Source organism: Mercenaria mercenaria, chromosome 3, assembly GCF_021730395.1.
Source record: "Mercenaria mercenaria strain notata chromosome 3, MADL_Memer_1, whole genome shotgun sequence".
Lineage (NCBI taxonomy): Eukaryota > Metazoa > Mollusca > Bivalvia > Venerida > Veneridae > Mercenaria > Mercenaria mercenaria.
In genome coordinates this window covers 22753842-23042199 of record NC_069363.1, presented here as the reverse complement: position 1 = coordinate 23042199, position 288358 = coordinate 22753842, and the positions used below count along the sequence as shown (strand labels likewise).

The 288358-nt window shown below is 35.7% G+C and overlaps 2 protein-coding genes across 5 annotated transcripts; one reads left to right on the top strand and one right to left on the bottom strand.

Annotated features, from left to right (window-relative positions):
• Positions 1-4106: 4106 nt before the first annotated feature.
• On the bottom strand, positions 4107-49660 carry LOC123525281 (trimethylguanosine synthase-like). 4 transcript variants are annotated; one of them, XM_053537993.1, is made up of 13 exons: positions 49408-49645; positions 29307-29430; positions 28589-28707; positions 27334-27533; positions 23704-25149; positions 23463-23673; positions 20738-20822; positions 19963-20064; positions 18616-19442; positions 17387-17518; positions 10384-10598; positions 6367-6447; positions 4107-5426 (listed from the first exon to the last, which is right to left on the bottom strand). In XM_053537993.1, exons 2-13 carry the CDS (start codon positions 29405-29407, stop codon positions 5109-5111), a joined length of 3837 nt encoding a protein of 1278 aa, XP_053393968.1. In that variant the 5' UTR covers positions 29408-29430; positions 49408-49645; the 3' UTR covers positions 4107-5108. The 4 variants fall into 4 exon arrangements, with proteins under 4 accessions (XP_053393968.1, XP_053393966.1, XP_053393965.1 ...); XM_053537991.1 differs by having other exon boundaries at positions 23463-25149; positions 49619-49660; XM_053537990.1 differs by having other exon boundaries at positions 23463-25149.
• A 77309-nt stretch (positions 49661-126969) lies between these two features.
• LOC123525282 (dystrobrevin beta-like) lies at positions 126970-284292 on the top strand. Its single transcript, XM_053539631.1, has 17 exons — positions 126970-127044; positions 133897-134110; positions 136376-136461; positions 140606-140757; positions 144152-144260; positions 149101-149267; positions 152215-152345; positions 163206-163244; positions 177948-178037; positions 184534-184636; positions 221890-221975; positions 225776-225983; positions 229682-230159; positions 237930-237965; positions 241604-241859; positions 242256-242385; positions 284191-284292. The coding sequence occupies exons 2-17, from the start codon at positions 133902-133904 to the stop codon at positions 284290-284292; spliced, it is 2382 nt and encodes a 793-aa protein (XP_053395606.1). The 5' UTR covers positions 126970-127044; positions 133897-133901.
• The last annotated feature ends 4066 nt before the right edge of the window (positions 284293-288358 follow it).

Genomic DNA, 288358 nt, shown 5'->3' with positions numbered 1-288358 from the left:
TGGTAGAGGATGAATTGGCGCCCTGTGTGGCTGCCTTTGGACGTGTTTGTCATAATAAGGGCGCTATAAAAATCTGGTATAATACATAAAATATGTGGAACAAATGGGAATTGCTGCAAAATCCATATGAATCTTGTTTATTAATTATTTCAAAATGTTAAGCATGTGAATTCATTTACAACATGCTTCAGAACAGAATTCGCATGAATTTCGAATTACTGTTTGACCTAAATAATTGAGTTCAGGTGACAGTATTACTGCCATTGTTTTACTTGATTTTAAGGCATTCCTAGAATTTTTTCTACGGATAGATTTTTTAAACTTTTACCAAATTGTTTCTTCAGTATATATCAAATTCAACGATTACTGGGAAATGCCACCATTATGTTTTTAAGATATGGACAGGGTAAGTGCATGGTCAGTTTGAATAGGTAGTCAGATATGAGAATCAAGAATAGAAGCAAACTATGAATTAAATTTTATAACAAACGGATACAGTTTTCTTAAATTTTCACTTCAATGCATAGAATATTACGTAATCGACACAAATAATTATAATTTATAATAAAATCCAAATGCTTTCTGTAACTTTCATTTCTCAGAAAATGTCTCGGATATACTAAAATGTATCTAAAAACTGTTCATTTTTTAATTATTTTTTTTCAACAGACAACTTTTATACGTATTTACTATAGCATTATGTCATATATATCAGAACGAAATTGAATCCATAAAACTCATGTATATCCTTGATTTTTTCTGATCTATTTTGATACTTCCCGAATTTTTCTTACTTTAAAAGCATTGTCAGTAAAATGTGAAATGAAAAATTTTGTAAACAGGACATCCACGATGATCTTATATCGCGCACCACAGTTTCATTTCATAGCCCAAAGAGGTATAAATAGAAACATTTTTTCTGCCAAATTACTTTTTAAAAAAACTTGCCGATTGATAACGAGGTCAAGACTTCAAAAGTTCCATAAACTCTATAGCGTTCATTTGCTTTAACAGTTCATCCTGAATTTTATATAAATGCAAATTTACCATACCCCATAGAGGCCATATTTTGGGTGATAGTCACCCACGGAATACTTCTGTGAAATTACTGAAATTTGTACAACCATTTAGGTTGAGATTTTTCAATGTCAAACTCCATGTGGTTTTTATGAATCAGAATAATTTGAAAATAGGAATACCCAAGAAATATCTATATGAAATTATTTTATTCCCTGCATTGCAACAAGTAAACCCCTGCGTATAAAAACCTAAGCAAGGAGGAAGAGGCAGAAACCAGTGAAAAGGTGAGAGCAAGATCTCAACTTATTCATCAAAATTTCTTAGTTGCAAACAAACCATAACTTTGTAACAGGGGGCCATGATGGCCCTTAGACACACCTGACCTTGACATTGATTATATATATATATAGCATGACATAATGTGTGTCATGGAAGGGGACAACAGTCTGCTGTGTTTGGTATGAAACATGATATTGATAGGACACCATAAAACAAACATTTAAGCTGAAAATGCAACACAAAATGTAAACAACAAAATCTATCTGAATCTGAATAATGTTTTGTGTACATAGACAAGATGAAATAATTACATAAAACTTTAAATCCCAAATAAGAGTATAAACCTTAAATTGCATACTTCATTGTAGCAGTTTGACCATTTTGACATCTATTGTATATATGAATGTAAGATTCTGCAGTGTGTCAGAGTAAGGTCTACTTCAGGGGAAAGTCAAGAAAACTGTTTTACAAAAGTCCATATGAAGATCGAGGCTACATACAAAATTTGGTCAAGCTCTCTCCAGTAGTTGAAGGAAGAGACATTTTAAAAGTGCTCTACGTTAAGCTTCGGAGGCCCCTAAAAAGATGCTACAAATCATATTTGCTGAAGATCATCGAGTACCTATTTTTAGCTCCAGCGGCCCCTAAAAGGGGTCAGGCATAACCACTTGAATAAACATGTGAGAGGTTGTTACAAGGATGCTACGTTCCAAATGTGATGAGGATCCACTACTTGGTCAATGAAAAGAAGTAATTTTAAAGTATTTCAATCTCGAACTCAGGCAGCCCCTAAAACAGTCAAGTGAAATCATTTCAACAAACTTTAGAAAGATTCAATGAGATCCTACAAGCAAAATTTGGTGATGATCAATCAAGTGGTCCATGAGAAGAAGTTAAAGGTTTGGTTCATTAGAAAAAGAAGTTTAAAGATATTTTCTATTTTAAGATCTGGCATACCCTAAAAGAGGCCTAGTATTTCATCTGAATAAATTTGATAGAGGTCCATCAGGGATGCTATAAAACAAATATAGTGAAGATCCATCAGATGGTTCATGTGTAGAATTCATTTAACGGTTTTTGTTCCCTTAAAGGGTGAAGTGAAACCATTTGAATAAACTTGAGAGGACCATACATGGAAGCTAGAGACCAAGTTTGGTGAAGTTCCCCCAAGTGGTTCATGAAAAGTCACTTAAAGGGATTTACTATTAGCTCTGGTGGCCCCTAAAAAGGAGTAAAGTGAAATCATATGAATAAACTGGAAAGGCAACCTTGCCAGGATGCTACAGACCAAGTTTGGTGAAATCTGGCTAGTAGTTTCAGAGGAGAATATGTTTAAGTTAAAATGTTGAAAATGGAAAATGGATGCAAGACCATCCCCCTATTCTAATAGCACACCCTAAACCTTTAAGCAAAAACTGAAATATGAAAACTGTGCATTGAATGTCACACTATCACAGTGAACAACTGTGTAAAGTTTCAATCCATTGCCGCTTGTGTCTATTAAGACGACATCTTACATGCAAAAACTTAACCAAAATGGCATTGTCTTGTATTATGAATGTTTGTGCTTATTTATTTCAATATCCATTCAGGCTTAAAAATGTTCTAGATGGACCAGAAAAGTGTTATGAATGTCATGTCAAAACTGTGATTACTAGTCAATAATCTTTTTCTATGATTTTATCTAGTGACCATGTTTTAGAAACAAATTATTCTGACCAAATCTCGATATATTTAAGGTACAAATGTGGCTTCTAGAGTGATGACAATGCTTTTTTCTGTCTAGTATCCGTTTTTGATCCAAGATGACCCTATTTTGAACTTTAACAACATTTTATAAAGACAGACCACCTGAAGTTCTATACAGATCAGGTACAAGCATAACCTCTAAAATGTTAATGAGGCTTTTCTAAGATTTGACCTAGTGACCTAGGTTTTGCCCTCAAATTTGTGGGGGAAGCAGGGCGAGTGTGTGCGCAGTGTAAATGTAGATTGTCGAGGTCTGCACACTGTCTCATCACCACCTGCCTATATTCCAAGTTTCAAGTCAATACCTTTAACGGTTTAATGGATACAAAACAGGATTAGAAAATTTGACCTTGACCTTAGACCTACCACCCTGGTTCATGCACTGTGTATATTGCCTCATCACCACCTACATACAACCAAAGTTTGAAATCAATACCTTGAATGGTTAATAAGTAATGCTCCGGACACTAAATATGAAGGACAGATTTGACCTTTGAGCTCAATCTGTGACCTTGACCTTAAACCTACAGACCAGATTCATGTTCTCTGCACATCCTCTCATCACTTCCTACCTACATGCCACTTTTGAAGTCAATTCTTTGAATTTTCAATAAGTTATGCTCCGGACAATAAATATGACAGAAAATTTTGACCTTTGAGCTTGATTTGTGACCTTGACCTTTGACCTACAGCCTTGGTTCATAAGCTCTGCACATCGTCTCATTGCCACTTACCTACAGGCCAGGTCTGAAGTCAGTACCTTGCATGGTTATTTAGTTATGCTCCGGACACAAAATATGGACAATTTTGACCTTTTAGCCCATATCTGTGACCTTGACCATAAACCTACAGAGCTGGTTCAAGTGCTCTGCACATAATCTCATCGCCATACGTATATGTCAACTTTAAAGTCGATACCTTTAATGGTTATTAAGGTATGCTCTGGACACGAATTATGACGGACGGACAGACGTACTCGCACGTCATCACATAATACATCCCGTTTCTCCAAAACAGGTGTATAAGAAGGGTCACTATCATAAAATAACTAACCAGAGTTGTGGTTCTTAGCCAATGCCTTTTAATCAATGTATTGAACTTTCATACCAAATTTTACTAATGTCTTTGACAGATTAAAAAGTATGTTGTGGACAAGAAAATGTGCCAGATGGATGGATAAAGCTGCAACTATTCGTGCCCCTGAGAAAACAAGAAATAAGAACTCTAGGGCAAAAATGGCTTCATCACATGCCTTTCAATCTCAGATTATCTAAATCATATTTAACATAAGCTAATTTCTATGACAATATGATAAAGACTTATCTCAGAGAATATTTATCAATGTTCATCTTCAGACAACAAGAATTATATCTGTCTGCTATAAAATCAATATTCCTTCATTTCACAATTATATCAAATGTTCAATTCAGTAACAGACCTCTAACAATATAAAACAATACAATCTAACGTGACTTCCGTCAACATTTGTAAATGGTGTTCTTATTAGCATCTTTTTTTCTCTTGTCACAAATAATGTTCTACCTTCAGATAAATATTCAATAAATTCTATTTTCTTCATGTACATCTATCAATACAGCATCAAAAAGCAGCTTTTAACATATCCTGATTTGTTAATGCTTTAACTTTTCTATAGAGAGCAATTTCCAAATATTCCTCCTTTATTATCTCCACTACAGCATTTTAAAAGTTCATTATCAAGGGGTAACTTCACTCTTCATCACCTTTGTAGAAAGAATACTGTCACATTATTTTTAGTTTTTGTCTGCCCTGTGTATAATTGTTACTCATGTTTTCATTTATACTGCTCATAATTCAGTCTCTAGTACAAGGTCTTAAATTTCATGATCTTCTTTCACATCACTGTCTGATTTCCATCCATTTATATTCATAAATATGATAACTTTTTCTTTCCTTGTTTTTCAAAGATAATTAATTTTGATTAATTCTGCGTTCCTGTTGCAGAACTTCACTGCTATTCTTTTCTCACAAGTTGTCACCTTTTGTATGCCATTTTCTTCTGTGGAATTTTAATATACCTCTCAAACCTTTCCAATTTCTTTTTCTTCAACATGAACACTCTCTTCCTCAGCTTGTTGTGATTCTTCTTTACTGGTTTTCATTTCTAGTTTGTTTTTCCCCTCTATAAAGAGATTGTCTTTATTAGTTACATTTTCATCTGCCTCTCTAAACTGTACATCATCTTTCTCTTCTGCACGACCTGTTTCTACTTCATCCTCCTCTTCCTCTTCTCCGTCTAGTACTAACTCTCCATAATAAGCAGTAATTGTTTTGAGTTTCTTGTTGAGAAAATTCTGTTCCATCTCCATCTTACCTCCTCGTCCGGCTATACTTGTTAACTATGAAGGAAAGTAAATGGAAGTAGTGAGTACTAAGAGGTCTTCTAGTTCTACCCTCTTATCTACTAAAGTTAATAAGCATAGTAGCATATAATAACCATCTATCCAATGTGGCAATAAACTGAAACCAGTGTGTAAAAATGGTTAAGAAAAAGGGAATACTATTTATTTTGCTATGGAACTTCAACTTAGTCATAATTTACTGTAAAATCATTAATATTCGTGGGGGGACTATATTTCATGGATTTCGTGGTTGAGTCATTCCTCAAAATTTAATCCCAACGAATATGTAAAATTCCCATTCATTTAATGTTCAAAAGTTGAAATTCACGAATTCATATCCCCACGAAATTGCAGTTTTGACCAAAACCACGAAATTTCATGCCCAGGAAATTATATGATTTTACAGTATTTGTATAATGATATTTCTACAATATCTTAAGTTATTACAGAAAAAAAAAATGCTGATATCATCAATTTCAATGGGTGTTTTAATGGAACAGTAAATGTGTGAAATTCACTTAAAACATGGTGAAACATAAGTTTCTACAGCCCTATAAAAAAAAAAAATTAATTTCACTGCAGCAGAACCTGCATATTCACAAGAAGTCAGATCTGTTCAGTTATAATACAATGAAGCATTATTATGCAATAAATTATTTCTATAATTTTAGAATCAGCAAAATGTCAATCAAATATCAACATCCAAACAGATATGTACTTGCTTCATGATTTCTGCTCATGTGATGTTATTTTTACAGTTACTGCAACAAATAACAGGTCATGCCAATTATCTGCAATAAGATACAAGCATGGAATAACAAATCACCTCAATGTAGAAATGAAATGTAATTATGAAACATCATCCTATCTGATGACAGACTTGAGATATACCAATTAAAATGTTTATGTCTACTAAGTAACAAATGAAGTATCTTACCTGATCTATGTTTGTATTTCTCGGCACAAACAAAGCTATATTGTTACTGACTGGCCTAGTAACACGCACAATCTCAAATGTGAATCACAGTTAAGGAATTCAAGAAACATAGCTCATTTTCCAGCTCCAATTAATACTGTAATATATACTGATAAGGTATGACTTATAACAAGAGCTGTCAGAAGGACAGTGTGCTCAACTTCTTGAAAATGTTTGTTTATAGAGAAGTGAATGACAGAAAACAGTTGGTGTATTACACAAATTAAGGAGAGATGTTTTTTACTTCTGGGTGGGGGCTTTGCATACATAATTGAGGTGGCGGACTAGACATTGAGGGTGTACTAAAAATAATACGGAGAAACTAGAAACAACATGGGACAAGGCTATCAGTGAAACCTATGGATGCTCCCTAACCAGTTCTCCAAGTTTTAAAAAGTATTGTATTTTACATTGAAGCCAATCAAAAGTTATCTTACTTGATTACTTCAGTAGGTTTGATGACTGGAATGCATTGTGTAGCTTCAATCTAGTACATGCTATTGTTCCTAAGACACAGCTTGATAGTTACATGCAAAACTTTGGCTGAATTTTCAAAGTCGAAAAAAAAGGCCATATTTGTATTAAATTCCATCAACAGTTTTTTTTATTTGGTTATTTTAGCAGATGTAATGAATGGAAAGCACTGTGTGAAGTTTCAATTCAATGCATGTAGTTACTGATATACAGCTTGAAAACTAGTTGCATGGAAAACGTAACCAAATTTTCTAAAATGAAAAAATGTCAGTCAGTAGTAAATTCAACCAAGAGTTACCTAAATTGTTTTTTCAGTAGGTTTTATGACTGGGTAGCACTGTGTGAAGTTCGATTTCGTTGTTCCTGATAGTTAGTTGTATGCAAAACTTTGACCAAATTTTCTAAGTTGAAAAAGGGACATAATTTGTATTAAATTCCTCATTAAATTCGAAGTGTTATCCAACTTGGTTATTTTAGGAGGTCTGATGACTAGGAAAGTTTTGACTGCCAGGGCAATACTGACACCGACACTCGGGTGAGCAGAAGGAAACGTTATTTATAACAGCACATTTGATCTGCCTCTTCCTACATATATTTTATGTTACAGATGCAGGTGTTACTACTGGCATTATCATAGCCATAAATAACAACAATGTTTTGTGGCATGCTTTTAACATAATGAACATTTTGACTCTCCAGAGAAAAAAACAAACAGCAGAAGCTTGTTTATCATCTGTTAAGAAAAGCTTCATCACATCTGTAGGTAATGAGAAACAACATAACTTTGAAGGGGAGAAAACCTAATTTATAACATTCATAGTCAAGTTATGGAGTGATCTGCACTTGAGTTTACCAAAAATAGAAAGTAATCGAGTGAAGCTTTAGACCATACATTTCAGAAATATAAATTAAAGTAATTTTTCAATCACTTTTGCTTACCATCTGCAGCTTTCAGTAATGTGATGAAACTTGGTGGTCTAATCTATTAAAGAAAATGTACAAAAAGAATCCTAACCAACTCTACCATTCCTGGACAGTAAGCTTAGCAGTATACTCTAAATTAGGGTTTATTTGAAAATGTAGCTGTTTATAAAACACATATGCCTCCCATGATGGCCTGTTGAAATGGAAATATAATTTTGTATGCTGTGACCTTGACCAAATGACCTCAGAAACAACAGGGGTCATCTATTAACCACAGGCAACCATCCCATAAGATTGACACCTAAAGCGTGTTTTAATGATTCAGCAGGAAAACTTTTCAGTCCCTAGGTCACAGTGACCTTGACCTTTGACTTAATGACGCGGAAACATTAGAAGTTATCTACTGACCACAGGCAATCATCCTATGAATTTTGATGACTGTAGGCCAAAGCATTCTTTAGTTATCGAGTGGAAACCATTTTCAGTATCAAGATCTCTGTGCCCTTGACCTTTGTCCTATTGACCCCACAAAACAATAGGAGTCAACCACTGACCATAGGCAATCATCCTACGAAGGTTGATGACCTTAGGCCAAAATATTCTTGAGTTATACAGCGAAAATAGTTTTCAGTCTCAAGGTCACTGTTAACTTAAACTTTGATCTACTGACCCCACAAAAAAACAATAGAGATTATCTACTGACTACAAGTTATCACCCTATAAAGTTTTACCAAGATTCTCTAGTTATTGACTGGAAACTAAATGACCTACCAACAGAAAGACAAGAGGACCATGATGGTCCTGAATCGCTCACCTGCCCCCACATGAACTGAGTATGACGTCGTTTTTTTCTATTATTTGACATAGTGACCTAGTTTTTGAGCTCATGTGACCTACTTATGAACTTGACCTAGACATCATCAAGATAAAAATTCTGACCAATTTTCATGAAGATCCATTGAAAAATATGGCCTCTAGAGAGGTCAAAAGGTCTTTCTATGTTGAGACCTAGTGACCTAGTTTTTGACCGCAGTTAACCCGGTTTCAAACTTGACCTAGATATCATCAAGATGAACATTCAGACCAACTTTCATACAGATCCCATGAAAACTATGGCCTCTAGAGTGGTCACAAGGTTTTTCTATTATTTGACCTACTGACCTAGTTTTTGATCGCATGTGACCCAGTTTCAAACTTGACCTAGATATTATCAAGATGAACATTCTGACCAATTTTCATGCAGATCCCATGAAAAATATGGCCTCTACAGAGGTCACAAGGTTTTTCTTTTATTTGACTTACTGACCTAGTTTTTCACCGCACGTGACCCAGTGTCAAACTTGACCTACATATCTTCAAGATGAACATTCTGACCAATTTTCATACAGATCCCATGAAAAATATGACCTCTAGAGAGGTCACAAGGATTTTCTATTATTTGATCTAATGACCTAGTTTTGGACCGCACGTGACCCAGTTTCAAACTTGGCCTAGATATCATCAAGGTAAACATTCTGACCAATTTTCATGAAGATCCCATGAAAAATATGGCCTCTAGGGAGGTCAAAAGAATTTTCTATTTTTAGACTTACTGACCTAGTTTTGGACCGCAGTTGACCCAATTTCGAATTTGAACTAGATATCATCAAGATGAACATTCTGACCAATTTTCATGCAGATCTCATCAAAAATATGGCCTCTACAGAGGTCACAAGGAATTTCTATTATTTGACCTACTGACCTAGTTTTTGACTGCAGTTGACCCGGTTTCAAACCTGACCTAGATATCATCAAGATGAACATTCTGATCAATTTTCATGCAGATCCAATGAAAAATACGGCCTCTACAGAGGTCACAAGGTTTTTCTATTATTTGACCTACTGACCTTGTTTTGGACCGGACGTGACCCAGTTTCAAACTTGACCTAGATATCATCAAGATGAACATTCTGACCAATTTTCATGCAGATCCCATGAAAAATATGACCTCCAGAGAGGTCACAAGGATTTTCTTTTATTTGACCTACTGACCTAGTTTTTGATGGCACGTGACCCAGTTTCGAACTTGACCTAGATATCATCAAGGTGAACATTCAGACCAACTTTCACGAAGATCTTGTAAAAAATATGGTCTCTAGAGAGGTCACAAGGTTTTTCTATTTTTAGACCTACTGACCTAGTTTTTGACGGCACGTGACCCAGTTTCGAACTTGAACTAGATATCATCAATGTGAACATTCTGACCAGCTTTCATAAAGATCCCATTAAAAATGTGACCTCTAGAGTGGTCACAAGCAAAAGTTTACGGATGGACGGACGGAAGACGGACGCAGCGCGATCACAAAAGCTCACCTTGTCACTTTGTGACAGGTGAGCTAACAAACCAACAATGAGCAAAACAATATATCGCTCCTATTGTCCTAATAAATGTGTAGACAAAATATTACAACCAATAAGCTTAGTGCATGAAATCAAATCTACACATAAAATTTTAATGTGATTTTTTAAATTATAAACCTTCTTTACCAAACTTCTGAAAAGAATCTGGCAAAAATGTTTTTCTATGCGAAAAGGATATGTATTTAAAGCCACCATGGTCTCGAGATCAAACACATCAGCATTTAGGTACTCTGGTCCTCCCCATGGCGGACTCAGGAACACAACGTCAGCCTGTAAATGTGGAGCCAGCTCCATATAGTTACCAACGATAAACTCAATCCTGTCTTCAACACCATACACTCTTGCATTGTGCCGTGCAAGTTCTACTTTTACTGGGTCAATATCTATAGCAATCACTGAAAGGTAAGATACAAATCTGTGTTAACAATTAACACACATCATGACAGGCCAATTAAATCTGTAAGAAAGAATGCAACCAAGCAGAAAAATACCAAACTAGATTTGACTATGTTTATGAGAGGTAATGAAACGTGGAACACCCCTCACGCCCCTTAGCACCAACTTAAGCAGAATCTGATTGTGGTACAACTGCATGGATTTCATGATCCTAATGGACCAGAAAATATAACAACACTGAATCCAAGTATTTGGAGACTTTTTATAGCTGTCACTTGACACTTAAAGACTGCTTTTATGATAGTTAATCAAATCTTTAACAGGATCCTTTGGAAGCATAGAACGCATACAAGAAAATTTTTCTTACACTTGCCAGACAGCTACTGACAAAGCTGTTTTTGCTGACATGTGATACAACTTAAATAATGTCCAGACACATTTCGCTGTAATATAATAAGTCACATTTTAATGACACAGTTTTGTAGTGTTCCTTAGAGCATTGTTTCAGGTAAGGACAAACACCTGGGTAAAACTGTCATTGGTAGACACATGTGCTAACCTTTCCATTTCAACACACTGACACCCTGTCCAAGGTAACTAGGCATGTTATTTAGTCTTAACCTTGACCTTTAGCCTAATCATCCTGAAATAATATGTCATATACAGTCCAAAAGTTTTACCCTAGTATGTTTGACCTGTGTAGGCCGGTGTTCTCCAGCTATAGATTGTACACCATAATAAGTCCGATGGTCATTGTGACACTGACTTTTGACCTCCTGACTACGAAAACAAGAGGGCCATAATGGCCCTATATTGCTCACCTGTTATCATTGCACTTAAGGACAAGAAGCTATTTATAGTAACATAAAAGGAAATTAATCAAAAACAAATTATCGTAAGTGAACAAAAGAAGGATCTGCCAAATAAAAAGAGCACTGCAAATGCAGAGCAATATACACACAAAACAAAGTCATACGACCTTTGACCCCTAAGTGTGACCTTGACCTTGAAGTGAGTCATCCAAAACATGCGCTCTGTGCGTTGTTTCGATGAGGTGAACATTTGTGTCAGGTTTCTTGGAAATCCTTCAAGGGGTTCAAGAGTTACAGAGCAGAAGGGAAATTTCTAACCAACAGACAGACAGACAGACAGATGGACACCGAGGCGATAACATAATACATCCCTTCGGGCATATAAATAGGAATTGTGATCTTATGGTGTTAAAAGTTCTGTGCAAGTCTGGTTAAAATCAAATCATAAATGAAGCATCTATTGTGCAGACAATGTCAAAATAGCTAATTTTGGCCCTTTCAGGGGCCATAACTCTGGAACCCATTATGGGATCTGGCCGGTTCAATAAAGGAACCCAGATCTTATGGTGACACAAGTTTTGTGAAAGTTTGATTAAATTCAAATCATGAATGAAGCTGCTATTGTGCAGACAAGGTCAAAATAGCAAATTATGGCGCTATCAGGGGCCATCACTCTAGAACCCATAATGGCATCTGGCCAGTTCAAGAAAGGAACCAAGCTCTTATGGGAATACAAGTTGTGTGCAAGTTTGGTTAAAATCAAATCATAAATGAAGCTGCTATTGTGCAGACAAGGTCAAAATAGCTAATTTTGGCCCTTTCAGGGGCCATAACTCCGGAACCCATTATGGGATGTGGCCGGTTCAAGAAAGGAACTGAGATCTTATGGTGACACAAGTTTTGTGCAAGTTTGATTAAATTCAAATCATAAATGAAGCTGCTATTGTGCAGACTAAATCAAAATAGCTAATTCTAGCCCTTTCAGGGGCCATCACTCTAGAACCCATAACGGCATCTGGCCAGTTCAAGAAAGGAACCAAGCTCTTATGGTGATACAAGTTGTGTGCAAGTTTGATTAAAATAAAATTATAAATAAAGCTGCCATTGTGCAGACAAGGTCAAAATAGCTAATTTTGGTCCTTTCACGGACCATAACTCTAGAACCAATAAAGAAATCTGGCCAGTTCAAGACAGGAACTGAGATCATATGGTGATACAAGTTGTGTGCAAGTTTGGTTAAAATAGAATCATAAATGAAACCACTGTCATGCAGACAAGAAATTGTTGACGCACGCACACAATTTTGGCCCTTTAAGGGGCAATAACTCTAGAACCCGTGACGGGATCTGGCCAGTTTTCGAAAGGTACCGAGATATCATGCCAATACAAGTTTTGTACAAGTTTGATCAAAATTGCTTGCAAAATGTGGTCTCTATCAAGTTCACAAGAAATTGTGGACGGACGGACGAAGGGCGATCACAAAAGCTCACCCTGTCGCTATGTGACAGGTAAGCTAAAAACAAGAGCTCATAGAACACAAAATGCCCCCTTTATGCATTCAGTAACTGCACAAGAAACAGAAACTATTTGGTCAATGTATACTGAAGTTCTACTTTTCTGGGTTAAAGTGACCTTGACCTTCGACCTTTTGACCTCAAGATCAATAGGGTCATCTGCTGGTCATGATCAACTTCCCTATAAAGTTTTGTGATCATAGGCCAAAGCATTTTCAACTTATCCTCCGGAAATGGTTTAACTGATCTGGGTTAATGAGACCTTGACTTCGACCTATTGACCTCAAAGTCAAAAAGGGTCATCTGCTGGTCATGACCAACTTCCCTTACAACTTTCATGTTCTGAGGCCCAAGAGTTCTTGAATCATCATTCAGAAACTGTTAACCTGTTCCCGGTCACTGTGACCTTTGCCTTTAGCCTACTGACCTCAAAATCAATAAGGCCATCTGCTGGTCATGATCAACTTCTCTATAAAGTTTCGTGATCCTAGGCCCAAGCATTCTCAATTTATCGTCTGCATATCATGATAAACCACCCTATCAAGTTTTGTGATCCTAGACCCAAGCGTTTTCAAGTTATTGTCCAGAAACTGTTTAACTGTACCTGGTCTCTGTGAACTTGACCTTCAACCTACTGACCTCAGAATCAATAGGGGTCATATGCTGGTCATGACCAACCTCCCTATCAACTTTCATGAGTTCTTGAGTTATCATCTGGACACCATTTTACTGTTCTGGGTCACTGTGACCTTGCTCTTTAACCTACTAATCTCAAAATCAATAGGGGTCATCAGCTGGTTATAATCAACTTCCCTATCATACAGAAACGGATTTGTCTACATACAGACCGACAGACACCTGCAAAACAACATACCCCTTCTCCTTTGAAGGGGGCATAAAAACTTATATCAATTATTTCAATGAGCTTGTTCATTTTTAACCGCCCTAGAACAATGACACTTCTGTAGGTTATCTACCCAGAATTCCGGAAAGCCTAACTGTAAAAGGGTCCATTAACCCGAAAGTCAACCTTTATAACAATGCTTGATGTTCCACATCAGCCAATCAGAAAATCTGTTGTTGTCTAGACCAGAAGGTCAAAACGGAAGATTATCCAACATTTTGCTCTAACATTGACAAAAACAAATAACTGGAATGTCTCTGCGCATTTTAAGTTTTAATCAATACCGTTTGGTTTTAATATGATACAGTGAAAGTGCGCTGAAACTTTAACGTGAAATTTTAAATAAAAAGAGGGATAATTAATCAAGTTTTGACCCTTCTGTCAAAAGATGCAGGTGACCTTGATAATGTGAGACAATTACTTTAACCCTTACCCAGCTAAATTTCTATTATGAACTTTTCCATCTTTCAATTTGGACAGTACCATTAACTGATGAAAGGGGTGCTTACCAAACACATACAGACTGAATAGCCAATAATGCAGATCATGACCAGACTGCACAGATGTGCAAGCTGATCACGATCTACATGGGTTGCAAAGGCAAAATCAGTCTTGTCCAGCATAAGGGTTAAGTCTGATTGAAATCCCTTGTGTAATAATAGCGATACAGATAAAATGCACTGATCAAAAGTAACCCAAAATTCTAAGTAAAAAGGGGGCATAATTCCTACAAGAGGAACATGATGGTCCTGAATCGCTCACCTCTTCCCACATGATCCAGTTTTAAGTATGACGTTGTTTTTTCTATTATTTGACACAGTGACCTAGTTTTTGAGCTCATGTGACCCAGTTTTGAACTTGACCTAGATTTTATCAAGATAAAAATTCTGACCAATTTTCATGAAGATCCATTGAAAAATATGGTCTCTAGAGAGGTCACAAGGTTTTTCTATTATTTGACCTATTGACCTAGTTTTTTAAGGCACGTGACCCAGTTTCAAACTTGACCTAGATATCATCAAGGTGAACATTCTGACCAATTTTCATGAAGATCCATTCAAGGGTATGGCCTCTAGAGAGGTCACAAGGGTTTTCTATTTCAAGACCTACTGACCTAGTTTTTGATCACAGTTAATCCAGTTTCAAAACTGACCTAGATATCATCAAGATAAACATTCAGACCAACTTTCATACAGATCCCATGAAAAAAATGGCCTCAAGAGAGGTCACAACGTTTTTTTATTATTTGACCTACTGACCTACTTTTTGACGGCACGTGACCCTCTTTCGAACTTGACCTAGATATCATCAAGATGAACATTCTGACCAATTTTTATGGAGATCCATTCACAAGTATGGCCTCTAAAGAGGTCACAAGGTTTTTCTATTTTTAGACCTACTGACCTAGTTTCTGACCGCACATGACCCTGTTTTGAACTTGACCTAGATATCATCAAGATGAACATTCAGACCAACTTTCATGAAGATCCATTGAAAAATACGGCCTCTAGAGAGGTCACAAGGTTTTTCTGTTTTTAGACCTACTGACCTGGTTTTTGATGGCATGTGACCCAATTTCGAACTTGACTTAGATATCATCAAGCAGAACATTCAGACCAATTTTCATACAGATCCCATGGAAAATATGGCCTCTAGAGAGGTCACAAGGTTTTTCTATTATTTGACCTACTGACCTAGTTTTTGACGGCACGTGACCCACTTTCGAACTTGACTTAGATATCATCAAGGTGAACATTCTGACCAATTTTCATGAAGATTTCATGAAATATATGGCCTCTAGAGAGGTCACAAGGTTTTTCTATTTTTAGACCTACTGACCTAGTTTTTGACCGCATGTGACCCAGTTTCGAACTTGACCTAGATATCATCAAGATGAACATTCAGACCAACTTTCATACAGATCCCATGAAAAATATGCCCTTTAGAGGGTCACAAGATTTTTCTATTATTTGACCTACTGACCTAGTTTTTGATGGCACGTGACCCAGTTTCGAACTTGACCTAGATATCATCAAGGTGAACGTTCTGACCAATTTTCATGAAGATCTTGTGAAATATATGGCCTCTAGAAAGGTCACAAGGTTTTTCTATTTTTAGACCTACTGACCTAGTTTTTGACCGCACGTGACCCAGTTTCAAACTTGACCTAGATAACATCAAGATGAACATTCAGATCAACTTTCATACAGATCCCATGAAAAATATGGCCTTTAGAGAGGTCACAATGTTTTTCTATTATTTGACCTACTGACCTAGTTTTTGACGGCACGTGACCCAGTTTCGAATTTGACCTAAATATTATCAAGGTGAACTTTCTGACCAACTTTCATGAAGATCTTGTGAAATATATGGCCTCTAGAGAGGTCACAAGGTTTTTCTATTTTTAGACCTACTGACCTAGTTTTTGAAGGCACGTGACCCAGTTTCGAACTTGACCTAGATATCATCAAGGTGAACATTCTGACCAATTTTTATGAAGATCCATTGAAAATTATGGCCTCTAGAGAGGTCACAAGGTTTTTCTATTTTTAGACCTACTGACCTATTTTTTGACGGCACGTGACCCAGTTTCGAACTTGACCTAGAATTTACCAAGATGAACATTCTGACCCATTTTCATAAAGATCCCATGAAAACTGCGACCTATAGAGATGTCACAAGGAAAAGTTTACGCACGGACGACGGACACCGCGCGATCACAAAAGCTCACCTTGTCACTTTGTGACAGGTGAGCTAACAATAAGGGCCATCTGTTGACTATAAACAATTGTGCTAGGAAGTTTGATGACTGTAGACCTGAGCATTCTCCAGTCACTGATAAGAAATCATTTTAATATCAAGGTTATGTGACCCTGACATTTGACCTATTTGCCTCGAAAAAAAACCCAGTAACATATTGACGACAGTCAAACAGTCCCAGGACAAAGCATTATCCCATATCTAATCAGAAACACTTTAAATCTAAGGTCACTGTCACTTGTGAATCCCCAAAAAGTAAGAGTTCATCTACTGACCAAAGACAACAACATTATGAAGTTGGATGGACGTAGACCAAATTATTCCGCAGCTATTGATCAGAAACCTGACCTTAAATTGCCGGACATTTAAATAATACAGATCATTTTCTGACCACAAGCCATTATCCTAGGAAGTTTTGAGTGCTAGGTCAAAGCTTTATCCAGTTATTTATCAGAAACTGTTTTCATGATTGAAAACCATGACCGTGACTTATGATCTATTTTCCCTTCAAACAATGACAGCAATCTTGTGACCATAAACAATTATTCTCGTTACTGATTGAAAAAATTTTTAGCCTAAAGGTCACTGTGACCTTGATCTTTGCACTACTGACAACAAAATAACAGGAGTCATCTACTTACCACAGACAGTCATAAAGTGAAGTTAAACCATTTAGGCAATAGTGCTTTATATCTACTGGTTGAAAACCAAAATGTCTACTGATCGACAAACCAGCTGATTGACTAACATGAGCAAAATTGTTCACCCCACTTTCCATAGAAGGGAAGCATAATTACCTCTTTCACAAGTGAAGGCAAACTGTATGGTGTTCCCTCCTACACCACAGAAAGCATCAACAATGACATCACATCTACACCTGTCAGCTATATGTTCTGCTATCTTCTCTGGGGTGACAGAAAACCAGCCCTCTAGAAAACATATATGTAACATTTACAATGACTGATATAAATAAATAATAACTCATCAAGTCAAAGTTTATTTTTTATTTATATTTATTTATTTATTTTGTTGGGTTTTACGTCACACCAACACAATTATAGATCATATGGCGACTTTCCAGCTTTGATGGTGGAGGAAGACCCCAGGTGCCCCTCCTTGCATTATTTCATCACAAGCAAGCACCTAGGTAGAACCATCAACCTTCCATTAGTCAGCTGGATGGCTTTTATTTATAACTCATTTTACTACATGACTGAAGTAAATAGTCCCTGTTACTGTTTCCTGTATGTGCATTATTTTACCTGTATGTATGTTATTTGATAGGATTGCTCTACTTAGAGACCTGAGCAATACAGATTATTTTGAAATGCCGAAGTATAATACAATCTTTTATTTCTAAAGTTGTCATTTTTTTTTAAAGTGCCATAAGATGGCAATGCAATTACTAACACTGTCCTAATTGTTTTCAGCTAAGTGCGATTATTTTCGTGTCTGTATCATGTACATCTTTTAAGCGAGCTTGTGTGTTGTAAGTACCAATAAATGTAAGTTTTGACAAAAGCCCAGTTACAGGTCTTTAATCTGTTGTATTTGTCCCCTGTCTGCAGCCTTATATCAGTATGACAAACACTGGACCTAATACAGGCTTATAATGAAAATACATTATCTTATTTACAAATTCATAAGTGAATGTTTAAATCTTCACACATTTCTGAAATCAATTGCGATCGCTATCTTCTCTATATTTACAATGATGTCCAAGTTAGATTACTATCAGTAATACTTCACTGTACAATTAACTGAAAGGTTTAAACTGAAATGATCAAGACTTTCCTTATAGCCTGGATTTAATTTAAGGCAACTGCTGAATTTCAGATTTCAAATGTTTGTGCTTCTTGTGAGAAGGTCACCTCGCCTCTCAAGGTTGTGCTATCATGCCCGGCAGTCACATTAGCTCTCTTTACTAGAAACTAAGCTTGCTTTGAGGAAGTGTTAACACTAATAATCAGCAAACAGTAGTTTAAGTGATATTTTCTACTTCACAAGTAAAATACTTCATAATTACCCCTGTCAAGTTTGACCCCTTCATCAAACTTGGAGAAGAGCCTGTATCTCTGACCCCAATATTTCCTCAGCTGAGGGTCCTCTGCAATCTCTGCTGGCATTGGTACACCTCCCTGCCTCTTCTTCCTCTTGCGTGACCTCACCTTCTTCTTGTCTGTGTCTTTGTCTATGACATTATCCTCAGCATCATCCCAAATTTCAAGGTCATATTCCACAGCTTCCCTTTCATCTACATGACTCATAATGTTTTCAGAGATTTCCAATCTATCATCTTCCTTTTGTATTCCAGTAAAATTAAATGTATCTGGGAATACATGCACATCCTTGTAAGATTCACAAGTTTTAACACTATTTTCAGAAAAATCAAAAGATGTTTCTTCATCTATATGCATTGACCAATTTTTTGAATTATCCAGTTTAGCTTCTACTTGTAATTCCTTGTCTTTATTATCTTGTTTTATTCCTGTAACTAAATAAGTCTGTGCAACATCAGAATCTCCCTGTGACTTTAACTTATCATCACAGTCGTAACTTGGTACAGTGGTTCTCTTAGTATTATCAGTATCAGTTACATCCTTCAACCCAAAAATATCCATAACCTCCTGATCACTAGTGTCCACTTCTTGTAATGTATCTGACTTCAGTTTACCAAGGAAGTTTTTCACTTTGTTCAATGTTCTAGATGGTCTCACTACCATTTCATTCCCATCTTGGTCAAATCTTGTATGTGTCCCCTTACCCATGTTTAAGTTCTTTGATACTGCATGGATATTTCTAGTTTTATATTTCACTTTGCCTCCTTGGATCTTGGGTTTCTTTTCATCTGAACTGGAATTAAGAATACAATTTAGAACCAGCAAATTTGCTACAATTTGTCCTATTTTCTAAACATGCTTCATGCAGCCTGCAATTGGCTATGAAATACAAATGTTCTGTACATCTACGTAGTACAATCATTTGCAGAGGCACAAGTCATGTGACACTAGTTATAAAGTAACAAAGGTCTCACAAGGTGTAAAGTGTTTTAAATATATAGTAAATCTACAATTCCCAAAAGAATTACTAATAAAACTATTAACAATTAATACACATTTTATTAGTGTTTTTTACATAACACTACAACTTTTCTGCTGGTCTACTGGCAGAATACCAATCAACCACCATCTTTGTACATAACTGCTGACAGACTTTTAAAGCTACAAGAAAGATCTACAAAATGCAGGAACATTGTCTGACTCAAAGATTGTAACTATTTCTCTAATTATATTTCAAAAACCCATATTCTTGCCCAAACCTAAACAAAGTTATTCATCTATAAGAGTGTAAGTCAATGTCATATTGCACTTACCAACCCTCTTCATCTGGCAGGGAATACCCAAGCATAGACAAAGCTGTTCTTGCATCTGCTGTTTTGTTTCCAGTTACAGACTCTGTGTCATCAACTTCATGACTGAAATATAGCAACAAAAATACGATATACTGAAGACACTTGTGGTAACATGTGGTACACCTATTTTTGGAGCTAGTCCTGTGCAGCAGTCTTTGAACATGTTTCCAGCTTAATAAATAATGCTGATTAAACTATTTTTAATAAAACTTAGCTTATATCTAACATGTATCTTCCAAGAAAATACACTTTACAAATCTTCTATTAAATGAAACACTTATTTTTTGTCGATATATCAAATACTACCTGAGGTATATTTCTTAAACTTGGCATTAGTTTAGACAATTGTTTAATTTATGTCCTCCCAGAATTTCCATAAAATTATTTTAAGCCATCTTATAGTTTTACTCATCATTTTTAAAATGTCACAATTTTTAAAAAAAAATACTTAATTTTTTAAACAAGTAAATATGAGTTTAGCTTGAAAACAAATCACATTAACATACGATAACACCACTGTCTGTCGAAGATAGGCAGAAAAGTAAACTTAGTGAGCACAGTTGTGAGCAAAGTAAGTATTTACACTTTTGAATCCATTTATTAAAGGTTACCCACACACACTATGGGTTACTGTTGTAAAAGTCATAGTCTGATGTAGAAAATATCTATGACATTGGAAAATAACAAAAAAAGTGAAATGCTATAATAGAACAGTCAATTCTAACGTATCAACTACCTGTGAGGAAGCTGTACAGGTTTTTCCTCTGGTGGATCATCACCATCACCACTGGATCCTCGCAATCTTGTTGTAAGAAATGAACCTGTGAAGTCATACCCACAAAGTTTAAGTTCTCAAATTACATCTCAAACATTTCAAACATCTTGCATGTCATACTGTATAAACATTGCAAAATGGATTAAAGAGTGATAAAGTAAGGTTATCAGACAACATAAAATTCTTCTCATAAAAGTAATAATCTTATTTTCTTCCTTTAATTGATGTGCACTTCTACTGTCAACATTTTATTGTTGATTGTGGTATTACCAGCTATTGGAAACAAACCGGTAAAAAACCAATTCAAATAATCAAATTTAGAAAGGTCTTGGAAGTCCTTCTTCGCTTAAAGCCACATGTATGCTTGCCATTTCTAATAAGTAGATTGGTTGGTATAGCATCTTATGACTATGCACAAGCCACACTAAATGTAAAGGGGTTATTACTTGTCAGGTCTGGGTATTATCGCAAATTCTAACACGACCAACGAATAACTTACATACATGTTGAGCAAAATCTATCTCTGGTTATTCTGCAATAAACCACTCGCGTGCAATGACGTTATCCGAACCAGGTGCGTAGCACGGTCGTAAAAAGTAGTTACAATTTTTTTTCCAACACTGTTGATATTAGTATGTCGTGTTAGAATCGAAATAACAAGTTCCCAAGTGTGGTTTATCGTAGAACAAGTGAATGAAGTATTGCCATGCAATACAAAGTCCCCTACTGGAAGGCACCTAACTTTTTCTACTGCAGTATAACATAATGAACTGATATCTGTCAATGATGTATAAACAATATTGTACTACATATACAATATGTTATAACATTATAACAACACACTTGGATTAAAATGTGCATATATAAAAACCCACAGTTGTTTTCATATTGAATTTTTTGGGCTGATTATAAAAATGTTATCATGTAAGTTATTTATAGTAACAACAAAGGGAAATTAATCTTTAAAAAAAAAAAAAAATAATAATAATAATATAAGTCCACAAAAAACTCTTTACCAGGTAGAGATAGGTCAAAATACACCTAAAAATTGGATGTAACATGCATGCTGTACCACAGAAAAGTGGTCTTGATTTTTCTCTACGGCCAGTAATAAAAAAGTTACAATAAAATCTATTTATAGTAACAACAAAGGGACGTAATTCTAAAAACAAGGGTGCCTCATGGTGGTGAACATTTGGTCAAAGTTACATCAAAATCCCTCCATGCATGAAGAAGAAATGTTCCGTACAAAGTCATTCTTGAATTTGACCTTTGACCTCTAAATATGACCTTGACCTTAGAGCTAGGGACCTGGTTCTTGCGCATGACATGTTGTCTCATCCAGGGGAATATTTGTGCCAACTGATATCTAAATCCTGCTTTGCATGACAAAGTTATAGACCAGACAGGAAAAAAATCCTCTTGACCTTTGATCTCAAAGTGTGACCTTGACCTTTAAGCTAGGGTACTGGGTTTGCGCATGACACATCGTCTCATCATGGGAAACATTTGTGCCAAGTAATATTAAAATCCCTTCATGGATGGCAGAGTTATGGACGGGACAGGAAAAAAACTCTGTTGACCTTTGACACCCAATTGTGACCTTGACCTTTGAGCTAGGAGTCCGGGATTTGCGCATGACACGTCGTCTCATCATGGGGAACACTTGTGCTAAGTGATATTAAAATCCGTTAATGAATGTCAGAGTTATGGACCGGACACGAAACAGACCCTGTTCATGCTATGTTAACATTTGACTGCTAAGTGTGACCTTGACCTTTGAGCTAGGGGTCTGAAAGTTGTGCATGACACATCGTCTTATTATGAGGTACATTTGTGCCAAGTAATATTAAAATCCCTTCATAGATGGGAGAGTTATGGACCGGACAGGAAAAAAGCCCTGTTGACCTTTGACCTCCAATTGTGACCTTGACCTTTAAGCTAGGGTTCCAGGTTTTGCGCATGACACATCGTCTCCTCATGGGGAACATTTGTGCCAAGTAATATTAAAATCTCTTCATGGATGGGAGAGTTATGGACCGGACAGGAAAAAAGCCCTGTTGACCTTTGACCTCCAATTGTGACCTTGACCTTTAAGCTAGGGGTCCGGGATTTGCGCATGACACATCATCTCATCATGGGGAACATTTGTGCCAAGTAATACTAAAATCCCTTCAAGGATGGGAGAGTTGTGGACCGGACAGGAAAAAAGCCCTGTTGACCTTTGACCTCCTATTGTGACCTTGACCTTTGAGCTAGGGGTCCGGGTTTTGCTCATGACACGTCGTCTCATCATGGGGAACATTTGTGCCAAGTAATATTAAAATCCCTTCATGGATGACTGAGTTATGGACCGGACACGAAATTGCGGACGGACGGAATGACGGAATGACGGAAAGACGGAATGACGGAAAAGAGCATTCCTATAGTCCCCAAAACTGGTTTTCAACCAGTAGGGGACTAATAACCCGTGTTTTGAGTTCTGAAAAATCAATTTGCCAAACAACTTGTCTGATAACCATTGTAAAAAAGTTGTTTACTGTATGTTTGCTATCCAAAAACTCGGAACAGTAAGTTAAATTATATAAATGAATTTACTGGAAATCTATTGTTTATTTTTTTTCTGTTAAAAACATCTCATCCAATCTTTTTAATTCTAAATATTGATAAAAGATAAAATATCTACCCAGTGCAAGGTTCCGTCCATGACTTGATGTTCTATGATCAGATGCTGTTCCCTGTTGCTGGTTCCTGCGTTCTTTCTCTTTCCTCTTTTTCCTACTTCCATCAACTGGTTCCTCATCTCCAGCAACACAAACATGTCCACAAACAACCATACTGGTGGACTGGTCATCTGCTAGACTATCATTTCCTCTCTCAGGACATTGTCTAATTTCTCCTTCTGTATTATTTATATATTTATCTTCAGTATCTGCTGTATGTATGGATTGTTCCGCTACTGCACCCTGGCCATCAAGCTGTACACCATTCAAAATTGTTGCTATACTTTCCATATCCAGATCCTTAACAGCAGTGCCATCCTCATTCTGTATGACATAAACTACATCACAATCACCCTCTGCTCCATTATCAACAACATACACAGTGTTTTCATTACTGCAATATGCATCATCAGTTACATTTTCAGAATCAACACTCACCTCCCTGGTTTCATCAGATATCTGTGTAGATGTGTCACATTCTGTTGATCTATTTTGATCATTTAATCCTTGGACAATTTCAAGTTCACCATTATCATTCACCATGGCAATGCCTTCAATAATGCTTACATCTTCCCTCACCTCCATGTCACCTGGAGCAATTTTATAGAACTTTTCAGAAAACTGATTATAATAGTACCAGTAACTTTCTGTGTAATGTTCATTCCAAAGCTCCTCCCATGCCTTACTGAAATCCTCCTCAGTCTGGTTGTCTTCCCTGTTTGTGCCAACACCTGGAACACCTTTATAATCACATTCTGTTTGAGGGTTTTCAGGAGGTCCTGTCTGAGAGTGGTAGCTAGAATATGAATGCATCATGTTAACAATTTCAGTTCTCTCATTAGCTAAATTATCTACATCTGACTGTGTATCACAGTTTTCAACATCTACATTTGAAGCACCTGTTTCTGTTCTTTTCTGCAAAGTGGAAATTATTTCTTCACCGCTAACATATTTAAAATTTGGAGAAAGATACTGCATTGGTGAGCATGGATTGATATAGTCAGGCACTGGGGAATTTACTTCCAATTCTGTTTCAGGAAATTTAGAGTTCAGACACTTATTTGAGGCATCAACAGTATTTTGACCGGACTTTACATCACCCATTACAGTCTCTTTGAAATGACTTTCATTTGTGTTTATATCATCTGTCACTACACTAGGTTTTGGGTCTGTAACTTCAGTATCCCTGCAGCAATTACCTGATATCTGCTTTTCTTGATGGTCTTTTATGTCACTGACTTGCTCCATGTCTCCACTATCTTTGCCTGTTACAGTTGTTTCTGTCTGCACCTCAACTTCAGCTATAGCTGGCACAGCCTGCAACTTTTCAAAATCTATCTGATCTGGATATTTGGCTACCCATCCTTCCCAGACCAAATACTCCCCATATTTTCCCCAATAGTCTTGCCACACAGTGTCAAGGTCAACTCCAGCTAAATTAAGATTTACCCCATTCCTAGGTGTACTACCTGTCAATCTGCTCTCTACCGACATTAAGGTGTCATTGATAGTACTTTCATCCAATTCAATTCTTTTCACCTGGTTTTCTATATTTGCCCGTCTATGTTCACCTTGCTGTGCTTCATCAAGTTTCTTTTTATTGCGCTGCCTTTGTTTTTGTTTCTTCTTCTTGTGCCCATGATTTTTACCCTGTCAATGCATCAACAGATGTTTAATTAATAGATGAAAAACATACTGAACTAGAAATGCATCCAAAGGAAATAAATGCCCCCACTATGTCATGATTGGACACAGAAGTGTGAGTCCTGTGAGTAATGGCATTTTGACAACAGAACACATGTGCAGAAGTTATGGACTGGAAAAGAAATATAACCATGCATAATTTCACCATTTAATGTCTAAATGTTACATCATCTCATTATGGTGAAAGTTTGTACTTTATCATATTAAGTTATTTGAATACCCTTTTATGCTTATAAAAGTTACAGACCAGTTAAGAAAATGATGTAAAATCTTATTGTGATCTTCATCTTTGATATTTATGGTTCTAAGTCTTGCACCTGACACACTGTATTTTCATGGTGAATATTTGTTCTAAATTATTTAAAAAACCATCTATGTTTACATAAACTAAAGACAAACAAGAAATGTCGAAATTCCACAAAAAACAGATTTTCAAACTTTGCATTATGCATCCAATCATGCAAATCAAAAGTACAGACATAACAAACAGAGATGTGCCATTGCCATATGTAATTCCTCACTTATAACTTATTGACTCTATGACAGAGTAAGGTCCAGACCAGGATCTGAACTGCGACCTGTTCATTCCACATTATAAATGGTACACTAGACCAACGCTTCAGCCAATCTTATAACCACTTTGGTTAAAAAGGAAAATTTAAATAAAATCTTAGACTTCTAAGCATGACCTTGACCTAGGGGTCTAGGTGTTACAGTCAACATGTTATCTAGTAATGGTAAATGTTCATGCCAATTTATATGAATTTTCATCCATTCAAACAAAACTTATTAGAACTATAATATTTGACTTCTAAGGGTGACATTGACGTTTTAGCTTTGGGTTTATGGGTAGGTCTTGCGAACAACACATTGTCAAGTTATGTTGAATGTTTTACTTCTAATATCCATCAACCTGGTGCAAAAAAAAACACTTTTTTTTTTTACTTCTAAGTGTGACCCTATCTTTAAGGTAGGGGTGTGGGTCTTGAACAGGACACTTCATCTTGTCACGTTGAAAGTTTGTATCAAGATATTTGAATATCCATGCCTTGCGCAGACAAGAAAATGGCCTTAGACCCCTAATTTAACATTTTCCTTATTGGTAGTGGTATGTGTCTTTAACAAGACAGGTCTTGTTATGGTGAATGTTTGTGCCCAGTTACTTTAATATCCATGCATGCATAAATATATTACAAAGCCGACAAGAAAAATACCCTTAAGTTTGACCTTGTTCTTTCAGGTAGGGTTTTGAATCTTAATACTGCCACATTGTTTTCTTATGGTAATTATTTGTGCCAAAAGTTACTTGAATATCCAAGCATGCATAAAAAGGTTATAGAGTGCATAAGAAAAATTACCATAAATCTATGACCTTTAAATGTTGACTTGACCTTTGGGATGGGGGTTTGAACATTGCAGGTGACATGTTTTCTCGATATGTTCGTTATTTCTGCCAAATCATTTCAAAATCTGACAAAGCACAGCAAAGCTATTGACCGTACAAGATTTTATGCATACAAATTAGATGCGAGAAAGCACAAGTACACACACAGACAAGGGTTACACTCTATACCCGCCAGCAGTCTTTAATGGTTGAGGCATAAAATCATTTAATCTTTTTAGATAAAACTATGATTTTTGCTATGTCATGATCTTATGCCACTTCTAAAACTGTAAGGTATGACACAACAGTCATATTCCAGTGTCTTAAAATATTTTGAATAACCATGATAGCTTTTGAATTTTACAATCACAGATTTTCAGTCTTTTACTTTATTCAGTCAGAAAAAGACGTATTTTTTATGTACAAGATTGAAGGATTGATGCACCTACAGTGTACTATAAGTCATGAATGCCCTCTATTGCACACAGATGAGTGCAATAGCTCTACCTATTCTTTAAATAGTCAAGCTAAAAATGTTTAGCTCAGTTTTAAAGTGAACCTAGATCTCATCAATACAAATATTTCAACCAGGTTTCATGTAAATCTTTTACAAAGGTGACTGGAATGTTAACAGACAATGGACGACAGACAACAACGGGCAACAGACACAGGGGTATCTCACCTTGAGCACCCGGTGCTCTGTTGAGCTAAAAAGTGACAAATCACAAGTATTTTTTAAGTCTTACTTTTGTCTTTTTTCCTGTCTTGCCAAAATTAAACTCCACAGGTAACCCCATCTTTCTCATCATCTCTATCTCTGCTAACTGCTCTTCAGAAATGCCTTCTTCTGTTTCTTCTCCAACACATTCTTCTGTCACCATCTCATTGTCAATAAATGCTGAAAACTCCTCTTTAGGTTCATAGCTCTCTTGCTCACACAAATGTTCTGAGAAACGAAATACCACAGTGTAAATGTTAAATATGTGTACATCATAAACTTTAACACAAGTTATTGCTTTTTTCCATTTTGACAATTTTTGTTTGTTACTGCAAACAGCTTTGTGCCATGGTTTATTTTCATGATAAAATTTAATACACGACTACTTACAGATGTATTGTTACGGTACTAGTTGAAAAGGTTTATTAATATCACTAAGATAAACAATAATAAAGTATGATAACAATAAAGGTGTAAAACATAAGGAATCAGTAATTCTGTTTCACAAGATCACTCCAATATTGTGGCAGAGTGGTTCATCTGTAAGAGGAGCTCTTTATAAATTCCTCTATGATGGTCTGCTGAAGGTAACTGGTATGGATTTTCAGTAATCCTTGAACTTTGACATATAAACCTCGAAACAATAATGTCATCTACTGACCACATGTAATAATAATATGAAATCTGGTAGCTGTAGGCCTAATAAATCTCCAGTTACTGATCAGACACTGTTCATTTTGAACTTGACCTTTAATGCATGTACTTCCAAAAGAATAGGAGTCATTTAATGATCACAGGTATTTATTTATTCATTTTGTTGGGTTCAACGTCGCACCGACACAATTATAGGTCATATGGCGACTTTCCAGCTTTGATGGTGGAGGAAGGCCCCAGGTGCCCCTCCGTGCATTATTTCATCACGAGCGGGCACCTGGGTAGAACCACCAACCTTCCGTAAGCCAGCTGGATGGCTTCCTCACATGAAGAATTCAATGCCCCGAGTGAGGCTCGAACCCACATCGATGAGGGGCAAGTGATTTGAAGTCAGTGACCTTAACCACTCTGCCACGGAGGCCCCCATGATCACAGGTAATCATCCTATGAACCTCAATGGCCATAGGCCTAAATATTCTCCAGTTACGCATCAGAAACCAAATGGTTGGCATACAAATGGACCTACCAACATTGACACGAGCAAAAAACAATATGCACACTCTCTTTTCAAAGGGTGGGTGGTGCTTTAACTACTGGACTCCTTCTGGCAAACAGAGTGCCTCTATTACCTATTGAATCATTTGCTGCCACTACATTCTCTACATTAGATTCATCTTCAATGATGTCTTCTTCACTTTCCCTACTGTCAGAGTCATATTGTAAGCCTAGTTTATACAGGTAGCCGTCACTGTAAATAAAAATTATTTACTTTACTCACTTAGCAAATTAACGAGTTGCCAGTGTCAATCAAGAAACATTATTTGCAGCATTCATTACACAATAACCCAGACCCCAGCTGCCAATAAATGAACATTATTCGCTGAACTAATTTAATAATCAACCAGTCACCAGATGTCAACAGAGAAATCAGCTGATGAATAATAGGTCTACATTTTGTACATACATAATTTCCCTTGAAAACCATTATGCACCTTCTTCAAACAAGAAAACACATTTCTAGTTTCTTGTGATCAACCATTGGTTGGTAGTGAAGACCCTTTCCTTTCAGCTAAAACCTGTATCTGAAGTAATGGTTACTTCCAGTTTCACTGCCATTGCAAACTAGGATGACCAGTGACTAACATACTCAATGTCTAAAACACATGCCTTAGGTAACTTACCTATTTAATTGCTAAAATAGCAGCTTTGGGACATACATATTAAATCATTGTAAAATACGACATGATGATTTTTATGTAGTAATTAAACTTCAGAAAAAACTCATGCTGTCACAGTTAGTTATGTTAAATACCTGTTATAACCAGTATTAAGTTATCAATATCCTACCCAATGAAAGCTCGGGTACAGTGACATTTGACTGTATTGTCTGTCTCATCTTGGGATAGCTGTAACTGAAGTTCTGCCAAATGATTCCACCTGTAACACATCTTCACCTTACTATTTCATTTATCTGAAATTTTAAATGATTCATATATAATCTAAACAATCTGTTTGAGGTAAACGGCTATCAACCTCATTCGAGTTATTAGAATATCTACAGTTGTGCAATTTTATTATAAAACACAATTAAAAGATAGGTTCAAGTCTGTTACATTCTGTATATTTTACTGTCAAGTTTCAGTAAGTATGACATATCAATTTTATTGATGGAGAGGTAACTTTGCTTCAAGTATATAATACCCAAAATAATGAACATACGTGTAGTTGGACAACTTCAAAACTTAAAACGATTTACATTTTTGTGAAACTAGTTTACAGGTTTAATAATACATTACATTTCACCACTTAAAGATAGGCAGAGAATTCCACAAAATTTAGTGTAGGCACTGGAGAAAAAGTATTACATTTGCATTGTCATATGTCAAGATTTATCAATGCATTCTTTTAGAAACAAAACAAGAGCTGTCACTATTTGTGACAAATGCCCCCGAAGCAACCCTTGGAATTAGATGAACATTTTGTGTTAGGGTTAGGGTTTAGGGTTAGGAACCTTAACCTGTGAGACCCAGGTCATAATTTATGAATGTTGAAGTTACAGCCCGGACAAGAATTTACACAGACACACAGACGGATGGATAGTGCAATTTTAATATGCCCATCTTCGGGGGCATAACAAGTGAACAAAGTATTGCCATACAATACAAAGTCCTCTACTGGAAGGCAGCTAATTTTCTCTACTGGAGTACATGTATAACATAATGATCTGATGTCTGTCAAGCATGTATAAACAACATTGTACTGTATATAAAATGTGATACAACACAATATTTGGATTAAAATTTGCATATACTGCATGGCCATTATTAGTATACACTTTTCTTTAAATTTGTTTTGCTTTTAATATTCAAATTGACAAAATAAAACATCAGTATGTGTAAAGTCTTTCCATAAATATAACAGCGTAAATGGAATTTCCCAAAACATAAAATTATGTCGCACATTCGCACGGAATACAAAATTACCAGTGTGACATACAGACTTCATTGTATTTTCACAGGTAAATTCTTGTCAGTGCATAAATAACAAGCAAATTCGATGAATTGGTATCCCCCGCCGAAAGGGTTTGTGGTGAGGAACAGCAAAACAGTATATCCAGCAAAAAGTAACGGATGTTAATAAGAGGCAAACAATTTCATTAGTCAAAATCAATTTAACAGAAAATTAATGCTATTTTTTTGGTGGTGGGGTGGGGGGGGGGGGTCAGCGGGGTTGACTGGGTGAGGGTACAAAACATCATATGTTGATTATAAATATTGATGGAAAATTATGAACGAAAAAAAAAAATGGGGGGGGGGGGGGGGGGGGAGGGGGAGGGGGTGTGACCATTGACCAAGGCAAGTAGGTGACCAGGTGTGGGTACACAACTTCACATGTTTATAATAAATGTTCATGGAAAAGAATGAAAGACGTTTAATGAAATTCTACTAATTGGTTGGTTTGTTATGTACAAATCTGTAATTTTTAAACAATTAAAGGGCAATAACTCTAAGGAAAATTGACCAATTAAAAAAAAATGACAGGCATCATTGAAGTATGTTGGTTCATATTTACTTCAAACATGCACCACTGACACAGAAAACTAAGATCTGTCGGTCACCTAAACCATGGTTTAGCGTCGACTTACTTCAACTTAAAAGGTCATTACGTAAAGCTGAACGAGTATGGAGAAAATACCGGGAACCGTACCAACTTGACACTGTAAAAAAGCTACATCACAAGTATCATTATGAAATTCGTAAAGAAAAAAGATCAGTTCTTAGTGAGAAAGTGGTAAATTCAAAAGGCGATTCAAAAAAATTGTACAAGTTGGTATCGGAACTCACTGGAACAAAGTCTGAAAATCCAATGCCCACTGATGAAAGTAACATTACATTGGTAGAGAAATTTGCAGATTTCTTTTTGAGCAAAATTGAAAAGATCCGTGAATCACTTGGAAATTATGAAAGTTACGTACCAGAAAAAAGGAATGTTCCACGTTTTGAGGTTTTCAGAGATCTAAGTGAAGCAGAAGTGAAAAAATTAATAAATGAACTTCAAACCAAATCCTGTAAGCTTGATAAACTACCCACAAAAATATTAAAGATGCATCTCAATGAATTCGTCCCTTTAATAACTGACTTGGTTAATTTGTCATTACGTCAAGGGATTTTTCCATCGAAGTGGAAACATGCGATAGTCAGGCCTTTGTTGAAGAAGGTAGGACTCGAACTTGTGCTATCCAATTATCGCCCTGTGAGCAATTTGCCATTTCTATCGAAACTTATAGAGAAGGCAGCTCTTTTCTTATTAAATAAACATGCTAGTGAATACCATCTTCTTCCCAAGAATCAGTCAGCGTATAGACGCTTTCACTCATGCGAAACGGCTTTACTTTGATTAACCAGTGACTTGTTGGAAGGCTTGGAAAATCAGGAGGTCAGTGCTCTAATTGCACTGGATCTGAGTGCCGCCTTTAACACTGTTGACCACGATATTTTAGTGCAAGTGTTACACTCTCAGTATGGGCTATGTGGTACAGTTCTCAACTGGATTGACTCTTATCTTAGGCACGCAGTTGTAGTGTAAGTGTACAAACTGCTGTTTCAACTCCTCGCCCATTACAATGTAGCGTTCCCCAGGGTAGCTGTTTAGGCCCCTGGCTCTATCTCACTTATGCAGGAACTCTATTTAATGTCATTCCCCAGTCAATATCTGTGTATGGGTTTGCTGATGACCATATTGCCAACAAATGCTTTCGACCAACTTCAGTTGAAAATGAGAAACAGGCTATTCAAGAACTTGAAAACTGTGCATTCACCATTGATAACTGGATGAAACAAAACAAACTTAAAATGAATACGTCAAAAACCGAATTCATCTTATTCGGTAGTAGACAGCAACTTGACAAATGTTCAATAACAGAAATTGACATTGCTGGTGACAGAATCAATTCAGTACAGTAAGGTACCTAGGGGCATTCTTAGATGAAAATCTTAGTTTTAAGGATCATGTCAAGAGAAAATGTCAAACCGCAATGGTTAATTATCTTAGAATAAAAAATATTAGAAAATACCTTACTAAAGAGGCTACTGAAATTCTGGTATTATCACTGGTCATTTCACATATAGATTATTGCAATGCAATATTGTATGGTATTCCTCACTGTGAAATTCAGAAAATGCATAGGATACAAAACATGTGTGCCAAACTCGTTTTAAGACTCAGCAAGTACGACAGTTCAAAACAAGCTTTGTTCCGACTACATTGGCTTCCTATCAAAGCTAGAATTGAATTTAAGATTTTAACTGTCATGTCTAATTGTTCAATCAGCCAAGCTCCATCTTACTTGACTGAATTATTATCGGAACAAACACCAAAACGTAGTTTAAGGTCTTCAGACTCTGTTACAGGTTGTTACGAGGTACCATTTAACAAACGTAAAACATTTGGCGACAGAAGTTTTCAAACTGTAGGGCCGAAACTATGGAACAAACTATCAGTAGAAGTGAGAAATTCTGATTCTGTAGACACTTTTAAGAAAAAGCTCAAAACACTGTTTTTTAAAAGCTTTGAATCATGGTTCTGATTATTTCTGTTGGTGGCCTGAATATGGTAGAGACGCTGAGTATACTCTACTATGTAGTGTGATCGACGTATGCTTTATACGCAATGTTGTAATTTGCACTGTACAGTAATTTTGTCAAATATGTTGTGTTTCATTGTTTGATACCATTATGTATATAATTTATCATGATTTTTCTTTTTTTTTAATTTAATGTACAATGCCAGTGAATATACTATGTGTAAAATTAGGCGTTTAATCAAATAAAGCAGTTTCAGTTTCAATATTGGTGATAGAGGTCCAGTAAATGGCCAAAAACTTATTTTGGGAGGTATAGAATTACCCCACCCACTTACTGGGACATATCTAGGGTACATATAAGCACATTATTTATTGGATTATCCTGTATAATCTATGATGTTAGGAATTTTCTAAAGTGTGGTATCACAAAACTGGCAAATGAACAAAACAATATTTGTATCCTGTGTTTGCCATACAGATATATCTTACACTTTCCAGCTTTGAAACTGAAAGCATTTTGTAAAGTCAATTCTATTGCATGCCATTTTGGTATTTCACATTTATATGTAACAATAAATTTAACAGCCAAACCTTATAACATTTTATGGCAGTTTGGAAAGAAACTTAGAATTATTTCAGTATGTGGAAGTTTAAAGAAAGAGAATTTCTTTGAACTGACATTGAAAACAAGAGGACCATGATGGTCCTGAATCACTCACCTCTTCCCACATGACCCAGTTTTGAGTATGACGTCGTTTTTTCTATTATTTGACATAGTGACCTAGTTTTTCAGCTCATGTGACCCAGTTTTGAACTTGACCTAGATATTATCAAGATAAAAATTCTGACCAATTTTCATGAAGATCCATTGAAAAATATGGTCTCTAGAGAGGTCACAAGGTTTTTCTATTATTTGACCTATTGACCTAGTTTTCGAAGGTACGTGACCCTGTTTTGACCTTTATCTAGATATCATCAAGGTGAACATTCTCACTATTTTCATGAAGATCTCATGAAAAACATGGCCTCTAGAGAGGTCACAATGTTTTTCTATCTTTATACCTACTGGCCTAGTTTTCGACCGCACATGACCCAGTTTCGAAACTGACCTAGATATCATCAAGGTGAACATTCAGATTAATTTTCATGAAGATCCATTGAAAAATATGGTCTCTAGAGAGGTCTAAAGATTTTAATAATTTTAGACCTACTGACCTAGTTTTTGACCGCAGTTGACCCAGTTTCAAACTTGACCTAGATATCATCAAGATGAACATTCAGACCAACTTTCATACAGATCCCATGAAAAGTATGGCCTCAAGAGAGGTCACAAGGTTTTTTTATTATTTGACCTACTGACCTAGTTTTTTAAGGCACGTGACCCAGTTTCAAACTTGATCTAGATATCATCAAGGTGAACATTCTGGCCAATTTTTATGGAGATCCATTCAAGTATGGCCTCTAGATGGGTCACAAGGTTTTTTATATTTTTAGACCTACTGACCTAGTTTTTGACCGCACATGACCCAGTTTCGAACTTGACCTAGATATCATCAAGATGAACATTCAGACCAATTTTCATACAGATCCCATGAAAAATATGGCCTTTAGAGAGGTCACAAAGTTTTTCCATTATCTGACCTACTGACCTAGTTTTTGACGGCACGTGACCCACTTTCGAACTTGGCCTAGATATCATCAAGACGAACATTCAGACAAACTTTCATACAGATCCCATGAAAAATATGGCCTCTAGAGAGGTCACAAGGTTTTTCTATTATTTGACCTACTGACCTAGTTTTTGAAGGCACGTGACCCACTTTCGAACTTGACCTAGATATCATCAAGGTGAACATTCTAACCGATTTTCATGAAGATCTCATGAAATATATGGCCTCTAGAGAGGTCACAAACTTTTTCTATTTTTAGACCTACTGACCTAGTTTTTGACCGGACGTGACCCAGTTTCAAACTTGACCTAGATATCATCAAGATGAACATTCAGACCAACTTTCATACAGATCCCATGAAAAATATGGCCTTTAGAGAGGTCACAAGGTTTTTCTATTATTTGACCTACTGACCTAGTTTTTGACGGCACGTGACCCAGTTTCGAACTTGATCTAGATATCATCATGGTGAATGTTCTGATCAATTTTCATGAAGATCCCATGAAAAATATGGCCTCTAGAGAGGTCACAAGGTTTTTCTATTTTTAGACCTACTGACCTAGTTTTTGATGGCACGTGACCCAGTTTCGAACTTGACCTAGATACCATTAAGGTGAATGTTCTGACCAATTTTCATGAAGATCTTGTGAAATATATGGCCTCTAGAGAGGTCACAAGGTTTTTCTATTTTTAGACCTACTGACCTAGTTTTTGATGGCACGTGACCCAGTTTCGAACTTGACCTAGATACCATTAAGGTGAATGTTCTGACCAATTTTCATGAAGATCTTGTGAAATATATGGCCTCTAGAGAGGTCACAAGGTTTTTCTATTTTTAGACCTACTGACCTAGTTTTTTACAGCACGTGACCCAGTTTCAAACTTGACCTAGATATCATCAAGGTGAACATTCTGAGCAATTTTCATGAAGATCTTGTGAAATATATGGCCTCTAGAGAGGTCACAAGGTTTTTCTATTTTTAGACCTACTGACCTAGTTTTTGATGGCACGTGACCCAGTTTCTAACTTGACCTAGATATCATCAAGATGAACATTCTGACCAATTTTCATAAAGATCCCATAAAAAAATGTGACCTCTAGAGTGGTCACAAGCAAAAGTTTACGGACGGACGCACGCACGGACGGACGGACGGCGGACGACGGACACTGCGCGATCACAAAAGCTCACCTTGTCACTTTGTGACAGGTGAGCTAAAAACTAGGCCATGTTTTCTAATGTGTAAAACATTTATCCATTAAAAAGTTAGGAATGTTGATTTGTTTTGTTTTTTGTTACCAATAGGAATCATTTTAATAAGAAGTGGTCACAAAGTTAACAAACACACTTACACATACATACTTTTAAACAAGAGCTGACACAGGAGACAGCATGCTCGACTATTTCGATGCTGGATAGTGAAACTGGGCACATCTGAGGAAACTAGAGCTGTCACTGGAGTGTTTAATGACTCCAATTGTGGATGAAGATATTGCGCAATAGCCTGAGTCTATGTCAAAAATATCAACTTAAAGTAATAGGAGAGGTAAAGATAAAATGTATCGAAACACTATATAAGTATATCCTAAGCAAAAAGGGACATAATTCATTAAATGTTGGTGCCAGAGTTATGCAGCTTGTGTCATATAGTGTGGGTGATGATGTTGAACAACTATTTTAAGTCTGAATCAAATCCATTCAGTAATAACAGAGACAGAGTGAAAGTGCATCAAAACTTTAACCTAAAATTCTAAGTAAAAAGGGGGAATAATTCATGAAAAACTGATGCCAGAGTTATGCACCTTGCGTCATATGGTGTGGGTGATGATGTTGAACAACTATTTTAACTTTGAATCAAATCCATTCAGTAATAACAGAGACAGAGTGAAAGTGCATCAAAACTTTGACCTAAAATTCTAAGAAAAAGGGGAAATAATTCATGAAAAATTGGTCCCAGAGTTATGCACCTCGTGTCATATGGTGTGAGTAATGATTTTGAACAGTTGTTTAAGTTTGAATCAGATCCATTCAGTAATAACAGAGATAGAGTGAAAGTGCATAAAACTCTAACCTGAAATTCTAAGTAAAAAGGGGAATAATTCATGAAAAATTGTGCCAGAGTTATGCATCTTGTGTCATATGATGTGGGTGATGATGCTGAACAACTATTTCAAGTTTGAATCAAATCCATTCAGTAATAACAGAGGCAGAGTGAAAGTGCACCAAAACTTTAACCTGAAAATCTAAGTGAAAAGGGGGGATAATTCATGAAATATTGGTGCCAGAGTTATGGCCCTTATGTTAGATGATTTGGATGATGATGAGGAATAAGTATTTCAAGTTTGAATCAAATCCATCAAGTAATTACAGAGGTAAGTTGAAAAAAGAGAAAGTGCACCAAAACTTTAAGGCGTAAAAAAAAAATTTGTTTGTTTCCGGTATCCCGACCTACCCTAAATTTTTGGCCCGACCCTAAATGTTTTTATTGCCTTGGAGAACATTTTTTTCAACTTTTTAACAAAAAGATGCAAAACTGCACTTTTTATGCTTTAAACATAGCCAGTGATGCTAGAAATCAACTTACTGATGCTCTAAAGGCATAACCCCCTTATTTGTAATCATTTTTTGACAAAAAAATAATTTCCGAAAAGTCCACCTTAATAAAAAAAATTTCCAAAAAAAAAAAAAAAAATTCCGACCTACCTACCCTAATTTTTTTCAGCATGTTACCGGAAACAAAGAATTTTTTTTTTTTAGGCCTAACCAAGGTGGGGACGCGGAAAGACGTCGACGCCGGGGTGAGTAGGATAGCTCTCCTTATACTTCGTATAGTCGAGCTAAAAATTATTTTTATAGATCTACTATTTTCCATTACGACTATTGCTAAAAATCAGTGACTGTTTTCTAAAAAAACTAATTATTATTCATATTGTTTGTTAATTTAAATAACATTGTCTATTTCAATTTCAAGTTATTTAATTTACACCTGTATTTCAAACTATCAATATCATAGTATAAGAAATACATTAAACACTATGAAAAACGTAATTCTTCGTATCAATGAACCTACCAAACTGGTGTATACAGTCTGGTTCGAGTAAATTAGGGTACAAATCGCTCGTGAAAAATGAACAAGATTTCTGGTGGTTCTGGCTTCGAATATCACCAAAACAAACCATTTGCACACTCAGACAGATGGATACATTAAACTGGTAACATAAATGTACATCTGCAGGGATAATTACCAAGAAAATGAGGCCAAAATATAACGGGCACCTGCAAAGTTATCATCGCGGATTGGCGGATTACCTCACGTGGCAAAAATTACTCGGTCAGAAAAGTGATAAAATACGTATATGTACGCGCAATTATAACAGTATTTAGTGCACTCTGTATGTAAAACGATCATTTTCCCATAAAAAATGCCACTTTGATCAGCGTATATTGCGTTTTTGATCTAAAAATCTGGGAATGAATTTTTTCTTTGGTCTTTTTTCAAGGATTTCCCGTATATTCTATGCAAAACACGTCATATACGTAATGTTCTATCTTTAGACTAAAGAATCGGGCACCTGTTCAGTTTGGGAAATGCCGTACTTTTCCAGAATAAGCGCGTTTCTATTGGCCCTATAGTGAGATCGGATTTCCGGAAAAAGTAAGAAATTATCTCCCCTGATCTGCGGTGGTGTGGTGGTTGCTAGAAAAAGGTCAAATGTTGTTATTATTTGCCGGCTTCGGATTGGTTGAAAAATGTGTAGGGAAACCCGTAGCATTCAATGAGACTTCAGCTGATTGGTTAAAAATGTGTTGCTTTGAATCATGAAAATATCCTATGACAAATGACTCTTAATACCGTCGTCAACAGAAATTTTTAGTCCATAAACTACCAGGGACGTGAGCATCTCATTGAAATTACCACATAAATATGCTCATTTACTTTAAAAAAAATGTTTCTCTTGTTCTTTACAAATTAAGCACAGTCAATTCACACCTTTAGGCGTGCCTGATCACCGTCAGTTTTAAAATTAAACAATTTTATGTAGGCCTACAAGTCTAACCCTCTAATGATATTCAATTTTATCGGGAGTTATCATCCATATGTTAAAAGCGCAGACTCGTTTACCAAACGCGCAAGACAGTTACCCTGCGCATATAAGAAATATATAAGGTTGCCAGACTTACAAATCGTTGCGCAGATAACAAATTGGTTATTTGCGCTGCGCGATTTACCAAATGCGCAGATTGGCTATATGCGCGTAACATAAATAGTGTGTAATCTTTATGTTAATATCAGCTAGTGTTTATTTATTGTATGTTGAATGCTTAAGTCACTTTCAGTAATCCCCTAGGATGAGAAATGTGTTAATAATGCAGAAAAACACTGTTTTTGTGATGGGTGGGGTATGAAAACAGCTCTTTGTAGTAGCATTTATGCTTTAAAGCAGGGATCATCCTACAAGAAGATTTGATCAATATTGTCGCTTTAAAGTCGGCCACTTCGCCTAATTATTGCCTCTGGGCGAAATCCAAATCGCCGAGTTTTTCAGCGAGTTATTATCTGTTTACTTAAAGTTGTAAAACTTGATGCATATTCTAGATTAAATTACTGATAAATCCATAGTCAACCCCGCCTGTCAAACTTCAGCCAATCATAGCGTTAATATCCCACAGTGTCAATCAATAATATTGTAAGCCGCCGCCATTTTGAAAATTTTCAATCGGCGTGTAAAAAGCCGATAAACTTAACGAGAGCATTATCTTATGCAACAATTGTATATTATTCTTTCATTTTATTAAAGATTACTTCAAACATTATTTCAATTACCATGATTACTGCCAATTTCTGTAAATGAATTGCTCGGGTACTGTGGATAAAAAATGATTTCGCGGACGTCAGAACTGCCATACAAAATATTGTAAAAAGATCGCCATTGTCTACGAGTTTGATATTATTTTCGAAAAAAATAATAAATAATTAAATTAAATGTATAAATCTGAACAAGTTGATGCAAAAATCGGGCATTATAAAAGCACAAGAATCGAAACATGAATGAAAATTTTCACGACGTTTTGATCGTGCACCTGTTAAATTTACGAGTTTCTGACATGTAAATTTCGAATAAAAATCTAAAGGTGACTTTTTTATTGCTAAGTTTATACTTTATTTAGAAATTCATGAAAATGATAATGCAAGAATCAATTTCCTTAAATAATTACTGTTTATAAGTTACAGCTAGACCCACAGAAAGTGGATATATATAGGCAAGAAACTGAATGCTATGCCGATTCTTCTCCTTAAATTCCTCAACTTGTCCCTAAATTCTGTGGAGGGAGAAGTCACTTCTCCCTAAAATTTTGACGTAGGATGATCCCTGTTAAAGTGTATGTAAGTAGTATTTGGTTGAAGGGGACTATATTCATTCAATACAGGAGGAGTTTGTATATTGCCTAAACATTGACTCCATGGTGATGATTTAAAAATAAGAAAATGTAGTTTTACTCCATATTTTCAATATAGCTGATTTAAGACACTGTGACTCACTATAGATAAAAGTGGACAAGAGGTATGGATTTTGGATGAGAGTAAAAATAACACATGTTTACTTTGGTAAGAGTTTACTTTAAAGTTACAAGGCAGTCTGAACGACAGCTAAATCCCCCGCCACTGCTATGGATAGTGAAAGGGTAAACCTTTGATTTTAGCTGTGATCTTGACCTTGAACTGACACGGCTGACTCATGAATTCTGCACAACGTCTTGATGAGGAGATCATTTGACCCAAGTTTCATGAAAATCCTTCAAGGGGTTAAGGAGATACAGAGCTGAAACCTTTGACCTTCAGTTGTGACCTTGACCTTGAGTTGACATGGCTGACTCATGAGTTCTTGATGAAGTGATCATTTGACCCAAGTTTGATGAAAATCCTTCAAGAAGGTTTAGGAGATACAGAGTGGACACCAAATGGAAGACTCAAACCTTCTATCCTTAGTTGTGACCTTGACCTTGAGCTGGCATGGTTGACGCATAATTTCTGCACATCGTTCTGATGAGGTAATCATTTGACCCAAGTTTTATAAAATTCTTTCAAGGGGTTTAGGAGATATAGAGCGGACACGAAATGGAAGGCTCAAACCTTTGACCTTCAGTTGTGACCCTGACCTTGAGCCGACATGGCTGACTCATAAGTTCTGCACATCGCCTTGATGAGGTGATCGTTTGACCCAAGTTTGATGAAAATCCTTCAAGGGGTTTAGGAGATATAGAGCGGACACAAAATGGAAAGCTCAAACCTTTGACCCTAAGTTGTGACCTTGATCTTGAGCCAGCATGACTGACTCATGGGTTCTGCATATCGTCTTGATGAGGTAATCATTTGACCCAAGTTTTATAAAATTCCTTCAAGGGGTTTAGGAGATAAAGAGCGGACACAAAATGGCAGGCTCAAACCTTTGACCTTGAGTTGTGACCTTGACCTTGAACCAACAAGGCTGACTCATGGGTTCTGCACATCGTCTTGATGAGGTGATCATTTGACCCAAGTTTGATGAAAATACTTCAAGGGGTTTAGGAGATATGAAGCGGACACGAAAGTGTTACGGACGGAAGGACAGACGGAAGGACCGACGGAAGGACCGACGCAGACCATTCCTATAATCCCTCCGCCACGGCGGGGAATTAATAATAGCTGAAATGCATGTATACTGAAATTTTATATTCTCTTTAGGTCAAATGTTGTTATTATTTGCCAGCTTCAGATTGGTTGAAAAATGTGTAAGGAAACCCGTAGCATTCAATGAGACTTCAGCTGATTGGTTAAAAAAGTGTTGCTTTGAATCATGAAAATATCATTAAATTTTAGAAATGTAATGTTTCCTGTGCATTTTGAAGTATTTTATAGCTGCCTGGCTATATATTTAACTCTGAAATTAGCAATTTAGGGAAGTAAGTACTTGTTGGAATTCACCACTAAATTCCATGCACAGCTGAGGGTGGCTGTCGGCACAGGGTAAAACGCAGACCACAAAGGGAAAGAAGAGTGCAGACCAGTAGAGTTATATAGGGGATCTGCAAAATGCAGACCACAAAGAATATACTAGGTATTGGAAAACGCAGACCACATAGAATGTGTAAAAAAAATGACACTTGTGTTTTATAAGTGGACATAATATGCAGACATTGGAAAGTCAGTTGATTACAAGTTATTGTGATTATGATTTAATCAGTCTAAGCCTTTTAAGTTCAAATCCTTTTTTGTTCATGCACCTTTTTATTAAATTTTATTATATGTTATGTCCAGTCAATATTATTTGAATGGAAATAGAAACAAGAGCACCGCCTTGCGGGTGCTGACGCTCATCTGATTTTTTTTGTATAATAGAAATATTGTCCTACCCATGATTTTCTAAGTCTAAAAAGGGCCATCACTCTTGCAAAAAGCAGGATAGAGTTATGTTTCTTGATGTACAGTGTCCACTTATGATGGTGAAAAACTGTTGCAAGTTTTAAAGCAATAGCTTTGATAGTTTATGAGAAAAGTTGACTTAAACATAATATTCAACCAAGAAAATGATTTTCTAAGTCCAAAAGGGGCAATAATTATTGCAAAAAGCAGGATGGAGTTATGTTGCTTGCTGTACAGGGTCAGCTTATGATGGTGAACAAGAGTTGCAAGTTTTAAAGCAATAGCTTTGATAGTTTAAGAGAAAAAGTTGATCTAAACATAAAACTTAACCAAGAAATCTGATATTTTCTAAGTCCAAAAGGGGCCATAAATCTTGCAAAAAGCAGGATGGAGTTATGTTTCTTGCTGTACAGGGTCAGCTTATGATGGTGAACAAGTGTTGCAAGTTTTAAAGGAATAGCTTTGATAGTTTAGGATAAAAGCTGACCTAAACATAAAACTTAACCAAGAAAACTGATTTTCTAAGTCCAAAAGGGGCAATAATTCTTGCAAAAAGCAAGATGGAGTTATGTTTCTTGATGTACAGGGTCTGCTTATGATGGTGAACAAGTATTTCAAGTTTCAAAGCAAAAGCTTTGATAGTTTAGGAGAAAAGTTGACCTAAACATAAAACTTAACCAAGAAATCTGATATTTTCTAAGTACAAAAGGGGCCATAAATCTTGCAAAAAGCAAGATGGAGTTATGTTTCTTGCTATACAGGGTAAGCTTATGATGGTGAACAAGTATTCCAAGTTTCAAAGCAATAGCTTTGATAGTTTAGGAGAAAAGCTGACCTAAACATAAAACTTAACCAGGCAACGCCGACACCGACGCCGACAACTGCTCAAGTGATGACAATAACTCATCATTTTTTTTCAAAAAATCAGATGAGCTAAAAAGGCAGTGGCTACGATTACGGTACCGTAATCCTAGCCTCAGGTTCTAGGATTACGGAAGTTCCGTATTCCTAGACAACCCTATGAGGATAGGCTAGGATTATGGGAGTATTTTAAGAAGCATAAAGTATATGTTAGGACACGCATAAATGGTGTTGTAAACTAACTTATTTCACTTAATTTTTCAAGCCTGCCTTATTATTTCGTGTTTTCTATCCGCCGTTTTGGGTTAGTATAATCTTAATGGCGGCGCGCGGAGATATATTTGAAATATGAGTGTCAAAGTTAGATTTAAAAAAAAATCTATACTTTGAATTTTATTATTTATACGGGAAAACCGAAGGTTTTTCCGTCTATAGATAATGTGTACGTGTATATATGTCAAAGTAAACCTATATACCGTTCAACTTGGGAATATGTTCTATACCTTCAGCGGGTTTGTTGTTGTTGTTCTCCCATAATTCTACCGGACCTGCTGCCGTGCTTGCGCAATAAATAATTTTCAGGACGACATTTGATAAAATAAAATTTCTTATGAACGATCGGGCGCCGCATTATTTAAACAAATTATTCTATCCAGTTGAAAATTCGCGGTATCAATAGAAATCGGTGTTATTCGGGTTTCTTCATGAAACGAGTTTATGGATGATTCAAGCGGCCCGCTTTTTGTTTCCAATAATGAATTATGATGTAAGCTACATTACTGCACTGTTTGAATAACAAAACCATTGTTTATTTATTTCTATGAATGTAGAAAAGCCAATAATTTCAAAAATGTCAATGTAAAACGAATATAGACACGTTGTCCTAACAAAATTTATTTATATACATAATTTTATCACACATTTATGTCATAAGTCACTGTGGTCCAGTGGTTAGCGCACATATTTTCCATGCGCGAGGTCCGAGTTCGAATCTCGTAAGGTGCTTGATTTTTTTTTTTTTTTTTTTTAGCTTAGGCCCAATTTAGTTTTTTTTTCTTCATATTTATCACACTTTTTTCAATTACTGGAACACAAATCAATAATAAGTATAGTTAACCAATGTTCTGTCTGTAAATTTTGAACAAAATATTCGAAGGCATGGAAAAGCATATATCGACAGGCCCTTCCCCAGCCGCATAAGGCGCCGCGCTACCGCGGCGCTTAAAACACGAAATATAGCTTCCCGCAGCGCTTAAATATCCCGCGCGGTGCCTCAATTATTAGCGCAGCGTCTTAAATCAGTAAGCAATTTCATCCCCGTGAAATACCTCAGGTAAAGTTTATGAATACACAGTGTAGCTGGCTGTTTACCGTGTACTGATAAGGGTTTAAATACGACACGTGTTGATGAAAGTGTGTGTTTTCACAAGTTTGCGGTTAATTGGAACAGGAGTGATTGGAATATAATTAGTTAAGGATCATAATTAGTCTATGCAAAGAAATGGAATAACAGTTGGTGGCGGCATGCATGGGTAAGTTAATTGTTATCGTGTAATAATTAGCAGAGAAAGGCAACTGTATGAAAATGACCAGTGATTGTTTGAAGTTTGAAATCATTGTTCTGGATGAACGGAAGCAAACTTTTTCAAGGATGTTTAATTACTATTGTTTAAGGTGCTATTAATTTCTAAATATTAAACTTTAACAACTATGATATTTTTGTTTCACTTTGCTTTTGTATCTCTCAAAGTAAACATGAAAAGACCAAGTGATACAAGTTTCAGTGAAATAACATAATTTAGGGAAGGTTACCTTACCATCATTCCTGGGAAAGACTAGTTCCAAATAAACTGCCTACTTTCTCACGTAAAGAACCGGGCTAGTCGGTAAAAGGGATGAATGAATTCTATTCTGCTTCTTTTCAAGGAAGTCAATATTTCTATGCGAAAAAAACATTGATTTGTTTAGAATCTCTATTTACTGAATATATTTACAGCATCATGTATGGTCCAAAGAATTTTAGAACAAAAAAAAACAAGAAACTTATCAACAACAAAAAAGTTATGATTCATTTTGTCAAGTCATTGAAACATGTCATTTTATTGTAACGTGTGTTTCATTTCAGGCTCTTTCAACACACTTTTCCATTGAAGAAGACTGGGCAGTTATTGGAATGGGCACAGGTGAAAGCCACCGTTACCACAGATGAACACTTTGAGCACAATGGAGTGGATTATTGGTAATCTGTCCGAGTCTCACCCAAACCTGTGCAAAGTCGCTACAGTGGGACTGCTTCTACCAACCTCCACAGCATGTTCTTTCTGAAACTTGCTGCTTGCAGTAAAATACATAGTTAAACTTGAAATACAGAACCTGCTTCTCTGTGTAAAAAAGCTGCAATAGTGTTATTAACACCCACAAATATTTAACAGAAATACTGTTGCAATTCATTGTGCAAAAGAACAAAAGATAAATGTCAAATCTTAGGAACTTTTACAATATAAATCCATCCTTGGTTATCCTTGCTCTGGGAAAATTAAAAATACTTTTTTTGTACTTTCAGATTGTGAGAGAGGTTTCAGCAGTTGAATGTGTAAAGACCACCCACCATTCACCAGTGAGCATGAAAGTGCTTATAATGCCTTACTCATGGTGTCCATGCAGGGACAAAAATTGAATGACTTTAATTTCAGTGGTGCAGTAAAAGAATGGCACAGTGCCAATGACAGACACTTATATAAAAAAATGCCTATATATAGATGTGTTGTTAGTGTTAGTACAAAAGAAGTGGAAGGACATATGTGTTGTTTCGAAAATACTTATAAAAGAAGTGGACATCTGTGTAGTGTATATGATATATTGATGGTTATATGATTATGTGAAAATGTAGAAGTAATGAAATACATGTTGTTGTGTTTTTTTTGCATATGGTATACTTAAAAAAGCACCATTTGGGTTCGATTTTTTAAAAAAATTCGAACAGGGGAGGGGAAACCCCTCCTGCACCCACCCCTTATCCCGCCACACAAACTTTACCCCAGCGCCTTAAAAAATTTCTGGGGAAGGGCCTGATCGATATTGCTTATCTCCACTCCCTTCCACAATCATTCACATACATTGCAACTACTTTCTAAAAGTCAATTCATTGACTAGAGTTTTAGTAAAATTACACTTGGAAAAAAATGTTGGCTATAAACTTGAGAGGCTCACTACGATCACTATCAAGCTAAGAAATTAACCTTAATCATATTCAAAAAAAGGTCCCAGACTGTTAGCAGTTAGGTAAATTAAATTGAATTTAGACCAAGAGTGTTAATTCTGGTCAAGAACTTTTTACAATGAATTTGAAATAAGAATTTCACAAGTAAATGGTTGTTTGTCATTCTCACATACACGAGTTTTACCATAGCTGTATTAGTGGAACACAATTTGTCCTAAAAGAGTGTCATTTGACAATAATGGCATTTAAAAGAATTAAAATAGTCTGTGTTTAGGATAGCAGGATTATGTAAGTTCCGGTATCTATACTACAAAAGAATATCAGAACAAGATGATATTGAATGTGATGTTACGCAGGCATAATGTGTAAATTGTTGTGTTTTATTTTTTGGATTGTTTTGTCGTTTTTAGAAACTATTTGTTTGTAACAAATGAACTGAAAAGAATATGTGCATTTCCGGATTCAGAAATTTGTATTAGAGAAACAAATTGATAGCAAAGGCATGTTCGTTGTAAACAGAAACAAAATTGGTAATATTATGTATAAATAAATGACTTGCATTTATCTGTATATAATAAAATATTTATCCAAAACTACTGAGGAAGAGTGTGTTTTACGCATGCTCACTGACAACACATAAAGGCCTGATACTGGGTCACTTTTGAATGACTGCTGCACCATATATAATACTATGAGGAAAATTTTGTAAATGACAAAGTGTTCGAATTTATCAATGTTCGTACAGCCCCCATTTTACATATCCCTTTCCGGCGCTCACTTCGTGTGAGTTAAAATTTGCTTACTAGATATAAATTTGAATTATGTAAAGTTTTCAGCAAAAGCATTATTTTGATACCAATTTGCAGAAATAAAAAAGCGACAGGTCAAAAACCCCCTGTTATTTGTCCGGGTTTATGCAACAGTTTCGTTTTTGTCGTGTTGAGCGACATGTGAAGTTTCCACTTTTCTCTATTTTATCATCAGTACAACTAATGGTGCGTTTTTGGGAGTAGATTCTGTGCACCCAAATATCACTATTATCTTTAACTCATGAACACTATTTTCCATTGTCTGTCTAGTCTTGATACATTTGAAGAAATGATTAGATCTATGTTCATTTAAACAAAACTTTTTAAAACATTTCCCCTTCTTATTTTTATAACAATAGCAAAACCATCAGGCTTAATACTGTCAAAACTGAAAGCCAAACAAAAAGTATCAGAAAGAACAATTTAATGCAGAAAAAAAAGAAAGAATCCGTATCACTATCACTAGGTTTTCCCGTCAGATAGGCAGCGCCTAATTTCATATTAACCATATTGTATGTTATTAAAGACCATTTGTGGTGACTTGATGAAAAAAATGCAGGCATATTCGAAACATAGATAATTCTATATTTCTGCCCAGCGCCATTATAAGGTTATACTTACCCAAAACGGCCGATCGATAGCACGAAATATTTAGTGAAAGTAAGTAAAATGAGTAAGTTTACAATGTCATTTATGCATGTCCTAACATAAATTTGATGCCTCTTAAATACTTCCGTAATCCTAGCCTATTCTCATAGGGTTGTCTAGGAATACGGAACTTCCGGAGGCTAGGATTACGGTACCGTAATCGTAGCCACTGCCTAGAAAAAAATGGATCCCGCATGCCCATGTAAAAATGTTATTGTTTGGTGTCTGGAAGGCTATTTGACAGGGTATATGGCACCTCATGTGTCAACAAAAGTTTTGAGGGGGTCCTATAGAGTCATTTCTTACAATGTAAGCCTATGGGAATAAGGTCAGTAATTCGGTCGAAAATGTGCTTCCGTGGTGTAGTCGAAAGAAGTCCATAATAAATAGATCCTAATTTTCCCATTTTCTGCGCAAATTCGTGTAGAACGAGTGCTTTAATCACAACTTTTCGCTACTAGAATACATTCTGCATGAAATGAGACGGTTTTCATGTTCATACAACCCACATGGCAAGTTTTGCAGATCGAAACCAGAAGTAGGTGTTTATTGCACGGAGGAGAGCAAATATGCGCCATTTTTAGGGTAGCAGACCACAACTGACTGGCATTTCACTAGGAACTATTCAACCCCCTATTTTCTTTTCATTTTTTCGTTAATTTTTGATAGAACTTTCATGAAAAATTGGTGCAGGAAAAAGTGATGTTCTCTAAAGATACGTAAAGACGACATGAAGTTGTCGTTTTTTATATGAAACAAAGAAGGATTTGAATTACTGACCTTTAACCTATAAGAGCTGAAATAAGACTATTCTCGAAACGCATCGTAATTAGTCTTTATAGCCATAAATCGGTTGTATATGATATAAAAGAGTGTTTCCAATGCAAAATAATAATGAAATTTGAAAAATTTTGAATTTTGACCTTATTTTATGTACATGTGTCTATTTCAGCAGCGATTTCTGGGATTTAAAAGCCAATACTTTGTCTCCAGAATGTCAGAAAATGCACAAAATGCATCCTTCTGGGTCTTATTCATGACGGAATGAATGATATTTCAGAATCCCAGTGAAAAATGATGCAAAAAAAGTGAAACTTGTACCAAAATATACAATAAAAGGTCCATAAGGCCAAAAATTAGCCCTGTAAATGGGTAGGGGGTGGCTTCTATTAAATGTCTATATTTCTCCAAAATCTCGAAATTTCACTATGAAACTTGGCAATGTGTTTGGTATTACATCTTTCTTGGAAATAGAGATGAAAATGGTGTGAAATTTGATAAGAAACATTTCTTATAGGAATAAGGTCAGTAATTCGGTCGAAAATGTGCTTCCGTGGTGTAGTCGAAAGAAGTCCATAATAAATAGATCCTAATTTTCCCATTTTCTGCGCAAATTCGTGTAGAACGAGTGCTTTAATCACAACTTTTCGCTACTAGAATACATTCTGCATGAAATGAGAAGGTTTTCATGTTCATACAACCCACATGGCAAGTTTTGCTGATCGAAACCGGAAGTAGGTGTTTATTGCGCGGAGGAGAGCAAATATGCGCCATTTTTAGGGTAGCAGACCACAACTGACTGGCATTTCACTAGGAACTATTCAACCCCCTATTTTCTTTTCATTTTTTCGTTAATTTTTGATAGAACTTTCATGAAAAATTGGTGCAGGAAAAAGTGATGTTCTCTAAAGATACGTAAAGACGACATGAAGTTGTCGTTTTTTATATGAAACAAAGAAGGATTTGAATTACTGACCTTTAACCTATGGAAAAATTAATAGCAGTGTCTGACCAAAAACAGCACGAGAGCCTATCGCGAAATCTTATGATAAACAAATATTTCTTATTTGCATATGAAACTTTTTACTCATATGGTAATTTTTATTTCACAGAACGTTTATTAGATTATTCTTTAAATAATCACAGTTGCTGTTAAAATAAAACTCATGAATTTCCGTTCGTTTTACGTTTTACGCTGGAATAAATCCTCTTGATCAGACGGACGCTTTGTTATTATTCTGGTTAAACACCACTAAATAATTTGATAGGGTCTACGCTGCGACGCATCCGAGTAGATTTCTTTTCACTTAGAACTACAGAATGCTTTGTATGCTATGCAGCAATATTGTAAATTGAGGGGTCTACAAGTTAATGCTGGTAAGACAAAAGTTGTTGTGTTCAGCAGGTCAAAACGCAAGAGGAATCAGTATAAATTCTATTACGATAATAGTGAACTTGATATTGTAGATGAATTTTCTTATCTTGGTGTGAAATTCAGTTATAATGGTAACTTTTTTGAAAACTAAAAAACTTTTAGTTGATCAGGCCAGAAAAGCAATGTTTGCTCTGATTGCCAAAGTTCGTAAACTGAACTTGCCGTTCTCTTTACAACTGCATTTGTTTAATGCAACAGTAACGCCAATATTACTATATTCATCGGAAGTATGGGGTTTTGAAAATATTAAGATAATTGAACAGTTTCAACTTAAGTATTGTAATTTTTGTTTAGACTTAAATCTTCTACACCAAATGTTATGTTATATGGTGAACTGGGTATTAAACCCATAACTTTGCTTATTAAAGCAAGATTATTATGTTACTGGAGTAAGATATTGAATGCAAAGAATGACAAGATTTGTGGAATCCTATATAGAACAATGTTAACTTTACATAATACAGGTACTTTTAGCTCTCCATGGATTGTGTATGTTAGAAATTGTTTGAACGAACTAGGATTGTCTGAATATTTCATAAATCAAAAAGTTGACAATGTATTTCATTTCAAGGCTCTAGTAAAAACAAGGTTATATGATCAGTTCTTGCAGTCCTGGAATAGCACTGTTAATGACTCTTCAAAATGCTTGGTGTACCGTATTTTTAAGCAGAAACATTGCTTTGAAGAGTATCTTGATATATTACCTACAAATTTAGCCTTATCACTTTGTAAGTTTCGTACTACAAATCATAGATTACCTATTGAAAAAGGCAGGTTCTTGGGTATTGAAAGAGAACAGCGACTGTGTGGTTTTTGTTCGAATAACTGTCTCGGTGACGAATATCATTACGTTATGGAATGTTAGTTATTTGTAAATGTCAGAACTAAATATTTGGAACAGCATTATTTGAATAATCCAAATACCTACAAATTCGAGAAGCTTATGAATAGCAATGACAAACCTTCACTTATTAAACTTGCTCTGTTTTGTAAATCCATTATGTCGTGTTTTAGCTAGCTAGATGTTACACTTTGTTAAACCTTATTTTATACAACTCATTCTCCGTGTAAAACATATTTTGGCATATCCTCATAATTTTAGACTTGTTAACGCTTATTATGACTAAATCCCTGTCAGTTGTTTTGTACAACTATATATATAGTCTTTTTCTCTAGTCATTCAGAGTATTGTAAGTAGTATCCATATGTATATTCTACTTACTGTCAAATGTTACCTTTCTAGTCATTAAGGTAAATATAAGTATTTGTATCTATTGTAAAATTTACTTATTTCAATTATGAACTTTATAACAACCAACTATATGCATTCCACACTGATGTTTTATTTGTTATGTTATACTGTTATAGTCTCATGCATGTTATATGCCATGACTAAATGAATAAACTTGAAAACTTGAAACTTGAAACTTTTTTTTCTTCCAATTTTATACCGAGTCCACACTGGGTGCAATAGTGTATATCCAAGGGGAAGTCAGATGCAAAAGAGGCCAGGTAAAAATGATTAATACGGTTTGTATGGGGTACGCCTAAATAGCGGAAAACACTTTTTTTTTTGTAAAAAAGCACTTTTAATAGCAAAAAAAGCTCGGGTTTATTTTATTAATTTATTGACATGGTTGTTTTTTTATATCGTAAATAATGTTAATAGACTAATAAATACGAAATATGAGCATTATATATCGGAAAATTATGAAGTTATTAAATGTTTTCAGAGCGCATCATGAAAAACTCTTTTTTCCGCTGTTTTCGCATATGAAGTACAATAGCAGAAAAAGCTTGGCGTTTGTTTATTATATAATAAATCAACATATTTTATTTGAATATCGTAAATAATGTTAAAATACTTATATGACATGATTACGTACGTTCCATCCCGTGTAGTGGTAAACAGACATGTGCGCAAGGGCATCAGGACGGCGATACTACGATGTTAGAAAAAAAGACAGGGACAAATATCAAACAGGGAAAGCGATGTTCCAAACACGCAGCCGCCACACTACCAACACACACACACACACACACACACACACACACACACACGCACACGCACACACAGAGCAAACACACGAGGAAAAAATCGAACAAATAAAGGAACACAGTGGGGCACTGCCTTGGAACGGTCAGTGGCAAAAACACCACTGGGGAGTTTAAACCGGTTTATGTTGCGCACCCAACCTTACCCCCGCCATGTTCCAAAAACACGGGACAGTGTAAATAAAAGTAATCCCCGGCAGGTGAATCTCTAACGCACGCAATGGAAACAAAAATGCATGGTATGTAAAACACAAAAATGCTTATATAAAAAGCAAACGTTAAGAACCAAAAAGAACGAAACCACGATGATGAAAACACGAAACTGTAATGGTGAAAAGTCGAAACAATGAAACTACGATGGTGAAAAGTTGAAATTATTTCGCACTTTCGTCATCGTACTTTCGATTTTGCACCATCTTGGTTTCGTTGTTTCGACTTTTCAGCATCGTGGTTCCGACTTTTCACCATTGTATTTTCGTCATTTCGACTTTTCAACATCGCAGTATCGTTGTGCATTTGTATATGATTTTTACCAAACGATATTTTACGTAAAACTATTGAGTAATAAGTAAATTATTTAACCGGCGCCATGCTTTATCAATCGTGAAATGAACTTGATTTTCAGTTTAAGCTAAGAGATGGTGAACATTTGAACAATATGAAATGTACATTTTGTCTTGTGTATAAATGGAAGGTGAAACAGAGAACTGACTTTAGGAGTGTTACTGTAACAATGGGTTGCCTAAAGACCTATGTTTTGTTTTTCATTCATTTATGCATGTGTAACCACTTATGGAAAATCGAGGAGAGGGAAACAACTATCCGCTTGAACCATGTTTTAGATTCTGGAACATGCTTTAAATCTACCATCCGTAAGCTATTCAGAATGTTTTGAACAGTTTGAAAACAACTATTACAGCTTCAACGTTATGGTCTACAGAAGGCGATTCAGGCTTTGTAAATTATGCTTCGTTTCCAAAATTCCTACACTGAAAAAGGAGCATGGATTTATACTAGTACATTACCCATTTACAGGTAAATCATACACTAATTTTAGACTTCTCGGCGACAGCTGAAGAGCTTCCATAAACACTGTATTACGATACAGATATATAATAAACATGAATGTCCTGGAAAAGTAGTTTTGCAGAATAATTGAATGACAATCTACTTACGCTTCAACCCGTTTATACCAAGCGCCAAGGGAACCCTACTTTAACTAGACTTTCAATATAAAGCTACATCTTTTCTTTCTCATGTTCTCATGAACGGCTTGACCGTTCTACAGCGGCCTTGCATTGACCTTTCTTAAGTTAGGTTTCTATGTGCATGTTTAGAGTAACTTTTAGGCAAGTCAAAACAAACATAATAAATTATCTCAATTTTGTACTGAAAGGAAACGTGCAACATTTTAATATGAACCAAGTGTGTAATAATGGGCTATTCAGCTTTCGGGGGTACATTTAATTACTCTTTTATCCAAATATAATAAATGCATAATTCTTAGTTGCAGAAACAGACGTGATGCCTTTCTAACGACCAGTTGATTTGTATACAAAAGGATTTTCTGGTCTTAATGATGTAGACTTAACATTTTGGAGCAAAGGAATAGGCCGAAAGTTTCCAAATCGTCATATTTCTGAAGCAATCTACTATTTATCAGATATCAGCAGTTCATGTTTTAAAAATCAGATGAGTTTATGAAATGGTATCAAACTGAACTGTTACACTTATAATACCTGAAAGTCAAACTGCAGCTCAGCCGTGATAAATACACCTAGGGATCTTGCCTGCACTGAGACAATCATGGGAAGATTCGCCCATGGACTATTTGCCCACGTCAAGTGCTTAGCCGCGCTCTACTTCTCTTGTACACTACATAAAATATATCATATACATGCTTATTATATAATACCGGTATATAAATCGTCACTTTAGCGCAAAAGGTGAATAGGTCCTTCTGTAAGTCAATGCGGTAATCTACTTTTTGCACTGAGGTGACGAAATATGTTTGTAAGTTCATTTTCAGCAGGCGATAAGTTAGTTAAAAGATAAAAATAAGTAGGAATTCTTGCAGTTTGTGACCGGTTCAGTAATGATAAATGAAACTAATGAATAAAACAAATGTGTTGGAAGAAATTGTATCAGCTGGATAGAAGTTTTAGGGACTTTTTATTAATAAACAGAGGACAAATTTAAATATATAATTAATTTGATATTGTTTCTACCATTAAATTATTTAACATTTGCATCAATGACATATGTTCTACCTTTTTAAATAGAAGCATAACTCCGATTAAAATCAATATTATATCTTGATCTTAACTGTCCAGGGAGTATGTTCAGAAACCGTTTAAAGGAAATGTCTGAATAGAAGCGGAAGTCCGATCGATATGTCTGTCAACATTGTTTCTACCACAAGTATCTGTTAAGTATGATCAACCATTTTAACCGGATGGCTAAATAGATAGAAGCAATTGTATGATTAAAAATATAATGAATCGGTATTGTTTCTATTATTTATTAATCTAGGAAATATGTTCAAACTGTATAAAGGAAGTGTCCAGATAGCAGTACAAGTGCGATTGAAATATTAATGATTGTGCCGGAAATTGTACATGCAATTGCCAAGTCCACCAATCATCTTCTATGGGGTCCGTATTTCACAACTTCTTCATTTTACAAATGTTTACACCAAACTAGAACAATTTTATATTAACAGGCATCATAAAAAAACATACGTGGCCTAGGGGTACTGACTTTTAATCTTGTTTGGAATAAAGCATTGTTTGGGTTGACCTGTAAGGAAGCCTCTTGCTTGCAGAAAGACGTTGTATTTATTTCATCAACATAAATTTGGTCAAATACATTTTAAAACGAAACACATGTATGGTCATTTAAATACTCGTGTCAATGAACTGATAAAATTTCAACATCTATAACGAAAAACGATTTACTTTTTTATTCATTCATTTATATTAATCGTGCTTGTTTCTTTTAAATTTTAGACGTTTCCCAAGAGAATTTGGCTAAAGGAAAACCTTCAAACCAAAGTTCTACCTTTACTGCTCCAGTGCGTGGCTCTGCCTCTTCAAATCTTGCTGTTGATGGCATTTGGGAAGCAAGGCTGCAATTATATGAGAATTCCTTCACGTGCACTCATACAGCAGTGGATCAGCAAGGCAGCTGGTGGATTGTGAACTTAGAGCATATATATCCTGTTTCAAAAGTTGTCGTTCTAAACAGGGCTGACTGTTGTTGTAAGTACTGAAGTCCCTCTTAATCGCCTTTGTTATTGGATTCATCCTGTCGTATCAATCGCACGGTTCGCTTTATTAATTGTTGCATTTCAAGATAGTGTCTGACGAGTTGCATGCTGTCTAACAGAAACAATGATATAGTTTAATGAGCGAAAAGTTTTGATCAGGCAACGGCTTTTATCGTATATTCTAACATGGCCCGATTTCATAGGCAGTTAAATACAAGAAGAAGGTCTAGTTGTGTTTATAATGCGATAAACAACGGTTGACGGGCGTACCGGTAAGAGAGCAAATGACGTCATTTATGTCGTCAAATTGTCCAATGACGTCTGGTTCATTGCTTCTTGGATGAACCAAGTCCAGCATGATTTTTATCAAAATATTTCAATGAGCATGCAAGACTGAAAACAGTCAAGGCTTACATATGATTCAGCGTCTAATTTACTACGGTTTATCGTTCAGATACTTGGATGAACCATGATAAATCAGGCGACAAACCGCTTGAAGGCCCATATTATTTGATAAGTAAACATGAAAAATCTTGCAGTCAAATCTTATTCATAGTTTTACATTTACATCATCAAAATTAATTGACCAATCAGATAGTTACACTTTCAAGTACCTGCCATTTTCTGTTAGGTGAAAACAATACATTTACTCGGATTTTATCGTAGACTCCCTGTTTAAAATTTTGAATTTCAAGTCGTTAGTTAAGTATCATCCCACTGGAATATATCAAAAATATCCAGCATTTTTTTTTATCATTTATTATTTTTCATGTGCAGTTCAGAATTTCAGTTAAAGAGATATTTAAATCTGAAGTTACTGTGTATAAAGAGTCCATGATAAAGTCCGGATAAAATGTATTGTTTTCACCTAACAGGAAATGTATTTTTCCACAACATCTCAGAAATGTTAAAATTACAAATTACTTTTTGTTTCGAGTTTGAAGTGTAGTTAACGGTGACCTGGCGCAAATGCGATTCGATGACAGCACGTTAATATATGTATAGAATACGAAATTTGTGATATCAGTTTTATGCAATAGGATTTTTTTTTCTTCAAAATTTGTACCAAACATTTCATTTATCATTTCCATATCATGTATGTTTTTTTATAATTATATTTAATTTAGGGGATCGTTTAAGAAATGTTACCATCACAGTAGGAGAGACGGAAAGTGACATGCAGCTATGCCACGAATATCCTGGTCCTGGAGGGCCCGGAGAACGCCTGAACATTCCTTGTCGGAAACCCTTGCTGGGACAATTTGTACGAATTAGTAAATTTAACTATGGACCTTTGCAACTCTGTGAAGTTGGTGTTTATCGCTGATTTAATTGTATACTGGACCGAAAGTGGATACTGTACGTTGTTTACAAAGCTCTTAACTTTATTCTTTTGTTCATCAAGTTATTCATCTGGTTAATACAGGACTTTGTCACGTGATATTCATCGTAACTGTTGTTACTAAAATGAAGATGGATATTGCTGCGTGACAGAGTAAGAAGCTGTATAACTTCATGAAAGAGGTGTGCGGTCATAGCTTCTCAATTTTATATGAGATATGCGACATTTGATTAATAGTAGTGGTTGTACTTTTTTGAATATATACCTGTGTAATATGCGTGTGTAAAAATAACAGTCCCTTTCTTTTCTAGTTTACTTTATTCTGTATTTCTTACTGATCATTAAAGTAAATCATGCATTCATTAAATCAGGATCTGGTTCTTTACATTCACATTACATTAATCAATCTTATATTTTTATAGTATCATTTCTTTTCCCCGTTTCTATGAATACGTCAGCCCTGCCATATACACTTATATTAAATGAAACATCGACATGTAGCTAGAAGAAGACTTATTTATTTCATATCATATTTCATTTTATTTTTAATTTCAACATTATCCATTTTGTAAGGTACCGTTCCCGAAACAAATGCCGAATGACAGACAGCTTATAAAAGGAAATGGAGACGCCAATGAATTTAGTGAAAATAAGAAACTTCAAGTATAGAAATGTACTTTTATCAGAACATAATAGCAATTATTGCATCATGCCTTAAACCACAGTCACACATACGGCGCGGATAGCTACGTCTAGCCACGGATAGAAACGTAGTAATTCGTATCGATGCGTACCTGAGCCGTACCTTAAAATAGTAATCCGTAACAATCCGTATCAATCCGTACCAATCCGTACGGATCGATACGGATTACTGCGTTTCTGTCCGTGGCTAGACGTAGCTATCCGCGCCGTATGTGTGACTGGGGTATAAGTAAGGATGACTTTGATGTATATACAACCGCAAACAAGTTTAATACAAATACAGATCGAGCTTTAAACGGTAATTAAAGTTGATAATTTGTCAATTTTGTTTTGTTTTCCGGCACTCGGTGACTTGTAGACGGCATATCCAATACATTTTTTCCACTATCAACTGGTCTATTAAACATTAATTTACGAAACGCACATAACAGTCTATGGAATGAACACGACCACGTACGGACTGCACGAGGGTTGTCCCAGAATTAGGAAAACTTTTGCTACAATATATTTTTTATTTATGAATGAATTTTCAAGACATTTTCTTGTAACAATATTCAATCTATTTTGTTTCAGATTGTAGCAGCTTTCATTTATGCGATTATTGGAACTTGTTTTTTTTTTCATCGTTGTAACTAATCATTGTATAGCGGGGTAGGTTAAATTATGCACAGGCATCATATGATTGTAATGTTCATATCAGGAATGAGCAAGAAAGCGATCATGGACGAAAGTTAACGTTAGATAAAACGTCAGTTCTGACTGTCAAACACGTTGTTGAACATGACTGGCGTTTTACTGTGCGTGACAAAGAGTGTAACAGTGACACCTTTGAGCAATGGGCCAACACTCATGAGAGTGAATTAAATGCAATGGTAACTCTATCGAGAAAATTCGAACACCAGCGTCTAACATTAACGTTTAGTAATTTATGCTAACGTTGTAACGTCAAATTCATCTGCATCACCTCCGGTATGCCTGTGTACTTCAAATGCATACATATTCCATAAAGGGTAGGTCATACAGCTGTTATTTAGTATACAAAGACAATAAATATGCTTTTTGTCACTGACAATTCTTCTTGTCTTTATCTAGATCTATATAAATAGAGCTCCCAATTCGGCTACCCCTATTGGGCCTAATTCAGAATGGATATATTTTTATAAATGTGGATAAAAATGATAACTTTTCGTGGAAAAGTTTGAGAACTCATGAATGGGAAGAATTAACAGTTTACACAATTGCAATGATATGTGAATGGCGGTAATCAGAGAAATGGAATGCACAAATCAGGAAATACGGACACGAACTGCCTTAATAGCACCCTTACTCCTCCTATTTCCGGTGCCAGTGCATAAACCCTTATATGATACGCCCAGACAGGCTTCATATATAGGTTCAAAGCCCCTGGTTAAAAGTGCTATCACTTATTATTTCAAATATATTACACAATACCCAAAGAGGCTGCAATACCTATGAAACCTGCACCAGCATATATGGAAAACATGTAAATTAGTGAATCAGAGTAGATCAATATAACAAAAGAGAGATTGCTGTACGTGTATACTATGTATACTATAACACTCGACCCTTTTGTCGACGCTTATTCGACCCTTTTTGTAAAGGTATGCCTGATTTATATTATCGACCATGTAACTATGAGTCCTGTTTTCATAGTTCACATGTCCTGTCAGCTACGATATCAAGCAAATCTGAAAAATATCGTTATCTAACCTAAACTACATACAACCTTATCAGACTAAGTTTGTCAGCGGAATACCTTGTCAATGGAATCAGATATTAAAGGCATATTAAACGAATAATTATAAAAACACCAAGGACAAATATCAAACAGGGAATGCCATGTTCCAAAAACGCAGCCTCCCAAAAACGAAACCCACAACACGCAGACGTACACACTACAAACACACACGCACGCACGCACGCGCGCACGCACACATACACACACACACACAAACAAACACAAAGCAATCACACGAGGACAAAACGAACAAATAAAGGAACACAGTGGGGCACCGCCTTGGAACGGTCAGTGCAAAAAAAAAACCAGTGGGAGCTTAAACCGGTTAATGGTGCGTACCCAACCTCACTCTTACCCCCACCATGTTCCAAAGACACTGGACAGTGTAAATAAAAGTATTCCCCACCAGGTAAAACATAAACACACATTAAATGGAAACAAAAAGACATGGCATGTAAAACACAAAAAATGCTCCTGTATAAATATATAAAAAGAAAAAAACATGAACAAATTATGAAGAAATTAATTTCTTTATTTCTGGAAATAGCATTTATAGCGACTACTTTCAGTGTGATTTACCAGTTTAGCTTTAATATTTTGCTACCGACATCTGTTGTAAAATCAAAGGAAAGGCAAATTGCTTCTATGCGAGAAAGACACGCGCCGTTCTGTTTGCAGTTCCATGCCTTACATGCAAAACAGAAGCGTTAAGTTTGTGCGTCCGTATACTGCTGCCTGGTATTATTAGTTTAAACATATTGATTCCACATATATGTATATATAGTTACATAAACATATATTACATCTGTATTGATAGGATTAGAACGAAAGACAATGTCTTATAGAGTGCTTTTTCTTTTCTTTTCGCTGTATGTTTTTTTGTTGTTTTTTTATTTATCAAAAGTAGGATACCTACTTCTTATAACCTTAATAAAGAACAAAAATAAAAGATACCAGATCGGCATGAGAGGCTATGCAAAAAAAGCTTGAGAAAAAAGGGGGGGGTAGAAGGGACAGAAACAAAGTAGGGGTTGCTGGGGCAGCACTGGGGAGATTCAGAAACGAGCTGTACAAAAGAAAGATTAGTTGTCTTGTGAAAGCAGAGATAAACAACCACTCCATTTCACACTGAATTTGTTTGATTTGTTTTCTTTTTTAGCGTTAAAATGTTCAAGTTTCAATAGCATTTCCATTTATGTTTTGAACAACTGAAAGCTTGGAAATATGTTTCTAGTTCAACATTGATATATAATAAATTTCGCATTTAGTAATATATTCTTTAATGCAATGCTAAATTTTTCGTTACCGAGAATAATATCTGTCTTTGACCATTTAGTGGAAATATTTGGACAAGTTTCGTTTATCCATCTTTTGACCTCAGTCCAGTATAAGTTACTATAACGGCAATCATAAAATAAATCGACGCCCCAGAATTAGAAGGGCGTAAGTGTTAGTTAAGCCCTTTTATGAATCATACATTTTTTGAAACTACACACCAAGGGGCATAATTCTGTAAAAAAAAAATTTCGTCACAAACTGCTGTGCTGACCAAATTCACCAATAATAAAAGGGCGTAAGTGAAAAGTTTTTCAGAATCCTAGTAATAGAAGGGCGTATCTGCACTTAATTGCTGTACCATAAAAGTCCACTTACGCCCTTAGAATTAGAAGGGCGTATCTGTCATAGACAGTTTTTTTCGTTTTGCCGAAAACTATGATTTTCCACTTACGCCCTTCTAATTCTGGGGCGTCGAAATGTTGTAAGGTTTCAGTTTCTGTATTACAGAAAGAATATAACGAATCATTTCTTAATTAATAAACCCATTTTTTGGAGAGAGTAATTTGTTGCAATGATTCTATGATTCAATCTGAATTGAAACCATTGGAATTTTGTATCTTTAGTTACAATGAAAGGGAATTTATATATATATTTCCAGTTAAAAAGCGCATTTAAATTTAATTTATCAGTCCATTTTCTCCTTGAAGAGAGGCTTATTTTTGGCCTGGCAAGTAGGGAAGCATAGATTTTTCTACATCCTTTTATTTGACTATTAATTATTTTTACTGCAAATGGTTGTAAAGGTAAGGTTTCCCTTTTTGCATAATGTGGAAATCTAACCTTATCAATGAAATCTCTTATTGATGGGGTAATACTTTGGTATTATAAAAAATTTGTTCTGACTTCATATTTATCAATAAAATCATTATATAACAGAAAATTTCCATTTTTATCTAGAAAATCGTTGACTAATAAAACTCCTTTCCTTATAAACATGGGGTATATATAATAAATTTCGCATTTAGTAATATATTCATTAATGCAATGCTAAATTTCGCATTTAGTAATATATTCATTAATGCAATGCTAAATTTTTCGTTACCTAGAATAATATCTGTCTTTGACCATTTAGTGGAAATATTCGGACAAGTTTCGTATATATATATATATTTCCAGTTAAAAGCGCATTTAAATTTAATTTATCAGTCCATTTTCTCCTTGAAGAGAGGCTTATTTTTGGCCTGGCAAGTAGGGAAGCATAGATTTTTCTACATCCTTTTATTTGACTATTAATTATTTTTACTGCAAATGGTTGTAAAGGTAAGGTTTCCCTTTTTGCATAATGTGGAAATCTAACCTTATCAATGAAATCTCTTATTGATGCGATAATACTTTGGTATTATAAAAAATTTGTTCTGACTTCATATTTATCAATAAAATCATTATATAACAGAAAATTTCCATTTTTATCTAGAAAATCGTTGACTAATAAAACTCCTTTCCTTATAAACATGGGGTATATATAATAAATTTCGCATTTAGTAATATATTCATTAATGCAATGCTAAATTTCGCATTTAGTAATATATTCATTAATGCAATGCTAAATTTTTCCTTACCTAGAATAATATCTGTCTTTGACCATTTAGTGGAAATATTCGGACAAGTTTCGTTTATCCATCTTTTGACCTCAGTACAGTATAAGTTACTATAACGGCAATCATAAAATAAATGTTGTAAAGTTTCAGTTTCTGTATAACAGAAAGAACATAACGAATCATTTCTTAAAGGCAAAGAAAATCTCCTATATAAGTGACCCCCCCCCCCCCCCCCCAAATACCAGACTTTTTAATCCCCAATATACAAGATCCTGTCTGGTCCAGTCTGATAAGGGTCCATAAAACCCCTGTAGACTTGACATGTAGCCTAATTATTGTCAGAGAATCATAAATTTTATTGCCTACAGGTAAATTGGTTATTTCCTGTGTTTTGCATTTCATTAATTGAAATGCTTTTGTTTTTTTTAGTCTTTTTTCAGCATGTACACAAAATTATTTTAATTGATAAGATACTAATTTTGATTGCTCAGTCATGTTGAGTAATGTCCTGGCCAATTAAATTATAACTCTTATAGCAAAGCATTTCTCACTATAAAATAATTATTCAAAACTTAATAAGAGAAATTACAAGTTTGTTTATTCAATGATTATGATCTTTTTATCAAAAGTAACCAAATAAAAAAAGAAAAGAAATAATTGCTGGATTTTATTAGAAATTAAAGAAGCGTTCAGTTGCATTTTTAATAGATAAAGAAGGTATATAGACAGAAGGATGTTATATATTAAAAATGCTTAATTCCTCTTGTGTTGTCTTAATAATGTTAACTTTCTTTTATGTATAATAAAATCCAGCAATAAAGATATATCATTGTTCAAAATACACAATAATTTATTACTTCTAAAAGCTATGTGCCTGAATGCATTTTTTTATATTTTTGATAATAAAAACAGCAATAATGAGATGTAATTGTTAAAAAACTTACTTTATTAAAAATATGATAAAACACTATTGTATCTTATCACTTTGTTTATTTAGCCCTAATTCAATCAAGTTTTCTAAACTCGTTATAAAGGTGAGAACTGATTTGCTATAAAGGTGAGAAATATCACCTGCAATTTATTTACTGCACAGTAGCTACACAGTAGCTTATTATGATAAACAGAAGCAAGTCTACCAATGGTCCTGACTTGTGTATTGGACCTTATCGCCAATACGCAGACCTTATCATCTCCATAGGCCACATACCAGGCATACCAGAATCAGTGTCTTTAATTAATAAACCCATTTTTTGGAGAGAGTAATTTGTTGCAATGATTCTATGATTCAATCTGAATTGAAACCATTGGAATTTTGTACCTTTAGTTAGAATGAAAGGGAGTTTATATATATATATATATATTTCCAGTTAAAAGCGCATTTAAATTTAATTTATCAGTCCATTTTCTCCTTGAAGAGAGGCTTATTTTTGGCCTGGCAAGTAGGGAAGCATAGATTTTTCTACATCCTTTTATTTGATTATTAATTATTTTTACTGCAAATGGTTGTAAAGGTAAGGTTTCCCTTTTTGCATAATGTGGAAATCTAACATTTTCAATGAAATCTCTTATTGATGCGATAATACTTCGGTATTACAAAAAAATTGTTCTGACTTCAGATTTATCAATAAAATTATTATATAACAGGAAAATTTCCATTTTTATCTAGAAAATCGTTGACTAATAAAACTCCTTTCCTTATGAACATGGGGTAGTGAAAACTAGCACCACCAATTTTAAAATTACTGCTGTGCCATACTGGCAGTGCACAAAAATCACTCCAGCTTTTTGGGTATTGATCATTTATTCGTATGATTCCTTTAAAGACATTATTCCAAAAGTAATTTCTAACAGTGTTCAATTTATTATTCATAGAATTCATTCCATATTTACTATTAGTTTGAAAAAAGGGTAGATATCTGTAACAAGTTCAAAATATGAAGTATTCTATCTCTATAAACACTAGCTTTACCAAAAATCAATCACCTTATTATGAGTTTGCCAAATCCAAATAATGATATCATAAAAACTTTGCAAAATTCTCTTTATACATTTTTATGGAATGGTCAGGATAAGGTAAAAAGAAGTACTATCATTCAGTCCTATGAAAATGGAGGTATAAAAATGATAGAGTTAGATACTTTCATTACCGCTTAAAACTGACTTGGCTTCGCAGATATATGAGATATAATACTTCATATTTCGTCTTATAGAGTTCTTCTCCTAAGTCTGGTATATATGTTCTTTTTATTTGTTTGTACTGCCCTGAGCTTTAAGATTTTACGAAATATGGAATTTTGATTGAAAAGAATATAAAAAATGAAAATGACCAAAACTCTAACGATAGAAATTCTTTACAAAATGTATGAAAGTGACTCAAGGATGGAAGGAAAGAAAGGAAGAAAAAAGGAAGGGAAAAGCAATGCCTCATTACCGGTGAATTGGATATGTTTTAATCAGTGGAGAAATCTCTTGCTGTTTGATATATAAGATTGTACTAATGTAAAAATGAGAGCATTATCTTGATCTGTAAGAGCTGGATCCTCAAATAATAGTGTATCCAGGTTAATGTTAAAATTTTGAAGACTGTAGATTGTACGAATGTCATTATAAAACCTGCAGTCGAAGAAAAAGTGAAAGTTTGTCTCAGTTTCACCACAGTTGCACAAAGGTGTAGGGGATATGTTTTTCAGAAACAGATGATAGTTGAGAGAACTACATTTTGTACGAAGGCGCGTGTGAAGGACCTGTAGTTTCCTAGTACCAACATAGTAGTAGGATGGGATTTTGTTTTTGTCTTTGTTCAGGTAACTTTTAAATGAAGAAAGTGATGCAGATTGTAAAACATTTAGAGGCAGTAAATTCCAATCCCGAATTACCGAAGGTAAAAAGAATTAAAATAAATGTGGTACGAGCTTGAACTCTGCGGGCATCTTCGAGTTTCTAAGGTTGTATCAAGGCTCAGTGAGTGGGGAACAAGAGAAGAGAGGTAGGTGGGAGTCTGATTATTAACCATTTTATAGAAGAAAATGATTTTATGCGTATACCTTCTCTCTGCCAGTGATTCTCATTTTGTTTCGTTTTTTAAGTTTTCTAAAGAAACAAGTTTTGTAGAGCCAGTCGAGATGCGGGCGCATTCGTTTCGAGTTTTGTCAAGTTGGTCCATTTCATATTGAGTACAATTACTCCAGACAACATCAGCATATTCAAGGATTGGCCTTATAAAAGAGGTATATATGACCTCAAGTGATCTACGATCAAGAGAGAACTTTAGTTTACGCATAATATTGACTCTGATCCACGCCTTACTCGTGATGTAGTCGATATGAGAATGCCAACTGCAATCATTTGAAAGGAAGATACCAAGATGTTTATGTTCAGGTACCTCCTCAAGAATCTGCTGACCATACATAAACAGAGCAGGGTGGTGTTGTTTGCTGATTTTACGAGAGATAAGGACAAATTCCGATTTGGAAGGGTTGAATGTTACTAACGATTTTTCCGCCCAGGATGAAATTTTGTGAATGTCACTTTGAAGAAGATTGGCAGCCTCGTTTGGTTATAAACAACAATATACAGACTTGTATCGTCAGCAAATAAGTTAACAGACGAATCAATCTCAATAACAATATTAATTATGAATACGGGAAAGAGAAGAGGACCTAAGATGGATCCCTGAGGAACACCTGCTCTCACAGTCACCCAAGAAGCTAAAGTACTAGGAAGAACAACGCGTTGACGTCGGTTTGAAAGATAATTCGATATCCAAGCCACTTATACCGTGTTCGAGTTTTGATAGAAGGCCCTTGTGCAATACTTTGTCAAAGGCTTTACTAATGTCAAACAATACAGTTCGTACTTCAACTCCATCATCCAGTGCTTTAGATAATGTGTTATATATGTAGGTTGATTGATTCACAGTAGAGTCACCCGGTATAAAACCAGACTGGGCAGGTGTGAGGTATTGAATATCTCTCCAATGATTGAAAATATATTTAAAAATAAGACGTTCAAAAACGTTTTCAATTGTATTCAAAAGAGAAATACAATGTAGGACGGTAGTTACTTTGTAGCATCACCTTTTTTGAAAACAGCACAGACATGAGCTTCTTTCCATGTATTTGGGACTTTTCTACTTTGTAAAAATGCATTGAAAAGATCACAAAGAGGACGTGAAAGCTCATAAGATGCTTCATGAAGAATTCGATTATTAATGCCATCTGGGCATGCAGCCTTGTCGACATCTAGAGACTTTAGCACTTCCTTTATTTCACCTGGGTTGAGAGATATTTCAGAGAGAAGAGACTGAGACATAGGAGGACCGAGATCGGGTACTCCGCGGTTGTCATCTTCAATGTAGGTCTGCTTTTGAAAATAGTCGTTCAGAAGATTCGCCTTATCAGTGTTAGAGAAAGTAGCCTGTTGGGTAATAGGATGTTGTAAGGGAGGTATTATATTACTTGGTTGTGTAGAAATAAATGATTTTAGAGTCTTCCACTAGTCCTTTGAGGAAAAGGATCCATCTTTGAGCTTGACTGCAAGTTTAGAAAAGTATTCATTTTTTGATTCGCGAAATTTAAATTTTTGCCATTGGTATGCTGACTGTGTCTTCTTTGCCTTTCGATATGCCCTTTTACGACTGCCTATGTTCCTCTTGATGGTGTTGGTAATCCATGGCTGGTCATTTGGTCTTACTGTAATTGTGCTAGTAGGTATATTTTGTTTTGCTAGTGATAGAATTATGGAGGAAATATTTGAAGCATATTTGCCAATGTCTACGTCAACACAAGTAGTCCAGTTGTAGTTGGAGATGTCAGAGCGTAACTGGTCATAATAACTCTGATCATATTTCCAGATTTGTCGATCAAAACATTTTTGGTTTGGTTTTTTGAATTTAAGTATTCCATAGACAGGACAGTGATAGCGCTGGTCTTGTTCCAGAAAATGATCGCCAACACCAGAATGTAGAACATTGTTAGTATTGGATCAATTACAGACACTGATTCTTCGGTAAAATGTGTAGGTTCGTCAATCACCTGGTGAAGGTTGAACTGCTCTGTAATAGAAAGAATTTTACGATTCGAAGATGAGTGAGGACATTGTAATTTAAGTCACCAGTTATTATAACGTCATTAATATTTGAGTCAACTGCTATCTCTATAGAGTCCTCTATGAGGTCATTATATATTGCATCTGAGTTTGGTGGACGATAGAAAACTCCAAAAAGAACATGTTTGTTATTACAAAGGATCACTTCGATCCAGACACATTCAAGACGGTTAAGTTCCAAGTCAGGCCTTCTCTTATAGTGAAGACTGTCTTTGACATAGACTATGACCCCACCATGCGAATCACCTAAACGATCACGGCGTTCCGGTTTGTGATAATTTGAAAATATTAAGTCCCCTGATAGAATTGTATCGTTAAGCCATGTCTCAGTGAAGGCAAGAATATCAAATTCGTTGAGTTCAGTATACAGAATATTAACTTTGTGTATTAGACTCTGAACATTCAGATGGACAAAGGAAATGTGGTTTGATATATCGATAATTTCTGATAATGTATTGGAGTGGGACGAGCTAGTTGATGGAGATCTTGAGCTAGGTCCTGGGTTCTTGTGAACATAACCCGCCTTCAACAAAAGAATTCTAGTACAAACATAACTATTAGAGAGTAATATGTCAAACGCACACTTGTGATAAAGTGCTTACTTGGCGACTGGATTCTTTGTGGGTGTTTAATACAGCTAGAAACACAACCTGAAGCTGTTACTGAACGTAAAATTGAAAATATTAGCACTGGTGAAAAGTGGATAAAGAAGAGAACCTCAACGTGGGTTGCAACCGGAAACAATCCTCTTTATCTGTATACTGGCATGACGTAATGTTTGAATGATGTTTAATCACGTTATAGAACAGATAGAGAGCAAAAATCTATCAATTCCCGTCATTGCCAGAAAAACGGTTGCAAGAGAAGCATTGGAACAATGGTATTTTGAGGGTGAGACATTACTAAGTGGAGATGTGAGTTTTGTTGTGTTGAGCGACCTGTGGAGTTTCCACTTTTTCTATTTTATCAGGAAGCAGTAAGAAGAAAAGAAAGAAAGACACGTATTATTGTTCGACAGTATCGTTAAGGCATTCAGAAATTACATGTTGTTTGTTTACAATTGCAGTTATCTATCTACTTGTATATATAGATTATAGTGTGTCTATGGATTTACGGTAGATGTGCGCTCTTTCCAGCTCTACCGACTAAGGCAGGGCCTATGTGTTTCACATGGTATTATTTCAGGCACACGCGAAACATTGGTATGACCACAGACCTTCCTTTAGCCAGCTGAATGGCTTCCTCAAATGAGAGCTTTCTACATTGCAATTTGTCAAGTGTGCTATTTGATTTACCACTTAACAAGCCATTACAGTAGTCTTACCGTGAGATAACCATGCAATTGACAAGGATTTTTGTGGCATCACTGGTAAGATACTTTCTGATGTGACCTATTCTGGGTAGTTGTGCATATCCAGCCCGGTACATAGAGTTGACTTGCTGTTCCATATCCATACTGCTGTCTAATACTGTACCAAGATTCCTAACACATTTTGTTGATTTTATTACAAAGTCACCGACCTTCAGCGTCCTCAATGTACTTGGAGTTACGTTGCGCTTTTATGTGAATAGCATTGGCTTTGTTTTATCAGCATTGAGCTTCAGCATGTTGCAATGCATCCGTGAGACAATTTCAACCAGACCACCCTCAATGCGGTGCAAAACCTCACTTCTAGCCACAGCTTCTATTGACTGAAAGGACACGTATAATTGAGAGTCATCGGCATAGAAATGATATTAAAGCAGTCCATGACGTCTACATATGAAACCAACTCACCATCAACGCACAAAGTTTGGATATGACGACATCCATGCATGTGCTTTATCTATGACTCCAAAATAATGCCGTGTTTGGTGGTCATTTATGTCGAAAGCTGCAGACAGATTGAGTAGCACGAGGACCGTTACAAAATTTTGTTCGAGAGGTGTGAAAAGTCATTCTGTAAACTTATCAAAGCCGACTCATTTGAAGGAAACTTTCTGTACGAGGACTGCAGTCCCTCATGTAATTTATTTTCACTTAAGTGCCGCTCAAGACGTGCATCTACTACCTTTTCCAACATTTATTAAATGAACGGGGAATAAGGCCTGTAGTTTTTGGCAATATTTGGTTCAAGACCTGGTTACTTAAGAAAAGGTTTTATCCTTGCACTCGTTAACTCCTTTGGTACATAACCTAATTCCATTGATGCATTTTTAATGTTTGTTCTCAACAGCAAGAGTTCATTAAGACATTTCTTCAAAGGCCATGTTGGTTAAGGGTCAAGTTCACAGGATTTCTTTGGAGATTTCGTATAATTTGTTTTACCTCTTCTGTCGTTGCGGGAGCCAAATCAACAAGACAGTTTGCTTCTTCCTGATGCTTTGTACAATTCAAGTCTGCCGAATGCGAAATAATGTCATTCCTAATATTTTCAGTTTTATCGATGAAAAAATTCACTAAATTTCTGTGCAAGTTCCTTCTAGGATAAGTTGGAGGGAGGGGCAGCATCTTGACTCTCTCCTAGCAGATTTTTGCTTACCTTGGCCAAGATTTGTGGTCAGTGCGACATGGCTTTACCTTATCAGAGAGGTAGTCTGTTCGGGCCCGAATAAGAAGTTTGTCAATGGTAGCACATTGGTCTCTATAAAGTTGATGGTCCATTGTAAGTTTAGATTTACGCCATTTCTGCTCAAGCATGCGTTTTAAATGTTTAGGCCCATGACGTTTGTCTGTAAAACACGGACAAATTTGGTCGAAGAGCGATAGCTTTTGTGCGTAGGGGAGCATGTTTATCTTTCAGTAAGAATAATTCATTTAAATATGCATTCACTAGCAGATCCGCGTCTTTTGTAAATATATCTAATGCGTGAGATGCAGAGATGTCTTGGTTTGGGGAACTTTAATTGCCACATAAGGGAGTAATTTCCGAAAAGAAACCGCTGATTTATCAAACTTCAGAATATACTTCGAAAATCCGGCTAATAAAAAGATGGAATCCTGTGCTTGAATGTTTTGTTAAACAGATTTGATAATAAATGGTCTTCATGCAAGGTTTCATTAAGCGAATGTTTAGGGGAAATCACAGTATTGATATCATTTTCGCGAATAGAACTTTTTCTACACTGTAGCTTTTAATGGAATTTCTAAGATTCGTAAATAATTATATGATCAATAATACGGTAAAATGAAATGTAAAGGTCCTTGTGCTTATTTTTGAGATATTTGTCCATGATTAAACAGATCCGCGCATTTCAAGCTCATTTTGAAACGTTATTTGGAATAAGTTAATCTGTCAAACATGGATGTTAGAGTAACGCCGCATTTTTATAAATTTAATTACTCACAGGTTACCATTAAATTAGTGGAGGTAGCTTGGAGTCACTCATGCCAAGGTCACTATTACTAAATGTAGGAAAATTATTTCCGCTCATTAGCTTAATTCATCTGTACAGTCATATACTTTGAAAGCTTGACGAGCATGGTACAGTGGGCTAAAGTGTTGGTCTGGTGTAACTTTGGATCTCATATCATTGCTCTAACATATTGAAAATAAGGTCTTACAATTTAATCGTTTATATGAAATAAAGAAGTAACTGAATTAATATATTGTGACCTTCGCGGGTCATCTCACCAAAGGAAACGCAAAATGGACACGTGTCGCACGATAGGGTACTAGTTGAAAATCAATAGCGGTGTCTGACCTACAAAGTCGGTATCATTGAAGCGCATGTATTCCAGCATTTGATTGGTCGTTTCAGTTTGAGTGACCTTTGACATGACATATGTACATAATTAGAAATGTTATGAGAAAGTGACAGGAAAGTGATAAATAGTGTTTTACCGTGACATGGGTACATATAGGCCAGGTAACTTCCTTGAATTAATGTAACAGCATGTGTATAGAGTGGTGGAACCTATGCTCGCGGTATCCCTATGCTCGCGGTATTTCGATGAATATGCTCTCTGCAGAAGCACTGATAAAAATATTTCATCATGCTATGTTCAACACCGGCCAGTGGTGAAATGCCTTTGCAACAAACGTAGCGATAGTCGCGCGTGCCGCTCACGTGACGTATACAGCAGCCTATACATTTTACGCAATCTGTATCCGTCGCACAAATCTCACACAAATATGTCAAAATCACTAAACTTTAGTTAGTTTTTTTAGAAATCATGCATTACATTCAGATATAAGATACATTTAAGAGCAAGATGTGATGAATGTGACGCCTGGCTACACTACGAGTGCCTTTCGAACCATGAAAAGATCGATGTTGATCTTAGTATTTTGACAAAGTCCAAACGGTTCTTTCTGAGATGTAGGGAGAAGTAAATTTCCTACACACAAAAGAAATGTAGAAAACATTAGCGAGTTAATCACTGTCGTTGTTTGAATCTTTAATACTTGAACATTCTGTTTTTAAACAACATTATTATACGTTTTTAAGCTTTGTTCTAATAGTGACTCCATTTCTGAAAGGGAAATATACACATAGAGGCACATACTAAATTTTATCCCCATTTATTTTGTTTTTCACATAATAAATGATTAATGTTCTAAATATTATATTCGCATATGCTTGTTTGTTCATTTTTAGCCTGATGATTTTTTTTTCATCCTTAGTTTAATCGATATTACATACCGCCAGCATAGGTTCCCTTCAGGGCGAATTTTCACCTTTTCACGTATGCCGTGTCGATAGCTCACAAGACGACTAAGTCACGTGATGACGCACATCAACAATATGTTTCGATAAAAGGAGGATAACTTTATGTTTTTGCATAGGCAAATCGAAATAATAATTTTTTCTTGCTTCTTAAAAAGATTATATATGTACAAAATACCGCGAGCATAGGTTCCACCACTCTAAACTGCCGGCCACTATACACAGGAAAGGAAATACTTTTAACAAGTTGAAAGAGTCGCTAACGTGTTATTTCGCATGATTTTATTTACTGGCCGAAAATGCAAAGAAACGGAATGCAAATACTGGTCAATTCAAATCCCAAATTAGGAATGTATTGCATTTTTAAGCGCATGTTATCAAATAGCTGTGATCTGACACAAAGCCAGAAAGTTTACATTGTACTGATACTTTGTTTTACCTAATTGCAGGTACTTAGTCCAAAGAGCTATAAAAATAAATAGATTGGCAACTTGAAAGGCATATAGAGCAAATCTCGCCAACCTCCCGTGACAAAAAAACGAGATCTCGTTTATTGGAAGTGGCGCTTTCTCCACGCGCCATTTTGTATGCGAAAGCAATTATTCATCTGTAAAATAATTATCACCGTATGACCACGCTTCTTTCGATGGCAAAAAGAACCGTGTACTTCGTGTCTTAAGACCATTTCACATTAAACTAATTTTGATTTAGAAGCTAACATGTATTTTAAATGTAGTTTTAAAGGTACAAATTGTAACTCCATGCTCGCCGATGTTTGTTTTTAGTAAGATAACGCTGAATCACGCTCTGACACCAGCTCACGCGAGATTACAGCCAGTTGCCATTCTGTGTATTTTATACTTCTTTGCTTAGTCCAACTAATTTGACCTGATCCTTGGAAATACTTAGTTATTTTTCTTAATTTATGGGCAATATCTCCACTCGGGTCAAACACACTCGAAAGACCAAAATAGTGGTGGATATTTGCTATGAAATTGTCATCGCCGCTGGTTTGGTAAATGCTGATTTTGTTGCGAATATGGGATAAATATAAACAAAACTTACATACATGTGTCAAAAGGGGATTCAATTCCTCATTGATTTTAATATGTAAAAATTTTCAAATAATTTCCAAAATTACAAATTTTCTGGTGATTTAAACCTATATATATACTGTACAAAATTAACGTTTACCGAATGTATACACGGCAGTATGCACTAGCGATAAAACCATTTAACTTTACATGACTAGCTCACAGATGCTTGGGGTTTGGACCAGCTATGACCCTGCATTGGTCTAGATTTCGGTCAAATGCAAATTTTAAAAAAGTGGATTGATTTAGATCAAATTGTTATTTTTGGAACTGTTTTGATGTTGTTCAATGGTTTTTGCTGCATCTAGACCAATGCAGGGTCGTAGCTGGTCCAAACCCCAAGTTTCTGTGGATTAGCTGTACATTATTTTGGTCCTTTGAAGTTTTGTGGTTAGATTGCCCGTCACAAATATAAAACAATCTGAGTGACTGTCAAATTCTTTTGACTTGTACATTATTTTATATTTCAGAAAAATATTAACTTTCAGTTCAATTTTTGTAATTTAAAACCAGAAGTTGTCACTGCAGACTCCTGATACAGAATGCTGACATTCACTGTAATCTAAGTCTTGTACAAAAAGAGTAGGAGCTTGTATAAACATAGTTCCTTCAGCCCTGCTGACATGTTTTCCTTGTTAAAATGATAACAGTTCATCAGAATTTAATAAATTGTCATATGCACAAAAAGCACAGTCACAGTTTTAGCAATTGGCATTGAAGTTGAAAGGAACCTGTGCCCAGTGTTTCTTCAATCTGGCAAGTTAAAAGAACTGACTAAGGGTGCCCTCACAACTTTTTGCAAACTCAGCTTTAAGTTAAAGCCTTTAACCGTTATGAACTTGCATTGCAAATTACAATCTCAATACAGGTGATTTTCAGGCTTGAAGCCTTCTGCTATGGCCAAATCTTTATCAAACTATCAAGAAATAAATCTTGGTTTATCAGTATAAGGACTGAAAATGTGTAAAAATCGGTCATCTGTCTTTACAAACATCATCAGACATGTACCTGTTCTTAAACCTAATTAATGTTTTGCAATTTAATTTATCAAGAATACTCTTTGGGTGACAACTAGAGGAAAAATGCAACTTAATTAACCCTTATCATGCTGGACACGATTGATTCTGCCTTTGTGACCAGTGTAGATCCGTGCAGTCTGATCATAATCTGCACTGTTTGCCATTCACTGATTCAGTCAGTATCTTTTTCGGTTTTATGCATCCCTTGTAACATTTAATGGTACTGTCCAAACTGAAAGATGGACAAGTTCATTATAAAATTTAGGAGGGTAAGGGTTAATAGTTGATGCATTGCAATTTACCTCCTTTAATGCACCTCTCAATATTTTGCCCGCCTGGGGGAGCGGCGGGCACACACGGGACTTTAGACAGAAGACCATTCCCGACAGGCGGGAATTTGACAAACCTTTGATGTACCAACCAGGCTCTAGAGTGGGATTTAGACAAAAAAGGTTGTCTCTGGGGTGGGGATTTAGACAACAAAATTTTTGAAATGTCAAATTACCCTGGGTCAGTACCTCTCCCCCCCCCCCCCCCCCCCCCCCAAAAAAAAAAAAAAATATTGACAGGTACATAAGCTCTAACAGTTTTTTTTGTTGTGCCAGGGTTCCTCAGGCCTTTTCCAAACACAAAACTTCCAAAATTATCCCTGTTTTTAATTCTATTTTGTCTTCTTGAAGAAATCTGTATTATGTTGTCCTGTTGGTGCTTCTGGAAAGTTGACTGTATACATATGACGCTGATGCTAGCTAATACTTCAAGTTCAAGGGTAATGCACAATATGGGAAGTCTGACAGTTTTCAAGTGTAGGTAGTAGAAAATCTAAATGAAAGCTGTCATATTTACAAAACTTGCTTAGTTCACAAGCATGACTTCTGGACAGTACCAGGTCTTCCCTTACACCGTTGATATTCTCTAGCTGCATTCCACTTTCAAGGTTTGCTTCAACGTTTTTTACTCCTGTTACTGAACAATTAGATCTGTACAAGATTCACAGACATTCTTCTAACTGGTAAATGAATATAGTGTTAGCAGAATTTGCAAGTACTTTGGATGCTTAGAACATGTCTGTTTGTATAATATGAACTGCCTTGATACTCGTAGCCTAGTGGTTGAGTGTGCGCTTTGAGTGCAGGAGGTCATGTGTTTGATCCCGGGCTGCATTAAACCAAATAAGTGAAAAATGGTACCAGTAACTCCCTTGCTTAGCACTCAGCATTTAAAGCGGGAAACTGAGAGTGTTTAGGGTTTCTGACTTCAGATACTGTGTCCCTCACTGCTTGTTCGGAACCCTGGAGGATATGTGCAATTTTTTCATTTCACAAAGCCATCCATCACCATCTGGCCTAGTGAAGGCCAGTGATTCTACTGAATTATGCCCAGAGAGGCACCTTGGGTCCTCCGCTATTTAAAGCTTAATGTACTGAAAATTAATGTATGGGAATTTTGAATTTGAAAAACTTAGATAACCCATGGTTTACAGTGTTTGAGTCTTTATCTTATGGATAGTGGATACTGTATTTCTTTCGTACTTAACACATTTTTACAGTCAGTTTTTTCACAACATGAAGCTCATAATCAATAATTCATTAGGCATATCTCAGTATGAAAGGTATAAGAACTCGGCTGTTCTAAAGTCAAGCACCTAATGCCTGCTGTTCTGGCTTTATTAGTATGCAGTTCAGCAACTTCAGGCAGTATTCTGTTGGTTGGCCTAAGAACTCTGCCCTTGTATTCTGTTTTTTCTGTGTTTGGAATAAGGAAATATTGGAAGAACCTGGAAACATGTATGACTTGTCCAGGAACTGCAAGTGATGATGAGGGAATGATTGGCCCACACAAAAAGAAAGAATAGAGTGATAGTCAGGAGAGTGAGTGGGGAGAGGATGGGATGGGGGCATTACATGAGAAATGTGAATATAGTAGGGTAGGTGATCAAAGAAGATAGGGAGTGGCATCTTGAGCAGTGCAAGTGTACTTGTTCATCGGCTTATAGTTCCAAGTAAAACTGGAATGGAGTGGTAGGAGGTCTATGTTTTGTACTAGTGTTGAGTAGAAGCAGTGGAGATTTAGTATAGACAAAATTAAACTGGAGGAGGCTGTCTGTTCAGTAATATGGCTGAAATCATCATGGTACACATCAATACTGTATTTATACACAGCTCTAAATATAGATTCACAAATGCATGAAATATGCATGTTCCTGTTTTAAGATTCTTACATGTGCACATGAATTAACTTTAATATATACTGAGTACGTCTAGAAACGCAACACTTAGTCTACAGTCTTATTTTTTTAACCTGATGATTGACAAGAAAATGCACTTACTTGAATTTTTTTGTTGGTTTTGGTTTTGGATGATGGTCAGGTTTGTACACAGTTTTACAATACTACTACAAAAATAGTCAAATATACATGTACAAGGAAAGTATGGACAAATCGAGGGTAAAGACGTTGCGTTTCTAGATGTGCTGAGCATATACTCATGATGCAAGTAAATGTGACGATCTTTCAGAAACATGATTTTTTTTCAAGAGAAACAGATGTGTTATACAAAATACTAAAGTTTTACATTTTGAATGGCTATTTTATCAGATGATCAAATTTAACTTTTGTGATTGGATTAGTGATTTGTAATTTTCTGAAGACATGATAAATGAATTTATAATACTATGTTTGATAACACAAGCAAGGAGAATCTGTGAAAAAAATAAATTTGTTGTAGGTTGTGACATGATTGATGTGTATCAGAAGGTGCTACTAGAATAGATGCCAAACACATTTGTTCCAAAGATTTAAACCGAAGTATTTTGACAACAGAACTATGAAAATTGTTGCTTCAGGCAAAAAAAAAATTGTTTGTTTCCGGTAACATGCTAAAAAAATTACCGTCAGGGTAGGTAGGTCAGTAAATTTTTTTGGGGAATCTTTCTTTTATTAAGTGGGACTTTTCAGAAATTATATTTGTGTCCAAAAAATTAATACAAATATGGAGGTTATGTATGGAGAGTATTAGTGTCAGGTGCATTTTATTTATTAACTTGAAATTTCAAGATACTAACTTAGGGGGGTATATAGGAGTGCACTTGTCGGTCTGTCTATGGGTCAGTTGGTCCGTTCTAACCCGAAATTTCGAGTTAGTATCTTGAAATTTCGAGTTAATGAATAAAACGCACCTTGAACCTATGCTCTTCCGTAGTAATGCCTTTAGAGCTTCAGAAAGTTGATTTCTAACATCACTGACCATAAAAAGTGCAGTTTTGCAACTTTTTGTTTAAAAAGTTGAAAAAAATTGTCCAAGGCCATAAAAACATTTAGGGTCGGACCAAAAATTTAGGGTAGGTCGGGATACCGAAAACAAACATTTTTTTTGGCCTTACCATATCATTTATATTCAATTTTGAGTGGTTGTTGAGAGTTTTTAAACAGCTGCAAATGTGTTTTTGTTGATTGTTATAGCTTATAACAACAGCAGTACTGTTGTCTTTAAATGAAACAAAAATATAATATTTTTAATAGCATGATTAGTACACCTTACGGCAAAAACCTGAAGTTGCCAAAATTGTAGTTCGGCATGAGAATGGTGACCAAATGTGGAGTTTAATCTGCTGGTATTGCTTTATAATTTATTAGGGTTGTTTCAGTTATCCTTCATTTTAGTGACCTCTCAAAGAAAATTGATACTCATTAAATGTTTCAGGGTAAATTGCTCATTATATATGTCAGTCAGTCCATTGATATAGTAGTCGCAACTTGACCGCGATGGTTGACCTTCGGCTGGTTATTCATATCGAATATTTCATTGTAGAAATAAAGAGTGATGAGGGTAGCCATGTATATTTATATGGAATATGTTTGTATCCAGTGCAGTATCAAAGTATGTATACTTGCATTTGATCAGTTAAAACTTTCCAATACACTAATTTATAATTGCACAAATTTATATTTCCACTTTCTCATGCAGCTCGTGTTTTACGTACACTCCTTTTCAATAATAGGTTGTGCCTTATTATGTATTATAAATATAATACAAAGGTCAACCATCGGGGTCAAGTTGCGTCCACTATATCCGGAGTGATTTTATGTTCTATTATTTTGATAAACATGACCATTGATTTCATTTTTAGCTCAACTTTTCAAAGAATGAGAGCTCTCCTACTCATCAAGGCTTCAGTGTCAGCATCACACCTTGGTTAAGTTTTTCGTACCAGTTCACATTTTGACTACCTTTTGACATATGGCTTTGAAACTTTCAACACTTGTGTACCATCACCATGTCCGGTTTTAGGCAACTTGAATACATAACTCCATCAAGGATTTGTTTGAATTATGGCCCCTTTTTACTTACAAATCTTGGTAAAGTTTTTCATACCAGTTCATATTTTGTGTAAACTGTTTGACACATGGCATTGAAACTTTTATCACTTGTTTATTATAACAGTCTATATCTGCAGGCAAGAGCACGTAACTCTATCAAGTATTTCGGCTGAATTATATGTGGTCCTTTTTGGACTTGGAAATCGGTTCAGTTTTCATACAAGTCCATGTTTTGTCAAAACTATTTGACATATAGCTTTGAAACTTTCAACATTAAGTCTTGTGTACCATCTCCATGTCAAGTTTTAGGCAAGAGTACATAACTCCATCAAAGGTTTTTTTTTTAATTATGGCCCCTTTTAACTTACAAATCTTGATTCAGTTTTTCGTACCAGTTCATATTTTGTAAACTGTTTGACATAATTTTTATGGCTTTGAAACTTTTACCACTTCTTTATTATAATAGTCTCTACCTGTGTTTGTTTGTTTTTGGTTTAACGCTGTTTTTCAACAGTATTTCAGTCTCTACCTGTGTGGAAGAATACATAACTCTGTCAAGTATTTTGGTAGAATTATGACCTTTTTTCGACTTGGAAATTGATCCTGTTTTTGTATGTTCATGTTTTGTCAGAACTATTTGACATATGGCTTTTAAACGTTGAATACTTATTCATCGTCTCAATCTCCATCTGTATTCAAGGGTATGTAACTTTGTCAAAGATATTTGGCTGAAATTTGATCCTTTTTGGACTTGATGGAAATCAGTTAAGTTCTTTGTCCCAGTCCATATTTTGTCTAAACTGTTTGACATATGACATTGAAACTTTGACCACTTGTTTACCATCATAATCTCCATATGTAGGCAAGATTACATAAATAGGACGTGGATTTTAGTTTGGTTATGGCCCTTTTTTGACATAGAAAAAATAGTTAAGCTTCGCATACCATTCCATATTTACGTCAATTCTTCGAATAGTCAAGCATGCTGTCAAAACACAGCTCTTTTATTATATTTAGTTACAAATATTTTTTCCACCACCAGGGCACTAGACAACTTTTGGGGACAGGTACCCATACCCTCAGGAAGGGGAATTTTTCGACGTTTTAAGACAGAAAGAGGAAGATTTTAGCCATATATATGTTACTACTTTTCACACTTATCAATACTGTTTTCAATCATTTCTAACTAATATAACTATATTGCAGCAGTAACCTTCCTTAGAGTAACTAAATATAACTTGAAAGAGAGTTCATATTTAGTTGTGTCAAACAACCTGTTATCAGGGGAATTTTCTTCTGTGAAGGGGGAAAAAAACTTATTATTTTATGAGGGGAATGGGGCCCATATTCGGCCCAAAAATGGCCAAACGAGTGCCCTGACCACACTTCAGTGGCAGTTACCATTGCATTTCAGTATTGTCTGCCATGAGGTTTAGAGTCATAAATTCTTGATCAGCTGTGAAATAATTATTCCTTGCTGACCACCACCTTGGCAGATATCTATTGATTTCTGTATTGTACAAGAAACCTCTGTTTTGTAGTGGCAATTCTTTCGTGAAAGTAGATGTAATAGATATATGATTGTATGGCAATTCTTTCAAGATAGTTCATGAAATAAAAATGTGATTGTATGGTAATTGTTTCCAGAAAGTAGATGTAATATATGGTTGTATGGCAATTCTTTCGGATAGTACATTTAATAGACATATGATTGTTTGGCAGTTTGTACCAGATAGTGCATTTGATAGATATATGATTGTTAGGCGACTCTTTTCAGATAAATACATGATTGTAATGGTTATATGAATGAATGGCAATTCTTTCAGCTGGTACGGGTAATGGAAATATGATTGTATAGCAATTCTTTCAAACAGTTCATGTAATGGATGCTAAGGGCACATGTGCATTGGGCGGTAACGAGGCTAGCTGAGTTACCACCATGCGGAGGTGGTCGAGGGACGGATATTTCTATCCGATTCGTAAACACATGATTGATATTTTTTCTTGCATATCGTATACATATAAGCTCTTTATTCTGACGGATTTTTTTGCATACGGTATTTTACAAAAGATAAAATTAATAAAGCAAATAGAAATGTACTCTTTCTTGTAGTAGAGTATGTACATAAAGCACAGGAAATTAACGTCCGTAAGCAGAAGTGACGTCATAACGTTTCAGTGACGCACAATAACAAAGTTCCTCTTTAGTTTCATCATTTGTAGCGTAACAGTATGTTGTTACCGTAAAATAACATACTTTGAATCGGGAAATAATTACTTAAAGGAATGGAGAGGAACTATCAAGGTACCTGATTTGTTTTTCGTATGTTACATATTCAATCGCTAGTTGTCCTTAACAGCACGAGAGTCATCCGGCATGGGGATGCCAAATGGGTTTTGCCGGCATGGGTAAAATCACCGGAAGCGCCAGTCCGGTGTGCAAGAAATGATTGTTTGGCAAAACTGTTCATTTAATTTTTTTTTCTGCAAAAATTTACATGAAATTGAAATCATCAGGACTTTTAATTTCTTCTTACATCCTTGATTTAATTACAGAAGTATTTCATGTTTGAAGATCCAGACAGATACCTGTAATTTCTAATTTCTTACATGATTAAATAAGATAACAGAACAGCTTCGCACAATTCTCAGTGACACTAACCAAGCATGCATTCCAATAAATATTTATTTTTTGCATCTCTGCATTTGAGCCGTCATTGCTCACTGATTGATAATGATGAATCATTGCTTAGTCTGCAGATCTGAGCTCATTTCGCTGAGCTTTTAATTAAAAATATGTGTCCAACAATTACTGCAGTTTGTAAGATGTATCAACAATGAGATTTTAACAAAACTCCTAACTTAAATGATCATTTTGTGTAGGATGGCTACTGATTAGAGATATTTGGATTTGCCCTATGTTTTGAGACACCTGTTAAATAGATATTTGAATAGCCTAAGCAGTGCTTACAAAATATAGAATGTTCTTGTACCATATTTGACAGAAGATCTCCTTGTCATATGGAGACGTTATTTACTTAGAGATGCTAAGTCAGTTGTTTTACAGAATCCAGGCACACTGGTAAGGCTAACTTCCCTCTGTTGCATGACTGAATAAATATTGATTGGATCTGATCTGTTTTGAGCCACTGTGGAAAAACAGCATAAAATTAGTCAAATACAAGCTGTTGTTCTGGTTGATGGGAAATATTTTCTTTATGAAAATTAAAAATTCAGATACATTGTTCTGTTTATTCAGTGTGCCCATACCACGTGACTTTGACATCATTTTATGGCTAAGACGGCAAGCCAAATTCCGTCGATTCGATTCTTCAAAGTGGCGTAAGTTCTTTATTTCTTGATCAAATATGACCAAATCAAGCGCAGGCTAAGGAAAAAAGTGAGTACTTCACTCACAAGTAAACGGTTTTATCAACAGATGAACAGTTTTGGCCTGAAAACGGGAAAACTGTTTTGTTTAGAGAAAATGAGCATGGTAAGACGGCAAGCAAGGGCCCTTTTTGACAGAAAAACGGATGATTGTACACATCAGAGGTGTCGCACGTATTACCGATTCACAGGAATTTAATGCCGGCTCTGTTGGAGGCCTTAATTGACCAAAATGTAGCCGAATTATTTAAAAACTTTTTAAAAATCCAAAATATGCTAAGACGGCAAGTCCGCTAAGACGGCAAGTCATTTTTTAGCTCGACTATTCATAGAATAGTAGAGCTATTGGACTCGCCCATGCGTCGGCGTCCACGTCTGCGTCGGCGTCCGCGTCGGCGTCCGCGTCCCGATTTGGTTAAGTTTTTGTATGTAAGCTGGTATCTCAGCAACCACTTGTGGGAATGGATTGAAACTTCACACACTTATTCACTGTGATAAACTGACTTACATTGCACAGGTTCCATAACTCTATTTTGCTATTTTACAAAATTATGCCCCTTTTTCGACTTAGAAATTTTTGGTTAATGTTTTGTATGTAAGCTGGTATCTCAGTAACCACTTGTGGGAATGGATTGAAACTTCACACACTTATCCACTGTGATAAACTGACTTTCATTGCACAGGTTCCATAACTCTATTTTGCTTTTTTACAAAATTATGCCCCTTTTTTGACTTAGAAATTTTTGGTTAAGGTTTTGTATGTAAGCTGGTATCTCAGTATTCACTAATGGGAATGGATTGAAACTTCACACACTTGTTCACTGTCATGATCTGACATGCACAAAGTAGGTCCCATAACTCTATTTTGCTTTTTTACAAAATTATGCCACTTTTTCAACTTAGGAGTTTTTGGTTAAATTCTTATATGTAAGCTGGTATCTCAGTACCCACTTACGGGAATGGATTGAAACTTCGTACACTTGTCCACTGTCATGAGCTGATAAGCACTATGCAGGTTCCATAACCCTATTTTGCTTTTTTTACTAAATTATGCCCCTTTTTCGACTTTCTTATTCATTCAATCGACAAGGCTGTTGAATAGTCGAGCGTTGCTGTCCTCCGACAGCTCTTGTTATAGTAATATCGTCTATGGAGTCGCACTTCTCTACAAGCAGTCACTGGATGTTTACCAATAGTAGATCATTCTACTTCTTGTCAAAACTATAGGAAAACATCAAAGAACCGTTATATAAGTGAAGTTATATAATGTTTTGAACTACGTTATATGCTTTTTTTTTTTTTTTTTTTTTTTTTTTTTTTTTTTTTTGTACAGTTGCTAAATTGTGATGCTTAATAGATAAATTAAACGAGAATTATGATTTGCTCTAGCAGGATTGGCATATAAGTGAGAACTCTTCTAGAAAGGTTAAGAATTCAAAAGCTACACATGTATACCATCTTGGATGTACCTCTGCGTGTCGGTCTTTAAGATTGAAGTATGTTAAAGCGTTTCGAAAACTAAAGAACAAATATACAGTTGGCATCAGGCAACAACAAATAATACACATTTTTGACCTAATCAATACTACTTTATATGTTCACAAGTCTGTTGTACATATGTTTGAGTGAATGTTTTCTTGACAAATCGTTATGTATTAAAAAATAAGGCTACTTATTAAGAACAGCCATTTTGTCGACTTCCACAAATCAAAAACACAATTTTCAGATATATAGAATAATGTTTTGACAAATAAGAATCTTATGCTTAACTCAGTCTATAAGCTAGAAGACATGCTTTAAAAAGTATTGCTATGTAGCTGTGTTCAAAGTATTGAGTAGAATAGAAAAATCTTATTTTTTCCCCAAACTTTAACACGATATCAAATATTAAAATAGAAATGGAAACTCCACAGGTCGCTCAACACAACAAAAACGAAAATGTTGCAGGCTCGGTTTAATTGAGCCTGTTCATGGATGGTAGTGGAAATGCATGCTACCGTCCACGCCCTCTAGCCTCGGGTTGAGCAGAACTCAACATTTACACATGCTAAAAGTACAAAAAGCAATTTAGAGACATCCGCAGATGTATTCAAACGATGATGAACATGGAACCTTCACGTGATACACGTGTTGAGACGTGTAATTCCATGAAGAGCGGCGTTTGGTCCCCAGATAAAATAAAGGGTTTGCCTCAAACGAGAAAACAATGGACAGAACTAAACAAACTAGAATTTAGGAAGGGGATCTGAGGTTATGGAGCCTGCGTATCACAGGAACAGTCAAAAGACAAAATTAAAAAGCAGACACCATATCCAAGGGGTGATTAAACAATACCCAAGGCTATGAAAGCGGGAGTATTGGAACCACCCACAAATACACCAACTTTCACAATTCTTGGAGAAAAGGTTGTATAATTCTACATATTTCTGCAAAATCAACTTCTTGTTTAGCCGAGCCTAATAAAATAAAATGTACTGATGTCACGACTTAACGACCTGTGAAGTTTCCACTTTTTTCTATTTTAAGTAATCTTGACACCAAAACATTAAAAATGTTGCAACCCTACTTCTTTAATTCATGGGTTGTTGTCTTTAAACTCCACTACCTTGTTAAAATGTTTGTACAAACGACCGACCCTGCTACAACAACAGTAGAAGTCAGTGGGGTCCGCCAAACTGGAAACTTGACCTGTATCTACCCCAAGATCCTGCTGTTTCGACTTCCGTGCAGTTTTGAGATAAGAAAAAGAACCATACACATGAAAATCATCGGGAGAAGACGCAAATGCCCCGTTGATATGCTTTGATTCAATTTTGCTTAAAAGAAATCAAAAAGTTTCATTTAAAGCGCACACATACTTAGAAACTTCACATCAGGCAAACATCAACATTTGATATACTACGGTAAGATTTATTAATTGAGTCGGAAAGTCAAATTACAAGTAACATTAGCTCTGATGAGATTTTTAACCGACTAGAAATTCTCGTTATGTACTGTTTTGATTCTATTTTGCTTCATAATCTATTCTAAAAACTCTGTAGCTTTTACTCTGTTTTATTAACGTTTATCAAAATGACAACTTTCATGTAAATTTTTCAATTCAATAACAATTGTAATAATCCGGGACTGATGTAATGTTGTTAAAAGTCATAGTAAAGTACACCTAACATCTAAATGTATTCAGGATTTGCAAGGAATGTCAATTATTTATCTTGTAAGTATTAATATAGGTTATTACATTAAATATCGAGACAAATAGGTAAGTTAACCAAACTTGTACTTGCATCACGACCATTTTCCTTAAAGCCCTGCTCCCGTCCTACCTTTTAACTTGAATTGTCACTGAAAAAGCATGAAAATCCTGACTATGAACAGTGACATCTATCAAAATAGAGTCTATTGTATATGAAATTCTATATGAAATACCTGTGGTTTTGCGTGCTAAAGGTTGGCACGTGGCCGTTAACTGTTACCTATTGTAATAATGGGTTGCATACACACAGCCGCGGAGCAGGGCTTTTACCTGTAACGTGTAGCTTTCCATGTAAAAGTGGAGCACTGTAGCAATTAATATACTACATATATAATTATCTATAAAAAGGAAATCTTAAACAAATATTTTGACTCAGCCTTACAGAGATATTAAAACGATAAAGCAAAATGTTAAATAATAACTAATATGAATCAGTCGTTATAAAAGCTGTACAAAAATAAGGGTAAAATAAGAATAAAGGGAAGTAATTCAGAAAGAAAATCTATTTTTAAATTAAATAAAGCAGTTTATCATTTAACTTACTCCTACACAGTGATCTCCCTTGTCATTTGAATCAGTACAGGTAGAAAAAATCGCATACAGATCTATATCCTATACAGCTAGAAAAAATGATTCAGATCATAATTATGCTGTTCTTTACTGACGAGTGCATTATGTATTAAGGCTAAACTAGAGAAATCTTCCTTATACGTTTTGAACTATTTTTTTCATGGCATATTTTTATGCGCTTCGGTCACGTCTGAGGTTTTTCTGAATTGTTTTAAAGGAATACACCTTCGCTTTTCAACTTAGTCATGCTCGATGGATCAACAGACTTAAAAACATAATTTTAATACGAAATGACGCATTCTTTAACCTTATTGTATTTACATATGTATGAAAATATCAGCCGACTGTAGAACAATGTTACTGCGGATAAATCTGTCTTTCAGTGAAAATGGTTAGGCTGATATTTTTGCAAGTTCTGGAATACGGTATATTATAGGTCTTAACCACTTCGTGGGTTCAACCTAAAAATCAATTTAGCAACATCCGATGATGTATTCATTCGGCGATGCATATTGTAATTTCAATGATAGTGTGTAATTCCACCAAAACGGTGTATGGTCCAAAGTTAAAATAATTGTTTTGCCTTAATGAGAAAACAGTGAGGATAAACCGTTCATATCTCTTTTGCCCAGCACTAGTGATTTAAGGAGAAAATGAAAGATGATCAATGAATGTCCCTGAACTTTTATGTAAGTGTTCATTGAAGGTTCCATGTTCACCGCTGTTTGAATGCATCTGCGGATGTCTCTAAATTGCTTATTGTACTTTTAGCATGTGTAAATGTTGAGTTCTGCTCAACCCGGGGCTAGAGGGCGTGGACGGTAGCATGCATTTCCACTGCCGTCCATGAACAGGCTCAATCAAACCGAGCCTGCAACATTTTCGTTTTTGTCGTGTTGGGCGATCTGTAAAGTTTCCACTTTTCTCTATTTTATTTCACAAGCATTGATAAAACATAGTAAAAATGTTACTGACGGACGGATTGATTGAAGGATGGACGGCCTGTAACAACGGAAGTGTTGAATTACGTAAGTTGGTGCAACCAGGTATATCTAATAAAAATGACTTGCCGTCTTAGCGGACTTGCCGTCTTAGCATATTTTGGATTTTTAAAAAGTTTTTAAATAATTCGGCTACATTTTGGTCAATTAAGGCCTCCAACAGAGCCGGCATTAAATTCCTGTGAATCGGTAATACGTGCGACACCTCTGATGTGTACAATCATCCGTTTTTCTGTCAAAAAGGGCCCTTGCTTGCCGTCTTACCATGCTCATTTTCTCTAAACAAAACAGTTTTCCCGTTTTCAGGCCAAAACTGTTCATCTGTTGATAAAACCGTTTACTTGTGAGTGAAGTACTCACTTTTTTCCTTAGCCTGCGCTTGATTTGGTCATATTTGATCAAGAAATAAAGAACTTACGCCACTTTGAAGAATCGAATCGACGGAATTTGGCTTGCCATCTTAGCCATAAAATGACGTCAAAGTCACGTGGTATGGGCACACTGTTATTGCCTTTAAGAAAGTGCATGAGTATTATAACACAGGGCTTTGAGAGATCTAAACATAGAAATGGAAGGAAAATAGCCAAGGACAACATGAATATTTCAAGTTAGCTTTGATGCTTAAAGCCTCACTTTTTATTTCCACAGTTTATCACTAGCAGCTTCATTTCTTCACCAGTCCTAATTTAAATGTACTTAGATAGTTTGTATACCCTAAAGCCTGTGGTGAGTTCAGACTTATTCTATCTAGCCTTCTACAGAGTTGCATACCCTTGCTTTAGCAAACATTGACGGATTTTAAGTTCTGTTTAAGACATCAGTTCTTCACATAGGCTGATAATATTTTGAATGTGTATACAACCAATATCATATCAATCATGCATCCTGCCTAATACATAGGTGAGCAGATAGAGGACCATTGTGGCCTTCTTGTTTAAATCTTAATATAATAATAGAAGTTACTAATTACCAGATAGTTACACATAAGAATTTATATATTATTTCTTCAGCGCTTAAATCTCCCAAATCTTCCTCCCAGACATTTCCCCAATTTGATGACTATTGCATGCCTGTTCCTGTACAATGTATGGATACTTTTTCTGAATATTGTCAGTATTTTGTGTGGACTTGCCTATAATCCTGTCAAAAAGAAAAAAATATCATTTTCTCATATTTTCAAGTCACTCGACTATTTGGATAAAATCTGAATGAACTTCCTGTACCTTAATGTACAGTTCTCATTTACAGAGTGACAATTATTGCTGGAAAAAAGTGAAATAGATTTAAGACGAAAATTAAAATGTCATAACTCACTAAGAATGTTTTCTGGAGATAGGATTGCCACTCAAAGTTGATGTGATCGTTTCCATGTTTTGCAAACTTTGCTGTTCATTATTACTTATTATGGACAAAAATTTGTAAACATTTCTCTTCAGTGTTGCAAAATAGTGAATGATTTTATTTAAACATAGAGAATTGAACAAGGGAATAGTATTCACTATTTTATAAGAAACAAAACAGAATCGTAAAAGTAATATTTGTCAGAAATGTATAGTAAAATCAATTTACAAGTGAAACTTACATTCTATAAATACATGTAATACTTTTGTTGTTATTCTGTAATATTCAAGATGTTTGTAAATAGTTTAAATTGACAGTTTTCGACTGTTCAAATACTGAAAACTGACAAATGAATGAAGGTATTGTTCTCATAGTTTGTTCTTACTCAAGTAGCAGTTGTAATATTGACCATTCTTTTATATATTTTTGAAATCACCTGCTTTTACTATAGTGTCATCCAAAAGTCTCGAGCAAATAAAAATTTGTTGTTGTTTTTTTAGCTCACCTGTCACAAAGTGACAAGGTGAGCTTTTGTGATCGCGCAGTGTCCGTCGTCCGTCCGTGCGTCCGTCCGTGCGTCCGTCCGTCCGTAAACTTTTTGCTTGTGACCACTCTAGAGGTCACATTTTTCATGGGATCTTTATGAAAATTGGTCAGAATGTTCATCTTGATGATATCTAGGTCAAGTTCGAAACTGGGTCACGTGCGGTCAAAAACTAGGTCAGTAGGTCTAAAAATAGAAAAACCTTGTGACCACTCTAGAGGTCACATTTTTCATGGGATCTTCATGAAAGTTGGTCAGAATGTTCATCTTGATGATATCTAGGCCAAGTTCAAAACTGGGTCACGTGCGGTCAAAAACTAGGTCAGTAGGTCTAAAAATAGAAAAACCTTGTGACCACTCTAGAGGTCACATTTTTCATGGGATCTTTATGAAAGTTGGTCAGAATGTTCATCTTGATGATATCTAGGTCAAGTTCGAAACTGGGTCACGTGCCTTCAAAACAGGTCAGTAGGTCTAAAATAGAAAAACCTTGTGACCTCTCTAGAGGCCATATATTTCAAAAGATCTTCATGAAAATTGGTCCAGAACGTTCACCTTGATGATATCTAGGTCAAGTTCGAAACTCGGTCACGTGCCATCAAAAACTAAGTCAGTAGGTCAAATAATAGAAAAACCTTGTGACCTCTCTAAAGGCCATATTTTTCATGGGATCTGTATGAAAGTTGGTCAGAACATTCACCTTGATGATATCTAGTCAAGTTCGAACTGGGTCAGGTGCTGTCAAAATAGGTCAGGTAGGCTCATTTTTTAAAAAAAACCTTGTACCTCTCTAGAGGCCAAAATGTTCATACAGTTATAAAACTTACTTTGAGTAGAAGTACTCACCTTTATTCCTAGGTGCGCTTGAATATGGGTCATATTTGATCAAGAAACTAAGATTACGCCACTTTAAGAACAATCGCGAATTGGCTTGCCATCTAGGCCATAAAATGATCAAAGATCTGGTATGGAACACTGTTATTGACTCTTTAAACGTGATGAGTATATAATCACAGGCTTTGAAAGATCTAACCATAGAAATGGAGGAATAGCCAAGGCAATATAGAATAATTACAAGTGAGCTCTTGTGCTAAAGCCTCATATTTATTTCCACATTGGATCACTAGACTCAAATTTCTTACAGTCTCATCTTAAAATGTACTTAGATCAGTTTGTAACCTAAACCAGTGGTGAGTTCAGTAGCGTAACTATTAAGCTTCTACGAGTAGCATCCTCTTAGAAACATTACGGATTTAAATTGTTTAAGACATCAGTCTCACATAGGCTATAATATTTGAATGGATACAACCATAAAAATAGGTCAAATTGCATCCTGCAATATCATAGTGAGCTATTGAGAACTTGTGGCTCGTTTCAAATCTTAATAATAAGTAGTAAGTTCAATAATACAATAATTACCATTAGAATCTTAGGTATACTTATTTCTTCGCGCTTCGTCAAAATCTTCCTCCAGACATTTCCCAATTTGATGATATTGCATCCATGTTCCTGTACATGAATATACTTGTTTCTGAAATATGTCAGTATTGTGTGCTCTAAATCCTTAAAAAAAAAAAATATCATTTTCTCATTTTCAAGTCACTCGACTATTTGGATAACAACTGAATGAACTTCCTGACCTAATGTACATTCTCATTTACAGAGTGACAATTATGCTGGAAAAGTAAAAGATTTAAACGAAAATGTCAAATGTCGTAAATCACTAAGAATGTTTTCTGGTAGATAGGATTGCCACTCAAAGTTGTGACCGTTCATGTTTTGCATACTTTGCTGTTCATTATTACTTTTATGGACAAAAATTTGTAACATTTTCCTTCATGTGCAAAATAGTGAAATTATTTAACATAAAATGAACAAGGGAATAGTATTCACTATTTAAAGAAACAAAAGTGAAATTAAAAGTAATAAATCTGTCAGAAATGTATGTAATCAATTTACAAGTGAAACTTCATCTATAAATGACATGTAACTTTTTTATCTGATAATATTCAAGTGTTTTAAAAGTTTAAATACATTTCGACTGTTCACATACGAAACTGACAAATGAACTAAGGTATTGTTCTCATATTTGTCTATCAATAGCATTGTAAATTGACCATGTCTTTTATATTTTGAAATCACTGCTGTACATAGTGCATCAAAGTCTCGAGCAGATAAAATTATGGTCCGTTTTTTTTTTGAAATTCTGATAACTGTATAAACTATTCATTTCTGCTGTTAACATTTTTTTGCTTGAAAAATTATATATTATTATTATTATTATACCAGACTTATATAGTGCCCTTTTCATGATAAACACGTTCAAAGGCGCTTTACATATAGCAAACGCAGCCACACAGGGCGCGAAATTCATCCTCTACTAGTACAGACACAGAGCGATCTGACCAGAGGGACAGAGTGAGATAAAGCCCCCAGAACAGATAGAGAGAAATCCTTTTCAGATATAGGCCTGTGTGGCTAACTTAGCCTAACTCTTTGTGAATAGACAGTCTGGTTTTTTAGCTCGACTATGCGAAGAATAGTCTAGCTATTCTACTCACCCTGGCGTCGGCGTCAGCGTCGGCGTCAGCGTCACACCTTGGTTAAGTTTTTGCATGCAAGTACATACAGCCATCAATTAAAGGCATATAGCTTTGAAACTTATTTTTTCTTTTTCTAGGTCAATTACCAACCTCTCTGGGTCAAGTCCCATAACTCTGACATGTATTTTGAGCAAATTATGCCCCCTTTTGGACTTAGAAAATTTTGGTTAAAGTTTTACATGCAAGTTACTATCTCCAAAACTAATGCAGATATTGATTTGAAACTTCACATGTGTCTTCGGGGTTATAAAACTAGTTGATAGCAACAAGTCCAATAACTCTGACATTCATTTTGGCCAAATTATGCCCCCTTTTGGACTTAGAAAGTTCTGGTTAAAGTTTTGCGTGCAAGTACATACAGCTATTTCTAAAAGGCATATAGATTTGAAACTTATTTTTTCTTTTTCTAGATCAATTACCAACCTCACTGGGTCAAGACCCATAACTCTGACATGTATTTTGAGCAAATTATGCCCCCTTTTAGACTTAGAAAATTTTAGTTAAAGTTTTACATGCAAGTGACTATCTCCAAAACTAATGCAGATATTGATTTGAAACTTCACATGTGTCTTCGGGGTTATAAAACTAGTTGATAGCAGCAAGTCCCATAACTCTGACCTTCATTTTGGCCAAATTATGCCCCCTTTTGGACTTAGCAAATTCTGGTTAAAGTTTTGCGTGCAAGTACATACAGCTATTTCTAAAAGGCATATAGATTTGAAACTTATTTTTACTTTTTCTAGATCAATTACTAACCTCACTGGATCAAGTCCCATAACTCTGGCATGTATTTTGGGCAAATTATGCACCCTTTTGGACTTTGAAAATTCTGGTTAAAGTTTTACATGCAAGTTTCTATCTCCAAAACTAATGCAGATATTGAATTGAAACTTCACATGTGCCTTTGAGGTTATAAAACTAGTTAAGAGCAGCAAGTCCCATAACTGATATGCATTATGGTCAAATTATTCCCCCTTTTGAACTTAAAACTCTTTTGATATTTAACCTTTTTGGGTAATATTTTCCTGCTTCTGGGACAATATTTCGAATAGTCGAGCTTGGCTGTCTTACGGACAGCTCTTGTTAACGTGCTCGGTGTATAGCACCGATACATGTGAAGCCGTCTTTCCTGGGGAGAACCAGTACAGGCCTCTTAGTTAGGTGGGAGACACTCAAGAGCACTCGTATAAGAAATAACAAGACTTTTTAGAGGGCAACTTATATCAACAATATGAAAGGGATATGTTGTGTATTTTGAACAACAGCTGCTATTATTATTATTTATATTGTTATTATTATTTAATTTTATTTACTCCAACTTATTTCAGGCTGTATTAGCCCTTCATCAGGGATACATATAATTAAAGGCACCTGCCCTGCAATCGGGATATCAAAGGTTCGAGCCCTGTCAGAGGGGGGATTTGTTACTGAAGAGAGACTGGTTGGTCAGCCACCAGCTAGTTAAATAATGGTTACTGATTGCCTACCTGCCTGGTGCCTGGCATTAAAAAATAGGAATCGGGAAGTAATGCTGTTCAATGTATGTAGGTGTCTCATAATCCAAATTGGCTGTCCCTTTCAGTAGGGGTGACACTAAAATAAACAAACACTTTACTTTTACATATTATTATACATGTATGTTTTTATAGTTTTCAGATGGAGTTTTGAGGGGAAATTCAAACTACATATTCAAGCCCTCCTTACATCAAAATTTAAAATAAGTGCTTTGTGAAAGTTTGGCCTACTGCTGTTGAAGTCCATATATCACCACAGTGTTCTGCATAAAAATCATCTATATCTTATCTATAACTATTGACTTTCCAGAACACTGACCAGCTTATATTTGATGGAATGTGACAAGGTTAAGCCATAAGAGAATAATTTCTGACCTTCAGATGGTACAAGTAGTTTTTTCTTTGACATGGTTGTCATTAACAACTTCAAAACAAATCTTTATTTCTTTGCAGAATCTGAAGCTGACAGGTTATTTAGTGTTTGCATGGTGAATATTGTTGAAAGTATTTTGCAGACCAATCAGAATCGCCATCCATTTAGTATTGATGTTTAATTACAAGTAAACCGCCTCGGTAGCCTAGTGGTAGAGCGTCCGCTTCGAGTGCGGGAGGTTGTGGGTTCGATCCCCGGCTGCGTCATACCAAAGACGTAAAAATGGTACTAGTAGCTTCCTCGCTTGGCACTCAGCATTGAGGGTAGTGCTAGGACTGGTCAGCCCGGTGTCAGTATAATGTGACTGGGTGGGGTATCATGTCACGTGTCTACGGCGTGATATTGCAGTGAGGCAGCACTATAAAGTTGGGCATTGTGCTCACTGCTACAAGTAGACACCGTCGTTAATATGACTGAAAAATTGTTGAAAAAGACGTTAAACCCGAACACACACACACATAATTACAAGTAAACATTTTTAATTGGACTTTTCGAAGCCCTAACATCGGCATTGGCTTCGCCATTGGTTTAAGTTTTTGATAAGTTAAATATCTGTGTTACTATCACTTTTCAAAGAAAAAGCAGAGCTATTGCAATCATGTTGGCATTGCCATTGGTTTAAGTTTATGATAAATGTGTAACTATCAAAGCTATTTACTTGAAACTTAAAACAGTTATTTACTGTCAAAGTCTACACCAGGAGAAACAATCCCCATAACTCTGGTTTGAATTTTGACATAGTTCTGCCCCTTTTTAACTAAGAATAGTTTGGTTAAAGTTTTTGATAAAGTCAAATATCTGTGTTACTATCAAAGCTATTGACTTGAAACTTAAACTATTTCTTTACTATCAACTTAAACTATTTCTTTACTATCAACTTAAACTATTTCTTTATTATCAAAGTCTACATCAGGAGAAACAATCCCCATAACTCTGATTTGAATTTTGACAAAGTTCTGCCCCTTTTTAACTTAGAATATTTTGGTTAAAGTTTTTGATAAAGTCAGATAATATTATCTCTGTTACTCTTGAAACTTAAAATAGTTCTTTACTATTAAAATCTACACCAGGACAAACAATCCCCATAACTCTGATTGAATTTTGACAGAGTTATACTCTTTTTTAACTTAGAATATTTTGGTTAAAGTTTTTGATAAAGTCAAATATCTCTGTTACTATCAAAGCTTTTGACTTGAAACTTAAAATAATTATTATACCCCCACCAAACATGTTTTGGGGGGTGCTATATAGGAGTCAGTTTTGTCCCGTCGTGTCCCGAAATCTATATGCCTGGAAGGATTTTAATTTAACTTCACATTATTATTCCTCAAGACTAGATGACGTGTTGCACACATCACCTATGCCTGATGGTCAAGGTCACAATTCAAGGTCAAAGGTTAAATATTTGGTTTTTGCTTCATAACTTCTATTTGCCTGGAAGGGTTTTATTACCAAAAGGATTTGATTCAAACTTAAAATAGTTGTTCAGCATCATCACCGATATCATATGACACAAGGGCCGTAACTCTTGCATCAATATTTCATAAATTATGCCCCCCTTTTTACTTAGAATTTCGGGTTAAAGTTTTGATACACTTTCACTCTATCTCAGTTATTACTGAATGGATTTGATTCAAACTTAAGGTATTAGATCACTAATAGAGAATCTCCTTTTTGAAGAGTATTCAATTCCTACCATAAACCTACTTTTACTGCAGTTCTTAGGGGTGCGTAGGTTCAAGCCCTACTGGGACCAAAATTTTTTTTCATTATTTTCTTTTTTTACTTGTAAGTTTTTACTTCTTTCAAGACTTATTATTGATTATTTGTACAAAAATGGAAAAAGATGAATCTTATAAGTGATTTCTTGGTGTTCAAAGTGAATTTACTACTTAAACAGAAGGGGTAGAGTTACACATCTTTAAAAATATTGAGTTACACGCGGTGAAAGTTCTCTGTTTTGCTTTCACTTTTAGATTATATATTGTGGAAGAAATTTAGGTAGGTTTTACATCTTCCCTAAGGTTATTTTTAAATGGAGTAAGCAAAATCCAAAACAGAAACACATCATTCGACCTTATTTTTTCAATGTTGAAGTATGAATTCTGTCTCATTAAATCCGTTTACTTGAGGCACCATAGAAAAAATGATATTGACATTTTTATTTTGTGTTTTATAATTGTTTATCAATAGTTTGATGTTTCTTCTATTGAAATTAATGGTAAAATGAACGTTTTGGATAGTGGCTATCACTTTGAAATTTGTCTCTACTTGAGCTTGAGGAGATACCATAAGTTACTCAAAATTTATAAAAAACTGCACGGTAAAAGTTGTTTAAAATTTGCAAAATAGTGCAAAACACGGTTACCTTTCAGAATATACCAATTAAAGGCCATTTTGTAAACATTACTATTAGTGACCTAATACCTTAAAATAGATGTTCCACCTTATCACCCACATCATGTGACACAAGATGCATAACTCTGACACCAAGTTTTCATGAATTATGCCCCCTTTTACTTAGAATTTAAGGTTACTTTTGATGCATTTTCACTATATCTCAGTTATATTCCCCCGCCGATGAAATCGGGAGAGGGGTATTGAAATGGCATTGTCCGTCCGTCTGCAGTCATTTCTCAGTAACTAGCTGGTAGAATTTCATGAAACTTGAAATAAACATGAACCAACATACTGTGATGATGCCCGTCAAATCGTCCAATTTTTTTTTTGGATTGGTCAATTTCTTTTAGAGTTATTGCCCTTGATTTAATGAAAAATGCCCAAAAATGTCCGACTGCAGCCATTTCACAGTAACTATCAAGTACAATTTCATAAAACTTGAAATAAACATGCACCAACATACTGCGATGATGCCCGTCAAGTTTTTTTTTTGGATTGGTCAATTTTCCTTGAGTTATTGCCCTTGATTTAATGAAAAATCCATATCTGAAGCCATTTCTCAGTAATAAGCTGGTAGAATTTCATGAAACTTAAATAAATATGAACCAACATACTTCGATGATGCCTGTCATTTTTTTTTAATTGGTCAATTTTCCGTAGCGTTATTGCCCTTTAATTGTTTAAAAATCTACAGATTTGTACATAACAAACCAACCAATTGGTAGAATTTCATTAAACTTCTTTCATTCTTTTCCGTGAAAATTTATTATAAACATGTGAAGTTCTGTCCCCACACCTGGTCACCATCTTGCCTTGTTCACACCCCCTCCCCACCCCTCAAAAAAAAAAAAATCATTCCTTTTTATTATTATTTCTTTTCAAACCTTCCATGAATATTTATCAGCATGCAAAGTTGTACCATTCCCCCACCTCACTCTCCACTCAGTCTTGCCCACCAACCCGACCATGCACTCTCCCACCCATTTTTTATGCCCCCGAAGGGAGGCATATAGTTTTTGAACCGTCTGTCCGTCTGTCGGTCTGTCAGTCTGTCCGCAATTTTCGTGTCCGGTCCATATCTTTGTCATTGATGGATGAATTTTCAAATAACTTGGCATGAATGTGTACCACAGTAAGACTACGTGTCGCGTGCAAGACCCAGGTCCGTAGCTCAAAGGTCAAGGTCACACTTGGACATTAAAGGATAGTGCATTGATGGGCGTGTCTGGTCCGTATCTTTGTCATCGATGGATGGATTTTCAAATAACTTGGCATGAATGTGTACCACAGTAAGACGACGTGTCGCGCGCAAGACCCAGGTCCGTAGCTCAAAGGTCAAGGTCACACTTAGGCATTAAAGGATAGTGCATTGATGGGCGTGTCCGCTCCATATCTTTGTCATCGATGGATAGATTTTCAAATAGCTTGGCATGAATGTGTAACACAGTAAGACAACGTGTCGCACGCAAGACCCAGGTCCGTAGCTCAAAGGTCAAGGTCACACTTAGACTTTAAAGGATAGTGCATTGATGGGCGTGTCTGGTCCATATCTTTGTCAACCATGGATGGATTTTCAAATAACTTGGCATGAATGTGTACCACAGTAAGACGACGTGTCGCGCGCAAGACCCAGGACCGTAGCTCAAAGGTCAAGGTCACACTTAGACGTTAAAGGTCATTTTTCATGATAGTGCATTGATGGGCGTGTCCGGTCCATATCTTTGTCATTCATGCATGGATTTTAAAATAACTATGCATGAATGTGTGACACAGTGAGACGACGTGTCGCGCGCAAGACCCAGCTCCGTAGGTCAAAGGTCCTAAACTCTAACATCGGCCATAACTACTCATTCAAAGTGCCATCGGGGGCATATGTCATCCTATGGAGACAGCTCTTGCTTTTCATCATTTTTAATTTTCCATCAATATTTATAATCAACACGTGAAATTTTGTACCCTCACCTGGTTTCCGCCCCCCCCCCCCCCCCCCCCCCCCCCCCAAAAAAAAAATCATATTCTGTTAAAATGATTTTGACTAATGAACTTATTTGCTTCTTAGTAATATCCTTAACTTCTTGCCAGATATATTTTTTGGCCATTCCTCACCACAAGCCCTTTCGGCGGGAGATATCAATTCATCGAATTTGCTTGTTACTAAATGGATTTGATTCAAACTAAAATAGATGTTCCACCTTATCAGCCACATCATGTGACACAAGGTGCATAACTCTGACACCATTTGTCATGAATTATGCCCCCTTTTACTTAGAATTTAAGGTTAATTTTGATGCATTTTCACTGTATCTCAGTTATTACGAAATGCATTTATTTCAAACTTGAAGGAGTTGTTCCACATCATCACCCACATCATATGACACAAGGTGCATAACTCTTGCACCAATATTTCCTGAATTGTGCCCCCTTTTTGCTTAGAATTGTACTTATATAGTGTTTTGATACACTTTATCTGTACCTCTCTTATTATTTGATATTTTTTAACACAGACTCAAGCTATTGTGCCATATTCATCCACCATTGGAGTCATTAAACACTCCAGTGACAGTTCTTGACAGATTTAAATGTTTTTGGTACACAGGTGTAAGATCATAAAATACAGGTAAAGTTTGACTTCGGCTACAAACCACCAATTTTATATGTAGTTATGGCCCCTTTCCAACTTAAAATTTGTCAAACTGGACAGTAACTCATGAAAGGTTTGACTGATTTAGATAAATTTTGGTACACAGGTGTAACATCATAAAATACAGGTCAAGTTCGATTTAAATTGCACCTTCTTGTGGCCATGTCTTTCTTATGGTTGCCATTCTTGTGGCAAGACCCTATTGTGGGGGTATTTGTTACTCCTGCGACAGTTCTAGTTTACTGTTAAAGTCTACACCAGGAGAAAGAATCCCCATAACTCTGATTTGAATTTTGACAGAGTTCTGTCCCTTTTTTACTTAGAATATTTTGGTTAAAGTTTTTGATAAAGTCAGATATCTCTGTTACTATCAAAGCTTTTGACTTGAAACTTAAAATGGTTATTTACTATCAAAGTCTACACCAGGAGAAACAATACCCAAAACTCTGATTTGAATTTTGACAGAGTTATGCCCCTTTTTATCTTAGAATTTTCTGGTTAAAGTTTTATAAAGTTTTTACTGGCAAAGCTCAAATTCAGAGTCATGCTAGCATGGAGAAAAGTTGAGTGCACTGTCTTATGGACAGCTCTTGTTATTTCTTGAGATAACTTTCTAAATACATAATTAAGAGGAGTTGATCTCTTTATTCACTATTATTATTAATATATTTGCAAGTGTTTTGCTTAAGTTAGATGTTGCTTGAATTTTCTATTCTGCTGGTTGAATATAGGTAAAAATGGATTGGCTGAAAACACTACTGGTGGTAATTATAAGTATGCATGCTCACCATATCAATGAATATTCATCTCGGGACTAAGGCAGACTTCTGATGGATAAGAATAGGTAACAGAATGCTACCTTTGAACAGAAAACATTTTCCAGCCAATATCTGGAGATGTCTTTGTCTTCATAGGATGACTGTCTTTGGTTAGAAATTGAACTTTTTTAGGTCAGGGTCATATTTTACTTGAGACTGAGTATTATTTCCAGTTACCGCCTACAGGCCGTCATAGGGTATTATGTGTTTTACAAACAGGTTTTCTTAAACATTTATACTCGACATTTTTTTCAGTTAACACAAAACTCCACAGTTAAACAACTTTACCACTTGAACCATTAGATAAAGCAGTATTGTAAGTAATTGCACTGTGTTTTGCAATTTCTGTTGCACAGTATTATTATAAAGAAACAATCTTTTAATTTGAGAAAGTCTGGAGTTTAAAGCAAAAAACAGTTATATTACAGTGCATTCATTACTGACATTTTGAAAATGATACAGAGTTTTGTAAAAGATTTCCGTTTCATTAAATTGAAATCAATAGATCAGCAGAAGTGGTAGCTGTGTTTTGCAGATAATTACTTCATAAAATGCAAAGAATTTGATTAAGTTTTAGCATAAATGCACCAACAGAAACCTAATTTACACTAGGAAAGTCCAAGTATAGATGGTGTGAGGTCTGTATTTAGTTTTGTCTGACTAAAAGCCCTGAAGAGTTTGAATTATTTATAAGTGTTTTATTGTTATTGGGAGCTTCAATCTGTTAGTGCTGGAGTTATGCCAATTTTGAGCTTTTGTTATCCTTGTATACATCTCCTGTGACCTGTATTTTGAATTAAGGATGACATTTCCATAAGAAAGTTCTCACCATTATTCTAGGACTTTCAGTTATCAGAATGAACCACAACACGCACAGTTTGTCTTGTTATTTTTGCCATTGCAGCGGCTTTGTGTTTGTTGTGTGGGACTGTGATTATATTTGATGTGCATAATGATTTACAGGATTGTAGATTTACTTTTTATTCATGCCCCTATTGCTGAATAGCCAGGGGACATAATAAGAAAGTTTAATCTATTGGTATGCCTGTCATTCCATCCAGCCATCACACTTCCTTGTTTACTTAACTGCTTCTACAGTTTCCAGTCATTCAAATAAAACTTGGTACGCATCATCAAAAAGAAGTGGACATACACATGTTAACAGGATGTTCATGTTTGAATATTTTTTCCTGAGTAATGCTTCTTTTTTAGACTAACAGTATAGTATTTATTCTTGTGTTCTCATCTCCAACAGTTTCCTTTTAATTCAAGGAAACTTTGTATACTTCATGACCATCAAGTGAATACGGTATGTACATGTTTTCAGATTATTAATATTTGGGTTATGCCTCTTTTTATGCCTCCGAAGGGAGGCATATTAGTTTTCAACAGTCTGTCCATTCATTCGTTAGTTCGTTCGTTCGTTCGTGACAATGTTAACTTTTTGCATGAAGGCACTTCACTCGCGAACCACTGCACCCAGGACCTTCAGACTTCACATGCTGACAGTACTTATTGAGTACACAACCCCTACTGACTTTGGGGTCACCAGGTCAAAGGTCAAGGGGCTGCAGGGGCATTTGTCACCATTAGTGACAGCTCTTGTTTTCAACTTATATTACTACTACATCTATACCATCTGCAGTTTTCATCAGAATTAAATTTAACTTGGTACAGTCATTATCAATATTAAGTTTCATAACCAAATAATTTCTTCTTCATATTCAGTCTGGCCTTTGAGTGAGTAAGTGCATAGTCAGGTCCTCTTGTCGGAAAAGTTAGTATGCTATTTGTTTGTCTGAGATAGTCAGGGTTAATTAGTGGCATTTGCTGTCTGGTGGAATTAATGTGATCACAGTACAAAAGAGAAGACAAGTTCAAAATCTCTAGGGTTTTCTTATTTTGTTTGAGATTTTTGGAAACAGTAAACATTCAATGTGTTTTGTTTTCTGAAAGTTTCATTTGTCATTGAATTTTTTAGTCCTTTCCTATTGCTTAGCTGTGAATGTGTGAAGTTTTATAGCTTCTAAAGAATTAGCAGTGAACAGCTGGATATTTTGCAGTTACATATAAAATAGTGAAGATGAAAGAGATATTTTTTGGAGTGAGGGATAGGGTTTGCAGGGAGTTGTAAGATTCACAGTCTGTAGGAGAAAGGCTTTTAGAAAGATTCGTTCTATTAGCAATTAAATGGGTCAAGAGGAGAAGACAAAGTTAAATAAAATAAATTACAGTTAACTTAATAATGTACGAAACAGTGTACCATCAGACAGGGCAAGCAAAAGAAAATGAAGTTAACTAAGAAAGAGAAGACATAAAGTCAAGGACAGTATTGCTCTATACCGAGTGTATGATAGATTTGTGGTAAGTGTACACAAGGTTTCAGAGAGGATTATAGTGAGTTAAGAAATTCTTAATGGAATTTAATTGTTAGTGAGCAATACTATGTAGCACATAAAAATTGCAGTATTGAGTGTTTTGGAGATATGTACATTGAACTCATGAGCTTCACATCTGCAGTTGTGCCATTTAATACTTAACTACTAAGTCCTGATGTACACTCCAGACATATTTGTCTGTGAAAGATGTCTATAAGTAAATCATGATAAGCACCATGAAAGGCAGGAGGAGTAATACTGAGAACATTTTTTACATGTTTTGCATTTTTTAACCAGGTTTTCAAAAAAACTGGTTATTAGTTTGGTGAATGGCTTTTGGCGGGCAGGTGGCGTCAACTTTTGGTTTCCACACAATAACTTGAGTTCAGAGTGACAGATTCAAATGAAACTTGGTCTATAGGTAGCTTGCATAGAAACAGAGTTTGGTTTTGCATATGACTTTATGAGGTCACTAGGATCAAGGTCAAGGTCACTGTTGCTAAAAATAGAGAAAACGGCTTCTGCTCATTAACTTCAGTTTGCATTGATGTATTGAAATAAAACTTGGCCTATAGGTAGCTTATAGAAAAACCAAGGTTGGGATTGTATATGGGTCAGTGGGGTCAAGTTGAACGTCAGCATAACTTAATTAATCTTCATAATTAGAAAATTCCACCTAGGTGCAGTGGTCTAGAGCGTTGGGCCAAAGCTACTTTTTGTGCTGTGGAACAGAAGGGCAGCGGTTCAAACCCCACTGAGATCCAGAGTTTTTTTTGTGATAAAAAGGTCATTTTAATGTCATTCCAGGGTCAAGGTTAAAGTCACAGCTATTAAAAATAGATTTTTTCCTCAGTTTGATCATCAGGTGGTTTGCAGTTTATAATTTTAGTTTGGACTTACTGTCATCAAACTTGATGTACAGCTTATCTGAAGACTTAGCTTTGGGAGATATTTAGGGTCACTGTTACTGAAAATAGAACAATTGCTTCCACTCAGTATATTTAGTTTGGCTACACCTATTGTCAGTTAACTTGGTGTATAGATAGCTTTTATCAAACACAAAGGTTTGGAATGTATTTGGGGGTCACTTGGGTCAGGGTCAAGGTCACTGTAACTATAAATAGAAAAATGATTTATGCTCAATATCCTTATTTTGGGTACTGTGACCTATTGTCAGCAAACTTTGTGTTTAAGTAGCTTTTATCAAAGAATCATATATTACATAATGGCAATGACACAGTCATCTACTTTTCTTATAATCTGTACTTCTGAATGGCATGATTGGATGCAGTCAGATATGTATAATAGTACATGACCCTTTTTTAAACGTAACCTGTTTGCGTGATGCAAAGTTTGAAAACCTGGTTTTCGTGGAATTTCCACGTTTCTTAATTGTTATTAGCTCGACTATTTGAAGAATAGGGGAGTGTCCTACTCGCCCCGGCGTCTGCGTGAGCGTGAGCGTCACACAGATGTTAGTTTGCATATCACCCCAAATATTTTCAAAGTCCATTGAGATATTGCTTTCATATTTTGCATACTTGTTTACCATCATGACCCCAATCTGTAAACAGGAGCAGACAACTCTAACAAGCATTTTGACTGCATTAAGGCCCCTTTTCAACTTAGAATATGCTTATTGTAATGTTAAAGTTTGCGTACCACCCCAAATATTTTCAAAGTCCATTGAGATATTGCTTTCATATTTTGCAAACTTGTTTACCATCATGACCCCAGTCTGTAAAAAGGAGAAGGCAACTCTATCAAGCATTTTGACTGAATTATGGCCCCTTTTCGACTTAGAATATGCTTATTGTAATGTAAAGTTTTACTCATAGCTTATATTATACTATCAAGCCCTGAGAATAGTGGAGCGCGCTGTCAACTGACAGCTCTTGTTTTATTTTTCCAGTTGTGTTTTTTGAGCATTCCTACTTTTAATTCTTTTTTGGGAATGTATTAAGAATGATTTTGTCTCTCAATCACTAGAGCAGCAGCTTTTTATAGTACCAGCAAAATCTCATTCATGACAGTTGTAAATGTCTTATAAAGGAATCTAGTTATAGCAGTCTTTATTACCAATAGGACAATAATTGGCAGGTCTATAACTCAACTGGATCAATAGGAAAGTTTAACAAAATGTCAAACAGCTAATAGAATATCCCTGTAGGAAATGCTCTCTCCTACTTTGAAGTTGATGATTCTCATAGATAATCTTACCCTGATATGATATCCCAAAATTTGAGACAAATTGCTGATTGGTTTAGCGTGCCTTTGTGAATATCTATACTATCTGTATTAAAGTGTAATTGGCTTATTTATGTGTTCGAATCCTGGCTTGTGCCGGACGTCCCTAGAATTAACTAGGAATGTGACTTACAGACAAAACACTAAATTGATGATTTAATGTTTATTACAAAATCCAAATATTTACAAAACAAAAACAAAATTAACCATATTTCTAATAATTCACAATGACACAAAATGGTTAAACATCCTTTAAATGCAGTGTCCAAGCCCCTCCCTGAGATAATATGAAATCAACAATATGTAGGAGCTTTTCCCGTCTTATCATTATGAAAGAAGCATCTGTGTAATGTCATTGGTTGTAACACCTAGCAACTGAATTACATAAAAAATTGTTCAAATGAAACGACCATGGAGAAATGTTGTAAAAAAAAAGGATATTTTTCCCTCTATAAATCTACCTCCTGTAAAAGGAGGTAATCCCAATGCAAAAAAGTATGTTTTTTTCCCAAAGTTGAATTTAAAATTCCCAAATGATTATACCTGTTAGGGTTTTTGCTGTTTTAAAATAGTTTTGCTAATTTGTATGTTTATTTAGGTAAATTGTAATACTGTTGAACAATTACTGAAATGCAATTCATTAATATTTCACACAAAAACTCACTTATGTAGATTTTGGTAATTTGCAAATTGTCCCAATTAAGACAATATCCGAGAGTATTTTCCCAATTCCACCAGTGTCGGTGACATTCCCATATTGATGGAAAAAAAGACCTGAATACACATCAATGATCTATAATTGATTAAGACAAATATACAAGTGAGAAGGGTAGGTTTGACAGCCTATTACTAAGCATTACTACATATATAAATGGAATATTGTAGAATTTATTAGCTCACCTGTCACATAGTGACAAGGTGAGCTTTTGTGATCGCCCTTCGTCCGCCGTCCGTCCGTCCACAATTTCTTTTTTTGCAATCAGTTTTTATCAAACTTGCACACAACTTGTATTTGCGTAATATCTCGGTTCCTTTCGAAAACTGGCCAGATCCCATCATGGGTTCCAGAGTAAAGGGCCAAAATTTGCTATTTTGGTTTTTGCAGCCTTAAAGAGACTTCTTCTATGGTTTTATTTGATACAATTTTGCAAAATATATTTAACAACAATAGATCTTGGATTGCATGATGAATCAGTCAGATCCTGCAGTCATAGGTTCTGGAGTAACGGTCCCTGATTGACCCCTTAAAGAGCCAAAATTTGTTAATTTTTACCTTGTGAACACGATAGAAGTGACATTTTACATTTACAACTTAAGTCACAATAAGATATCAGTTCCTTTCGAAAACCGGCTAGATTCCATCATGGGTTCTAGAGTTAATTTTCTATTTTGCCCTTTCAGCCATATAGAGGTTTCATTTATTCTTTGATTTGATACAAACTTGCACAGAATGTTATCTTGATGATCTCTAGGCCAAGTTCGAAACTGGGTCATGTGGGGTTAGAAACAAGGCCATAGGTCAAATCAAAGGAAAAGCTTGTTAACACCCTAGAGGCCACTTTCAGACCCTATCTTCATGAAACTTGGTCAGAATGTTTATCTTGATGATTCCTAGACCAAGATTGAAACTAGGTCATGCGGGGTCAAAAACCAGGTGACCCGCTCAAATCAAAGGATAAGCTTGTTAATATTCTAGAGGCCATAGTTATGATCCTATCTTCATGAAACTTGGTCAGAATGTTTATCTTGATGATTCCTAGGCCAAGTTTAACAGGTGAGCGATATAGGTCATTATGACCATCTTGTATTCATTATGTTAAATATAGAACCTCCATGATATTCTAGTGGTAGAGTATCCACTTTGAGTGTGGAGGTTGGGATTCAGGATCCACGGGTGTGTCATACTAAAACATGAAAAAAACTCAGTGCTTTAGGTGCTCTGAGTACTAAAAAGGAGACTGGCTTCTCTTCACTCAAAACTTTGGTGCCATGGATTCCATCAAGAATGAGATATTGAAAGTGATTAACTTGTTTCACAATCAACTAAGAATAGAAAAAAATGTATTACGAGGGCTGAATATGAAACTATTGTTACTGTATATAAATAAAGAATAAGATACAATAGTTTTGCACTCAGCCCTTATAGCAGTGTTTATATCGAAATTACTTTACCATGACAAGCATTCTGTATGCTTTTTTTTTTTTTTTTTTTTTTTTTTTTTTTTTTTTTTTTTTTTTTTTTTTTTTTTTTTTTTTTTTTTTTTTTTTTTTTTTTTTTTTTTTTCCTCAGAGTCAGCTTTAATTGCTTGTATTTAGCTCAAATGTTGCTTTATAACGTTAGTCAAGTTTGACTGGTCATGTTGGAGACAAACTGTCATCCGTCATGTCAAAAATTGCTTGTTAACACTCTGGAGGCCACAATTGTAACCCAATCTTTATCAAACTTAGTCAGAATATTTGTCATAATGATCTCTAGGTCAGGTTCGAAACTGGTTTATGTGGGGTCAAAATTAGGTCAGTAGGCCAGATCAAAGGAAAATCTTGTTAACACTCTAGAGTCCACAGTTTAAGTTGAAAACTCATGAGATTTGGTCAGAATGTTTGTCTTGATAACCTCTAGGTCAAGTTTGATTCTGGGTCATTAGGAGACAAAAACTAGGTCACCCGGTCAAATCGAAGGAAGAGCTTGTTAACACTCTAGAGGCCAAAGTTGTAACCCAATCTTTATGAAACTTTGTCAGAATGTTTGCCTTAATGATCTCTAGGTCAAATTGAAACTGGGTCATGTTGGGTTAAAAACTAGGTCAGTAGGCCAGATCAAAGGAAAAACTTGTTAACACTCTATAGAGTCCACAGTTTAAGTTGGAAATTTGTAACCCAATCTTTATGAAACTTGGTCAGAATGTTTGTCTTGATGATCTCTAGGTCAGCGTTTGAAACTAGATCATGTGGGATCAAAAACTAGGTCAGTAGGCCAGATCAAAGGAAAATCTTGTTAACACTCTAGAGTCCACAGTTTAAGTTAGAAACTCATGAGAATTGGTCAGAATGTTTGTCTTGATGACTTCTAGGTCAAATTTGAATCTAGGTCATGTGGGATCAAAAACTAGGTCACACGGTCAAATCAAAGGAAAATCTTGTTAACTCACTACAGGCCACAGCTGTAACCCAGTCTTTATGAAACTTGGTCAGAATGTTTGTATAGATGATCTCTTTGTCAGCGTTTGAAACTAGATCATGTGGGATCAAAAACTAGGTCAGTAGGCCAGATCAAAGGAAAATCTTGTTAACACTCAAGAGTCCACAGTTTAAGTTTGAAACTCATGAGAATTGGTCAGCATGTTTGTCTTGATGACCTCTATGTCAAATTCTAATCTGGGTCATGTGGGGTCAGATACTAGGTCACCCGGTCAAATCAAAGGAAAATCTTGTTAACAATCTAGAGCCCACAGTTGTGACCCAATCTTTATGAAACTTGGTCAGAATGTTTGTCTTAATGATCTCTAGGTCAAGTTTGAAACTGAGTCATGTGAGGTCAAAAACTAGGTCAGTAGGCCAGATCAACTCTGGTGAGTGATATAGGCTTGTTTCTTTTTGTCTGCAAAATATGAGGATTTATGGCCAAATGTTGATTTTAAGGGATGGGCATGTTGGTCCCCATACTCTTTTTGTTCTTACAAATTTTGCAGAATAACAGGCTGTTAAAATGTTAATTAAAATGTTATTTTCACAGTGAAGAACTGTTAATAATTTTCTACCTGTATGATAAAACACTTCAAAGATTTGTTCACCTTTGGAACAATAAAGAACTCCTGGGATAAATTAGTTAATTTCATCTGATACTATATGATTTTCTGTAGAAAACTTGGCATTTAGCTTACATAGTAGTTACCTATGATGGGTTTTTGAAATGTTAACTTCAAGGAAACACTTGACTAAATGATTTTTATAATCTTGTGTGAATAGTTAAAGACTATTAAGTCTGCATCTTATATGTTTAACCTGAGCAGCAGCTGTACAGAGACTTGTTGAATTACCCATTTATCAAAAAAACATGGTAATTTGAAATGTTCCTACTGTGAAGCATTAAAAAGGGTAAGGGGAATCGCTGGTAGCTGCTACACACACAATTTGTAGGTGTGGTTTATCTGTAGCAGACAATAAGATTCCAACAGGTATCTGATAATGTTTGCCTCCAGTAACAACAAATGGTCACCAGCCTAGAGAACACCAGGTACTAGTATTTCATGTATTTCATAAATAATTATGTGTATTTACATTTTTAGTTAAAATGTAAACTTTATATTAGTCATATTAATCAACAATAAATTTTGTGGGCTTAGTGCAAAACAGTTGTAACTCCTTCTTTATTTCATATGAGTTACAACTGTTTTGCGCTGAGCCCACAAATGTTTTTATTCATAAACTTAAATCATAACACATTATTGTAACATCTGTATACATTGCAATATTACTTTTTAAAGCAGTAAAATCTAGAATAAATTTAGAGGACTTGATTATAATAAATAATAATAATCATATTCATAAACTGATATACTACTTGTATATTCATCATTATTATATATATATATAAGAATTCATCCCCGTGTGTCAATGCTTTGCATTGGGCACGTGAAAGAACCAAACGAACTGCTTTAGTTCATTTGTATCTCACAATCTTTCTTCACTGAAATTTAACTAACGCCAGTGAAATGTTGGGCGGACCGAAATGTTTACGCGTAGACTGAAATGAACGCGATATATATATATATATAATGCTTCAAATCTCTCTCTGATGAAAATTGTTGCAAAAAACAGCCACCATTTGAAATTTGGCTCCTCCCACTTCTTTTTATAGCAATTGTTGGGGTTTAATAGTAAATTTCAAGTGGGATCTTTTGCAGCTGGTGGCGATTGGCTATGGTCAGGCATCTAACCACTATTATATGCTTGTTTTCGGAGAAAAATGGGCTTAATAATTGTGATTGGGCATGCATCTTATCTTTCTCTCTGTTATCCTGTCTTAATTCTTGTCTGGAGCAGAACTTAAAAAGCAAATTGAGGTCAAAGGTAAAATCTTTCATGTCTGAAACATAGCTTAATAAAAACCATTTAAGATTTTGACTACAGAAAGGTGGGGGATGAGGTGATGTACTTGAACCAGGTCAGTAGGTCAAAAGTTAGTCTGTCATAGTTCATGTCAGGAGCACAAGTTAAAAACAATTTAGAGCATTGACATGAAACTTGGAATATATATGGGTGTTGATGTGATGCTGTGCATAGCGGAAATATTCCAAGCAGAACTCACAATCTGACTAAAGTACTTGATCTTCTAAACGAAAATCTGAGGATGACCCATTCACATTCATCTTTCTGTATATTTGGATTTCCAGTATTGCTATTTTTATTTTCTCAAATCTATTTTTAATTGAACCAATCAGACAACTGGTTTCAATAAACATTTGGCTGAGAAAAATGTGCAGTCAGTCCGGGGTTCAAACCCGGGACCCCTCGCTTACAGGGCGAGTGCTCTACCGATTGAGCTAACCAGCTGCCTGACACCTTATGTGACCAAGTCCGTACCATGACATATGATACCTCGCAGAACATGAGGGCGCAGTCATAAGAATTGTAAACATGAAAATCCAAGCTTAAAACTACTACTTTCACTTTCAAAATGTTGAAAGCAAGGCTCTGTTTGGCTAGCGGAAGGGTCATCAGAACGAGTCTATCAATAGTATGTCTTCAGATCCAAAGCGTAGCGTTAATTGGAGATGTACTTTAGTCAGATTGGCAGAACTCTCAGTGTCCAACAAATTTATAGTCTTGCTGGTAGCCCTTTTTTCTGGTAGCCCAGCATTTTTAGCTCACCTGTCACATAGTGACAAGGTGAGCTTTTGTGATCACCCTTAGTCCGTCGTCCGTCGTCTGTGCGTCCGTCCATCCGTGCGTCAACAATTTCTTGTCTGCACGATAGTGGTTTCATTTATGATTTTATTTTAACCAAACTTGTACACAACTTGTATCACCACAAGATCACGATTCCTTTCTTGAACTGGCCAGATCCCATAATGGGTTCCAGAGTTATGGCCCCTGAAAGGGCCAAAATTAGCTATTTTGACCTTGTCTGCACAATAGCAGCTTTATTTATGATTTGGTTTTTACCAAACTGGCACACAACTTGAATCACCATAAGATCTTGGTTCCATTCTTGAACTGGCCAGTTTCCTTTATGGGTTCCAGAGTTATGGCCCCTGAAATGGCCAGAATTAGCTATTTTGACCTTGTCTGCACAATAGCAGCTTCATTTATTATTTTATTTTAACCAAACTTGCACACAACTTGTATCACCATAAGATCTTGGTTCCTTTCTTGAACTGGCGAGATTCCTGTATGGGTTCCAGAGTTATGGCCCCTGAAAGGGCCAGAATTAGCTATTTTGACCTTGTCTGCACAATAGCAGCTTCGTTTATAATTTGATTTTAACCAAACTTGCACACAACTTGTATCACCACAAGATCTTTCTTCCTTTCTTGAACTTGCCAGATTCCATCATGGGTTCCAGAGTAATGGCCCCTTTAAGGTCCAAAATCGGCTATTTTGGCTTTTGCAGCCATATAGAGACTTCATTTATATATATTTGATACAAACTTCCAAAATATCTTCAGCAACAATAAATCTTGGATTCCATGACAAATCAGATCCAGTCGTAGGTTCCAGAGTTATTTTATATCTGATTACCTCCCCTGATTGTAATCTAAATGGATTTATATCAGTAAGTACTTATAGGACTTATTTGAAATTTCATAATTGTTATTAGTTGGACTGAGACAATCAGGGTAGATAACTATGGACTGATTTTATGTCAAATTACCTCCCTTTATTTCAAATTAAAATGGGTTTATCTCCGTAACTAATGAAGATACTGATCTGAAATTTCATTTATGCCAACAGATTTATTTGGCAGATCCCTCTTTTGTTCACTTACAATATTTATTTTTTTTAATTACTCCCCTTTTACGTTACTATAAATAGGTTATTTTAGTAACTTTTTTATTATTGGCCATAGGGAAAAACCGAGACCATTTTCTGTGGTACAACATGGATGGTACCTCCAATTTTTAGGTGTATTTTGACATATCTATACCTTGTAAGAATTGTTTTTTCTTTTTGGTTAAATTTCTTCCCTTAGTTGTTCCTGTCCTTTGGATTTAGATATTTTTTCTGAGGAACTTCTTGACCTCAAGTGCAATGATAACAGGTGAGCGATATAGGGCCGTCATGGCCCTCTTGTGTTAACTTACAATCATTTTTTTTTTTTAATTACTTTCCATTTACGTTACTATAAATAGCTTGTTTTTAGTAACTTTTTTATTATTGACCGTAGGGAAAAACCGAGACCACTTTTCTGTGGTACAACATGGATGGTACCTCCAATTTTTAGATGTATTTTGACATATCTGTACCTTGTAAGAATTTTTTTTCTTTTTGGTTTAATTTCTTCCCTTTGTTGTTCCTGTCCTTTGGACTTAGATATTTTTTCTGAGGACCTTCTTGTCCTCAAGTGCAATGATAACAGGTGAGCGATATAGGGCCATCATGGCCCTCTTGTTTTGTAGTTGCCCAGCAATTTAAACTCCGAAAGTATTAAACTTGCTCTATCCGAACCCGACTTACTGAGATGTGAGAATCAAAGGGATCTGTAACAGTGTTTGGTAAATAAATTTAAAAACATCAAAATAAACCCATGTGTTTGTGTCAGTTCCGCAGACACATTCATATCATATTAGTCTACTAATCCACCGACAATTTTTGACAGTGACGTAATTTTGTCAACAAACTATAAATAACCACGGTATATCCCCAAACGGATGTATACTTATAATAGATAGAAATATGTTCTTATCGTATGAGAAACTCTAAGGTATAGCCCAGTGGATGTGATGGCTACTTGTCACGCAGGCGATGTAAGTTCGAAACCAGTGATAGGCGAGGTATATTTTATGTATTTCTTGTATATATTGTTTGAAAGACCAGTTTGATTTGGAAAATGTTTTTACATTTTTTCTTGTTAGTTTTAGCTAGGTTTTTTTTTAATTATGAATCATTTTTTATTATGAAGTATACCAAATGTTAATGCAAGATATGCCTGTCACACCGTCAGTCCATTGTGCTTAAGAATAGATATTGCTTCCTCGTTATTCTGCAAAGGCTGGTTAATTACAGTTAAAAACGTGCTCATAGCCATTTAAGCCATTTTATATGGACGGATGTTTTCTACACAATTTATTCTGTACGCATAGTTAGAAAATCAAGATAATTATATAGTTGAATAAGAAAATATCATGCGGGAAAAAAGTTCCGCTGACCGGATTCGAACTTGGTACTTTTCGGTTACTACGACAGCGCCGTTATCCTCTGGGCTACGTATCTATGCAGGCTATAGGTAAAGAAACATAATGATAATCCAGTACAATATAAGGTAAACATTGGAAAGTAAACATGATATGACGTCACTGTCAGGTATCCCTGGTCGGATAGTATATATATATATTTGAATGACAATAAATGTTTATTTTGATGTTGCTATTGTCCAGATATTGTTACAGTCTGTCACCCCTTTTGTTAAGAATGATGGAAAACAGAAAAAGGTCAATATTTCGTTCTCTTTATTCATAGAAATTTTAACTGGTACCTATTGACTTGTTAAATTTAGTGTTATTTCTTAAGAGCTCAAAAAAGCATTTCTAGATGTTCATAGTTAAGTATTCATTACATTTATGATCATTGCATTAATTTTGAATTACTTATCACAGAATAAAGTTGTAAATGATATCTTCTCAAAACCATTACCAGTGTTTACCAAGGGTTTTTACATTACTTTATATTTTTGTCAAAGTATTCAAGTCTTCTGCTTAGAAAATGTCACCAAAGATGAAATATAAATATGAAATTGTGGAGGGCCTTTAAGTTTGAAACCAAGATCATATGTTACAACATAATAAAAAGGTCTGTTTCAGGTTACATTGTACACTAATATTTGTCAAAATTCATGTTGTATTGATTAGGTCTTTCATCAATACTTCATTAACAGAAACATGTTAATACAGTCTGTAAAAAAGATATATCCAAAATATACTATCCGGGTACTGGTACACTTTCAGAATGTTGTGTGAAAGTGGTTTTCACTCAGATTACTTGACTCACTAATGTAAACCAGAGATAGTTCCTGAAATTTTGATGTTAATTATTATAAAAAATTACACTGATAGCTTTTTTGAAGGAATTATTATGGAAAATTTGCATAAGACATCGAGTGTTATTAGAATCGTGAACGGACATTCTGTACTGATCTTTGCCTTCGAAATTCATTAAAAATTGTGGGTTTTCTAAATTACGGTAGGACCAGACTTCTTAGTTATATACCTATTATAGTAAACAATGGTGTAATTTAAAGCTTGCATGAAGAAATCTTTTAGGGCACTTTTCACGTGCTCGGTGATCAGCTGGCCGCTTAAGGATAATTCATTAATTGGCGAGTTTTTATCGTGGTTTTCCACTTTTTTATGGATCAGTACCCTTTATCAGTTAATATTAACAGTTCAATGATTCTCGTAACCTATGCACTCGCTGTGACGTAATTGTTGATAAAAAAAATTGGCGCGAAGAGTGAGACTGTTTCTGTAACTACCGTTGATAGTGGGCAGGGTTAGATATAAACTGGTTTGAACCAGTTACGACCGGATAATCATTACACATGGTCAGTTGTTGTTTATTGCAACCTGAAATCGAGTAAACGACCGGATATTGATTTTGTAAATCAAGAATGACCGGGCTACTGATGCTTTAGATTTATGGTTGGCCGGCGGGCTTACTTCTGGATTTTTTTGGTAGCCCGACGAGAATTTCTTGTAGCGCGCGGGCTGCGGGCATTTGATTTGTTGGACACTGACTCTAATTGTAACAGCAACAGAATGGAAAAGAAATTCATCTCATGAACTGCTTGATGGATCTTCATCAAACTTGGACTGTAGCATTATTATAAGTTCTTCTCCCAATTTTGTTCAAATGGGAGCACTTGGCCACATTAAAGGGCTGCTAAAGCTAAAAATTAGAAATACCTTTAAAAGATTTCTACTCATGAACCATTCTATAGATATCCATCACACTTGGCTTTTAGCATCATTATAAGGTCCTCTCCCAATTTTTAGCTCACCTGAGCACAAAGTGCTCAAGGTGAGCTTTCGTGATCGCTCTGTGTCCGTCGTCCGTCGTCCGTCCGTTGTCAACAATTTGACTGTTAACACTCTAGAGGTCACAATTTTGGCCTAATCTTAATGAAACTTGGTCAGAATTCCCTCATAAAAATCTTGGACAGGTTCGATATTGGGTCATCTGGGGTCAAAAACTAGGTCACCAGGTCAAATCAAAGGAAAAGCTTGTTAACACTGTAGAGGCCACTTTTATGACTACATCTTCATGAAACTTGGTCAGACTGTTACTCATGATGGTCTCAAAGTCCAGTTTGAACCTGGGTCATGTAGGGTCAAAAACTAGGTCACCAGGTCAGATCAAAGGAAAAGCTTGTTAACACTCTAGAGGCCACATTTATGACCGTATCTTAATGAAACTTGGTCAGAATGTTAATCTTGATGATCTATAGGTCTTGTTCAAATCTTGTTCAGGTGGGATCAAAATCTAGGTCACTGGGTCAAATCAAAGGAAAAGCTTGTTAACTCTCTAGAGGCCACATTTATGACTGTATCTTCATGAAACTTGGTCAGAATGTTAATCTTGATGATCTATAGGTCTTGTTCAAATCTGGGTCATGTGGAGTCAAAAACTAGGTCATTGGGTCAAATCAAAGGAAAAGCTTGTTAACACTCTAGAGGCCACATTTATGACCATATCTTAATGAAACTATCTTGATGATCTTTAGGTCAATAGGTCAGGTGAGCGATACAGGGCCTTCATGGCCCTCTTGTTAGCTCACCTGTCACATAGTGACAAGGTGAGCTTTTGTGATCACCCTTCGTCTGTCGTCCGTCGTCTGTGTGTCTGTGCGTGCATCCGTCAACAATGTCTTGTCTGCACAATAGAGGTTTCATTTATGATTTTATTATACCCCCACCAAACATGTTTGAGGGGGATATATAGGAGTCAGTTTTGTCGCATCCTGTCGCGTCCCGTCGCGTCCCGTCGCGTCGCGTCCCGAAATCTATTATCTTAGTTATTACCAAATGGATTTGATTCATGGATTCACTTAAAATACATGTTCCACCTTATCACCCACATCATGTGACACAAGGTGCATAACTCTTGACACCAAGTTTTCATGAATTATGTCCCCTTTTACTTAGAATTTAAGGTTAACTTTGTTGTATTTTCACTATATCTCAGTTATTACTAAATGGATTTGATTCAAACTTAAAATAGATGTTCCACCTCATCACCCACATCATGTGACATAAGGTGCATAACTCTGACACCATTTTTTTATGAATTATGCCCCTTTTTACTAAGAATTTAAGGTTGATTTTGATGTATTTTCACTTTATCTCAGTTACTACTAAAAGGATTTGATTCAAACTTAAAATAGATGTTCCACCTCATCACCCACATCATGTGCCCACATTATGTGACACAAGGTGCATAACTCTGACACCAAGTTTTCATGAATTATGTCCCCTTTTACTTAGAATTTAAGGTTAATTTTGTTGTATTTTCACTATATCTCAGTTATTACTAAATGGATTTGATTCAAACTTAAAATAGTTGTTCCACCTCATCACCCAGATGATGTGACATAAGGTGCTTAACTCTGACATAAATTTTTTATGAATTATGTCCCCTTTTACTTTAAATTTAAGGTTGATTTTGATGTATTTTCACTATATCTCAATTATTACTAAATGGATTTGATTCAAACTTAAAATAGATGTTCCACCTCATCACCCACATCATGTGACACAAGGTGCATAACTCTGACACCAATTTTTCATGAATTATGCCCCTTTTTACTTAGAATTTAAGGTTAATTTTGATGTATTTTCACTATATCTCAATTACTACTGAATGGATTTGATTCAGACTTAAAATAGATGTTCCACCTCATCACCGACATCATGTGACACAAGGTGCATAACTCTGACACTATTTTTCTTGAATTGTGTCCCATTTTACCTAGAATTTAAGGTTAATTTTGATGTATTTTCACTATATCTCATTCTGATTGGCTTAGAGCCAAAGGGAAGTAACCTTTTTTTAACCATTGTACTGAGTTTCTTCCCCTTAAATTCCAGGAATTAGTCTATTTTCAGAAATCCTATTTTTAGATTTTCAATATTTCAGGTATTTTTCTAACTTTTTTATTATAAGTCCTATGTAAAAAGTTAAAACATTTTTCCATGGTAACATGGGTTGGTAAGACACTTTTTTGTATTCACTTTTAGTGTATCTCTAATATTAGAGATATAATATATTTACTAGTATTACTATACTAGTATTATACTAGTATTACTTATATGTGGAAGCCCAGGATGAAGTACTCCAAAGTATTTTTAAGATTCCTTATGGTTGCCATTCTTCTGTGACAAGACAGTATGGTGGGGGTATGAGTCACTCCTGTGACAGTTCTAGTTTTAACCAGACTTGCACACAACTTGTATCACCACAAGATCTTGGTTCCTTTCTTGAACTGGCCAGATCCCGTTATGGGTTCCAGAGTTACGGCCCCTGAAAGGGCCAAAATTAGCTATTTTGACCTTGTCTGCACAATAGCAGCTTTATTTGTGATTTGATTTCTACTAAACTCGCACAAAACTTGTATCACTATAAGATCTTGGTTCCTTTCTTGAACTGGCCAGATTCCATTATGAGTTCCAGAGTGATGGCCCCTGAAAGGGCCGGAATTAGCTATTTTGACCTTGTCTGCACAATTGCAGCTTCATTTATGATTTGATTTTAACCAAACTTTCACACAACTTGTATCACCACAAGATATTGGTTCCTTTCTTGAACTGGCCAGATTCCATCTTGGGTTCAAGAGTTATGGCCTCTTAAAGGTCCAGAATTTGCTATTCTGGCTTTTGCAGCCATATAGAAACTTTCTTTTTTTAAGCAGTTATTTATGATAAAGTTACTTCATATTTCAATATCTAAGATTTTCAAGAGCATGGCATGATTCTTTCACTTGGGCAGTTTGCCCTTTGTCGAACACCTACCTACCTATGCCTCGATGTAATATAATTCTAGAGAAATTCAACATTTATTGTGGTATAGTGTCTGTATATATAGTAGGTCTCTAGTAGCAGTTAAACCAATTTCATTTATGGTTTGAATTGATACAAACTTCCAAAATATCTTCAACAACAATAAATCTTGGATTCCATGACGAATCTGTCAGATCCAATTGTAGGTTCCAGAGTTATTTTATATCTTATTACCTCCCTTGATTGTAATCAAAATGGATTTATATCAGTAAGTACTTATAGGACTTATTTGAAATTTCATTATTGTCATTAGTTGGACTGAGACAATCAGGGTAGATAACTATGGACTGATTTTATGTCAAATTACCTCCCTTTATTTCAAATCAAAATGGGTATATCTCCGTAACTAATGAAGATACCGATCTGAAATTTCATTTATGTCAACAGAATGATGGACTTGGACAATCAGTGAAGATAGATATTGACTGAATTTATGACAAATTACCTCACTTTATTTTTTATCTAAATGAATACACCTTAGCAGCTTCTAATGGGATTGGTTTGAAACGTTATTTATGTCTTCCATGGTAAAAAATAGTCATGTTAGATAACTCTTGATTGAACATTTATTGATATGAATACTTTTCTAATATATTGTTGTATAGGCTTGTACTTTGTATCTTCTACTTGCATATACCAATACATGATTACCTCCCCTGATTTTAATAAAAATGGATTTATCTCAGTTAATATTTATAGAACTAATTTGAAATTTCATTATTGTCTTTAGTTGGACTGAGGCAATCAGGGTAGGTAGCTATGGACTGATTTTATATCAAATTACCTCCCTTTGTTTCAATTTAAAATGGGTGTATCTCAGTAACCAATGAAGATACTGATTTGAAATGTCATTTGTGCCATCAGATGGACTCGGACAATTTTGACTGAATTTATGACAAATTACCTCCCTTTATTTTATGTAAACGAATATATATCAGAAGCATCTAATGAGATTGGTTTTAAATGTTATTTAAGTCTTCCAAGGTAAAAGGAATAGTCATGTTAGTACAAAAATGCAGCATTTGAGCCTAGGACCCTCAAACTTGGTATGGAAATTGGCTCTGACTAGGTCAGAAGGGACTGTTATAAGAAAATGTTTATCCTGAATGTGTATGCCTATATGCTCTATGTCAAAATTTGATCATAACATTTTGAGCAGTGGTACTCAGGTGAGTGATCATGGCCCTCTTGTTTATAAGTGGGGGCACTAAATGACCCCTTCTAGGGAATGTTAGAGTTAAAAATAGAAATACCAAATAACTTCACATGAACTGCATGATGTGTCTTCATCAAACCTTGCCTGGAGCATCATTATAAGGTCCTTTACCATGTTAAATGTTCAATTTGGGCACTTGGCCCCTTTTAGGGGTCACTATAGAGCTTAAAATAGAAATACCTTTAAAGTACTTCTTCTCATGAATGGCTTGATGGAGCTTCATCAAACTTGCATGATCTGTAACATCATTATAATGTCTTATGTCAAATTTGTTCAAATGGGGGCACTTGGGCCCATTTAGGGGCCACTAGAGTTAAAACAGAAATACCTTTAAATGATTTCTTCTAATGGTTGTGTGTTTTTGGTGCGTGACAGTAAAATATAGAAAAAAAAACTATAAATAACTTGTTTTAATGAAGAGCTTATTATTGGGTTTTTAACAAACTTAGTTAGAAGCAAAGTCAGGTGGTTATGTTTTTTTCAGGTGAGTGACTTAGGCCCAAATGGGCCTCTTGTTTTGTTTTACTAGTGTATAACAAACACCATGGTTTCACAGGTAAATTTGACTTGTTGTTTTCAATACAGTCCTGTTAGAGAGACTAATTAAGAAAGAAAATTCTGCAGGTTTCCTTGATTCTTGTATGATAAAACTTTAAGCAGCATGAAATAAGATCTGGAGTGAAGTTTTTATACATTCTAATACACCTGTTTGTTGTAATTAATTGATGTAAACAAAATGATGGGTGATGCAGAGTTTCAGAGCAAATAGAATATAGTAAAACAGAGATTGTTTGCAAGGGGATGAGCAAATTTTTTTTGAGTCATAGTCTGGGGTTTTGAGCTGTCCAAGCATAGAATATTTAAGGGAGATGGCCAGGGAAAGTGAGCATGGGTGCTCATTAGCTACTGATACTCATATGAGTGCTGTTTCAATGTGTCCAATGTATTATTGTAACATTGTGAAATATTTGTTGTAGAATATTTATTTTGACTTTCTTGTTAAAAATAGTCCTTTAAATGGATTGCAAATGAATATCAGATATTTAGTTTATAGACATGGGCTTAATTGTTATGTTAAGTGTTCTACAGAGTGCTAACTCTCTGTGGCTTTTTTCAATAACAATATTTCATTAACAAAAAATTATATAGACATGTTTAAGTTGTAGGTGACAACTGTAACAGGTAAAACTTTAAACCAATTACATTTTTATAATTGAATGTATAATTATGCAGATAATGATGTGATCTTCATTATGTTACATGCTTGCGGACACAGAATGTCTCAGATGATTGTATCTGACGTTGAAAATCAACATTTACATAAAAAATTATACGATGCAAGAAGTTCATTAAAAATAATCTTTGAAAGCAAAGTGAAAAATTAAGTGCAGAATTATGTACAATACGGAGCACCTAGCCCAGAACCAACTGAAATTTGCAAATGTGATACAAAATATCAATAGAGAACTGCAGGAAAAAGGTACATTATTCTTCAAGGATAGCTGAGACTAGATATTATTGTTACTCTATAATTGCATTTTAAATTGGCAGAGCAGCATTTTTTTAGAAGTCTCTTTTAAGTGATGGTTGATTTTGTAGATTAAACAAGGATTTTTTTCCTTCCATAAGTAAACAGTCTGTTCCTAGCTGAAAAGTATATTTTTTGCCCTATTTGGAAGGCAGAAGTTGACAAGAAATAAATGAAAGGTCATGTGTCTGAAAAGTTCATCTGAAAACAGTAGAATCTTTATTGAAACATATTCCAGTGTCACCAAGTACTTTGTACAGCAGATGACACCACACACTACTAATACTGTTTTACTTAAGACGCTGATGAATAAATCTAGTTGTTTGTTATGATTGCAAATTTACAATTAGTAAATTTTCAGTAGAGGGAATAATTCGCAGCAAAACGCCCACAGTGATCTAAATTAAGTCTGCCTCTGCCACTCTGGATGGTCTTGATTTTTTTTTTTTAAATGTCAAGTCTTTTAAGTACATGACAAAACACCAGCACTGTCGTCTTTCCTCCACTTAATCAGTGGTCAGGGGTATTAATCACATTTAGTGATAGCTCTTGTTTTGCAAAATCTCAGCTTTTCCTCGTACTCAAACACATATTCTGCCAACAGCCAATTTCTATAAAGGGTCTGCATGCTTTTCATACACCTTTTTGAACTTGAACTGAACTGAAAGAAGAGAAAACTGGAGCTACCATATTACACAATTCTATGAAGAAGAAAAAGATTGTTTCTCAGCTAACTTTGAAGGCATTGCATGTTTTATTTTATAAACTCAGAGAATAATAGTTAATATACTTATAGCATGCTGCACTCGATGTTGTATTTCCCTGTAAGTTATCTGTAAGTTTATCTTAGATGAAGCAAACAACATAAAAGTTTAATCTGTATGTAAAACTGTCCTATTTCTGAGAAAGTTTTTATAGGAAGCATTAATGTTCTTCTTGTAGTTTTACACATATGTGAATATAAAAGAGCAGATATTGCAATGTGATGAATGTACAGTCATTGTGTGGATTTTATGAATGAAAAGTGCACTTGGGGCATTTTCTGAGTTATATCTGAAAGCTGCTGTTCTTTAAATCGCCACTTTTTCTGCTTAGTCAATATGAATGAGTCAATTTATAGTGCAGAATGTACAATCAGGCCCAGCATGTACAATCAGGCCCAGCATGTTCATATGATATCTGCATGTTCAGATCATTTATGAGACCAGCACAAAAAATAGGAAAGAAGTAAATGGAACTGAACAGAATATAATAGAAGAATTGATGGATTATATTTCTGGCTTACATGAATATGAGACAGAAGTGTTCACAGAGTCCATTAATATTTATATGATTTCAACTTTATATTTTCAAGCAGTTATTTATGATAAAGTTACTGCATACTTCAATATTTAATATTTTCAAGAGCATGACATGATTCATTCACTAGGGCAGTTTGCCCTTTGTCAAACACCTACCTACCTATGCCTCCATATCATAATTATAGTTCTTGAGAAATTCAACATTTCTTGTAATACATATGTCTGTCTGTGTAGTAGGTTTCTGGTAGAATCTGATTATAACAGTTATAAATACCAATTTACTGCGGTCTAGATGACTTCACTATCACTAAATTACAGACCTTGAATATCTCTGACTAGCCAAGATTTAAGTTCTCCCCCAAGTTAAAAAAATAATCAAGACTTACAATGACACAAAAGAAAAATCTAAAATTCAATGTTGTATGTAAGTTTCTGTTTCGAATTTTACAAAACATATGTATTATATGTAATTTCTTAATCACTGGTGTTTTCTGTAATCCATCTTAAAAGTTTTTTGTATGTGTTATTACCTTATCATGGACTATGGTCCAATATTAGTGAGCATGATAAATTTTAATTGAGAGTTTATTTACATTCATGAAATTTTTGCAGTCAAATTCATATGATTGAATACATTTCAGGGTTTGTGCGAGATGGTGGGGTTGATTCAGGGCTGGAAGACATGAGCCCCACACAGCAGAAACTTATAGGAAACAGGCAGCTTATTACATTACAGATATGAGTAAGTTAACAGACATGGGTAAGATTAATAGGATTATATAGTTCTCATAGAAAACAGGCAGTTTAATACAGACAGGGTAAGAAAGCTGGAATAGTAATTCTCTTATGAATAAGTAAGATTACTAGAACAGTAGTTCTTATAGACAACTTATCACATAAATAGGTAAGTTAAAGTCATAGAAATGAGGAAGCTTATTGCAGATACAAGTAAGGATAAGATTGCTGGAACAGTAATTCTCATTGAAAATAGGTAGTTTATAACATGATTGCATGAGTAAGTTTACAGGCATGGCTAAGATATAACTGATAGACATGGTTTACAGGTCTTGGTAAGATTTCTGGATTACTAGCTCTTGTAGAAAGCTTGCAGCTTATTACAGTCATGGGTAAGTCATGGGTAAGATAACTGGAGCAATAGTATTCATAGAATACAGCAGAAAACATCACGGATATGAGTAAGTTAAAAGGCATGAGTAAAGTTACTGAGACAGTCAAGTTGTCATAGACAGCAGAAAACTTATTACAAACATGGGCATACATTCATAGGTACAGGCATTTTGTTACAAGTATGATTAAGTTTACGAACATGGGTAATATTCCTGGAACAATAGTATTCATAGAAAATATGAAACTTGTCACAGACATGAAAAATTTAAAGGCTGTTGGCAAGATTACATATAGACAGGTGTTCTCATACACAACAGGAAAAAGGTAAGTAAGGTAGAAATAGGTAAGGTTTAAAGGCATGGGTAAGATTACTGTGACAGTCGGTCTCGTAGAAAACAAGCAGTTTGTTACAATTATGAGCAACTTTACAGGCATGGGTAAAGAGCACTTGATCTGTAGGTTTTATAGAAAACAGGCAGTGTATTATGGGTATGAGTTAGTTTACAGACATGACAGTTTACTGCAACAGTTATTCTCATAGAAAACGAGCAATTAAATTATTTCGGATATAACCTGATGAAGGTATTCTAAATACCAAAACCAGTAGTTATATTAGATAACAGTCTTAAACATTTCTGGTGTTCGGACATGTTGTTCTCCCCTCCCACCCTTTTACTCTTTTTCAGATATGGGTAAAATTACAGGCATGGGTAAGATAACTGGAACTGTAGTTCTCATAGAAAATAGACAGATATATTATAGATAGTGTCAGTTACAGATATGGCTGATATTTCTGAAACAGAAGTTTTCATGGATACAGGGGGCTTAATGCAGGCATGAGTGAACTGAGAGCAATAAGATTTCTTCTTATAGGAAACAGGCATAAGTTTACACACATGAACAAAATTATGTCTTACTATTATAGGAAATAGACAGTTAATTATAAATGTAAGCGTTATAGACATGAGTCAATTACAGAAATGGTATGATTACTTTCAGTTCTCAGTTTAAGCAAGGCACTTACTACAGACTTGAGCAAGTTTACAGATATTGTTCTGTGTACTGTCAGTTCTCAAAGGAAACAAAGGAATTATTCCAGGCATGATCAAGTTGGAATTACTCACAGTATTAATCATTGAAAAACGTGGTGCTTGTCATAATTTACAAGTAAATTTGCAGACAGTTTGAGACAAACAGTAACTACAAATAAGAACATGCATTATAGTTATGAGAAAGTTTACTGACAAAGATAAAATGAAAAAGTTTACTGACAGAAGTAAAATGAGAAAGTTTACTGACAAAAGTAAAATGAGAAAGTTTACTGACAAAGGTAAGATAAAAAAGTTTACTGAAAAATATATTATGAGAAAGTTTACTGACAAAGATAAGGTGAGAAAGTTTACTTCTCAGACAAATGTAAGTTGAGAAAGTTTACTGAAAAAGGTAAGATGAGAAAGTTTACTGACAAAGGTAAGTTGAGAAAGTTTATTTCTCAGACAAATGTTAGATGAGAAAGGTTACTTACAAAGGTAAGTTGAGAAAGTTTACTGACAAAGATAAGGTGAGAAAGTTTACTGACTAAGGTAAGACAAAGGTAAGTTGAGAAAGTTTATTTCACAGACAAATGTTAGATGAGAAAGGTTACTGACAAAGGTGAGAAAGTTTACTGACAAAGATAAGGTGAGAAAGTTTACTGACAAAGGTAACAAGAGAATGTTTACTGACAAAGATAAGGTGAGAAAGTTTATTGACAAAGATAAGATGAGAAAGTTTATTTCTCAGACAAATGTTAGATTAGAAAGTTTACTAACAAAGGTAAGTTGAGAAAGTTTACTGACAAAGGTAAGCTGAGAAAGTTAAATGATAAAGATAAGGTGAGAAAATTTACTGACAATGGTAAGATGAGAAAGTTTACTGACAAAGATAAGGTGAGAAAGTTTACTGACAAAGGTAAGAAAAGCATGTTTACTGACAAAGATAAGGTGAGAAAGTTTATTTCTCAGACAAATGTTAGATGAGAAAGTTTACTAACAAAGGTAAGTTGAGAAAATTTACTGACAAAGGTAAGCTGAGAAAGTTTACTGACGAAGATAAGGTGAGAAAATTTACTGACATTGGTAAGATGGGAAAGTTTACTTACAAAGGTAAGATGAGAAAGTTTACTGAGAAGTAAGATGAGAAAGTTAATTGTCAAAGAAAAGATGAGAAAGTTTATTTCTCGGACAAATGTTAGATGAGAAAGTTTACTGACAAAGGTAAGTGAGAAAGTTTAATGACAAAGATAATGTGAGAAAGTTTACTGACAATGGTAAGATGGGAAAGTTTACTTACAAAGGTAAGATGAGAAAGTTTACTGAGAAGTAAGATGAGAAAGTTTATTGTCAAAGAAAAGATGAGAAAGTTTATTTCTCGGACAAATGTTAGATGAGAAAGTTTACTGACAAAGGTAAGTGAGAAAGTTTAATGACAAAGATAATGTGAGAAAGTTTACTGACAATGGTAAGATGAGAAAGTTTACTTACGAAGGTAAGATGAGAAAGTTTAATGACAAAAAAAAAAGGTGAGAAAGTTTACTGACAAAGATAAGGTATTATATTTATTTATTTAGTTTATTTACATCTCATCAACACAATACAAAGAGGTCATACATAAAACATATATAAAATAAATGTGTTGCCACTTATAAATTTGAGTTATAAGAGATGGTTCACTTCTAATTTTAACTCAAATATTCTAACATACTGTATGAAGGCATAGATACCCAGATCCCAATTACAGTATATAGATATTAAAGTATAATAAGTATAATAAGAGCTGCCCATAAGACAGCGGGCTCAACTTTTCTCAGTGCTTGACTCTGAATTAGAACTTTGCCAGTAAAAAAAAAAAAAAAAAAAAAAAAAAAAAAAAAAAATCTAAGTCAGAAAGGGGGAATTACTCTGTCAAAATTCAAATCAAAGTTATGGGATTGTTTCTATTTTAAGTTTCAAGTCAATAACTTGATAGTTACAATTTGAAAGATATTTGATTTTGACATACATGCCATAATTTTTCAGAACGTTTCCGGGATTCTGAGTTAAAATGTCCGGGATTTTTACCTTTTGTCCGGGACATACACTGTGACATTGGTATTCGTCTGTTTCATGCAAAAATATCATATTATTACTGTAATACATGTAGTTTCCAGAGATAAACAATGTTCACTTGCTGCAAATGTCGTCTAGCTTTCTAAGGGAGGTAAATACATGTACAGGTAATACACATCTATAGTTCGGCACATGAGTTTATTGCGTTCCGGAGGTGAACAGAATTAAGAGACTTACTAAATACGTAGATTATAAGAATCAACCGGGTCATCGTGATTTAGATTCTAGCTAATTTGGTATTATTCTAAAGCTTAAACATTTATCTATAATTTATCTAATAACTAAATTGAATCCTTAAAGGAATAAAATAAAGATAAAAATCGACAATATAAAATATATGGAGTCGGGTCAATTTTCATCGGTCGGTCGGCAAAAGCATTCAACATTTTAATTTAGAATATGTTTGACAATCGATCTAATTCTTAAATGATTACAACCTTTTAAAATTATTATCATTTAATTGACCGTTTTCAATAATCTCTTCCATAAAGGCTACATGTAGCTTTACCGCCAACGTGCTAAAAACAAAGAGATTTACGACTTTTCTTCCTAATTTAAGTATCATAAAACAGTTATTGCTTGTATAATCCTGTCAGTTCTTAATCAGGGTCATCATAATAACTGACCGTAACTTAATCAGTGTCATCAAAAGATCGTTGCATGATCAAAGCCAGCTTAATCAACACGTGTCCCGCTTGAGGGCATGAAACTGATTAGGAATAAACAATGTGACACCGCGGACTGTTTATTGTGTAAAATGGAACAATTTATACACAAAAAAAAACAAGTTTTTTTTGGATTATTTTTATTTGTTCCTATATTTTTTTATTTTTTCCGGGACTTTTCAACCCTGTCCGGAACACCGGGACAAGTATGTAATTTCCGGGACAATCCCGGACAATCCGGGACGTATCACATGTATGGATTTTGATGTTATCAAAAAGTTTTACCAAAAAGGGACATAACTCTGTCAAAAATTCAAATCAGAATTATGGGACTGTTTCTCCTGATGTAGACCTTGACAGTAAATAGCTATTTTAAGTTTCAAGACAAAAGCTTTGCTAGTAACAGAAATATTTGACTTTATCAAAAACCCTAACCAAAAAATTCTAAGTACAAAAGGGGTATAACTCCATCAAAATTCAAAATATATTAAGTTTCAAGTCAATAACTTTGATAGTAACAGAACTATTTGACTTTATCAAAACCTGTAACCACCGCCAACACTGACGCTGGGGAGAGTGCAGTAGCTCTATTTTTCTTCGAAAAGTCGAGCCAGAAATATCTAACGAGTAATTATCTCTGATATTGGGATACTGTCACTAAACCTTCATACAACTTACATATGTCTCAATTTATATACAAGAAAGTATTTAAAAAGTAAGCTATGTCCGTTAATCATAACACCATGCATCTTAAGATTTCATTAAAAAAGAAATGATAAAATTTGAAAAATAGGGTGACAGGTGCACTATATGCGCTCTAGTATGAAATGGTCTAAAATATCATGTATCACCACCAATCAGATTGGTAGAGAACAGATTAACAGACATCTCTTAAGGTGATAAGGTGAGAAAGTTTATTGACAAATGTAAGATGAGAAAGTTTATTTCTCAGACAAATATTAGATAAAAAAGTTTGCTGACAAAGGTAAGATGAAGAAAGTTTACTGACAAAGATAAGGTGAGAAAGTTTACTGACAAAGATAAGATGTGAAAGTTTACTGACAAAACTAAGATTAAGCATAGATATGTTCTCATTGGAAACAGAGGGCTTGTTACAGACATTAGTGAGTTGACAGACAATGGTTGGGTAAGTAATGTGCATACAGTAGTTTTCATTCATAATGGCAGTACTAGATTGGCTGTTGTGACTTGTGCCTAGTACTGTCAGGAAATTTTATAGGTATGAGGACATTTACAAAATGATGGTTTGATGTTCTAGTTTAAATAACACATTTGAAGGACATTAAGTGTTTTACTTTTCATACTTACTGGTAATAGTGTATATAGAAATTGAAAAAGAAATATTGTAGTTAAATGTGCCCACTATAACTGAAATTCTACAGAAACATACTATTAAACACAATCAACTAAGCTCTCAGTTCAGATCATACAGCCGGAGAAATTTGTTCTCACTTTTCCGGGTTTATTGTGTAAGTGATTGTTTTGTATGTTATATTCAGGAGCACAGAACTTTGATGTGATTAGATTTGCCACCTACAGGACAGCTTGCAAGCTGAGATACATCCAGAGGAAAACTAATTGTAAGTTACAGTCTTTATACAACAATCTCACATGAGAACTATTCAGTCAGATCTGTTTATGGTATTTGATAGAAGTTGGTCTCCCTGTCAGGACTGGTGTTTATAAAGAGAGAATAAAGTACACAAAACTTTAAAAAGAATGTTTAGGGAATCAGTTACATTTCATTAGATTATTATATATGTTGCATTTCTCCTCTGCAGTAAACAAAATCTTTAAGAAGATCCTTTTGAAGCACAGCACAGAACACAACCAAGCAAAATAACAGCAAATTTGGTTTGATTGAGTGTGTTCATGAGAGGTAATGAAAAGTACAACACCCCTTACAACACCTTGCATCAGCTTAAAAGGAATCTTATCTAAAGTACAATTTGAATGGACTTCATGATCCCAAAGGACCAGAAAATATAGCAACACTGAGTCCAGGTATAAAGGAATCTTTACAGCTTCTACACAGCATAATTTTGATGACCGCTGTTGTGATAGTAAATACAGTTATTAAGATGGCCCTTTGGAAACACAGAATGCAATCAAGCAAATACTACAGCAGATTTGATTGAATCTGTTCATGAGAAGTACTGAAATATGCAACACTGCTCTCTATCTTTTTTACTGGAAAAAATCTGCAGAAAGTCTGCATTAGGCCAAATTTCATTAGCATAATAATTTATGAATAGAAACATCAAAATAAGCTGCTAAATTGAATATGATAAAATTTCCAAATAGTGGTATATTAAGCAAAGCCAGATATATTTGCACTAGGAGGAATGGAAGTGAGTGTGTAGTTGGTTGTTTGTTAAGGACATTTTGGGATTATCAGTATCTCTTTTGCTTTCTTCACAGCGTGAAGTTTGAATCTAGGTCTGGAAAAGATCCTTAAAAAGTCATGAAAGGTTTGTTTCGTTAGTCTGTGTGAACCCTGTTTGTGTTCAGAGCTAAAAGCAGTGATATAAAAACATTCAGTCAAAAACCAGACTTTGAGAGCTATAATAGAACAATTAGAGCTAAAAATGGACAACCAGAGCTATTACAAGCAATCAAGAACTAAAAGCAGAGCTAGAAAAAATACAATCAGAGCAAAAAGCAGAGCTAAAATGGGACAACCAGAGGTAAAAACAGAACAATCAGGGCTAAAAAAAGACAATCAAAGCTAAAACAGGACAGTCAGAGCTAAAATAGGACAACCACAAATAAAACATGACTGTCACGACTAAAAACAAAATTAAATATCACAGACGTCGTCTAACTACCTGGATATTTTCACCAAATTTGGTCTTGTTTACCACTTCAGTTCTGCTGTAATGCATAACTGGTAAATGGCCATGAAATAAATCTTAGACCATATTCTCATGTGAATAGCATAATGATTTTTTACAAAACCTGGTCATTAGTAACCTAGCTTGAATTCTTGTTTTTTGAAAATATTTTTAGCAGATCTTTTTGTTAAAAAAGGCAGAGCAATTTGCTGTCATTCTGCATCTGTATCGCCAATACTTCTGGCAAGAATGCTTTAAATCTCTCTGCGTTCGTGGTCCGTCCGTCATTTCGTCCGTCCGTCAGTCCGTCCATCTGTCTGTCCGTTAACAATTTCTCGTTATCGCATCTCCTCAGAAACTACTGGGGGGATTTTGACCAAACTTTGTCAGAATGATGTATTGGTACCCTAGTTGTGTCCCCCTGAAAATCAGACTGGTTCAACAATTTATGAGTGAGTTATGGCCCTTTGTTTATTTCTATAATTTATATAGATTTATATAGGGAAAAACTTTGAAAACCTTCTTGTCCAAAACCACAGAGCCTAGGGCTTTGATATTTGGTATGAAGCATCATCTAGTGGTCCTCTACCAAGATGATTCAAATTATTTCTCTGGGGTCAAATATGGCCCCGCCCTGGGGGTCACATGGTAAATATAGACTTATATAGGGAAAAACTTTGAATAACCTCTTGTCCAAAACCACAGGGCCTAGGGCTTTGATATTTTGTATGTGACATCATCTAGTGGTCTTCAACTAAGATTGTTCAAATTATACCCCTAGGGTCAAATATGGCCCCGCCCTGGGGGTCATATGGTTTACATAGACTTATATAGGGAAAAACTTTGAAAATCTTCTTGGCCAAACCACAAAGCCTAGGGCTTTGATACTTGTAATGTAGCATCATCTAGTGGTTCTCTACCAAGTTTGTTCAAATTATCTTCCTAGGGTTAAATATGGCCCCGCCCCGGGGGTCACATGGTTCATATAGACTTATATAGGGAAGAAGCTTTTAAAATGTTCTTGTCAGTAACTACAACATTCAAACTTGGACCACATGTATATTTTAGAGTGGCAAGATGAACCTTGACATGATTTGACCTTGATTTTGACCGAGTGACCTACTTTCACATTTCTGTAGCTACAGCCTTCAAATTTGGACCACATGCATAATTTTGTGCACTGGAAAGAACTTCGACCTTTATTTTGACCTAGTGACCTACTTTCACATTTTTGAAGGTACAGGCATCAAATTTGGACCATATGCATAGTTTCGTGTTTCAAAATGAAATTTGACATTGATTTTGACCTAGTGACCTACTTTCACATTTCTCAAGCTACAGCCTTCAAATTTGGACTACATGCATAGTTTTGTGTACCGAAAAACACTTTGACTTTGACATTGACCTAGTGACCTACTTTCCCATTTTTGAAGGTACAGGCTTCAAATTTGGACCACATGCATAGTTTTTATTCTGAAATAAAATTTGACCTTGATTTTGACCTAGTGACCTACTTTTACATTTCTCAAGCTACAGCCTTCAAATTTGAACCACTTGCATAGTTTTGTGTACTGAAATGACCTTTGACCTTTACATTGACCTAGTGACCTACTTTCACATTTTTAAGGTACAGGCTTCAAATTTGGACCACATGCATAGTTTTGTATTCCGAAATAAAATTTGACCTTGATTTTGACCTAGTGACCTACTTTTACATTTCTCAAGCTACAGCCTTCAAATTTGGACCACATGCATAGTTTTGTGTACCGAAACAAACTTTGACCTTTACATTGACCTAGTGACCTACTTTCACATTTTTGAAGGTACAGGCTTCAAATTTGGACCACATGCATAGTTTTGTATTCCGAAGTAAAATTTGACCTTGATTTTGACCTAGTGACCTACTTTTACATTTCTCAAGCTACAGCCTTCAAATTTGGACCACTTGCATAGTTTTGTGTACCGAAATGAACTTTGACCTTAAGAATGACCTAGTGACCTACTTTCACATTTCTGTAGCTACAGGCTTCAAATTTAGGACCACATGCATAGTTTTGTGTAATGAAACAAACTTTGACCTTGACATTGACCTAGTGACCTACTTCCGCATTTTTGAAGGTACAGGCTTCAAATTTGGACCACATGCATAGATTTGTGTTGTGTACGGAAATGAAATTTGACCTTGAGCTAGCCAGTAAGTCTTGAAATTTGGAACACTCAAAAATGGCACACTGGTGGGCGCCAAGATCACTCTGTGATCTCTTGTTTTTTTTATCCCCCGCCAAAGGTTGAGGATATAGTTGTGGCATTGTCAATCCTTCCCTCCATCCATCCGAAGCCATATCTAGGAAGTGATTTGGAATATTTAAATAAAACTTCATATACATATTCACCATTATAGGGAAATGCAATCGGTCAAGTTTCAGTCAGTTTGCCCAAGTAACACCAGAGTTATGGCCCTTTGTAGTTTCTAGTGTTAACTATTTAGGGTATTATAAATCTGGCAATTTCTGCTTCATAACTTGTGACATATTTGACCTAGAACTATGAAACTTAAACTAAATTTAGATCACCATAATATGGTAGAACACACACATTTTTGCCAAGATCTCTTTAGTAACTTCAGAGTTATTGCCCGTTAATTGTTTAAAACTCCACATATTTGCACATAACAAACTAACCAATTGGTAGAATTTCATTAAACTTCTTTCATTTTTTCCAAGAACATTTATTACCAACATGGGAAGTTGTGTACCCACATCCGGTCACCCCCACCACCCTGGTCACACCTCTTCCCCCTCCCCCACCCCAACCCCACAATTTTTTTTTCTCACTTTTTCTTTTTTTTTAAACCTTAAACCTTCCATGAATATTTATCAACATGCAAATATGTACCCTCCCCTCACCTCGCTCCTCCACCTAACAGTCAACCCCACACCACCCTGATCATGCACCCACCCCCAACACAATTTCTTTTTTTTCATTTTTAGCTCATCTGATTTTTTGAAAAAAAATGATGAGTTATTGTCATCACTTGAGCGGTTGTCGGCGTCGGCGTCGGCGTTGCCTGGTTAAGTTTTATGTTTAGGTCAGCTTTTCTCCTAAACTATCAAAGCTATTGCTTTGAAACTTGGAATACTTGTTCACCATCATAAGCTGACCCTGTATAGCAAGAAACATAACTCCATCTTGCTTTTTGCAAGATTTATGGCCCCTTTTGTACTTAGAAAATATCAGATTTCTTGGTTAAGTTTTATGTTTAGGTCAACTTTTCTCCTAAACTATCAAAGCTATTGCTTTGAAACTTAGAATACTTGTTCACCATCATAAGCAGACCCTGTACATCAAGAAGCATAACTCCATCTTGCTTTTTGCAAGAATTATTGCCCCTTTTGGACTTAGAAAATCAGTTTTCTTGGTTAAGTTTTATGTTTAGGTCAGCTTTTATCCTAAACTATCAAAGCTATTGCTTTAAAACTTGCAACTCTTGTTCACCATCATAAGCTGACCCTGTACAGCAAGAAACATAACTCCATCCTGCTTTTTGCAAGATTTATGGCCCCTTTTGGACTTAGAAAATATCAGATTTCTTGGTTAAGTTTTATGTTTAGGTCAACCTTTTCTCTTAAACTATCAAAGCTATTGCTTTGAAACTTGCAACACTTGTTCACCATCATAAGCTGACCCTGTACAGCATGCAACATAACTCCATCCTGCTTTTTGCAATAATTATTGCCCCTTTTGGACTTAGAAAATCATTTTCTTGGTTGAGTATTATGTTTAAGTCAACTTTTCTCATAAACTATCAAAGCTATTGCTTTAAAACTTGCAACAGTTTTTCACCATCATAAGTGGACACTGTACATCAAGAAACATAACTCTATCCTGCTTTTTGCAAGAATGATGGCCCTTTTTAGACTTAGAAAATCATGGGTAGGACAATATTTCTATTATACAAAAAAAATCAGATGAGCGTCAGCACCCGCAGGGCGGTGCTCTTGTTTATTTTCCATCAGTATTTATTATCAACATGTAGGGATATCAATTCATCAAATTGTTTTGTTTTGCACAGATTCAATTTCTGTAGCACTCTGTATTATATAGACAGTCTTGATTTCAAATGTTAGAAATCACAGCATAATATGAGCAATAAATTTCTTCACTGACATTCATTTTTGTACAGATTTATGGATTTATCTTAGAAATTTTATTAACCCAAACATAAGAAAGTATTAAGTACAGAAAATGTTATTATTGACATCAAAGAGTGATACAGAAAGATTGAAAATTTCAAATGCAATAAGTTTGTTATCTTGTGGAGAGATGCAACTTTTATTTGTTAACTGATAAGATTTCTTTAGAAGTTGTGCATTTTCATATCAGTCTTTTATTAGGTGAATGTAAGAATTATGAAGATGAAAGAAAACTGTCATGGGAATGATCATTTTCACCAGCTCAAAGACACCATTTGTCTTTATCTGCCAAAGCCAAAAGCAGTGTACAGATGTGCAAACAAAATTAGCATTAGTTATATCATAAATGTTCAGGTTATAAGGCTTTTTAGTTTTATGAAAGAAAAAGGTCAACAGAGGTCTTAACTTCAAATGTTGTGTATTTGTTTGTTTTTATCAGCATTTTGATAGTTTAGCTAGCTCAGTAAGGTAAAATGCAAGGTTATTTTTTTTTCAGCAAAGACTTCTGACTGTGTGAATATCTGAGCTTATAGTTCTTACTGGTTTCTTACATGTATGTGTCACCCAGCCAGAAGACTGCCAGTCTATCTAGATTTTTGGGGTGGAGTATCTGCCTCAGTGCTAACATAATCTTATACAGAGTTTCAAAAATCAGTCATTCCTTAACGCAAAAAGCCTAACAAAATAGTGCTTAAAAGTAGTTCTACCTCCTTCACCAAACAATCTTTTGCATAATCACACTGTCATACTTAACCTAGCAGACATATTTAACAGCGTGTGTATCATATAAATTCAATGCATTTAATATGAGCAGTATATATTAAAGAGCGGTATAATACAGCCTTTGTGTTTTAAAATGAACTATTTGTGCTAAAAATAACTATTACGGAGACAGATGATTTGACTACCTGCATCAAATTGTGTGCTTCGGTGATGGGAAAACAGTACGGAGGTGATGCATGCATGTTTGACCGCCATTTTACATAATGTCATGTACCTGCAAACAATTATGACTGCTTTAAAGACCTTCAGATGTATGGTCTGGAAGGAAGATACAAGAAAAATATTTTAGCAATGAGCAGCACTTTGCTAGCCTTAATCATAAAATACAAAATACTGTACTGTACGCTATTGCATCACTTAATTTTACAAATGGTCTGGCAAGCTTAGTGTTGAGAGCTTTAGAAAACTGATCTAGAAATTGTGAATTTGATCCCTAACTAGGTGAATTTGTTCACTGTGAAGTCATTTATCAAGAACCATTGGGCAATTAGTTTCAGTTGTCAACTTCTCAAACAAACCAATCAAATATTAATGCATGCATTTGTTAAAAAAGAACAAAGGACGAAAGGACACTGTTATATAAGATATTAAAGTTAATACTGTTTTATATGAAATATTTCAGTGGAGATGGTGGATATATGGAACATCATAGAATGTTTTAGAGAGAATGGACTGAACACGCTTGAGGCAGACACTGAGCTGAACGCCTCACGAGTGGAAGCCATACTGACAAGCCTGTACACACAGCTGAATAAACGTGTACCAGTGACGAGACAAGTTGATGTGAAACTTTGTGTTAACATGTTACTTAATTGGCTAGTTAGTGCATATGATGGGTAAGGAAACAATTAGTTATTACCCCAGAAATATGTCTTTGGAACTGTATTTCCCTGTTTTGTTCCATAACAAGATTTTGACTTAATACTGTGAAATCATTAATATTCGTGGGGGACTAATTTTCGTGGATTTCATGGTTGAGTCAATCCATGAAATTTAATCCCAACGAACAAGTAAAATTCCCATTCATTTTATGTTCAGAATTCATATCCCCCAGAAATTGCCCTTTTGACCAAAACCACGAAATTTCATGCCCATGAAATTAAATGATTTTACAGTATCTTTTTATGTACAAGATATTAACATGAGGAATTGTTTATATTTTCAAAATATCTAGATGAAATTTAAATTTATCATTTAAAAAATAGTTTCCATAGTAATTTTCAGCTATTTAGGGCTATAAAATTTCAACTTGAGGCTATACTGACCCTTTTATTGCTGGACTTCTGAAACTAAACTGTTTGCATAATAGCTTCCATAAAAATTTTGTTAAATTTAGAAAAAACATTGATTTTGAAATCTAATGGGCCAAACACTGTACAAAGGGACTCACACAATGTCGTAGCATTAAAACATTTTCAAGATAGCTCCAGAATTTATGACGTTTGTAGTACCACAACAGTAGTGAACATCTCACACACTTGAATTTTATAGATAAACCTTGGTGTGGGAGTTGGTGAATCAAACATGAACGTAGTTTTCTGGGTTGAGAATTGATAGATCAACTAATAGATACGGTTTACTATGGTTATAAAAATACAGAATGTTTTCGTATTTCAGTTTTTATTAATTTTCCTATTGTACCCGCTGAAAGTCTTTGCTTTGAAGGATATTTTATGAGGGTTGTATTTGTCACTGATACAATCAGGAACAAAATCTTCAGTTTCATTTAGAATTTGCTGTTTGAAATCAATTTTAATGACAATTTTATGAATGTCATGACATCTTCTGTTTCAAAATGAAGCAATTTTCTTTTGTTCTGAAGCATAAAATGAAATAAAATACTACAGCAATGATGAGGAAAACATTATATTGATGGTCTATTTTCAGTATAATATTACTGATATGATTTATAAGCTTTTACAATGAGTTGTAATTTGATGGATAAGGAGAATGTTTTGTGTATGAGGGAAGTTAAAAGACATGTCATTAGTAATGTGTAGAATCTGCCCACTTTAGTTAATTTTTTCTTTGTTGAAAATCATAAGTTTTGGTTGCCTATAAGAGAACAATGGGAACACTTGTTATTATTATGGCTGACATTTCTTTGGAGTCTTCATTATATCTCTGTCTGTCTCATGTCTGTAGATTTTTTGTCATGTTTTTTAAATCTTTGTCATGTAAGTTGATACTTTCGTTATGTGTATTGAGTCTAGGTCATGAGTGTGGTTCTAGGTCATGTCTGTTGAGTCTTTGTCATGACTTTTGAGTCTGGTTCTAGGTCATGTCTGTTGAGTCTTTGTCATGACTTTTGAGTCTGGTTCTAGGTAATGTCTGTTGAGTCTAGGTCATGTCTTTTGAGTCTTTGTCATGCATTTTGAGTCTGGTTCTAGGTCATGTCTGTTGAGTCTAGGTCATGTCTATTGAGTCTTTGTCATGACTTTTGAGTCTGGTTCTAGGTCATGTCTGTTGAGTCTTTGTCATAACTCTTGAGTCTGGTTCTAGGTCATGTATGTTGAGTCTAGGTCATGTCTATTGAGTCTTTGTCATGACTTTTGAGTCTGGTTCTAGGTCATGTCTGTTGAGTCTAGGTCATGTCTATTGAGTCTTTGTCATGACTTTTGAGTCTGGTTCTAGGTCATGTCTGTTGAGTCTTTGTCATGACTTTTGTGTCTGGTTCTAGGTCATGTCTGTTGAGTCTTTGTCATGACTTTTGAGTCTGGTTCTAGGTCATGTCTGTTGAGTCTAGGTCAAGGTCATGTCTGTTTAGTCTATGGCTAGGTCATTTTTGTTGAGTCTTTGTGAAGGTTTAGTCTAGCTTTAGGTCACATCTATGGAGTCTAGGTCATGTATATGGATTCTAGGTCATGTATATAGAGTCTATGTCATGTATATGGAATCTAGGCCATGGCTGACTAGTCCAGGTCATGCTGATAGAGCCTTTGGTAATGTTTTCTGGGTCAGTATCATGTCCATGAAGTCTGGGTTATGTTTGTGGAACCTTTTTTATGTCTGTGTCATCATGCAATCTTTTATCATATATAGCCTTTGTTTAATTCACATTAATTCTGAAGTATTTGAATAGATAAGTTTTTATATTTCAGGTCTGGGTATGGAAGAATTAAAGTGTTTTCTTTAAAGGTAGCACTGTCACACCTGTGTTCTGGAAAGCTTATAGATAAGTTGAGATGTAAGTTGAGATTGTTCTGAGATTATACACGTGTCATCACAGGTGTAGTGTTTTAATTACATGAAAAATTTGTCTTCGTTTTTATATTTCTATCGCTTATGAAATTTTCCAGATCATCGTAGTGTAAACCATGTATAAAATGTTTGAGAGCTGTTAACAAAATTTACAAAACCTTTTGATTTTTTCTTTTGATTCATGTTAGTCAGAATCCAGCATTTTTTTCATGTTATAACATCTGCAGAATCACGAGGGATTGGTCGGTTAACAGGTAAAGGCACAGGGTATTCCATGGGATTCTGCAGATGCTGTAATATGGAACAAACATGCATTAGGCTAGAGTTTGTTGATTTTTCGTTACTCAGACCCTCCTGCCCTATCTTCTGTCATTTTCAAAAAAAAAAAAAAAAATGAAATTTCAAAAATTTCAAATTTTTTTAAGAACAATGATTGACGTTTTGCTGAGTTCTGATGATGACAACACTAATATTTGTCAGTGCATTAGCTGTCAGTGTCATATGGGCGTGTTTTTCTCTCAAATGAAATCATCTTCCATATGTAAACAATTGTGTGAAATTTAAGATTAACTTTGAACCATTTACAATATGCGATGAAAAAGCAAAATACGGTATATCGACAACTAAACAATGAAAAACAAGTTCTAAAGGCCAAGAAGATGAAAGCATGAAAAACTTTACGTTGTATCAAATATATGCTAGATGTAACCGAATGTAAATAACAATGGCAACATTGAATGTGAATTTGACATGCATTTGGGAAATAAAATATGACATGGGAAGAGGTATATTGAGGTGACCCAAAGAGCAACAAAGTGCTGCCAAACAAAGGAGTCATCCGATAAAGCTTTTGATCACTTACCGTCTGTTGTTTTACTGCCTTTTTTTTTCCCCCTCCTCCTGTCAACATTTTTCTGCCCAGAATCAGAGTAACAAAAAATTAAAAAAACTCTGTTTTAGCATAAAACAGGTATAAAGCTATAAAGATAGATATTATGTCGACCAGCCTTATTATTTTTTATATTTTATTGAACTGGAATGCTCATATGTACTCTCTGTTAATATCTTGTTAAAACAGCCCCTCAAACATGATAAGAATAATTAGCTCGACTATAGTTTTTCTACTCACCCTGGCATTGGCGTCACACCTTGGTTTTAGTTGTGCATGCAAGTATATATGGCTATCATTTAAAGGCATATAGCTTTGAAACTTATTTCTTCTTTTTCTAGGTCAATTACCAACATTTCTGGGTCAAGTCCCATAACTCTGACATGTATTTTGGGCAAGTTTTTCAACCTTTTGGACTTAGAAAAATCCTGGTTAAAGTTTTACATGCAAGGTACTATCTCCAAAACTAATACAGATACTGAATTGAAACCTCACATGTGTCTTCGAGGTTATAAAACTAGTTGATAGCATCATGTCCCATAACTCTGACATGCATTTTGGCCAAATTATGTCCCCTTTTGAACTTAGAAAATCGTGGTTAATGTTTTGCATGCAAGTACATTTAGCTATTACTTTAAGGCATATAGCTTAGAAACTTATTTTTCTTTTTCCAGGTCAATTACCAACCTTACTGGGTCAAGTCCCATAACTCTGACATATATTTTGGGCAAATTATTCCACCTTTTGGACTTAGAAAATCCTGTTTTGCATGCAAGTTACTGCCTCCAAAACTAAGGCAGATACTGAATTGAAACTTCACATGTGTCTTCAGGGTTATAAAACTAGGTGATAGCATCAAGTCCCATAACCCTGACATGCATTTTGGTCAAATTATGCCCCTTTTTGGACTAAGGAAATCCTGGTTAAAGTTTTTCTTGCAAGTTACTATCTCCAAAACTATTGCAGATACTGGATTATTGTAATATTCCTGCTTCTGGGACAACACTTCGAATAGTTGAGCATTGTCTGTCTTACGGACAGCTCTTGTTATGCTAGAAAATTGTAGTGTTGCACCCATTCGTGAACACTACACAGATTTGTTAGTCCCCTAATTGTGGAACACCAGGGGGGACTGTAGGAATGCCCTCCATCTGTCTGTCCCGACATCTGTCCATCCGTAAATCTGAATCCTGCGATAACTAAACAATATTCAAGCTAGGTTCATAAAATATTTTATGTGAATAGAGTGCAATATGTAGATTATGCATGTACATGACTTATGCTTAGTTTAATTTAAACATATTTATTCCACATAAATGTACATAATATTATTATAGTTATATAAACATGTATTACATCTGTATGGATAGGATTAGAACAAAAGACAACGTCTTACAGAGTAAAAGTTTGTTCCCCATGATTAGACTATGTGTAGCGCACATGACCCATGGTTGTCTGTCAAAGGTCAAGGTCACTATTGAAGATCAAATAAAATTGTTTTTCACTGGTAGGGGACTTCTGTATTGTCACTGCAATACTCGGTAAAATACTTCTTGTCCTTTTAGGAATGGGCTTCTAGAGCTAAACTTACAGAAAACTCTTTTTACAACTCTTTCGCATTATGGATACACATGAAATGTTTCTTAGAGGATAAATTCCACCCTGAACCAATTATAATGCAGGTAGTTTATTCTGCTGATGGATGTCTCACCCATTCAGCTCAGTAGGGAGAGCATAGATCTATGGATTTTAGGGTAATGAGTTTGAGTTGTATGTTCTCCCTGGCCAGTTAGTACTTGTACTGAATCTAGTTACAATGGTTAGCTTAAGTGCCACCATTGCATCATTGAATTACTGTTGATAAATGGCATTAAACCATATCAAACAAACACAAGTTGTGGTTGTGCAGGAATATACTGAATAAAACAGTGCAAAGACAGAATCAAACTTTTGGGTTAGTGGGGTGTAACTATCTAGACAAAGTGGCAAGATATCAACAACTTAATATATTATATTTGTCCCTCATAATCAGTGTGAAGTTATCTGTCTATAAAGCAATATATCAGCTTGCACATTTTGTGAGGAACATGGTATGCATATTCAAGATAAGTCACATAATTGTTTTATGATCATTTTATTTCATAGAAATATCAAAGAGATAGAGTTTGAAGATACTATTTTGAAAGTGACTCCATTTTTAGCTAGACTGTAGAGCTATTGCACTCAATCATTTTTCAACATCTGTGTCAGCACCCTCATAACAAATTGGTTAAGGTTTTTGTAAGTAAGCTGGTATTTTATTTACCACTAGTAGTCATATAATTTCTGCTTGTAGTCAGCAAATGACTTCTTATGTGTTAGGAGTCAGTAGGTCAAGGTCACAGTGGCCTTGAAACTCAAAACGCTGTCTGACGAATGCCCGGAGCACTTTTGATTTTAGGGCCATCAAATTACATTAGAAAGAGCAAGATCACAGTATACAAAATTTCAATCCCAATTGCCTCAAACATGGGGGCATATATGTTTTACAAAAAGTTCTTATCTAGATATTTTTTGGTTTGAATTCCAACATGTTGATGGACTTCATTGCATGTGTTATTGAAATGTAATGAAAATCTATATTCCATATTAAAAGTGCACATGGCTTGCATCATTCCTCAAACTTACTGTATGCTATGATTAATTTTATTAAATTGAGCTCTCTTAACTACAAAACAGATATTATGTGCAGTGCAACTGTTTACACAGCAATTTTTAATAGCATTAGTCATAACGGTACTCAGTTACCACACAATGGATTTTTCCCTTGGAACATGGCAGATAAAAGTTTAAACCTTGATAATTGCAAATACGGTAACCAGCCTTTCATCACTTATTGTTTTATGAATAAATTATAAGAGCCGCGCCATGAGAAAACCAACATAGTGGCTTTGCGACCAGCATGGATCCAGACCAGCCTGCGCATCCGCGCAGTCTGGTCAGGATCCATGCTGTCCGCTAACAGTTTCTCCAATTCCAATAGGCTTTAAAAGCGAACAGCACGGAGCCTGACCAGACTGCGCGGATGCGCAGGCTGGTCTGGATCCATGCTGGTCGCAAACCCACTATGTTGGTTTTGTCATGGCACGGCTCAATAACATGATGTGCACAGTTAATATTGCAGACAGTTTTCATTTATTTGTCTTTCAGAATGTTTTACAGAGATACATGACTGAGTTCTTGGGGTTACATTGTTTTTCAGACATTTTCACACAGATATCGGACTCCAGTGGACTATTAGTGAGACAGAAGTTTGAACAGTATTTGCAGGCGGTGCTGGCCTTGCCTACTGCGGTGTTTGAAGGTCCTTCATTTGGTTACAACGAAACAGCAGTTAGAGCTTGCTTTGATATGGTAAATATTTTGTTTTTAGCTTGTCTGATATTTGAAAAAAATCTCTGGGTATTATTGTCACTTGATCGTCAGTGACAGCATTGGTTAAGATTTTTGTTTAGGTCCACCTGTTCTCAAAAACTATAACAACTATAGCTTTGAAACTTTGCGCACTTGTTTATCATGATTAGGTGAGTACGTAAGCCAAGAGCCATAAATTATAGCCCTTTATTTACTTAGAAAATTTAAATTTCTTTTTATTTGGAACCATATTTGAATTCTATATAAAAAAAGCTTTGAAACTTTGTACTCTTGAAATTTTTGTTTAGGTCCACCTTTTCTCAAAACCTATAAGAGCTACAGCTTTGAAACTTTGCACACTTGTTTGTCATCATTAGATGACTTCGTAGGCCAAGAACCATAACTCTGATATGCACTTTGTCAAAATTATGGCCCTTTCTGTACTTAGAAAATTTGAGTTTTAGTTAAATTTTTTGTTTAGGTCCACCTTTTCTCAAAAACTGTAAGAGCTACAGCTTTGAAACTTTGCACACTTGTTAACTATCATTAGATGACTATGTAGGCCAAGAACCATAACTCTAACCTGCATTTTGTCAGAATGATGGCCCTTTTTGTACTTAGAAATTATGAACTTATAATATAATGACTCTTATCTTACATACTTACCAGAACTTGCAGACGATCGATGGCACCTGTAGGCAATGATCTAGTTCATGTAATGTTACCATGTGTGTTAAGAACCAATGACAGAAGTTGTAAAGACTGTTATTTTATGTAAATAATGAAAATTGCAATAGGCTATGACCAAATGAAACAAATGAAATATGTAGTAAGTAAATCACATTTCTGCAGTACAGAATTTGAATCGGGCAGATGATGGAATGGGTCAGTTGTAAGTTTATATTTAGCAAAAATTCTGTAACTTGCTTTTTATGCCCCCGGCATCTACTGATGCGGGAGGCATATAGTGATCGTCCTGTCCGTTCGTCCGTCCGTACGAGGTTAACCAAATGGGACCGTTCCGTCTAGCATCAATACCCCTTACTAGAATGACTTGATACTAATGCAGATGTAACCTCTGACCATTCCTCATCTTCAGACATCACCTGACCTCAGTTTGACCTTGACCTCAATTTGGACTTAGGTTGCTTTATATGGGCCATCTCTTGGTTAACCAAATGGGACCGTTTCGTCTAGCATCAATACCCCTTACTAGAATGACCTGATACTAATGCAGATGTAACCTCTGACCATTCCTCATCCTCAGACATCACCTGACCTCAGTTTGACCTTGAATTTGACCTTGCTTTTGACTTAGGTTGCTTTGTATCGACAAGGATGCCACCGGGGGCATCAAGCGTTTATTGAAAGCAGCTTCTTGTTAATTATGTCTCCCACCACATAGTGGTGTGGGAGATATATTAATTTACTGCTGTCTGTGTGTCTGTCTGTCACAAATCTTGGTCCGTGCTCTATGTTGAACAGTTCTCATCCCATCTTCACCAAACTTTAACAAAATGTGTTTACCAATAAGTCCTTGGCCAAGTTCGATAACGAGCCAAATCGCCCAAGGCACTTCAGAATTATGGCCCTTGAATTACCGAAAATCACTCTGTACACACTTGTCTGCACTCTTAAGTTGAACATTTCTCATCTGATCTTCACCAGACTTTAACAAAATGTGTTTGCCAATAAGTCCTTGGCCAAGTTTGTTAACTAGCCAAATTGGCCCAGTCACTTCAGAATTATGGCCCTTGAATTACGGAAAATCGCTCTGTACACAATTGTCCGCATGCTAAGTCGAACATTTCTCATCCGATCTTCACCAAACTTGAACAAAATGTGTTTGCCAATAAGTCCTCGGTCAAGTTTGATAACTAGCAAAATAGGCCCAGGCACTTCAGAATTATGGCCCATTAATTACCGAAAATCACTCTGTACACACTTGTCCGCACTTAAGTCGAACATTTCTCATCCGATCTTCAGCAAACTTTAACAAAATGTGTTTGCCAATAAGTCCTCGACCAAGTTTGATAACTAGTGAAATCGGCCAAGGCACTTCAGAATTATGACTCTTGCATTACCGAAAGTCACTCTGTACACAGATGGCAGTGATGCATGTATTGGTGCATGGTTGACTCAGATACATAACTATTCAGATGATTAGGCAGTTGTGGGAGACATGCACTTTTCTCAAAAGCAGCTCTAGGTTTTTTTGCTATTAAGAACCAGATAAATGTACATCAATAAACCAGACAGAATGTAATGACAAAAAATGACAAAAAAATATGCACGATGTTTCAGTTGTCATTTTATAGAACTTATCATGCAAAGGGTTCTGCCTGAAGTGTCATTTTAGGTCACAGAAATAAACCATTTATTTTATGGGTCTTTGTTTGATATTTTAATGTTTTATTTCACCTGTACTGTAATAGACAATACAGAATGTGTTAAACATCCAAAACTACAACATGTATGAACATTGCCAAATGTATGGTAACAAGATAGCAGTGAGCAGTGTAGATCAGTTTTCAAAAAAAAATAAATAAAAGAAAAATAGCCAGTAAAGTACATAAGAGCCGTGCCATGAGAAAACCAACATAGTGGGTTTGCGACCAGCATAGATCCAGACCAGCCTGCGCATCTGCGCAGTCTGGTCAGGATCCATGCTGTTCGCTAACAGTTTCTCCAATTCCAATAGGATTTAAAAGCGAACAGCATGGAGCCTGACCAGACTGCGCGGATGCGCAGGCTGGTCTGGATCCATGCTGGTCGCACACCCACTATGTTGGTTTTCTCATGGCACGGCTCATAAAATGAATTATGAAAGGTGTTTCATTTCCTTACAAACAAAGACGTAGGACTTATATTACATCTGATGTGTAAGAAAGCCAAGAATCATTACTCGACAGTTCTCTTGTTTGTTTATTCATTTGTTTTATGGTATTTACAAATGAAGACATGAAATATTAAATACAGTGTAAATTAAATTCAGCTCCTAAGGAAGATTTAGATATAACACATGAGTACATTACATGCACTGAAGCGGTTGTGCAATCAGTAGTTTTTGCTAATTTTGCAACTTTCGACATTGGGGGTTATCATAGTTGATTGGATCATTTCCAGAAACCTGTAAATATATTTCAATATCACTTGAACAGAATCTTGTTTGTTCATTGGAGATTTACTGTACAAAATTTCACACACAAAAATGGAAAAAAAAATCAAGAAAATCAAAAAAGTTTTGAAGAAACTAAAATACTAAAGATGCAGCATTAAAAGTTTGTTAAGTGTGTAAAAGATATAAGATAATTGATGACTATTTCATGGTAATTTTGGGAGAACGTTTAGAATGAAAAATTTAAATTCTACTTGAGTATGTTGTCTGTTTCAGAGAAGTGGGGTAAACATCAACAACTTTCTGAATGTTTTAGTGTCAGACCCTGGTCCCCAGTGTCTTATGTGGCTGCCAATATTACATAGAATGATACAAGTAGAAAATGGTAAGTTTCTTCTGAAATATAGTTATCTTATATCAGAGCAATGGAATGGTAACATTAGAAATATGCTCCTGTATAACAGTGCTGAGAATGCACTATTTTGACTTAGCATATGAAATATATTGTAATACTCAGTAGATGCGTAGGAAAATATAGCAGAAAATTTTGACCCAATAAATGTTATAATGTGAAGTCTTGGGCCCCATTTAGTTTTCAGACTATGATAGGCCCGTCTGATAACTGCATAGTTTGAGTACAAGACTTTGTATTGGGAGGTGTTCAGTTTGATCTCACGGCTAGGGCAGTTGTTTTTCCATGATGACTTGACAGAACACAGGCCCGTAGCTACACTGAGGCACAGGGAGGTCAGTGCGTCCCTGTTTTTCTGCCAGGATTATGAGAAAAAGGATATGTTTTGAGACATCATCTTTTAAAGCATAACCCAGCTGAGGCACTATTATTTCATTTTAATTGGAAGAAGACCATTAGAGAAGACTGCCTTAATGGCATTGTGCTAATGTTTGTACATGGGTCGAATGTTGAAGTTGACAGCCTTGACATTCTAAAGTTATGGGATTCAACTGGGCATAGGAGAATTTCATTCGCATTTGATTAAGTCTTATTATAAGACATGATCTCGGGAGTATGCATACCTAAATACAACGTGACGCTTATCTGACTGAATGTTGATATTTTTTTTAATTGATTCATTTTGACATTACAACAGAATGGAGTCTTGCAATCATGCGGTTTTGTTCTTTGTACGCCTTTGAACATATCATTTCTAAAAAGTCACAATTATACATACGGCATTTCAAAATTTTGCTGAACTTCAAAAATGCAATATTATTTTAAGAAGATTGACAAAATATATCTTATCAAGTATATTTGTATTACATGATACATATCTGTTTTGTATTTGTAGATGCAAAATTAAAATTTTCGTTTCATGTCAGCCATGCTAAAAAGTTTATAAATGAACATATATACATTTACTCAACAGGAGATCTAAGAACCAAGCAAGCATGACCATATGCCTTTAAATTAGCGTTTTAGGGTGACAGTAATTGCAAATATGTTGGTTATTTCGAAAGTCCTATTTTTCTGCAGATCTATAATAATGTAACTAAAATGTACGCGAATCTTTTTAATGTCGTTTATTTTTTCTGAAATCGGTATCTTAAAAGTAAAAAAAAACATGTTTGAAATGCAGGGAAACACATGAAATGGCACCCTCGAGAAAAAACAATTCAGGGGGAGCATGCCCCCCCCATAGATATGCCTCCCTAATTTTAGCTCACCTGAGCATCAAGTGCTCAAGGTGAGGTATTGTGACCGGGCATTATCTGGCGTCCATCGTCCGTCATGCTTCAACATTTGTCTTGTGAACACTCTAGAGGCTACAGTTGTGATCCAATCTTTATGAAACTTGGTCAGAATGTTTGTGTTGATGATTTCTAGGTCAAGTTTGAAACTGGATCATGTGGGGTCAAAAACTAGGTCAGTAAGCCAGATCATAGGAAATGCTTGTGAACACTCTAGAGGCCACAGTTGTGAACCAATCTTTATGAAACTTGGTCAGAATGTTTGTCTTGATGATCTCTAGGTCAAGTTCGAAACTGGGTCATGTGGGGTCAAAAACTAGGTCAGTAGGCCAGATCATAGAAAAAGCTTGTGAACACTCGAGAGGCCACACTTGTGACCCAATCTTTATGAAACATGGTCTGTTTGTCTTGATGATCTCTAGGCCAAGTTTGGATCTGGGTCATGTGGGGTCAAATACTAGGTCACCCAGTCAAACCAAAGGAAAAGCTTGTGAACACTCTAGAGACCACAGTTGTGATTAATCTTTCTGAAACATGGTCAGACTATTTGTCTTGATGATCTCTAGGTCAAGTTCGAAACTGGGTCATGGGGGGTCAAAAATTAGATCGCCAAGTCAAATCAAAGGAAAAGCTTGTGAACATTCTAGAGGCCACAGTTTAAGTTTGAAACTCATGAGAATTGGTCAGAATCAGGGTTTCCGCTGCAATTCGCCAAGTGGCCAATGGCGAAAAAAATACAAAATTGGCGAAAAAAGTTTTTGCCGTAAATGTATTTTTTTATAATGTGTATTTCTCCGTCTTAATACTCTCTGTCTTGCCTAAAAAATCAATATTACCCGTGGGTGTTTCCGTTCACAATACACTGAGTGTGTCACCAACCGAGGGATTAGCAATTCGGCATCAGTTACACAACGCTGCCACGTGCCTTTCGATCTTTGACTTTAATTTAAACATGGGATAAACCAATGACAGCTTTGGATGTAGAATGCGTGACATATTTTAACGGCAAAATTATTAAGCTCCGCCTTTACATATGTCATCGTTGATTGAAGTATTTTGGCAAGGTAGTTTATTGTTATAGTAAAACAAATCACGGACTGAATTAAAAGACACTGACAGCTGATTTATACATGTTTTAACAAGCAGAATCACAAAAGTAGTGCCAAAGTAGTCATTTCTAAGTTATATTTGTAGCCAAACTTCGGAATGAACGACTGACGGGACATCCACCATAAATTCCAATAATTTTTATATCATGATCGTAGATTGATTTTGGCAAATTCCAATGAAAAACTGTGATATACAAGCAGAAATCAATGGTAAAAATTAACTCTGGCCATAGAAAATAAGTTATAAATTTTCATTTTATAAATAATGCTAGTCTTGATTGATTCTTTTTCGTTTGGCACACATTTTCGCGACCACAATTTCCGGTTAATGCAAAGGTATTGTTGATTTTAAATCAAATTGCCAGATGCAAAATACAATGATATGTATATCTTTATAAATTCCTTTCATTTGAAATATAATTCCAGGTCCGGCTTCAGGGGCTCAAGCCCCCCCGCCACTTCCCCACCCCACTGTCCCCCAGTTAGCTGAGAAGTGGTCTATATTCATCAAAGATGCACCCTACTATTTTGGCAAAAGAATAATATTTTTTCAAAATTTAGACCCAGAAATGCTGCACCTGAGAGGCCACCTTTCCATACCTATATTCCATGAGTTTCCCACTGACCCCCTCTTCCTCTCATCAAGAGGGTACTAACCCCTCCGTTACCTCAAAATTTTGGACCTAAAAATGCACCAGAGGCCATGATTTCATGCCTGTATTTCAAAAATTTCCAGGGGGAAAGCCCCCTGACTCTCAACTCCCACCACCTCCAATAAAAGTTTTAACAATTAAATAATGCAATAAACTATAAAAATGACAAATTTTTGCAACAGGCGCAGTACGTTGGAGAATACACCTCCCTCCCTGCCCCCTTAAATGCGTCACTGACATTGATATTTTGTGGCGAAAAAAAATTAGGGCCAGTAGAAACCCCGAGAATGTTTGTCTTGATGACCTCTAGGTCAAGTTCAAATCTGGGTCATGTGGGATCAAAACTTAGGTCATCTGCTCAAATCAAAGGAAAAGCTTGATAACACTCCATCGCCACATCTATGACCCTATTTTTATCAAAATGATGATCTTGATGATCATCAGCCCAAGTTTGAATCTGGATCATCTGGGGTCAAAAACTAGGTCACCTGTTAAAATAAAAGAAAAACCTTGTGCATGCAATAGGGGCTGCATTTTTCATTTGATATGCATGGAATCTCGGATGAATTATTATCTGGGTCATATGGGGTCAAAAACTAGGTCACCAGGTCAAATCAAAGAATAAGCTTGTTGACACCCTATGGGGCACATTTTTGATTCTATCTTCATAAAACTTGGTCAGAATGTTTGTTATCTTGAAGTCTTGGATGATTTCAAATCTGGGTCATGAGAGGTCAAAAACTAGGTCACTAGGTCAAATCAAAGGAAAAACTTGTATACACTCTAGAGGCTACTATTTTGCTCCAATCTTCCCGAAACTTTGTCAGAATGTTTGTTTTCATAACATGGACAAGTTCGAATCTGGGTCATGTGGGGTAAAGAACTAGGTCACTAGGTCAAATCAGAGAAAATGCTTGTTTACACTTAAAGAGGCCTGGTGATGTTTTTTGGTTCAGTCTTAATGAAAATCGGTCAGAATATTTGTCTCCATGAAATCACTAGGTAAAACATGTTTACACTGTTATGGTGTGTTACTCAGGTGAGCGACCTAGGGCCATCTTGGCCGTCTTGTTTTACCTCTGCCCACGGGCCTGGAACAGACTCTTTTCTCATTTTGGCAAGTTGTAAGTCACTTGCAGAGAAATAGTCAGTTTATGTACAGAATCCAGGAACACTGGATGGGTAATAGACTATTATATATAAATGAAACAAAAAATAAACAAGACTACGATCCACAACAGTGTACGGGAATGTTTGATCTGCTCTGATTGATGCAGGCCACATGTTTTCATTCTACAAATGATTTAAATGATCTAGTAATGGATCTCACTGAACCCTGTCTTACACAGACTTTCAAGATACCTGTCCCCTCTGTCAGATCTAAATAATTTGAATAAAAAGATTAAATGAAATAATGATGTTTTGTTTTCTATACAATTAAGTTTGATATGGCTGTTGTGTATAATCATGTAAAAAGGATGTTATGTTGAAACATAACCTCACCTCATTGTCAGATTTAAGTCTTCTGGAAGAAGTTTCACCATGTACCACTTGACGAACATATACATATATAGGATTATATTAATAACTAATTGGAAGAATCATTGTAAAGTCCATTGGAGCAAATTCAATTTGAGCAACAGGAGTGATTTCTAGGTAAATTTATCATGAAGGACATTGTATTGTCAGCTATAAAAAGATATTTCATTTGATGTTTTTATGATTTCTCAATACACACATTTTGCCATGTTTTCAGTTTTCCACCCAGTGCAATGTGATGGTTGTCACAGGGAGTCGTTTATGGGTTTCCGGTACAGATGTCAGCGGTGTCACAATTATCAGCTGTGTCAAGACTGCTTCTGGCGGGGCCGAACCTCGGGCAACCATAGCCACGATCATCAGATGAAAGAATATCTCTCTTATGTAATTATTTTCACCATAACATTTTTTGCTTGTCTGATTTTTAAAAAAAATCTACGAGATATTGTCGTCACTTGATCGTTGATGTCTGCATCAGCGTTGGTTAAAATTTTTGTTTAGGTCTGTCTTTTCTCAAAAACTATAAGAGCTATAGTTTTGAAACTTTGAAAACTTGTTTATCATCATTAGTTGACTATGTAGGTCAAGAACCATACCTCTTGTGTGCATTTTGTCAGAATTATGGCCCTTTTTATACTTAGAAAATCTGAACTATAACTCTTTTCTTACATACTGTCCAGCACTTGCAGACGAGCAATGGCACCCACATGCAGTGCTCTTGTTGTCCATTGTCTTACAGGAAATGAACAGACCTCTCAATGTAAACAAATCTAATAACAAATGTCAAAATGATAAAGCTCTGTGTTTATAAGCAACCATTGTTCAGTGATAAAATGCCTTAGGATGTGCATATTTTGTTGAGCTAGGTCTTGTCTGGCCAGATACGCAAAGTTTAGTGTTTTTGGTCTTTAGTAATAATTTACATTGATATTAAGTATTGCCCATTGTTAAGCCACTTATGAAATGATGTTATAGCAAACCTTGTTGTAAAAATATCTTTAAAGAAGATTTAACATTTTTCTTCCCGAGGTGTGTTGAAGATTTAGTGAAATGCCAGTATTAGTAGAAATTCTATATCTCGTCACTTTAACTAAAATTATTGTTTCTTTTTTTCACAGCTAGTATAATTACTTTAGACATACATGTTGGAGAACAATCAATCACTGCAAGCAATTAGTTTAAAAGTAATACAATTACTGAATGGCTTTTCACTCAATAGTCAAAATAATTTGCTCTGGAGACATCTTGCAAGTATAGTCCAACTGTTTATTCTAGCTAACCTGTATTGCAATATAGACTGGTCAGTAGTATTAACTATGGACCTGTGATTTATAAAAGGAGTCATGTAATAATATACACTTGTTGAATGGCTTGCCAGCCAGTAATCAAACACGTTAATAATTTTCAATGTTTTGACTTAGTAAACCAGTAAGCATGAATTGTGCTGAATATAGACTGACCATATAGCTCAAACTACAGAGCAGTGATTTTTATAAGGTGTCATGAAATAATGTTTTTTATGCCAAAATATGGTTTTGTTGGTTAACATTGTTTAAAAGTTATTATCATTCAGTGTGTTGTAATTCTTTGTATGTTTTATGTTTTTTCCCTACAACAAATCTTAAAGACAAGGAAAAATATATATTTTCTTAACTATTTTGCAGATACCCAAAACAAACAAACAAAGATTCCCACAGATTTGATAATATTTTCTTAAATCAGTTAAAACTTTACTGTCAAAATACTTTAACACTTAGCCTGCTAAATTTATATAATGAACGGGTCCGTCATTCAATTTGGGCAATACCATTTATTATTCAAAGGAGTGTTCACTGAAAATGTACTGACTGAATAGCAAACAGTAGCGAACTGAATAGTGATCTTGGTCTGTACTGGTCGTAAAGGCAGAACCACTTGCCACCAGCAGGGTAAAGGTTATAGATGTTTTATGTATATGATGATTTGCATATTGTGAAGTCATTGACTGGGGACTGTTGTTTTTGCAGATTTCATGGTGGCACCAGTCTGATAAATCTTTGCAAACAGAAAATGTTTTGCCTATATTTGAAATTGAAATCCACAAATGGATGTCCCCATGAAATAGCAGTTGTCATTTTGAACAAAATGAAGTCTTTTTTGCCCACAAAAGTATGTATTATTGCAATGTGATAACAAAACTGGTTCATTTGCTTATTAGCTTGACTATACAAAGTATGTAGAGCTGTCCTACTCGACCCGGTGTTGGCGTCCTTCCGCGTCCACACCTTGGTTAAAGTTTCGATGCAGTTTCTCTTTATCTTTGTAATTACTCGATGGATTTGTTTCAAACTTACCATAGGTATTCCTCATCATCACCCACATCATGTGGCACAAGGGCAATAACTCTCACACCAATATTTCATGAATTATCCCCCTTTTTTACTTAGAATTTCTGGTTAAAGTTTTGATGCACTTTCACTCTATCTCAGTTATTACTGAATGAATTTGATTCAGACTGAAAGTAGTTGTTCCACATCATATGACACAAGGTCCACTACTCTGGTACCAATATTTAATTAATTATCCCCCCTTTTACTTGAATTTCAGGTTAAAGTTTTGATGCAATTTCACTCTATCTCAGTTATTACTAAATGGATTTGATTCAGACTTAAAATAGTTGTTCAGCATCATCACTCACATCATATGATACAAGGGCCATAACCTTTGCACCAATATTTTATGAATTATCCCCCTTTTTACTTAGAATTTCAGGTTAAAGTTTTGATGCACTTTCCGTCTCTCTCAGTTATTACTAAATGGATTTGATTCAAACTTAAATAGTTGTTCCACCTTTTCACCCACATCATATGACACAAGGCACGTAACTCTGGCACAAATTTTTCATGAATTATGCCCCCTTTTACTTAAAATTAAAGGTTAATTTTGATGCATTTTCACTATATCTCGGTTATTACTAAATGGATTTGATTCAAACTTGAAGTAGTTGTTCAACATCATCACCCACATCATATGACACAAGGTGCATAACTCTTGCACCAATATTTTATGAATCATGCCCCCCTTTTTGCTTAGAATTATACTTATGTAGTGTTTTGATAAATTTATCTTTACCTCTCTTATTACTTAATATTTTTGACACAGACTCAAGCTATTGTGCAATATCTTCATTAACCATTGGAGTCATTTAACAACCAGTGACAGGTCCAGCTTCCTCAGATGTGCCCAGTTTCACTATTTAGCATCGAAATAGTCGAGAGCGCTGTCTCCTGTGACAGCTCTTGTTACATTCCTATTACATTGCTGTGACTGTTTTATGTTGAATGTATTTCAGAAATCTCCCGCTAAGCAAATAGGTCATTCCATAAAGAAGTCATTCCACTGTGTTCCGAGTAAATCATTGGATGAGAAACCCCCTAGTTTCCCGGAACAGCCAGAAAAAACAGTTGATCTGTCCTATATTGTGTAAGTGTTTTTTATTCAAGACAGTATTCACAACACTATAGAAACATGTTTGAGCTGTTTTTTTTTTTTTCAAATTGACAGGGGAGGTAATTTGTGTTGAGTTATTGAACAAGTTCAACTGTTGCTTTCCCTTCTGTTGAAAATCAGATTATTATCAGTTGTTTTAGCCTAGATCTTTTTTACCTATTTGACCTTAATTTTTGTTATGAAGTCTAGTAAAGCATAAAAGACATACTATTTCTATAAATCTGCTTGTTTTTATACCTCTGGTGTTGAAGAGTTGAGAGCTATATATTGTTTTAACTTCCATCTGGTACACTTTCTTGTGTACTCAACTCCTACAATTTTCATCTGATTCAAATGAAACTTGGTGTACTTCATCAGCATGAAGTTTACATGTGCATATTTACAGGACTTCCATGTCTGATTATTATTTTTTGTGTGCTATATTATTTACTTTAGGTTATGTCCTTTGTCTTGACATAACCATATGACAACTACATCTATACCTTTTGTACTCATTTCCTCCTACAGTATCCATCTAGTATAAATGAAACATGGTTATATATTATCAATATGAATAAACATGAGCATATTTTTGGGACATTCATGTCCAATTATTAGTCCCCTACTGGTTGAAAACTAGTTTCGGGGACTACAGGAATGCGCGATTCCGTCCATCCGTCCTTGAGCAATTTCGTGTCCAGTCCATAACTGTGTCATCCATGAAGGGATTTTAATATTACTTGGCACAAATGGTTCCCATGATGAGAGGACTTGTCATGCACAAAACCCAGACACCTAGCTGAAAGGTCAAGGTCACAATTTGAGGTCAAAGGTCAACAGAGCTTTTTCCCTGTCCGGTCCATAACTCTGTCATCCATGAAGGGATTTTTATGTTACTTGGCACAAATGTACCTCATAATAAGACGATATGTCATGCATAATTTTCAGACCCCTAGCTCAAAGCTCAAGGTCACTCTTGGCAGTCAAATGTTAACATGGCATGAACAGGGCCTGTTTCGTGTCCGGTCCATAACTCTGCCATCCATGAAGGTATTTTAATATTACTTGGCACAAATGTTCCCCATGATTAGATGAACTGTCCTGCACAAAACCCTGACCCCTAGCTTAAAGATCAAGGTCACAATTGGAGGTCAAAGGTCAATAGGGTTTTTTTCCTGTCCGGTCCAGAACTCTGACATCCATCAAGGGATTTTAATATTACTTGCCATAAATGTTCCCCATGATGAAACAACATGTCATGCGCAACACCCAGAACCCTAGCTTAAAGGTCAAGGTCACACTTGGAGATCAAAGGTTAATGGGACATTTTTCCTGTCCGGTGTATAACTTTGTCATGCAAAACAGGATTTGAATATTACTTGGCACAAATGTTCACCACTATGAGAGGGAGTGTCATGCACAAGAACCTGGTCCCTAGATCAAAGGTCAAGGTCACACACAGATGCCAAAGGTCAGATACAAGAATGACTTTGCCTGGAACACTTCGTCTTCGTGCATGGAGGGATTTTGATGTAACTTGGCATAAATGTTCACTATCATGAGACAGATTGTTTTGCGCAAGAACCAGGTCCCTAGGTCTGAGGTCAAGGTCACGCTTAGAGGTCAAATGCCAAATTCAAGAATGACTTTGTCCGGAGCATTTCGTCGTTATGCATGGAGGGATTTTGATGTAACTTGGCACAAATGTTCACCACCATGAGGCACTCTTGTTTTGTAGAATTATTTCCCTTTGTTTTACTATAAATAGCTTATGTTGTAACTTACTTATTACAGGCCGTAGGGAAAAATGGAGACCAGTTTTCTGTGGTACAACATGCATGTTACATTCAATTTTTAGTTGTATTTTGACCTGTCTCTACCTGGTAAAGAGTTTTATGTGGACTTACATGGATTTTTCGTTTTTTTGTGGGTTTTTTGCTATAAATAACTTTACCTTTTTGATAATCGGCCAGAAATGCTATATAAAAACAACTATAGGGTTATATATATATACAATTTTTAATCCAAGTCTTTTGTTTATAACATACTGTATATATAGAACAATATTGTTTATACATCATTGACAGATATCAGTTCATTATGCTATACTGCAGTAGAGAAAATAAGGTGCCTTCCAGTAGGGGACTTTGTATTGAATGGCAATACTTCATTCACTTGTTACTTTGGAGTACCTTTAGCCATATTTGAACTGCCTCTGTACCTGATGCACTCAGTTTCCATCCAATTTAAATTGGTATACATTTTCAACATGAAGTGGACTTGTGCATTTTATACATACTTTCTTCTCTGTTTATTAGTCCCCTACTGGTTGAAAACCAGTTTCGGGGACTATAGGAATGCACTTTCCCGTCATTCCGTCCGTCCATCCGTCTGTCCGTCCGTCCGCAATTTCGTGTCCGGTCCATAACTCTGTCATCCATGAAGGGATTTTAATATTAGTTGGCACAAATGTTCCCCATGATAAGACGATGTGTCATGCGCAAAACCTGGACGCCTAGCTCAAAGGTCAAGGTCACAATTGGAGGTCAAAGGTCAACAGGGCTTTTTTCCTGTCCGGTCTACAACTCTCCCATCCTTGAAGGGATTTTAGTATTTCTTGGCACAAATGTTCCCCATGATGAGATGACGTGTCATGCGCAAATCCCGGACCCCTAGCACAAAGGTCAAGGTCACAATTGGAGGTCAAAGGTCAACAGGGCTTTTTTCCTGTCTGATCCATAACTCTCCCTTCCATGAAGAGATTTTAATATTACATGGCACAAATGTTTCCCATGAGGAGACAATGTGTCTTGCGCAAAACCTGGACCCCTAGCTTAAAGGTCAAGGTCACAATTGGAGGTCAAAGGTCAACAGGGCTTTTTTCCTGTCCGGTCCATAACTCTCCCATCCATGAAGGGATTTTAATATTACTTGGCACAAATGTACCTCATAATAAAACCATGTGTCATGCACAACTTTCAGACCCCTAGCTCAAAGGTCAAGGTCACACTTAGCAGTCAAATGTTAACATAGCATGAACAGGGTCTGTTTTGTGTCCGGTCCATAACTTCATTAAGGGATTTTGATATCACTTAGCACAAGTGTTCCCCATGATGAGACGACATGTCATGCGTAAATCCCGGACCCCTAGCTCAGAGTTCAAGGTCACAATTGGGGGTCAAAGGTCAACAGAGTTTTTTTCCTGTCCCGTCCATAACTCTGCCATCCATGAAGGGATTTTAATATTACTTGGCACAAATGTTCCCCATGATGAGACAACATGTCATGCGCAAAGCCCAGACCCTTAGCTCAAACGTCAAGGTCACAATTGGAGGTCAAAGGTCAGTAAGGTTTTTTCCCTGTCCGATCCAGAACTCTGTCATCCATCAAGGGATTACAATATTACTTGGCATAAATGTTCCCCATGATGAGACGACATGTCATGCGCAACACCCAGTACCCTAGCTTAAAGGTCAAGGTCACACTTTGAGATCAAAGGTCAAGAGGATTTTTTTCCTGTTCGGTCTATAACTTTGTCATGCAAAGCAGGATTTAGATATCAGTTGGCACAAATATTCCCCTGGATGAGACAACATGTCGTGCGCAAGAACCAGGTCCCTAGGACTGAGATCAAGGTCATATTTAGAGGTCAAAGGTCAAATTCAAGAATGACTTTGTACGAAACATTTCTTCTTCATGCATGGAGGGATTTTGATGTAACTTGGACCAAATGTTCACCACCATGAGGCACCCTTGTTTTTAGAATTACGTCCCTTTGTTATTACTATAAATAGATTTTATTGTAAATTTTTTATTACTGGTGGTAGAGAAAAATCGAGACCACTTTTCTGTGGTACAGCATGCATGTTACATCCAATTTTTAGGTGTATTTTGACCTATCTCTACCTGGTAAAGAGTTTTTTTTTTTTTTTTTTTTTTAAAGATTAATTTCCCTTTGTTGTTACTATAAATAACTTACATGATAACATTTTTATAATCAGCCAAAAAAATTCAATGTGAAAACAACTGTGGGTTTTTATATATGCATATTTTAATCCAAGTGTGTTGTTATAACATATTGTATATGTAGTACAATATTGTTTATACATCATTGACAGATATCAGTTCATTATGTTATACTGCAGTAGAGAAAATTAGGTGCCTTCCAGTAGGGGACTTTGTATTGCATGGCAATACTTCATTCACTTGTTACTTTATAGCTCTTGTAAAGTGTTTATTAGTCCCCTACTGGTTGGAAACCAGTTTCGGGGACTATAGGAATGCACTTTTCCGTCATTCCGTCCGTCCGTCCGTCCGTCATTTTGTGTCCGGTCCAAAACTCTGTCATCCATGAAGGGACTTTAATATTACTTGGCACAAATGTTCCCCATGATGAGACGACGTGTCATGCGCAAAACCCGGACCCCTAGCTCAAAGGTCAAGGTCACAATTGGAGGTCAAAGGTCAACAGGGCTTTTTTCCTGTCCGGTCCACAACTCTCCCATCCTTAAAGGGATTTTAGTTTTACTTGGCACAAATGTTCCCCATGATGAGATGATGTGTCATGCGCAAATCCCCGACCCCTAGCTCAAAGGTCAAGGTCACAGTTGGAGGTCAAAGGTCAACAGGGCTTTTTTCCTGTCCGGCCCATAACTCTCCCATTCATGAAGAGATTTTAATATTACTTGGCACAAATGTTCCCCATGAGGAGACGACGTGTCATGCGCAAAACCTGGACCCCTAGCTTAAAGGTCAAGGTCACAATTGGAGGTCAAAGGTCAACAGGTCTTTTTTCCTGTCCGGTCCATAACTCTCCCATCTATGAAGGGATTTTAATATTACTTGGCACAAATGTACCTCATAATAAGACGATGTGTCATGCACAACTTTCAGACCCCTAGCTCAAAGGTCAAGGTCACACTTAGCAGTCAAATGTTAACATAGCATGAACAGGGTCTGTTTCGTGTCCGGTCCATAACTGTGACATTCATTAAGGGATTTTAATATCACTTTGCACAAGTGTTCCCCATGATGAGACGATGTGTCATGCGCAAATCACGGACCCCTAGCTCAAAGGTCAAGGTCACAATTGGGGGTCAAAGGTCAACAGAGTTTTTTTCCTGTCCCGTCCATAACTCTGCCATCCATGAAGGGATTTTAATATTACTTGGCACAAATGTTCCCCATGATGAGACAACATGTCCTGCACAAAGCCCAGACCCTTAGCTCAAAGGTCAAGGTCACAATTGGAGGTCAAATGTCAATAAGGTTTTTTCCCTGTCCGATCCAGAACTCTGTCATCCATCAAGGGATTACAATATTACTTGACATAAATGTTTCCCATGATGAGACGACGTGTCATGCGCAACACCCAGTTCCCTAGCTTAAAGGTCAAGGTCACACTTTGAGATCAAAGTTCAAGAGGATTTTTTTCCTGTCCGGTCTGTAACTTTGTCATGCAAAGCAGGATTTAGATATCAGTTGGCACAAATATTCCCCTGGATGAGACAACATGTCATGCCCAAGAACCAGGTCCCTAGGTCTAAGGTCAAGGTCATATTTAGAGGTCAAAGGTCAAATTCAAGAATGACTTTGTACAGAACATTTCTTCTTCATGCATGGAGGGATTTGATGTAACTTGGACCAAATGTTCACCACCATGAGGCACCCTTGTTTTTAGAATTACGTCCCTTTGTTGTTACTATAAATAGATTTTATTGTAACTTTTTTATTACTGGCGGTAGAGAAAAATTGAGACCACTTTTCTGTGGTACAGCATGCATGTTACATCCAATTTTTAGGTGTATTTTGACCTATCTCTATATATTATATTATATAGATTTTTTTTTTTTAAAGATTAATTTCCCTTTGTTGTTACTATAAATAACTTACATGATAACATTTTTATAATCAGCCAAAAAAATTCAATATTAAAACAACTGTGGGTTTTTATATATGCACATTTTAATCCAAGTGTGTTGTTATAACATATTGTATATGTAGTACAATATTGTTTATACATCATTGACAGATATCAGTTCATTATGTTATACTGCAGTAGAGAAAATTAGGTGCCTTCCAGTAGGGGACTTTGTATTGCATGGCAATACTTCATTCACTTGTTACTTTTTAGGTCTTTTTATACGCCCAAAGGGACGTATTATGTTATACCCCCGGTGTCCATCCGTCCGTTAGCATTTTCGTGTCCGCTCTGTAACTCTTGAACCCCTTGAAGGATTCCAGAGAAACTTGACACAAATGTTCACCACATTGGGACGATGTGCAGAGTGCATGTTCTGGATGTCTCACTTCAAGGTCAAGGTAACACTTAGGGGTCAAAGGTCATATTAGTGTGTTTCGTGTCAGCTCTGTAACTCCTGACCCCCTTGAAGGATTTCAAAGAAACTTGACACAAATGTTCACCACATCGAGACGATGTGCAGAGTGCATATTCCGGAAGGCTCGCTTCAAGGTCAAGGTCACACTTAGGGGTCATATGAGTGTGTTTCGTGTCCGCTCTGTAACTATTGAACTGCTTAAAGGATTGTAAATAAACTTGGCACAACTGTTCACCACATCGAGACAATGTGCAGAGCACATGTTCTTGATGTCTCGCGTCAAGTTCAAGGTCACACTTAGGAGTCAAGGGTCATTGCTCTGTAATGCTTGAACCCCTTGGAGGATTTCGAAACTTGACACAAATGTTCACCACATTGAGACGATGTGCAGAGCTTATGTTCTGGATGGCTAGCTACAAGGTCAAGGTTACACTTAGTGGTCAAAGGTCATACCTTCGGGCGTATATTGCTCTGCATTGTGTTGCTCTTGTTAAAAGCTTGTATAGGTATTTCTTACACTTTCACATATTTTTAGCTCACCTGTCACAAAGTGACAAGGTGAGCTTTTGTGATCACGCGTCGTCCGTCGTCCGTGCGTGCGTCCATTAACTTTTGCTTGTGACCACTCTAGAGGTCACATTTTTTGTGGGATCTTTATGAAAGTTGGTCTGCAGGGTTCGCACAGACTTGAAAACTCCTTGAATTTCAAGCTGCTAGATGAAAAGTGCTTGAATTTGCAAAAACCTCCTTAAAACTCCTTGAATTTGTTTCTTGCCTTGAAAACTGCTTGAAAAGTGCTTGATTTTATGATAAAAGTCCTTGAATTTCCTTCTTCAGAAATTTTGGTCAGCTTAATAAAAATAGATCGTAAAAGACGCTTTGTTATATGTACGCATCGCCATGTTTTATGTCTACATAACCTATGTGTACCGTACGATACGGGCTTTAAACAGACTGGGACTAGGAAAATTACGACGTGTAAAAATTACGCACACCATTTCTGTTACCGATATTGAAGAAAATGTGTATTTTCGACAAAAAGTGGCTTGTATCCTATCCATGGCTGGTCGAGCACAAAAACAAACGGAAAGCCATGTGCAAATATTGTAACAAAGTTATTGACTTTAGTTCAATGGGTGAATTGGCGCTGAAATCGCACGTCAAGTCTGAGAAGCACAAGAAAAATGTACCTGATCGAGAGTCACCCACGGCCACTCTTGATGTGTTTACTATTCCACCTTCGCCCCTAGCAGCCAGAGGCACCTAAAACTTGATCTTATATGACATGATAAGTCGCTGTTGATGTAAGAAGTGTTGATCAATTGTTTTCCAGTCATTTTGTGTGTGATAAAGTGTGGATCAATTGCAAATTAGAACTTTATAGAAAAACTTATATCACGTGATAGTCATTTTGGATGTAAAGAAGTGTTCACCAATTGTAAGCCAGTCATTTCATGTGTAATAAGTGATTGTTCAATTTTTTGCTTATCCTTGAAAATGTAATAAAAGTCCTTGAAAACTCCTTGAAAACCCCTTGAATTTTTTGTCAGTCTGGCTGTATGAACCCTGGTCTGAATGTTCATCTTCATGATATCTAGGTCAAGTTCGATACTGGGTCACGTGCCATCAAAAACTAGGTCAGTAGGTCTAAAAATAGAAAAACCTTGTGACCTCTCTAGAGGCCATATATTTCACAAGATCTTCATGAAAATTGGTCAGACCTTTCACCTTGATGATATCTAGGTCAAGTTCGAAATTGGGTCACCTGCCCTCAAAAACTAGGTCAGTAGGTCAAATAATAGAAAAACCTTGTGACCTCTCTAAAGGCCATATTTTTCACGGGATCTGTATGAAAGTTGGTCTGAATGTTCATCTTGATGATATGTAGGTCAAGTTCGAAACTGGGTCAAGTGCCATCAAAAACTAGGTCAGTAGGTCTAAAAATAGAAAAACCTTGTGACCTCTCTAGAGGCCATATATTTCATGAGATATTCATGAAAATTAATCAGAATGTTCACCTTGATGATATCTAGGTCAAGTTCGAAAGTGGGTCACGTGCCATCAAAAACTAGGTCAGTAGGTCAAATAATAGAAAAACCTTGTGACCTCTCTAGAGGCCATATTTTTCATGGGATCTGTATGAAAGTTGGTCTGAATGTTGATGATATCTAGGTCAAGTTCGAAAGTGGGTCACGTGCCATCAAAAACTAGGTCAGTAGGTCAAATAATAGAAAAACCTTGTGACCTCTCTAAAGGCCATATTTTTCATGGGATCTGTATGAAAGTTGGTCTGAATGTTCATCTTGATGATATCTAGGTCAAGTTCGAAACAGGGTCATGTGCGGTCAAAAACTAGGTAAGTAGGTCTAAAAATAGAAAAACCTTGTGACCTCTCTAGAGGCCATACTTGTGAATGGATCTCCATAAAAATTGGTCAGAATGTTCATCTTGATGATATCTAGGTCAAGTTCAAAAGTTGGTCACGTGCACTCAAAAAGTAGGTCAGTAGGTCAAATAATGAAAAAACGTTGTGACCTCTCTAGAGGCCATATTTTTCATGGGATCTGTATGAAAATTGGTCTAAATGTTTAACTTGATGATATATAGGTCAGGTTTGAAACTGGGTCAACTGCAATCAAAAACTAGGTCAGTAGGTCTTGAAATAGAAAAACCTTGTGACCTCTCTAGAGGCCATACCCATGAATGGATCTTCATGAAAATTGGTCAGAATGTTCGCCTTGATGATATCTAGGTCAAGTTTGAAACTGGGTCATGTGCCTTAAAAATCTAGGTCAGTAGGTCAAATAATAAAATAACCTTGTGACCTCCCTAGAGGCCATACTTTTCATGGGATCTGTATGAAAGTTTGTCTGAATGTTCATCTTGATGATATCTAGGTCAAGTTTGAAACTGGGTCAACTGCGGTCAAAAACAAGGTCAGCAGGTCTAAAATTATTAAAATCTTTTGACCTCTCTAGAGGCCGTATTTTTCAATGGATCTTATGAAAATTGATCTGAATGTTCACCTTGATGATATCTAGGTCAGTTTCGAAACTGGGTCACGTGCGATCAAAAACTAGGCTAGTAGGTATAAAAATAGAAAAACCTTGTGACCTCTCTAGAGGCCATATTTTTCATGAGATCTTCATGAAAATTTGTGAGAATGTTCACCTTGATGATATCTAGATAAAGTTCAAAACAGGGTCACGTACCTTCCAAAACTAGGTCAATAGGTCAAATAATAGAAAAACCTTGTGACCTCTCTAGAGACCATATTTTTCAATAGATCTTCATGAAAATTGGTCAGAATTTTTATCTTGATAATATCTAGGTCAAGTTCAAAACTGGGTCACATGAGCTCAAAAACTAGGTCACTATGTCAAATAATAGAAAAAATGACGTCATACTCAAAACTGGGTCATGTGGGAAGAGGTGAGCGATTCAGGACCATCATGGTCCTCTTGTTAAATATGCAATCTTTATAGGTCAAGGATGTGTTGTATTTATTCAGTAAAATGAACAGTTTGTGTGTAGTTGTAGAAACAAGCAGAAATGATACAGCCAAAATCAACTTATGCCTGCATTGTTATGTATTTTAGTATATCATTCTATGTCCCACTTCTCTTAGACAGTTATAAAACTCTAGAATTTTTCATCTTTTTGATTTGAAAATTATTGTATTTTCATCTTCAAGTATTCAAGCACTGTAAAATGTCTACTAGTTATACTTTTATTGCAATTATACACTATGATACTATATGTCTGCACATAGCTACAGCTAACCTTGTTACCAGTGAAACATTACTGTAGTAAGTGGATTGTGAGTGGTAGAGGTGGGCTGTCAGACAATGGATTGTCTGTAGGTTTCTAAACTCTTCTGTGATCATCACTGAATTACTTGGTAATTTGGAACTTTTATCAGTAATGATACATTGATACGTTGAGATGTATGTCCACATCTGGGAATGAAGGAGGTAACTTGACCTATTGTAAAAGTGTTTGGGATAAAGATTTAGCATTTGTTTGGTCATTTATGAATTTTTAATGTGAAATAATATTTGAGCCGTTCCATGAGAAAACCAACATAGTGGCTTTGCGACCAGCATGGATCCAGACCAGCCTGCGCATCCGCGCAGTCTGGTCAGGATCCATGTTGTTCGCTAAACCAACATAGTGGCTTTGCGACCAGCATGGAACCAGACCAGCCTGCGCATCCGCGCAGTCTGGTCAGGATCCATGCTGTTCACTAACGGTTTCTCTAATTGCAATAGACTTTGAAAGTGAACAGCATGGATCCTGACCAGACTGCGTGGATGCGCAGGCTGGTCTGGATCCATGCTGGTCGCAAAGCCACTATGTTGGTTTTCCCATGGCACGGCTCATTTATCCTGTACTTAGTTTAAGTTTGATTATCCATAAGATAAAGAGAATTCACTGAAGTAACCTGGTTAAACTGCTTTGTCCTCTCACATTATCATTTTATGATTTAATATTGTAGTGCTACTTTGTTTTACAGTCGAGAACCTTCTGATGAGAGCCTTCCAATGTTAGTGATGTATGTCCTTATTATAGTAATGCTTGTATTTGACCAAATCATCATGATAAACACTGGAAAAGTTCTTCTTATCTCATAAGGTTTTCTGTATATTGAAGATACTAAAGTATATCTCAGTAAAAGTTTTGTGATCTGACTGGTGGTAAAAAAGCATTGAATACATGTTTCTTCGTGCAGAGTGATTTGCTAGATAAATAAAACACCAAAGTTAATTTAATATGCATAATTATTTTGTGACAAAATGTTCCGACAGAGTTACATTCTTAGGACCATTGTAATCCTCTTATTTCTTATTAGCTCCATAATACAGAACTTACGTGTAATACAGAGCTTACGTGTAATATAGAGCTTATGTGTAATACAGAGCTTATGTGTAATTAAGTATTAATATATTTCATTATGCTATATCAAGAACTTTTTCAGGGTTTCATTTGTCATGAAATGTTTGAAGCATGAAAATAAAGCATGTCTTTCAAAATAAAGCATGAAATACCGTATTTTGCAAAATAACGGTATGAATAGCATGTAATTCTTTTAAACATGCATGCAGTATTAGTAATAATTTGTTTTTCTAGGTGATTGATCTGAAATTGATAGAAGAGTTACCGTATTTTGGTGTGTATAGGTCGCGGTAATGTATAGTCCGCATCTAATTTTTGCTCTGGAAATGGTCGGAAAATTTAACTTCTAGCGTATTAGTCGCAGTTAAATTTCGGATTTTTTCCCCAGCAATATTTAATATTTACCGGCAAAAAAGTTATGGCGGCGGCCATATTGATGCCGCGGACTGAATTATTATCAGAACCTGATTGGTGGAAATCGGACAGTGTTATTTTCGTTCCTAACCATTTCGTACCAACAGTAGTATCGGTAACAGACTACATCAAAGAAAAGCGGCTTTTTGACACTAATTGGCAGCAGACGGTTTACGTTTACATTCTGTTATCATGCAAGTTTAAGTGTGAATTGTTTGCACAGCAATTATAACACCTTTCCATGTCATGTAATTAACCGCGTTCTTTTGATTCTGAGTAAAAAGATTAACAAAATATCTCTGTTTGGATTTATTTCTTTTATTTAAAAATCAAAAGTAAAAAATTATCTTTCAAGTTTTTTAATACGCTAAGAATTAGTATAAACAATGTTTGGAATGGAGGACGGATCTGTCCGGATTTTATCCAACCCGGAGTACATGTCAATGGCGTCAAGTAAAACGAAAGTAGAAACAAACGTAATTCAGACTGCAGAAACATCTTTGAATTAAAGTCATTCATAATTTTAATAGTCTGTATGGGTTATTTACGATATATTTTATTGAAAGTAACCGCTATTGGTTGAAAAGCCGCCGATATTGATATTTTTTATCCATTTTGTTCGTTCGTAACAGATGCACGTAATTTTGCGAGAGCTACGGTCTGAAAATTGGCCCGAAAAAAAAAACAACTGCTGGCAATGTTCTGTCATATAGGTCGCAGGAACTTTTTCAGGCAGCAAAATGGGTAGAAAAAGTGCGACCTATACACACCAAAATACGGTATATTTTTATGACTCCTGAATACCTTCACTAACAGGTTGCAGTCTTTTTCAGAAGTTGGTTTGGTCAGATGCAGTGACTCAGTGTTGTTTTGTGTATCCAACGCATGTAATTATGCCCCCCTTCAAAGAAGGAGGGGTATATTGTTTTGTAGATGTCGGTGGGTCTGTTGGTTGGTCTGTATGTAGACCAGTCTGTTTCCGTATGATAACTCAAGAAAGCTTGTGCCTAGGATCATGAAAGTTGATAGGATGGTTGGTCATCACCTGCAGATGACCCGTATTGATTTTGAGATCTGTATGTCAAAGGTCAAGGTCACAGTGACCCTGAACAGTTAAACGGTTTCCGGATGATAACTCAAGAACACTTGGGCCTAGGATTATGAAAATTAATACGATGGTTGGTCATGACCGGCAGATGAACCTTATTGATTTTGAGATCTGTATGTCAAAGTTCAAGGTCACAGTGACCCGGAACAGTTAAATGGTTTCTGGATGATATCTCAAGATTGCTTGTGCCTAGGGTCGTGAAAGTTGATAGGGAGGTTGGTCATGACCAGCAGATGACCCCAATTGGTTTTGAGGTCAGTAGGTCAAAGTTCAAGGTCACAGTGACCAGGAACAGTAAAACGATTTCCGGGTGATAACTCAATAACGCTTGGGTCTAGGATCAGGAAAATTGATAGGGAGATTGGTCATGACCAGCAGATGACCCCTATTGATTTTGAGGTCATTTGGTCAAAGTTCAAGGTCAGAATGGCCAGGAATAGTTAAACGGTTTCTGGATGATAACTTGAAAAGGCTTGGGCCAAGGGTCATGAAGGATGATAGAGAGGTTCATCATGACCAGCAGATGACCCCTATTGATTTTAAGGTCAGTAGGTCAAAGGTCAAGGTTACAGTGACCGGGAACATTTTAACCGTTTCCAAACAATAACTTGAGAATGCTTCGGCCTAGGATCATGAAACTTGATAGGGACGTTGGTCATGACCTGTAGGTGACCCCTATAGATTTTGAGGTCTGTAGGCTACAGATCAAGGTCACATTGACCCAGAACAGTTAAATCCTTTCCAGACGATTCCTTAAGAATGCTTGGGCCTAGGATCACTAAACTTAATAGGGAGGTTGATCATGACCAGCAGATGACCCCTGTTGATTTTGAGGTCAGTAGGTCAAAGGTCAATGTCACATTGAACCAGAACAGTAGAACTTTTGTTTACAGTGAGCAAATAATTTCTGTTCCTTGTGCAATTACTGAATGAATCAAGGGGGGCATTTCGTGTTCGACGAGCTCTTGTTACTAGGTATAGTTTTGTATTTCAGATGTAAGTATACTTTACTGGATATGATGTTTTTATTGTGATCACTTTGAAGGACTTGCTATGCTACAGTTTAAAGTATAATGTATTAGTTCTGTTTGTTATTTAATCATTAGTTTTAACTTGAATAGAGGTAGAGCTATTGGACTCTCCCATTAAATTTTGTCAGTGTCTGCATCCCGTTTTGGTCAAGTTTAGATATAAAATGGTATCACAGTAACCACTAGTGGGAATGGCTTGGAATCTGACTTGCTCTGCACAGGTTGTATGATTTGTGATTTTTTTTTTTTTAAATTATGTCCCCGTTCAATGTTAGAAAAGTTAGTTAATTGTTTGTATGTATCTTGGTTACTAGCTCTATCTCAATAACAACTAGTGGCAATGCATTTAAACTTCAGACACTTGCTCACTGTGATGATCTGACATGCACTGCACTGGTTCCAGAGCTTGTGTTCAGTTTTTAGAGTTATACCCATTTTCTGACATTTTATATAAAAGCTACTGTCTATAGTAGCTACTTGTGAGAATGGGTTGAAATGTTGCACACTTATTTGCTGTAATTATATGATATGCACTATACATTACATGTTTACAAAGTTATGCCCCTTTTAATGCCCCCCTTTGAAAAAGGAGGGGTATATTGTTTTGCAGATGTCGGTCGGTCGGTCTGTCGGTCGGTGGGAATGTAGACCAATCTGTTTCCGGATGATAACTCAAGAACGCTTGGGCCTAGGATCATGAAAGTTGATAGGGAGGTTGGTCATCACCAGCAGATGACCCCTATTGATTTTGAGGTCTGTATGTCAAAGGTCAAGGTCACAGTGACCCTGAATAGTAAAACGGTTTCCGGATGATAACTCAAGAACACTTGGGCCTAGGATCATGAAAGTTGATAGGGAGGTTGGTAATGACCAGCAGATGACCCCTATTGATTTTGAGGTCAGTATGTTAAAGGTCAAGGTCACAGTAACCCTGAACAGTAAAACGGTTTCCGGATGATAACTCAAGAACACTTGGGCCTAGGATCATGAAAGTTGATAGGGAGGTTGGTAATGACCAGCAGATGACCCCTATTGATTTTGAGGTCAGTATGTTAAAGGTCAAGGTCACAGTGACCCTGAACAGTAAAACAGTTTCCGGATGATAACTCAAGAACACTTGGGCCTAGGATCATGAAAGTTGATAGGGAGGTTGGTAATGACCAGCAGATGACCCCTATTGATTTTAAGGTCAGAATGTTAAAGGTCAAGGTCACAGTGACCCTGAACAGTAAAACAGTTTCCGGATGATAACTCAAGAACGCTTAGGCATAGGGTCACGAAAGTTGATAGGGAGGTTGGTAATGACCAGCAGATGACCCCTATTGATTTTGAGGTCAGTATGTCACAGGTCAAGGTCACAGTGACCAGGAACAGTAAAATGGTTTTCAGGCAATAACTCAAGAACGCTTGGGCCTAGTGTCAGGAAAATTGATAGTTAGGTTGGCCATGACCAGCAGATGACCCCTATTGATTTTGAGGTCATTAGGTCAAAGGTCAAGATTACATTGGCCAGGAACAGTTAAATGGTTTCTGATATTCTTGTCCAAAACCATAGGGCCTAGGGCTTTGATATTTGGTGTGTAGCAAAATCTAGTGGTCCTCTACCAAGATTGTTCAGATTATTTCCCTAGGGTCAAATATGGCCCCACCCCTAGGGTCACATGGTTTATATAGACTTATATAGGAAAAAACTTTGAAAAACCTCTTGTCCAAAACCACATGGCCTAGGGCTTTGATATTTTGTATATGACATCATCTAGTGGTCCTCTACTAAGATTATTCAAATTATTCCCCTAGGGTCAAATATGGCTCCGCCGTGGGGGTCACATGGTTTACATATACTTATATAGGGAAAAACTTTGAAAATCTTCTTGTCCAAACCACAAAGACTATGGCTTTGGTAATTTGTAATGTAGCATCATTTAGTGGTTCTCTACCAAGTTTGTTCAAGTTATCCCTCTCGGGTCAAATATGGCCCCGCCCCAGAGGTCATATGGTTCATATAGACTTATACAGGGAAAAACTTAAAATCTTCATGTCCATAACTTACATCATTCAAATTTGGACCACATGTATAGTTTTAAGTGGCAAGATGAACCTTGACATGAGTTGACTTTGATCTTGACCTAGTGACCTACTTTCATATTTCTGTACCTACAGCCTTCAAATTTGGATCACATGCATAGGTTTGTGTACTGAAAAAAACTTTGACCTTGTTATTGACCTAGTGACCTACTTTCACATTTTTGAAGGTACAGGCTTCAAATTTGGACCACGTGTATAGTTTTTTGTTCCAAAATAAAATTTGACCTTGATTTTGACCTAGTGATCTACTTTCACATTTCTCAAGCTAAAGCCTTCAAATTTGAACCACAAGCATAGTTTTGTGTACTGAAATGAACTTTGATCTTGAGATTGACCTAGTGACCTACTTTCACATTTTTGAAGGTACAGGCTTCAAATTTGGACCACTTGCATAGTTTTGTGTTCCGAAATGGAATTTGTGTTTACATTGAGCAGATAATTTCTGTTCCTTGTTCAATTACTGAATGCATCAAGGGGGGCATTTCGTGTTCGACGAGCTCTTGTTCAGCTTAGTCTTTAGTAAAGATTTTATATGACTGGAATCACAGTAACAACCTGTTCAGCTCATCTGATTGTTTGAAAAAAATTGATGAGTTACTGTCATCACTTGATCGGCATCGGCCTCTGCATCGGTGTCGGTTAAGTTTTATGTTTAGGTCAGCTTTTCTCCTAAACTATCAAAGCTATTGCTTTAAAACTTGCAACACTTATTCACCATCAATAGCTGACTCTGTGCAGCAAGAAACATAGCTCCATCCTGCTTTTTGCAAGAATTATGGCCCTTTTTGGACTTAGAAAATCAGATTTCTTGGTTATGTTTTGTGTTTAGGTCAGCTTTTCTCCTAAACTATCAAAGCTATTGCTTTAAAACTTGCAAGACTAGTTCACCATCAAAAACTGACTCTGTACAGCAAGATACATAACTCCATCCTGCTTTTTGAAAGAATTATGGCCCCCTTTTAGACTTAGAAAATATCAGATTTCTTGGTTAAGTTTTGCGTTTAGGTCAACTTTTCTCCCTAACGGTCAAAGCTATTGCTTTAAAACTTGGAGCAGTTATTCGCCATTAAAAGATGACTCTACACAGCAAGTAACGTAACTCTACATTGCTTTTTTGCAAGAATTATGGCCCCTTTTGGACTTAGAAAATCATGGATATGACAATATTTCTATTATACAGAGATAAAAAAAATAAGATGAGCGTCTGCACCTGGGAGGCGGTGCTCTTGTTTTCTAATCTGTTATCCCATTACCCCTCACATTTAGCATCACAGGAGGGGAAATCTCTGTAACTTAATATTGTTACCTCTGTTTTATGTTGTTTATTACTTTACCTTATTCAGTGAGAAGACTTGAATGGTTGAGCATTATTTTGTGCCAGCAGCTCTTGTTATTGCATTTAGGTAGTTCTGCATGTTTGAAAAACCGGAAGTGATGGTGTAACGTCATTTATCCGCAAAACATAGAATAAAGCCTGGATTTGGCATACAGAAATGAAAATCAATTTATGAATGAATCGAAACCTGTGAGTAAATTTATTACAATGGCATTGTTGCTATATTTCTAAAGTCAAAATATGATATTAAAACGTATGGCACGTTAAAAAATTCAAAATAATGTCTTAAAATTAACGTGAAATGTCTGATTCCCTTTAATCATGGTCAGATATCTCAAAAATAAGCACACAGACCTATACATTGTATTTCACCAAATTATAGGTCATGTGTTTATTTACAACTGTGAGAAGTTTCATCAAAATCTACATTGTAGAAAAAAATTCTTTTTGAGAAAATGTTATGAAAGTTATGATTTTCCATAGACTCCCATTATGGAATACTGCGTGAGGTCCAAATTTTTCTATCAGTCTAGCAAAAAATCAGCCACAGGACCCTATCTTTTTTATTTGCTGAATTTTCTAGGTATATTCTAGAGTTTTGAAAAATTAGTTTAATCAAATTCTACATTGTAGAAAAAATTTCGATCCAGACGTGCAGAACTACCTTAATTATGAGTAACCCATGAAGAAAGTATTTCATACTGGGTTTTACAAAATGTTAAGAGGATTTTTATCTAATTATTAATATGATGGTATAGAATTTTTCAGTATGTAATGATAAACACTTTCCTCAATTCATCACATGAATTAATTCAGATTTCCAATTTACATATATAATTTAGCTCTAGCTTATTTTTGAAGTAGTTCTTTATTTTTATACACAGATCTGTACATTGTATATGTTTCTGCAGTTTTAAAAATACAGAGAAATTCTTCATGTACCTAGGTATCATTGATAAATAATATGAGCGGCGCTATGAGAAAACCAACATAGTGGGTTTGCGACCAGCATGGATCCAGACCAGCCTGCGCATCCATGCAGTCTGGCCAGGATCCATGCTGTTCACTTTTAAAGCCTATTGGAATTGGAGAAAATGTTAGCGAACAGCATGGATCCTGACTAGACTGCGCGGATGCGCAGGCTGGTCTGGATCCATGCTGGTCGCAAAGCCACTTTATTGGTTTTCTCATGGCATGGCTCATATGTAGTAAATGATAATATTGTAAATATAGAATGATAGTGAATGATTAAGAATTTTTTTATTTTTTACATCTCTAGGAAGATTATATAGATACATCTGTGTAAGGTTTCTGTTTATATAATTATATTATTTCCTGAAAGTTTCCATTAACCTCTCTTCTTTAATAACTCTTTAACCAAACATACTTGTGGTGCATGGCCACTCTAACATTTTGCAATAGATTTTAATCAAACTTGCACACAACTTGTACTGGCATAATATCTCGGTTCCTTTCAAAAACTGGCCAGATCCCATCTTTGGTTCCAGAGTTATATGGCCCCTTAAAGGGCCAAAATTTGCTTATTTGGCTTTTACAGCCATAATTATAGACTTCATTTATGGTTTGATTTGATACAAACTTGTAAAATATCTTACGCACCAATAGATCCCTGAAAGAGCAAAAATGTGTTAATTTTTACCTTGTGAAATTGATAGAAGTGACATTTTACATTCAGTTTTAACCACACTTACACACAACTTAAGTCACAATAAGATCTTTGTTCCTTTCGAAAACTGGTTAGATTCCATCGTGGGTTCTTTAGGTTCTGCCCCTGAAGGGCAAAATTTTCTATTTTGGCCCTTTCAGTCATATAGAGGTTTCATTTATACTTTGATTTGGTACAAACTTGCATGGAATGTTTATCTTGATGATCTCTGGGCCAAGTTAGAAACTGGGTCATGTGGGGTCAAAAACTAGGTCACCAGGTCAGATCAAAGGAAAAGCTTGTTAACACTCTAGAGGTCATATTGATGACCCTTAATCTTCATGAAACTTGGTCAGAATGTTTATTTTTATGATTCCTAGGTCAGGTTCGAAACTGGGTCATGTGGGGTCAAAAACTAGGTCACCACTCAAATCAAAGGAAAAGCTTGTTAACACTGTGGAGGCCACATTTATGACCATATCTTCATGAAACTTTGTCAGAATGTTTATCTTGGTGATTCCAAGGTCAAGTTTAACAGATGAGCGATATAGGGTAATTGTGACCCTCTTGTTGAGAATTTAAAGAAACTTGATAGAGGTAACATCCAATTACCATAATTTAGTGCTTGGAGCTTTAATTTTAGAAAAGGCAGCTTATAGTTCTCCATGACATTTAAAGCTTTGTTTATCACACACTTTGTAAGGTGTCTTTCATTTGTGCAAATCAAATTTATTGAGACAATTTTTAGAATAGGAGTATGCTGATAGTCTACCGAATGCTGTTACATAACTCAAATATTGTTCAGAATAGGTTTTAATTAAAACATAAAACTAGCAAACAAATGTCTTGGCTGAAGCACATATTCAGTTTTTGGGGCAAAGGTTCTGTCTTCTTGTTATACAGAAAAAAGTTTATGATGTATGAGTCTGCACCATGTACCTTTATAAAGACACTGCTGTTTTTAGCTCACCTGAGGAAGAAGCGCTCAAGGTGAGCTTTTGTGATCGCCCTGTGTCCGTCGTCAACAATTTGACTGTTAACACTCTTTTTTGGCCCAATCTTAATGAATCTTGGCCAGAATGTTACCCTCAATAAAATCTTGGACGAGTTCGATATTGGGTCATCTGGGGTCAAAAACTAGGTCACCAGGTCAAATCAAAGGAAAAGCTAGTTAACACTCTAGCGGCCACATGTATGTCAATATCTCTATGAAAATTGGTGAGAATGTTAATCTTGATGATCTTTAGTTTAAGTTCAAATCTGGGTCATGTTGGGTCAAAAACTAGGTCACCAGGTCATAAAAATCAAAGGAAAAGCTTGTTAACACTCTAGAGGCCACATTTATGACTGTATCTTCATGAAACTTGGGTCAGAATGTTAATCTTGATGATCTTCATATTGGTGTTCTGCGGCGGAAATATTGAGCGACTTTAGGAGCGCAATATTCTTCCGCTAAAGAACAAGTGCATATTTCCCGATGCAATGAAAATAACCTTTTTATGACATACGTATCTACACGTATAAATGTAATGTAAATATTATGAATTTGTTTAATAGCCTGAATAAGATTGACAATAATGAACTAAATGAAAGAATTAATGCAAGGTCATGTCATGTGGGATCAAAAACTAGGTCACTAGGCCAGATCAAAGGAAAAGCTTGAGAACACTCCAGAGGCCACATTTGTGACCCAATCTTTATTAAACTTGGTCAGAATGTTTGTCTTGATGATCTCTAGGTCAAGTTTGAAACTGGGTCATGTGGGGTCAAAAACTAGGTCATTAGGCCAGATCAAAGGAAAAGCTTCTGAACACTCTAGAGGCCACATTTTGTGATCAATTCTTATGAAACTTTGTCAGAATGTTTGCCTTCATGATCTCTAGGTCAGTTTCGAAACTGGGTCATGTGGGGTCAAATACTAGGTCACTAGGCCAGATCAAAGGAAAAGCTTGTTAACACTCTAGAGACCACATTTGTGATCAAATCTTTATGAAACTTGGTCACAATGTTTGCGTTGATGATCTCTAGGTCAGGTTCGAAACTGGGTCATGTGGGGTCAAAAACTAGGTCACTAGGCCAGATCAAAGGAAAAGCTTGTTAACACTAGAGGCCATATTTGTGACTCAATCTTTATGAAACTTGGTCAGATTGTTAGCCTTGAAGATCTCTTGGTCAAGTTTTAAACTGGGGCATGTTGGTTCAAAAACTAGGTCAGTAGGCAAGATCAAAGGAAAAGCTTGTGAACACTATAGAGGCCACATTTGTGACCCAATCTTTATGAAACTTGGTCAGAATGTTTGTCTTGATGATTTCTAGGTCAAGTTTTAATCTGGGTTATGTGGGGTCAAAAACTAGGTCACCTGGTCAAATCAAAGGAAAAGCTTGTGAATACTTAAGAGGCCACAGTTGTGACTCAGTCTTTTTGAAACTGGGTCAGAATGTTTGTCTTAATGATTTCTAGGTCAGATTTGAAACTGGGTCATGTGGGGTCAAAAACTAGGTCACTAGGTCAGATAAAAGGAAAATCTTGTCAACACTCTAGAGACCACAGTTCAAGTTTGAAACTAGAATTAGTCAGAATGCTTGTCTTGATTATCTATAGGTCAAATTTGAATCTGGGTCATGTAGGGTCAAAAACTAGGTCACCCAGTTAAATCAAAGGAAAAGCTTGTGAACACTCTAGAGGCCAGATTTGTGACCCAATCTTTATGAAACTAGGTCAGAATGTTAGTTTTGATGATTTCTAGGTCAGGTTTGAAACTGGGTCATGTTAGGTCAAAAACTAGGTCAGTAGGTCAGATCAAAGGAAAAGCTTGTGAACACTCCAGAGGCCACATTTGTGACCAATCTTTATGAAACTTGATCAGAATGTTATTCTTGATGATCTCTAGGTCAGGTTTGAAACTGGGTCATTTAGGGTCAAAACCTAGGTCAGTAGGCCAGATCAAAGGAAAAGCATGTGAACATTCTAGAGGCCACATTTGTGACCCAATCTTTACGAAACTTGGTCAGATTGTTAGTCTTGATGATCTCTAGGTCAGGTTTGAAACTGGGTAATGTGGGATCAAAAACTAGGTCACTAGGCCAGATCAAAGGAAAAGCTTGTGAACACTCTTGAGACCACATTTGTGACCCAATCTTTATGAAACTTGGTCAGGATGTTTGTCTTGATGATCTCTAACTTAAATTCGAAACTGGCTCATGTAAGATAAAAAACAAGGTCAGTAGGCCAGATCAACTCTGGTGAGCGATATATAGGGCCATCATGGCCCTCTTGTTTAGCTCGTTGTCAGTCTGTTTGGTACAAGTTGGTAGACCATTTGTCTCTTTACCAATAACTAGAGAATCCTTGTGTCAGTAGAGGTCATACGTCATAGGGTGATTGCCTGTTGTGAGTAGGTGACCCTTAGTGTTTTAGGGTTTGATAGGTTAAAGTTCAAGGTTACAGTGACCATGAGACTTTCTGCTCAATTACTTAAGAACCCTTTGGCCTCCAGACATCAACATTTATAGAGTGATTGCCCATGGGGAAATAACACCTGTTGTTTTAGGGTCAGCATGTCAAATGTCAAGGTCATAATGATCTCAAGACTGAAAACAGTTTTCGCTTAATAATTACTTACGTCTAGACCCAGTTGTTTGAAATTTCAAATAAATGGTTGATAAAATTTTAAGGTTATATTTCAACATTTTGGAAGTCTTAAGTAAAACAAATGAATGAGTTAAGTATCATGCATACTTAAAAGACTTTACAGTTAAAGTTAAACTCAAACTAGTGTTTCCCACCAGCACTATTTTGATCAAAATTTAACCAGTGGTTTGTGTACCAGCAGGCTGTAGTTTTGAACAATTTGGCCCTGATTGTTGACAGTGATTTGAAAAATAGGACAGTATACTGTATTGACATTACAAAACAATTCTTGGTTCTATAATTACTATTTAATTAATTTTGCAATAATTTTGTGTATTTTTTGTTGGAGAAAGGAAGTCTTAGTAATAAGGTAGAAATGGAAAAATATTGCAAAGTAATAAGTGACATATTGTTCAGCCTGATCTAATCAAGGACAAACATTATTGAGTTTTGATTCTTGTCTGTGACCAACTTGTTTTGCAAGACTGTATAATTAACTTGTACACAATTCAGATCAATGCCTGTCACAGTCTTTCTGTGGTGACATCAGAAAACGTATAAATGTTATTACAAAAAATATCTTCTCTAATTTGTTGTATCTGTTACAGCAGAATCACAGATATCTTTCTCAAGCTGAGTCTGTTCATCAAGGTATCTGTATAATATATTTGAATAAAAGACATTGCATATTCCAAGGTGAACTTAAGGCAGGATTGCTGTTCTATGAATATGGAAATCTCTGTCTGTTACACAGTAATCACAAACCAAGTGCAAGATTTCCTCATTTCTTGTCTTTGCTAGGAATTATAGCTCACCTCATTGAGCTGTTGGGAATAGAAAGTTGTTTTTTAGCTTAACTGAACAGTGCTCATGGTGAGCTTTTAAGATTATTAAATAACTGTCATCCATCCTATAAGAACATCTCCAGCCAATTTTAAACAAACTTTACAGGAATGTTGCTTTAATGTTTCCTATTCAGATTCGCCCACCGGCGCTTAGCTCAGTAGGGAGAGCGTTGGTCTACGGATCGCGGGGTCATGAGTTCGATCCCTGGGCGGGGCTTATGTTCTCTGTGACGATTTGATAAAAGACATTGTGTCTGCAATCACTCGTCCTCCACCTCTGATTCATGTGGGGAAGTTGGCATTACTTGCGGAGAACAGGTTTGTACTGGTACAGAACCCAGGAACACTGGTTAGGTAAACTGCCCGCCATTACATGACTGAAATACTGTTGAAAAACGGCGTTAAACCCAAAACAAACAAACAAACAAACAACCTATTCAGATTCCTTCAAATAATTCCACAGAAGTGTTCCTTGGGCGATTTTCCACCAAAATGCTACAAATCATTATGTTTCATTCAAAACATGGCTGGGACATTTTACTTCCTACCAAGAGTGCACAATGATTTTGGATTTGTCGAAAAGCTTTACTACAGTCATAGGGCATGAATGTGTTCAGTTTTACCTATGTGTATGTAGTAGCTTTAAAAATCTTCTCTTCAGAAACTGCTGGCCCAATCCTGAAATAATTCCTCACAAATGATTTTTGGTTGACCATCTGTGAAGATTATTCAAATCCTTCTGACCCATTGAAAAAATTAATCCATGGTCTTATTTTGAAATTACTTTTTTCAATGGTTATTAAGGTAAAAAAAGATTCAAACCTACATCCAAAAAGTTGAGATTCTATGCCCATCTGCCCCAGATTGCTGTCAAGTTGTCAAAAAAAAAAACAACACACACCACACAATGACATTGTTTTTTAAGATGTACGATAATGTAAACAGTTTGATAAGTGTTTCTGATTTACATTATTCCTTGATGGTGTCTCATATTTGATAGATGACTAGGTTACATAACATGTTTAACTTATTGGAAAACATGGAGTTAAGCCCCTCCTGGGATTAGTGTGGAACTTTAAATAATGGAATTTTAATGCTGTAATGACTGTTTCAAAAATGTTTTCATCACTCACTGACATTTCAGGCTTGCACATGTCAAAAAAAAATACAGTTTTGTATGTTATTGATGGTTTTTACATTTTACACCATGTTCTTAAATCTCTGGTAAAACATAACATTTTATGTACTGAAAACAACATTCTTATATATTGTCTAGCTTTTGTATTGTGTAACCCCTTTAAATTGAAACCCCTGAATACCTGAAACCCATCCAAACTGAACTAATTTTGCAGTCCTGAAACTTGTTCTTCTCATTTCATTAGAAAAAATACCAATTTAAACCGAAACCCCTTTATTTCTGAAACCAAATGTTTTTTCCAGACTGGACCTCTATCTTATCAACACAAAACTTAACACCTCAAACTTGAACAATTTTTAAGGCAATTAGCCTGTTACAATACCTACCAGAATGTTTTGAATTTGGTAGAATATATCCATAAAGACTTTGTGTTGTTTCATACAGTAATTAAGCAAAATAAGGATTTTAATTGAATCATGCTGCTTGGTAACTGTATAATTGTTCATAATTGAAATCTAACGCACATTCTACTGGCAATACCCCTCTAAACTGAAAACCCTTCTAAACATAACTATTGCTCTGGTCTAGAGGCTGTTAAGTTTAGAGGGGTTGCACTGTAGTTAAGAGAAATTTCATGTTCATTGGTGCAATATATTATATATTCATGTTCATTGTTCTAATATCTATTTTGAGCTAGGCAACTTTTTGATAGAATATACATGTTTATGTTGAAGAATTTTTTTGGAAGGTTTTTTATATCTGCTGAAACAGTGAATACATTATATGTAATCTGCAGCAAAATTTGATGTTTGAAATGTTTCATGCATAATCCACCCTGGATTGAAAAGCACTGGCAGTTTCTTTACTAATCAGTGTGTTGATTTCAAATTCAATTCTCTTTTCATTTAACTTGGAAAAATGAGCAGTTATGTCTGATAAATTATGAAAAATTAAGATGTGAGTGTCATAACAAGCAGACACAATAGAAAAGCATCTTGAGATTTTCATTTCTTCTAAAAGTTTATACGACTAAGTACAATATATACTATATAGACAATGTATCATAATTGATGCACAGATGCTTAAAGATATTTTTGTATTACTTCAGACCAGCGACACCAAGTACGGTACGGAATGGTTTTCGTGATGTTTCCCCAGATCCCAGCTCCATAGGCAGTAGTCCTGTTATTCACAGAAGGTATGTAACAACATTCCAAGTTAGTGACTTACTTTTGCTTATTTAATCAAACTGGTTACACTTCATGAGTAAATGTTAAATTCTTAGTTTGAAATTTGAATGATAATTGTGATCAAAAACATTTCGAATTGTAAATCTTTGTTAGATGTGTCTTATTAAAGGGAAAGGCAGTGCTTTTTTAGCTCACCTGTCACATAGTGACAAGGTGAGCTTTTGTGATCACCCTTTGTCCATCGTCCGTCGTCAGTCCGTGCGTGCGTCCGTCCGTCAACAATTTCTTGTCTGCACCATAGAGGTTTCATTTATGATTTTATTTTAACCAAACTTGCACACAACTTGTATCATCTTAAAATCTCGGTTCCTTTCTCGAACTGGTCAGATCCCATTATGGGTTCCAGAGTTACCAAACTTGCACACAACTTGTATCACCATAAGATCTTGGTTCCTTTCTTGAACTGGCCAGATCCCATTATGGGTTCCAGAGTTATGGCTCCTGAAAGGGCCAGAATTAGCTATTTTGACCTTGTCTGCACAATAGCAGCTTCATTTATGAATTTATTTTAAAAGATTTCTGCACACATGAACTGGCCAGATTCCCTTATGGGTTCCAGAGTTATGGCCCCTGAAAGGACCAAAATTAGCTATTTTGACCTTGTCTGCACAATAGCAGCTTCATTTATGATTTGATTTTAACCAAACTTGCACACAACTTGTATCATCTTAAAATCTCGGTTCCTTTCTCGAACTGGTCAGATCCCATTATGGGTTCCAGAGTTACCAAACTTGCACACAACTTGTATCACCACAAGATCTTGGTTCCTTTTTTGAACTGGCCAGATTCCCTCATGGGTTCCAGAGTTATGGCCCCTTAAAGGTCCAAAATTAGCTATTTTTGCTTTTGCAGCCATATAGAGACTTCATTTATGGTTTGATTTGATACAAACTTCCAAAATATCATCAACAGCAATAAATCTTGGATTCCATGACGAATCTGTCAGATCCAATTGTAGGTTCCAGAGTTATTTTATATCTGATTACCTCCCCTGATTGTAATCAAAATGGATTTAAAGCAGTAACTACGCCGTTACATGACTGAAATACTGTTGAAAAACGGCGTTAAACCCAAAACAAACAAAACTTACAGGACTTACTTGAAATTTCATTATTGTCATTAGTTGGACTGAGGCAATCAGGGTAGATAACTATGGACTGATTTTATGTCAAATTACCTCTCTTTATTTCAAATTAAAATGTGTATATCTCCGTAACTAATGAAGATACTGATCTGAAATTTCATTTATATCAACAGATGGACTTGGACAATCAGTGAAGATACATATTGACTGAATTTATGACAGATTACCTCCCTTTATTTTTTATCTAAATGAATACACCTTAGCAGCTTCTAATGAGATTGGTTTGAAACGTTATTTATGTCTTCTGTGGTAAGAAATAGTTGTATTAGATAACTCTTGATTGAACATTTATCGATATGAATACTTTACTAATATATTGTTGTATAGGCTTGTACTCTGTATTTTCTACATGCATATACCAATGCATGATTACCTCCCCTGATTTTAATAGAAATGGATTTATCTCGGTAAATATTTATAGAACTCATTTGAAATTTCATTATTGTCTTTAGTTGGACTGAGGCAATCAGGGTAGATATCTATGGACTGATTTTATGTCAAATTACCTCCCTTTGTTTCAAATTTGAATGGGTGTATCTCAGTAACCAATGAAGATACTGATTTGAAATGTTATTTGTGCCATCAGATGGACTCGGACAATCAGGGTAGATAACTTTTGACTGAATTTATGACAAATTACCTCACTTTATTTTATGTAAACAAATATATATCAGCAGCATCTAATGAGATTGGTTTTAAATGTTATTTAAGTCTTCCAGGGTAAGGAATAGCCATGTTAGTACAGAAATGCAGCATTTGGGCCTAGGACCCTGAAATTTGGTATGGAAATTGGCCCTGACTAGGTCAAGAGGGACTGTTACAAGAAAATGTTTATCCTGTTGATATTTAATGTGTATGCCTATGTGCTCTATGTCAAAACTTGATCATATCATTTTGAGCAATGGTACTCAGGTGAGCGATACAGGGCCATCATGGCCCTCCTTTTATGGTTTGTTTTTAGTTTACCTGTCACATAGTGACAGGGTGAGCTTTTGTGATCGCCAGTCGTCCGTCCGTCTGTCCGCCGTCCGTCCACAATTTTTTGTCTGCATGATAGTGGTTTCATTTATGATTTTATTTTAACCAAACTTGCACACAACTTGTATCACCATAAGATCTTGGTTCCTTTCTTGAACTGGCCAGATCTCATTATGGGTTCCAGAGTTTATGGCCCCTGAAAGGGCCAAAATTAGCTATTTTGACCTTGTCTGCACAATAGCAGCTTTATTTATACTTTGATTTTTACCAAACTTGCACACAACTTGTATCATCATAAGATCTTGATTCCTTTCTTGAACTGGCCAGATCCCTTTATGGGTTCCAGAGTTATGGCCCCTGAAAGGGCCAAAATTAGCTATTTTGACCTTGTCTGCTCAATAGCAGCTTCATTTATGATTTGAATTTAATCAGACTTACACAAAACTTGTATCACTATAAGATCTCGGTTCCTTTTTTTAACTGGCCAGATCCCTTATGGGTTTCAGCATAATGGCCCCTGAAAGGGCCAAAATTAGCTATTTTGACCTTGTCTGCGCAATAGCAGCTTCATTTATGATTTGATTTTAACCAAACTTGCACACAACTTGTATCACCACAAGATCTTGACTCCTTTCTTGAACTGGCCAGATTCCTTTATGGGTTCCAGAGTTATGGCCCCTGATAGGGCCAGAATGAGCTATTTTGACCTTGTCTGCACAATAGCAGCTTCATTTATGATTTGAATGTAATCAGACTTGCACAAAAACTTGTGTCACCATAAAATCTTGGTTCCTTTCTAGAACTGGCCAGATTCCATAATGGGTTGCAGAGTTATGGCCCCTGAAAGGGCCAAAATTAGCTATTTTGACTTTGTCTGCACAATAGCAGCTTCATTTATGATTTGATTTTAACCAAACTTGCACACGACTTGTATCACCATAAGATCTTGGGTCCTTTCTTGAACTGGCCAGATCCCATTATGGGTTCCAGAGTTATGGCCCCTGAAAGGGCCAAAATTAGCAATTTTGACCTTGTCTGCACAATCGCAGCTTCATTTGTGATTTGAATTTAATCAAACTTGCACAAAACTTGTATCACTATAAGATCTCGATTCCTTTTTTTAACTGGCCAGATCCCATTATGGGTTTCAGAGTTATGGCCCCTGAAAAGGCCAAAATTAGCTATTTTGACCTTATCTGCACAATAGCAGCTTCATTTATGATTTGATTTTAACCAAACTTACACACAACTTGTATCACCACAAGATCTTGACTCCTTTCTTGAACTAGCCAGATTCCTTTATGGGTTCCAGAGTTATGGCCCCTGATAGGGCCAGAATTAGCTATTTTGACCTTGTCTGCACAATAGCAGCTTCATTTATGATTTGAATGTAATCAAACATGCACAAAACCTTGTGTCACCATAAGATCTTGGTTCCTTTCTTGGAACTGGCCAGATCCCATAATGGACTCCAGAGTTATGGCCCCTGAAAGGGCCAAAATTAGCTGTCTGTCTGTTGGTTAGCAATTTCCCTTCCGCTCTCTAACTCTTGAACCCCTTGAAGGATTTCAAAGAAACCCGACACAAATGTTCACCTCATCGAAACGATGTGCAGAGCGCATGTTTCAGATGGCTCTCTTCAAGGTCAAGGTTACACTTAGGGGTCAAAGGTCATATGACTTTGTTTTGTGTGTATATTGCTCTGCATTTGTGTTGCATTGCAGTGCTCTTGTTGTTTTTTTGGCAGATCCTTCTTTTGTTCACTTACAGTAATTTTTAGCTCACCTGTCACTTCTCTAAAGGCCATATTTTTCATAGGATCTGTATGAAAGTTGGTCTGAATGTTCATCTTGATGATATCTAGGTCAAGTTCGAAACTGGGTCACGTGCGGTCAAAAACTAGGTCAGTAGGTCTAAAAATAGAAAAACCTTGTGACCTCTCTAGAGGCCATATATTTCATGAAATCTTCATGAAAATTGGTCAGAATGTTCACCTTGATGATATCTAGGTCAAGTTCGAAAGTGGGTCACGTGCCTTCAAAAACTAGGTCAGTAGGTCAAATAATAGAGAAACCTTGTGACCTCTCTAGAGGCCATATTTTCCATGGGATCTGTATGAAAGTTGGTCTGAATGTTCATCTTGATGATATCTAGGTCAGGTTTGAAAGTGGGTCACGTGCGGTCAAAAACTAGGTCAGTAGGTCAAATAATGGATAAACCTTGTGACCTCTCTAAAGGCCGTATTTTTCAATGGATCTTCATGAAAGTTGGTTTGAATGTTCATCTTGATGATATCTAGGTCAAGTTTGAAACAGGGTCATGTGCGGTCAAAAACTAGGTCAGTAGGTCTAAAAATAGACAAACCTTGTGACCTCTCTAGAGGCCATACTTGTGAATGGATCTCCATAAAAATTGGTCAGAATGTTCATCTTGATGATATCTAGGTCAAGTTAGAAAGTTGGTCACGTGCCATCAAAAAGTAGGTCAGTAGGTCAAATAATGAAAAAACGTTGTGACCTCTCTAGAGGCCATACTTTTCATGGGATCTGTATGAAAGTTGGTCTGAATGTTTATCTTGATGATTTTAGGTCAAGTTTGAAACTGGGTCAACTGCGATCAAAAACTAGGTCAGTAGGTCTTGAAATAGAAAAACCTTGTGACCTCTCTAGAGGCCATACCCTTGAATGGATCTTCATGAAAATTGGTCAGAATGTTCAACTTGATGATATCTAGGTCAAGTTTGAAACTGGGTCCCGTGCCTTAAAAAACTAGGTCAATAGGTCAAATAATAGAAAAACCTTGTGACCTCTCTAGAGACCATATTTTTCAATGGATCTTCATGAAAATTGGTCAGAATTTTTATCTTGATAATATCTAGGTCAAGTTCAAAACTGGGTCACATGAGCTCAAAAACTAGGTCACTATGTCAAAAAATAGAAAAAACGACGTCATGCTCAAAACTGGATCATGTGGGAAGAGGTGAGCGATTCAGGACCATCATGGTCCTCTTGTTTTTATTACTTCCCTTTTATGTTATTATAAATAGCTTATTTAGTAACTTTTTTATTATTGGCCGTAGGGAAAAGCCAAGACCACTTTTCTGTGGTACAACATGGATGGTACCTCCAATTTATAGGTGTATTTTGACATATCTGTACCTATAAGAAAATTTCAACTATATTTTCTTATGATTCTTTTTATTGATCTTGATTATGATTTTTTGACCTTCTTGTCCTTAAGTGCAATGATGACAGGTGAGCGATATAGGGCCATTATGGCCCTCTTGTTTCTGTAGTCTTCTTAAATCATTTAAGGAAGTGAAAGAATTTTCAAAATTGGCTTAAAAGTAAAAAAAAGTTATGAACATTTGAAACATTTAATTTAGAGCAAAATGACAACCATTTTAGTTCCAAACAAAGAAACTGTTCGAAAGGGTTTTTGCTAAATAAATTCTTCAGCAGTGTGTAAATGATGTCATTTATACTAAACTGGCTGCCTCCATGGTTAAACTATTTTTGTCGAGCTCGCTGGTGGTGAGCTCAACATAGTTGTCACAATGGTTTTTCTGTGTGTCCGTCCGTCCATAATTTGGCACATATGTTTGCCTCAATGACACGGTGTGTCCTGTGCAAGAACCAGATTGGTAGCTTAAAGGCTAAGGTCATACTTTGAAGTCAAAGGTCAAAACTCGGTGCTGTTTTGCTTGTCCGGGCTGTAACTCAGCCATGGATTGAGAGATTCTTAAATACTTTGGCACAAATGTTTGCCTTGATAAGATGCTATGTCATGTGCAACAACGAGATCAGTAGTTTAAAGGTCAAGGTCATACTTAGAGGTCAAAGGTCAAACTTGGTTCAGTTTTCCTTGTCTGGGCTGTAACTCAGCCATGGATTGAGGGTTTCTTAAATAACTTGGCACAGTTGTTTGCCTCAATGAGACAGTCTGTCAGGCATAAGTAGTTGAAAGGTGAAGGTCACTCTTAGGGGTCAAAGGTCAAAAGTTGATGCAGTTTCTCTGGTCTGGACTGTAATTTAGTAGTGGATGGAGATGTTCTTAAATAACTTGGCAGAAATGTTTGCCGCCATCAGTTCTGTCGCCGCCAAATAGCATCATAAATGTTAGTCCTTTTGACAGCTTGTGGGCTTGACATGTTGCCCATGGGCATCTAGTTTTAAAGTTTGTACGCTGTATATTTTTCAATACTGGCTTGATTTTAAAAAATGCTTAAGTGTTGCACATTTCTGCACAGTAGTATAATGTAAAATCCAAATGAAAATTTTTATTGGTTTTGTTTGTTGGAGAATTCTGCTTATTAATTTCAGTCCTGGAAAGCAGAGTATTGGGATCCGGTCACAGTCGACAGATGATGAACACAGACTGATAGCTAGATATGCTGCAAGGCTTGCTGCAGATGTGAAAAATGCTGTAAGTTTATCAAATACACTATTATTTAGGGTTAGGTCTGTATAGGACTAAACCCATCATTAACTGCCTTTCAGGTCAAGATGTGGAGGTTGCTGGTTTTGGAGCACTAGCTCTTCACACATTTTGGTTTGAGTATTCAAGGTTGAGTCATTTTGAAATATGAAGCAGTGTAAGGCTTGCAAAAGTGCATGCAATGCCTTTTCTGTCCAAAAATAATATTGTGTTTGTAAGACAGCTTGGTCACACTGTCTTTGAAAAGTGCAAACAGACAATTTGGTAAATGTTGTAGTGTTTAATATTTTTATGCCCCTGAAGGTGGGCATATTAAAATCACACTGTCCGTCCATGTGTGTGTGTGCATGTGTCCATGTAAATTCTTGTCCGGACTGTAACTCTGCCGTCCATAAAGGGGTTTTGAAATAATTGGCATAAATGTTCACTTCAAGGTCGAGGTCACAGAGGTCAAAGGTTAACAGGGTCTGTTTCGTGTCCGGTCCATAACTCTGCCATCCATGAAGGGATTTTGAAATAACTTGGCATAAATATTTACCATAATGATACGATGTGTCTTGCGCAAGACCCAGTCCCCTAGCTCTAAAGTCAAGGTAACATTTACAAGTCAAAGTTAACAGGGTCTGTTTCGTGTCTGGTTCATACCTGTGCCATTCATTAAGGGATTTTGAAATTAATTGGCATAAATGTTCCCTTTAATAAGACCATGTGTCATGCACAAGATCCAGACCCCTAGCTCTAAAGTCAAGGTCACACTTAGGGGTTAAAGGTTAACATGGTCTGTTTCTCTGCCACCAATGAAGGGATTTTAAAATTACTTGTCATAAATGTTCCCAATACTGAGATAATATGTCATGTGCATCCGGGTCTCTCTGGTCAAGGTCATTATTTAAATTTTTATTTATTTATTTTGCGCAGACAACTGTAGCATTCTTGGGCACGCTTCGGGGGCATTTGTCACTAATAAGGACAGCTCTTGTAAAACGAATATCTCTGTATGTGTATTCAGAATGTATGTAATACTATATCAAAGACCAGCAGAAAAATGATCTTGTAAGTCAACTTTGAAAGACTTGGCCTCAGCAGAATTGAATTCTGCAAAATAATCCACACCAACTAATGTTGTCTAAATCTCCCATAATACAGAGTACATTTGTTACTACAGTGATGAAGTGTAGGCAGCCATATAGTACTAATAATGTTTACTTGTGATTTTGCTCTGCCTGACTTAACGTTTAAAATGTCAGTTCTATCAATACGGACTTCCTTCCTGTCATAAATTCTTCATTGAAAACATATTGATTTGTCGGGAAGTTTTCATTAAGTTTATGTTTACCTAACTTGTACATATTGTTAGTAAATATCATTCACAGACATACTTGTTTTCTGAACAAAATTAAAAGTCTGCTTGGGGTTTATTGGGAGGGAATTTCAGTGGAGATTTCTCTCTATATATTATGTGACTTTCCTAGTCTTAAATATGTATGTGAAAATGTATGTACGAATATTGTACAAGGTATTTGCTGTAACAGATATATGGACACCGGCTGATGTCAAACTTTTTTGGGGAAAATGGCCTATATTATTAGAAAATATTATGTTATATAGGCCATCTTTCTCCAAAATGAGTTTGATAATGGCCCCTGCGAGTATGTTTAGATGAAGTTGGATAAATTGTCCATGCTTGTGACTTATTAAATTATCAGGCAAAAGTTAGAATGGAAACAGAATTGAGCCATACTGGATAAATTTGACTATTAAAAACAACATGTACCACAGTATTGTAAACAGTGATGGTTTTGTATATGCTGGTATAACTTGGAAATTCATCACAAAAAAAACCCAGCCTGATTGCATATATTGATTTTAAACTAGAAATGTGACCTGTTGTCATTTAATTGTAATATCTTTAGAAGATGCAAAGAGAAATTAACTCAATGGTGCATACTGAGACAGATTTGGAAGTTCCGCAGATGTTACAAGCTATAAACTGATAGATGAGACCATTCTGCCAGTAGATACGGGCATTATAATTTGTGCACCATTTATCTCCAAGGATAATGTTGCAGGATGCAATCTGTAAATTGTACAAAATGGTGCAAAAATGTTTAAATTGTAGTGCATTGCAATTTATGATTTCACACATGCCAGCATTTTGAAGTTTTGCATTAAAATTGTAACAGGCAGTGAGTTGTTAAAATCTTAATCATGTGTCATGAATATTATCAAAGATTTTAGTTTCCATGGTCCCATATTTCAAATGGTAGATTATCTGATTATTAAATGAGATTTTGATGCTGCGTAAAGCTATAGTAGAGATAGTATTCACGGATCTGCTTTGACAACAGTAGCAGTTGAAACATATGTTGACCAAGTTGTGTTACAGGAGTTCATTACTGCTCCAAGATGTTTGTTTTTTTCCTTCGCATAAAGTGTAACGCATGATTTGTACTGATGAATTTCATTGGCAGACTGATACCCATGGGAGGATTGCTAAATTTTCTGCAACAGCAGCCATAGTTATTGGTTTTGGGCATTTGAAGGAGGCCATGGTATCTGAAATGACTGGCTAAAATTTAAAATTATTTGCTTTTTCTATTTTTTGAAGTGGTGGGGATGAAAGGGAGGGTCTTACTTTTTATTAGTCCCTTACTGGTTGAAGACCAGTTTCGGGGACTATAGGAATGCGCTTTTCCGTCATTCCATCCGTCCGTCTGTCCGTCCACAATTTCGTGTCCGGTCCATAACTCTGTCATCCATGAAGGGATTTTAATATTACTTGGCACAAATGTTCCCCATGATGAGACGACATGTCATGCGCAAAACCCTGACCCCTAGCTCAAAGGTCAAGGTCACAATTGGAGGTCAAAGGTCATCAGGGCTTTTTTCCTGTCCGGTCCATAACTCTCCCATCCTTAAAGGGATTTTAGTATTTCTTGGCACAAATGTTCCCCATGATGAGATGACATGTCATGTGCAAATCCCGGACCCCTAGCTCAAAGGTCAAGGTCACAATTTGAGGTCAAAGGTCAACAGGGCTTTTTTCCTGTCCGGTCCATAACTCTCCCATCCATAAAGGGATTTTAATATTACTTGGCAAAAATGTTCCCCATGATGAGATGATATGTCATGCGCAAAACCTGGACCCCTAGCTTAAAGGTCAAGGTCACAATTGGAGGTCAAAGGTCAACAAGGCTTTTTTCCTGTCCGATCCATAACTCTCCCATCCATGAAGGGATTTTAATATTACTTGGCACAAATGTACCTCATAATAAGACGATGTGTCATGCACAACTTTCAGACCCCTAGCTCAAAGGTCAAGGTCACACTTAGCAGTCAAATGTTAACATAGCATGAACAGGGTCTGTTACGTGTCCGGTCCATAACTCTGACATTCATTAAGGGATTTTAATATCACTCGACACAAATGTTCCCCATGATGAGACAGCGTGTCATGCGCAAATCCCGGACCCCTAGCTCAAAGGTCAAGGTCACAATTGGGGGTCAAAGATCAACAGAGTTTTTTTCCTGTCCCGTTCATAACTCTGCCATCCATGAAGGGATTTTAATATTACTTGGCAGAAATGTTCCCCATGATGAGGCAATATGTCCTGCGCAAAGCCCAGACCCTTAGCTCCAAGATCAAGGTCACAGTTGGAGGTCAAAGGTCAATAAGATTTTTTTCCTGAACTCTGTCATCCATCAAGGGATTACAATATTACTTGGCGTAAATGTTCCCCATGATGAGACGACGTGTCATGCGCAACACCCAGTACCCTAGCTTAAAGGTCAATGTCACACTTTGAGATCAAAGGTCAAAAGGATTTTTTTCCTGTCCGGTCTATAACTTTGTCATGCAAAACACGATTTAGATATCAGTTGGCACAAATATTCCCCTGGATGAGACAACATGTCATGCGCAAAACCCAGGCCCAAGGTCTAATGTCAAGGTCACACTTAGAGACCAAAGGTCAGACACAAGAATGACTGTCTGGAGCATTTCTTCTTCATGCATGGAGGGATTGTGATGTAACTTGGCACAAATGTTCACCAACATAAGACGGATTGTCATGCGCAAGAACCAGGTCTAAGGTCAAGGTCATATTTAGAGGTCAAAGGTCAAATTCAAGAATGACTTTGTACAGAGCATTTCTTCTTCATGCATGGAGGGATTTTGATGTAACTTGGACCAGATGTTCACCACCATGAGGCACCCTTGTTTTTAGAATTACATCCCTTTGTTATTACTATAAATAGATTTTATTGTAACTTTTTTATTACTGGCAGTAGAGAAAAATCGAGACCACTTTTCTGTGGTACAACATGCATGTTACATCCAATTTTTAGGTGTATTTTTACCTATCTCTACCTGGTAAAGAGTTTCTTGTGGACTTATATTATATAGTTTTTTTTTTTTGTTTTTTTTTTTAAGATTAATTTCCCTTTGTTGTTACTATAAATAACTGATATGATAACATTTTTATAATCAGCCAAAACAATTCAATATGAAAACAACTGTAGGTTTTTATATATGCACATTTTAATCCAAGTGTGTTGTTATAACATATTGTATATATAGTACAATATTGTTTATACATCATTGAAAGATATCAGTTCATTTTGTTATACTGCAATAGAGAAAACTAGGTGCCTTCCAGTAGGGGACTTTGTATTGCATGGCAATACTTCATTCACTTGTTTGGGTAGGACTTGGAGGCAGAGCCCTACATTTTTATGGTTTTTGGGGCAGGAGGGAGGGTCCTACTTTTTATGGTGGTGGGGTCGAGAGGAAGTGTATACATATGAAGGCATTATTATGATGATCATGTAAAATAATCATTAATTGCTCAGGATCTTCGATATAACCTGTTGATGTCAGTTTTTTTTTCAGACGTCCTTAAATTTTATGTTCTAGGGAGATGCATTGGTGACATTGTACATGAAACATACTCATGTAAAAAGATGTTTTAACAGCGCATAATGCATGAAAATTCCTAATTTAATACACATTTACTCTCCAGTTAGAACACCCCCAAACTTTGAAAGAACAGCATTTTTATGCCAAATTTTGGATTTATTGAATGCATACTTTAGCAGTGGGTTTACACCTACATATTATTTCACTTTTTCCAGCTACCGTATCCATTCTGTTCATAAGGTTGAAGGTTTTGCTGTTCCAGAAAAGAATTTGTTGGGAATTTTGACTGATAACACTTATGCTAATATAGAACAAGTTAAGGAAAAAAATAAAGTAATAACATTTTAGAGTTGTATTTTGTTTGTTTTGGGTTTAACGCCGTTTTTCAACAGTATTTCAGTGATGTAACCTCGGGCAGTTAACCTAACCAGGGTTCCTTGATTCTGTACAGTACAAACCTGTTCTCCGCAAGTAACTGCCAACTTTCTCACATGAATCAGAGGTGGATGACAAATGATTTTTGACACAATGTCTTTTATCAAATCGTCACGGAGAACATACGCCTCACCCAGGGCTCGAGCTCACGACCGAGATCCGTAGATCTGCACTCTCCCTATTGAGCTAAGCGGGCGGGCTTTCAGAGTTGTAGGATAGAAGTTACATTGTGACAGGTTTTATAGAATATGCAATTCTGGCTTGCACAAACTGACTGTTTTGGCAGATCAGTCATCTGCAAATGAAGTTAATTTTGTGTCTAAGAGACAAACTGTCAGTTATGCTATTACAGGGTTTCTAGTTATTTTATTACATAATATGACAGTATGTGACAGTGTTGGAATAACTTAAGAAAAGCTATTCATTTCTTAAGAATATTTGCTTCATTTTAAGGGGGACAGCTGGTGATACACATAGGAACACTTATCTCCTGGTAGGATTCTAAAGCATCATCTTGTGAATGGTGGATTAAATGTTTAATAACATAATTGAGCCGCGCCATGAGAAAACCAACATAGTGCATTTTTGACCAGCATGGATCCAGACCAGCCTGTGCATCCACGCAGTCTTGTCAGGATCCATGCTGTTCGCTAACTGTTTCTCTGATTGCAATATATAGGAACTGAAAGCGAACAGCATGGATCTTGACCAGACTGCGCATATAACGCAGGCTGGTCTGGATCCATGCTGGTCGCAAATGCACTATGTTTTCTCATGGCATGGCTCATATCTTGAAACTTTGATAAGTGGTTTACAGTACAGTTTTGTTTTTCCTTTCCATGAATTAGTTGGGATTTCAGTATTAAGTTACTTTGGTAAATTATGGTTTAACTAAATGGGTGAATCTGAACATTTATTATATGTTTATTTCCCTATATAGAGATGACCAGTTTATATTGACATCAGTAAAGAAATGTGCTCAAGAAGAGTTGTCGTGATTGACATGTGTGTGTTCTTAGTCATCCATTATCATCGCAGCTTTTCAGTCACTTTGGGGTGAAATTTTTGAATGTCCCATAGTAAATCTGGGAAAACACTGGCCCAATTTCAAAATAATTTCACAGATATTTTCCATGTGTGGCCCGCTACCAAAATTGTTCAAGTAATCTGTGAGAATTGGGTGAGCGTTATCTAGGGCCATCATGGCCTTCTTGTTTGATCAAACCTGGTACATACATATTATGCAACATGTACAATATACACATCATTTTGATTTGCTCTTTTGTCCATTCATTTGTCCATTCCAACTGTCAGTCACAAAAGGTGGATCCTTTCTTAATTTTAAAAGTTAACAAAAGAATTACTGTCATGAAGTCTTGTTGATAGATGATAGGTCCTTTGGAAAACATGCAGCTCCTTCAGTGTAGTTTCAGTATTTAAAAGGAAGCAAAATGCCTCTTCCATTAGGGGGCAAAATTAATTTGTAGAGCAATTTTTTTGCTGAAATTAATATTGCTGGATATTTCAGTAACCAGTTTACTTGAAGCTGAATGTCTTTTATTATCTCTTAAAGTATTACAAAATGATTGGTGGAGTGGGAAACACAATTTTATTTTTGTGTGATCAAGTGTGATTTATTGGTACTGGCTAGCGTCCTACAACTGGACAGTTTTGTAATATTTTTCACGATAACTCGGGAAATACTGTGAAATCATTTTTATTTGCGTAGGACGAATTTTCACGTATTTCGCGCTAGGACTGATGCACGAATTTAAGACTGCGCTATTATTTCTTAATTTTATTTTTTCAATTCTAAAATAGAAAATGCGCGAATTAAAGCCCGCACGAAACAGTCCTTTTTCATGTTTGCGCAAAATTTCATGCCAGCGAATTTAAATGATTTCACAGTAGATATTTTCAATGGTTGAAATTTCATGTGAACAAAGCTAGGTTCTCCACCCAACTGAAGAGCTATTTTGTTTACTTCTAAAATAAGGTCAAGTACTTTTTCGAGGCCCGAACGAAGAGCCACCGAATCACGTTGTTTTAAGGTCTAACAGTACCATGTTTCCGGACCATATATGGACAGCGAGTTGTCACTTTATTGATTTTCAATTTATGTTCAGTTTTGAATTCAACTTTATTTTCAGCCAAGGGAAAGTAGTCGTACAGTCATAGAATTGTACGAATTACCTCTATTGAATTGATAATTTGATCTATCTCACCCGACTGAATCTTTTAAAGTTCCACTTTTCGAAGTAGATATTTTGGTATGAAAATGTGTTTTAGGGTGTATTAAAATCATGCACTGAATTATCAAAGCTGTATTCCCCCGGTTTAAGTGTTTACTAAATGTCTTGTCTACTTACCTCAAATTTGCATGGGGCCTTTAGATTTATGGTAGGACCTCACAGAAATACTGTGCAATGCGCATTACGCCACTTCCAACTTCCCGCGACATGTAAACATGCTTCGTGAGTGCAGAAGGAATGAAATGTAGCATTTATTGTAAAATATTTAAATTTAACCGTTGTAACTTTGCTGTGTTGTTGAAAATCGAGCGTCTATTTGATCTTGAACAGATGAGCAAGTTTAAAGACCGAAATAAAGCATTTACAGGACTGTTCTGTTTGGTGGTCGTCCGGATTTGGTGGTCGCTAGCCAGTACTGACTTTTCCAGCGTAATTCAGGACATGGAAAAGGTTAAGCATTTAACTAAATATTCATTTACATTTCTACAAATTTGACAAAGTTCCTCATTGATGACAGCATTAATATTGAGACATTTTTAACAGTCAATGGTACTGTCCAAATTAAAAGATAGACAAGTTCGTTATAGAAATTTAGCAGGGTAAGGGTTAATATTAAGACATTTTAGCTCAACCTATTTTTGTCACTCTTTCTTTAGTGTCAGCTCTGTGTTACAAAAGTTTTGCATGCAGGCTGGTTTCTCTAGAACTGGTTAAATGCTTCTAAACTACACTTTCATTCAGCATCATGAGATAACCTCACATGACAAGTTACATATATAACTCTAGCTTTTATTTACTTAAAATTATGCCCCTTTTAAACTTAAGAATTGCTGATTAAAGTTTTGCATGTAACATGTTTCTCAAAAACTACTAGACTAAATGCTTTCAAACATCAACGTTAAGGACAAATGACCTATTTAATATAGCTTTTATTTTGTCAAAGTTATTCCCCTTTTTTACTGAGATTTTCAGGCTGCATGTAAGCAGGTTTCTCAAAAACTACTTTACCAAATACTTTCAAACTTCATACGTGACATTAATAAAAAAAATGCTTGAGTTAATCTTATAGGGCTTAGTAGTTACAGAACTCTAGCTTTTATTTGTCAAAAATTTATGCCCCTTTTTAATATAGACATTTTATGACAGTTTTGCATGTAAATATATTAATGGACTAATGATTTCAAATTCTCCACAGAGCTTTTACATATTTGATGACCTCACATGGCAAATTTCTTAACTCTTGCTTATATTTTAGCAAAAGTTTCCTATTTCAACTTAGAAAATTTTGCTGATGCTTTGGTTTGTAAGCTAGTATTAGGTTAAAGCACTTCAAATAGTCATGTGCACTGTCATTGTAGACAGCCCTTGTTTAATTTTGTCAGATTATGATTACAAAATATTATTTTACTGAAAGCACAAGTAAATGTGGTAGTTTTCGTGCATTTGTACATGTTCTAAGAGCTATGTTTAGTACGAAAGTGCCTGAGGTTTCTAGCTAGATTATTAAGTTAGTGAGCCTGTAGCTGTAAGTAAGATATTGGGAGGCTGGGAGATGACATTCTGTCTCTTGCACTAGTTCAGTTACAGTTACTACTTACCAGACCATAATTATAGAAGCATTGTGTGGACAGCTCTTTTAATGATGTACTTTCATACGGGATCTGTTGTTTGGAAGGAATATCATTTTACTTGCGTTTTTAAAATTTGTTTTTTGGTGCCATTTGTTTTGTAGGATTTTAGCTCACCAGAGCTCAGTTTCCTCAAGCTGAATTATTGTGATCACCTGACTGTCCATGGTCCGTCTATCATCTGTCCATCAACATAAAACCACTATTTTGGAAATTGATGAAACTTGGCTTGGATGTTCTTGGGTGGTTCTCTTATAATACAGCTTGATTGCAGATGGGAGGGGCCGTCCAGTTTTGGAATGATTTTACAGGCATGTTTTTCTTTCTACCAAAAGTGTTCAGATTAATATGATCTAAAAACATGGCTGATAGTTGCCCAATATTTATTATATTGCAAACTTTAAAAAATCTCTAAGTCAAAAATTGTTGGTGCAGTTTGGAAAGAATTTCACAAAAATGTTCCTTGAGTGACAATCTACAAAGAATGTTTCAGCCACAGCTCCTAAACAGGTCTGAGTTTGAAATATTTCATAGAAATGTTCCTTGGATGACCCTCTACTAAAATCAAAGCCATCTTGACTTGTCAAAATATAAATATGGCTGCTATGGAAAACAATGAAAATCTCCTCTGAATCTGCCAACATTTGACAGAAATGTTCTTGTAATGCTTTTTTTTAACTGTGAAACACTAGTAAGCAATATAGGGTTGTTGTTACCTGCTTGTTTTGGTGTTTGCATGGAGAAAAAAATGAAATGTATTTATTAAATGCCTCCCTTCCAAGGAGGAGGGGTATATTGTTTTGCAGATGTCTGTCGGTCTGTCAGTATGTAGACCAATCCATTTCTGGATGATAACTCCTAGCCTAGGATCGTGAAAGTTGATGGGGTGGTTGGTCATGACCAGCAGATGACCCCAATTGATTTTGAGATCAGTAGGTCAAAGGTCAAGGTCATAGTGACCCTGAACAGTTAAACGGTTTCCAGATGATAACTCAAGAACGCTTGGGCCTAGAATCATGAAAGTTGATAGGAAGGTTGATCATGACCAGCAGATGACCCCTATCGATTTTGAGGTCAAAGGTCAAGGACACGGTGACCAGGAACAGTTCAACGGTTTCCAGATGATAACTCAAGAACGCTTGGGCCAAGGATCACGAAAGTTGATGGGGAGGTTGATCATGGCCAGCAGAAGACCCCTATTGATTTTGGGGTTAGTAGGCCAAAGGTCAAGGACACAGTGACCCGGAACAGTAAAGATAACTTGAGAATTCTTGAGCCTAGGATCACGAAACTTAATAGGGAGGTTGATCATGACTAGCAAATGACCCCTGTTGATTTTGAGGTTAGTAGGTCAAAGGTCAAGGTTACAGTGACCTGGGACAGTTAAAATGTGTCAGGATGAGAACTTGAGAATGCTTGGGCCCTAAGGGTCACGAAACTTAATAGGGAGGTTTATCATGACAAGCAGATGACCCCTATTGATTTTGAGGTCAGTAGATCAAAGGTCAAGGTCACTTTGACCAAGAACAGTAGGACTTTTGTGCACAGTGACCAAATAATTTCTGTTCCTCGTGCAATTACTGAATGCATCAAGGGGGGCATTTTGTGTTCTACAAGCTCTTGTTTAATCTCGTTTCTGTGTGATGTTACAGGTTTGTCTGTCCCTAAGGTAGCATTTTAGTTTTTGCTTAAAAACGTAAGAATGCTTGGACCTAGTGATCCTGAATAACCTAACCTATTGATATTAAGGTTGGTAGGTCAATAGTTGAGGACACCTGACTATTATTATATAAACCATTTTAGTTCAGTATTTTGAGTATTTTGTCTTTATCTTGGCAGGCACATTGCCTGTTGGCAATGGATGACCAGCATTGATTTTGAGGTCACTGGATCAAAAGTTCAGGTCACAGTGACAGTGTAAAGAGCATTTCCACACAATATAGGACTAGCCTATACCTATGTATCTCAAAATTGATAGGCACATTAGATGACCACTTTTGGTTTTGAACTTAAGGTCAAGGTTGCAGACCTGTTAGTACAAAAAGCATTTCTGCTCAGTATTTTGAGGCAGGCTCATTCACAGGGCAGTGAATGATCCCTGATTTTGAAGTCAAAGGGGTAAAGGTAAATGTCACAAAGACTGTTAGTACAAAAACTGTTTGTGCTCAAGATCTTGAGAACCTCTTGACCTACAGTCTTCAGACTTGGCAGACACTTTGCTGCTCATGGGCAGCAGATTACCCTAGTTGGTGTTTGAATTTAATGGGGCTTCTAAAGGCCAAGATCGTGGTGACTGTACAAAAAAATGTTTCTATCAGTATCTGAAAATGCCTTCACCACCGATCCTCAAACCTGGCAGGCACATTACTCGCGGGCAGTGGACGACAGCTACAGTGCTATGTGTTTACTGCAATTATTTTTAGCTTGACTTTTTAATATTTTTTGAAATAGTAGAGGTTTGTAATTCCCCTTTCCTTGGCATTGGAGTCTGTGCAACAGGTTAAAGTTTTGTAAACAAGTTTATCAGAAACTATTTGACCAAATACTATCATACTTCACACATGTCCTTGGCATCCTTAGATGATCTCACAGGACAAGTTACATAACTCTAGCTTTTATTTTGTCAAAATGATGCCCCTTTTCAAATAGAAATTTCAGGTTAGTTTTGCATGTAAGCAGGTTTCTCAGAAACTACTAGGCCAGATACTTTCAAACTTCACACATCATGTCTTTGGCACTATGCGATGACTTCCCATGACATGTTACATAACTCTAGCTTTTATTTTGTCAAAATTATGCTCCTTTTTACCTTAGAATTTCAGGTTAAAGTTTTGCATGTTACTGTTCAAACAGGTTTCTCAAAAACTGCAATGTCAGATGATTTCAAACTTTACACAGTCATGTCTTCAGATCATGAAATGACCTCCCAGGACAAGTTACATAACTCTTGTTTTTAGTTTGTCAATATTATGCTCCTTTTCAACTTTGAAATTTTGCTTAAAGTTTTGCGTATAAGCAGGTGTCTCAAACATTATCAGGCCAAATGTCCACACAATCATGTCTTCAGCATCGTGAGATGACCTTACGTGGCAAGTTACATTATTCTAGCATACACTTTCACAAAATTATGACCTTTTTTTCAACAAGTTTTTATATGTAAGCTAGTATTAAGTGGAAGAGCTTCAAATAGTAGAGTGTGTTGTCATTATACAGTTCTTGTTTGTTGTTGCTTTCCAGCTATGACCTAAAGAACAACTGTTTAGGTTCATGTAGACATATTAACAATTTTTGTTTTGGCAAAATTAAGTCTCAAGTCAGGTTTTCTTTGCACTGTTGGTAAAGATGTCAATACTCTAACTGGATAAGGTGGCAAAACATGAGAGAAAGTTTATTTATGGGCTATAAATAAGCTTGTTTCAGATGACACTTGGGAAGAAAGAAACTTACTGGGAGATAACATAAAACTGTTTATTTACAATGAAATAAATTATTGTTTCCAGAATCTATGTCTGAAAATTGCTTCCCAAAATGACATTCTTTATGTCCAGTCACTGAAGGATTTGATGTACTCTTTGCAACTTGGTCTGGAATTATTGGGTGAAAAAATGTTTTGGAGAGAAAATTTGTTTTATGCTATATATATATAAATAGTGGATTAATTAAATACATTGGATATGGCATTATTTGTGCTGTAAATCAGATTTGTAAAAAAAGTACTAAAAGAATTTATCAGTTTTTATATGACAATCTGGAGGATAATATTTCTGTTAAATGTAGGGTCTAGCCAAGTAAAGTTCAGAGACAAAAGATATTACTTGGGAAGTAGTGATCTTTTCATACTTGCAATGAATGTGGTGCTTATTATCTTCCCCACCCCTCTGCCCCCACTGAAAGGCAAAGGGGATATGGTTATGCATATATCCCAAACTAAAATGGCAAGCTTAATTAAGCTTGCATTAAGGTCGCAGCAAGATTGCAGTTGCAATCTTAACAAGTGTGCAGCAAACTTGTTTCAGCGTGCAGCAAGATTGCGATTGGAACCATCGCAACCATTATTTAAGCTTGCACAAACTAATTTAACTAGTGGTTTCATGCACTTCCTGCAACCTATTTAAAATCTTGCAAGCTTGTAAGGTTATGCACCCTTGCGATTGGAACCTTAGAGATCTTCCTGTGTGTGCCCATCCATCTATTCATCCATAACACTTTAAATATGGAGCATAACTCCAAAAGTATTGAAGAGTTTTGTTAAAACTTCACACAATGACAGAAGCCATTAAGAGAAAGTGCTGGTTAACAGAAACTTAACTCTATCTTGCATACTTTTTATACGCCCGTTTGAAAAATGGGACGTATTATGGGAACGCCCCTGGCGGGCGGATGGGCGGGCGGGCGGCGTCCACCCTAGGTCTAAGGTCAAGGTCACACTTAGAGGCCAAAGGATACAAGAATGAAAAATTCAAGAATGACTTTGTCCGGAGCATATCTTCTTCATGCATGGAAGGATTTTGATGCAGCTTGGCACAGTTGTTCACCATAATGAGACGGAGTGTCATGCGCAAGAACCAGGTCCCTAGGTCTAAGGTCAAGGTCACAGTTAGAGGTCAAAGGATACAAGAATGAAAAATTTGTCTGGAGCATATCTTCTTCATGCATGAAAGGACTTTGATATAGCTTGGCACAATTGTTCACCATCATGAGACTGAGTGTCATGCACAAGAACCAGGTCCCTAGGGGTAAGGTCAAGGTCACACTTAGAGGTCAAGGATACAAGAATGAAAACTTTGGCCAGAGCATTTCTTCTTCATGCATGGAGGGATTTTGATACAACTTGGCACAAATGTTCACAAGCATGAGACGGAGTGTCTTGCGCAAGAACCAGGTCCCTGGTTCTAAGGTCAAGGTCACACTTAGAGGCCAAAGGTCAGATACAAGAAAGACTTTGTCCAGAGCATTTCTTCTTCATGCATGGAGGGATTTTGATGTAACTTGGCACAATTGTACACCATCATGAGACAGAGTGTCATGCACTGGTCCCTTCTTTTGAATTACTTCCCTTTGCTGTTACTATAAATAGCTTATATTGTAACTTTTTCATTACAAGTCGTAGGGAAAAATCGAGACCACTTTTTTGTAGTACAACATGCATGTTACATCCAATTCTGAGGTGTATTTTGAGCTATCTCTACCTGGTAAGGATTTTTTTTATGGACTTGTAATTTTTTTTTTTTCTTATGCCCCCGAAGGGAGGCATATAGTTTTTGAACCGTCTGTCCATCTGTCAGTCTGTCAGTCTGTCCGCAGTTTTCGTGTCCGGTCCATATCTTTGTCATCTATGGATGGATTTTCAAATAACTTGGCATGAATGTGTACCACAGTAAGACGACGTGTCGCGCGCAAGACCCAGGTCCGTAGCTCAAAGGTCAAGGTCACACTTAGACATTAAAGGATAGTGCATTGATGGGCGTGTCCGGTCCATATCTTTGTCATCGATGGATGGATTTTCAAATAACTTGGCATGAATGTGTACCACAGTAAGACGACATGTCGCACGCAAGACCCAGGTCCGTAGCTCAAAGGTCAAGGTCACACTTAGACATTAAAGGATAGTGCATTGATAGGCGTGTCCGGTCCATATCTTTGTCAGCCATGGATGGATTTTCAAATAACTTGGCATGAATGTGTACCACAGTAAGACGACATGTCGCGCGCAAGACCCAGGTCCGTAGCTCAAAGGTCAAGGTCACACTTAGACGTTAAAGGTCATTTTTCATGATAGTGCATTGATGGGCGTGTCCGGTCCATATCTTTGTCATTCATGCATGGATTTTAAAATAACTACACATGAATGTGTGGCACAGTAAGACGATGTGTCGCGCGCAAGACCCAGCTCTGTAGGTCAAAGGTCCTAAACTGTAACATCGGCCATAACTACTCATTCAATGTGCCATCGGGGGCATATGTCATCCTATGGAGACAGCTCTTGTTTTTTTTTTTTCTCTTTAAAGATTAACTTCCCTTAGTTGTTACTATAAATAACTTACATTGTAACTTTTTTTATAATTGACCGTAGGGAAAAACCAAGACCACTTTTCTGTGGTACAACATTGATGTTACTTTCAAATATTGGGTGTATTTTAAGGTATCTCTATCTGGTAAGGATTTTTTTTGTGGACTTAAAAAAATAAAAGAATTACAATAATTTCTAAAAAAAAAACAAACATTGTAAACAACTAGAAAATTAAAATTCCATTTGCAAATACAGGTGCTAGTGTAAAGAAATTTGCTGTGACGGGCGTATATTGTGACATTCTGGCACTCTTGTTGAATGATCTCCCATTCTTTGATTTACTTGTGAGACATTTGTCAGGAGCATAACTCTAAATCTACTTATAATAAGAAATATTGTTAAGATAATTTCATAAAATTTTTCTTGACTAGAACCATGGAAACGATATGTAATTTTAATTTTCCTCACATTGAGAAACAGACTTCCTTTACATAAGATGTTCTGTAAATTGTATTTAATGATATATTTTTCCAGAGGTTCCTTCCCTCAATCAAGATCATTAATTTCAAAATCCGTTCCAGAATTGATTAATGAAGGCATATGGCTATATATGATAAGACTTTTAATGGGGCTCAGTATTTAAGAATTCATGTTGTTGATTTTGAGGGGAGCCTGTGATGTTACTAAGTGTTTCATTTGGAAAGATAATGGTGGTTTTGGTGTATAAAGTGTCTGGTTGATAGTTCGAGCAATACACTTACATATGACTGCACAGTCAAATAAGGCAAACCATTGAGTGGATTTGAGATTTTCTTAAAATAAAAGTTTCAAGCTAAAATACATCACAAATTTGTTGTAAAACTGATGTAATTATCACGAAAACTGCCAGGGATTTGGATTGAATACTGAAGTGTGAGCTGGGAATAATTGAAGTGCTTGACAGTAGACAAAATGAATTCTTTGCCAGTGTAATCTTAATAACAGTTTTTAGCTCATCTGATTTTTTGAAAAAAAATGATGAGTTATTGTCATCACTTGAGCGGTTGTCGGCGTCGGCGTCGGTGTCGGCGTCGGCGTCGGCGTCTGCGTCGGCGTTGCCTGGTTAAGTTTTATGTTTAGGTCAGCTTTTCTCCTAAACTATCAAAGCTATTGCTTTGAAACTTGGAATACTTGTTCACCATCATAAGCTGACCCTGTATAGCAAGAAACATAACTCCATCTTGCTTTTTGCAAGATTTATGGCCCCTTTTGTACTTAGAAAATATCAGATTTCTTGGTTAAGTTTTATGTTTAGGTCAACTTTTCTCCCAAACTGTCAAAGCTATTGCTTTGAAACTTGGAATACTTGTTCACCATCATAAGCTGACCCTGTACAGCAAGAAACATAACTCCATCTTGCTTTTTGCAAGATTTATTGCCCCTTTTGGACTTAGAAAATCAGTTTTCTTGGTTAAGTTTTATGTTTAGGTCAGCTTTTATCCTAAACTATCAAAGCTATTGCTTTAAAACTTGCAGCACTTGTTCATCATCATAAGTTGACCCTGTACAGCAAGAAACATAACTCCATCCTGCTTTTTGCAAGATTTATGGCCCATTTTGGACTTAGAAAATATCAGATTTCTTGGTTAAGTTTTATGTTTAGGTCAACTTTTTCTCTTAAACTATCAAAGCTATCCCAGTAGGCATTTGACGTCGGTAAGACGTCGTATAGACGTCGGACCCCGACGTCGGGTTAACGTTGGATTTTGGTTGGATTTGCAAACCGTTTAGACGTCGGATCCTGACGTTGGCTAGACGTCGCAATCCGACCTTTTTCCAACCTAAATCTAACCGCTTTTCAACCAAAATCTGACCAAATTTTCAACATAATTTGCAATCAAACAAGTAATCAACACATGTATTTTATCATCTTTATTTCATATTATGGCGACGTAAGTCTAATACAGTACGTCCAAAAAGTAATGCAGTAAATATTATTGAAACTTTCAAGTTTCGTCATTTTTGTATGATTCTTCAACTCCGCCAACATTTCCACCTGAAATGTATAAAATTTGACAGTTTCATTATTTAACATATACAAATATATTAGTGCTATTACTAAGAACATAATTAATACATGCCAAACAAATATGTAATATTTTAAATTCTATGAATAAAATATTCTATAACTTCGTAAAATGTAATTAAATGCAATTGCTTTTTAAAGTAACAAACAAAAATAAGTCATTTTTTTAAAAAAAAAATACGGAATAAGAAACAGTATAACTTTCAAAAAAAGTATAATTTTTAAAAATCTGTCACTCACGTTGCGGATCCTTCTCTTTGTGTAAAGTATTTGTAAACTTGCTCTATCATATCCCAATAAATATCAAATTACAGGAAGACTGTGTAAACCGATGCAGGCTTATCTCGCGAATGTGTGACTGGTAGACAGCATGTGTAGAAGAGAAGATCTTTGTGAATTTAGAATAATTTATACATGTGTATAGAATGCATATTTATCTTGAACAGTTTAAAGTTCGTGAAAAGAATCCGACTCCGAAAGCAGACAATCTCATGCGATATTGTAACATTTATATTAATTAAATTAATATAATGTTTGTTGTGAGAATGAACTATTATTAATAAGTGCATGTCCAGGCCTTTATGAAAACAAGTAAATATCTTTAAACTATACTAGCACAATCATACCAGTTAGTTTTATAACTAAAAACATTTATCAGACTTTCTATCCAACCTAATTCCAACGTCTTCAAGACGTCTAAGTCTGACGTCTATTAGACGTCGTGGATATGACGTTGGTTAAACGTTGGATCCAAGTCCCCGACGTCGCGACCAAAATCCAACGTCTAACCAACGTCGGTACGACGTCAGGTGTTTACTGGGATTGCTTTGAAACTTGCAACACTTGTTCACCATCATAAGCTGACCCTGTACAGCAAGCAGCGTAACTCCATCCTGATTTTTGCAATAATTATTGCCCCTTTTGGACTTAGAAAATCATTTTCTTGGTTGAGTATTATGTTTAAGTCAACTTTTCTCATAAACTATCAAAGCTATTGCTTTAAAACTTTCAACAGTTTTTCACCATCATAAGTGGACACTGTACATCAAAAAACATAACTCTATCCTGCTTTTTGCAAGAATGATGGCCCTTTTTAGACTTAGAAAATCACGGGTAGGACAATATTTCTATCACACAAAAAAAATCAGATGAGCGTCAGCACCCGCAAGGCGGTGCTCTTGTGTTTGTGTTATTTTGCAAGGATTGAAATTTTTCACACCAAAAATGATGATTTCCTTGTGGACTATTTATGTTACATATTTAGATCAGTAGAATAATATATTAATTTATACTGATATAATACTATATACTGAAAAGTTCCTGTTTTATGCCAGTCACTTCTGGTATAAAATGTGTGACATGTAATATGAAACAATTTTATGAACAATAGATGATTTTGAAAAAAAAATTAGAAATGAATATGGACATGTCTGTAACATCCAGTGCTTTCCACAACTGCTGTCTTCCAATACTTTAATATGTAACATCCAATACTTTTTAGCTCCACTATACGAAGAATAAGTAAAGCTATCCTACTCACCACGGCCTCAGCCTCAGCGTCCGTGTCACACCTTGGTTAAGTTTTTCGTACCAATCCTTATTTTGACGAAACTTTGAAACTTTCAACACTTGTTTACCATCACCATGTCCAGTTTTAGGCAAGAGTACATAACTCCATCAAGGATTTTGGCTGAATTATGGCCCCTTTTAACTTACAAATCTTGGTTGAGTTTTTCGTACCAGTTCATATTTTGTGTAAAGTGTTTGACATATGGCTTTGAAACTTTTATCACTAAGTCTTGTTTATTATAACAGTCTCTCTCTGTAGGCAAGAGTACATAACTCTGTCAACTATTTTGGCAGAATTATGGCCCTTTTTGGACTTGGACATTGGTACAATAAGAATTTTCGTACAAGTCAGCATTTTGTCAAAACTATTTGACCTGTGGCTTTGAAACTTTGAACACTTGTTTATCATCATGATTTCCATCTGTAGGCAAGAGTACATAACTCAACAATTTTGGCTGAATTATGGCCCTTTTTGGACTCAGTTAAATCAGTAAATTTTTCATACCAGTCCATATTTTGACTAACCTGTTGGTCATATGGCTTTGAAACTTTGACCACTTGTTTACCATCATAGTCTACATATGTAGGCAAAACTACATAACTAGGACAAGGACTTTAGCTCAGTTATGGCCCTTTTTGGACTTGGAAATTGGTTCAGTTTTCGTACAAATCAGCATTTTGTCAAAACTATTTGACATGTGGCTTTGAAACTGTGAACACTTTTTTTATCATCATGATTTCCATCTGTAGGCAAGAGTACATAACTCAACAATTTGGCTGAATTATGGCCCTTTTTGGACTCAGTTAAATCAGTAAATTTTTCATACCAGTCCATATTTTGACTAACCTGTTGGTCATATGGCTTTGAAACTTTGACCACTTGTTTACCATCATAGTCTACATATGTAGGCAAAACTACATAACTAGGACAAGGACTTTAGCTCAGTTATGGCCCTTTTTTGAAATAGAAATAAGTTAAGTTTCACATACCATTCCATATTTTGTCTAAACTGTTTGATACGTGGCTTTGAAACTTTGAACACGTGCTTACCATCATGGTCACACATAGCCATATAAGTGCAAGACTTATGACAATCCACAAATTAATACAGGTACATTGTTTGTCTTATCTATTTTTTTCTATTGTCTGAAAATCTATGGTAATATTTTGACCTCATACTTCCATCAGTTCTTCAGACAGCTCTTGTTTCAGCTCTTAGTAGTTTGTGACATACAATACTTTCTGCAACTGTCTGTCTGTAACATCCCATAGTTTCTGCAACTATCTGTCTGTAACATCAAATGCTTTCTACAACTGTCTATCTGTAACATCTGGTAGTTTCTGTAACTGTCTGTATGTAACATCAAATACTTTTTACAACAGTTACTGTCTGTCTGTAACATTAATTACTTTCTACAACTGTCTGTCTGTAACATCAGTTTCTGCAGCTGTCTGTATGTAACATCAAATACTTTCTGCAACTGTCTGTCTGTAACGTTTACTACTTTCTGCAACTGTCTGTCTGTAACATCAGATACTTTCTGCAACTGCTACCTGTAACATCCACTACTTTCTGCAACTGTCTGTCTGTAACATCAGCTATATTCTGCAACTGTCTGTCTGTAACATCCAGTAGTTTCTGCAACTGTCTGTCTGTAACATCAGATACTTTCCGCAACTGTCTTGTCTGTAACATTCATTACTTTCTGCAACTGTCTGTCTGTAACGTTCATAACTTTCTGCAACTGTCTGTCTGTAACATCAGATACTTTCTGCAACTGCTATCTGTAACATCCACTACTTTCTGCAACTGTCTGTCTGTAACATCCAATCCTTTCTGCAACTTTCTGTTTGTAACATCCACTACTTTCTGCAACTGTCTGTCTATAACATCCACTTCATTCTGCAACAGTTACTGTCTTTCTGTAACATCAAACACTTTCTGCAACTTTCTGTTTGTAACATCCATGACTTTCTGCAACTGTCTGTCAGTCTGTAACATCCAGTACTTTCTCCAGCTAAGTCTGAAACATCCAGTACTTTCTGCAACTCTCGTTCTGTAACATCCAGTACTTTCTGCAGCTGTCATTCTGTTACATCAGTGCTTTCTGCAGCTGTTTATCTGTAACATCCAGTATTTTCTGCAGCTGTCAGTGTGTAACATCCAGTACTTTCTGCAGCTGTCATTCTGTTACATCCAGTGCTTTCTGCAGCTGTTTATCTGTAACATCCAGTATTTTCTGCAGCTGTCAGTGTGTAACATCCAGTACTTTCTGCAGCTGTCATTCTGTTACATCCGTGCTTTCTGCATCTGTTTGTCTGTAATATCCAGTACTTTCTACAGCTGTCAGTGTGTAGCATCCAGTATTTTCTGCAGCTGTCAGCATGTAGCATCCAGTACTTTCTGCAGCTGTCAGTGTGCAGCATCCAGTACTTTCTACAGTTGTCTGTAACATCCAGTGCTTTTAGCAGTCTAATACTTTTCACAACTGACTGTAGTCTGTAACATCCTGGACATTTCACATTGCTGGCTATAAAATTGATGTAAATTCCTGAAAAGTGATCTCTAGCAATTATGTATGACAATAGTTGACATTACCAATGCTACAGAGAGAGTACTTTCATGACAAATTTACTGACTCCAAGTATTAAAGTAGTCTGTACTGTTAAGTGGAAATACAGCAAAATGACAGTATTGGAACTAACATTGTGATGCTAGTAAACAACAGATACTGGGAAATACATTGTTTTGTCAGTATGATTCTTAGCCATACGTGAAATATTTAAGCACTGATGTCTCTCGGGGATATGAAAGATTACTGAAGTCTTTGACTGGAAATAATTGATGTAAATGTGATTTACGTATGGAACAATTTCTATGTAATGTTGTATGTGCTGTAATTAATTTCTCTGGAGAAATTTCATTGTTGAAAAATACTGTAGTTATTAAAGTGGAATTAAAGAAAAGCATAGAGACAGAATTGATGTAATAAATACTGCTATTAAAGATACATAATTTATATAATTACTGCTGAAATAAGCACTTTATGTTGTGTCTAATAAAAATTTACTGCTGAAATCTATGTTATTTTTAAGAAATTTACTGCTAAAGTGTGTTGTTATTATAACATGGCTCCTTATATAAATTGATGGTCCAGTTTGTACTACTATGAATGGTCAGTGTATTCAACACATATAGTGGGCTAATTACATGAAAAATTGAAAATAGATATGTAAAATGGCTTGCTGGTCATGAGTAAAACTATATATTAGTATAGGACTGTACAGAAAAATCTACTGTCTCACTGACAGCACTGTAACATCTGGCAAAACAAGCCGCACTGTGACAGCTGGCAAAACAAGCCGCACTGCGACCGCTGGCAAAACAAGCCGCACTGCGACCACTGGCAAAACAAGCCTCACTGTAACAGCTGGCAAAACAAGCTGCAGTCAGAACAGATGCTATATTATACAGTGTAATACCACTGGTGTGGAAGACTGACTGCTCTGCAGTTTAAAATTTGTACTTTTTCTTTACAGTGAACACTAGATTTTGATTTTTTAAAATGGATTGATGTAAAGATTCTTTATAAAATTATTCATAGAAAACACTATTCAGTTAAATACTGTTGATTTTATACTTAACTGACAATTTAATTTGTTTCCTGTGTTTTCAAGACTCAGTCTGCTTTTTAAAATCCAGAGAAACTGTTTAATGTGTTAAATTGTTACTGTAAATACTCTTTCTCTGTCTTGATTTATTCTCTGCAAGAAATTAACAACTGGACCACATGATCGGTGCCGTCAAATTGTCATGGAGAACTTCTGAGCTTTCACTTCATAGAATTGAGGCTTGCTTGCTTAACTAACTCCAGGGCATTGTAGGCTGCTGAATAAAAATTGTTGAAGGTAAATCACTTTCAAATGTGGGACTTTGCAAGTTTAGTTTCAGCAATACAGTGCATAGGTAGAAACAGAAACTGTGCTAATTTTTCATGATTAAATGCAGTGTATGTTGGCTGGAGTTTAAATTTCAAGATTGAAATCAGATATGTATCAGTGACAGAGATGCAAGAAGAATTGTGACTGACAGATGTGCAGTTGAATATTGGATTTAAGACAATCAGTAACATGGACTACCATTGTGATTGTGATAGATGTCACAGGGTAGGTTTTATAGTTCATTTTTTCCTGTTTGGTGTGAGTTTGACCAATAAATATTTTATTTTCACAAATTTTATGAAAGTAAAATTAATCATGAATGCAAACATGAAAATTACGAAAATATTCATGCATAAGAAAACATTTTTTATTTGAGTATAATTGTGTTTAGTTTAAAGCAATTCTGGCTTGGAGAAAAAGAACTGTTGATGGGAAAGGATCGCGAATGACAAAATAGTATTTGATTAAGATTTGATTATGGAAGAGTCAGCGAGCTTGATCTGATGCATTTACTGTTATGCTTCAGAATGTCATTCAAGGTGTGTGCTTTGTACAAATGTCTGACACTGTGTGCTAATGACACCATGCTAGAATATTTACTTATATTATGGACGAAAAAAACTGTTTATATATTGTAATACATGTATAAACAACATTGATTCAATAATATCAAGGTTAGTCCTTTCCAAGAGATTGCACATACAATCCATTATCATTCACAAAAAGATTAACAAAAAATTCTTTCAGAATCAGACAGCAAAATTTCAGAAAGCCAATTAAATGTACACACTAGTCTGAATAATTAGGGAGCAGGTGTGATCGGAGATTCAGGAGTTCTGCGTAGACAAAATTGATGCCTTTTAAAGCCGTTACAGGCAAACAGTTTTAGACAGTAGTACTAGGGGTTTGGAGTCTTAATTTTCCCCAAAATTATTTAAATTCTACTGGAAAAATGGTGCATTGACATAAAATTGTTAGCAAAACTGACTACACAACTTAAGTGAGTATACTTTAATAGCTACAATTTATTGGAGTTACCTGATTATACCCCCACCAAACATGTTTGGGGAGGGGGGGGGTATATAGGAGTCAGTTTTGTCGCGTCCCGTCACATCCCGAAATCTATTATCTCAGTTATTACTAAATGGATTTGATTTAGACCTAAAATAGATGTTCCACCTTATCACCCACATCATGTGACACAAGGTGCATAACTCTGACACCAAGTTTTCATGAATTATGTCCCCTTTTACTTAGAATTTAAGGTTAATTTTGTTGTATTTTCACTATATCTCAGTTATTACTAAATGGATTTGATTCAAACTTAAAATAGTTGTTTTACCTCATCATCACCCACATCATGTGACATAAGGTGCATAACTCTGACACCAAGTTTTCATGAATTATGTCCCCTTTTACTTAGAATTTAAGGTTAATTTTGTTGTATTTTCACTATATCTCAGTTATTACTAAATGGATTTGATTCAAACTTAAAATAGTTGTTTTACCTCATCATCACCCACATCATGTGACATAAGGTGCATAACTCTGACACCAACTTTTTATGAATTATGTCCCCTTTTTACTTTAGATTTAAGGTTGATTTTGATGTATTTTCACTATATCTCAGTTATTACAAAATGGATTTTATTCAAACTTAAAATAGATGTTCCACCTCATCATCCACATCATGTGACACAAGGTGCATAACTCTGACAACAATTTTTCATGAATAATGCCCCTTTTTACTTAGAATTTAAGGTTAATTTTGATGTATATTCACTGTATCTCAGTTATTACAAAATGGATTTGATTCAAACTTAAAATAGATGTTCCACCCACATCATGTGACACAAGGTGCATAACTCTGACACCAATTTTTCTTGAATTATGTCCCCTTTTACTTAGAATATAAGGTTAATTTTGATGTATTTTCACTATATCCCATTCTGATTGGCAGCCAAAGAGAAGTAACCTTTTTTTAGCTCACCTGAGCAATGCTCAGGTGAGTTTTTCTGATCGCTCAATGTCCGGCGTCCGTCGTCCGTCGTCTGTCGTCTGTCGTCTGTCGTCTGTCGTCCGTCGTCTGTCAACATTTAGCTTGTGTATGCGATAGAGGCTGTATTTTTCAATTAATCTTCATGAATATTGGTCAGAATGATAACCTTGATGAAATCTAGGCCGAGTTCGAAAATGGGTCATCTCGGGTCAAAAACTAGGTCACTAGGTCAAATCAAAGAAAAACCTTGTGTATGCGATAGAGGCTGTATTTTTCATTTAATCTTCATGAATATTGGTCAGAATGATAAGCTTGATGAAATCTAAGCTGAGTTCGAAAATGGGTCATCTCGGGTCAAAAACTAGGTCACTAGGTCAAATCAAAGAAAAACCTTGTGTATGCGATAGAGGTGGTATTTTTCAATTAATCTTTATGAATATTGGTCAGAATGATAACCTTGATGAAATCTAGGCCGAGTTCGAAAATGGGTCATCTCGGGTCAAAAACTAGGTCACTAGGTCAAATCAAAGAAAAACCTTGTGTATGCGATAGAGGCTGTATTTTTCAATTTTTCTTCATGAATATTGGTCAGAATGATAACCTTGATGAAATCTAGGCCGAGTTCGAAAATGGGTCATCTCGGGTCAAAAACTAGGTCACTAGGTCAAATCAAAGAAAAACCTTGTGTATGCGATAGAGGCTGTATTTTTCATTTAATCTTCATGAATATTGGTCAGAATGATAACCTTGATGAAATCTAAGCTGAGTTCGAAAATGGGTCATCTCGGGTCAAAAACTAGGTCACTAGGTCAAATCAAAGAAAAACCTTGTGTATGCGATAGAGGTGGTATTTTTCAATTAATCTTCATGAATATTGGTCAGAATGATAACCTTGATGAAATCTAGGCCGAGTTCGAAAATGGGTCATCTCGGGTCAAAAACTAGGTCACTAGGTCAAATCAAAGAAAAACCTTGTGTATGCGATAGAGGCTGTATTTTTAGCCCACCATCATCAGATGGTGGGCTATTAAAATCACTCTGCGTCCGTGGTCCGTCCGTCCGTCATTCCGTCCGTCCGTCCGTCCGTTAACAATTTCTCGTTATCGCATCTCCTCAGAAACTACTGGGGGGATTTTGACCAGACTTTGTCAGAATGATGTATTGGTACCCTAGTTGTGTCCCCCTGAAAATCAGACTGGTTCAACAATTTATGAGTGAGTTATGGCCCTTTGTTTATTTCCATAATTTACATAGATTTATATAGGGAAAAACTTTGAAAATCTTCTTGTCCAAAACCACAGAGCCTAGGGCTTTGATATTTGGTATGAAGCATCATCTAGTGGTCCTCTACCTAGATGTTTTAAATTATTTCCCTGGGGTCAAATATGGCCCCGCCCCGGGGGTCACATGGTTTATATAGACTTATATAGGGAAATACTTTGAAAAACCTCTTGTCCAAAACCACAGGGCCTAGGGCTTTGATATTTTGTATGTGACATCATCTAGTGGTCTTCAACTAAGATTGTTCAAATTATCCCCCTAGGGTCAAATATGGCCCCGCCCTGGGGGTCATATGGTTTACATAGACTTATATAGGGAAAAACTTTGAAAATCTTCTTGTCCAAACCACAAAGCCTAGGGCTTTGATATTTGTAATGTAGCATCATCTAGTGGTTCTCTACCAAGTTTGTTCAAATTATCCCCCTAGGGTCAAATATGGCCCCGCCCCGGGGGTCACATGGTTCATATAGACTTATATAGGGAAAAGCTTTTAAAATCTTCTTGTCAATAACTACAACATTCAAATTTGGACCACATGTATATTTTCGAGTGGCAAGATGAACCTTGACATGAGTTGACCTTGATTTTGATCTAGTGACCTACTTTCACATTTCTGTAGCTACAGCCTTCAAATTTGGACCACATGCATAGTTTCGTGTTCCGAAATGAAATTTGACCTTGATTTTGACCTAGTGACCTACTTTCACATTTCTCAAGCTACAGCCTTCAAATTTGGACCACATGCATAGTTTTGTGTACCGAAACAAACTTTGACCTTAACATTGACCTAGTGACCTACTTTCACATTTTTGAAGGTACAGGCTTCAAATTTGGACCACATGCATAGTTTCGTGTTCCGAAATGAAATTTGACCTTGATTTTGACCTAGTGACCTACTTTCACATTTCTCAAGCTACAGCCTTCAAATTTGGACCACTTGCATAGTTTTGTGTACCGAAATGAACTTTGACCTTAAGATTGACCTAGTGACCTACTTTCACATTTCTGTAGCTACAGGCTCCAAATTTAGATCACATGCATAGGATTGTGTACCGCAACAGACTTTGACCTTGACATTGACCTAGTGACCTACTTTCACATTTTTGAAGGTACAGGCTTCAAATTTGGACCACATGCATAGATTTGTGTTCTGAAGTGAAATTTGACCTTGATTTTGACCTAGTGACCTACTTTCACATTTCTCAATCTACAGCCATCAAATTTGGACCACTTGCATAGTTTTGTGTACCGAAATGAACTTTGACCTTAAGATTGACCTAGTGACCTACTTTCAGATTTCTCAAACTACAGCCTTCAAACTTGATGCACGTGCATAGTTTTGTGTACAAAGAACTTTGTCCTTGAAATTGATCTAGAGACCTACTTTCACATTTCTCAAGCTACAGTTTTCGAATTTGGACCACATGCACAGTGTTGTGTACGGAAATGAAAATTTGACCTTGAGGTAGTCAATAAGTCTTGAAATTTGGAACACTCAAAAATGGCACATTGGTGGGCGCAAAGATCACTCTGTGATCTCTTGTTCAATTTTTCTTCATGAATATTGGTCAGAATGATAACCTTGATGAAATCTAGGCCGAGTTCGAAAATGGGTCATCTCGGATCAAAAACTAGGTCACTAGGTCAAATTAAAGAAAAACCTTGTGTATGCGATAGAGGCTGTATTTTTCAATTGATCTTCATGAATTTTGGTCAGAATGATTGCCTTGATGAAATCTAGGCCGAGTTCGAAAATGGGTCATCTCGGGTCAAAAACTAGGTCACTAGGTCAAATCAAAGAAAAACCTTGTGTATGCGATAGAGGTGGTATTTTTCAATTGATCTTCATGAATTTTGGTCAGAATGATTATTTTGATAAAATCTAGGCCGAGTTCGAAAATGGGTCATCTGGGTTCAAAAACTAGGTCACTAGGTCATATCACGTAAAAACCTTGTGTATGCGATAGAGGCTGTATTTTTCAATTGATCTTCATGAATTTTGGTCAGAATGATTGCCTTGATGAAATTTAGACCAAGTTCGAAAATGGGTCATCTCGGGTCAAAAACTAGGTCACTAGGTCAAATCAAAGAAAAACCTTGTGTATGCAATAGAGGCTGTATTTTTCAACTGATCTTCATGAAATTTAGCCAGAATGATTACCTTGATAAAATCTAGGCTGATTTCGAAAATCGGTCATCTGGGATCAAAAACTAGGTCACTAGGTCAAATCGAAGAAAAACATTGTGTATGCAATAGAGGATGTATTTTTCAATTGATCTTCATGAAATTTGGTCAGAGTGATTGCCTTGATGAAAACTAGGTCGGTTTTGAATATGGGTTATCTGAGGTCAAAAACTAGGTCACTAGGTCAAATTAAAGAAAAATCTTGTGTATGAGATAGAGACTGTTTTTTTCAGTTGATATTTATGAAATTTGGTCAGGTTGATTGCCTAAATGAAATCTAGGTCGAATTTGAATATGGGTCATCTGAGGTCAAAAACTAGGTCACTTGGTCAAATCAAAGAAAAAACTTCTGTATGTGATAGAGGCTGTATTTTTCAGTTGATCTTCATGAATTTTGGTCAGAATGATTGCCTTGATAAAATCTAGGTCGAGTTTGAACATGGGTCATCTAGGGTCAAAAACTAGGTCATATAAGAAAATGCTTGTTTTATCGCAAGAGACCAATTTTTTGGTCCAATCTTAATGAAAATTGGTCAGAATATTTGTTTCCATGAAATCACTAGGTCAAACATGTTTTACACTGTTATGGAGTGTTTCTTAGGTGAGCGACCTAGGGCCATCTTGGCCCTCTTGTTAAAACTTTTGCACTGAGTTTCTTCCCCTTAAATTCCAGGAATTAGTCTATTTTTAGAAATCCTATTTTTAGATTTTCAGTATTTTAGGTAGTTTTCGAACTTTTTTATTATCAGTCCTATGTAAAAAGTAAATACATTTTTCTGTGGTAACATTGGTCGGTAAGACACTTTTTTGTATTTACTTTTAGTGTATTTCTAATATTAGAGATTTTTTATATTTACCTCATCCCTCATCCAGGGCACATAATTATACTAGTATTACTTATATGTGGAAGCCCAGGATGAAGTACTCCAAAGACGAGTAAACTTCTTTTTAAGTATTAAGCTTTTTTGACATTTTTATATTATTCTAAGTATTTTTAAGATTACTTATGGTTGCCATTCTTCTGTGACAAGACGGTATTATGGGGTTATGAGTCACTCCTGTGACAGTTCTAGTTGAATCTGCAACCAAGCAACATAAAACTCATTTAGTCTGTGACAGTGATTTTTAAGGCAAATTTGACTTTGTATCATTATGCCCTCCTTCGCAGAAGGTGGGGTATATTGGTTTGCAGATGTCAGTCGGTCGGTCAGTATGTTGATCGGTCCGTAGACCAATTGGTTTCCAGATGATAACTCAATAACGCTTGGGCCTAGGATCATGAAAGGTGATAGGGAGGTTGGTCATGACTAGCAGATAACCCTATTGATTTTGAGGTCAGTTGTTCAAAGGTCAAGGTCACAGTGACCCGGAAAAGTTAAACGGTTTCTGGATGATAACTCAAGAACGTTTGGGCCTAGGATCTTGAAAGTTGATAGGGAGGTTGGCCATGACCAGCATATGACGCCTATTGATTTTGAGGTCAGTAGGTCATACGTCAAGGTCACAGTGACCCAGAACAGTTAAACAGTTTCCAGATGATAACTCAAGACCGCTTGGGTCTAGGATCATGGAAGTTGATAGGGAGGATGGTAAGGACCAGCAGATGACCCCTATAAATTTTGAGGTCAGTAGGTCTAAGGTCAAGGACACAGTGACCCAGAACAATTAAACAGTTTCCGGGCTATAACTTGAGAATGCTTGGGCCTAGGATCACAAAACTTAATAGGGATGTTGATCATGACAGTAGATGACCCCCATTGATTTTGAGGTCAAAGATCAATGTCTCAGTGACCCTTAACAGTTAAGGAGGTAGGATACCTTGTTACAAGGGTAAATTCAAATTAATTGAACCGCAGCATGATTTTGTATTTCGTGTAATATGAAGTTTTAACTGCTACAATCTCAATTTCGTTTGTCTCTGTCCCTTCAAGTTCAATTTTTATCCAGGTTTGAAGAACATGACCATCCAAAGGTATTTCATATTGAAAGAAGAAGGAAAATACGGATATTTAACACTTTTCAGTGTAATTTAGTTTCATTGATATCCGTAGAAATCTGCATAATTGATAATTTTACTGGTATGCACGTTATCTTTCTAATATAAGCTTAAAATGTATATGTCGCGGGGCTCGTGTTTCCATGGTAACGCATTTTCTCTCATTTTTAAACAACTATGTATAAAAATAGGGGTTTTCGACGGCTTCAGTGCCATTCTGTTAATGACCAACATGAAATATTTGGGTAATATTATTAGCAAAATACCAAGCCCTTTACATGGTACCCTATTTTTCTTAAATTTTAAAGTAACCATGGCAACAGAGACGTTTAAAATAGCTTATATCTTGCTGTTTGTCGTAATTTCTTTAAAAAAATATTGAATAAGATTATCTTTCTAGTTGATGTAGCTTTAAAACATATTATTTCTAACGTAGGTTACATTTTCGTGTTATTTGCATTTATTCAAACAAATTCACAGCTTAGAATACGTACAGCAGTACCCCTCGTCTGCCATTTTTCATGGAAAAATCGTTCAGCGTGCTGCTATTATTCTCATGGATATTGTTGAAATGAAAATAAAAAGCCGAGGCTGTGTTCCTTAAATAGACCAGTGTCAACGCTTTTGAATTTTACATTTAGATACATAGGTCACGGGCTTCGTTTCCATGGTAACAACAATTCAATTCAAGAAACCACAATTTTCTACTGAAATTTGAACAATTTTAGATCTTAGTTTTAGTATGTAAGTAACAAATTATCAATGGAACCTGAAAAATAGGTATTACAAATCAAACTGCTAGACTTTTTATTTGAAAATGGCCGTAACAAGTAACCTTTCACCCAACTATATTCCAAATAACATTGGTTGCCATCATCCATTTTCTTACATTCCGCGTAACATTTCAGTATAACTACATAAAAGAAGCAAAATATTGATTATTATTCAGACCAAAAGACTCATAAAAAATATTTCAGCAAAAAATGGTTATTTGAAAATAGTTAAAATAAAGAAAATGTACAGAATTACGTACTTTCAAGATAAAAGCTATTAATTTTGCGCGGTAACTGACACGTAACGTCATGACGTCAATGACGTCATTTTAAGGCAACATTGTTTTGAAGCGTTTCTGTGGCAATTTATTCATTATTTTTGCATTATTAAACCATAAAGCATCAGATCGAAGACAAATTCATGATTTGTTTTCAGAAGAATGAATATACAAACACATTTAGTTTGTCGTAAACGTCGTCGTAAATCGTCACATTAGCTTCCGGTTGGACATGCGCACATACAAATATGAAGGTAACCTACCTCCTTAAACAGCTGAAGAACACTTGGGCCTAGGATTTCGAAAGTTGATAGGAAGGTTGGTCATGACCAGCAGATGATCCCTATTGATTTTAAGGTCAGTTGGTCAAAAGTCAAGACCACATTGACCTAGAACAGTAGAACTTTTTTTCTGCCAAATAACTGGAGAATTCTTTGGTCTAAGATCACATTTGATACAGAGTTTACTTATGATTGGTAAATGACCCATAATTATTGATTTGAGGTCAGGACATCAAACATCCAGGGCACAGTGACCAAATAATTTCTGTTCATTGTGCAATTACTGAATGCATCAGGGGGAGAGGTGCATTTTGTGTTCTACGAGCTCTTGTTAACAATGCTCAGGTGAGTTTTTGTGACCGCTCGATGTCCGGTGTCCGACGTCTGTCTGTCTGTCGTCTGTCAACATTTAGCTTGTGTATGCGATAGAGGCTGTATTTTTCAACTGACCTTCATGAAATTTGGTCAGAATGATAACCTTGATAAAATCTAGGCCATATTTGTAAATGGGTCATCTGTGGTCAAAAACTAGGTCACTAGGTCAAATCAAAGAAAAACCTTGTGTATGCGATAGAGGCTGTATTTTTCAACTGATCTTCATGAAATTTGGGCAGAATGATAGCCTTGATGAAATCTAGGCAGAGTTTGAATATGGGTCAGCTTGGGTCAAAAACTAGGTCACTAGGTCAAATCAAAGAAAAACATTGTGTGTGCGATAGAGGCTGTATTTTTCTCTTGATTTTCATGAATTTTGGTCAGAATGATTGCCTTGATAAAATCTAGGTCAGGTTTGAATATGGGTCATCTTTGGTCAAAAACTAGGTCACTAGGTCAAATCAAAGAAAGACCTTGTGTATGCGATAGGGGCTGTATTTTTCGACTGATCTTCATGAAATTTGGTCAGAATGATTACCTTGATAAAATCAAGGCCAAATTCGAAAATTGGTCATCTGGGGTCAAAATCTAGGTCACTAGGTCAAATCAAAGAAAAATCTTGTGTATGCAATAAAGGCTGTATTTTTCAATTGATCTTTATTAATTTTGGTCAGATTGATTGCCTTGATAAAATCTAGGTCAAATTCTAATATGGATCATCTGGGTTCAAAAACTAGGTCACTAGGTCAAATCAAAGAAAAACCTTGTGTATGCAATAGGGGCTGCATTTTATACCGGATCTTCATGAAATTTGATCAGAATGTTTGTCTTGATGAAATCTAGTTTGAATCTAAATATGGGTCATCTAGGTTAAAAATCTAGGTCACCCGGTCAGATTTAAAAAAAACCTTGTGTACGCAATAGGGGCTTCATTTTACACTGGATATTCATAAAATTTAGTCAGAATGATAACCTTGATAAAATTAAGTTCAATTTAGAATATGGGTCATCTGGGTCAAAAACTTAAGGTCGCTAGGACAGATCAAAGAAAAAGGTTTTGTATGTTATAGAGGCTGTATTTTTCAATTGAGGTTCATGAAATTTGGTCAGAATGATTGCCTTGATCAAATCTAGGTCAGATTCGAATGTAGGTCATTTTGGCTCAAAAACTAGGTCACTAGGTCAAATGGAAGAAAATACCTGTTTACACTTAGGAGACCACATTTTTGGTCCAATCTTAATGAAAATTGGTCAGAATATTTGTTTCCATGAAATCACTAGGTCAAACATGTTTACACTGTTATGGTGTGTTTCTCAGGTGAGCGACCTAGGGCCATCTTGGCCCTCTTGTTTTCAAAAACTGTATGATATACATGATTCAAGCATTTCTAAATGTTATATCTTAACAAATTGAATGAATTTTAATCTTTCAAAAATCTTTAGGAAAATTTTTGCTGATATACATATAGAAAACTGTCTGATATGTCTTTAACAAAATAAATTTGCAGCATCAACTCATTCGCAATAGTAGGGAATTTTCATGGAAAGGTATTCTGTCCAGTCTTTATATACAAAATTTCTGCCTCTATGTCTTGTTTGTGTAAAAATGCAATTTGTTCAAAAACAATAATCGAGGCAGTTGTCTTGTGCCTCTGTATAGGTAAGTTGTCTCATCTTTATCATGGAAGTCAATATTTACTCCAAAAAATTTTGTCTTATCTGAAAAAGCAAATCGCATGAAAGATAACTCTTCCAGGACTATTTATTATCTGGACAAAAATGTGTTTCATAAATAAATAAGAAGCTAAACATTACTGCTAATTACTTACAGGTATGGTATTATAGAAGGAAATTATACATAATTCATCTGGGGAAAACATATAAACTGCAGAATTGTATGTCATCAAAACTGCATATTTCTAAAAACAAATCCCAGGATACAAGGACACAAAACGTATGAGAAGAAATACAGTGGTACAAAAATGTTTGTTTTGTCAAATGGTAATATAGTGAGTACCTTAATTGTGTTTACAAATGAACCCAGAGGCCTCCGTGACTGAGTGGTTAAGGTCGCTGACTTTGAATCCCTTGCCCCTCACCACTCACTGATTATTTGGGTTTGAGCCTCACTCAGGCGTTGAGTTATTCATGAGAGAAAGCCGTTCATCTAGCTTACGGAAGCTGCCCACCCCTGATGAAATAATGCACGTGGGGTACCTGGGGCCTTCCTCCACCATCAAAGCTGGAAAGTCCCAGTATGACCTAAACTGTGTTGGTACGATGTTAAACCCAAGAAAAACAAACAAACAGATGAACTTAATTTGCAAATCCGCAGAGACGTTTGGAAACTCATTAACTTTGTGGAACTGCAGCTGCAGAAAACGTTTGTTAATGAAATGCAGACATTTTTTAGAATAAATGAAATGTAAGTGTTTAGTTAACAAGAAATGCCTATCATCACCTTTTGAAGCAAATTCGATGTCAAATTCATCCCTGCATTTGCTGTAAAAATCTTCCTGTGGTGAGAGCTCTTAAGTAGCAAAATATACTGCTTTAGTTTTGGGCTTGGTTCATTGTTGTTAAAAATTTTGCTTTAGGTACCACTCATATCTTTGCTTAGCATATAAATACTGTTATCCTATATTTTATACAGCAAATTTATTTATAAGGAAATTCTAATGTGAAAGATTTTAGATATGACTGTTTAATATACATTGCATATGAAAAAACGTTCAATAGTGATCAATATGGATTGTTTCAGCTGTCCATATATACAGGTTTGTTCATTTGGCATCAGGAATTTGTGAACTTGGTTTATCAATTAATCAAATGTCTGATATTTGAGAATCAATATAGATTAGATATTACTGATTAATACTGTAAATAATGAAAATATTCAATAATTAGAATTCTCCAGAGGTGGGCTGTATTTTAAAAAAATTGCCATAACATTCATTGAAAGAATCTTTGATTGAATTTGTAATAGCATTCATTAAAGAAATCTGTGAATGAACACTGATTTTTATGCCCCCGAAGGGAGGCATATAGTTTTTGAACCGTCTGTCGGTCTGTCGATCTGTCGGTCTGTCAGTCTGTCCGCAATTTTCGTGTCCGGTCCATATCTTTGTCATCGATGGATGGATTTTCAAATAACTTGGCATGAATGTGTACCACGGTAAGACAATGTGTCGCGCGCAAGACCCAGGCCCGTAGCTCAAAGGTCAAGGTCACACTTAGACATTAAAGGATAGTGCATTGATGGGCGTGTCCGGTCCATATCTTTGTCATCGATGGATGGATTTTCAAATAACTTGGCATGAATGTGTACCACAGTAAGACGACGTGTCGCGCGCAAGACCCAGGTCCGTAGCTCAAAGGTCAAGGTCACACTTAGACGTTAAAGGATAGTGCATTGATGGGCGTGTCCGGTCCATATCTTTGTCATCGATGGATGGATTTTCAAATAACTTGGCAAGAATGTGTACCACAGTAAGACGACGTGTGGCGCGCAAGACCCAGGTCCGTAGCTCAAAGGTCAAAGTCACACTTAGACGTTAAAGGTCATATTTCATGATAGTGCATTGATGGGCGTGTCTGGTCCATATCTTTGTCATTCATGCATGGATTTTAAAATTATTGGGCATGAATGTGTACCACAGTAAGACGATCTGTCGCGCGCAAGACCCAGGTCCGTAGGTCAAAGGTCCTAAACTCTAACATCGGCCATAACTATTCATTCAAAGTGCCATCCGGGGCATGTGTCATCCTATGGAGACAGCTCTTGTTTTTTATTGACTGATTTACAGCATGAGGGTAATTTTTTATTTGCTGCCTTCTATTGATTCCAAAAATGGTTCCATGTTATATATTTTTTAGCTCACCTGAAATTTGTTCAAGGTGGAAAATTATTATTGGTGGGTGACCAGTTGTCTATCATCAGCATTTAATTTAAACATCTCCTTTGAAACTACTGGTCAGAATGACACCAAACTCAACATGGTGTGTAGCATTGATCCTGGCAAGGTCCTCTCTCAAATTTATTCAAACTAATCACAATATTTTGTTATGTCAAATTTCCAATGGAAGTACAAATTCACAAAACATACAGCAGAAATGGCAAATAATATCTCAACTTACATTAAACAGCACAGTATGTGAGGGTTGGATTGAAGGTTAAACATTACAGCAAAGTATGTGAGGGTTGGATTGAAGGGTTATTAGAGTAAGTCTTATAAAATAGTCACTTGCTTGCCTTTGTTAAAATTCAGAAGTGACTCAGCACCATTTATATATAATTGAGCCGCGCCATGAGAAAACCAACATAGTGGCTTTGCGACCAGCTTGGATCCAGACCATCCTGGGCATCCGCGCAGTCTCAGGTCAGGATCCAAGCTGTTCACTAATGGTTTCTCTAATTGCAATAGACTATGAAAGCAAACAGCATGGATCCTGACCAGACTGCGTGGATGCACAGGCTGGTCTGGATCCATGCTGGTCGCAAAGCCACTATGCTGGTTTTCTCATGGCGTGGCTCATATATATGATCCATTAGTTTCAATTTACTACATGGCTGATAAAAAAATATACTCTGTAAAAGAACTTTGCTTTTTGTTGCAACTGCCTTACATGTAGAAAAATATATATACTGTATTGGAGATTGCCAATCAGTTATACTTTATATGTCTCAGCTGGTTGTCTGGTTTTTTCTGTATTTAGTTAATAACCAGAACACATGCACATGATGTGGGCGATACTTTCTGTGACATGTAGGTGGTCGTTTCAGATTTATCTTATTGTCTCACAAATGACAGCCAATCCTTGTTAATTTCTGTAAAATATCAAGGAAATGTTATATAATTTATGGAATGGTTACATTTACAAATTAATTATGTATTTTTTATAGCTGGAGTGTGATATCACTAGTTACATGGTATGAAAAAGTTGTATTATTAGGAGACAACTGTCCTCTTACAAGCACTCTCTAGTTTTATATGTAGTATTGGGTAGTGCGGTTCCTTCCAAGTTTGTTCAAACTGGGGACCTTTAGTAAAGTTTGATGATAATTAGTAACAGGTTCATAGAATTATAGGAGGAAAATTTAGGAAAATTTTTCAATGGTTTCACAAAGAAACGTTTCATGTAGCATTTACATGTAGATAGCCTGTTCAGGTGAGCAGCTTTGCAGTAAATATAGTTTCTAAGGGTGAAGCACTTGCTCTGTTATTGGCTGAACTCAGTCAATTTATATTTCAGGCTCGAAGCCCACAGGAGATGAATTTTACATTAGATACAAACAAGGCACAAAGGGAACTCATTGCTCAACTTGAACAAAAAAACAGGTATGAAAATGTATCAATTTTAGGCTCAAATAATATATACTGTAAATCACTATATTCGCGTGATCTTTATTTCGCAAATTCCTGTACCCTGAATTATTTCACGGAATTATGAATTCGCGACGAGAGGGTCACAAATTTAAATTCGCGAAGGTTCTTATCTTATATTAGCGGAATTCTAATTCCGGAAGTCTTGATTACATTAATTTCCATTATTCCTTACCGTAACGAATTTATGCATGCAAAAGACTCATTAAATACGTGGTCCGTAATGGCTATTTCGTATCAGTAATCAGTTATTTTATTCACACAAATTGCCTTTGTTCGACTGAAATTGATTGAAAAGAAACTTTTAATCGGGGCGATTATTCTTACTACATTTAATAGCTGATCAAATGTTTAACGTTTGTTACAGTCATTTGTAAGGTACAAGTATAAAATACAATGGTTTGACAAATTGTCCGCAAATCCCAATAGTTATCTGAACAAAATGTGTAAAAAATTGGTTTGTTGAGAAGATAAAAGATGGTATGGATGATCCCCTCAGGCAACACGCGCACATACAAAGTGCATCAAGGAGATGTGCTCCGTAACCTGTTAAAAACACAGTTATCATGTTATATACATCCCTGCCAGCTGCATGTAAATCCAATCTCTAGACCTTAGCGTTAATTCTGTCTCTAAGCAGTATATTCCACATGAAATGTAGTTTCGAGGATTTTTATTATACTTATTGGTAATTTCATGATATATTGAAATAAATTGAAGTTCATTCAATAAACATCATGTACAGGCAGTTAGTATTCATTGCTGAACTTGACCTTTTTTCTGACATTTTTTTCGGATATGTCTGTATGTTATGGAAGGAAATCTACGCGGATTTATGAATTCGCGATGCACCCAGTTCGTGAAAAGTAGCGAAAATAAAACACTGCAAATAATACTGGATTTACAGTAACACATTGTACACTATGACATGACTATTTATAATATTGTTAAAGAAAAAAGAATTTTTGACTTATTTATATGAATCACCTGTCCTTAGTTTGTGCTATTGACTAATGAATAGTTCAACACTGAATTTTGCTGGGCTTAAGTCAAAACTTTAAAGACCGGCTCCAGTCCTACCTTTTAACCTTAAATTGTCACTGAAAAAGCATGAAAATCCTGACTATGAACAGTGACGCCTGTCAAAATAGAGTCCATTTTATATAAAATTCTATATAAAATACCTGTTGTTTTTCGTACTAAAGTGTGACGATGGCCGTTAACTGTTACCTATTGTAATCATGGGTTGCATACAGACAATAGAATTTGAATAACAGCGGAGCAGGGCTTTAAGGAAAAATTATGAAAATTTACTTCTGATGTTATGTAATAACATGCTTATTATTGAACAATGTGACATTCAATAGTCAGAACTAGTGGCTGTCTATCCTTTGCCCTAAGTCGTTCGTAACTTTGGCAATAGCTTTGACTATTGACCAGCAAGTCATTAAATAAATGTGTAATAATTAATATACATGTACTCTTTTATATAGATGCTTGTCTTAGTAGTAATTGTGTCTTTAATCATACACTCCTTTAAAAAAAAAATGAAGAGAAGTATTAACAGCTAGAGGCTGTAGATAAAGAAGAGAGAAAGAAAAACAAGGTTACATGAAAAAGTCTCTGAATTGCTGTGCCTGTATGGAAGCTTTAAACTGTACTAGGAAACACTGGAATTACCAAAATATCCAGATGCCAACTGATAGTGTCAGGTATATGGAATATTTTGAAAAGTGGACATGCATGTGTTGTTACTAAACTATTCAACAGCTTCTTTATTATATACTTTTTGTAACGAAGTATTTCTCCAACAAAATCAACTGAAACTGCAGTACACAGTAAAGACAAAAATGTAACTATAAAGGATTTTTCATGAATATACACAATATTTGGGCTTTCAAAGATATGTCTGTTAAATGTATATGCATTTCTATTCAGTCATTGCCATTTTGTGAGATGGATAATTATGAGAGTTTATTGACCTGGGAAAAGTCATCTTAACTGAGGATGTAGCCATATAAGTTGATACTTAAAGGCAACAATTTTATTCTTAAATCCAGCGTGTCCGGTCCATATCTTTATCATCGATGGATGGATTTTCAAATAACTTGGCATAAATGTGTGACACAGTAACACGACGTGTCGCGCGCAAGACCCAGCACCGTAGGTCAAAGGTCCTAGTTAAACTATTCATTTAAAGTGCCATCGGGGGCATGTGTCATCCTATGGAGACAGCTCTTGTTTGTATTAAAATGTGTATGTTTATAATAAAAGAAATAGATGAATTACATTTAATAGTATAATTTTATTTTGTATTGTGTTAATACATTGCACTTGTAAATATATATACTCTGCTACCATAATTTGTGTCTGAGTAATCAATAACATCTGTCATTATTTGATGACAGTTCATTAATAACTTGATCCTATTTCCCAAAGACTTCCTCTCTTGTTCAAAGTAATTGTACATATTGGTGAAATTATCACTTTTTGTGCTATGTTGCTATCAGTGGTTACATCATGTCATTGTGTAAATAAGTAATGTATAGATGGAACAATACAGCCGTCAGTCAGTATCATTATAGAGTGATAATTAACTTCTTTCCAATCATACTGTAGAGCAGGATTAGTTTGTAGGCTAGATTTGTTTGTATAGTCATGATAATGGTCAGTACTCTAATAAATCATGAAATGTTTTTCTTTGTTTAAAGTGCAATAGAAGAAAATTCCTTCAAATTGTTTTTGTGCTGTAAGGAGCACATGATTTTTCTTCGTTGATAATATCATAAAATCATTCAGCACTTAATTGGACACGCAATTGTAAACAGGTCCAGAGAAGATGTTAAGAAATAATCTTTACATAAGGGATAGCTGCATGTGCCTCTTATTATGTCTCCCACACCACTGTGGTGGGAGACATATTGATTTACTCCTGTCTGTATGTCTGTCTGTCTATCTGTCTGTCACAACTCTTGTCCGCGGTTTAAGTCGAACATTTCTCATCAGATCTTCACCAAACATGAAAAAAATGTGTTTGCCAATAAGTCCTCGGCCAGGTTTGATAACTAGCCAAATCGGCCCAGGCACTTCAGAATTATGGCCCTTGAATCACCGAAAATCACTCTGTACACAGATGCCAGTGATACAGGTATTGGTGCATGGTTGACTCAGATACATAACTATTCAGATGATTAGGCAGTTGTGGGAGACATGCGCTTTTCTCAAAAGCAGCTCTACTTTATTTATCAAAAGCATTGCATTTTGAACCATTCCATTTAAAGTAATTATAATGGTCTAATATTATTAACAAAGTATATTATATATGATAGAATATGTTTTGTTAAACTATGTACATGTACAGTCCAAACTGAGTCACATAAAACACATTAAACACTTCTATAGGGTATCAGCTGTGTATTGTTCATACAAATATTGAAATTTATTCCATAATGAAAAAATAAAAGTACAATTTATATTGAACCACATTCGCTTTGTTGAAGTAAGTTAATGCTGGTCTATGGTCAAAACCCTAAAAAACTCTGTTGCACAAATATAATATTATTTACAGTAACAGAAAACTTGCGAATGCTCAACTCTAACATTTCTAGAGGTGTTTATAATATGTTTTATTGATTCTGCATATAGAAATATGATATTTTGTAATATTTTGTTGATTTTGATGAACCCACTTATTTGTCTAGTTGAGCTTCAGTAATTGGACTGATTAATTTTCAGTGTCTAATGTTTCATTGCAGAGAAATTATGAGAGAGATACAGCGATTACGAATGGAACAAGAGGCAAATGCGAAGACTACCGCAAATGCCCAGTATAATCCGACACTTATGGCGGAGTTAAGATTATTGAGGCAACGAAAAGATGAGCTGGAAAATCGCATGACGGCTCTTCAAGACAGTCGGAAAGATCTGGTGATGCAGCTTGAAGCATTGATGAAATTGTTAAAGGTTTGTTTGCTTGTTGTTAACATAATCTGTTTGAACACGGATAATTCTAAATGATCTAGCATTGATTTTAAAGTAATTGACGTAAACACTTTAATGAGAATAGATTATTCAGATAATTCATGATTATGATAGAGTAGAACTGTTACTGATTCTTGGAAAAAGTAGGGGAAGAAATGTATAGACAATATTTGTATAATTTAACACTTCAAAAGATATTCTTCAAAATGATTTTTGTTTTTAATTTTTGATAAATATAAGAATGTCTTAATTGATTAAGGCTGTTAAAATGCATTGAAATGGCCAGTAAGTCTGACATGTTTTTAGCTTACCTGTCACGAAGTGAGTTATATAGGAAAAATACTTAAAAAAATCATCTGATCCTATTTCCAAGACTGTTTAATTATAATTACCTGATGACCCCAAGTGATATGATGTCACTTGACTGTGACCTTGACCTACTGACCTACTTTCTTATTTTTTTAAGATACAGCCTTGAAATTTTCATGACATACACAGTTTTGCACACAAATCGTAAAACTGAATTTCATTGACCATGAATGTGACCTACTGACTTTCTTAATATTGTATCATCAGTTTGACATTTGAAACATGTAGCTCATATTACTCAGGTGAGCGATCCAGGGTCATCATGACCCTCTTGTTTTTTTTGTCAGCAAGGATTTAATCTTGGTGCTTAGTTTTTCCATTTCAACAGATCTGGTTGTTGGAGCAAATCATCTGTCTTTCTGCTTGTTAGTATAAATGGGTGGTCAAGCATCTGTTGTCCATAGTTCATTGACTGGTGTCTTCAGGTTTCTTCAAACAACTTTTTTTCCAGAACAGCTTGTTAATTTTCACCAAACTTGGTCAGTAGCATCCTTGCAACTGGACTGATGGTTCCGCTGAATTCACACTTCTGTACATGTACTATGGCTGTAACTGTATATTTAAAGTAGTGACTTTCTAACCGTGTAATTTTGCATTACATCTATTTGAGTACCTGTACTTGCTTTATCTGTTTCTAGCTACGTGACAGGGTGAGCTTTTGTGATTGCATTTTGTCCATCGTCCGTCCAACTGTCGTCCGTTCACAATTTCTTGTGAACACAATAGAGACCACATTTTGCAACAATTTTAATCAAACTTGTACACAACTTGTATTGGCATAATATCTCGGATCCTTTCAAAAACTGGCCAGATCCCATCATGGGTTCCAGAGTTATGGCCCCTTAAAGGGCCAAAATTTGCTATTTTTGGCTTGTGAATACAATAGAGACCATATTTTGCAAACAACTTTAATCAAACTTGCACACAACTTGTATTGGCATATATCTCAGTTCCTTTTGAAAACTGGCCAGATCCCATCATGGGTTTCAGAGTTATAGCCCCTTAAAGGGCCAAAATTTGCTATTTTGGTCTTTGCAGCCATATAGAGACTTCAATTTTATGGTTTGATTTGATACAAACTTGCAAAATATCTTCAACAACAATAAGTGTTGGATTCCTTGATAAATCTGTCAGATACAATTATAGGTTCCGGAGTTTAATGATGAACAAGTTGGCTGTTGGAATACCCAAGTTATGGCCCTTGAATTAATTAAAATTTTGTTTTTATGGCCCCACCATTTGGTGGATATCTTGTTGTAATTACTCTTATCTCCCTTTATTGAAATTAGTTGTCAAACTCTGAATGTATTGAATGGAATTTATTCAGAGAACATACAAAGAAAAATGACAGTAAGGGTTGTGTATGAGAACCATAACTCTGTCTTTTTTACTTTTTGAATTATCAATTTTTATAAAGAATTACTCAATTATTTGAACTGTAAAAGTGGTAAAGGGAATATATCCAAATTACATACAACAAGAACAATTACCCATCCATGCTTAAGTTTTGAATTATCTCTCTTTGTTAAAATTGCTCATAGCACGTACATTTCTAGAGAATAACTCAAGTATTGTTAAACTTTCACACAATAACAGAGGATGTCGAGAGGAAGTGCAGTACACAAGGATCATAACTCTATCTTGCTTACTATTTAGTTTTTCAAGTCATAACTCTTTTACGGCTGAAGTTAATTAATTTAAACTGCATACAAGGATAAAGGACGTAAAGGGGAAGAATCATACTCAATTTTGTCTCACCTGTCAGTTAACCCCATGTCTGAATCTTTTTTTTAGAAAGATTACTAAAGCAGTGTACAAGGGGATTGGATCACATTTCACACATCGATAGAAGACATTTATAGTAAATGTGTTGTCTAAGATCCATACGTCTACATTGTCCCTTTAAGAAGAATTATGTCCTTTTATTTTAAAAGAATTATGTCCTTGTATTATATTTGCACTACAGTACTGATGACTGCTTAGTTATGTGCCCTTGATTTAGTTATCATTTCTATGTAACATTTACATGCAGTGTAACTGATACCTGTACCAAACGTGGTATGTGATGTTTGGTCTGTGAATTTATGAGTGTACTCTAGTAAGATTTTGGATTTTGTGAACTTTGTCTTGAATTAAGAGCAATTTTACTCAAATGAGAAATAATATTATGAGCAATTTTTCTCATAGCTATTTGGAAAATTTTGAAAATCTTCTCCGCCAAAACAGCTGGTCCCATTTTAAAATTACATGTGTTTCAAAGCATGGTTCCTATAGTTCCAAAATCATTCAGTGCAGCTGTGAATGTCAGGTGAGCGAACTAGGGCCTTCATGGCCCTTCTATTTTCTTATAATTATACCAAACAAAATTTAATTGTTCTAACTGTTTTGTAAAATGAAACAGTAACACTGATTGTGTGACACAGAGCTGACTGGAAAGGATAAGCGGGTCTGTAAATAGACCAGTTTAGAGTACATAGCTTTTCCCCAGATTTCTGAAGTGCTAAATAGGTCTAAGTAAGAATTATTCAGTGAAGAGATATATTGATTGTGAGAAAATAGGCATGAATAGTTGTGCAGTACTAAACTCCAGTATTTATATGCCTTAGTATACAGTACCATATATAGGACATTTCTACAATTATTTTCCTCAATATTTCTTGTCTTGCTCTATTACTGGCCTGGTCACGTAAAGTTTGAATTAGCAATGCAGACTATCTGTAATGAGATAATCAGAGTTTCTCCAGGACACTGGCCTTATGAGAATTTTATTCATTCATAGTTCAGAATCTGTGTTCAAAGAGTAAGAAATATCATACAGAACAGAGTATGAGTCAGACAGAAATAAGATATGATAATGAAAACAACATGCATGAAGATGTTATGACGAAACAAGGAGGAACATTATAATTGATCACATCATTTTGAGAAATACTTTCAGCTATAAGTAACTTTTTCTCTTTCTAGCTTGATTACTAGTAGCCAATATGTTGAAAGTAATCTACTTGAAATTCTGCAGAAACTTCTTGCTGAAAGGCCTAAAAAGTATTCTGGGACAGTCCAGTTTCTTCATTTTAGAGGCATTTTGACATTAAATTAATGTGAGGATACAATACAGGTGATCCTAGAAATTCTGTCTAGTTTACAAATTTTCAATATTTGTCCTGTCTTAGCCTGGAAACGAGGTTATTGTATCGTGTGTCATTGACAGTGGTCACACTTGAACTATTAACTTGAGATGGATTATTCTGTTAACTGCATTAGCTAAGGAGATTGTAATGTCTGTTAATGAAAAAATTTGAATTTACTTTCAGAACCAGCCTACCTCTCCACGATTGACTCCTCCTGACAGTTACCATAGTTACAGTGCCTCTTCCCCCTCTTTCTCCACCCTCAACTCCACCCAGGGGAGGTCCAGTGTCACTGCAGGCACACCCAACACACCCAGTGATTCTTATACAGGCAGTTTACAGTACCAGCATGGACGATCAAGTGTTCCACTTATGTCACAAACTGGCTACTATTCAGACTCTAGTGTGAGCACTAACGGCTACAGTCATGGGCGACTCAGTGCGCCGATAGTCAGTCCATCAAATGAAAAACCTAACACAGTGCCAAATACACCAGGACTTGAATCAACCACACTTTCAGGCCTAGAAGGGGATGTTCAGATGGCATTTAGTCAGCCATCAAGTTCGGGACTGCATGTACGAAACCTGCGTAATGATTTATTATCAGCAGCAGATAGTATTACTGGAGCAATGTCATCACTAGTCAAAGAACTTAATTCAGGTATGGCTATAAATGAACTCAGAAAGCAGATTACTTGCTTAACGTTGTTTTAACCTTCACCCTGCTAAATTTCTAAAACGGACTGGCCCATCATTCAATTTTAGCAGTACCATTTATTATTCGATTGGGTGTTTATTGAAATTTACTGACTGAATAGCGAACAGTGCAGACCATGATCATCCTACACAGTGCAGGCTGATCTTGGTCTGCACTGGTCGCAAAGGCAGAATCACTTGCCGCCAGCAGGCAAAAGGTTAAAGAGAACTGTGTACAATGGGTACAAATGGGTACATTTTGGTGTAACTTGGAGTTTATTTTTAGCTCATCTGATTTTTTGAAAAAAAATGATGAGTTATTGTCATCACTTGAGCGGTTGTCGGCGTCGGCGTCGGCGTCGGCGTCGGCGTCTGCGTCGGCGTTGCCTGGTTAAGTTTTATGTTTAGGTCAGCTTTTCTCCTAAACTATCAAAGCTATTGCTTTGAAACTTACAACACTTGTTCACCATCATAAGCTGACCCTGTATAGCAAGAAACATAACTCCATCTTGCTTTTTGCAAGATTTATGGCCCCTTTTGTACTTAGAAAATATCAGATTTCTTGGTTAAGTTTTATGTTTAGGTCAACTTTTCTCCTAAACTATCAAAGCTATTGCTTTGAAACTTGGAATACTTGTTCACCATCATAAGCAGACCCTGTACATCAAGAAACATAACTCCATGTTGCTTTTTGCAAGATTTATTGCCCCTTTTGGACTTAGAAAATCAGTTTTCTTGGTTAAGTTTTATGTTTAGATCAGCTTTTATCCAAAACTATCAAAGCTATTGCTTTAAAACTTGCAACACTTGTTCACCATCATAAGTTGACCCTGTACAGCAAGAAACATAACTCTATCCTGCTTTTTGCAAGATTTATGGCCCCTTTTGGACTTAGAAAATATCAGATTTCTTGGTTAAGTTTTATGTTTAGGTCAACTTTTTCTCTTAAACTATCAAAGCTATTGCTTTGAAACTTGCAACACTTGTTCACCATCATAAGCTGACCCTGTACAGCAAGCAACATAACTCCATCCTGCTTTTTGCAATAATTATTGCTCCTTTTGGACTTAGAAAATCATTTTCTTGGTTGAGTATTATGTTTAAGTCAACTTTTCTCATAAACTATCAAAGCTATTGCTTTAAAACTTGCAACAGTTTTTCACCATCATAAGTGACACTGTACATCAAGAAACATAACTCTATCCTGCTTTTTGCAAGAATGATGGCTCTTTTTAGACTTAGAAAATCATGGGTAGGACAATATTTCATTCACAAAAAAAATCAGATGAGCGTCACACCCGCAGGCGGTTGCTCTTGTTTTATTGTCGAGCCTGCTTGCAGTGAGCTCGATATAGTCGTCATTTTTGGCAGGTCAGTGTATGTGCTTGCGTGCTTGTGTCCGTCCGATTTTGTCTGGACCATTACATGCATGGACCAATCTTATATTTGGCATGAATGTTAACCTCAATGAGAAGGAGTGTCATGCACAAACCCCATGTTCCTGTCTCAAAGGTCAAGGTCACAGTTGGAAGTCAAAGGTCAAATTGAAGTTTGTCCAAAGCATTTCCTCTTCATGCATGCTGGGATTTTGATGTAACTTGGCATGAATGTTCACCATTATGAGACAGAGTGTCATGTGCAAGAACCTGGTCCCTAGGTCAAAGGTCAAGGTCACACTTGACAGCTGGTGGGCTCGACATTCTGCCCATGGGTAACTTGTTTTAGGAAGATTGTAACTAAAGTTACCATGAAAATTTTGTTATGTATAAATTACAGTGTCAAGTGAATAGTAAATGACCATGTCAGGCAAGTAGGAAAATGACGATAAAATGTATTACCATGTTAGGTGAATAGTAAAGATTATAGTAAATTATAGTGAAAGATATATAATAAACTAATATGTCTGATGGTAATTTACCATGTCAGGTTTATGTAATTACTATGTATTGAAAACAGAAAATTACCATGCCGGGTAAACTTTTAAACATTACTGTGTAAGGTAAACAGAATTGCCATGTAAGATAACTAGTAAATTATCATTCAGGTAAGTTATAAACTAACCAGGTATTATCGTGTCAGGTAAATAGCAAATAGCTTTGTAAGGTTAATAGTAAATTAACATGTCAAGTGAATATTTAATAAACATGTATAGTATATAATATATTACCATGTCAGGTAGATAGACCATGTCAAGTAAACAGACATAAATTTTATAGTATCAGGTAAGTAGACGGTATGAGGTGAATAGTAGATTACCATGTCAGGTAAATGGTATATTGCTATGTCAGGTAAATAGACCATGTCAGGTAAATGGTATATTGCTATGTCAGGTAAATAGACCATGAAAGGATTACCATGTCAGGTACATAGTATATTACCATGTCAGGTAAATAGTATATAAATAAGCCAGTAAATAGACCATGTCAGGTACATAGTATATTACCATGTCAGGTAAATAGTATATAAATATGTCCAGTAAATAGACCATGTCAGGTACATAGTATATTACTATGTCCGGTAAATAGTATATAAATATGTCCAGTAAATAGACCATGTCAGGAACATAGTAAACCATTCATTATTGTACTTTTTTTGTTATTCATTATTGCATTTATAATTAAATTGTGAATCATAGATAATTGTATTACTCTCAAGTAACTGTAGTTTATGTTGACAATGCAGTGCTGCGAATATTATCGGTAACAGAGTCTGTGTTACAAAGAAGTACATAACACCCACATGCTGTTGATGCAAGAAATGCCCTTATGTAGCATGTAATTCCATCACTGTTGAAATATAGAAATCCGAACCTTAGTTTTTCATGGATTAGGTTCTGAATGCTGGCTCATTTTGTCAGTAAAACAACTACCATTATAATGACAATTTGCTGTGTTTAAACAAACAGTTCACTGAACAAATTTGCAAGCCTCATCTGTTTGAATGTGAAACAGTGTGATAAAACTGCTATAACAGTACAGCATTTTACACTCCATAAAAATGTAAATATTGGTATGTTCCCAGGAAATGGGTGACAGAGTGCAAGAAAATTTAAGAAGTTGTTATTTAAAACTGAGCTGCACAAACAGGATATGTGCTTGAGGTTGAGACAGCTCCCTATATGAACCTTTTCTGCTCACCTGAGCATGAAGTGGGCTATTGTGATCACTCACCATCCGTCCATACTTCCACACTTATCTTCAGGTGACATCTCCTCTGAAACTACTAGTCAGAATTGCACTAAACTTAGTCAAAAGCATCCTGGTACGGTCCTCTGTCAAGTTTGTTCAGATGGTTCAGCTTTGCTCCTTTCAGTGGCAGCCAGAGCTAAAAATAGGAAAAACTTTAAATGACATCTTTTGAACTGCGTGATGGATCTTCATCAAACTTGGTCTGTAGTTCAAATGCAGTTGTTTGGTCCCATTTTTAGGGCTGCTTGATCTTAGAATAGAAATACTTTTAAATGACTTCTTGTCATGAACCACTAGATGGATCTTCATCAGACTTGATCTTTATCATCAATATAAGGTCCTCTCCAAAGTTTGTTCGAATGTGGGTGTTTGGCCCTGTTTAGCTAGAGTTCAAAATAGAAATACCTTAAACAATTTCTTCTCATGAACTACAGGATAGGTCTTCATTAGACATGATATTTAGCATCATTAAAAGGTCTTCTCCCAAATTCATTCAAATGGGGGCAGCTGCTAGAGCTAAAATTGAAACACCTTTAAGATGACCAACTCATGAGCCGCTTGATGGATCCTCATCAATATTGCTCAGTAGCATCATTAAAAGTCCACTCCCAAATTTATTCAGATAGGTGCACCTGATCCTTTTAGGGGAGCTAGAGCTAAATATAGAAATACCTTTAAATAACTTCTCATGAACCACTGGATGTATTTTCATCAAACTTGGTCTTTGCATCATTGTAAGGTCCTATCCAAATGTTTTTCTAATTGGGGCACTTAGTCCCTTTTAGGGGCTGCTAGAGGTAAAAATAGAACCATTATAAAGAGACTTCCCAAAATACCCTAAGCCTGCTCCAGTTGCCTTTGTTTTTTCCACCAAATTTTAAAAGCCCTAAGAACCATGTTCATCTGTTTGTCATCTGTCACACAAATTTATGTAATTAACCTCTAGTACCTCTGGAACTTTAGACACATTGAGCATATTATGGTCCTCTTCCAAAGAAGCACACTCTCTAGCCTGTTTAAGCTCAGAAATTCAGGTGAGCTCTTTAGGTGAGCAATTTAGGGCCATAATGGCCCTCTTTTTTTGTTACTAATTTTCTGTTATTAATTTAAGGTACTAGGTACTTATGAAATTGATTGCCGTTTGCTCAATCATTATTAATAATGCTTTTAAATGTCTGAATCATACAGAAGTCAAACAGAACTTTATCTAACAACAACTTTATAAATGTACTTTATTCAAATGATTGAAGCAAAAGTAAAATTATGTTTGTGACTTTAAACATGCATATTACAAATATTGCAAAATTTTCTTTACTAGTAGGTGAGATAACCTTGACACTAAATCACATTGTTTGTTTTTTTTTTGGTAATGTTTTACTCAATGTTATATTTGCATATAGAAACAACTTCAGCTTGTTGCTTTTCTGGTGATCGCACAGTTATATTAGAAAAAGGAAGGCCCAGAGAGGAATACCTAAAATTGTTTTTGTATCACAGGTGTAGATAACATCAGCACCTGATTTTTTTTTTTTTTCATAAAAAAATGAAAACATTAAAAATTGTTTCTGATGATATGTTTTTAAGTAGTTGACAGTATTAAAACCCATCAGTTCAGTGTATTTACTGCTTGCTGCTTAGCTATTGACATACTGAAACTTGGTGAGATTGGAAAACAACAATAAATTGCTAACTTACGTTTATACATATCACCTAAAGCATGCATCGGCTTGTTTCTTACCACTCTGTGTCGGAGGACTGCTTGCCAAGTTGGAAGCACATATATTTATATTTTAGAAAGCTGTTAGTGCCTCTGCAAGACAGCTGTTTGAGCATGGACACTCCCAGTCATTTTGAGACAAAAAGTCCAAATAGTTGTAAAAACATTAAATACTTACTCATTTTGGCAAGGTTTTCAGCAGTTGTTGTGTTTGAATGGTTCTGATTGATGGTGAACCTGATGTTAAAAGATAAATTGCAAATGTTTAATGGATTTAATTATGAAACAGCACAAAAATAGCATTCAGTCCTTATATTTACATTTTTACTTGTAGCCTCCTACAAAAATAAGTGATTTTCTTGTCTTGCCTATCACAAAATCAAGATAAATGTCAGGAAATAACAATTTTTTTAACATTTAAATAGAACGGCCAAATAGACCCTCCAACATTAAATTGTAAATTTCCATTCAATAAAAATACAAGTCCTGATTTATATTTAAAATGTCCTTAAATCCTGGAAAAAACTCACATAGCCCTGTCAATTTCATTTTCATCTTTACCATCAGATAAAAGTTTTAGTTGTAAAACAATGTTCTGTTTTGAATTTTGGTCTCCAGTTTTGAAAGAATTTTATGCCAGTTTGTTTCTGTTTTTTAAGTCACCTGAATTTTGTTCACGCACAGCAATTAGTATAGGTGGATGGTCTGGCATCCTGCGTGAACATCTTTACTTGTCAGAATTACACCAAATTGGGTCAGTAGCATCCTGGCATGAGCCTCTTTCAAATTTGTTCAAATGGTTCATTTTGGCCCCTTTTAGGGGCTGCCAGAGCTAAAAATGGGAAAATCTGTAAACAACTTCTCATGAACCACTGGATGGATCTTCATCAAACATGTTCTTTAGTATAATTATAAGGCCCTCTCCTAATTTTGTTAAAATGGGGGCACTTGGCTCTTTTTAAGCCACTAAAGCTGAGATTAGAAATATTTTCAAACCACTTATTCTCATGAACCACTATATTGATCTTCAGCTTGGTCTGTAGCATCATTGTAAGGTTTGTTAAAATGGGGGCAGTTGGTCCATTTTAGGGGCTACTAGGGCTAAATATAGAAATACCTTTTAACTACTTTGTCTCATGAACCGCTTGATTGATCTTCATCACACTTGTTCTATAGCGTTATTATAAAGTTTGCACACAAATTTGTTTGAATGGGTCACTTAGCCATTTTTAGGGGTTAGCAACTTAGACCCATTTGGGCCTGTTGTAAAATAATTTTACACAACTCCTTTTTTGGGACAATTATTCTGATTGTTCAAATTATTCTGATTGGCAAAAAAAAAGGTTGGGGTGGATGGGGGTGGAGGATGGTATTCACTGTTTAGTTGAAAGTTTTAAAATTTTCTTGTTTGATATTGTCTCTTAGTATCATATGTCATCCCACAACCTCTTACCCCACCTCCTCGACAACCCCACAACACACCCACCCAAAAATACACACAATAGCTGCCCGTATCTATTGTCATCCAACGAATATAAGACGCACATTTTTTTTTACGAGATTCTGGTCTTGAAGGACCGATGCGTCCTATATATGGGGATAGAAAAAGACCAAACATTTCCCCCTACTCAAAAATTAAGAAAATCGATCTCTGTTTACCCCGCATACCTCTATATTGAAGAGAATTCAAGGGGAGTAAATACCAATGACTCGGGCATAGCATATAGCCGGTACCGGGACCCGGCGTCTTAAATTACTTTTGTATAAAATGTAAAATTTAGAGCTCGCGTAAAATCTTAAGATAAATAAATGCTGTTTTTCATTGAAATATATTTTACAATGCATTTCTGTAACTGATCATAAAGTTTTTAAGAAGACCAGCTGTGTAAAACTTTCCCGGCGTGTTTTCACACATTTTGCATTAAAATATTTGAAACTCGATATCAGGTAGCCCGGAAATGGATTATCTAATCTTCAAACATAATTTTGATAGTTGTCTATAATCCTCTTGTTCATCGAGAAATTCATGCCCGAGGCATTACTTACCTTACACCTACTGTCACAATCTGCAAACAGTTAACCATTTAATCAAACCCGGAGGCAATTGTAAACATGTGCATGGGAAATTTTAGACTGATCCAGTATGATCATAGTCGCTGATCCGTAATGTTCAAAACAATTTGCAAACCAGTCTTAAAATTACGTCATTTTACTGCCATGTGCCAGAGTGTACTTTCGTTTTCACTGGCGTCAATATTCATGGAGTGGTCAGAGGATGTGGCAATTTTAGCGCTTACAAAGAGTTTATGCTTTTCAATTTAAATACTTGCCACAACATGCAAAAACATCGACAATGATTTAGCAAAAACCGGCGAGTTCATAGAAACTATAGTGAATTTCGGACAAACGTGAATTCAGATAAGTGATAAGGGGGAATAAGCATTTTACCAGAATTCTGCTGATATTTTTTCACTGTGTCCTATACATGAGTGTGACCTATAATCGGCCAATTACGGTATTTAGTAGAAACTTTTTAAAATATTCTTTTCACAGACATTCTTTGTATAACAATTTACCAAAACTTTTCAGAGAAGCAGTATAACTAATGATTGATCTAGGGCAATGTTGGCCCTCTTGTTTTGTGGATGATATCAGATTGTACATGCAGTCTTGTAGAATGGGCCATCCATGATGTAACTGCATGGATGTTGTTTACATGAAAGTTAAAAAAAAATTGCCTTCTATACAAAACATACAGTGACTGTTGATATGAAAAGTTCAAAAATAATACATGAAAATTGTATGTGACTATAAATATTATACATTACAGATGAAAGTGGCAGTGAAGATGATGACAATATCAATGGTAAGAGTAACAGTTTTATCAAAGAAGCTAGGATCTGTCAATCTTGTCAGTCACTCTGATAGTTAAGTGTCCCATGCATAACTACTGCATTTGTGTAAATTTTACGAAGGTTTTTCTGAAACTTTTGTTTAAAGTTTACCTTTACCATGCAGAGCCCATGTTTGAATTGTTTCTGCCTACCAAAAAGCCAAAGGTATGAGCCTTGATTTTTGTATTATGGTCCTAACTTCCCAAACCCTGTGCTGACTGATCCATATCTTCCAACCCTTTGCAGACTAGTCCATATCTCCCGAACCCTGTGCAGACTTGTTCCTTGTGCAGACTGGTCCATGTCTTTCTAACCCTGTGCAGACTAGTCCGTATCTTTCAAGCCCTGTGCAGACTGGTCCATGTCTCCCAAACCCTGTGCAGACTGGTCCATATCTATGGAACATTGTGCAGACGGGTCCATGTCTCTCAAACCCTGTGCAGACTGGTCCATGTCTCCCAAACTCTGTACAGACTAGTCCATATCTTTCAAGCCCTGTGCAGACTGGTCCATGTCTCCAAAACCCTGTGCAGACTGGTCCATATCTATGGAACACTCTGCAGACTGGTCCATGTCTCCTAAACCATGTGCAGACTGGTCCATGTCTCCCAAACCCTGTGCAGACTGGTCCATTATCTATGGGACACTGTGCAAACTGGTCCATGTCTCCCAAACCATGTTGCAGACTGGTCCATGTCTCCCAAATCCTGTGCAGACTGGTCCGTATCTATGGAACACTGTGCAGACTGGTCCATATCTCTCAAACCCTGTGTAGACTGATCCGTGTTTCCCAAACATTGTGCTGACTTATCCATATCTACAGAACCCTGCACAGACTGTTCCATAACTCCCAGACCCTGTGCTGACTGGTCCATATCTACCAAATCCTGTATAGACTGGTCCATATCTCCCAAATCCTTTAAAGCTGGTCCATAACTCCCAAACGCAGTGGTTAGTAGTCCATAATTGCAGACTGGTTTGTATCTACTAAGCCCTATACAGAATGGTCCATAACTCCAATACACTGAGCAGGCTAGTCCGTATGTCTAAAACTTTGTGCAAGATTTTCATATCTGGTCCATATCTCCAAAACCCTGTATAGGATTTTCATATTGAATGATTACATATATCTTTGCATTTTGACGCATTTTTATAACCTTTAGAATATATTTTCAAAGGTAAGTCTTTCTTTAAATGACCAAATTGTTCCAAAATCAGTTGCAAAAATATGTAGCAAGAAAAAAGGTGATTTAGTTATAGATCCAGGTATTGTAAAATTTCCCTAGAAAATACCATTTTAAAATGGCACATTGGACACTGTTCTCATGCTGGACCACTCATAAATTTGTCATTTATACATGTGAAAAACTTTGCTCCTAAATTATTAACTGATGTGTATATTTTTAGCTCACCTGAGCCAAAGGCTCAGGGTGAGCTATTCTGATCAGTCACCGTCCGGCGTCCATCGTCCGTCCGTTAACTTTTACTTTAAACGACATCTCCTCATAAACCGCTGGGCCAATTTCATCCAAACTTCTCAGCAATGTTCCTTGGGTGAAGCTCTACAAAATTTATTCAAAGAATTGAATTCCATGCAGAACTCTGGTTGCCATGGCAACCGAAAGGAAAAATTTAAAAAATCTTCTTCTCAAAAAACAGAAGCCCTACAGCTTAGATATTTCGTGTGAAGCATTGCCTAGTAGACCTCTACCAAATTTGTTCAAATCATGACCCAGGGGTCAAAATTGACCCCGCCCCAGGGTCACTTGATTTTACATAGGAAAATCTTAAAAATCTTCTTCTCAAAAACCATAAGCCCTAGAGCTTAGATATTTGACATGTAGCATTGCCTAGTGAACCTCTACTAAAATTATTCAAATCATGACCCCGGGGTCAAAATTGACCCCACCCCAGGGGTCACTTGATTTTACATAGATTTCTATAGGAAAATCTTCAGAATTTTTAAAAAAATAAACCAGAAGGCCTAGAGCTTAGATATTTGACATGTAGCATTGTCTAGTGGATCTCTACAAAATTTGTTCAAATCATGACCCCCGGCTTCAAAATTGACCCCTCCCCAGGTGTAACTTGATTTTACATAGGAAAATCTTCAAAAATTTTCTAAAAATAAACCAGAAGGCCTAGATCTTAGATATTTAACATGTAGCATTGCCTAGTGGACCTCTACAAAATTTATTCAAATCATACCCCCCAGGGTCAAATTGACCCTGCCCCATGGGGTTACTTGATTGTACATAAAAAAAATTTCAAAATTTTCTGAAAATAAACCAGAAGGCCTAGAGCTTAGATATTTGACATGTAGCATTGCCTAGTGGACCTCTTCAAATTTTGTTCAAATCTTGACCACCCCCCAGGGTCAAATTGACCCAGCCCCAGGGGTTACTTGATTGTACATAGGGAAATCTTCATAAATTTAAAAATAAACCAGAAGGCCTAGATCTTAGATATTTGATATGTAACATTGCCTAGTAGACTTCTACAAAAGTTTGTGCAAATCATGACCGCCCCAGGGGTTACTTGATTGTACATCGGAAAATCTTCCAAAAAATTTCTAAAAATCATCAGTTTAGACATTTGAAACATATAGATCATATTACTCAGGTGAGAGATCCAGGGTCATCATGACCCTCTTGTTATTTAATACCTGGCATTGTCTTTTTTATTCTGTCCTTGAAAATGTTATTTTCATTTCTTTTATGGTAACCTTTGAAACTCATCTTCAAATATCTCAAATAGAATTTTTACTTCACGTATACATAATTACTTCCGCCAACATGTCATCAGTTGTATAGGCTGAGCTAAATAATTTTACCGATAAGGTGCATCTTATGTTCTTGAGCCGCCGTGGCCAAGTGGTTAAGGTTGCTGACTTCAAATCACTTACCCCACACCAGTGTAGGTTCAAGCCTCGCTCGGAGAATTGATTTCTTCATGTGAGGAAGCCATCCAGCTGGCTTACAGAAGATCTGTGGTTCTACCCAGGTGCCTGCCTGTGATAAAATAATGCACGGAGGGGCACATGGGCCTCTACCTTCAAAAGCTTGAAAGTGGCCATGTGACCTATAATTGTGTTGGTGTGACATTAAAGCCAACAAAAAACAAAAATAAAACTTCACAAAGTCATGTTCTACATCATATTTAACTCTGTTTATCCCTTATTTTAACTGACATCGCTTTAGCATCAGTCGGAGATGAGTGGCATATGGCAGTGTTTTTGAACACACTAATCTGCATGTTTATTAAGTTTCTTATGACATGCTACTTTGGCAATTAAAAGATGGCAGGAATAGTAAGGCATGTCAAATAAACAACTCGGAGCCTGAAGGCATGATGTACCAAACATGTGGTAATGTCGATGATGAGAACCCTATACTGGTTATGTGAAGTGACAACTATTGCTAAGGCTTAACAGTATTTTAAATGGTATTATACCAAAACAAGATTTTTTTTGAAATTTCAAAAGGGAGGATAGAACAGTGTATTTGGTTCATAAATAATCAGTTACCAGCCTGGCTATTACTGGAGTGTATGTATTATTTACTTCTTTTTGACTAATGCTTTAAGAGATGTTGTTGTTGTTTTTTGCAAGGTGACCTTGAAATTGCGGAGAACTATATGATGCAGACGCGAGAAGATCTTGAATCATGGCAAAAAGAAGTTCAGAAACGTCTTGATCAGGAAACAAAGTTTGTCACAGAATTGAGGTCTAAACAAGCTAACACTGAAAACAACAGCAATCAGCACAGTGGATATAACAGCGGAAATCGCAGTGGATACAGCAGCGGAAGTCGCAGTGGATATAGTAGTGGAAGCAGTTATAGTGAGGATGATGAAAGCAAACACAGGTACGTGGAAATGAATCAGTAATTATAAGTATAGTTTTACACTTAGGACAAAGCAGGATCATGTATATTTGAAAACCAGTGTGTAGTAGATGTTTATATTATCAACAGAAAAGCATTATTTTGTCTATGCAGCTTCATGCTTAAAGAAGTGATTAGGTCTGAGTGGGACTACTTTGTCAGTATTGTGTTGGCAGCTTTTACTGTAAGTTAAACATTTGTTTGGGTAAACCATGTCATTATGAGAGATTAGACTAGGTTGCCAATTACAAGGTCAAGATTAAATTCTGTTATTTAGGAAAGCTTTGACTTGAGGAAAGGTTCAACATTTTAAAAGATGAAACTTGATAGATGACTAGATAAATAGTTATAAAACAAACTGTACTTTTATATGTACAGATATTTGCGGCATATTTTCCCACGTGTGGAATACACAACAGATGACGGAGAGTCATATGTTAGAACAGATGATGAAAGTTACACAAGAACAGATGATGAAGATGCTGAGCTGTATGATAACCATCCTAAGGTAACTACAGGCTTTCAAGTAGTCCTCCTTTTTTCTACTTTTCCTACTTTTTAGGTCTGTTCCTACTTTTTCCTACTTTTTTTTTGAAAAAACTCCTACTATTCCTACTTTTTTATCTAAAGAAGAAAAAATATGTTAATAAATGTTGTTAGTCTATTTGTGTAATGAATTATGTTACATAATGTAAGGATTGATGGTGTACTGGTGAGGCTCTAGAGACCTTTGATATGCTGCTGGTGACCTCTTATGCATGATGAAATCTGCTGACGGGGCCTCCGTGGCCAAGTGGTTAAGGTCGCTGACTTCAAATCACTTGCCCCTCATCGATGTGGGTTCGAGCCTCACTCGGGGCGTTGAATTCTTCATGTGAGGAAGCCATCCAGCTGGCTTACGGAAGGTCGGTGGTTCTACCCAGTTGCCCGCTCGTGATGAAATAATACACGGAGGGGCACCTGGGGTCTTCCTCCATCATTAAAGCTGGAAAGTCGCCATATGACCTATCGTGTGTCGGTGCGACGTTAAATCCAACCAAAAAAAAAAAGAAACTTCCTGACACTTCATTATGTGAGTTGAATACAGACCTTTATATTAGAGCATAAGAGGTTGCAGGTAGCTATGTACAATGGGGACCTCAAAGCATCATTAAGATAGAAAGACCGTATACATTGTGCTGCTGTGTAATTGTGAGTAAATGTACAATCTATGGCTGGAAAGATCTTGGTCTGCACTGGTCGCGAAGGCAGAATCAGTTGCCACCAGCAGGCTAAAGGTTAAATAAATTAACTTGCTAAGCATTTTCCCACTTAGCACTTTGAAAATTTAGTATCTATAGTTTTAGACCGATAGCTAGGTCACTTAAACCAGTCTGGTTAACAAAAACTGGAAAAGGCCATGCAAGAATGTTGCAACAAAGTTTCATGCAGCTGATGTTCAGCATCATGTCTGTACGTTCGCTATTCAGTCAGTAAATTTCAGTGACACCTTGAATATAAAGTTTTGCCCAAATTAATGATGAACCCCATTATGGAATTCAGCAGGTAATAGAGTTAAAGTCTTTGGTAACAAGTTACAGCATATAGTGAGTAGCTAGACATGAGAACTATCACCATTCTTTTCAGTCAGATTGATCTGTGGAAAGGGTCTATCAATACCATTTAACCTAGTATTCTTGAGACAATTTTTTGAACTCCAAATGAAATGAGTTAGCGTCATTCACAGAAAGAGGAAATACGTCTGATGCTAAATGTTAAAACACTGAGACGTACAATCAGACAAGCTGAGATCCTGAAACGATGATAATGATGAAATATTAATGCTATAAATAACATGTATGATCGTTTGAGTTATGTTGTGGGCATACAAATGACCAAAGTTCTATTTATTGACTAGATTGGTTGATTAACCTCTGTACAGAGATTTATCATTTGATAAGCAAAGAATTGTTATTTAAATTCTTCTGTATAGCAACCCACTTACAAAGAGTTGTGAAAAACCTTATTTTAGGTAAGCTTATAGTCTTCAATAATATTGTTAACATGTTTACTTTGGGGAAATGTTGCACATTTCAGAAATACTGCTTTGAGTGTTCACTGTGTAACACTTGCATACAGTATATCATCGTACCCTGTAATTTTACGCACACCTACTTCGACGCCATTTTTGTTTTGATCTCGATTTCAGTTAATTAGCATTTCTGATGATGCAGTTACATGGTGGTTTGACAGAAAAACATCACGGTTCATTTCACTGGTAAACAATCTCGAAAGTTCGGTATTTTAAGATGTTTATCAACTTTATATTACCTTGTACATGACTTTTAAGATTTTTACTAATGCAAATTTTCATCCATTATAAAAACATCCCGATGGATGCTTAGATTAAAAAAAATGATGGAAATTTTGTTGTATGTCTGCTATCCACTTCAGGTGCTGTCAAAGTCACATGTTTGCCATGTGACATGTATAGTCTTACTTTTTATGCACCGTTTTGGAAGGTGTACACATTATTTATCAATGCATTCATTACTTTGCACTTCAAAAAATGTTTACTTTGCCAAGTAGGCTGCGAAAACTGGGTCCATCTAAAGTTTTGTACCAAATAAATACATGACAATTTCCTCTGTAAACACTGCAGTCCAGAAGAGTGGAACAAAAAACATCAGACATTGTTTATTAAAAAAAAAACAGAGTGATTATTTATGTTCCTGGCCACTTATGTTCATGAATGTTTAAATATTTTCAGATTTATTTATTATTTTGCCTAAATATTGATTATCTACTTGCAACTGCTGTTGTTTCAAGTTTTATTGCAGCATCCATGACAGTTATGGTGTAGCACATGACTTACAGTGATTACACAAATAAATATTTAAGCCAATCAAATGCTTCATAACAATATCCTGTTAGATGTGTGGAAATAGGTGTGTAAGAAAAAAATATGGCTGACCACACTAGTTGTTGTTTACTTTTGATATCTGACAGTGAGTTGTTTAGAATAATATGTTGATGATAGGCTTCAATGCATAAAAGGTAACTGCACATGCAGTATCATATAGAGTCACGTATCTTACTGAATGTTAAAGCACAGCCATGTTGCCTGTTAGTGTGTAGAAATAGGTGAGTCTAGGATACCTTGATTTACAGTGGACTCGAGTAATGTTGCAAGCATCTGCATGTTTTGCAGAAGATTAGATGGCACTGTATTGTAGATGATTGTCTCATGTATTTGTGCCAATAAAAAGGTGATAATACATGCAACCAATCAGACACTAACTAAAAAAAGGATGTTTGTTTGTAGACTTATTTTCATATACTTATGATGTAGAAAATGTTTAACTATTTGATTGTATAATTTGTTAAAAATGTCACAAATTGTTCCATGTGTTCTGTTACAGAACAACTTGGCTTGCAGATGTTCTCTGCAGTAATACGATATGTATGTTATGAATAATGCATGAACCTGTTATAATTACTTTTGAGTATAACATGACAACATTTGCCTCCCTTGTATAGATCATTTCACATTTTAGTTTCTCAGAGACAGCTTTGAAAATAAGGAACGTCCACAAAATAGGTCTGGCCTACATACAAGGAAGTGTTTACAATTTATTGTAAATAAGGTTTAAATGTATTATTGAATATTTTACTTCATTTTCAAAAGAACCAATCTACAGAAAGATCTTTTTCGTGTATTTTCATGTCATTGGTTTGAAATTGTTTTAACTTTTATTCTATTGGTATCAGTTTTACTTTCTACTGTGCCATGTAGAGCCATGTTTCTCTCTGTCTGTCAATCCTTCCATCTCACAATGGGGAAATTCACAGTATAATTGCCTGTGATCAGTAGATGGCCCCTGATATTTTTGGAGGGCAAAGGCTAAGGTCACAGTGACCTTGAAGCTATAAATGGTTTCTGTGCAATAATTAAAGAATGCTATGGCTTACATTTGCCTAATCTTCATGAGATGATTGCCTATGATCAGTTGATCACCTTTATTGTTTTGGGGGTCATTAGGTCAAAGGTCAAAGTCACTGATCTTGAGGCTGAAAATTATTCCACACAATAACTAAAGAACAGTGTGACCTACATGTGTCAAACTTCATAGGATGATTGCCTGATGTCAGTAGATGACCCTTATTGTTTTGATGGTCTGTAGGTCAAGGGTCAAGGTCACAGTGGTTTCTTGATTTCAGCTCAATAACTAGAAAAGGCATTTTCCTACATTCACCAAATTTCATAGATGGTTTCTTTTGGTCAGATGACCCCTTTTCTTTCTGGGACAGTAGGACAAAGGTCAAGGCCACAGTGAACTTTAGACTGAAAATGGTTTCTGTTCAATAATTAAGGAATGCTTTGACCTACAGGTGGTAGACTTCATAGGATGGTTGCCTGTTGTCAGTAGATGACCCCTACTATTTTGGGGATCATTAAGTCAAAAGTCAAGGTGACAGTGACCATGATACTGAAAATGCTGTCAGCTGTATGATTAAAGAATGCTTTTTTGTCAGCTTTCCTAGGATGGTTGCCTGTAGTCAGTAGATGACCTGTGATAGTTTTGAGGTTATTTGATCAAAGGTCAAAGTAACAGCATACAAAATTACAAACCCACTTGCCTCAGACAGGCCGTTATAGTACATTGTATACGAACATTCAGTTTAGACCAAGGAATAATGAAAATAATACTGCTTGTTTTCTCCTTCTCTAAACTTGTGTTGAACAATTACCAAGTTAGTTTAAAAAGGACTAGTCATTCTCTGGAAAAAGTCATTTGAAAGGTTTTACTTGACATGAAGACAAATTTTATGGTTTCTGCTCGCCTCTGTTATATGTATGTAGAACCTTTTCTGTAATATTTGCCAATTAAGAACAAAGCATAAAAGGGAAGATTATTCCTTTGCAATAAACAAAGCATTATTTAGATATTTTAGCTGCTGTATTTATATTTCTTATCATCTCCACCTACCAGTGATATTCTATTTAACAAGAACCTCCTGAATTACATTTTCTTCATTTTGCCTGTCATTGTCAGTGCTTCATACAACTTGCACAGTTGTAGAACAAAAGTCTGGCTTATTACAGTTGAATGTGTGGTCAGAATTTATTTGGTACATTCATACAAAAATAATGAATATTTTAATTTTGTGCTTAACCAGCTACCTTTACCTCAGCTTGCATTTCATTCGCTTGACTATTTGAAGAAAAGTGAAATATATTTTAACTCACTGGGTATTTACATTGTAGTGATCATTTGTATTGGTTTTCCACCTTTATAAAGGTTTTGCTTTCGAGGTTATATCTCAATAGTCATTACTTATATTGGAATAAACCTTCACACAAGGCTTCCCAGTCATCTCCTCTTGTGAAAAAAATCTAAGTTTAGTTAAGTTATGGTGGGATTCAAAATAGATAATGGCTGTTTTTCATCTTATAAGATTGAGTTAAGATTTCACGTGCAGTCGTCAGCCTGTTGTTGAATTTAGTGTATTAAATGTAAATTATGACCCTTTTTCAACTTAAAACCTGAGTCAAAGTTTGCACACAACTAACTATCAAACTGTATATTAATAATAAATACATGTATTACACAATTCCTGGTCATCAGACCTACAGGAGGCTATATCTCAGTACTAGCTATATATGTATATTGGATTGAAACTTCACACAATGCGTCCTTCTCATCAGTGCTTCAATATAGTTTTAATTTGTAATAAATTGTAGTACCAGTTACACAAGTTTTGTTAAGTTATGTCCCTTTTTCTACTGAGAAATTGCCAAATAGTCAAGTGCACCATGCTATTTGGGGTTTTATTCTAAGTTAAAATTTCAGTTTACGGTCTTCTGTTTTACAAAGTGTTTGCCCTATGTTTTTACATTATGTATTTTCTTCTAGTCCAAAAATACAAAAAAATTTGAAATCAACTTAAATGTGCCATTAATTACCCTTTTGTGGGTGACCTTTGTCGGGTTTTTCAGACATGTGCTAAAAACACTTGTAAATGAAGGACATGCAACTGTGAAGACCACTGTTTTTATTTCCAGTGTAAAAATTTTAATTATATGCTGACCTGTAAATAAAGATGGCCTGAAAATAAACACATTTTGACCCTGCCAAGCATAGTGTTCACACACAATACATCTGTATCATGTCTGTAATATATCTACAAATGCAGTGCAAGCAGTTCAATGTATATATTACAGTTCTGCTCTGTTAAAAGATCAGTATTTTACATTTGCTTTAGAAATTTTTGTTTTATTTTGTTATTGAAAGGAACTTACTTTTTTATTTTTGCTGTTCAGTATAACTATGTTTGTTTTTCAAAGACTGTTGTTTTAAACTGTTACATGTTACAAATGATTTATTTTTGTGCTTTTTATGTGTTCAGACTTCATGTACAATCACTAATCAGATGTTTTTACACAAATTTGCATTTTTATTTTACATAAATAGGGCTTGCATATCTTATCTTTGAAAGAAAAGTATTGTTGTATAATATATAATGTACCATGCCATTTTAGACTCACACTGCCTCTCTGACTTATGCACTAACAGTCATACTTGTATAGAAAATCACTTCTGTTCTGTTTTCATCTTAATTTGTTGAATAGAGTGTTGAGGACTTTGATTCAGTCTGTTGCTTTGTAAGAAGTAGCTATTTGACAGGATGCTACTGAGTTAGCTATTTGACAGGATATTACTGTGTTAGCTATTTGACAGGATAACACTTTATATTATCTATTTGACAGGATATTTTTTGTTAGCTATTTTACAGGATACTTCTGTGGTAGCTATTTGACAGGATAACACAGTCATTGCTTTGACAGAATGGTACTGTGTTAGCTATTTGACAGGAATGTTCTGTTAGCTATTTGACAGGATAATACTGTCTTTGCTATTTGACAGGATGGTAAGTACTATGTAAGCTATTTGACATGATAACACTACCTTTGCTGTTTGACAGATTTGACAGGATGGTACTGTGTTAGCTGTTTGACAGGATAACACTGTCTTTGCTATTTGACAGGATGATCTGTGTAAAAGACCTTACATAGAGACACTGTCTACATCTTATGTTTTACAATATTTTTAGATCAGCTATTAAACCACTTTAAAGAATACATTTATTTGCCGACTTTTTGTCTGTCAGAATATTTAAGTAGATAGAATTAAGTACATTACATTAAGGTTCCTGGATAGAATCGTCCTAATCATATAAACTTATAGAATGTTAATCTCTCTGTATCCTCTAAAAGTATGCCTAATACTCAGAAAATTAATGAAACAGTTGTACGAATCAACGTCAGATTTTAAATAAATATGTAGATACTTAGAGACAAAATGTGCAGTTTAAGATGAGCATTTGATTAGTTTCCATTTTTTACTGTATAATTCTTTATAAGACCCCATTTCTTTCTGTTTTTCACTTTGCCTCTATTAAGCTTGAAAATGAAAATCTTAGTATTATCTTATTGAGAGTAATGTTAAGAGCTGAAGATGTATATTGTAACTAGATAAATATTGTTGATCCTGGAATGTTTGAAACATGCTCTTCTCTTCACATGTTGTCTAAAACATTTAACTCTAGAAAAGGTTCGTTTGTTTTCACAAAGTTGTTAAGTTATATTCTGACGTATTGCTTGTTATATAATTACTCTAAGTGACATCTGATCTTGTGTAATAATCATACTGTGATTTGCTGTCTATATTGTAAAATAATTCACCTACAGCTGCTTCCAAAGTGTAGAAATAAATGACTACTTCATTTGTCACACCATCACTTCCGTGGTTGTAGTTAAGGGTTGAGGAGTTAATGGTCCTATGGGTCAGGAGTCAGCCAGTGAAATCCATCAATACTTATAACTGGTTCTTGTGCTGCTTTTTACCTCAACTATTTGAAGAATAACTAGAATTATCCTACTCACTATGGCATCGGCGTTGGTGTCTTTGTCTGTGTCGGCGTCACACCTTGGTTAATTTTTTCGTACCAGACCACATTTTGACAAAACCTTTCGAGATAAAGCTTAGGCATGAGTACATATCTCCATCAAGGATTTTGGCTGAGTTATGGCCCCTTTTAACTTACAAATCTTGGTTAAGTTTTTCGTACCAGTTCATATTTTGTGTAAACTGTTTGACATATGGCTTTGAAACTTTTATCACTTATTCAGTATAATAGTCTATATCTGTAGGCAAGAGTACATAACTCTGTCACTATTTTGGCTGAATTATGGCCCTTTTTGGACTTGGAAATTGGTACAATTTTCGTACAAGTCAGCGTTTTGTCAAAACTATTTGACATGTGGCTTTGAAACTTTGAAGACTTCCTTATTATCATGACTTCCATCTGTAGCCAAATTACCTAACTCTGTCAACTATTTTGGCTGAATTATGGCACTTTTTAGTTAGTTTTCGTACAAGTCAACATTTTTTCAAAACTATTTGACATGTGGGTTTGAAACTTTAACTCTTGTTTATCATCATGATCTCCATCTGTAGGCAAGTGTTCATAACTCTGTCAATTGTTTTAGTTGAATTTTGGCCCTTTATGGACTTGTAAATCAGTTAAATATTTAATACCAGCCCATATTTTGCCTAACCTGTTTGTCAAATGGCTTTGAAAGTTTGGCCACTTGATTATTTGTAGTCCTGTTTGGCGCCATATAACCTATACTATATTGGTGCGCCATAAAACCCAAATAAATAAATGATTACAATCATAGTCACTCTACATATGTAGGCAAGACTACATAACTAGGACAAGGACTTTAGGTCTGTTATGGCCCTTTTTGACATAGAAATTAGTTATGTTTAGCGTACCATTCCATATTTTGTCTAAACTGTTTGATATATGGCTTTGAAACTTTAAACACTTGCTTACCATCATGGTCACACATTGCCATATAGTGCAAGACTTATGTAGATCCACAAATACAGGTACATTGTCTTATCTATTTCTTTTTTCTGGAAATCTCTGACCATACTTCCATCAATTCTTCAAATAGTCAAGTGCACTGTCAACAGACAGCTCTTGTTTCTCAGGTTAAGAAAGGGCACAAGTAAACACAAATCCAACAGCACATTAGAGCAGTTTTGAATGCATGTAACACATTTTAGGGGATTTCAGTCAACACATTGGCTTCAGTTAGAGTCATGTTGGCAGTAAACATTACATACTAGGCTGATACTTGCTCTATATCAACACAAACCAAATTTCATGTTGATCTATTTTGTATTGTGATTACTTTTTGCTGATGGTGTATTTTACAAATATAAGGGAAATATTGAAAGTTTTAAATGCCAAGGTAATTTCAATAACATTTTTGTTGATTACAAGAATTATGTGCAAGAGAGAAGGAAGGAAGTTAAGATGAAGATGAATCTCGCATAAATAACAGAAATTATAATTTCTGGCTATTATCATTTATGGGAATTATTTTGTTTTAATTTTCCAGAATTTAAATTTTATAGACTGTATATGGTTAAGATAAAGTTTTATTCATTTTAAAAAAATGTTCTACTGTGCATTAATTTCATATAAGATATATGTGTATTAGAGCACAATTTTCAAAGTAGGCCAGTGTGTAGGCTGAAGTAATACATGATACAGTTCAGTATACATAGTAGAAAATTGTAGTGATATTTTTGCACGTTGTCAGCAGTTGTAATAACTATATTGAAGTGTAATAAACTTGCTACAGGTTGTGACAGAGGATGTACTACAGCACTACATTGTTCTTTCCTCATCTATCATCTATATATGTTATACTCTATTTTACACTCTTGTGTGTTCTTGCATTTTGCTCTTGTTGTTAATGCATTCATAGACAATGTTAATAAAATAATATTTAGCTGAATGACTGCCTTGTGTTTATTTTAAATCCCATCTTCATGCAATGGGATGTAGAATATGTTGTTTTGCCACACCTATGCCCTTACATAAATTAATAATATTCAAAAAGATAGTTTGTCAACCTCTAACATTGTTTGATTTGTTTGTCAGTTAAATAAAGGCATACCTCGAGCATTGTATGTAGGCCTCTGTAAGGTTTATCATCTAATTTTCCATCGTTCAAAGTTCACATGCACATGAATGGAACCACAAGGGTATTAGTGTAGGATTATAGTCAAAACTTACCCAACCAAATTGTAACCAAAATGAAAAAGTCAAAATGTACCCACAAAGAGTCAAAATTTGATATTATTTTTAGCTCACCTGAGCACGAAGTGCTCAAGGTGAGCTTTTGTGATCGCCCTGTGTCTGTCTCTGTCGTCCGTCGTCAACAATTTGACTGTTAACTCTCTAGAGGTCACAATTTTGGCCCAGTCTTAATGAAACTTGGTCAGAATGTTACCCTCAATAAAATCTTGGACAAGTTCGATATTGGATCATCTGGGGTCAAAAACTAGGTCACCAGGTCAAATCAAAGGAAAAGCTTGTTAACACTTTATGATAATATCTCTATGAAACTTGGTCAGAATGTAATCTTGATGATGTTTAGGTCAAGTTCAAATCTGGGTCAGGTGGGATCAAAAACTAGGTCACCAGGTCAAATCAAAGGAAAAACTAGTTAACACTAGAGGCCAAATTTATGACTGTATCTTAATGAAACTGGGTCAGAATGTTTGTCTGGATTATCTTTAGGTCAAGTTTGAATTTGTATCATGTGGGGTCTAAAACTAGATCTCAACAGATCAAATCAAAGGAAAAGCTTTTTAACACTCTAAGAGGCCACAAATATATCGGTGAAACTTGGTCAGAATGTTAACCTTGATGACCTTTAGGTCAAGTTCAAATCTGCGTCATGTGGGGTCAAAAACTAGGTCACCAGGTCAAATCAAAGGAAAAGCTTGTTAACACTCTAGAGGCCACATTTATGACCATATCTTAATGAAACTTATTCAGAATGTTAACCTTGATGATCTTTAGGTCAAATTCAAATCTGGGTCTGATGGGATAAAAACTAGGTCACCAGGTCAAATGAAAGGAAAATCTAGTTAACACTCTAGAGGCCACATTTATGACTGTATCTTCATGAACCTTGGTCAGAATGTTAATCTTGATGATCTTAAAGTCAAGATTAAATCTGGATCAGGTGGGGTCAAAAACTAGATCTCAACAGATCAAATCAAAGGAAAAGCTTGTTAACACTCTAAGAGGCCACAAATATATCTGTGAAACTTGGTCAGAATGTTAACCTTGATGATCTTTAGGTCAAGTTCAAATCTGCGTCATGTGGGGTCAAAAACTAGGTCACCAGATCAAATCAAAGGAAAAGCTTGTTAACACTCTAGAGGCCACATTTATGACCATATTTTAATGAAACTTAGTCAGAATGTTAACCTTGATGATCTTTAGGTCAAGTACGAATCTGGGTCATGTGGAATGTGACCTACTGACCTACATTCTTGTTTTTTAAGATACAGCCTTGAAATTTGAATGACATGTACAGTTTTGCACACGCATCTTAAAACTGACTTTCAGTGACCATGAATGTGACCTACTGACCTACTTTCTTGTTTTTAGCTCACCTGAGCAATTATTGTGATCGCTCGATGTCCGGCATCTGTCTGTCTGTCGTCTGTCTGTCATCTGTAGTCTGTCAACATTTAGGTGTATTTTTCAACTGATCTTCATGAAATTTTGTAAGAATGATTACCTTGATGAAATCTAGGCAAAGTTTGGAAATGGATCATCTCTGGTCAAAAACTAGGTCACTAGGTCAAGTCAAAGAAAAACCTTGTGTATGCGATAGAGGCTGTATTTTTAGTTCGACTATTCAAAGAATAGTAGAGCTATTGGACTCACCCATGCGTCGGCGTCAAGTTCAAATCTGGTCAGGTGGGGTCAAAAACTAGGCCACCAGATCAAATCAAATGTAAAGCTAGTTAACACTCTAGAGGCCACATTTATGGCCACACCGTAATGAAACTTGGTTAGAATGTTAATCTTGATGATCTTTAGGTCAAGTTCAAATCTATGCCAGGTGGGGTCAAAAATAAGGTCACCAGGTCAAATCAAAGGAAAACCTTGTTTACACTCTAGAGGCCACATTTATGACTTTCTTCATGAAACTTGGTCAGAATGTTAACCTTGATGATCTTTAGGTCAAGTTTGAATTTGGGTTATGTGGAATGTGACCTACTGACCTACTTTTTGTGCCCCCCATGAGTGGTTGGGGCATATAGATTTGGTCTTGTCCGAGTATACGATTCCGACTCTAGTGGTTAAGTGGTGTGTAAGGATTAGGGTTAGGTGGTTATGACTTTAATTGTCCTTCATTCTGTATATGAATCAAAGGCCTGAATGGCCTGAGTCGGCTAATGATTGATGTACTGACAGTATAGTCTACCAGTTTCAGTTTGTTTTTAGTTTTTTTCTTAAAATTTCATAACACAGCTCGATATTTATATTATATTTTGTAGTTTAACTCGCCCTGACACAATTTTAGTAAATTATGGCGACTTTCCAGCTTATGGTGAGGAAGACCCAGGTGCCTCCTGTAACTATTTCATCAGAGGCGGGCACCTGGGTAGAACCACCGACTTCCCGTAACAGTTGATGGCTTCCTCACGTGAAGAATACTTCTACGCCCAAATGTAGTTTCGAACCAATCGATGAGGGCAAATGGTTTGAATCATACGACTTAACCACTCGGCCACGGAGGCCTCAGCTCGATATTTACCCAAAATATTATATCCGGATACGATTACACTTTTCTCCAGTTTGAACAATATATTTTACAAATTGTGATGATACGAAGACATTTAGCAGCAATTGGCAGTATCTGACATTGAAGTTTACGGTTAAATTACCTCTTATTTAAATCTTTTCATAAAAAAGTTGTTTCGTTTCGCCAAACATAGACGATCTACTTTCTATTTCAAAAACTACAAGAAAATACAATTTAATGTTTCGCCCATTTGTTTATTTCTCGAAAAATAAGAATTAAAATCATTTTTAATATCAGTAGTAACTAAACAAACCAGTAAGAGCTTCTTCTTCCGATAATTTAACCGTTTACTGACTGCAAAATTCAACCCACGCAAAGTTTATAGAAATCATACGATGCGTGTTTACGTTCAATGTGGGAGAATTAAGGCTGATCGGCTATGTTACCTAACGCATCCAGACGATTCCGATTTTGTTTTTAAAAAAAAGCATTTTGTGCGTTTCTGTAATTTTATATACGTTTTTATACGCTTAGAAATTATTAGACATGCGTATTTGCATTATTTCTATACGTAATTTACGCTAATACGCATCTTATCTGGAGCCCTGCTGGAACTATTTTTTGTCTTTCGCTGGATGTTACCCAAGCTTTGTAAGCCTGCGCAATTCTTAAAATGCACATTTATGCTTAATGAGTTACATTCGAGAATTGCACAATTACAAGTCATAAATATGACAGATTACATCGTATATTGGTCACAGCAAAGGGAATTGACACAACTTAACTTCATTCATGCAGTGAACTGTTTGAAGTTTGAGAAATCTTATGGAACTACATCCCTTCACTGTGTTATTTGGTCCGTTTAGAGAATCGTTGGATAGCAAGGACTCGTCAAAAGGCTTTCAGCCTTTAGCCGACTCAAAAATGGTGTTTACCACTTAATGAAAATACGACTTATGCTGGCTGGGAAATACCACTTAAGAAAACAAATGTGCATGCGTCCGTGCGTCCATCCGTCAGTCCGTCCGAAGTTCGTGACACGCCTAGCTCAAAAAGTATTTGATATAAATTGATAAAACCTTGCATGAGTCTTTATCATGATATGAACTTGCACACCTCCTATTTTTCGTCTGGCTCTGCCACAAATTTAAGAGTAATGGCCCCTGAAATAGTCAAAAATTAACATTGATTAAACCTTGCATGAGTCTTTATCATGATGTAAACTTGAGCACCTCCTATTTTTTGACTGCCTCCACCCCCTATTTCCAGAGTTATTGCCGCTGAAATAGTCAAGAATTAACATTTTCACCAAATAATGTGCCTAGCTCAAAAAGTATTTGATGTAAATTCATGAACCCTTGCTTGAGTCTTTATCAGGATGTGACCTTGCACATTTGGCTTTTTTTTTTTTGGGAATCATAGCGCTTATTACAGAGTTATGGCCCTTGAAATAGCCAAAATAGTGGATTGTTTGTGATGCTCATAGCTTATAATGAATCCTTTTCATAAAATGTTTGTTGAGGCTGTACCCCCTTAAGACTGCAAAAATATGAATTATTGCCCCTTATTTGTGACAAATGTACGAGTTGGGGCACACCCTGTGTCATACAGACACATTCTAGTTTGTATTTTAAGATACAGCCTTGAAATTTGGATGACATGTACAATTTTTGCATACCGATCTTAAAACTGCCTTTCAGTGACCATTAATGTGACCTGCTAACCTACTTTCTTAATATTTTAGCATCAGTTTGACATTTGAAACATGTAGCTCATATTACTCAGGTGAGTGATCTAGGGTCATCATGACCCTCTTGTTTCAGCAAGTGGCTAAATATCCAAGTATCTGAGAGATGAACCCTTGTAAATCATATGATAAATCACAAGAAGTCCTTGTTATATTTTCATAGAAGTGTTTGGTTACCTATGGAGTTTCCATTTACATGACAGGGTGAGCTTTTTTGATTACCCCTTGCTCATCGTCCGTCCACAATTTCTTTTGAACATGAAAAAGACCACATTTTGCAATCAATTTTAATCAAACTTGCACACAACTTGTATTGGCATAATATCTCGGTTCCTTTCAGAAACTGGCCAGATCCCATCATGGGTCCCAGAGTTATGGCACCTTAAAGAGCCAAAATTTGCTATTTTTGGCTTGTGAACATGATAGAAACCACATTTTGCAATTAACTCTATTCAAACTTGCACACAACTTGTATTGGCATAATATCTCAGTTCCTTTCGAAAATTGGCCAGATCCCATCATGGGTTCCAGAGTTATAACCCTTAAAGGGCCAAAATTTGCTATTTTGGCTTTTGCAGCCATATAGAGACTTCTTTTATGGTTTGATTTGATACAAACTTGAAAAAACATCTTCAACAACAATAAATCTTGAATTTACGGTCCCTGATTGACCCCTGAAAGAGCCAAAATTTGTTAATTTTTACCTTGTGAACACGATAGAAGTGACAATTTATATTTGATTTTAACCACACTTATACACAACTTAAGTCACAATAAGATCTCAGTTCCTTTCAAAAACTGGCTAGATTCCATCATGGGTATTAGAGTTACTGCCCCTGAAATGGGCAAACTTTTCTATTTTGGCCCTTTCAGCCATGTAGAGGTTTCATTTATGCTTTGATTTGATACAGACTTGCACAGAATGATTATCTTGATGATCTGTAGGCCTGGATCGAAACTGGATCGTCTTGAGTTAAAAACTAGGTCATCAGGAAAAGCTTGTTAACAACCTAGAGGCCACATTTATGACCCTATCTTCATGAAACTTGGTCAGAATGTTTATCTTGATGATTCCTAGGCCAAGTTCGAAACTGGGTCATACGTGGTCAAAAACTAGGTTACCTGCTCAAATCAAAGGAAAAGCTTGTTAACACTGTATAGGCCACATTTATTACCTTATCTTCATTATGCCCCCCTTCGAAGAAGGTGGGGTATATTGTTTTGCAGATGTCGGTCAGTCGGTCGATATGTCAGTTGGTCCGTAGACCAATTGGTTTCCGGATGATAACGCAAGAATGCTTGGGCCTAGGATCATGAAAGTTGATATGGAGGTTGGTCATGACCAGCAGATGACCCTTATTGATTTTGAGGTCAGTTGCTCAAAGGTCAAGGTCACAGTGACCTTGAACAATTAACAGTTTCCGGATGATAACTCAAGAACGCTTGGGCCTAGGATCATGAAAGTTGATAGGGACGTTGGCCATGACCAGCAGATGACCCCTATTGATTTTTAGATCAGTTGTCCAAAGGTCAAGGTCACAGTGACTTGGAACAGTTAAACGGTTCAAGATGATAACTCAAGAGTTCTTGGGCCTAGGATCATGAAAGTTGATAGGGAGGTTAGTCATGACCAGTAGATGACCCTATTGATTTTGAGGTCAGTTGGTCAGAGGTCAAGGTCACAGTGACCCGGAACAGTTAAAGTGTTTCTGGATGATATCTGAAGAATGCTTGGGCCTAGGATCATGAAAGTTGATAGGGAGGTTAGTCATGACCAGTAGATGACCCCTATTGATTTTGAGGTCAGTTGGTCAGAGGTCAAGGTCACAGTGATCCGGAACAGTTAAAGTGTTTCTGGATGATATCTGAAGAATGCTTGGGCATAGGATCATGAAAGTTGATATGGAGGTTGGCAATACCAGCATGTGACCCCTATTGATTTTGAGGCAGTAGGTCATAGATCGAGGTCACAGTGTTAAACGGGTTTCCAGATGATAACTGAAGAATGCTTGGGCCTAGGAGCATGAAAGTTGATAGGGAGGATGGTCATGGCCAGCTGATGACCCCTATTGATTTTGAGGTCAGTCTGCCAAAGGTCAAGGACACAGTGACCCAGAACAATTACAGTTTCCGGACTATAACTTGAGAATGCTTGGGCCTAGGATCACGGAACTTATTAGGAAGATGGTCATGACCAGCAGATGACCCCTATGAATTTTGAGGTCAGTAGGTCAAAGGTCATTGTCCCAGAACAGTAGACCTTTTTGCCAGTTACTGGAGAATGCTTTGATACAGAGTTTACTTATGATTGGTCAATGACCCATAATTATTGATTTGAGGTCAGTACGTCAAACATCTAGTGCAAAGTGACCAAATAATTTCTGTTCCTTGTGCAATTACTGAATGTATCAAGGGGGCATTTCGTGTTCGACGAGCTCTTGTTAAACTTGGTAAGAATGTTTATCTTGATGATTCCTAAGCCAAGTTCAAAATTGCGTCATGTGGGGTCAAAAACTAGGAAACCACTCAAATCAAAGGAAAAGCTTGTTAACACTCTAGAGGCCATATTTATGACCCTATCTTCATGAAACTTGGTCAGAATATTTATCTTGATGATTCCAAGACCAAGTTTAACAGGTGAGCGATATAGGGTCATTATGACCCTCTTGTTTTCTAGAATTATGGCCCTTTCTCAATAAAAATCTTGCTATTTAGAGGAAGGTGCAGAGTTGCCCTTGTCCATCCTGGCCCTTGTCTGAGTCAAAAATATGCATAAAAAGACATGAAAGTTGTGTCGCACATATTTCAAAAATATTTTACCTAGAGTAATGAAACATCTGAGGAATATTATTCAGCATGTGAAGATGTGTACCTGGGATGTGGTTCCGGAAATCTATCAGTCAGACGCAAGTTATGGCCCTTGATAGTCAAAAATATGCCCAATGGGATTCTGGTTTGTGTTGCATGTATCTCAAAAGTATTTGACTTAGAGTCATGGGGATTGTTATATAGCACGTGAAGTTGCAAACCTGGTGTTCTGTGTAAGCTTTAATAACAAGAGGAGATGCGCATATTGTCTTCATTTTCCGTTCCGATGATTTTTCACTGAGTAATTGCCCTTTGATAACTATAGCGCCATCCGTGTCCGTAGTATTCCTCAGTTGCTTCACTTCCAAGAGGACAGGTGTTTATCTTGTGCGTGCCTTTTCGTAACAGATATACTTGCTGGAGTGATGAGAAACCTCTTTTGAAGCTTCATTACTATGACGAGATATGTAAATATAAATGTGCTTATATATTATATTTGCAGTTATTGAGTTATTGCACTGAAATTACAATATGCGTTATATCTCCTTATTTTGTATGCTTGGTATGACTCCATTCAAGATCACTTCAGTTTCATTGTAATTGCTGAATTTAGGAGATTAGAACACTATACCTTATTCATCTACAAATGTTATAAAGTAAAAGAAAGGTAAAGGATCTACGGCCGAACAAGCTTCACAATACTAGAAAGTCAGATTACGCTTGCGATCTTCTTAAGAAAACTATCATCGCTCAGTATTTACTGATTGATTTCACGTTAGTTTGTTCGTAACCTTATTTATAGTCTGCTTACCTAATATATGAGCGACTCCTCAAGACTGTTAGATATTTTAGTGGGAGAATATTGCTAGACACAGAAGACGCTCTAGTTTGAAAAGTTTTCTTTTTTAGCGTCACAGACTGGTATAAAGCGCACATACACTGGACTCTATTTCCAAATGTTAGTATTTTTTAGCTGGAGGAGCGGGGAGCTCGAACTCACGACCCCTGATTTCATTAGCAGTGTTAGCACAGTTGCTTATCGTCCGAAGTGAGGCCACTTAATTAATCTCGTTGGAAAGGGCATAACTGAGCTTTTCTTGTTCTATTGGTATCCAGTGAATTATGGTGAAATGAAATCGTTGCAATAGATTTATTGTTTACAGTACATCTTCTGTATATGCACTGTTTTCACGAGGCATGTGGTTTATGACTTTATATTTGATGTCAGTACTTTCTGCAGCCGTTAGAATTGTCTCAAACCTTTAAACCTGTTTTGAACAGCCTCTGTAAGGAATGCGATATAAATGGTCAAAGAAAATTGTCTCCTGACAGCTGTTTAGACTGGAGGCAGCTTAGCTTTGGCCAGAGATACTGAAACTACCATGTGCACCAGTTTCTCAGCAGAACTGACAGCAAGAAGTCCAGTTTGAATATCTCGAAAAAGATGAATGTCTGTCTGATTATTTCTTGAAGTGTGTGTCAATGGTAATACATCTGAACAGCATGTTGATGTATCATCTTTTGCATTTATAACTGCTTTCAATTTTTATGTCTGTAGTTTTCTTGCTTTGTTTCACGCTGTCAACCATTCTAGCTGTATCGTAGACTATTCCGGTGCTAGCACCAAGTACTCCACCAGCAGTATTCAAACCAAAGAGAAGCACCAAAACTCACCGGTGTGCGGACTATGTCAGCAGTAAGATAGCACCGCAGAAGATTCTGCAATATCGGCTGTAGTTACCATTTTCCCTCTACTGTCCAAATGTATTTGTCTGGATTTGCTCCTTCTACCAGGAATGCTGTTGTCGAGAGCACATAAAACCCATACTGTTTTAGCCCTTTAGAGCCCCGTGTAGCGTATATGTACACAAAATTATGTAATTCATAAAATATTCTATTTCGTTAATTTCAGTTGTGTGTTCCCAGCATAGGATTTTATATTTAGAAACAACCTTAATCTTACATGCTTGTTTACACAGAAATAGTTCGTGTGATGCATATATGCTACATTGGCCGATTTATCTTCTGTTGCATATATGTTATTACTTGGAAAAAGACAAATTGTCATAGGGTTTTTGAAAGAAATCCATACTTTGGGTTTGCTAGAAATAGATATTCTGGCTTCTGACGCCCAAAATCACTAAAACAATCTGGCTCCAAGTCTGATTTAAAAAAAAAGAAGACATTTCCATTACTAGGAAAGCCATATATCCTTTGCTTTGAAATTGCTGTTAGATTTAATATTTTATAATTTACATAATTGCATAATAAAGTTAGTATCTATAACATATCATAATTTTTTTTCTTATTTGTTAAGGACGAGGAGCATTTCCAACAACGTTTTAAGGAAATATCGAACCTTGTTGAAGAAGAGTGCGAGATTGATTTGAAAGTATTTAAGCTGTGTGGTGTAATTTTGACTGCTATATTTTATACTGATAATTTCAGTATATAAACAGTAATCTATACTGTACACATAGGTTTAACAGCAGGGAGGCAGGGGAGAGGAGAACCATCTTTTTGAGTTTATATATATTTCCTTATTTGTAAGATAATTTTATCCTAAAAACTCACTAAATTTCTGCATTTGGCTGTTGAAATATTCAAAATCATCTATGGTACCACTTTCTACAAGGATCTTACACCCTAATAAAGATTTCTTTTCAAAATACCATCAGTCTTCCAAAGCTTGTTGACACTATATAACTTAAACCGAGAGTTATCAACAACCATAATTTTCAGTGTTGAAATCCTCATGGAATTCAGGATTTGGCATGCACAAATTGCAAAATCTTACTACAGAAGACCTCCTATCCCCCTCATACAGAGATATTGCAACACTTTCTCAAAATAAGGTAACCATTTTATTGAGAACAGCTCTCAAACACATAGACCGAAGACTGCGAATAACAATATTTATAATTTTTTTAACTTTTTTAACTTAAATAAATATAATAAACATTTCATTCAAAGTGCAAACCTTTCTTTAGGTGAAAAGTAAAACACTTGTGAAACTTCAGTTAATGACAGAAATGACTTTCTCTTAAAACTCGGCAAAATGCTGGATTTAGTGTTTTAAATACCAAAATATTGCAGGATGGAGTTCCCCCTCGAATAGTCTCCCCAACCCTCTTACACGCTGGTATACATACATATACAATAATGTGTATGCACTATCTGATCCGTGGGTGCACCTAACGCACTACGGTTCCTAAAATCTGCAATCATACATTTCCTAAAGCCTAGAATTCATATCTCAGAGCATTTTAAAAGAAATTTCTGCTCGCTATGCTCGCAAATCTGGTATCAGTAGTATTATATTAAACTGAAGACCAGGAGAGAGCAGGAAACAGACCCACTGTCTTCTAGTTATACAATATTTTGCTTCTTCTCCCTTTCTCTACCCATCATACTGCTTGTACCTTGTATTAGGTTTAGACAGTTATTACCTTTATTTTACCTAAAAACAATTTTTATTCAAATATATGGGTGATATTTATCAGACATTTTTGCTTGCATTTACATCAGCCAGTAGTAAGCCACACAGTTCCAGAAGCCATGCAGGGCATGCTCATAATGTTCACATGATCAAAATAAATCCAAAAGTTGGGAGTGTATATCAAAATGATCCAGAGTTGTTCTACAATTTAAGTTTTAGGCGGTGAAACCTATTACAAGTGCCGTATTCTGGAGACTGCAAGAATATCAATAATGACAGTTTTCACTGATGAAGCAGATTAACCCGCCGTTCTATTTCCGCACTGCTTTGATTTATTATTTACGTGTATACCGACCTACGGTGGTATGTTTAGGACATGCAATTATTTTTTTAGGATTAAATTATTTTAAGCGATCAACATCTTATCTCGTGCGCACGACATCTTATCTTGAGCGATCAACATCTTATTTCGAGCGATCAACATATTATCTTGAGCGATCAACATCTTATCTTCAGCGATCAACATAATATCTTCAGCGATCAACATCTTATTTCGTGCGCACGACATCTTATCTTGAGCGATCAACATCTTATCTCGAGCGATCAACATGTTATCTTGAGCGATCAACATATTATCTTGAGCGATCAACATCTTATCTTGAGCGATCAACATAATATCTTCAGCGATCAACATCTTATTTCGTGCGCACGACATCTTATCTTGAGCGAACAACATCTTATCTCGAGCGATCAACATATTATCTTGAGCGATCAACATCTTATCTCGTGCGCACGACATCTTATCTTGAGCGATCAACATATTATCTTGAGCAATCAACATCTTATTTCGAGCGCACGACATCTTATCTCGAGCGATCAACATCCTATCTCGAGCGATCAACATCTTATCTTGAGCGATCAACATATTACCTTGAGCGATCAACATCTTATCTCGTGCGCACGACATCTTATCTTGAGCGATCAACATATTATCTCGAGCGATCAACATCTTATCTCGAGCGATCAACATATTATCTTAAGCGATCAACATATTATCTCGAGCGATCAACATCTTATCTCGAGCGATCAACATATTATCTTGAGCGATCAACATATTATCTCGAGCGATCAACATCTTTTCTCGGTCATCTTATCAATATCTATTAATGACCTTTGTGTGAATTCAGATCATTAGTAAAAACATACGGCTGCCACCGTTTTTGTTTTTATTTAGATTATACTTATAACCGTTTCCCGACCGCTTATCTCTCTACATAATTTCTACGTAAAAGTTCCTTGTCAGGTTTAACAATCGTTTCAATGCACATACTAAAGAAAATATATTAAATTATGCATCTTTGGAAAGGTCAGATGGCAAGCTTTCTAATGGTGTTTATTATACCTCACATAAATGTCCAATGCAAATTTTCCATTAGTTTAACTTGAATAATATATCATATTCACCAGTAATTTTATAACTCATGCGCAAAATCGTTATTTTCAATTTCTGCGCATGTGATATGATCCATATTATTTTTTCATATCTCCCGTCGAGAGATTTATACTTTCGCATTGATTAAAATACTGAGTCGATAAATTTTCAGACGAGGCGCTTATATAATTATACGTAAGGATTAAATTACCCTTTTCTAATGCTCTTGTATGTGTGAACCCGGTCGAATTTTCTTTTTTTTAAAGATTTACTGTACGGGCCAAATATTTCGAAAACAACTTTTACTCCAATATTGAATGGAAACTACCACCATGAGATTGGAAATGGTCTAACTAAGAAAATGAGTGCTCACACTTATATGTTTTGTTTAGAAAAAAGAAAGTTATCACCGTTTTTCGAATGTTACTGATTAACGCAATGTTGAAAGATTTGAATAAATATATATCAGCGATATGTAAACGTCTCGGCTAAATCTATCAAACAAAAGTCTTATTACACATCAAGGTCGCCACAAGTAAAGACTCTTTAATTCTGTCTTCATTATTTTGTTTGTAATTATTTGTTAATGTTAATTAAAATAATTATGTTGATTTTCCAGTAAATGTTTTGACCTTTATAAGATTTCGTATAATAAAATAATTATTGCATTCCAGAGAGGGTGATATGAAAAATGTTCACCCCTCGAAATATGAATATAGACCTCGCCTGACGCCTCGGTCGATATTCATATATCTCGCGGTGAACATTTTTCATATCACCTTCTCAGGAATGCAATATTTATATAATATCTTTAGAAAATCGAAAGAGAAACTATGACACACTGGCAGTTTTAAAATAGCATTTTCTATAGACTTTGTAAAGTATCGACTGTAAACTGTTAAATGTTAAAGGGGCATGCCTAGCTATAATTTGGTGCAATTAAATATCTTCAGAAACCATGTGTAAATGAAACATAGAGTCAAAGAAACATCAAACATCACCAAACAGTGTACTATAAGATGACATTGGTAAAAATTGAAATCCGGCCAGATGATGGTGGAAATGGGCTACTTTGATTAGAATTTGATAGAAAATAACAAAATTATTGCAATTTTGTTGAAAATGAGGATAAAACCAAAAAATATCACATTTTCACTGTTTTGAGTGCATTTTTTTCAAAAACTGCCTATTTATAGCCTACTGATTGCTAATTTCTGGCCATCAGAGGTAAAGTGAACATATTTAACAGTTTAAATGTGTACTTTGTATGCAGATCAGGGTAGAAAATGTTAAAACGGCAAAACAAGGCTGCATTTAGGGTAACTGCTTCAAAATTATGTCGCGACAGCTATTTTTGACAAAATCTGATGCTTTGTCCTATGGTACTGAAAATGCCATAAAGCCTTAGAAACTGTTGATATCAAGCTAAAACCTTGTATTTCATGTATTTAGGCTTCTTGTAGATTTCAAATGAAACTGGCACAGTGTCAGAGAAAAAAGTTTTTCTTATAGGCATACAGACACTAAATAGAAAAATGGCGCGAAAAAAAAAAATGGCGGATACAAATAGTTCTCAGTATTTTTTTTGCTCTGTAGAGCTATTTTCCTTATTTTCTTTGCAATTTTTTTGCTAAAATCACATGACAGATCTATGCTTGACATGTAGGTAGCATTTTCCTAATGAAATAACAACATGACAAAGTTTTTCATAGAAACTTAGATCGTACACCACCAGTGTTATTTGGGGTCTCATTTTTAGCTGATTTTGCAGTTTGTGTGTTTGACTGAAACTATTTTTCTTGCATCAAACATGACCCCAACTTTTCTTTTGAATTTTATTTAGCATTGACAAAACTCTTTAAGAAAATGTAGGTTACAGACATTTAAAATGGGTCCTGATGTGTGCTGCGGCCATTGGAAATAGGTCAATTTTATATAGAATAAAGAACAATAACTATTTAGTATGTTATAACCTAAAGACCGCAACACATACGGCACCGCAGCAGCAAGCGAATTCGCTGCGAAAACTACGCTATTTTACCTTCTTTCTTGATTATTTTACACGCACCTGTATTTATTTATAAAACAACATCAACTCTCAAAATTGCAGCTAAACATTCCTGCTATAATTAGTGAAATTCACGTTTTACTATTTATCAAGTTGTTGTTATACAATGGATAGCGATTTATTATAGACAGACGCTATAGGTGATTATTCGCCCAAAACGGAATAGTTCGATATATGTTCTTCCTGAAAAATGTAATAAGTTCTTCTTTTACACATGTCTAGTTTTGTTTGGGAGCATGCCCCCGAACCCCTCCGAGCCCCCCACCCCCCCCCCCCAAAAGTTTTCCAAATCAACATTCAGTTTTGGCTGGCTTTGCCCCTTTTGGTTCATTTATCTTTTAGGTATCAATAAGATAATTATAAATATATATGAACATTAAAAACATTTCTTTTACTTATTTTTTACCATTTTGCTTAAAGAAGTATATTACTGTGCTCAACATAAAGAACTGTAATTTAGGTCAAACTGTTTAGAACTTGTTTAAAAATTTAATCAGAAAGACTTGCATTTGGCTATTTCATATGTACATAGGCAAATTACTTTGGTTTACTATGGCGTATTACATGTATATTAAATTTATGGTTATCAATAAGGTCTTATATATCTTATATACTATATTCTACAATTACCTTTGCTTTTTACATTTTATTTAAAAAAAAAAATGTTAATGCAACATATATGCTACATTCTCGTGCAATGTCCAATGTGTTATATATGTTCCATTCTCCAAAATCACTATTATGGGACATATTTATAATGTAATATTTCTCCATTTCTCTAAAGAAATACTGCTAATTACCAAATACTCGTATATCATTTTCATATTTTTTGAGGTTCAAAAGAGGTTTAGGCACGGGAGGGTTAAACAGAAAACTTGAAAAAAGACCTAAACTTGGATTGGGTATATTAAAGGCGTACGCTAGAATTCCCTGTATATGAGATGGGCGAAAATTTTCCCAATAACAGAATTTCTTTAAACTTCGGATATAGAAGGACAATCATCTAAGAAACAAAAAAAATGCAATAAAAATAATAGGTCACCGGATTCGTAAAAGAGTTATCTGCCCTTGAAAACGTCATTTTTGAGGGAAATGCCGTTTTCAAGGGCAGATAACTCTTTTTCGATACCGGTGACCTATGATTTTTATTGCATTTTTTTTTGTTTCTTAGATGATTGTCCTTCAATATCCAAAGTTTGAAGAAATTCTGTTACTGGGAAAATTTTCGCACCAAATTCTAGCATACGTCCTTAAGTCACAATGAATACCCTTTAACTGCAAAACAAATTTTAAAGGCACTGTCCTCCTGATCGTTCGAAAACAAATAAAAGAAGACTTTTTTTTAGATATCTGGAAATCAATGCTGTATTTCTTAAGAATGCTTTGAAACTTAATTACTGACAGACTATATGTTCGTACTGACAGACTATATGTTATGGAAACACATGAGAATTTGATCAAATTTGAAAGCGTTATTTCTCGATGCAAAAACACGGCGCTAATTAATATCACGTCGACGTGATTTCAACATAATATCGTTGTGATTGTTTAGTTAATAAGCATTACTAGTCATATTAGAATTTCAAATTGAAAAAAAAACGATCATTTTCTTTTCCAAACATTTATTTAGAGAAGATACAGGTGTATGACTTTGACAGAGGTTTAAGCTCATTTTGATTTTTCACTTTACTACACCCTTTACAGAATAAAACAGGATTAACATCTGACCGAGTATTGCAGTAGCCATACAGAAGTCCCCTATCGGTGAAAAATAATTTTACTTGACCTTCAATAGTGACCTTGACCTTTGACCGCAACCATGGGTCATGTGCACAACACATAGTCCAATCATAGGGAACATTTCTGTTTAGTACTAAAAATCTAATGCAATTAAAACTAATAAAGCAGAGACAAAATTTTACTTGACCCTGAACAGTGACCTTGACCTTTAACCGACAAGCATAGATCATGCGTTGACACATTGTCTCTTCATGGGGAACGTTTGTTGTAGAACTAAGATAATCCACCAATGCATATAAAAGTTACGGAGCAGAAACAATTTTAACTTGACCTTCAATAGTGACCTTGACCTTTGACCTATACATGCCTAATATTCATATTGACTTTTATTTACATGCCAAGTTTGATTAACTTAGCTTGAATACTTTTTGAATTACCGCAGGTTCCAGACTTGCGTTCCGACAGACGGACGGACGGACGGAGGGCATTCCTATAGTACCCTCTGGTGTTCCACCGGTAAGGGACTAAAAAGAAAGTGTATGACAAGTCAAAATGTTACTTGAATATATCAAAAAACTTGTGTGCACCAGTACCCATGTTGACATGTCAAAGGTGTAGTCAGTGGCATTGGCGCGACTGGTGCATACGCATCTTTTTTTCGACAAAGTGTCCAAATTTTATTCTGCTTGTTCCGCTCGTCAACATGCATGTATGTACATGGTTACCTATGCAAATAGTTTTAGAACATTTTACATGCAAAACATGTATTACTTTACAAAAACCACCGAAGGCTAAACTGGGGTCCATGTTTAAACATAGAACAAAATAGTACAGGCCAACGGAGGAAATATAGAAATTCGCACCGAGCCATGGCAGTCCAATGACATGTCTTCGCGTTGTCTGTAGCAGAAAGGAAGGGAATGGCCAATAATTTTCCCAAGCAATTTGAATCATATGGATGCATTTTGTCTGACAGACGTGAAGATGCACCAAAGTAGTTCGGCTGGGTTATCTACCTGAATATAATAATACGCATTGTGCCAATTTCAGTTACATTGTGTGACAGCTCAGAAACTTGTAAGAGAAGATTATCCCACTACTATACAACGGATGATCGGCTGTCTTCACTAGCCCTGACCCCTGTTTCGAAATAATGTACTAACTATAATTATTCGCCACCCTTCCTCCTCGTAAGGAGAACAGGTTTTAAAAGTGTATTGAATATAGATCAGGTGGCCATATTGTTTTTGCTTGTTTGTTTGAGGTTTTCTTGGGGGAGTTTTGTGATATCAGTCAAACTAACACAATTGTATGTTGTGATAATTTAAAGCATGATATTGTCCTCACATCCTTTAGATACCTATAAGGTATTTATGTTTAAGGACGTATGCTAAAATTTGGTGCGAAAATTTTCCCAATAACAGAATTTCTTCAAACTTTGGATATTGAAGGACAATCATCTAAGAAACAAAAAAATGCAATAAAAATCATAGGTCACCGGTATCGAAAAAGAGTTATCTGCCCTTGAAAACGGCATTTCCCCCAAAAATGACGTTTTCAAGGGCAGATAACTCTTTTTCGAATCCGGTGACCTATGATTTTTATTGCATTTGTTTGTTTCTTAGATGATTGTCCTTCAATATCCAAAGTTTAAAGAAATTCTGTTATTGGGAACATTTTCGCCCATCTCATATACAGGGAATTCTAGCATACGCCTTTAATAACGATTTGGAAATTTTAAGCTTCAGTAGAAACAGTATCTATTGCCCAGTCAACATTTTTTACAGTCGTGTTATCAGGGCTTGACCGCGTCTTAGTGCACGCGATATCATGCATTGCCATGAATACAAAACCGGGCCGATTAGGAAACAAATGAAAACGACTTTGTACACAAATGTCTCCCACATTCATTCGGAGCAGTCAGAAATAGTAAAAAGTTAACTAGTTTTGGAATTCATGACTCCGTCTAAACTGCAGAATAAGAGACATATACATTTAGGCAACGCGCAGAATATTTTCAAAGCATATAGTGCTACAGGGAGAGTTGAAATGAACTTGAAATCGTTGTTTTAAATTTTGTTGTGTTTTTAATTTTCGCATATATGTGGACTCTCAATAGAGTCACGGTCAAATACTGCCGTTTGAGTCTTGAGCATATATTTCCTACTTTCGGCTTGATGTTGAAAAAAATACTTGGAGATGATAACATAATGTATTAAATACTTCATTGCAAATTCAGTTTCTTTTGTGGTCTTTTGTCATAAGGATATGAAGGAATTCAACGTCCCAACCAAATTATGTTGGAGCTAATCGGATTTGGTCTTAAATTTTGAATTGATTAGTAATTTTAAAGGCAGTTGCCTCCCAACGAATGCCGAAACTTCATTTTTGTATGGGGTTGTTGTTTATGCACTTCTGCGATTTCGGGTTATGGCAATTTTCGTTTTGTATTTTTTGTAAAGTTGTTAAACGTTAAATTAACCCTTAGCCTGCTGCAGGTGAATTTAACAGCCTTTGCAAACAGCTTAGAACCAGATCAGACGCCGATTAAATCGGCGTCTGATCAGGTTCCAAGCTGTTTGCTACTGTGACAATATTTTTTCCAATTTTGGAGCAAATTGAATGAACTTTACAATTTTAGCAGACGACATTTCCGGCAGACAACAATTTATCTAGCATGCTAAAGGTTAAGATTGGTTACGACTTAGCTGTTTTGTGACACAGAGCATGAGTGATGATCAACCCTTTCGTCTTTGATTGTATCTGTGAAGCAGATCTGAAACTCCACGATTGGCAGTTGTTAAAGGTACTGAGACTTAATAATTTGGTATGTTTCGTCAGGCCATTTCAAAGGCATAGATGCATGACATACGTTTACGGTATGCTTAATTTTAGTATTGTAAATTTCCCCATGTACCTCAGACTACATCTTATGGAACATATATTTCTCAGTTAATTCGGTTTGCCAGAGCGTGTAGTCATGTTCAGGATTTCAATGAACGTAATCAATATGTTGTGGGGAATATAAATTTTGTTTACTTAACGCTGTCTTGTGGAACAGCCATATGTTCGTTTAATAGTTGGCGTGGAAGCAGTGGTCTAAACTAGTTGTTTACCAGTAGTAAATTATTACGTCAGAATAACTGACACGTCAGGATGACACCACCCTTAACTTTGAAAGGGAAAATAAAAACACAAATGCTGAATAAATTTGAAAACCAACCAAATTTTTACTTTACTTTCTAAACTAATATTTTACAAAAAGATCTAAATATGCATATTAGAAAAATGCCAAAAATACTGATAAAGATGACAAATCAGCTTAATGAATAAAAAGAATAAAGTTTTAAGTTCTGCCAAAAAGTAAATAATAATCTAAATAAATGGTATAATTAAAGTATCTAAATGTATTTTTGTGACTCTATACTTGTATGACTCTGTGTAAAATTAACAGCAATATAAATTAATTATAAATATTTACTGAAGTATTTAAAGATGAAAATCTAAAACTAATTGCTGTAAAAACAATAGAATTTAAGTTACTTATCAAAGGAAATTACTTACTTACTTAGAGAAAAGTTACAATGAATTTAATAAAACTCTTAGGTTAAATAAATAGCCAAAAATAAATACAAAATTAATCAATTATTAATTACTAAACCCTAAAAGAGCTTTTTAGATGTTGTCAGTCCAAAAATTCTTTAAAGAGTGAACAAATGGCTCTGAAATTCTACTGAGGTAAACTCTTCCAGAATGCATTCAACCATGAAGGATGTAAAGTACATTCTGATTGGTCAGCATCTTTCTGATAAGCCATTCAACATTTATCTTACAAATCAGCTATGGCCTTGGCAATGCTTATGTAAACTCTTTGTCTATAATCTAAAAATAGCTCACAGTTCTTTCATAACTGGTCTTACTAAAAATAGCTGATGAAAATACAAAATGAAAATATGTAATGATATCAAATGCAGTTTGTTGCAATAAAGATAAACTGAAAGTACTGATGACTATGAAGTATATAAGCAATAATAAAGTGTCAAATGAATATACTAAACTAAAATGTGCATGGAGAATGATCTACATAGATAAATCAGCAGTCTTTAATAGACTAGCTGAATGCCCTTAATAGACTAGCTAAATGTCTATGCTTTCAAATCTTAAAATACCATACTATTTGTAAATACAAACATTTATGATAAAATATTAGACTGTTTGATGATATTATGCAATACTGAAACTATGTATTATGTCACATTATGTTGTAAAAGTCCAACTTTACAACAAATACATTACAAATAAACGTCTTCAGCAAGGCTTCCGTTTTTACAAATTGCGTGAATATTTTGCTAAATTTTATTATCGTAATTCAGATTTGGTTTTAAAATTCAATTCAGTAGTAATTTAAAGATACTTCTGCAGGATGGTATTTCAAAACCCGATTTTTGTGGGATGTGGTTTACAATTTTCGTAAGATTTTGGGTCATGGTAATTTTCCAACTGTATTTGGTAAAATTATAAAACGTTTTATTAAAAGAGGTTACGACCCAACTGTTTTGAGTCAAACAGCATGTTTTAAGTGTTCAACTCGTTGATTGTGTCTAATGGAAGAAGGGGATGACTCTGTGATAAGTAGTTTTTATATCCCACCATGACTGAACTGTTTTGATTTCTGTCTTAAGGCCAGTTTCGTCGGGCCATTAAGGGTGTTTCTTTTGATGCTCTGTCTTCTGCAAAGACAATGAGTACATGCGTTTTTGGTTCTTAAGGTTTGCTATTCATATGATTACACAAGAGCATTTTTTGTGTTTTACATGTTATGCCTTCTGTTGCCATTGCACGTGTTAGAGATTCACCTGGCGGGGATTACTTTTATGTACACTGTCCATGACAGTGGTAAGAGTGAGGTTAGGTGCACACCATAAACCGGTTTAAGCTTCCCAGTGGTGTCTTTGCCACACACCGTTCAAAGGCGGTGCCCCACTGTGTTTCTTTATTTGTTCGTTTTGTCCTCGTGCGTGCGTGCCGCGCGCGCGTGTGTGTGTGTGCGTGTGCGTGTGTGCATACCTGCTCGCTCTGAGTTGCGATTTGGGGAGTCTGCGTATCTGGACCGTGGCATTCCCTGTCGGATATCTATCCTTGTTTTTTTTTCTTTTACCTAAACTTACACGAGCTCATTTGTGTTTAACATAAAAAAGCCTTCTGTGTTGCATTTGCCGATGATAACTTTGATCTATACTGTCCTATAACTTTGAAACATGTTAGGGGAGTAAGAGTATCGCTGGATACAACACTAACCGGCCAATTGTGTGTTTCAAAATGGTTCCCCAATGTGTTCCGTTATTTGTTTCGTCTTTTTCCTGGTTTTGCTTTGTCAATTTTATGTATATTTCCATAATTTATAAGTTTAATCATGCATTACTGATTGAATTTTGCATGAGAAAACTGCGTTCTTTGTACGTGACTGCGTCTATTGGATCTTCAGTTGCATCACATAACACGATCAAACGCTTTTCCCTTTGGAAAATTCACTTGTTACAATGTCATAACACTGTTACAATGTCATAACATTGTCTATCATATTCCATGTATCTGTAACTTACTTCGAAGAATTTAATCTGCAAATCGAATATAAATGGTTGAAAAACATTCACCAAACCCTGTTTCTAATATATGGTCGTGCTTTCAGTTCCGGAACTAAAGTGCTGTCTTAAAGAATATAAGATTTTTTTCACTTATGGCAGGTGCAGATGGGAATTTCCGGCTCGAGGGTAACTGTTTTTGACGGTTACCGCTTCAAAAGTTACCCCAGAGCCGGATATTTCCATCTGCATCTACCATCAGTGATTGAATCTATTCAACAAAAAATGGTAAAAATATATTCAAACAAATGATTTAATGTGCTTTTCTTATAGTAGCGTATTAACAAAGCGCGTGAACTTTACATCCGTAAACAGGAAGTACGCCATGACGTTACAAAGACGAAAACAACGTAATAGTTCCGGTTTTATTTTATCATCTGCAGTGAAACGTAATGTTTAGTGAAACGTAATGCTTTTTTCCGTAAAATTATGTTTTTTGAATCGAGAAATATGTTATAAGGAACAAAGAGAAACTATCAAGGTATTTGATTTTATCCTGTTTTACGTGTAACAAAATTATTACTACACAATTCTACTATACAGATGTAGTTCGTTCTACGTAATTTAGAGCACGAGAGTCATCTAACACCCCGGGGTGTAAGATGGAGTTTTTATCCAGCACCGGTGAAATCACCAGAAATCACAGTCTGGTATGCAAGAAAAACGAATTTCGTGGCTGGCACACTTCCAGATTCAATGAAAATGGTATATTTCTAATTCTAATATCCTGTCACTTGCAGTATTTTCTACCCGATATCAGGGTGCCGTATATCTTTCTTGATATACCGTCAGTTGACACGTGACCAGTGATATACGGTCAGTTGATCATGTGACCTTATGATCGATATCGTTGTCATAAGAAATTTTGCATTGAAACCATCACCATTGTGTTGAAAATGTCCGAACTAAGAAAATGAGTGGTCAAATGATGAGTTTTTATTCAAAAACGAAGAAGTTATTGCGATTTTTAATTGAAACCACATTACTGTTTAGGACGAAATGTCACACTGCACAACTGTCTTGATTAATTTACACACATGCTAAATTGGTTATTCGCTTTGCAGAATAATTCGCCATCATTCGCCGCAGGACGTATTACCATTTCCGGACCTGGCGTGTATAAAAAAGGAGCGTGACGACCGACCATTTGACGCCATGCATGCGCGAAGAAACAGTTCTATGATATATGATCTAAATTGTACAATAGAAGACATATTAGAATCGAAATAATTTATAGCAAAACCGTGTTTGAACACTATTTATACACTCAGGCGGTAATACGTCGTTCGCCCTCGTGAAATTATTGCGCCCGACGTATAACCACCCATAATGTATAAATAGTGTTAAAGCACGATTTTGCAATTAATTATTTCTTAAATAGAGGACAATTCTAAGGAAAAAACTTTGGGAAGACATTTGTCCTTGCCACCTAGGGAGCTTCAAGTTTCTTCATTTATCAAGTCTTATTTTGATAACAAACATAATGGTTTAAAACTTAATTTTATGGACTCGGTGGAATTTTTGTACTAGTATTTGCAATAGCACTCTATTCAGAAAAATTGAAAAATTTTGAAGTGTTAGTATTAGAAGTGACTCAAACAGAAAATGCGAAAATACTATTTAGACTATTTAACAGAATACGTGTATGTAAAAGTAATAAAACTCATAGCAAGATATTCTGATGTTTGTAATAAATGATGTAGGTTTCCTGTCTAACAACCAAGAGCAAGAAAAAAAAAAGAAAAAAAAAAAAAAAAAAAAAAAAAAAAAAACAACAGTCTGGCGATGCCGTTTCCTGGCTTTGAGTCTAGGATTACAGTTAAGAAAATTAAAACTGTTTAAAAATTAATTTGTTGAAGGCGATCGTAGGAACTGATGAATGCATCTCGATGGTTCTTGTCAAGTGATCATGTGCATAATGTGATGTAGCTCATTTTAGAAATGTACCACCTGGGAAGTAACTGATGAAGAACCTGTGTATGAACACCAAAACTTTCTTTGAAAACCTCTTTTGTCTCTTAGCCCATAACAAAACAAGTAAAAAGTGTCTGTGCTATTAAAGAGGATTTCATGGCAGTGACATCTGGACTTTACCAACTTCCGTTTAAACTTCATTAAATGGTCATTTTTTACATGTCAAATGCATAAAGGTAGTTCAGACACCTTGTGTTTATATTTACACCTTATTTCTAGGAACATGTGTGCTACTATTTAGGAGTTTAGATAATTGGCCCATGTTTTATTTGTTGAACCCTCGGCTTTTCTGTAGAGACTGACGGTAATACTTTAAAATAATAAATGCCAGAGATACATGTATCTAGATAATATTAAATAGCAGTTAGCAAATTTGAATACCGTTTAGCAATATGTCCATTTTTTACCCCTGTGCCGAAGCTTCCTAACCAGGTGCAGTTTGGCGCTATTGAAGGTCAATGACGTAATATATCAAAACAATACTGGATAATAACTGCTGCACGTGACCGATGTGTAAAATGATTGAAGAAGGAGGGGTTCGATAATGCTAAAAATATATCAGAGAAATCATTAACAGATTCTGTCAGTAACAGATACTGTCAGGCTACAGGTATTCAAACTACAGCGATGGTCACTGAGCTTGTTCTTTTGATAATGTGCATTTTTATAAAAATGAGTTGTAGAAAGATGACCCTGATCGTGTTGTTTTTCATGTTTGCAAATGTTCACGCGGAATCTTGTAACGCATTTAAAATAAAAAAGGAACACTTGAATAAACGTCTCGTCGGACATAAAATATCAGAAATGACTGTAAAAGGACACCACGAATGTGTTCGTGAATGTTTTTATCTGTCTCTTTGTAAAAGTACCGATTATTATAAACCCGAAAATACATGTAAACTAAATAAAGCTGACAGCACATCTGTCGGGACTTCGGAATTTGAGAACTATCCAGGAGGCATATACTCCGATATCACGGAGTGGCCAAGCGTGAGTTCTTGTTTATTTTGCCTTACTAGTAATTTTGAATTAGTTATACTATGCAGTAGATAGTATTTGTTTGAAATGCACTTTCTTCGTTTTCTTAATAAAAATGAAGCAAACAGGATAAAGATTATCCTATCATGGTGTATAACAAAGATTCGTCTTAGATAAAAAGAGATAAAGAAGATATCTACAAAGTAGATAAAGTTGTTGTAGTAATTTTTATGGATAAAATAAGTGTTATAGACCTACACTTGTATAATATTAGAAAGGATTTTTTTAAACCTTGCAATTATAGTTAAGAATATCAGCAATATTGAACTGAACTAATTATGTTTCATCAGTAGGTTTTGGGAACATAAACGATATAGGGACAATACACGTTTTTGTGTATAAACGTCTGCAGAAGCCTGAGGGATTGTTTCGGTCTCGGTCACCAACATATCCAAAGGGCATCTGCAGTCGTTAATACACAAAACAAGTGTTCTGTCACTATCCTTGCGAATATTTAATGTATTGTTTTCATAGGAGATGACTTTACGATTCCGGTACAATTTTTAATTAAGAAATAATTTATAGCAAAACCGTGTTTTAACACTATTTATACACGAGGGACGGTTATACGTCGGGCGTAATAATTACACGAGGGCGCAGCCGGATTGAAACTATTTCGTACGAGGTATAATTGCATGAGTGTATAGTGTTCAAGCACGGTGTTGCTATAAATTATTTCGATTCTTGTAAAATTTCCGCAGTCGAGAAGAGGTTAACGCTGCAGAGTATTGTCCTGTTGGTATGGTCTCAAGTTACTGAAAAACACTACTCCAAAGTGCTTTATTAGATTAATATTTGCGTCCAACCAGCATTTTTTCCAGCCTTAGAAGGATTGGTTTGTAGAACTTTTTTCATCTCTCAGAACCTTTTGAACGATGGCACTTTTGTGCGCCTTAGTGTTGCCATGAATAAACTGGGGACCGCGAAGACCAGTCCTAGGGTGCTTTTTTGTATTTTCGTTTAATAGCTTTCAGTACTTCATCTCTTTAAAACATTCCAGGGACTGACATTCCTAACGGTGTTGAACTTTGTACAACAGTACCCATTGATTTAAAGAAGATGGAATACAAAACCTTTTTGGAACTTTTAGTTCTTATTGCAATTACCGGTCTACGGTCACCTTTTCGCAGCCACTGTCTGTTGTCAACGTGACGCTGTGGCTAATAAAAGTATATCTAGGTCTTATATCCTGTAAGGAGCCGTGACATTGTGCGATCGTCTAAAAGAAGAGCTTTTTCGGCGTTTCTTTAGCACATTTGGCCCTATTGGCAATTTGCTCTCAATTACATGTGAGGCAACCATCGAGCACAAACTTTTCTTAAACACAAGTGCTTGGTAAGAATCTCATAGTTCTCCCCGTTGACATGCCAAGAAAGACACTATATCGGGCACCGTGTACCTGGTGTCTTCATCAAACAAACGTCTAACTGCTGCAGCAACGTTCTTTTAAGTCACTGCTGTTTTGGGTCTGAAATGACGAGCCCTGTCTTTAAGGACTGCCTGACCATTTTTAAATTTACTTCCCACCTGTAAACATGCGAAGTATATATCATATTTCTACGGAATTCCGTTAGGGCCATCGCCTTTGAATGTATTGATCTGAAACGCGATACTCGATAGTACGATGATGAAAACACGAAATCACGAAACCACGATAACGAAAACGCGACAGCACGATGATGATAACGCGATACTACGATAACGAAAACGCGATAATACGATAGTACGATGATGATAATGCGATACACTATCGCGTTTTCATCATCGTACTGTCGCGTTTTCACCATCGTACTATCGTATTATCGCATTTTCGTTATTGTAGTATCGTGATTTCATTATCAATTATCAATTCATTATCAATATCATTATCGTACTATCGCGTTATCACCATCGTACTGTCGCGTTATCATCATCGTACTGTCGCATTATCGTCATCGTACTGTCGCGTTATCACCATCGTACTGTCGCGTTATCACCATCGTACTATCGCGTTATCATAATCGTACTATCGCCTTCCGGTGCCCATGCGCACAGAAGAATTTCCTCTCCACTGTTCTGGTGTCTATTTATCGTGTTATTTAAGCTCTGTTGAAATTAAAAATGATTTCTATTGCTTGCTAATGGGTTGTAAAAAGTTTTTTTCAGCAAAAACCAAATATGTACTTAGGCAAAAACTCTGCAGGTCAATCGGTTTGAGTTTTCTATATTGTATATGATAACAAGAAAAAAAAAGAATGTTATATTGTACCATGATCAGGGCGTTTTTGTTTGTTTTTATTTTGGTCTGACATGAATATTTTCACAAATATGATGATGAATATTTTCACAAATATGATGGTTTATATTTCAACACTGAAAAGCAAATGCATGTCTTGTAAAGCTCAGGTCACTGATGTTGAATTCCGTAAGACGCATAACAACACTGAAATCGGAGCATCGCAAATATTCGAAGAATATTGTTTGCAGTTTTCATGGCACATAGTTTCTTTTAATGCATCAAAGTCTGGCAATTTTCTGCAAAAATAAAATAAAAAGTAAAGCAGTTTACAACCAAAAGTGAGTTAACGCCCCCTTACTCAGACATTTTATTTATGATTTTACAGGAATGAGAAATGCAGTAAAATTATATCTGCACAGCATTCTGAACCTGTTCAACATCCAAAACGCTTTGTCTCCCTAAATTCATTTTCTGTAAATGACTCTTAAATTGACGAAAGCTAAAAAAGCATGGAAAAATGTTAATTATTTTTTGCTTTTGACTAACTAGCAGCTGTAGCTATAGGAGGATCATCAATACAAATCAAGATTTTCACACACTAGCACCAGCGTTCGAATCTGCATATCGCCCTATCGCTAGAGCAGGAGCTGTAGTTCTAAAAGTATAACTTCTAATCTTCTCATTTTTAGCATGCACATGCGCAGCGGAAGGCGATGGTGCGATAATGATAACGCGACAGTACGATGGTGATAACGCGATATTACGATAATGATATTGCGAAATCACGATACTACGATAACGAAAACGCGATAATACGACAGTACGATGGTGAAAACGCGACAGTACGATGGTGAAAACGCGATAGTGTATCGCATTATCATCATCGTACTATCGTATTATCGCGTTTTCGTTATCGTAGTATCGCGTTATCATCATCGTGTTGTCGCGTTTTCGTTATCGTAGTTTCGTGATTTCGCGTTTTCATCATCGTACTATCGAGTATCGCGTTTCAGATCAACACATACAAAGGCGATGGCCCTAACGGAATTCCGTATATTTCAGATTTGTTTTCGCTTTTCATAGCTACGTAGCTTCGCAGCTTGGTGTACTAGTATATGACTGCACCAGATACAAAACAAAATATCTCCGAAACGGTACGATAATTTTAAAATAAAGACCCACCACGACCTGGTGACCTACATTCAGGCAAATTATTCTGACAATACTGGTATAATACAGCTATTCTACAAGATGACAACCCTCCCTGAATAAATGTGTTTTCACAACTTTATCTGCAATGTTATTCATAGTTCTCGGTATAGTTTTAAAACATAGAATAATAATTATCTTACACTGTAGAAACAAAGTGTTGTCTAAACTCACCTCAATACATCAAGTACTGTGCAGTATGTAAGGTAATCCTCTAAGTGTTAATATCTTCTGTCAGTTAATTACACATTCTATTGTAGCACAGTAATAAGCAAGCAACATGTCAACACATTTTATACCTGATTTTACTAACTTTGTAAAGGTTTCAGAATATAAGTCTCATTCTTGCATACATGTACTTCATACAATGACACTGTAATAAAACATAAAAACATATGCAAGACCATTCTGTTAAAGAATTATAGGAGACTAAATTAATTACTACAGATATCACAAATTCTATCACATTACTATTATTATTATTATTATATTAAGATAGATTAAACAAGAAATATCTTTAAAAATGATGGTCGGCGAATTGTAATAAGGAAAGAAGTTTATGAATTTTTCATCTAACATTCATCTTTCATCTAACATTTTTCAAATTGCAAAACTAAACACCGCACTTTAACAATTTAAATGGTTCTCTTTTAATTTTTCGCAAAGGTTTAGTAGGGTTGCAATTTTGTTTCGTTTATCCTTAGACAAATAATTACAGCAGTAGTTTGATGAAGATTCATGAAGCGGTTCATGAGAAGAGGTCATTAAACGTGTTTATATTTTTAGCTAAATTGGTCCCTATCCACATTTGTAACAAAATAGCAGGAGACCTTACGATATTGTTACACATCGAGTTTGATAAAAATCCATTACATTTTTGTGGTTAATGCGAAGAAAGGCATATCTACTTTTAGCTATAGTGGTCCCTAATAGGGCCCAAGTTCCTATATAAATAAATTTGGAAGAGGACCTTATAATGATGCTCCAGACCAAGTATGACAAAGATCCACCAAGCTGTTCATGAGACGCTGTATAAAGGCATTTCTAGTTTTAGCTCTAGCAGCCCCTAAAGGGGGTCAAATGTCCCAGCTGAACAAAGTTGGCTGCGGGCCTAATAAAGATGCTACAAATCAAGTTTGATAGAATACATGAGGAAAAATCAATTAAAGGATTTTTTTATTTATTATTTTTATTTATTTCTAAAATAGGCCAACTGATCCCGCTTTTTAACAAATGCATATTCGCTATTCATGAATCTTTGGACAATGACGTCACACCTAAAAAAAGTGAAGGTCAACCAAAACATACAATTGTAAATATTTCAATATTTCTGTTTCATAAGCAAAGTTTGACCGTAGTCATATCACATAGATAAACTGTATGCAGCGTACCTTTAGTTCAGTGTAATGAGATTCAGTCATTATATAGCTTATACATAATAAAACAGATTTCAACTGAGTTCAATATTTGCATACCATACTAAAGAAAAATATTCATATATAATAAATCAGTTAAATAATTCATAACAAATATATCAAAGCAAACAAGTACTCATTTTAATATGCAATCTGGATAAGTCACAAAAGCAAGAAACCTTTTCATATACAGACGACAATTGTAACAAGGAAAATCTATTAAAAAGCACTTCTCTACATAAAAGACTCTTATCACACCCTTATTCATGTGATACGCAGACCGTATTCAGCTCTTTCTTTAATTTGATATATGTTGGTATTTGAACAGGTTTTTATCATATTTATTAAACTTACTTATCATTTTGAGATATATCAATATTCTTGCTAAATATACTGAGCCAAAGTTAGCTTTAAAACTGTGAACAGCGCCGTTTAGGATAAACGCTTTGTCTACATTTCACTCAGCGTAGCACAATCAACGGAGTGAAAGACATTGACACTCTCGTCCAATCAGGCAGAGTGTTACATAAATCTTCCATTTTGATAAATTATCTATAATGCGTTATCAAGTAGTTTGACTTGCAAACTGAAGTCACGTGGCATAGGTAACGAATTCGTTCTTAGACGGCGTTCGCCGAAAAAACAATATGATGTGTAGAAACCGAGAAGCTGGTATTAATCTGGGCCTTTTAATGGCCTAAAAACTGCCATAAAAATAGACAGTTACCTTAAAAAACTGAAAGCCAAAACACAACTAACGTGTATCTAATAAGAAATGGTTTTAGAAAAAAAACCAAATATTATAACATATCAGATCTGTTATAAACTAATTAATACCAACCTCTCGTTAAAACAGACTTGTCTACTACAGCCTTTTCCATATTTTACATATAGTACCATGCATAAGACACAACAGTTTCCGTAAGACTGCGCGCTCCACTATTCGGCGATTTGACAGTAACATGAAAATAATTCCAAGTATAACAACTCGGTGACCTTGACCTTAGGTATAATGGGCCCAGCCCCTGCCGAAAAACCTTAACCAAGAAAGTTCACGCAGACGCCGGGGCGAGTAGAATAGCACCCTTATTCTCCAAACAGTGGAGCTAAAAATGCATGGCTGCTCCCATACGTTACTAGAGACTGTGAAATCTTAATTGTACAGCTACTGCATGTATAATTATTTAAAATGTACACATGCTAAAAGATAAAATAGAGCCTTTACAATAGAAAATTGTTACCACAGAGTTCTAATAAAATTAAAGATCATTAGTGAGTGTATATTAACCTATATCTACTATTTAATATTTGAAAGCAGGATTTTGCTGTTACATGTATCATTCTTGGATCAGATAGAATAAAACTTAACTTGTCAAAATCTGGTAAGTTACAGAAACTGTTCTCTTAAGAAATAGCTTTTCTGAACAATTCATCTTTAATTTTATCATACGCTGGACAATACAAAATGGTATGTTTTTTCATCTTCTATACCGGAAAGACATAATAGACAGACTCTATCATGAACAGGTAACCTTTCATACCGGCCTGTTTCCAAACGTAAAGGAGCCACACCACATCGGAATTTAGCAAGAGCTCGCCTGTGTTTGTACGGCAAAATTGCAGATACATAATTCTAATTTCAAAAACATTTTTTAAACGTTTATAAGTCCTAAGCTTATTCCCTCCAATGCCACTTGTTCCTTGTTCGGCATTAATAGTATTCACCCAATTCTCAATATATTTGCTTAAACATGCATCTTTAAGCTTATTAATGCAATTAGACTTAGGCAAAGGAACATCTATATTTTCAAACTCATTACAATGTAGCATAGATTTGATACATAAATGTTGATAAAATTTCTATATATTTAACTGCAAATTCTTTGCATTCAAATGCGCATGACTTAAACTTATGCATGATATTAAATTAACTTCATGAATTCACGATTTCACGATTTCTGCTTCCTGAATTCACGATTTCCACTTCATGAATTCACGATTTCACGATTTCCACTTCATGAATTCACGATTTCACGATTTCCACTTCACGAATTCTCGATTTAACAATTTCCACTTCATGAATTCACGATTTCACGATTTCCACTTCACGAATTCTCGATTTCACAATTTCCACTTCATGAATTCACGATTTCACGATTTCCACTTCATGAATTCACGATTTCACCTTTTATTCATGAAGTGGAAATAGTGAAATAAAGAAATCGTGAAGTTTTTTCGTGAAATCGTGAATTCATGAAGTGGAAATCGTGAAATCGTGAATTCATGGAGTGGAAATAGTGGATTCAGGAAGCAGAAATCGTGAAATCGTGAATTCATGAAGTGGAAATCGTGAAATAAAGAAATCGTGAAATCATGAAATCGTGAAATCAAGAAATCGTGAAGTTTTTTCGTGAAATCGTGAATTCGTGAATTCATGAAGTGGAAATCGTGAAATCGTGAATTCATGAAGTGGAAATCGTGAAATCAGGAAGCAGAAATCGTGAATTCGTGAATTCATGAAGTGGAAATCGTGAAATTATGAAGTTGAAATGTCACCACGGGTCTTTCGTACAGTTGGTATAGAATGTGTCCTCTCAATTATTTTGTATAACCAGTTCTATACATTAACAAACTTCATGCCCTTGGTATACCATCAATGCGCGTTAAGTTTATAATAGTTTAGTTTAATAATAATATTTTATTTGCTCTCAACATATTTACAATATAATTAATTACAAAACAGAGCATAAACATAGCACAAAGAAATAAAGCAAATATGATTGGGCAACTAGTTCTTTCAACAGTAATGAATGCCATCCCATAACGAAAATTATATCAAAATTGATTGGCTCATACATAACATAAAGCAGCGAAATACAATGCAATTGAGCAACATTTATGTTTTAGTTGTTTTACGACCTTATAAGAAAAGAAAAAAAAACTAGCCGGGAGAGGTTGAAGAAGTTGGATGCCAGTTTCCAAAAGGATAAAGAAGAATTAGAGTCATGAGGGATGTAATTGAGGAAACCCTTCAATAAATGGTTCTTTATTTTCTTCTGGTAAAAGCTCATTTCACCAACAAGATGATAAGAAGGAAACAGTGGTGGCTGTTTTTTCTTTAATATACTTTTGAAAATACTTAGTAATGGTGAATTCCGAATTTTAAATCCAAGATTTGAAGATGGGATAAGATGGATTTTAATATAGCTGTGTTCTCCTAGCAATGGTAATATAGTCTTCTGAGCGGACCATTTTTCTGTAACAATGCTTGGAAAAATTCTATTCAAGTAATTTGGTAATAAACCATTGTGTCCATTGTAACTAGATTTTTTTTTATATTGTTCTCATATTTAAAGAAGAAGTTCATTGATTGACAGAAAACCTGTGACTAATCTTGCAGTTTCATACTGAAGCCTTTCTCATATCTTGTGCAGCCATCCCAAACGACAGATGCATCTCATGTAAGACAAGTAGATTTGTTTAAAAAAAACTATTTTTTTTTTAAATTAAGTGCCCTCATTGAACCAAGTAGAAGTCTTAGAAGTCGATTCAGAAATATTATCTATATGTTCATGGTACTTTCCACCCTGGCTCAAAGTTAATTATTAGTGTTTATGATGTTGGACCTAATCTAATTTTATGTCGTTACAATATAATTCTGGTTCCTAAAGGATCCTAATATAAAGAACACAACTTCATTTTTGGTGATTGAAGTTAACGAACCACTACTTTGCCCAATCAATTATCTGCCTTAGATTGCTATTTAACGTAGTTTTGGTATATTAGATATTAATGGAAGTAAACATCTGGAAGTAACTGCAAGGGACCTGTCGCGTAACACTTACAATATTTTCTGCAAACTTTTACATAGATTTAAAAAGTTAAAGGGCCTAACAACAAGCCTTGGGAAACATAAGCTTTGCGAAGACCTAGAATAAACAAAAACTTGTTGGTTTCTTAATGTTAAATATTCAGATAGCCAGGCACTTAGGTTTCCTTCAATACCATATTGTCTTCAATACCATATCGTCTTCTTCAATACCATATCGTCTTCAATACCATATTGTCTTCAATACCATATTGTCTTCAATACCATATCGTCTTCAATACCATATTGTCTTCAATACCATACCATATCGTCTTCAATACCATACCATATCGTCTTCAATACCATATTGTCTTCAATACCATACCATATTGTCTTCAATACCATATCGTCTTCAATACCATTTTGCTTTCAATACCATACCATATCGTCTTCAATACCATATTGTCTTCAATACCATACCGTATCGTCTTCAATACCATATTGTCTTCAATACCATATTGTCTTCAATACCATACCATATTGTCTTCAATGCCATATTGTCTTCAATACCATACCATATCGTCTTCAATACCATACCATATCATCTTCAATACCATATCATCTTCAATACCATATTGTCTTCAATAACATATTGTCTTCAATATCATATTGTCTTCAATACCATATCGTCTTCAATACCATATTGTCTTCAATACCATATCGTCTTCAATACCATATTGTCTCCAATACCATACCATATCGTCTTCAATACCATATTGTCTTCAATACCATATCGACTTCAATACCATATTGTCTTCAATACCATACCATATCGTCTTCAATACCATATTGTCTTCAATACCATACCATATCGTCTTCAATACCATATTGTCTTCAATACCATACCATATCGTCTTCAATAACATATTGTCTTCAATACCATATTGTCTTCAATACCATACCATATCGTCTTCAATACCATATTGTCTTCAATACCAATCCATATGTCTTCAATAACCATATTGTCTTCAATACCATACCATATCGTCTTCAATACCATATTGTCTATCAATACCATATTACTTCAATACCATATGTCTTCATACCATACTGTCTTAATACATATTGTCTTCATACAACCATATCGTCTTCAATACCATATGTCTTCAATACCATATCGTCTTCAATACCATATCGTCTTCAATACGATATTGTCTTCAATACCATACCATATCGTCTTCAATACCATATTGTCTTCAATACCATATTGTCTTCAATACCATACCATATCGTCTTTAATACTATACTGTCTTCAATACCATATCGTCTTCAATACCATATTGTCTTCAATACCATACCATATCGTCTTCAATACCATATTGTCTTCAATACCATACTGTCTTCAATAACCATATCGTCTTAATACATACTGTCTTCAATACCATATCGTCTTCAATACCATATTGTCTTCAATAACATATCGTCTTCAATACCATATCGTCTTTAATACGATATTGTCTTCAATACCATATCGTCTTCAATACCATATCGTCTTCAATACCATATTGTCTTCAATACCATACCATATCGTCTTCAATACCATATTGTCTTCAATACCATATTGTCTTCAATACCATACCATATCGTCTTTAATACTATACTGTCTTCAATACCATATCGTCTTCAATACCATATTGTCTTCAATACCATACCATATCGTCTTCAATACCATATTGTCTTCAATACCATATTGTCTTCAATACCATACCATATCGTCTTTAATACTATACTGTCTTCAATACCATATCGTCTTCAATACCATATTGTCTTCAATACCATATCGTCTTCAATACCATATCGTCTTCAATACCATATTGTCTTCAATACCATATCGTCTCCAATACCATATTGTCTTCAATACCATATCGTCTTCAATACCATATTGTTAAATTTTGAATAAAACACCTTAGTGGTACACCCTATCGAACGCTTTGGTTATGACATAGAAGATCATGCATGTTGGAATTTTATTAGCCAGTCCATATGTTACTTGGTTGTACATGTCTATAATTTGATATCACTGATTATAGATTAAGTTATTAAAAAGATTATATACATGTATATGTTTATATAAAAGACGTTCCATCACTTTGCCCATACAAGTAATCAAGGAGGTAGGTCTGTAATTCGAAAGTAAATTTCTATACCCTAATTAAAAAGTGGCATTAAAGAAGCAGATTGTCATCTGTCTGGATATATACTCATATTATAAAAGATATAAAGGTTTACACACAGTTCTTGCTGTTTCTGTTTAGTGTGAACATGATAATGATAATTATACTTTTTCAGATTTAGAAAATTGGTTATTTTGTTTCTATATCAAATATTGATGATTCTGAATCAGCTCTCCTACCTTACGCAAGGAAAACCGATAATTTGATAGAAAATACTATTATAACCGAAGCAGAAATATCGATATATTCTACAGACATTAAACACAAATGAAGTCAACGGTGCAGACGAAATAAGTCATAAATTATTAAAGGCGGTATGCTTTCAAATTTTAAATCAATATTGCTACCATTTCCAGTATTACCTGTGGTTACTTGCATTGAGATCACAAATGTTTGATTCTAAATTGCTGAAAAATAATTCCTTTGCATGTTACTTGAGTAATTTACTTTGTTGCGAAGTCTTTTTTTTTAAATTCTAGTAAGATTCACGTGAAGTATGAATAGATTTTGATTTTTGCCGGCCTCTCTTTCGTGAAGACCGATCCTTTGGTCGAATTGTTACAAAAGATGTAGGTAAGCATTGTTTGGCAAGCTCTAAAAATGTCGATGAAATCTGCACGGTTATAATTCTAATTCGAAACCTTACGTTTATAAGGTGGTGAACATTTCAGGAAATCAGAAACCTGAATTGCAATTTATAATTTCATTTTAGAGTGCTATTGGGTCAATAAGTATAGTTTTATGATGCTAGACATACTATTTATTATGAATATATCCTTGAATTTATGATTACTATCGTTCAATTGATCTTCATTTATGTCTCCTCAAAGTATAAATTCTGTTGATATTTCAAATACCTTTTCTAGACATAGTTCTAAATTGTTCAAAAATTCTGCACAAATATGTGGGGGCACGATAATAACACACACTGAAGGATGTGTTTTGTAAAAACAGAACTTCACCATTTGCTTTGTTAAACTGGTTTGAGCAACAGTTATACGACATGCAGCTATATGGCATTATATAAATATTG

What these genes read in the sequence shown, in the direction of transcription:
- LOC123525282 (XM_053539631.1), top strand. Translation starts at nt 133,902, where the DNA reads ATGGTGGATATATGGAACATCATAGAATGTTTTAGAGAGAATGGACTG. An exon ending in AGTCAAAGAACTTAATTCAG is followed by an intron (nt 230,160 to 237,929) that starts GTATGGCTATAA and finishes TATACATTACAG; the next exon opens with ATGAAAGTGGCAGTGAAGAT. An exon ending in GATGATGAAAGCAAACACAG is followed by an intron (nt 241,860 to 242,255) that starts GTACGTGGAAAT and finishes TTATATGTACAG; the next exon opens with ATATTTGCGGCATATTTTCC.
- LOC123525281 (XM_053537991.1), bottom strand. Translation starts at nt 29,407, where the DNA reads ATGTGTTACAGGTGGAATCATTTGGCAGAACTTCAGTTACAGCTATCC. An exon ending in AGACAGGAAAAAAGACAAAA is followed by an intron (nt 25,150 to 27,333) that starts GTAAGACTTAAA and finishes ATGCATTGACAG; the next exon opens with GGTAAAAATCATGGGCACAA. An exon ending in CTGCCAGATGAAGAGGGTTG is followed by an intron (nt 19,443 to 19,962) that starts GTAAGTGCAATA and finishes TCTTAATTCCAG; the next exon opens with TTCAGATGAAAAGAAACCCA.